Source organism: Cinclus cinclus, chromosome 8, assembly GCF_963662255.1.
Source record: "Cinclus cinclus chromosome 8, bCinCin1.1, whole genome shotgun sequence".
NCBI lineage: Eukaryota > Metazoa > Chordata > Aves > Passeriformes > Cinclidae > Cinclus > Cinclus cinclus.
This window is the reverse complement of record NC_085053.1, coordinates 4,859,431-5,147,788: the sequence shown is the minus strand read 5'-3', so window position 1 is coordinate 5,147,788 and position 288,358 is coordinate 4,859,431. Positions and strand designations below refer to the sequence as shown.

The following is a 288,358-nucleotide window of genomic DNA, read 5'->3' as shown; positions in this document are numbered from 1 at the left end:
GGAACTCCACCACTACCTGACAACCCAAGGTCACCTGTCCTTTTCCCTACCAGAGCAAGGTCTTGCTCTGCTGTGACTTACTTGACACTCAAATCAGCACCACAAGATGTGTAAATCTAATTCAACTGCCACAAAGTCAATAAATATCCCTGGTCAAGGGTATTTGCCCAGTGCCCTAAGCTGTAGATGGTTCACTCTACTCCCTTCACTCAGGGACTTTCTCTGGAAAGAGGAGGCCCAGCTGCAGAGAAAGGCACTAATTCAGTGACAGAGGGTCAGAATTACAAGCTAATCTAAATTTTTAATGATGGGAAAGCAGCAAACGAGATACTTGCACATCTCAGAGGATAAATGTTAATCCTCAGAGAAAGCCAGGAATAAAAAATACATCAATATGAAAGCTGTTGTGAATAATTACCTTTTTTTAATTGCTTAGCTCTTGAGTTTGAGATAATGGCTGTTTAGACCCTGCTTTAGAGGAAGCCTGTTGGCTAAGTCAAGCCTGCTTTTTCTGAATGATGGTAACAAAGTGCGGATATTAAAAAGTAAAAGCAAATATTCCTACTAATTTATAGTTACAAATACACATCTGAAAAGAACATCAACCAGCTAAGGAGAAAAAAAAAAGCCAGAAAAAGCCCCTCACCAGGAATAAATTTATAATTCTAAACCTATTTTGTTAAGTGTTTACTGTGAGCAATTTTTTGCATATCCCAAGCTTGAGGAGGCATTTTTGATCAAACCCATCCCAAAAGAGACAGTGGATTTTCTTCCAGCTGCACAGGTGTTGGCTCCTCTCAACCCTGCCTGACAGGCATCTTTTAGTTTTTGATGGCAAGGAGCAAGAATTGCTCAAAGTCCTCACAGGATAACTACTTCTAGACCTTCAATTAATCTCACAGAAAACTCATGTTCCTTACCTTTTCCATAAAATACCAGCCATCAACCTCTCCAAGCTCCTGTCTGCAGTCACTGCCAGAGTTACAGATCAGACACAAGAGATTTTTGACAAATTACAGGGATTGTAAGCATTGCAAACATCTGTTCAGCTTGGGGAAAAAAATATGCGCAGTCTCTCCCCTGGGCTTTTGCCATCCATCATGACTTTGCTAAATACAGCAGCAAACTCCAACCAAGGCTCTGGAGAGTGCATCAACTTTAGCAAACCTGAATGTGGAGTTCAGAAAGAAACCCACACTTAAACATCAACTGAAAACTCTGCCCAGACTCCCAGAGCAATGTGGTGAACTGTCCAGTCCATCCAACAAATCGGGCCAGGCATTGAGGTTAAACATGGATTGAGGTTTGTGCCCTTAAATAATCTGCATTTGGAAATGTTGGCTGTTCCCTCTCACTTCAAATAGACATTTTCTCAGTATCCAGCCACCCTTCTCTTCCACCCGGCTTGATACAGCCAAGTTTATTTAAAAAGAAGATAAATCAATAATAGGTTTCCTGGCAGAATAATTTTTTTCCAAAGGATTCATTCATCACAATAGTAACAATGATGGAGCTGCTCCAACAAATAAGTAACATGCCCCAAAATTTGAATCCCAGGTTTCAAAAGATATTCATCACTTCATATACAAAATTAAGCATTTCCAAATAAAACTTTCTGGTTTATGCTAAATGAAATTTGACAGGGCAACTACTGGCAATATTAATGCTATAGCCATAATAATGACAACTGTAATTTTTCCTCAAAAAATAAAACAAGTCCTGTTTTAAAATATCTGCATTCTACCTTTCCAGACAAAACTGTGGTACTCTGGTAGAAATGAATCTTAGAACCACAGAATCATAGAGTGGCTTGGGATAGAAGGGATCTTAAAGCTCATCCAGTTCCACCCCCTGTCATGTGCAGGGCAACTTCCACCAGCCCAGGCTGCTCCAAGCCCCATCCAACCTGGCCTTGGACACTTCCAGGGATCCAGGGGCAGCCACAGCTTCTCTGGGCACCCTGTGCCAGGGCCTCACCATCCTCACAGGGAAGAATTTCTCCCTAATATCTAATCTAAAGCTACTGTCTGGCAGTTTTAAGCCATTCCCTCTTGTCCTGTCACTGATTTCCTGTTTCTGAGTGATATCCAGAAATGAATGTGCAATCTAGAAAAGATGAGTCATTCCTGGTGCATAATTATAGGCCTGAAATGAATGAGGAAATTAAATTAAATGAAATGAAGAAGAAGAGAAAGGAATATTTATTTAATCCTATGATCTCTCAGCCCAACATAATGTTGAAGACAGCAGTAGTCACATAAGGCATTTCCTAATTGGCAAAGCCTCAAGGATAAATGAAACATTGGACTCATCTATTTAAAATGTTTCGACCTCACAAATCAAGAACAGAGTAACTCTGCTAAAGCGGATAGAGGGAATAATCCAATCCCATAACCCTCTCATCAGTCCCACTGACGTACTCGCTGCATCAGCCCAGTCTGCTTTATGTTTTATTCCCATCATATGACCTCTTTGCTAGCAAATCAAGTCCTGGCCTGGTGTTTTGAAATTATGTTTTTTCCCAGCCACGGTGACCTGATCACTCCATGATACACTATGTTTTTCCTTGAGGTGAGCCCACGATGTTTCCATTTTGCCACACAATCAGCCTGTCTTTCCACCTTGGGATGACACAAGCAGTCAAAGGAGGTTGGCTCTTAAGCCTGTCTTTAGCCACTTTCCTGTAAGGGACCTGATTGCCTGTAATGCAAGGGGAGCTGCAGGTGCTCTGCATTTGCTGCTCCCTGGCGCAGGGCCCAGGAGCGGATCATGGAAGGTGCTGTAGGGTCCTTGAGAAAAGGGCTGGAACTCCAACCTCAGCATTGATCTTGATTACATAATGCTGCTTAATACCTCCTGCAAACCTCCTGCCATCCATGACCAAGGATTCTTGGAAACCTGTCCCTGCTGCAGTCACAGAAGGATGCTGACCTGCCTAGGGGTAGGGAGTGGAGTGAGTGAAAAGTGGAGGGCTCGCTCCATTCCACTGCCCAGGCAGGGGGACGGATGCCTTCTCCAGTTCCATGTTAGTTTACCCAATGCCCCCCAGATTTCAGGAACCTGAACATTTAAATCCATGGCTGCTCCTTCTCTTGTCTTGCTTGCTTCAGAAGCTGCCCATGTGTCATGTACATCTGTGAATATTACTTGCATTTGAGAGAGAGGACAGGAGCAATCAGCAACAGAATTCTGCAACTGGGAACCAGGGAAAAAGGGCAGAGAAGCAAGATTCAAATTAGTCTTTGGAAAAGGGAAGTGCTGCTCAAGTTCAAACACTTCCCAAGAGCCAAGGGAACACTTGGAGCACATCCTGGCTGAGTGCTCACCTACACGGAGCTCAACACAGAAATGTGTAACCACATCTCACTGCCAAACACTCTTCAGTCTTTCAATTTTCACTCTCCCCCTCAAGGGTCCCCAAAACATCACACTTCCCAGTTCACCAGCAATGTCCTACAGACCACTGGGGACTTGCAGCCTGCTGCTGATCTGCTTACCTAAACCCTGACACAAACAGCATTTTCAGCAGGATTTGCACAAATGGAAAGCAGCAGATTTGTGCCTAGAACATGTTTATGTTTTAAGATAAATATTACTCATGTTTACTTACTGGACTAGCAGCAAAAATTCTTATATTGGAAAGCAAATTAGATTTATTGGCTTTGTCCTTTGCAGAATGCATCTTGCCTTTTACAGTTTGTTTGGGGATACTTTTCTTTTAATTTCCTTCTCTTTTATAACTATAACTCACAACTGCAATACACTATTTTTGTATTTACAGCTGCAATCTTTTACAAGGATTAAATAAGGCTGCATTACAAGTACACAGCTACAGTGCTTTACTCCCGAGCTATCTCAGAAGACATGAGCAAGGGAAAAAAGTAAAATTGTAATTTTGGGTAAACAGGGACATCTCTGTGAAGGCCAAAGGCACAAAATTATGGCCCATCCATGGAAGTGCTCAAGGGTTGGAACAGGCGTTGGAGCAACCTGAGATAGTGGAAGGTGTCCCTACCAATGGCAGGGGATGACTGGATGGGCTTTGAAGTCCCTTCCATTGCAAGCCATTCCATGATTCTGTGCTTTACTACTAAGCAGAAAACCTTATTGGATTCTATACTGGATTAAAAGGAACCACTTCATTAAATGGTTATTTCTACCCTGTAGTAAGGCTGCCCCATTGGGGCGGTTTCAGTTCAAAACCAGGCAGAAACACAAATTTTGTGTAGTGGTTTTGGTTCACCAATTTGAGATTTCTCAGCCAGTGCACCAATTTACATGGTGGGTCTAGCGCTGGCTAAATCACCAGTGCACCCACTAGGATTATTTACTCATTTCCTGCTGTGAGATAGAAAGGCAGGCAAATCAGGCTAAAACTTTAAAGGGTATAAAGGAAAAGTTTATTAACAGAAACTAAAAGAAAAAATAATAAAAATCAGAATAAAACCTTCTGAACACTTCTCTTCCCCCCACACCCTTTTCTTTCACACTGACAACATACAGAAAATAAATCAGTCAGTGGCTTCAAAGTCACAGCAAATAAGCCACCCTGATGAGAGAATGGAAATCTGATCACTGTGTAAAAGTCCCTCACCTCAACTTACAGCTTTCCCCACAACTCTTTTCGAGGGCTCAATCTTTGGCTAATGGGGTACCCTTTCAAGGATGAGCTGTTCAGAAGCAAAGGTTCTCTTCATCTATCTCTGAGATCATCTTCAGTTCTGGGGACAGAGGCTCTCTTCTTCTTCCCTGGGGGCAAAGGGTCTTCATGACTATTGTCCCTCTCCATTCAAACTTCTCATGGGATCAGAGCTACTTCAACATCTGCTTGTTCAGCATGAATGCCTTTGCTCATGTCTGCATTGTGAATGCTCCACCCTGTGCTTCTTCTGTGACTTATAAGGGTGTTCAATATATCACAGTCCTTCACCATAGCTTACAAGAGAATTTCAGCTTAAGGCATCTCCTCATCTTCCTATCCCATCTGGGACCTGACTTTTCCTTCTTGTCTTACCTCAACGTCTCCATGCTGTTTCTTTGCGCGTCTTCATCTCTGTCCTTTTCGTTCATTCAAGAGAGAGAATCATTTGCAGGTTTCATCTGTGCAGTGAAAGAATTAATATCTTGCCTGAGGCCTGCAGATAGTTGTGTGATCCCTGCCGAGTGATGGTTGGAGCTGCTTACAATGGAGAACTTTTTGGTGGCCGCATTGGGGACCTGGCCCAGGATAGCAGGGCCCCAGTGAGAAGCGGTGGTGGTTGTTCTGGCTGTGTGGCTGTTTTCTGGCTTTTGTTGCATTCAATTCCAGCCACGGGCTGATGGTCTTCCCTCCCCCTGCCCAGCAGCTGGCAGGAGTGGCCCGGTGGTTTCTGCTGAGACTCAGCAGCAGCATTCCAGCCAAGCCACAGGCAGGTCTGGCCATTCCTGGAGGGAGGGGGAAGCAGCCAGGATCTCAGTGGCCGGTGGCCTCCCCTCCTCCTGCCTGGTGGTTTCTGTCAAAGTTCAGCAGGAGCATCATTTCAGCCACGAGCAATCATCATTCCCTCCTGGCCATGCTGGAGGGGAACCCGGCCCGGCCAGCACTGCAGCAGAGGCAGGGCCCAGCTCAGCCCAGCTCAGCCCAGCCCAGCCCGGACCATGGGCTGTGCAGGGCCTGGCCCAGCCAGACTAGTTACAGGAGGTCCTGGCTTAGGGCAAATTTGGGAGGAAACTCTGAATGGGGTCACTCTAGGAAACAGATTCAAGCAGTCCTTCTCCCAGCTGGTTCAGAGGAAAAAATATTTCCCCCGAGAGAAGTGGGGAAGAAAAAAGAATGCTGAGAAGCCAGAACCAAAAGAGAGATTCCCAAGGTTTTTTCTTTTTAAAATGTGTGTTCACAGAGGTGTGTTCAACTTTCTCAGTTGTATAACAGGTTGGCAGTTCTCAAAATCAATCACTGATTGGTTTTCGTCAGATATAGAGGAAGCTCTCAGCAACTCCTCTCAGAAAAGTCACTTCCATGGGTTGGCTTCAATGCAAAACCAGCACACCCATCCAGTTTAATGACACCAGAGAAATGAGCAGCAGTAACAGGAATTCTGCTTCTGATCTACAACAGGTCCAGAGCTCATAGAAATGAAATGGGAGAATCAGGCCTATATTTTGCATTTGGGTTTTTCTTGCTGAAGAAGATTTTTTGGACACAAAAATCTTCTCCATTTCTTCACTCAGAAAATCTGTCAGAAAGACAGGAAAGTAAAGAACTTATAGAATGATTAGTCTCTTAAAATATATATGTAAAGCCACCATATGCACGACAAAATAAGGCCTAGAGCATTGATGACCCACAGACCTGATAAGGAGAAGTTGTTACACCCATTTGAACTTTTCAGGAGCCACTTTCAGTCATCAAAAACAATGAGAAAAGCTAATGAAAATACAGATTTTCTAAATTAGCAATTTCCCCCTCTCCAGAGACTGCTGTTCATCTGGAATGTCAGAATGGTACAAAGGGGAAGCCTGGGATCAGTACCAATGGCAGCTGATGGGCTGGAAGGTCTGTGGATGCTTCCTTAGAACTAGGGGACATAACTAATTCCAGTGATGACATTAATCATCATGTCACCATCACTGCACGTCTTCCTGCTGTGTGACACAACACCATCTTAGGGGACTCTGTGCTCCTACCCAGAGCCAGTTATATATTGGGATTGGGAGAGTGCCCAGTTACATGATTAAAATAAGAAAAAAAAAAAAAAAAAGAAAAAAAGGAAAATAATCAGGTGTAGAGGAGGTTGGGATGGCCAAGGATGGGGCATTCTCCAGGACGCAAGGCCATTCCTGCTGAATCCAATCATCCCCATGAAGTGAATCACTGCCCCTGGAGTCCTGGGCCTAACAATGTTTTCAGACCGACTCAGGTTGATGACCTCAGTCAGGTGACCTTAAAGGAATTTCTAAAAGACAACCCTATCAGTCAACAAATTATGACCCACTTGCACCCACATGAGCCTCTCTCCATGGGGTTGCGGCTCCTGCAAGAGCTGCCATGTGATGCAGAGGAGGGTTCCAGCCACCCCCATGCTGGGCACACCAGGTCCCAGCATACCTGTAGAGGCAAGCAGGTGGCACCTTTTCATCTGACACACTCGTGCTGGGCCATCCTGACCTACTCTGTGACACTCTCTGCTGTGCTGACTCAACCTTACAAATGGACATTTCCTCACAGAGGCACTTGTATAACAACAACCTCCACAGCTGGCAGCACCCACACTTTCCCATTTATTGGGAAGCTCATTTTTAACTTTGGAAAATACTGCTTGCCTGGCACATAAAAGAACACCTCTCACCACCCAAAAGCAACCCCCCAGCCAGCCACATGAGCTCCACCTCAACCCTTGACAAGGATGTGGGAGCATTCCCTGCCTAGGTGATCGCCTGATTTTGCCCACACATGACACACAAGAGCTTCCACTGCACTTTCCTCGAGGAGACCCAGCTCAGCCTGGAACACCTGCCCAGGGACCACCCTGTCCTTGTGCTTTGTCCTCAGCTGCCTGGTTGGGAAACACCTGGCTTGGCCAGCCCCATTCTCCCAGGGCTGAGATAAGAATGACAAGGATTTACAGCCCCACTGAGCTGAAAGGGGAACAGTTTGCATGCCTGGCTCCCAGCTCACAGCCCGACTCAGCCACAGGGACAGGATTAAGCTTTAGGAATTCCCACTCCCAGTCCATGGTCACCCGCCCAGCCTGTGGACCGTCAGGGCTGTTGCCTCGTGCCACACTGCAGAAGAATGGTGAAACACAGCTTTTACACTGTTATGATTCATCTAATCTTCACAGATTTATGGGGCACAATAGATCAGTAACATAAATTTTACAGAGACCTTTCATTTGTTAAGCAATCCATTTCCACCTCTGGGAAGAGAGATGTTTCACTAAAAGCACAGTCAAGTTTTCTGGTTTGAGCCTGCAACTGACTGCTTGAGTTTCATACCCCGTGCTTCTCAACTCAAAGCTCTGAAACAGAAAAGCACTTGGAGAATCAAACCCTCTTGTTCCCCTCAGAACAAAGAAAATCTGCAGCAGTGGCAGCGGCCAGAAGAGCTTATTGTCAATGTCTGTGTAAGGCAAGGGAATGACTTAAAGGTTTGATCCAGCACATATATCTGCTCATCCCTGACATGACAAAGACTCTTAGTTTTGCCTAGTGAGAAAAGATTAGCTTCAGATTTCTATTTCAGAACTGAGGGAATAGCAAGTGATCTGGTAATCTGGATCTATGAAGAGACAACAACCTATCTATAGAGCAACCTAGAGAATTTATACTAATGACACTTAATTCATTACCTGCTTTTCTTCCAAACTTACTGGTAATGTTTCCCACAAGTTTTGACTAATTGTCATGGGTACATGCATGGAACAACTTCTTAGCACATTTGTTAAACAGCTTTAATCCAAATACATCAAGAATCAGATACCTTGTGTCATGCCCAGCCGTTATTCCTCATTATCCCTTGATGGCGCTATGGAAAAACGGAGGCACACACATCACTATTTGTCATTCCAGTCTAACAGCCGAGCAGCCCTTAAATAAGGCAGTCATGACATGAGAACATCTTTGCTACTGTGAAGTCAAACAAAGCTTAACTTAGCACCTGAACAGCTGAAACTAGTCTAGACTTAATGAGAACACTCAAATCACCTGTCTTAAGACTTCTTGCTGCTCTGTAGTGCTGTGGCATCACTGATCTGGGATCATATCCTCCATAGGAACACCCAGAATAAATGTGTTTCTCCATCAAAAATTTTATAAGAGACAAAAAGGGCGTTAGTGAATCACAGTGCCCTGAGAGTGTCATCTAGCTCTGGGTCGCCTGGTTTATGGAAAGGGCAGAACAAGAAGGTGATTTTGATTTATAACCACTATCAGTTTGCTGTTTTGCAACAAACATGGCCCAACCAGCTCTAGGATGTTCAGAGGTCTCTTGCACAACAGGTTCAAATATTTGGCTCCATTTTCTGTATGTGAAATGAGCAATTTGGGCAACCCTTATAAAGAAATACTTACAGCATTTGCAAAACTAATAGGGTCCCAGTTCCAAGACAGATATAAAAATTTAAAAAAAAATTAAAATAATAAAAAGTAAGAAAACACTCAGTACACAGTTCCATGGCAGGAAGTTTTACACCCATTATTTCCCATGATCATGTGACCATGTCCCTGATAATCTCCAGTGACTGGGAAGGAACAGCATAATAAAGGAACCCTCACCTGAGAATCTGGCCAGACACATTTTTAAGAAGACTGACATATATCCCAATTGCTTTCTGTGGGTCAATGACAAGCTCCATAATTACCATGAGTATTTTGATCCTCACTGATACTCACCAGCTACAGGAAATTACACACTGTGCTGTGGTCACTGCAAGTTTATGTCTTTACTATCCTGTTATTAACTGTTCTCCCTTTGTGACTTGCAGCATCTCCTACTCCAGCCACTGAAATGGAAGAAAATGCCAACACCAGCTTGGAAGAAGACTTTGAAGGACAAGCAACACACACAGGCAAGGAAACTAACTGGGTTTTCTTCCCAAAACTAAGTTAACTGTCAGTGTTCACTAGGGAAGACCAGAATTCCTGTTGTTCCAGCGCCCAAACCTCTTGCACAAAAACACAGGTTCCAAAGACAGTGAGAAGGTATTCTGGGGCAAGTGACAGCCCCCATGGAGGGCAGGTAACACCAAACATTGTGTTGCTCCTCAAACTTGAAGCAAAGGGCAAATGCAGGGGACACTTGACAAAGCCACCAAGAGCCATGGCCCAACACAGCTCCTGATGGTTTATTACCTCACTGCTGTGGTTTATTGCTTCACTTTGCTCTCCAGGGGAAGAGAGAAGACAACAAAAGAGCAACAAAACCCACACACCCACGTTAGAATTAGGTGATAACATTTCACTAAAAAGGCAAAATTATTTTTTTCTTCTTACAGAAGGAACAGTCTGTGCTAAAAATGCCCCTTGTGGCAAACACAGCACAGCATTTATAAGCTTTAAAAGAGGTCTCCCTCAAAATGATAATTCCTTTTAATCCAATGCTCAATCACCAGGATTTTTATAAGTACTGACATTGTGTTCAGCTCTACAGCTCCTCCACCCCACTGCCAGGTAACAAGATGCCAATCATTCCCTCCCTCTGCTCTGAGGCTTCCTTTCCTTGGAGCTATGATGAATGCAGTTCTTGCAATAACTCTGGGGTGCTTTCCCAACCACCCTGGCTGATGCAGGCCAAGGTTATGATATATACACAGGTTGGATGTGGGTCTGAGCAACAGAGCTAGTGGAAGGTGTCCCTGCCCATGGCAAGGGGTGAAATGAGATGAGCTTTAAGGTTCCTTCCAACCCAAACCATTCTATGAAAAATACATACATACCTATATACATACATACATATATACATACATACATATAGATATATATATACCTCATCTCACTTTCATCACATCTTCCTTGTCAAAATGAGAGCTGCTTACCTGGCCTTTTCTAAATTTTCCATAGGAAACTTCACCTCTGAAAACACTGAAATATTCTTTGGTTTTGCTTTATAATCTGAGATGAAGATTAAATGTTTGAATTTTGAAAAACAGCACTGGAATTTTTTAACCATTTTTTTCCCCAATTTCAAAACTTAAGCAGTTTAATCAAGCAGCTCCAAAGACCAAGATCTGCATTACAATCAGAATAATCATTTACCTTATGGGTTACTCTTCCAGTGCAACAGGTATTGTTTGGGGTTTTTAAAAATAATCTCAAATGTCCTGCATTCTTAGTTTTACTCTGAGTCCTTATGTTCATTTAATATTTAAATTTTAGCAAATATTTAAATTAATATTTAAATACCCTGTTTATTAAAAAAATCAAATATTTGTCTACAAAATACCATCTTTGGCCAACATGGCAGTTTTATCATGTTTCAACATCCTCATCCATATTAACTGCTCATGTAGTTCACTAAAATTCTTCCAAAGTATCCTGATGGGAACCAGATCACCAAAGTTATCCAGGTGAGAAAAAACCCTCTTTCTATCTTTCTTTCTGGGATACATTGATCTAAAAGCTCTGGTTCTCAGCACTCCTAGAGTTCTTTGGAAAGGGCAAGGACAGATAAACTCAGGCACAGAATGACAAACCAGCAAAGAACATAAATTTCTCAGGAAACCTCTCATTTCAGCCACTTTCTCAACCAACTTAATCTCTCTTAGGGCCCAAAGGTGTGATCAATGACTGGAGGAAGTTCAAATTAGAGAGCGAAGATGGAGATTCCTTACCCCTGAGTAAGAAAGAAATGCTTAGACAAATGTCTTCACCACACAGATCTTTCAGCAGAGATGATAAAGACACCAGAGAGAGATTCTGCCGTAAGGTAAGAGAGGAAAAAGGAATTAACTTTGGCTCCATATAAAACATGCCTCTTTAAAGGTAGAAAATCTTGGATTTTCCACTCAATTTCTGTGTAACTTTCACAATGAAGGCAGAACACATATGCAAAACAATGGAGCTGGGGAGGGGGCTGGAACACCAGGAGTGGCTGAAGGAGCCGGGGAGGCTCAGCCTGGAGAAAAGGAGGCTCAGGGGGAATCTTCTGGCTCTGCACAACTCCTGACAGGAGGGGACAGCCAGGGGCTGGGCTTTGCTCCCAGGGAACGAGAGACAGGATGAGAGGAGATGGCCACAAATTGTTTCAGGGGAGGCTTAGATTGGGTGTCAGGAAAATTTCTTCCCCATAAGGGTGGTCAAACATTGGCTGCCCATGCATTGATGGCCTCACCATTCCTGAAAGGATCCAAAAAACCCAGGAATTTGGTGCTCAGTGACACAGGTTAGGGGTAGATTTGGCAGTGCTGGGTTAATGGTTAGAGTTGATTATCATAGAGGACATTTCCTACCTTAATTAGCAGCTCTGTGATTCTCTTCATCCAGTCCTCTCTCAAGCAAAGGGTAACTTCAGTAAAACCAGCAGCATATTTCACATCTATCACAGCACAGCTTGACCTTTCTTCCTCCCTTCCCTGCCACAATGCTCTATCCTTCGTTAATGCAATGGAAAATTTTTAGGTTTAAAAACCTATTAGTCAGGATAGAGCTCTGAGCCCGAACATCACTCATCACCATCTACTAATTCTGAGACGGGGGGAACCAAATCCCCAATAACACAGGAATTAAACCTGCCCCACTACTGACAAAATTTCCATCAACTCTGAGAGATCTGTAACTTTTTGCCAAATGTGGCCACTGCCTTCAGTATCATCATGTTGACAGGCAAATGTTGAGACAGGATCTTCACCTGTCTCTCAACAAGACCTCCCAGAGCCACTGTAAGGAGCGATGGTTCCTCTGGCTCAGCTTTTGGTGCTCTCCAGACAACAGGTGAGTCTGTCCCCAATCCAGCTCCAAGGGGTTCCCAGTCACTAACCTCCCTCTCTGGATATCCACAGATGAGCATGCAGGAGTACGAGTTGATTCATGCCGCGCAGGAGGACGAAAGCTGCCTACAGCAGTACCGCAAGCGCTGCATGCAGGACATGCACCAGCGACTCAGCTTTGGGCCCAAGTTTGGCTTCCTGTGCGAGCTGCAGAACGGGGAACAGTTCCTGGAGGCCGTGGAGAAAGAGCACAAAACCACCACGGTCATCGTGCACATTTATGAGGACGGCGTCAAGGGCTGCGAGGCCCTCAACAGCAGCCTGACCTGCCTGGCAGCCGAGTACCCCACGGTCAAGTTCTGCAAGATCAAGGCCTCCAGCACGGGGGCCGGGGATCGCTTCTCCAGCAAGGTGCTCCCCTCCCTACTGGTCTACAAGGCGGGGGAGCTCCTGAGCAATTTCATTAGCGTTTCTGAACAGTTCAATGAGGAGTTTTTTGCTGTAGATGTGGAGGCTTTCCTCAATGAGTATGGGCTGCTACCTGAGAGGGAGCTTCCGACACTGGGAAATGGCACGGATGAGCCAGATGTTGAATAACTAGAGTCAGAGCCCTCACTGCCTCCTTTTCCTCTTCATTCAGCTGTAAATGAATGTCAGTAACACCCATCCCACTTAGAGAAGGCTGTCTTTGCTGACTTACTTCTAAAAAATGAAGATATAAAAATTGTTTAACTGTTAGCATGTGAATTTTACTTACAACACATACAGCTGGCAGTCTTGTATATATTTCTATGCCAGCCATGAGTAATAGGAAGAACAGCAGTGATATTTAAGAAATATAGGAAAAACAAATTAAAAATTGAGGGCCCATGCCTGTCTCCACAAAGCACAAGTCCTTCATCTCAGTGGGAACAGGATTAGCCCATCCCTCTGAGCACACAAAAAGCCATCTCCATGCTCTGGAGTTACAGCAAGTCCTGGCTCCTGATTTACTTCTACCAATTTGGCAAGAACAAGGAATTTTAAGGGCAGACAAATAGCCCAAAGTCTTTGCATTCCTAAATGGCTCAAGTATCTAGGGCATTGTTTTATTCCACATTTAATACTCAATACTGATGCAAAGCGAGAAGTTAGATCAGTGCTTCCGTAAGTTTTTCATCCAAAGAGCTGACACAGACATGGCATCAGCTAATTTCAGTTCAACAGTGCTCCCTATGCTGAGCAGCAGCATTTAAAATGCCTGCGAGTTCCTGGAAAAGTATGTTATGCTTATGTAATAACCCTGAATAAAGCTTATCAGCGCTCAAAACCTGCCATTGGAAGCGTGAAATATATTGGTAGTACATAACCTTATCCTTAAAAACTTGTGAAATATTAGTAAGTGCTCACTAGATATTTACTGAAGTCAAAGTTCTAAGTTTTGTTAAAGGGAAGCTGCTGAGAACTACAGTTCTCAGTTTAACAGTCTGACTGAGAAGAAGACATGGGGTAAACTCACTATAAACATTCCTCTCTAATACAAAACATTAGAAGCACTTCAGTGACTTCTGCACACTGGCAAAGCTAAAGGCTGGATTTGACTGGGGATGGAAGTATCTGTATCTTACTAAAATTCTTAAGAGTACAGGTTATCTGATAATATTTGAGATGAACAAAATGTTAAAAAACTTTTTTTTAATTCTTTTTTAGTAACTAACAAAATGCTACTGAATCACTACTTTTATCATTATTTTGCCATGAATGACTATTTTAACAGAGGTCCAGAAACCTCACGTCATGTACACTAAGCAGTACAAATGAAGTTCCTTATCTCTCTTACAATCTTCTCTAACCTGTAAAACAATTCATGACTTTATTACACCAAGACTTCAAACAGTAGGTTCCCAAAACGTCATGATTTCCATGTCGTAAATTGCTGAGTGAGAGATTGTCCCAAGTCTTTCTGATGGAAGTTCAGGGGGAATAAAGCTTTTCCCTTGGAGCAGTCCTCTCTCCTCTTACTGAAGCATGAACTTCACCCCTCAGGTAGTCACCTTCATCCTAACATTTGTCTCTCTTCAGAATATTTGCAGATCTACCATTTGCAGATACACCAAACAGCATAAAAATCCAATGATCTTATAGGAGTTTAGGTAGAAAATACTGACTCTTATCTTTTGTCCATCACAAAAGTAACTCAGTTACCTGAGTAGCAGGATAATATTTCTCTTGCATTTTAATGACATGTTTTGACATGAAAAATTTTTATCCTCTGCACACCAAAAAAATCCCCATGTAAGTTGCAGGAAGTTAACTTCTGTGAGAACTTTCCCTCTTTATCCAACTTGTTTTAAAAGCTATTAGGCTGCATTAGCAGCTTCATCACATAAGCTTCATTTTTTTGAGAACAAGGCTGAAAGCACAAAACCCCAATAGCAACACCACAGAATCTGCACCTGTAGCTACTCTAAGAAGTAAGTTGAAACTTCAATTTAAGAGACAGATTAAACATGCTTAAGCAGGATTTTCTTCAACCTGTAATTAGAAAAAAAACAAAGCCAAAGAACAAACACATGTGGCACCAAGCCTCAACAGAAGCTTATGACTAAAGAAGTTGCAAATAGAATTCTGATCACAGCAGTTATCAGTTTCTACAGGAAAAAACCCAACCTTAAAGACAAAAAGCAAGATTTGACTCGAACATTTATTACTGTATGAAGGGTTTTGAGTAGCAAAGAGTAAATGCCTCAGTAAGCACATGGGAACAGCCTTCCTACTACCCTGGGCTGTGGTTGCTCTTCCTTTTGATTCAAAGTCACAGAGACCCTGAATCCCCAAACATTCTGATGGAGCAGAGGAGGGAACAAATTATCACTGGTGTCACTGCTACTCAGACTGAGAGCAAAGCCTCTGGTAGATGCTAGTGTCCTGCTATCAGCTGGGACAGTTATTTTTCCTCCCAGCAGACGACAGGGCTGTGTTTTGGATTCAGTACAGAATCATTTTGATAAAACATTGATGCTTCAGCTGCTGCTGAGCAGAGCTTTCCCCAAGACAAGGACTCTGCAGTGTCCCAGGCTCTGCCAGCGAGGAGCTGCACCAGAAGCTGGGATGGAGCATGGCCAGGAAAGCAGAACCCCCTGGGCCAGAGGGATATCCCACACCATGGGATGTCATACCCAGTGTGTGAGCAGGGGCAGCTGGCCAGGAGGGGCTGAGGGCTGCTGGGGGACAGGCTGGGCATCAGTGGCTGGGTGGTGAGGGACTGCACTGTCATCACTCACCTGGATGGCTGGTACTCCCCTCTCTCTTTGTTATCTCCCTTTTCATTATTATTCTTACTAATACTATTATACTGTACTTTATTTCAATTATTAAACTGTTCTTATTGCAACCCAACAGTTTAATCTTTGTTCCAACCCTCCTGCCCCTTGCCCCAGAGAAGTGAACAAGCCCTGTCTGGTGCTTCGTTGCCAGCTGGGGTCAAACTATCACAACCTGTCACAACTTTACACACCAAATGCTGCCCTCAGATGTGAGGAATTATAAACCTCAGTGACCAAGACCACTGAGGCTTTTAAAACTTTTAAGACCCCATGGCACAGAAAATAATGATTCTGTAAAACTATTTCATATCATAAATTTTAGAACTGGAAGAATTCTCAATTTTAGAACTTAAGAAAAACCTGATTTTCAGATGTAGAAGTCCAAACCATTCCTCTGCACTCTTACATATTAAAATAAATATCTATCTGCAATCATGGACATGAGCTAACAAAGCTCAGCATCAGCCACAGTGGAGTTTTCTCAGACTGAAAGCTTTGGAGTATTACACAGGTAGGAAAAGGATAAACCTACAAAGAAACCTGAGCTAGAGTTATGCAGTAGTCAGGAAACAGGTCTTGAAAAGGTTGTTTTCCTTTTCTCTTACACACACATTTTAGCCCTCATTTTCTTATGCTATCAGTGGTACAAAATGGTACAAGGATGGGACAAGGAAATCCCCTCTTGGTTAGTTCTGTAACTCTTAGACAAGTGAGAACCTGCTTTCTTCTACATCCACTATATTTCCTCATGTCATGATGACTGGAAGGCTCAATCTCTAGGTACAAGTCAAATTACTCATTTTTTCTTTGACAGGGTTGATTAATTTCTTATTGCACAGATGCTACTTCAACTCTCTCCTATATTATACCTGAAAGCAACTTCTTTCTTTGCCTTCTTCCAAACCCAAATTGGAAAATTAGATCCCTGATACCTACTTAGTTCTAAATAGAAGTATTAATTTGACCATCACCACAAAGAAAAGGATCATTTACTAAGCACTGAATAAACTTGCAGAGAGGAAGAAAAAAGAGGAAGAGTTCTTTGCAAGGGGATCCCTGGAATAATACCTCCCAACAAGCTCTATTTTTGACACCACAAGTACTAAATAAGAACTGTAGGAAGAGTGTTTCATGACAATTTTCTTCTCTGGTGTCAGAGATGCTGTACTTTACTTCTGTGGCTGAGTTTTTTGTTACAGACACCTGAAGAATAAGCATTTTGCATTTTACCTCCAAAAGCACACCCTATTCTCAAAAAATGAGAGAGAGCCAAAAGACAGCACCTTTCTACTAATCACATCCCTGTTCCTCCTTCTAACAGAGACTGCAGCAGAACAATTTGCAAACCAACCATATTCTGAAGCATGTTACAGAATTACTCTCATTTTCTGGATAACCCTCAGCCTCCCTTGGATGTCATCCTACCTTCTGATTCCTGCCTATTGATTCTACTCACTGGCATAGAAAAAAAAGCAATTTTAAAACCCACAGCAGCTGAACCCAGTGCCTCCACTACAACACCCACCACTTTCCTCCAGGAGGCCCCACCTGAGCAATGCTGAGCACAGAAGATCAACACTGTCTTTCAAAATATACTTAAAATACTAAAAGCAGCTCTTTTTTCCCAAACATGCAAAAACAGAATACACAGGTGAGGCAGCAGTAGTCAAGACACCTTTCTCAGAGTTGCCTTTAATAAAGATATTCCAGTACATACTTGATTATGCTTTAGAACCAAAGGATTTATTTTTTCTTTGTATTCTACTGCCTTCAAACAAAAAAGAAATTTGCATTGGTATTAAAATGCTTTTATTGTTTTTTCTGTTGTAGTTCAGGTCCAAGTAAGCATCACATTTCATATACAAATTATCTTTATTAGCCTTACCAGAATTCATTTCCTCCTTCCACCTTTCTCATGTCAAGTAAAAATTAAACTGGCCAACATCCCCAGGAGAATCTTTCACAATGGAAAGCTCTTTGTTTATAATCTAAAAATCCTGATTAGCAATAATTTTGATAACTTGCTAGTATCTACAAGATAACCCACAAGGCTTGCCTAGGTGTAACTGTTGCTGAAATAGTTAAAATTCCAAGATAACAATTACTGCATTGGAGCTGGACAGAAAATCCTCATCAGGAGGCACTGATTCAAAGGCAGCAGCATACACACAGCTCAGCAATGCCATGCATTTCATTGATTTCTGAGTTCCCCAGTCTTGAACCAAGCTATTTACAGGCTGCCTTGATCTAGTCTTGAAACTTTTAGAAACCATCTGTATGCATTTTATGCTAGTTAGCCAGTATTATCTAAAACAATGCATATGGTGAAATGCTGGCTTCACTAAAACTAATTTTCCCCCAATTAATTGCAATAAAATAAGATTTCTCTTAGCTAAGGAACCCTTAAAGCAGGAATTGTCATACAAGGTCTTTATGCAGGTTTTCCCAATACCAGGAGCATTTTGCATTAAAGGAGCTAGGAGGAAGAAAATGAAGGTTCTATATTTATTTAAGGGACCTCCCCAGAAAATACTATCATTTTTCATTTATACAGAGCAACAGGGTTAGTTTTTTGTAAACCTGATTCACCCTCTACTTGGATTCTCTAAGTGCATACTTCTGCTTGATCTAGGAAATGTATGATGGAACAAGGAACTGAATCTACCATTACAGTTTACATTGCACATTTACCTGGTGAGATTTAGGCAACAGTTCTTAATTACTAATATATTAACCACAGCTAGTTCCATCTTGTGAACAGCCAACACCTCCCAGGAGCTGTGGTGTCTGGAGTTTCATCACTGGAGATCAATCACTGAAGTAGTTGAAGGAGAAAATCGATGCCAGGACTGCGACAGCAGCTGCCATGACCAGCCCTAAATCCAGAGGGAACAGGCAGTGAGGGAAGGGCTGCACAACCAGCCCTAAATCCAGAGGGAACAGGCAGTGAGGGAAGGGCTGCACAACCAGCCCTAAATCCAGAGGGAACAGGCAGTGAGGGAAGGGCTGCACAACCAGCCCTAAATCCAGAGGGAAGAGGCAGTGAGGGAAGGGCTGCACAACCAGCCCTAAATCCAGAGGGAACAGGCAGTGAGGGAAGGGCTGCACAACCAGCCCTAAATCCAGAGGGAACAGGCAGTGAGGGAAGGGCTGCACAACCAGCCCTAAATCCAGAGGGAACAGGCAGTGAGGGAAGGGCTGCACAGGCAGTAGCAGGTAGGGAGGGAAGGGTGGGTCAGGGGGAATGAGCACAAGGAGAAACAAAAAGAGCTATCCCAAAAACTACTTTTATCAGCATTCTCATTACTGATGCAGCTGAGGAAACACACAGAAAACCCCGGAACACCTCAGTGATGATGTAAGGGAAAACATTTCTACATTCAAAGCAAACACGTATTTACCGCTCCTATTTAATCTTCCAGTTACTATATTATATTTATAATAATTAATAGAAACCAGAAGTAACTGCTTTGTTGGCTAAAGTGTAACTATTTTGATACAAGGAAACCCAGAACAAAGAGGGCTGCATTAAGTGCAGACAGAGCTGGACAAGGCAGCACCATGGAGAAGCTGCAATGCAAAGGAGTTCTGTGGCTGGTGTTCCCTGAATTCCTGAGCTGAGAATTAGGATGCTGTGGGAGCTAACAGTCCTGAAAGGGCCCACTGCAGGTTCTGGAGTGCCATAGCAAAAATCTGGGAAGGAACATACCCATATTTTGTTGGAGTTTCAACAGCAACTTTGCTTTTGTCAGCTGTGCCTGTTGTGTGTCACTTGGGCTGTCAGTCACTGGGCAAACATCAACTGCATGGAAATCAAGGGAAGACAAGAAAAATTAACAGTTGTGTTTTATAGTGAATTAATGCAAAAGGACAAGAACTTCACATCGACTTTATAAAGTGTATTTATGGTAGAAAAATAACAGTTTATTGCAGTACAAGTGTACAAAAGCAATAGCACATTGCTGAACTACGCTGTATGGATGAAAGGGTAAAACTAAAGAGACAAAACACATTTCAGGAGGAGTTCCTCTTCCAAAACTCATTTTCCAAACCCTGCTTCCAGAGGTAACATTCCCAACCTTCCTTGCATAGCCTGGGAGAATTTGACTACTCGAGAGAGAATCACCAAAAATGTACCATCAAGCACCTTCCAAGATCAAAGGTTCCCTTCAGAGTCATCTGTCCCAAGTTCAGGGTACATGCAAATCCCACTGCCATGAGAGGATGAGCCCAGCAGCATTTCCCTACCCAACACACAAAGATGCATTTTTCCAACCACAGAAGTTTCTTTTTGAAGATCCCCTAAAAATACCCTTTCACAGCAAGCATGGAGGACTCATTCATCTTTAGAATAATTACAAAATCCTTAGTCTGCCCAGCCAGGATGTGAGAGAGCTTGAGTCTATTTCCAGGCAGATAGGACTCAAACCTGTATCTATTTCCTTTGCAAAGATCTCCCTAATCCCTTGGCTATATCCAGCTTGTTAGAGGGGCAGGAAAGAAGGGGATTAATCTCCAGTCCTTCAGCCCAACTTGTCTGAACCACACAGAGCCAGCATGGAACACACCATACACCCCTGAGTGACAAGGCTGCTTGATGATGGTGGTGGGCCAAAGGCCTTCAATTTGCAGCATTCCCATTTCCAGGAATTTGCTAAGACTTGCCAAAAATTTGGATTAAAATTCAGAATCTACGACCACAGGCACCTTCTGTACAAGCAAAGGGTAAGAAAAAGTGTTAGTCATGGCAGTGAGAGCTGGAAGTGTCTGGGAAGAATGGGACAGGCAGGCTCAGATAAAAGAACAAGCCTAACAGACTGTTCAGGAGACAAAGAAACCCCCAGCAGTACCAGATATTGGGGTTTAGAAGGCCATGGGGCACTGATCTGAATAAAAACCGATTTCCATTTCCACAGAGGGGTTGTCCATCAGCAATAAGTCACAAATTACATGCTTGAGTAATAAGGCACATCCTCTGTGTGATTCATATGCAAATGATTCATGAAGTACTTTCTCTGTCATTAGTTATGGTGGAAATGGATAATCTAGATGTGATGGAAAGGTTGTTTCTGTTTAGTCATGGACATAATTGTCTTCAAAATCTCCTTAAGTCAAACTTGCACAAGACCTCTTACACAAAAACACCCAAACTAGGCTTCTAAAGCCTGTCTTTAGGTTTTTTATCCCTAAACCCACCACATTGGTACAGGATGTACAGCAGCAGAAAGATCACTAACTGTCTGATATGAAACTCAACAGGACAATGAGATACATAAAGATATACAGATATTGATTGTTTGGAGATCTCTCTGCAAGCAGCAAATATATGTAAAATCAAGATAACAATATTTCAGAGCAAAGTATGTTTTTTGAAGAGAAATTATATTTGATCATTTCATGATCATGAATCCCACTGGTCCTCAATGAGGCCATGGCTAGATCATTATTTTCTTTGTGCCAAGGAAAACACGCCCTCAGCTGCCTAAAATTTGAGCAGAAATCTTCACCTAGAGTAAAGGCATTATTAATTGTTGCAATACAGGCTTTTCAGTAAGTATCTTAACTAGCACAGAGTTTTGAATTCTGTAAAACATCCCACTTAGGGAAAATATGACTGCATTTCTTTGGCCACCTCTGAAGTCTAGCTCCAGCAAGCTCCTTTCTGCTGTATATGTGATGAGCAGGTAGGACTGCCTGTGCCCTCTAACTTGAGGTTTCTTTGCATCTCCCTTTGCTGAGGGGACCTTTGGAAGCTGCACATCACAGCAGCTGTACATTCCTCACCTGCTCAGAGGGGAAAAAAAAAAAAGACAAAGGGAAAAAGCAAAAAGAACCACCCTTGAGCTATTTAGTTACCACAGATTTTTATGCTGTCACATTCTGGAAGATTTGCACGTGGGGCAGCAAAATCACACAAAAGGGTTTTCATAGCAGATGTTTTCTAGCACCACTTAGATGAATCCTTAATTCTTCAGTCTCCTAACCAAGATGGGGAAGTGATTACCACTGCTGAAGTCTTATTTCTGTCTATCCACTCAGGGTATTTAACAGCCCATCCCCTGCACCAACGAGGAGCAGGGATATAGTAAAGCCAATCAGAAATGCAGAGCTTTCAGTGGCCTGTATTAGAGCACTAAATACCTTGAAATTACAGTGTTAGAGCTATTTAAGGCTTTCATTTATAAATACCTCGGGGTTTACTTTCTGTTTTCCACATACCAATTTTAAAGCATGACCCAGTGGTGTCCCCACTGAAGAACTGTAGGAGTCAAGAGACAAACTACAGGAGACAGCAGGAGAGCCCAAGTTCAGTAAACACACAAAGCTGACCTCAAAAATTCATGTTTTGACTAAAAGCTGCTTAAAAAATAAATCTTTTGCCTATACTGATTAGATCCTCTTTTTCTAAAGTGTGAATTTTAAAGTGCAACAAACCCCCAAATTATTTCAAATGCTTCTTGTGTTCTTGAATTTTAGAGAATTACTTTTATCAGCAAAAAATTATTTTTATCAGTTTCCCAAGAACCTCAGTATGAACAGCATTTCCAGTTAATTCGAGATAGGTGCCTCAGACCACAGGAACTGTGACACAAACAGAAAGGCTGATGACAAAATTCCACACAAACCAATTACTAAATATTGACTATTATTAACAAAGTTAGAGCTAAGCTTTGAGAAACAACAGATGCTTCACAAGTCAAAATAATGTACTGGAAAAGTCTTTGCACAAGAGAAACAACAAACTCTCATTACAGCACAAAAAACATGTTCACAGCAATACTTAGACATTTCATACCAAAACAATAAAAATCAAATCCTATCATTAATGGGGGTTTGCTTTCAGAATGCAGAATACTTTGTATGCATTTAACAGGACTCTTTCTAAAATTACCTTCCTGTCTAATAAAAGTGTATAAATAACTTTTAATAAACCACAAGCGACTGATGCCTCAACATTAATTATCAGAATGAACAGTGCTGTGCTGACAGCATCACTGATATCACTGCTATTAACAGAGTCCATTCCATGAACAAACTTTATGGTGGTCACCAGGACAAGGCCAGGCTTTCCCAAAATCCCCTTGCATGTTTTTTTCCTCTCTTCTTCTATGCACTTATTTTAATTTGTGGGTTTGGCGTTTTTTTAAAAGAAAATACACACCTATTTTAATTTGCTTTTCTTTAAAAAAAAAAGGAATATAAATCCCCCCCAGTTAGCTCTATAAGCAGCAGACTACAAGGACACCCAGGCTCCTTTTGTGGCCATCACTTCACACCTATTGTTGGCTTTAATCATTGGGATGCCCTGCTGTGAGTAGAAAGGTGTTTCCTTCCTACCTGCAGCTCATGCAGCCTTACATTAGCAATAAAGCTGAACTGAATCATCACCTCTCTCCTCCCACACCTCTCTCCACTGCTACAACAATACTCATTTGCTTTTCTAAGCTACACTGATTCCTTAAAGCTCAGTAGTAATTAGTTTCAAGAGTATTAAAGTTACTCTAATAATGCCAGAGATTTTTATTGGCTTTCCTGTTTTCCTTGAGGTTCCTGTACACCTCTTACTCCTCAAAAGGATGAGTCAGTTCACAGCTAACAGGTCTAATTAAAGCCTAAGGGGAGCTGATTCATTTAGAAAGACAAGAATTTATGGTTAGCTCTGAAATTAGGCAACTCCAACTTGTAACTCCCTCCAAGTTAACATGTAAGTCAAAGAGAATATCAATACTCTCAGTTCACCCTGCACTTTGGTTATATTGCCCAATTTTTGTCCCTAAATACCAACATCAAAAAGTGTTCATAGTTCTTATGTGAGAATTAGTGTTGGATTTTTTACTTATTTAAATTCTAAAACTGGAACCTGCAGCTCATACCCATGTTGATGGGGGGGGGGGGGGGGGGGGAGGGGGTGGGGAAAGGGGAGTAAAATTCCTTCCAAAAGGCCACAGGAAATGTTTTAGGTGCATTTCAATATCATATTTGAATTCTGCATTGAAATCAACATTGCAAGGGAAAGAAGAATCCAGTAACTGGATTATGGCAAAATATCTGTATTAAAGGAAATATAGCAGTCTCATAATCAGACAATAAACTTGTAAGACATTCAGTAAAAAATGAAAAGTGCTCTCAATTTTGTTTCCATTCTGGGTGAACCACAAATCTTCAGGTTTGGGTACTGCATTTGGTACATAAATTAAAACACTCAAAATAAAGAAAGGGATTTGGTGTTTTTTAAAACATCAGGTTTAGCATGAAAACTTCCTGAAAGACAGATTAGACTATATTAATGTTTTGCTTGAAGAATTTTTAAAGTGTGTTAATTCCATAGTGAAAAAACAGTAGATTTGACTAAATCACTCAACTTATTCTAACTTGTCTCGAAACTACTTAGCACTAAAAAGATTAACTACTGAAAGTGTAAATATAAATATTCATATAAAAAAATAAAGCCCTAGAGGGTGTTTTTTAAGAGTTTATTTGTCAATAAAGGATCCCCTCTAATTCATGAGCAGAGTGGCACATGCAAACCTCAGTTAACCAACTCTTCATGTTTCTACAGCAGCCCCCGGGCTGCAGCCATGGCCACACTGAAAAAACAAAATATTTGAGGGGAAAAAGAGAAGCCTGTTTCAAGAAACACAATGCCATTTTCCACAATGTATTTAAGCTGTAATGAATTGTTATAAATCCTTAGAGTTGCATATGAAGTAAGTTGACTTTAGGCATATTCATATCTGGATAAAACTGGTCTATGTCATTAGCCAGCATTTTCCTAGCCCCTGACCCAGCTTGCCCTGGTTCTCAGATATTTACCTGTGCTAATGTCCTCAGCTATGTGCATATCTTCAGCTTGCACAGGCTGATCCAACATCTCCACAAAACGTTCCTGGATTTCTCCAGCAGCCTCATCACCAAACTTATAATCACAGAGCATCACAATAGATCCAGGAACTGGAACAAACAGTCTCTGAGGCAAGACATGATATTCCCTCCCAGAATCTAAAAGGAAAAGAGGCAGAAATACCATCCCAATAAAAGCCTTGACAATTATGATAAGATTCCTCCATAATCTCTGAGCATAAGATAAAGTCATTGCAAAAGAAGACCTCAAGGTCTCTGTGTAGAAACCCTGCTCTCAGGCATACCTGGTTTAGTTGGCTGCTATTATATGGATTTATGTTCTTACAATATTAGTCTCTCCAGAAATACCCAGGGCAGCTCCAAAACAGACCATAAACGCAAAGCAGAGCTTTTGTCCTGTTTGGAATGACTTGCAGGACGGATCTGGGAGAACCTGCAGGTAAGAGCTCCCAAAGGAGCAGGATTTCACCAGCACAAAGGATTGCAGAGCTGCCACACTCAGAGCCACAAAGCTCGGGTGCCACCTAGAGAGTTCACTGAGAACTACGGGCAATGGAAAAGGCTCTCTCTGCCCAAGATACTCCCATTGATTTGTCAATTAACTCTTCTTTGGTGTAAACACAACAACAAGACAAGGACACCACTGCACTGACTTAAAGGAGTGTAAAGAGTCCCGGCATGAGCTCAGAGATCTGGTATCTATCAAGTTTTAATACACTTCAATATTAATAGGAACAGCATACATGGATTTAAAGAATGAAAATAGAAACAAAAATTTAAAGTGTTCAAGGTACAGTTGGAACTTCAGAGACAAGAGTTTCAACTACAGAAGTTTTAAAAATCACAACATTTCCAATGAGTCAGGAAGAAGCTGGGATTGCATTTTGTGGTCACAGGAACTGAACACAAACATGGTACAAAAGCTGCGATGCCAAAGGACACAAACTTAACCAAAAAAATTTCAGAATTAAGAAAAAGTCAAGGCTGACAAGTAGCAATTATACCTTTTACTTTTTATTCTGCTCTAACCATACTGAAACTTCACTATAACAAAATTTTCTACAACAAACAAAATTCACTGCAAATAAAAGCTGGTGGGTTGTGGGTTTTTTTGTTGTTTGGTTGGGGTTTTTTGTTTATTTCTTACTTTTTTTCTGAGGTCCTTCATTTAAAATCAGATCTTCAAACAGTATTTCACACCGATCACTCAACGTATTTATTATGTCTCTTTTCAAAGCCTGCAAGGACACAGTAAAACCATCAGGAATATCAAAGCTATTTGCAAAGCTTTTAACCAGGAAGAAATAATCAAAGAAGCCCCATACATTAAATCCACGATGAAAGAATAGTTTTTTTCCCCAGAAAAATAAAACCAGTGTGAATTTTCAAACTAATAAATAATAATTAATTAATAAAGAGAAGCTAACACCAAAAGAATTGGTATCAAGAGCGAAAACCACAAAACATAAATGAAAAGCTGAGGAAAGTCTGAGGATTGTTAAGATAAGAACTGAAAACCTCTAGATATTTATCAGTAAACAAAAATAATCACGAGGCATTGACTCAGTGAGGGAAAAAAATAAATTACTGAGCAAGCAGATCTGAACTTCATCTCTACAAATAAAATAGCATATTTATATTATACGTATTATGTATATAATAATATGTAGTCTGCAACTTTTTTTAAAGAGAATTCTTCAAAGCCTAATCCCTTGAACAATTTGTGTAAATACTCCCCAGAGCCCAACCTTACCCACAGCACACATATCCTCTAGAAGAGAAAAACTAACTAACCCCACATGGATGGTTTCTAAAATAATCCCACTTCCAACATTTGTGACCCCAGTTTAAACCATTCTGGCAAAGAAAACCCAGTATGCCAAGTCCCACGTATTTCAGAAGATTGTTTTTGATGGACTAAGACCCTGCTCAGTACCTGAATGGCTTCTTTAACCTTGGGCTTGTTGCTGTGGATGTAGGCCCTGCATTTCACAGCTCCCCGGAGGTTTATGGAGCCACTGCACACTTGCACTGTTGCCGTGGACCTGGCGCTCGTGCCCTGGCACTGAAGAACAAACACATCCACTTTTATGCCAGGCACAGGCACTTGCAGCAGTCACTAAAACCAGAACCAGCAAACCGAGAGGAGGTGTTCACACACAACCTGTTTCCCTCATCACGTATTTTCTTTTAGTTATTTATTTGATTAGGTAAGACTGGAAATCTCTTTCCTACTATGGAAAATGTGTTTCTCTCTCCTGGTGTTTCAAACACTTGTGTCTATGAGATTTTAAAACTTTCCAGGCTCGTGGCAAATAACAGTATTGCAACTACAAATCTTTTTCAGACTTTAAACAATGAAGTTTTCATGTTTGCCATAATCAGTGTAACCCAGGGTGTGCTGAGAGTCATTCCATCACTCAGTACCAAACTATACACATGGTCACACTGAGAGCTGCATCAAACTGTTGCCTAGAAATGCTCTCCCTAATCACCACAACGAGCGTGAGCATGAAGCATTCCAGGACAACATCTGGAAACACTGGGATGCACGACTTCCACACCAACTACAAAAACCATTCCTGCCAAAAAAAAAAGTTTTCCTCTCCCTGAAGCCACTAAGTTTAATACAATAGACAGTAGCAACAAAAGAAGCTGAGATACTCATGGAGTCTTTAAAATGGCATTGGAAACACTTCTAGTTTTGCTGAACGTAACTTTCGAGAATCCAAGAACCACCTGACAAAATGCAGAAGGCTATGAAACAATGCCTGGACACATTTGGACTTCAGGACCTACACTGGGGCACCAGATACACAGTTCTTCACAACTCTCATAGGGAAGAAACTCCTGACAGAGATCCAGCAGTTCCAGATGATGATTCAGCTCACGGGATCTGTACCTTAATCCAGAGCTGGCAGCTGAGCTTCTGACAAAAGCATCCAAGTGAATGTCCAAGCTAGCCAGGGCAAGCTATGGAATGGAATGTGGGGGTGACTACGAACTTCAGATGCAAAGTCACTTGAAATCAATGTACACGGGTTCATACAAGTATCCTACTACCACAGGAATAAAACACAGGACATCTTTTCCATAACCTGTTTTCTAGTCTTTCAGTTATACTATGCAATTCATGGACAACATGTTTATCACACCACAAGAATTTCTAAAAGCACAAAATAAGGAGATCTGTTGACAATCAGTTTCACATTTAATACCCAGGTCAGAAAAAAAGTCTTATGAAAAAGTGAACAAGATTTCTAGACAGTAATTCAGAACCTTCTTATTTTATTTTTTTGCTTTACTTTATAATTTAAAGGTAAGCTGATAATTTGCAAACCACTAAAAACTTACCAGCTGTGTCAGAACCTTGATATCAGAAAACTGAGTGCTGGGCTGAGTAGTTCCTCTGAACTTTTTCTGAGGGGGAAAAAAATTCTTGGTGTCATGAAACAGGAAAAAAAAGTCCCTGAAGCAGTCTCCTCTCACTATGGCATAGCATGTTCCCTAGTTTATAGCCTTCGAGAGAGAAAAATAGCACTTAGAAACCAACCACAATAGAACTACAAAACTAAAAGGAGAGATGAATGCATCAGCTAACGAGGTGACAGATGTAGGTCTTTGAAATGTCATCACCCACATTCACACCGAACTCCCTGCTCTTTAATAGGAACATTTCAGTCACTTCACACATTATTACTGCATTCACACTGCTCGAGGAGGAAGAGGCAATGTGCAGGAATGGAGCTGAGAACAGGAGCAGTTCTGTGTATTGGTTACTGGAACAGACAATTAGATCAACAAATACTGCACAGGAGATGTCTCAGTCAATGCTTTATCACACAGAGGCTCCAACCATACATCCATTACAGCTCAAGTCCTCCTTGTTTGGTACTCACCTGTCCTTCCAGCAGATCTGTATCCTCATCTTTAATTTGGCCATTGATCAGAAAAACACTGTCTTCGATCTGTTTTGACCATCGGTTTAACCCATTCTTTAAAGTAAGTGAAAACAAAACAAAACAAAACATCACAAGAAAAAGGAAAGAATTTCACTGAAGGGCTGGACAGTACCATGCTGAAATTTATAGAAGTGTATGTTTTAACAGTTACTCAGAGGGTTTCAAAGTCTCTGAAAAACCTATGTTTTTCCAAAGGTAAACCTCAGAAGAAATTAAAGAACAAGCACTGCAAAATATTGAAGTGCAACCCCAGGGATTTGGGGGTTGTAGAGAAGGTTGCAGTTCACTAAAAGTCAACTCACAGCAAAAGCACCTCATAGCCCTGCACGAATTGGGTGGAACCTTTCACCAGGTGAAGCACCAGAGATGTTACCTGGGATACTCATGACAATTACTATGTACATTTGAACAAAGGAAACTTCTCACTGAGCACAGCAGAAGAGTTACACTTAAAAGAGGAAAAATTGCTAAATACTCTCAACTGATTAGTCCTACTCCTCTCCTGCACTGTTCAACTCTTTCTCTCTCATTTAATTTTCATCAGAAAAATGAGTGTGGTTACTGGTGCAGGCAGTGAGTTACCTTGGTATTCTTCTCCAGGTCATGGTTGGGGGAAGTAGCAAGAAGTGGAATGTGGATGTTCACATTTACAGTGCAGCTCAAAGCTACCCAGGAAGCAGTCAGAGCACTCTGGTATTTCCAGTCTGCTGGTTTAGCTGAGCTCTGAGAGCAGAAAAGAAAAGCCATAAAGCATCTATGAAAAGCCATAAAGCATCTATCCGAAGCACTATACTGAGGATTTTTTTGGGTTTTAGCATTATTTGCCATGCATTAAAAGCTGCATGTGACACAGCAGGAAGAGCTTACCTTTGGGTCCTGCACATCATAGGTTCGGCAAACTACTCTGTGCTACTTAAAGAAAAAGATCCAGTGAAAAGCAAGGGAACAACTAAGAACAATTCACAGTTAACTTAGTCCTCTACTAAACTTCCTTATCGAGCTAATTTATGCTCTGGAGCAAGTCCTCACCTTTCATCAGTGTAAAAAATGGGAAAACATTCGCCCATAATCTCCAACTACCACAGTGATGCTGTGCCCAGCTCTTACAAACAAATTAAGATCAATATGTACTGACAGGAGAAGCACCAAGACACCAATTTGTAATTTGTCCTCATCTCCCTCTCCTCTTACAGAAAAATCCTTGCTTTCTCTCCTGGTGTTACCAACATATTGGGGGTTAGGTTTCTTTTCTTTTGTTCCTTCTTGCCTATAAAATTTTTCCCACGAGTTGCTGGGAAATGCTGACTGCTGGTACTTATGGGTATTGAGAAAAGGAAGGGTTGGCTGGGCCCAGGTGAAAGGAGGGCAGGGGACAGCTGCGGGCTTGCTGGCTCTGCGGCTTCAGAGGAAACGCTGGGGAGCTGCTGCTGCTTGGGGAAAGGAATTCCCATAAACCGGGGCTGCTGCTGCTGCTTCTCCTCCTCCTCCTCCTTCCGTGGGGTGAGCCTCTGCTGGTGAGAGCAGCCACTGAAGCGAGACCTGATGATCACCTGCCTCACTAGCAGAGGGACTATCCCCATGCGCTGGTGTTCCCGGGAATCCCGAGCCTGCCTCTCCCTGCCCTGCTCGGACGGGGCTGCCGCTGCCCGTCCCCGCCGCTGCTCCGGGTTTCTCCGCGCTGCAGCCCCGCACCTCCCGAACTGCTGGCACTTCCCGCAGTTCCAGCTACAGCCGCCGAGCTTCTGATACACCTCGTCCACCAGCCCGGGTTCTTTGGCTCGTTCCTGCTGTCTCAGCTCAGTGCTCCTCGGGCTCCTGCTGGGGCACTGGGATCGACTGTCCCAGGGTTTGTGGAGCAAAGCCTCCCCCTCCCTCCTTTCCCATCTTGGCTGAGAAGGCTGTCACGGGGTCCCAGCTTCTGTTTGTTCTTAATGCCATTGCTGTGGTTTGTTTGCCTTGTTATACATACTAGTAAAGTACTGGTATTCCTTTCCTTGTATCTTTGCCTGAGAGTTCCTTAATTTCAAAATGCCAATAATTCAAAGGGAGGGTGTTTACATTCTCCATTCCAAGGGAGGCTCCTGACTTCTCTAGCAGACACCCATCTTTCAAACCAAGACACAACAGCTCCTGCATTCTGCTGCGGCTCTAGTATTGATCCCACAGGCCTGCTGTGGGGTTCCATGCAAGCACCACTGGCAACTGCAAATTCAGATGCCAAAGAGTAATTTAGGTAGTGTTTTTCAGTTTATGAAAGTCGAGACTGACTGGGAAAGGTGTAACTTGATGCTATCACACACACAGACCCCATAAGAAAAGGTGGAAATTTTGCAAGGACAAGAGGGTCAATAGTCTTAACCATGGCTAATCAGAAACCTTCATTATTTCAACTTATACATGTCTAGCTAAACTTACACAGCCTCCTCACCCCTAATTCTTATTTATTCAGCAGTAACTGGATAAAAGAGGTTGGGGTAGAAGCCTCAATCCATAAACCTTGCTCATAAAGGATACTTTTTTGTAGCAGAACAGATTTGAAGTGCTGCTCTGTCTGAGACCTCCTCCTCATCAGGTTTCCAGAGCCTTCTTTTACTCAAGGACTTTTCCACTGAGAATATTAGCTGAAGACCAAAAATATATTGAAGAAATATACACTGTAATTCCTGGAAAACAGTCTTGTACTAAAATTTTAAGTAAGTCCAAGCAATATCAAATTATGCATAAGCAGGAAACACAGCTTACATGTCACCAAAATGTCATGTTAAAAGAACATTCTGCAGGGATTCAGAAGCACTTTCCCCCAAACTGAAAGAGGCTTGTGAACTCTTAATTTAGCTCCCTTATAAACCAAAGCAAGTATACACATTCACGTGTCCAGCCTGTATGCTTCTGCCCTTACAGACATGTTACAGTTTGTACTTATCAGCTAGGTCAGGAAGGCTGTTCAAAATAGCTACTAATGATAAAAACAAATCCCCCCCAATTTTTAATTCAGCAATCACTGATCATCTGGACACAGCTGACCTTTTAGGCAGCTACCAGTTTTATTAGGCACAACTGAGATGCAATTACACTGAACTGCCAAAACTGACTCTTGGATCTCAGACTGACAAACCTGCTCATGGTTAAAACACTCACCATGATTATGTTAGAAAAATGATAAAATGAACATACAGTTCCAGAAAAGAAATCAAATATGGAAGTAGATACCCTAATACTGTATCAAAAATGCATTTTTAGTCTATCACATAGTTCTGAGTATGTTTACAATTTAATTCCACACCCCTAAATCAAGTGCACACATTCTAGACAAGATCTTTCTCTTAAAGGAACCAGAATTATCGATTTTTCACTACTGTAAACACCTCTAAACGCAGTGATTCATTCAGACAAGGAAAGCTAACATGTTAACATCACTAGCACACGTGTCACAAGGATATATCTTAATATAAACCTTGAGGATGTTTTCTCTAAGCCAGAATTCAGAAGCCACATTCTGAGTAAATACAGATGAACACAGTAAATAGAAATTCAGATTTACTATTGCAGTAACAAACAGGAGGTTAACAAATAGTGTCCCACAGGACAGGGATTTCTGAGGGTCCAGTCTCAAACCCACACATCAAAGCACAACACTTGTGAAATAACACAACAAAAGAACTGTAATTTAGTCAAGTCAGTAACAGAAAATTGCTCACACACACAGCTAAAGGTGCTGGTGTCCTTCGAGCAGGAACTCCGCTTACCTTGCGCAAAGCATTCTGACCATCTTTTGCCAGCTCTGGAGTTGCAATCATAAACACACCAAGAACCAGCAACCCTCCAGGGAGCATTCTGGACACCTTGAAAATGAACATTTATTAATAGGATTGGCAATCTAGAGAACATGTAACTCGAGATATCAAAAACCACTGGTGAGACAAGTCTGCACCAAGAGCAGAAGTGAACTAAGGGAGACTGGTTTTCCCTCTCCATGCAGGAACGCATCCTGCAAGTGTTCTCCCTTCAGTAACTTCAAGTGTCCTTTCATCAAAAAACCTGCAAACTATAAGGGTACTTCTGGTTTAAAACATCTCTGCCCAGCGTGGTTAGGAAGGCTGTATCACTTTAAGAAAGGGGCTTAAGATGACACAAGTGCTGAGATCTTTTGTGTCCATCTTTTTTCCCTCCTATTCCAACGACCCCTTTGTCACCTCCCAGGGTGAGTTCTCACCTGACTGGCGTGTGTGGTGATCCACTCCTCATCCAGGGATGCCAGCTTGGGAGGGCCCACACTCTCCTCCTGCTGCTGCTCCTTGGGAGGGGTTCGCACAGCCCGAATTACATAGTCCCGTTGTGGGGAACACTTGCCAAAACATCAACAGAGGCAAAGACACCTTGAGACTAGTGAACAGGGGTTTTCCCAATCCACAGGAATGAATGGAAGGACAATTCCACACTTACCTGCCCTATCAACAGGCCAGTAACATATGGCTTCACCTTTGTGCTGAGCTCTGTCAGGTACTGCCCAATACCTTCCTCAACAAGGTAAGTTCTACCCATGGCTCCAGGTTTAAGTGAGGTGCTGTAGTTCCAACCTACAAAACCCACAATGCATAAAGTGAAAGAAGGTATGTACACTGCAATGGGTACAGAACAAGTCTCGCATAAAGATCCTTTAAAACTGTTTGATTGAAAAATCTCTGCAAGGTCATTGAGTCCAACCATTCCCTCAAACCCACCACTGGCCCATGTCACCAAATGCTACATCACGTGGCTTTTAAACCTCTACAGGGATGGGGACTCCATCTCTGACCTGAGCAGCTGTGCCAGAGCTGGACAGCTCCTTCAGTGAAGAAACTTTCCCCATGTCCAGCATGAACCTTCCTGGCACAGCTTGAGGCTGTTCCCTCTTACCTGTCCCTGTTCTTGGGATCAGAGCCTGATCCCCCTGGCTGCCCCCTCCTATCAGGGAGTTGTGCAGAACCAGGTCTCCCCTGAGCCTCCTTTTCTTCAGATTGACCCCTCCAGCTCCCTCAGCCCCTTCCCCAGCTCTGTTCCCCTCCTTGGACATGCTCCAGCCCCCCCATGTCTTTCTCATCATGAGGGGCCCAACACTGAACCCAGAATTCGAATTTTGAAATGCCTTCAAGAAACCTTACCTTGCTGCATGATACTTCTGAAGGATGTGCTGTTTCATTCACCCAGACACTTGCTAAATGTGTATTTGAACATGCCCTACACCACTTCCATCCCAATTCCCGAGCACTCAAAGCACAGCATCTGTCGACGTTATAATGAGATGCCTTTGCAGATATCCCCCTCCAGAATCCAGGACATGGGGCTGCCACAGACTTCCCTCCCTCCCTTCCTTTAGTGCTGGTCTGAAAATCCCTTTAAGTCTGGAAAGCTCTCCAAAATTGAATTAAGCATTAAAAAGCTGAAGCCCAAAAGCACAGGGTGAGGAAGCAAAGGGCAACCTAAACCTCCACAGGGAAGGTGCTCACACAATTCAACTCATGCCCCCACAGCCGGGTCCCCACAAGCCGGACTCAGCACTCCCAGATCCCCGGGTTCAGCACCTGCACATCCCTGGGATCAGTACCTCCAGACCGCCAGGACTAAGAACCTGCACATCCCGGGATCCACACGTTCACACCGCCAATTTCGGCAGCTGCCCGAGCCTCAGCTAAGCACTGAGGTGGCCAGGCTACGTCATCGGTAAGCACCACGGCGCAGGGAGATGACGCAAGGCAATGACGAGCAGAGCGCGGGAAAAGTGTGTGCGGGGGCGCGGGAATTCCTGCCATGCTGGGAGTGGCGGAAGCGGGGGGCGGTTCTCCGGCATCTCCCGAACACACGGGACATATTAGAAGCACAGACCGCTCCGTGTCCGTCATGCCGACGAGGCTGTGTGGTCTCCTAGCCTGGCTGTGGCGGCTGTGGCGATGACGCTGTGCTGCCGCCACACCCATGATGGCGGACGGCGTGGCCGTGCCGGAAGCGGAAGCGCGCCCGGCGGCGGGCCGTGCTGTGCCGGAGCGATGGCGGCTGTGCTGCAGCAGCTCCTGGAGCGGGCCGAGCTCGCTAAGCTGCCCCGTGCTGTACAGGGCAAGCTGGAACGCTTCCTGGGCGACCAGCAGGGCGAGATCGATGGGCTGCGGGCCCGTCATGAGCGCTTCAAGGTGGACAGCGGTGAGTGCGGGCGGCGGGCCCGCGGAGCGGCCGCCGTCCCCGGTCTCAGGGGAGACAGCGCGGGCACGGCACGGAACGCGATGTTGTTTTCCAGAAGCTCTCTGAGCGTGCCCTGGGGGCTGTGGGGCCGGGAGGGGCCTGGGGACGGACCTGCAGTGGAACCTGATCGGTGTTTGTCTCTCGCTTTGGCTCCTGGAGTTTTGTTTTGTTTTTTTTTTTTGTTTGTTTTGTTTTCGTTTGGGTTATTTTGGTGTGTTTTTTTTTTTTCTCTCTTGCTAAGGGACATGTATGGTTAAAACTGCATGTGAAGTGGGGTTAAAGAACAGCTTTTCGTCAGGTTTTTAACTAGCGTTCGTACGCACAGGTCTCACGAGGAAGGGCTCAGCCTGGAGAAAAGGAGGCTCAGGGGGGCCCTTCTGGCTCTGCACAACTCCTGACAGGAGGGGACAGCTGGGGGGAGTCGGGTTCTGCTCGCAGGGAACAGGGACAGGGTGAGAGGAAACGGGCTCACATTGCATCAGGGAAGGTTCAGATTCGATATTGGGAAAAAATCCTTTACTGAAGGGGCTGTCCAGCCGTGGCACACCTTCCCAGGGCAGCGGTGGAATCCCCTCCTCTGGAGCAATTTTAAAGGCCTGTGTATGTAGTATTTGGGGATGTGGGTCAGCAATGGCCTTGGTATAGTGCTGGGTAATGGTTGGACTCTGATCTTAGGTATGACTTCCAACCTAAACAGTTATGTGCTTCAATCTACTTTGGTCCTCGTTGTGGAGAAATACAGCTTTGTTCGCACAGTTCTCAAACAGCTTTAAGTTTGCATGTTACTGTTAAATTCCATTCTGTAAAATGACCCTGATGGAATCAATATTTTTATAATGATTTGGACGTGAGTTGATCACAGAGCAGTAATACCAGCAGAGAGCAGGAAACAAGAGTGTGAGGTTGTGAATATGAGTTAATTTGTTGAGGATGTGGCACACTTCTGATGTAGACTTTACTTCTACCATTTTGCTTTTCCATCTCTTCCGTGGTAGAAATCTTGGAAAATATATTACTAAGGTGTGTTGTAAATTAAGATTTTTAACAGATTTTAGCAAGTTACTCTCTTCCAGGTCCATTCTTCTCGTGTGTGGCAGGAGGGGCAACATTATTTGAGATTGTAATGTATGAGAGGGAGAAGATAAACAAACATCCCTCAGTGCTTCCTTAGAAGCCCATCCTGCCCAAGAATTGGATTAGTTCTGCTTTTACCAAGTATTTTACAGTGAAGCTCTGTGACACAGTTTCTGTTCCAGATCACAAAAATTCACATCTAATTCTCTTATTTTTTAACTGCTAAGGGAATAGAGCCCAGGAATTAATTTTAAGAAGTCTTCATTAGAAGTTTCCCCAGATCAAATCCCTTGATACCTGAGGCTCTGTGGATTTTATTGTATATGTATAGAAATACTCCAGGGGTAAAAGAAGTTCTCATGAGCCCACAGAACATAATTGGTCTGATACAATGTCTCTGGTTACATCAAAAATGTTAAAGAACTATTCAGATTAACTAGGCTCTTACATGATGGGTCATTTCACAGAATCATAGAGTGATTTGGGTTGGAGGGGACCTTAAAGCTCCTCTCATTTCCAACCCTTGCCATCAGCAGGGACACCTTCCACTAGACCATGCTGAAACATATCACAGTTTCTGAAACATGCCACTTGTCATGCTAGCAAAGTGTTTTAAGCCACCTTCCTTCAATGTGGAAATGCAGATTTTTGCCTTCAAAAATGTTGAGGTTTTTTTGATGTTCTTTTTTCTTCCTTGCTTCAAATTCTATTACATCTTAGTATTTTTATAAATTTTCTTTAGAATGATCCTTGGTAAAGGTGAGAAAGAAAAAATTGTTTATTATAACTGAGATGGCTTTGTTATTTTGCAGAACAACAATACTTTGAAGTGGAAAAGCGACTGGCTCAGAGTCAGGAAAGACTTGTAAATGAGACCCAGGAATGTCAAACTCTACGGGAGGAGCTTAAAAAGCTTCGTAAGTGGAACTGTGTAACATCCTTAAGTGTTGGGGAGCATATTCACCCTTTAGTCCTGTGTTGTGGGAACTGCTTTCAGGTTTTACACAGGAGCTGAAAATCTCTCATCAGCTGCATTTGTAGAGATGTGTTTTGGTGGTGTGTTCAAGTCATTGTTTTTTAATAGAATCTTTTGTTCTCATGGAAAAAAAAAGCCCCTTGCTGGATAGTGACAGTACAGTGGGCTTTATATTGATCCTCACAAAAGGTTCTGCTCTAAGGATTGCCTTAGCCTGCCTCAATACCCCTGGTCCATCCAGGGTGTGCTCTGGCATTCTTCTCTCTCTTGTTAAAAATGTTTGTCTGGGAAATTTTGACTCTGTTGCATTTGGAGAGTGAGTTCTGTCACATTTTAGTGGAGATCCCTCACTGCTGTTCCTTTACCCCCAGATGAGCAGCTGAAGGTGCTCAATGAGAAGAACAAGGAGCTTGAGGCTGCCCAGGACCGGAATGCGGCCGTTCAGGTACTGCTGGGCCTCAGCCAGGAGCTGAAATCCTGTGCTTCCCTGGCCCTTTGCAGCACAGAATGCACTCAGTTTGCAATGGAATGTATCAGGATCAGTACCAGTATGAGCTCAAGGAGATGTTTACATGTCCTTGGGGTGTGTGTGCAGGAAAACTGCAGGAACTTTTCAAGTAAAAAGTGATGTTTTAGCAAACTGAATGACAGGTGGGCAGGTGCTTTTGTTTCAGCTTGGATGGATTTTTCCATTCTAGCTGACATTTGTTGTGAAGTGACTTTAAACTAAACCCCCAAAATTCAGACAGAGATATCAAAAAGAGTTTTGTTTTTCCTCCTCCTTTCCCACACTCTGGCAGAATTCTGCTTGTGTTATGCCCAAAAGTCACTGGGTTGCAGGATGAGTCACTTGAGCTGAGTGATCCAGCAGAGCAGTAATTTTGAAGCAGAAGCTAAAACAAGTGTGTTAGATTTTTTTCACATTGAGAAGATGGATCTCATTGTTTTCCCAGAGGAGCTTACCAGGGTCTGACTGAAGTGCTTTGTGGTGATACCTTGAGGGCAGAGACAATGTAGCCTGTCAGTGATCCAAGATTATTGACTTTGCTTTGATTTTTATATTGATGTATGTGTTCATTCCTTGTTTACTCTGTTACCCCTTCTATTTAAACAAATAAAGATGTTTCAGTAAATTCTTGACTATCACAGCTGTCTTTTCAAGAATATTAAATTGAAATGCAGTTTTGAATAACTCTGTTGTGATTTATCTGCCCACTACAAGCCTCTTATCTCAGTGTTCATTTGGCTGGGATAACTCACGGAGGTTTAGCTCATTGCTGTGTGATTCTGAGTGTAAGTAGTGGCTATAAACTGTTCCAGAGAGCTGATCACATTTCTTTATTGCTTTTCTGCAATCTTTTTCAGAGCCAGTTAAGTCGAGAGAAGGAAGAACTGGAAGCTGAGAAGAGAGACTTGGTCCGAACAACTGAAAGGCGATCTCAGGAAGTTGAACATTTAAATGGTACAGCCAGGAACACAGTCAATAAATACTAGGAAATAACACAGCAATAGCAGAAAAACAGCAGTTTGGTGCTTGTTTTTCTTGATTTAAAAATGTGCCTTACACAGTATCTTAGTGCCCAACGTACAATTGCATAGAAAGCTATCTTGCCTGTTGTCATTCTTTACAATGTAGTAATTAAAGCTGTTGCGCAACAGCTTTTTCTAACACTGATTTCCTTCTTCCAGAGGATGTTAAACGCTTAAATGAAAAGCTTGCAGAGGCAAACACAGAAAAGGCAAAACTTGAGCTGAAGTTGGATGAGCTTCAAACATCGGATGTTTCCATGAAGGTGAGTAGGGCTTTATAAGCACAATGTGTGTTCTGCACTGTTTGTGTGTGATATAATCATCATTTTGTTATGAATCCTTGGAAAGTAATTCAAGTGTGTACCTGTTATTTACAGCAAATTCTTTTCTTATAAAATTGGTGGCTGTGACTAGAAGTGAGATATGTTTTCATAGAAGACAAGGGGTATCAGGCTGGGCAAGTATGTCCAGGCCTTCTTGGTGGCAGTGGTGGCTGCTCCTTCCTGCTAGGAAGGACTCCAGATCCACGAAGGGAGGTAGAAAGTAGAAAAATAATTAGCTGTGAACCAGTACCATTACTCTTTGGGCAGCACAAAGAGAGGAGGAAAGGACAAAAACCTCAATATCATAATTAATTTCCTCTAAAAGGCTACTTATCTAGTTCATGTTCCCAGCTAATGTAAACTCAGAGGAAACTAACTCAAATGGCAGGAGTTTCTCATTGCTTGGTAGTTGTAACTTACTACCAGTGTAATAAGGAGCACTGCTTGTATTTACCAAATTACAGTACATTTTTGCTACAGTACATTTTTCCTCTAATCAGAGTAGTTTAATTGACTGCTTTATTTTCTGTGGAACTACTGCAATCACACTGTGCAATTCTCTTTTCAGTACCGAGAGAAAAGGCTGGAGCAAGAAAAAGAGCTGCTGCAGAACCAGAACACATGGCTGAATGCTGAGCTGAAAGCCAAAACAGATGAACTGCTCCATACTGCTAGGGAGAAAGGCAATGAAATCCTGGAGCTCAAATGCAGTCTGGAGAACAAAAAGGAGGAGGTAGTGTAATTACTGAGTTATTTCTTAGAAATCGTGCCACCAGATTAACTGTATTAAAGCCAATACTTTAATGACTGTATTTGAGTGGCCCTTCATGCTCTTTCAGAAGCTTTTAGGTTTGTTTTTATTTTTAAGTTAAGAACAATGAGACAAATATTTTCCAAAATAAGAACACTGTATAAAATTTTTCATTCCCAGTCCAGTTTATTTCTTCTCTGAATAGGTTTCCAGAATGGAGGAACAGGTGAACAGCTTGAAACAGTCAAATGAAAACCTCCAGAAACATGTTGAAGAACTTTTGAATAAACTGAAGGAGGTGAGACAGCTTGAATTGTATTAAACAGCATTATGGGAATGAAATAGAAATAGTGGAATGCTCCCCTACCCTGTCTCCTCTTTCACTTGCTAGGCAAAAGAGCAGCAGGCAAGCATGGAAGAGAGATTCCACAATGAACTGAATGCCCACATTAAATTATCCAACTTGTATAAGGTGAGTTTGTTAATTCCATTACAACTTATTAACATCTTATTACATCTTATGTAATGCAGGCCAGTTTGGAGTTTTTTCCCCCGCAAAATTTGGATGTGGAAAGACTAACTTCCATTGCAAGACTTAGTGAAACATGCAAAACATTGTTTTCATTGCTGCTGTAGTAGTCAGCATTTACTTTTACATTGTTTGGATTGTCTTGGAGAATAAGCAAAACTGGGGTTGAAACAGTAATTTTTCTGCCAACTCTTTTGAGTCTTCATGTTGTAAAAATGTGGTTATCTCCTAGGATCTATTGGAATGTTACAATTTATGTGGAAAGTATGACTGTGGAAGAGATTTTCTGAGTTAGAAGTTCATTTCTGAACACTGCAGGTGTTGGTGACTTGGTTAGAACCCAGCTGAATGTCCTGTACTGTGTCAAAGGCACAACATCTAAACAAGTAATATTTGTTCTGTTTGCTCAAAGACTGAAAAATGTCCTGTAACCTTCTGACTAAGCTGAAATGTTCAACTGCTTGCTCTTTGGTTTGCACATTTTAGTGTGCAGGTTACTGAGCTCTGCTTTTTGAGCTTTCGTGCACAGATGCCCAGAGTAACATTTTACAGCTTTACACTTGGGGGATCTCAAGCTGGAAGCAAAGAAACATAAACTGCTATGTATTATGAGCCCTTAAAATTACCATACTTTACAGACTGTTTGAAATGGAGTATTGAAAATTCCCAGTTTTCTTTAGTCAGAAGAAGGAAAGAGCCAGCAGCAGCTGTAATCAGCTAAAGGCCATACATTGTATTGGGAATTGTCACATCAAATCAGTGTCTGATGCTTCTTGCTCTCAGGCAATTTGCATCCAAGTGAGACAATCCGCATGGAAAGGATTGACCAGCTTAGATGTATCTTTCATCATTTTATGCAGAAAACTGTTCATAATTTGTGGTCAGTTGAAGTTTTCATGTAAACATGGGGCTGCTGTTGCTGTGTACTAAACGTGAGCTAAAATGCTTTTTTCAGAGTGCTGCTGATGACTCAGAGGCAAAGAGCAATGAGCTGACAGGAGCAGTGGAAGAGCTGCACAAGCTCCTCAAGGAAGCAGGTGAAGGTAAGCTGGCAAAGGGAGGAGAGCAGTTGGGTTCCTTGGAGTACCTTAATGCTCTGAAAAATGGGGTTTTTGTATTCCTGAAATGAATTTCATTGAGCTTTTGGGGTGATGGAAATACTAGTCCCTTTGTAACAAAACCTGTACCTGGCAGTTGAATTTACTGATGGTTGGGGAGCTATTTGCAAATACACCTGGAATTTTACTATGGATTTTGATGAAAGGGTCTAATTTTGCAAGATATGTCTTCACTTTAGCTTTATAGTTTAGGTTTCTTTTCACTGCTAAGGACAGTTCACATTTTTGCCCTTTTCTAAGCAAAGGTGATAGAGAGTGGTTCATGTTTTTCTCACGCTTCTGAGTTTTCTTACCAGCATGAACTTCTGCAGATCATATAAAGTAAAATTTATGGTACACAGGTAAATTTTGATACTTTTAAAATAAAAATCAATCACAACACACAAGCTGCTTGTCTGATTTAATTTTAGCTAATAAAGCAGCCCAGGAGCATTTGGCTGAGGTGGAGGAGTCAAAAGCTGCCATGGAGAAGGAGCTGAGAGAGAAGATCAGTAAGCTGGAAAAGGAGCTGGAGAATGCCAACGATTTACTGTCAGCTACGAAGCGCAAAGGTGGGATAAGCTGGCACCTGAAATACAGAAGCTTTTGGGCTTTTATGCAAGGATATTGTTCTGAATTTCTGTAAGAACCAGCTGCATTAATCTAATGTTATGTTTGGTAATTTCTAATAATTTTAGAAGCTTTTTCATATATATACATGTGTTTATATATGTACATAAACATGCTCCCCTCAGCAGAAAGTGCATCTCTCATAGTTACTTGAAGTTTTTTTGTTAATCTGTTATCTTTTCAAAGAAAATGGAGAGGAACCTTTCCTTCAAGGCTGAACCAGCACACTTTTAGTGGTTTCCTGGAGAGGAAAGTGGAGATGATAAACTAGTCTTATTTTCCTCTTTAAAAAAAGGCAGCACTAAACAAACCTCTGGCCTTTAAATTTCTCTTTAACATTAAATCTTGCTTAGCTGTTTTAGCTCTGTCTTTTTTTGTTGTTTGCTACCTATCCATAGTTTCTAAAGGATAGAGAGCAGGAAGGAACAGAGGCATGGAGTACATTTGCTCTATCCCTGAGGTAATTTAATGAAAATAAACCAGTGTTCTGCTACTCCAGACATCTGTCAGTGTGATTAAAAAACAGAGGTTATGCCTTGCTCCAGCTATTTTCAACTGCTCATGTTCTGAAATTATTTAAATTTTAGGAGTCCTAGTAGCAACAGCTTTTCAGCAATTCAAATAAAGCCAGTCAGATATGATATTTAAGAGTACTTCTGGTGGGGATTATTGCAGCTTTTTGGATGGTAATTGTGGGATTGTGCTTCCAGGAGCAATCCTGTCCGAGGAGGAGCTGGCAGCCATGTCTCCCACTGCTGCAGCAGTGGCCAAAGTGGTCAAGCCTGGAATGAAGTTAACTGAAGTGAGTGAGCACAGCCCCTCCAGCAGTAAAGCCCTTGGATGCCAACAGTGACACTGAGAACAGAAAGGTTCAGGCTTGGGGCAGTCTTTGGGTTTGGGGTCATGTGTGATGAAGGCAAGGAAATCTTACTTGAGGCAGACATCTTGCTAAGTTACTAGGATTTTTTTCAACATGCCTTACAGTTTTTCTTTAGTAGATCAAATTCATAAATAGGTGAGTTTTCTTAATATAAATTTTCTATATGCATTTTTTGCAGGAGAAGCCTTTTTTTCATACTTGCATAACTTTTTAAATCTGTACTGATGTGCTTTTGGCCTATACTTGCAAAAAAATTAACAATAGGTCACACAGGTTCTAGGGGATTTTACACTTCTGTTTATGCAATTTGTGTTGTTTGTTACTGATTGTTTCATCCAGCCATGAAATTCCTCTATGCTGTGTGACTGATTTGGATGTGTCTTAAGTTTGCTTAAAACTTACGCCTTTTACATAGAATTCTTTTATTGCAGACAGTTGCACTATAAAGTTTACCAGTTAAAAATTAATATGGGTAACTTCTTTGCTGTGATATGAGTCCTAGAACCTTATTTTAAAAGTCCAGTTTGTTTTTCTGAATTAACTAGTTAAATTGTACAAAATTGCAATGCTGCATAAATTGTATGGTATGAATTGTATCATTACCTGTGTTTTCTTTTTGAAGAGATCTATACAGGCATATCAAAAACAAACCAAAATCTATTTGTTGCAGCTGTACAATGCCTATGTAGAAACTCAGGATCAGTTGCATATGGAGAAGCTGGAGAATAAGAGAATCAATAAATATTTGGATGAAATAGTTCAGGAAGTAGAAGCCAAAGCCCCAATCTTAAAACGTCAGCGTGAAGAATTTGAGCGTTCCCAAAAAGCTGTTGCAAGTCTGTCCGCAAAGCTTGAACAAGCCATGAAGGTTGGTATAAAATAAAAGAGCATGTATAATTTTGGAAAACAAATGAATTTTCAAATCTTTTATCCTAATTGCTGTTGTAAGTGTATGAAATTGATCTTTCAGTCAACTTTTATTATGGGAAAAGATGTGTTGGACTTTCTGGCTTGCGATTTCTGGAACTGTACAAAGTATTTTATAAAACCAAAGTATTTTGTATTTTTTTTTATAGTGGTGATTTACAGTCTCTGATTTTCTGAGAGAGTAGGTTCACTGTAAAGTTTAGTGTTTATTTGGTATAAAATTAGACTTCATTGCTCACTTCCCACTGGTTTTACGGCATACACCAATACATTACAAAAGAATGTGGCTTTCGATTCCGGAACACCTGGAGTTTAACCTTGGGAGAGTAACTTTAAGGAGAAGTTTGGTTGCCCAGACATGTTTGCCCATGCTGTTACCTCTCTGGAAAGGAATGTGTCCAGTTGAGGTATGATGTTTGCTCCTGTTTGTGTGCTTGCAGGAGATCCATCGCCTGCAGGACAGCGCCGACCAAGCCAACAAACATGCCTCCTTCTTTGAGAGGGAGAGCCAGAGACTGGAAGTGCGAGTGAAGGATCTCTCCCAGCAGGTAGAAGAAACGTTGCTGTGGTTAAATGTGCTGTTTGCAGTTGGTATATTCATGTGCTGCTGCATTTCAGATGTTTACTTGGAAGTTGTGTTCAGCCACAGTCATAGAGACTTTGGCTGTCCTAAGTACCTTGGTGACATTAAAGCTTCTCCTCAGGACAGCGTGGTAGTTCCACTTTCAAAACTGGAATAAGTGTAGCTGGATAGAAGTGGTGCTGCTTTAGGATAATATTGTGAAGCATCTGACATGGAAAACTCATCTATGTAATTTCTTTGTTAGATTTGTTAGATTGTCCTGTGGTCTGTTCACAGAACTGAACAGTTTATGTACTTGTGATTTATTGCTTTTTGTCAAGCTATTTTTTTCTGTCATATAATTATCTTACAAGGATTTTTTGATTATAATTGTTTGCACATTGTAGGGAAAACCCCTTAATTACCAAGTCCTTTATTCCTAATATGTTGTTTTTTAGAGCAAACTTTAGAGTCTGTGCAGGCCTTACACGAAGACTGTTCTCTTTCAGATCTGTGTGTTGTTAATGGAACTGGAAGAAGCCAGAGGCAACCACGTGATCCGTGATGAAGCAGTGAGCTCTGCTGACATCAGCAGCTCTTCTGAAGTGATCACTCAACACCTGGTTTCCTACAGAAATATCCAAGAGCTTCAGCAGCAGAATCAGCGTCTCCTCGTGGCTCTTCGGGAGCTGGGGGAGGCAAGAGAAAAAGAGGAGCAAGAAACAACATCATCTAAGTAGGTCACCTCTTCATTAACTTTGTGCTAAATAGTAACAAGGATTCATTCAAGCATTTTTCAGTTTTTTACTTCTGGTTGTTATTAATTGTGTTCAACAGTTATGTAACTCATAAAGGCAAGTTCTTAGTAAGCTGCAGGACCTTCAGATTTCTGTTAAAATGGCTTTATAGCTTTTTGTCTTATAATAGGTCCTGTTATCAAAACTTGAAGTAAAAATAATTATCAGTCTTCTAGTGAGTGATTTCACACAACAGAGCTGTTTTTCAAAAACCTAAGTTTTTATTCCTGATAGCCAAACAAAAAACTGCATGTGTGCATATCTAAATCACTACTGTAAGGGCCACAGGTGTGAATTCTGTGTGAAAGCTTCTTAGCCAGACTATATTCATGCTACTTAAATTTTTGAAATTATTTACATGAACAGAATTCTGCTGTCCAGGAAAGAGATGTACTTTCTTTTTCATCTGCAGATGGCAGCCCAAAGGCCAGTCTCCTAGAAATTGGCAGGATTCTGTCATAGGTTCACAGAATCATTAAGTTTGGGAAAGATGTCCAGGATTGAGACAAAGTTATGCCCCAGATGTTACCAGCTCAGAGCACTGAGTGCCATGTCCAGGCCTTCCTTGAACACCTCCAGGGATGGGGACTCCCAACACGTCCCTGGGCAGCCCCTTCCAATGTTTAACAACTCCTTCTGTGAAAAAAATTCTTGATGTCCAACTGGAACCTCCCCTGACACAGCTCGAGCCCATTTCATCTTGTCCTGTCCCTTATTCGCTGGGAGCAGACCCCGAGCCCCTCCAGCTCTCCCCTCCTGTCAGGGAGTTGTGCAGAGCCAGAAGGTCCCCCCTGAGCCTCCTTTTCTTCAGGCTGAGCCCTTTTCCCAGCTCCCTCAGCTGCTCCTTGTGCTCCAGTCCCTTCCCTGGACACACTCTAGCCCCTCACCATCCTTATAGAAGGAAGGGGCCTAGAACACCCAGATGTGCCTCTCTGTGATGTTGAAGGCAGCTGTTGTTGTTTCAGGATCTCTGAGCTCCAGAGCCAGCTGGATGAGGCTGTCAGTGAGCTGCAGCAGCTGCGGGAGTCACGGCAGCACCAGCTGCAGCTCGTGGAGTCCATCATCCGCCAACGGGACTTGTTCCGCATCCTGCTCACCCAGACCACGGGGGCCATCATTCCTCTACAAGGTACCCAGGCTGCAGGGCTGTATGATCTTCTCTGGCAAGCAGAAGTGTTGCTTAAAACTCCCTTTACCTTCCTGTAGCTTCAGGTATGTTACCAGAGGAGATCTGTCTTACATCTACTCCAAAGCGTCCAAATTTACCTCAGTCCATGGCAACTCCTGCTCCAGTGTCCATGAGTGAGTCTGTGGAGACTGTGGAGGCTAAGGCTGCTCTTAAGCAGGTACATTTTTCAGTAGACACTGCACAAAGCTGTCCCTAGTTCTTTTTACTCGCTTCTGGTAAGCACTTTTGTGTCTGTTCTTTGCTGCAGTTGCAGGAAGTTTTTGAGAACTATAAAAAAGAGAAGGCAGAGAATGACAAACTTCTGAATGAACAGAATGAAAAGCTTCAGGAGCAGGTCACAGACTTGAGGTCACAAAATGCCAAGATATCCACACAGCTGGAATTTGCCTCCAAACGGTAATTCAGCTACATAATAGCATTCCCTTTCGTGTTCCCTGGCTGCTTGATATTGTTTGCTTACTTAAACATTGATACTGACTATTCTGTGTAAGAGCATAAAGGAAATAGTGCAGGTGGGATCAAGAGCAGAAGCTGTATTTGAGTGAGTGGTGTATGTGCAAACTGAAGCATAAAACCATGAAACACCCAGCTGTGTGTGTGGCCCTGTTGAGTTGGACAGTGCAGTGTGGCAGACTTGCTTTGCTGTGTTCCCTGGAAGGTACGAGATGTTGCAGGATAACGTGGAAGGCTATCGCCGGGAAATCACCTCCCTGCATGAGAGAACCCAGAAACTCACAGCAACCACTCAGAAGCAGGAGCAGATCATTAACACCATGACTCAGGACCTGAGGGGAGCTAATGAAAAACTGGCAGTGGCAGAGGTCAGTAACAACATGTGGCACTGTGGGATATTCTAAGGTAGCACTGGAGTTTTCCTTACGATTATGCTGGAATGTCCCAAGTGAAGAGTGGAGATGTAAGAACATTGCAAAGTGTTTCAGTTTGCAGGGAAAGCAGAATGTCCAATAGTTCTGTTCTTACTATTCTTGGCTTAATTCACATGGATTTTAAAATAATACTAAGTTTAATGGATGGATTTGGGATTGACAACAAAGTTTTTATTATTTGCTGCCTTCAAGGTGAGAGCAGAAAATTTGAAGAAGGAGAAGGATATCTTGAAGATGTCAGATGTGCGCCTGACTCAGCAGCGTGACTCTCTGCTGGTTGAACAAAGAGGACAGAACTTGCTGCTCACCAATTTGAGAACAATTCAGGTATGTGGTGCTCTTCTTATGCCTAGGTTGATTGTCTGTCAGGATTTTCAATAAATACCCATGAAAATCAAATAAGACTCATGGGGCTGAGTCTTGATGTGGACTTTTTGTGGTTACACATCAACACAGTATAAAATACTTCAGCAGCTTGTTTCAGCAAGTTTGGGATTGTTTTCCTGCATTATGGTACTCTGTTATTTACCTGGGCAAAGTCCTGCAAATTCTGAGTTGATGAGAAGGATTTTCACAACTAAATGGACACAAAACACATGAAACAAAGTGAAAGGAAAAAACTTGTAATGTTAATTTTTATGATAGCAAAATTTAACAGTGCCTGCCATGGTAGTTGATTTTGCTGTTATGTTATATTTACTTTTATGCATTTATATAATTTATTATAATGTATAGTGATATTTAGAATGTGCTTCAGGATGCACATTTTATCATGTGACTGAATTCTATTTCTCCAGTAGATGTTTTGGAGGTTTTTTAGTCCATGGCATTAGGCTGCATGAATAGTAGATTTTCTTCTAATAATATTCATTGTATTAACATTATTAATAAAACCTTTCAAAGCTAAGTCAAACATTATAAGTGCTACTTTTAATCAATTTCTGTATCTACCTATTATTTAATTATTCTTGGGATGGGAGAAGTATTGTGACAACTTTGTATGAAGTGATGCAGTAATTCAGAAGAAAATCATTGAGTTGTGTTGTAAACAAAGTGCATTGTGCTCTTTTCTCAGGGGATACTCGAGAGATCTGAGACAGAAACAAAGCAGAGACTCAATAATCAGATAGAAAAGCTGGAGCGTGAGGTATCTCAGCTGAAGAAGAAACTGGAAAATGAGGTGGAACAAAGACATTCCCTTACCAAGAATCAAGAGGTGAGTGTAAATGTGCTGCACTTGTTTGGAGGAAAATAAAGCCCCAGGTCCTTCTGCCAGAGTGCAGCGTGTTCTTCTCCATACCTGACATGTAGAATGATACTTGGCCTCTGCCATTTGGGAATCATTGCAAACTGAAGAACCCTGTGCCTGCAGGTGCATATCCTGGACCTAAAGAGGCAGCTGGAGACGGAGACCAGCCGTCACATCAACACAAAGGAACTCCTGAAGAACGCCCAGAAGGAAAGTGCCATGTTGAAACAGCAGCTGAACAACACTGAGGCCCAGCTCACGTCCCAGTCCTCACAAAGGCCTCCAGGGAAAGGTAAAATCTTCCTCTGCAGATAATTTCTCTTCGCGCTAAGCATTGCCATCTGCAGGAGGGTAAAATTCACCATCCATAATAATTAGATTTGGGACAACAGTACACTAAATAAGAAACCACCTTCTTACTGCAATCACATATTCAGACAGATGATAACCACCATGATTTGTAAATGTGAAATTCACATCCAAACAGTCTTTCACAAAGGGGAAAAATAATGCAAAACTTCTTAAAGGATTACTTTTATTTTTATTTGAAGGAGCTTAAATGTATTAGGTTATATAGTTTTAAATAGTTAACAGTGCCTGTTGTAAGCCCTTATTTTTATGCGGGCTTAACAGTTTTATTTAGGGAAGCTTAATGAAAGTAATTGTTTTTATTATGTTACCTTATGATTCAGTTTTTAAGAGAACAGAGGGTTTAAAACTAAAGTAAACTTCAGTTAATTAATGTGTTCTAATATTGCAGGTCAGCCAAGTACAAATGAAGATGTGGATGATCTTGTAAGTCGGCTGAGACAAGCTGAGGAACAAGTCAATGACCTGAGAGAGAGGCTCAAGACTAGTTCCAGTAATGTGGAGCAATACAGGGCCATGGTTCTTAGCCTGGAGGAGTCCCTCAATAAGGAAAAACAAGTAAGCAGTTAATCACTTGTTTTTATTTAGTTTAATTTTTTTTATAACAAAAATTCAGTGCTGTTTGTGATTTTCCACATTTTCGAGGTTGTTGTTCTAAATTAGATGCTGAGAATACCCATTCTGGCTTTAAATTACTAATAAAATTCCGGTTTTGTATCACAATAATGTATTTAACTGGATAAAAAATGGATCTCATGATGGATTTTAATGAAGGTGACAGAGGAAGTTCGTAAAACAGTTGAAGCTCGTCTGAAGGAGTCTTCAGAATACCAGGCACAGCTGGAGAAGAAACTGATGGAGTCAGAAAAAGAAAAACAAGAACTGCAGGAGGAGAAGCGTAAAGCTGTGGAGAACATGGAGCAACAGGTATGCACTGACCTCCCCCAGCAAGAGTCCCCAGGAATGGGCTTTCACAAAGCTTCCTCAGCTTCATTTGGGTTTCATGGTGCAGCAGTGCCCTGAACCATGTCTTTTCGAGTGTACACAGGGCACCTGATTTTGTGAGAGGTCTCCAAACATGAGCAGTATATTCACAGTGTCACTTCAATAGAGGGATTGTGTCTAAAGCTGTTACCCTCTGCTTGAACTTTGAGCAGGAAAACATAAGTAACAGTCTTTGTGAGAGGTTTCAGAAGGAAACAAATGTACTATAACTAGAATTACTGCAGGCCCAACTCTGAAAGTAAAGGGTTATATTTTTACCAGGAAAGAGCTCTGTGTATTAATGTCAAAATATAGAAAGTATTTGTCTCTTTTAATACTAATTTAAATCCCTAAGTAGTAAATGAATAACCCTTATGAATTACTGTGTTCAGTACTCTGCAAATGCTTTGCCACTTAGTCCTGGATTTCTTCTTACTTTGTTTTTGTTGTTCCCCTGTCACTGCAGCTTTCAGAACTGAAGAGAAGTCTGTCAGCTGTGCAGTCAGAAGTTCAGGAAGCTCTTCAGAGAGCCAGCACAGCTCTGAATAATGAACAACAGGCCAGGAGGGACTGCCAGGAACAAGTATGTTTGTGGTGTTTGCCTATTTTAGCCAGGGTCAGCTAAATTTCTGTTAGCTTTCAGTTGAACCCAAAACTAAACTAGTTACTCAGGGTCTGCTGGAGGCAGAAAAAGTGTTGGGAGAGCACATTTTCTATTTTGGGAGCAGCTGCTTATTGAATGCAATAGCTTTCTGTTTCCAAGTTCTGTCTCAGTGTGTAAAAAGACTTGTTTGGGAATGTAATTAACTAGTTTTAATGAATTGGTGCCTCCATGCCCTGAGAAGGGAGCTGAAAATGCTGCCAGTATGACAATGGGGAAAGTAATTTTCTAACCCAAAAAATAATTGTCATTTTTTGCGACTGTGGGGCAGTGTAATTTAGCAGCAGCTGGTAAGATTGTCTCGTTACTGTTTTTTTTAAAGGGAATTTTCTGCAGAGGACAATTCCAGCAGCATTAATTGGTGTCAAGGATGATGAAAAACTTTTGGCTATTTAATCCAACCCCAAATGTTGTAGATGGGCATTTCCATGTTTCCTGTGCTTGAGAATAGCAGAAGTTTTGGGCAGTGGTTTTCTTTTTGCTTTGTGGTCACTTAGTTTTGTCTCTTTGTACACAGCAAACATACAAAATAAGAGTAACAGAGTTGATTCATTCTGGTTTTGTGCAGGCAATGATGGCTTCTGAAGCTCAGAACAAATATGAGCGGGAATTGATGCTTCATGCTGCTGATGTGGAGGCACTACAGGCCATCAAAGAACAAGTCGCCAAGAACGCAGCGGTGAGGCAGCAGCTGGAGGAGGCTGCTCAGAAAGCAGAGTCTGAGCTCTTAGAATCCAAAGCCTCCTGGGAAGAGAGAGAGAGAATGATCAAGGTGTGATGGGCTTTGTTGTTTCAGTGGGTTTTTTCAGTTAACAGAAATTGAACCACAGAAATCACAATCAGTGATTTTGTTGTAGGATGAAGCTTCAAAACTTGCATCCCGCTGTGAGGATCTGGAAAAACAAAATCGATTGTTACATGAGCAGCTGGAGAGCATGAGCAATAAGATGGTGACTTCCATGAAAGAAGCCATCCCAGCTGCAGCAAATGTTTCTCTTAGTGAGGAAGGCAAATCCCAGGAACAAATCTTGGAAATTCTTAGGTAACCTTAGCTCTGGGTTCCTTCTCCTGGGGGTTATAAATTAGATTTGAACTCAAATAGCTCTGTATTACTTTATACTTGAAGGATAATGTTAAAAATTCAAGTGCTGTTTTGCTGGTGGGAGGTGGCTGTACTACACGAGAACCTTTTCCTGGTGTGATGTGGTGTTGAACTCCTCCCTGCAGGTTTATCCGTCGGGAGAAGGAGATTGCAGAGACGAGGTTCGAGGTGGCGCAGGTGGAGAGCCTGCGGTACCGCCAGAGAGTGGAGCACTTGGAGAGGGAGCTCCAGGAGCTGCAGGACAGCCTCAATGCTGAGAGGGAGAAGGTGCAGGTATGGCTGGGGGGTTAATGCTTATAACTTCAATGAGTACAGGGCTGTTCTGGGGCTGCCTGTGCCAAAAAATGAATTTTTGAAAGAATTTGGGGTTTTTTTAACTGAGATTGCTTGTAACCAAATGGAGTATCTTGTTCTGAGTCTTGTGAGAGAGTGGCAATTCCAAAAATCTCATAATTAGGGAAAATAAAGATAATTTATCTTTTTTCCCCCAACTCCTGCTTTCCATTGTCTGGAATTTGCATGTGAGATAATGAATGCCATGATAGCTTTCCAAGGTGATGTTATACCAGATCCACGTGGAGTATATGTGCATGTGCAAGCAAAACAAATTACTGAATTGACTCTTTGCACAGGTAACAGCAAAAACTATTGCACAGCATGAAGAATTAATGAAGAAAACTGAGACCATGAACATACTCATAGAAACCAACAAGATGTTAAGGGAGGAGAAGGAGAGGCTGGAGCAAGAGCTACAGCAGATACAAGCAAAGGTTAGTACTGAGCTTCACATAAACCTTTCAGGTATTCAGTGCATGAGTTTCATGTCAGGATATACCATTGCTAAGTACAGTAAATTACAGTATTTACATTATAATTATTCCTTGAACTCATACACTAATGAGGAAACTTTCCATTTCGAATTTTAAAAGACATTGGTCCATCTGCAGCATTGGAAAGCTTGAAGTTCAGTTCCATTAAGATGAACCTGACAGTCAGTGTTTATCCTTGGCTCGAGGTATACCAGGAACAAGGATATTATCAGCAATTAAATTAAAAATGGCACAAGAATGCATACAAAACAGACCACAGTTTTATTAAGAGTTTAAAAGAAAGATATGTTTATTTTAATGGAATCCAGTGCATTGGATTTCAACATTAGTAATCTCTCCTGTACCAAAGTACAGAGTGAGCATCTGAGATTGGGAAGTTGAACAAATGTTTTTTTTTCTCTGTAGGATCATCCTGTTCTATTGTCCTTGTCCTTTTCCTCCATCTGCCACTGGAAGGCAGAGAGTTAGGGAAGAAGCTCTATCAAGACTTTTTCTTGAGGGATTCCTTCACTCTCCTGAGATGCAGAGTGTTACCCTTATTGTGTTTTTTTAGGTACGCAAGCTTGAGGCAGACATCCTGCCCCTGCAAGAGTCGAATGCTGAGCTCAGTGAGAAGAGTGGGATGCTGCAGGCAGAGAAAAAGCTCTTGGAAGAGGATGTTAAACGCTGGAAAGCCCGCACTCAGGTGGGGAAATGCTTCCTTGCAAAGAACTTAATGTGGAAAAAAAGGCCCACCAGTCAAACAACTAAAAAAAGTGCTAAGTTTTCTTACAAAGTATGAAATCTAAGAAATATGTTTGAATTATAAAGCATTGTTCACACAGCTTCAGAGTTGGCTATTCTATACCAAAATGCAAAAGCAGTGACTCTAATTCAAAGAGATTTTCTGGCTGTAAGTGTGTAAATATTTTACAGAAATGCCCCTGTTTTCCTTCCCTTTCAGCACTTACTGAGCCAACAGAAGGACACCGATCTCGAAGAGTATCGAAAGCTGCTCTCTGAGAAGGAGGCAAATGCCAAGCGTGTCCAACAGATGAGTGAAGAAACAGGCAGGCTTAAAGCAGAGGTTGCCAGGTGTGGTATTGGTCAATTTGTAAAAGTTTTGTGCAAAGAAAAATGTTTTAATTATAGAAGTATCTGGAAGTGTAATTTCTTAAGTGTCTCCATGTACTGTGAAACTTGAGGTATTCTTTCTGTGGCTTGATAACAAGCAGGTAAGGTAAAGTGAGAGTTGTTTTGCTAGCTGTCCATTAGCTGAAATTATTCCAAAGTAATATATTATAGAATAATTCCTATTCTGTATTGCAAAATCCTAGAAAACATAATCCACTACAGATAATGCCTGTGATGTTACATAAATAAGGGATATTGAAATGTATCTATGGTTTGGAAGCTTGTTTGCATCTCCCTCTCTTTTCATTTAGAACTAATGCATCCTTGACTGCAAGCCAGAATCTTGTTCAGAGCCTGAAGGATGAAGTAACTAAAATAAGAACAGAAAAGGACAATTTGCAGAAAGAACTGGATGCTAAGATGGCTGACATACAGGAAAAAGTGAAAACTATAACACAGGTCAAGAAAATTGGTCGGAGGTACAAGACTCAGTATGAGGAGCTGAAAGCACAGCATGATAAGGTAGATAGAACTGAAATGGAGCATTCCTTAGAGTTCCTGGGGTTTGCCCAGAACTTCTAAACCAATCACTGGGTGCACAGAAGCATCTTGTGAAAGTAATGACATTGTGGTCAGATAGTTCCCTTCAGCCTTGTACCCCTTGATGCCTTTCAGATGGTTGCTGAAGCATCAACTCTACCTTTGGCAGAACCACAAGAAGACCAAGTTTCTGCCCAGGAAGTACAAGAGCTAAAAGACACTCTCAGTCAAGCTGAAGTAAAAACAAAGAATTTGGAGACTCAGGTTGAAAGCTTACAAAAGGTAAGAACAGTAAGTAATTTTGGAGTACTGTTCTCCACTGCATCCTAAGCGTGTAGCAGTGAATAATGGGAGGGTTTTCTAATGTGTGTCACAGAAATATGGGAAATTACCAATTTGCCTCTACTTTCTTGGGAAAGAGGGATTTTTTTCCTGCTGTAAATCTTGTCTATTGTGTCTCACATTATTTCCTGGAATAATGGGGAAGAGAATGCTGTTCTCCAGCTCTTGCATTCAGAGAGAACTGAACTGTTATTGATAAGAAGCCTTTTAACCTTAATCCACTGGTCAGCTAATACCAGCTCCTTGGAACTTGGGCCCTATATTTGCCAAAGTAGTTGGTTGTGGTCAACAGTTGCAATCTTTCTCTCTCCCTAGACAATAACAGAAAAGGAAACTGAAGTTAGAAATCTCCAGGAGCAGATAATGCAGCTACAGGCAGAACTGGCCCGTTTCCATCAAGATCTACAAGAGAAGACTACACAGGAAGAGCAGCTCAGGCAACAGATCACAGAGAAGGAAGAGAAAACCAGGAAGACCTTACTTGCAGCCAAACAGAAAATTGCACAGTTAGCTGGTATTGTAATTCTTTTTTTCTGTCCTTAGAAACTTTCAGTTATTTCTTTGGAAAAACCTTTAGACGGGATGCTTGAAAAATATGGCCTACTTCATATTTTACTAAAAATGTTTTCTAGACCAAATACTACAGGGATTGTTCTAAAGTTTAAAATGTAATTCCTCCAGGGGATGGTACAAGTACATAAGTAGCTGCACACTGGACATAGAAAAAGTTTTGTTTACTTTTGGCCAGCCAGCATGATAACCCCCATTTTTGATCCTTCTGTTGATTAGAGCAGATTTGCCCTACTAACAGCTTGGGTAATTCTCCTCTACCCTAAATGTACAGGTGCAAAACACGTTGTCTCCTCTGTTTTTAAACATCACTGAAAGGAATGATGGTGTAAGAGTTTGCTGAAAACATCTTGTTCTTTTGGGACTACTTCTTTTAAGTTTTTATTTATCTATATTTATTACATCTAACTGCAATTAAAAAGAAAAATGGCCATATTGCCTCCCAGATTTCCTTTTATAGCTTAACATTTTTAGGATTTCAGAATCCTTCAGTGGTCTGGTAAAACACTCGAGTGTTCAGCGTGCAGATTCAGCACACAGGACAAGCTGGACCCTTTCCTGTTCCACCAGGTACAAAAGAGCAGCTCACAAAGGAAAATGAGGAGTGGAAGCAGAAGAGCAGCTCCCTGGAGGAGCAGAAGGCAGAGCTGGAGGTGCGGATGAGTGCCCTGAAGTCCCAGTACGAGGGGCGGATCTGCCGCCTGGAGAGGGAGCTCCGGGAGCAGCAGGAGCGGCACCACGAGCAGCGGGATGAGCCCCCGGAGTCCACAAACAAGGTACAAAATGTACACAATCCTTCCAGGCAGCCCTGGGATAGCAGCCAGGCCACCACTGCCCAGCCTGGAAACGGGTGTCACCGTGCCCTGCTGTTGGAAACACACAGGTTGGCTTCAGTAAGGGTTCAGAACTTAAATTTCCTGCCCTAATCAGAATTCCTGGTGCCAACAACCATTCACTGTGAGTCAGCCAAGAAGCTCTGTGCTCTGTTTTTGTATTTTACTCATTCATTCAGTATTAATGGGTTCATGTCTCAAAGCTTCAGAAAGTACCCAAGCAGTTACCAAATTGTTTTCCGGTCTTGTAATGGCTGGCATGATTTGGTTTAGGGAATTTGCCATAATTACAGAGTTTGCCCAGATAAATACCCAACAAGCATTTCTCTCACAGGCTTGTAAGCAAAGTGCTGAAGTGTTTTCCATGTCGTCTGCTCTGCTTCGTGTGTACGTGACATGATATTTCTGGTTTTTTGCCTAATAGGTCCCAGAACAGCAGAGGCAAATCTCACTCAAGTCTACTCCAGCTTCAGGTGAAAGAGGAATGTGAGTTCAAAGGATTTTCAGAGTTTCTGTGGTTGATACTTCTTGGGTTTATCATTATGTAGTTGCTCCTCTTTTTAGCAAACAACTGTCTTTTCATAATTTTTCTTAAACAGCTGCAAAGATACTGACTGACATAATACATTCCTCCTTTTTTCTCAGCTACATCTAATCAATAGGGCTTTTAAGCTGTAAACTCTCATCTTAACTACCAGGAACATGGTGTCTGGGAAACATGGAAGATTTTTAAAAAATGTTTTCAGACTTCAAGGTTTTTGAAGTTATATAATTTTGATTGTTAACTTTAACCTCTTTTGGTTTTGGGAAGGATCTTCCTTGTGCAAGAATGAGAAATGGACTGAACAGATAATTCTAATAACACATAAAATAGTCATTTGCCTAAGCTCTGAAATTGGAAATACTGCTATACAACTGACCTGGGATAACAAACTCCCTCTCAGCTGTTATCAATGCATCCTTTAGACAGCAAGACTTTCAGAAATGTCTCCTAAAATTTGGCTGCCTCTTGTCTCAGCCAAGAGATGATGTTGCTCTATATTGAGTGAATCAGTTTTGATATGTGTTACTCACTGTAATAAAGTCCCAGCACAGCCAGCAGTACAAACATTTTGATCTGTTACTAGATTCCCACTTGATTACCATGGAAGAAACCTGTAAGTTCTCTAAGCTGGATAAAATGCTATTGATGGCATAGTGTGTCTCTCTTCTTTCAACTATAAAAAGTTTGAAAGACAATTCTTTATGCTGTTGTCAGGCTTTTAAATTAAAAAGCTTTTAAAAATAGGGTTTCTGGCTATGAGAATATATTTGTTCACTATTTTTAAAATCTGCTTTCTGTACCATGATGAAACCAATCTTCTGTTTTTCAGTGCCAGCACTTCAGATCCCCCAACAGCAAACATTAAACCAACTCCTGTTGTGTCAACTCCCAGTAAAGTGACTGCTGCTGCAATAGCTGGGAACAAGTCTACTCCAAGAGCCAGCATCCGTCCAATGGTGACTCCTGCCACAGTCACCAACCCCACCACTACCCCCACAGCCACAGTTATGCCAACGACACAGGTGGAGACTCAGGAAGGTGAGCTTTTTTTGTGTAGCATAAGAATCCTCAGTACTCAGAAGTGCTACCTTTACCTAGAAATGTTGGTGGCAGTCAGTTTGGAAGGGCCTCAGACAGTGTCATTGTCCCTGCATCTCTTGGAGCGTTGCACTTCCAGGACCATTCTACTTGCAGCAGAGTTCATGGTTCCTCAGCTGGAGATGTGCATAACATGAATCCATCTGTAAAACACTGAATGTGCTTGTTCAGAGCATCCTGAGAGGAAGAATGTGAGCTGTGCTGGAGGAACAAGACCCTGACTGTACTGCTGTTTGTCTTCCAGCCATGCAGTCGGAAGGACCCGTGGAGCACGTCCCAGTGTTTGGGAGCGCCAGTGGCTCCGTGCGCTCCACCAGCCCCAACGTGCAGACATCTCTGCCCCAGCCCATCCTGACTGTGCAGCAGCAGACACAGGCCACTGCCTTTGTGCAGCCCACCCAACAAAGCCACGCTCAGATCGAGCCTGCAGCTCAGGAGCCAGCCCCTGCCATCGTGGAGGTGGTGCAGAGCTCCCAGATAGAGAGGCCCTCCACCTCCACAGCCGTGTTTGGCACAGGTTGGTGTCATTTTGTAGGCCTGCCTTGCTCAGTAGTTCCTTGTAAGTAGCTCCAGCTGGACCCTTGGCCAACCAGGCCTAACTTCAGTTCAGGCCTTTTTCCCCTCTCTTAGTTTCCTGCACTTTTAAGAACTTTTGAAGTTAGACTTCCTTCCTGAGCCGACACAAATGGTGCCTCTGAAATGCTATTGGCACTGCATTCCTTGAAGTAGAAAGAAAATAAAACTTTTGTGTTTATCAGATAAGCTTTGGAGTTTAATGCATTAAACCTTGCTGGCTCTGTTTCCATGAGCGAGATTAATTTTAGGAGCCATGAGTCAACTACTTAAGCTTGAATTTAAAATCTAGGAAGTACTCTAAAACAAGTCACCATAATACACTGTTGCACACCTATTTGTCCTACACAGTGTAAATAGGATATTTGTTCCCCAAAAAAATATTTCTGCAAACTGTTGGGGTTCTCTTTTTTTCCAGCTGGTACTGTTAAAAATTTTGGGTGTACTTGTCCAAAGCAAAGATGTTGGAAGAAATATTTGGATTGTACCCTGAGGCTTATGTTTAGGGTCAGTTACGTTGTGAATAAAGACCTGAGACCTTAAGACTTGTAGCTAAGAGGTTGGTGTTTTCCTGACCTAGGAAACAGCTCAGTGCAATTCTGTTTGTTTGTTTGTTGTCATTCAGTGCAGAAGTGAAAGTGATCTTCAGAGGAAAATACCAAAGTTTTTTGATTTCTGGTTTGTGTACATGTTGTTCTGAAAATAACTGAGAGGTCTTTGAAGTTTCAGCTACCCCCAGTTCCTCATTGTCTAAACGCTCCCGAGAGGAAGAGGAAGACAACACTGTGGAGAACTCAGACCAGATCTCTGAGGAAACAGTGGATGCACCTACTTCAAAGAAACTGAGAATCATGCAGAGAGTTGGGCCTGAGGTTTGCATAAACACAAAATGCTACTACTCAATCTGTCACTTCGTAGGATTTGAATGGGAAGAAAAAAAAAATTGTTACTTCAGAGCAAATCAGTGAATTCTTAATTGACTTTCTAATCTGTTGGAGAGGAAACAATGATATTTGGGTATCTAAAAAGACAGAGGTTAAACTAGTTAGAATGAATGATGTAAACCTTAACTTGTAGGGTGGAAGCAAGAGGGCCATGTCCTAGGATTGAGGAGGAAGAAGTTCAAACTTCTTTCAGTGTGGTTCAGAAGGTGTTTATCTGCAGTAATTCTGGACAAAAATACAGGGTATTTAGGAGATGGGAAGTGAAGATGAGTTGCTGGGAAGGCCTGTAGAAGATGGTATGAGGGATTTGGGATGTCTTGTGAAAAAGGGGTGAAATTGAGACAGAACCTCACAGTGTTAAGGAAGCCAAAGATGTTTTATTAACTCTGTGCCACAGGAGTGTTCATAAGAGAAAAAGGTCAGGATTGTGTAAGGTTCTGGGAAGTTGGAGGTAGAATTAGAAACTTAGCTGATTTAATTTTGGTCCTGAAAAGACTGCTATGTGCTGAGATCCAGTGGGCTGGGCAAATTGTATTTCTCCAGGGCAGGGAAGTGAGATTTTTGATAAAAGTATTGCTAAGGAAGCAGGAGAAAATGTTGTGCATAATCTTTGTGGGAAAATATAATTTTTATTAAAGAAATAAAAAAAAGAAATTCCCAACCATATTTAGGGCTAATGATGTGTTTTTAAAAATGTTTGCTCTTCCAGGAGGAAGTGACAGCAGAAGAGAGCACTGATGGAGAGGTGGAGGCACAAACATACAATCAAGACTCACAAGACTCCATTGGAGAAGTAAGCATAATTGAAGAGCAAAAATCTTCGGCAGAAATAGCCATCTGCACCCACAAACTCTCAGTTTATTTAGAAGTAAAATCTCAAATGTAATCCTGCAGGTTTCCCATGGAAATCACTTAAAATGCTTTAGACTTGAACTGTTCGGTCACTGACAGTCACCTGTCACTCTTTTGTCCTCTCCTCTGGTCAGTTTTTAAGGAACAGCAGTAATTGTCCTCTAAGCATCAGAGTTTGGCTCTCTTGCTGTTGTATATGGTGGTTGAATTTTGTTTGTTCTGGTGATTGCCTTTGGTCTTTGGCAGGGTGTGACACAGGGGGAGTATGTGGCCATGGAGGACAGCGAGGAAACTTCCCAGTCTATCCCAATAGATCTCGGATCCCTTCAGTCAGACCAACAAAATACTTCTTCATCTCAGGATGGCCAGTCCAAGAGAGATGATGTGATTGTAATTGATAGTGATGATGAAGATGACGATGATGAAGAAAATGAAGGGGAGCAGGAGGTATGTATATCATGGAATTCTTTTATGATTTTGTCTTTTATCTGATGTAAAACTCACCATCAAGACTAATATAATCAAAATATTTTTGACTGAATAAGTGGTCTGTATTTATGTTGCCTGAACCTGTAGCATTTTAAAGCTACCTGCTAATTCACCTTGAATTTTTCTTTTATCTTCCTTTATCTGACCCCTCAAGCTTTTCCACCTTGTGTCCTGTTGAAGAGGGAGAGAGTCTGGGTGGGTGTTGATCTGTGCACCACATGCAGCCTATTCCACTCCCCTTTCTGAATTCAACTACAGCTCTGTTACTATCTCATCACAGGATTATGATGATGAGGAAGAGGAGGATGAGGATGATGATGAAGACACAGGGATGGGAGATGAAGGTGATGACAGCAATGAAGGAACTGGTAGTGCTGATGGCAATGATGGATATGAAGCAGATGATGCTGAGGTGAGATCTGTACCCTTCTTTTACAACCCGTTAAATTTCTTGCAACAAATCAGTGCTGTAATGCACATATGTGAATGCTTGGAAGAGAAAATCTTGGTATGAATTCATCCCCAAAAGTTGAGACTGATACTGGGTGATGGTAATTTCTTATAACTGGTGTTTTCACAAGAAAAATCAACTTGGAATGTTTAAAAGGACTGAATGAAAATACAAGGTACAGGAGGCCAGCAACAAATACTGTAGTTGCAAAGCTGGTGAGGCTTTTGAAGAGCTGGATATTTCACTGTCTATTGTTATTAAATGGTGGTGGCTACGTTGTTCCCATTTGTGTATTCACAAGCACTCAAAACTTCTGAAATCTCATACAGTTGAAGATATTTACCTAATGCTGTAGATACTTACAGGAATAAGATTGTCAAATATTTGACTTTGTTTACTTTCTGAATACTTTTGTACTGCTTTTATATTCTCTTTGCCACCCGTAATTTGTTTAGTCATACTCTTTATTTGGGATTTTAGGGTGCTGATGGTACAGATCCTGGAACAGAGACTGAAGAGAGCATGGGAGGAGCTGAAAGCAACCAGAGGGCAGCAGATTCCCAAAACAGTGGTACAGTTATTCCATGTTTCTTCACAGTCTGTGTATGTATTGGGGATGTATGTGTGTGTATGTATGGGGGAGGGAAATGCAGAAGCTATGTTCTGCGCTTAAAAGTAAAAACAAGGGAAGTACTAAAGGCCATTTCAATGTGCAGTGTGGATTCTTTTGAAATGTTACTTTCAGGATTTATTCTAAATTCCTTTGAAAATCCTGCAAGCTCTGGTTGCTGTGAAAACGTAATGGCTCAGTGGATTAATCTGTCTCTAAATCAGCACCTGAATAATTAATACTTTGTTTCAGTGCTGGTGTTGCAGCTGGCACAAGTCCTGTTTAAGTAACAATACTGAGCTGTCCCCAGGCTCGCAGGGGAAAAATGTGCTAATGCGTGGCACAATTGGAAGATTTGCCCTCACCTTTTCAACTTGGTTCCTAGGGTTTTCCCCCGCGTGTGTTTGTGTTGTAGGAGAAGGGAGCACGAGTGCTGCAGAGTCCACGTTTCCCCACGAGAGCCTGAGGGAGCAGCAGCCATCGTCGGCGTCGGAGCGCCAGGGCCCGCGGCCCCCGCAGTCCCCACGGAGGCCACCCCACCCTCTGCCCCCACGGCTTACCATCCACGCCCCTCCTCAGGAGCTGGGACCCCCAGTGCAGGTACAAACCAGCTCCAGCACTTCAGAAGACTTTGAAGAAAAAAACTGCTGTATGAGTTCTTATAAATCAAATCCGTTGGGAAAAATGTTGCCCAGCTGTTCAGCATCATAGAAATGGTAGCTGAGCAAAGTAATTCAGTGTGTGTCACGCTCTAGATAAGGGCTGGACAGGGAACATACAAATCTGTCCCCAGTGCCTTACTGCTTTTTATCTTGGAACTCTTACTGTGTTATACCAGTACTATGTTAGTCAGTGGCTGATGGTATTTCCGCTCAAAAAACTTTTCTTGGCCAGGTTGCAACTCAGATTTGAAGGGTTTTTGTGTCTCTGCTCCAGTGTAGATGGCACAAATGAATATTGCCATTTATTTCCTAAGTTAAACATTTCATAGTCAGTGGCTGACCCATGATTATGCTTTGATGAAGGCCTGTAGATTTTGTAAATTAAAACATCACAACAGGAATTCTTGAGAAGTATCCTGACTAAAATGATCCTTTGCCATTAACTTGTGCTGAGGCTTGGGATCACAATATTTCTGTTTGCAAGTTTTCTGTATTCAGTAGAGGCTCGAGTAAAATATTACTGTCACTTACCCAGAATATACACATTGTCCTCCAGACAGTGCTGGGGCACTGAACAGACTTCCCAGGGAATGGGCATGGCCCCAAGGTTGCCAGAGCTCCAAGGGTGTTTGGGCAATGTACTCAGGCTCTTCCTGGATTTCTTGGGCCTGTCCTTCATGCGGGGGTTGGACTTGATGATCCTTGTGGGTCCCTTCCAGCTCAGGATATTCTGTGATTCCATGATGATTGCTATACTTACTCATTTAGCTGCTATCCTTGGCTGTGACTGAATACTAGTAAGAATTCCAGGACCACATTCACACTTCTCTCTTTTCTTTCCCTGACAGAGAATCCAGATGACTCGAAGACAATCGGTGGGGCGAGGACTTCAGCTGACCCCTGGGATAGGTGGAATGGTGAGTGTATCAAAATCTATTACTAAAGACCTGCTTTGAGGGAACATTCCTAACTCTTGGGGTTTATTTTGGTTTTTAAAGAAGCCTGGCTGCTGATTTCGGGGGGGGGGGGGTGATTTTGTAGTCTTGCAGAAAATATCCTACTCCTGTTAATTCCTGTATTAATGGAAAGCAAAGACTAGAAAACTCCAAGAAACAGAAGGTTTCAAAAGAGGTTCAATTGGTTTTGTCTAAGGTGATTTTATTTACTTGTTTTTAGAGTCAGTTAAAGTGGCTGTGTTGCTGGAAAAAATGATGCTAAGTTCAGCCTCATCCTAAGGAACAAGGTTAATTTATCCATCAGCTAATTTTGAACCCTTTATTCAGCTGTATTTTGAAGAACATATGCAGGTTCAGTGAGAGAAAAGAGAGAGACTGACTGAATAAAGTACCTTTTGTGAGATCAAAGGCATCACCTTTAGATGTTGGAAAAATCAACCTTTAACTCAGCTGGTAAAAACTGGAAATACATTGTAGGCTCTCATATCAGTCTCTTTTTTTCCAGCAGCAGCACTTCTTTGATGATGAAGACAGAACAGTTCCAAGCACACCAACACTTGTAGTTCCACATCGTACAGATGGATTTGCAGAAGCCATTCAGTAAGTAGATGTGAAAAGAAAAAGGCAGTAAAAGGCTTTTCTCTATTCTTTATTCTATTCTTTCTGTTTTTCAGTGAAATGAAATTAAATTTAAATTAAATGAACTTGTGATTGGAGTAACATGCTCGGTAGTAGGATAGATGATTGCACAGTGCAGATAAGTAATAAGTTGCTTGAATTGTGTGTCCTGTAACTGATCAGCAAATTAGGAAGTAAATATTCTCCAGTGTATTGCAACCTGGTGGTTTAAGAAGAAATTAAACAAACAAAAAAATTTGTATCCAATTTCCTCCCTTATTCTTCCTCCCTCCCAATTAATATTGCCAATGAAAGTTGGAAAAGTTACCTCCGTTTTTGCTTTTGGGATGTTCTGGACATGTCCATCTGGACATCTTCACTTAAAATTGTGAGAGTTTATAGAATGGGTAAGTAAAGAATATTCTCTTTAGGACTGTTGTACTGATTTTGAATGAATTCCTAATAATTTGAGAAGCTAATTTCAGTTTATTTAGCAGTAGCTCCGATGATTTTTATGGTCAGTATTAGCTCATTTCGTCTCATGCATGATTTGTTCTCTTGGTCAGAAAGTTCTTCCCCCCGGCCCCAATCTTTGGGGAAGTTACAGAATTACTTAAGTCTGTATTTTGCCAGTTCCCCCCAGGTAGCTGGAGTTCCTCGGTTCAGATTTGGGCCCCCTGAAGATATGCCACAAACCAGCTCCAGTCACTCTGATCTTGGGCAGCTGGCATCACAAGGAGGTAAAGCAGTTCTCTTTTCCATGGGTCTTTGAGCAAAAAAGAGAGAATTCAGTCAACAAACTGTTAAAGTGTGGAAACCTGCAACTCTTAAAATAATTGTCAGCAGAGAGAGAATAAGAGAAGGTGAGAAGGTTTTATCTTCAAGCTGCTAGATTTCTAGTTGTGTTAAGATTTTAAAATTAAATGAAATGTTGAAGAAATGGTTTTTAACTTCAATTTTACTATTGGTTGTAGCTTCCCTGTAGTGAAACAATAGGGGAAAACAGCAAATGCAAAGAAATCTTTGGGATATATCCTTATCTGCTCAGAGATGGCCAGACTGTTTTGTTTTTTGTTGGTCTGAATCTGTCCCTTTCCCCGGCATCCTTGTTGGCATGGAACACAAGCTGTTCTCTGAAGAAAGCTCACAGCAAAGTAATGGCATAAGGCAAGGAGGAAAGTTTAAAAAAACAAGCAGTAATATTTTGATCAAGATTTTACCTTCCAGAAAATTATGACCAGCTCTGACAGTAAGTCAAAACAAAATAACAAAAATCCGCTTAAATACAAGTGACTGGATTTTATCAAGTATCCAGAGGGAAGACATCAGTTAATCCTTTTTTAAGCTGTTTTATTTGGATGGATTGTCACTGAACCTTTGTGTTGCAGGTTTAGGGATGTACGAAACCCCACTGTTCCTTGCCCACGAGGAGGAATCGGGGGGTCGCAGTGTCCCCACAACACCGTTACAAGTGGCAGCACCGGGTAAGTGGCAGAGGTTTGCAAGGCAGAGCAGGGAATGATTCCCCACGGTTGGTGCAGTGCTGCCCCTCCTCAGGAGCCCTGGACAGCCTGGCTCTGAGCTGCCTGTGCTGTCGCAGGGCTCTGTGGGTAGGGCCTGAGGGTGTCTGTGCTCCCTAGTGACAGTGTTCACAGAGAGCGCCTCAGCTGATGCCTTGGAGCACGCGTCCCAGTCCGTGCCCATGGTCACCACCTCCACTGGCAGCCTGTCCACCACCACCGAGCCTGGCGCTGGCGACGACGCCGATGAGGTCTTCGCAGAGGCAGAGTCTGAAGGGTAAAGCACCACTGCTTTGGTTTACTAGCACTTCTGACACATCCACTGTCACCCAGGGGCAGCTCAGACAGCATTTTCTAGTGCTGTGAAGCAGGAAAGTCTGACTCTTTATCCAAAACCAATGGTTTTCTGCTGATGTTCTCCTTAGGATTTAACAAATTTAATAATACAAGTTGCCAAAAAAAACCAAAAACCTGTATCTCCTAAGAATACACAGGACTCTGCAGTAGTCAAATACTGATGTTAAAGGCACAGGTTGAAGGATCAGTTCGTAGAATAAAGACTAAGACATTCCTGTGTAATACAGAAAATCATGCAAAACACACATATATGCTTAAGTCACCCAGTTAAGACAGTGCACGTACAATAGATGAAGCATGGGGCTGGAATAAGCAGTTCTCACTGAATTTTGCAGAAAAATAATTTATCTTTTGCTTTACAACTGCAACTTTTAATTTTTATAATAATTGCTATATTTTGTATTATGATGAAATCAAGATCTAAAAGGGGGCTGTTTATCACTTTATGCTATATTTTATGTTTGATTTTCTTTGAATCTTTCAGTTCCAAGACGGGGTTTTTTTCCAGACTTTTTTGAAGCTATGGAAATACATGGTTCTCCTCCTTCCCTTCTAGCATTACTTCAGAAGCAGGTCTAGAAATTGATAGCCAGCAGGAAGAAGAATCTGTTCAAGCATCTGATGAGTCAGATCTTCCTTCAACTAGTCAGGATCCTCCTTCGAGTTCATCTGCAGGTACAGGATAATCACAATAACAGTTTGTACCTTTTCATTAAGAGTGGGAATTCTTTTGTCCAACATTGTGGCTGGTAGCCAGTATACACAAAATAAAACTCCTAGAATCACAGACTTACAGAATGATTTGGGGTAGAAAGGATCTTAAAGTTTGGCCTTGGACACTTCCAAGGCTCCAGGGGCAGCCACAGCTTTTCTGGACACTCTGTGCCAAGGCCTCCCCACTGTCACAGAGAACAATTCTTTCCCAGTACCCCATCTGACCCTGCATCCGACCCCTCTGGCAGTGGGAAACCATTACCCCTTGTCCTGTCCTTGCAGGCAATTGTCCCAAGTCCCTCTCCAGCTCTCCGGGAGCCCCTTTAATCACTGGACGGGGCTCTAAGGTCAACCCAGATTCTCTTAGAGCAAGATCATATTTTTATGCTTATAAAGTCTTTGATACTCTGGCAAACCATTTTTCCTTGGACCACAGTAACTGGAGTAAGCCCAGTAAGAATAACACTTCAAGGAGCAAACGTTACTGATACTGTGGTGATTTATGCACTGGCATATTTGATGTCAGCTTTAAAAATACTTTAAAGTAAATTGTGAAACAAGTTAATCTCTATTGAGTTATCAGTTAATCCCCTCGTACAGATAGCAAAAGAAGTCCCAGACTTACTTGTTTTGAAGCTTTTATTTCTATTAGAGGAGAGGTCAATTAAATAAGGAGACACCTTCACTTTTCATAAAGTAAAGAAAGCATGACATGTATCAAAACATGTAAAGATGAAGAATGGGAAGGTGGCAGGCACAGCCACCCTTCCTGCTCTGCCTCTCTCCACAGACACAAGCAGCACTCAGCCCAAGTCCCTGCGCCGTGTCCGGCTGCAGCCCCCGACACTGAGGACGGGCGTGCGTGGCCGGCAGTTCAACAGGCAGAGGGGTGAGTGTCCCTGGCTGCTCCCAGCCAGGCTGCTGCAAACACAGCTCTAGCCCTTTCCTCCTGGGGTCACCACGTCTGAGGCTTTACAGGCTGCCCTTGCTGGCAGACAGTGACACAGCTGCCCGGCCCCCGAGTTTGGCATGTGACCCTAAGAGCTCTGATTTGGGTTTAGTGTGTTACGCTGAGCAGGTTTCAGACAGGCAATCTTCTTTCCACAGTGGCACCTGGCTCTTAGCAGTAGAGAGAAAGTAAAGAGGCTTAGATCTTACTCTTCAAAGTTTTAAAAGAAGGTTTCAAACTCCTGTTAGAGTAGCAGTTTAGAAACTTCTGATTTTAGCATTAGAGCAATTTCCATTTGGTACATTAAGGGTTCCAATTATATCAATGTGTACTCATTGGAAAAAAAAAAGCTTTATTGGAAGTATTACAGGTTTTTCAGTGCAACAGAGTTAAACTATGACAATAAATTATTTTTGCAACTTCTGTATTAAGAAAAAGCCTTAGATGGATTTTATTCTGTTTTGCACTATTTTAACATTGTAGAAGACTCAGTATTAGCGTTGAAATATAGATTAGATAGTACTTTAAGGGGGGAAAAGGAGGTGGGACTAGGATAGATTTTCTTCTGTCTGTCACCACTTTTTTCAATAACAAAAGAAAAGGGGCTAACTTATTTTAGATGTGGTAAGAGTCCTCTGCCCAGGATCAGAAGTCTTCTGCATGACCCCCCAGCCTTTTGCATGACACAGGTGACATGGATGTGTGTCACCAGGCTTTGGGGAGAGAGGGAATCTTGAATTGTATGAGGAAGGAGCCACTCCAGTGCCCTGACAATTGCTTAGGAAAGGATGAAGTATCACCTGTGCAATGGTTGATTAAAAGAGTAAGGAGGGTTTATACTAATGCCCTTGTTTTCTTTCCCTGCACAGGTATAACTCATGCCATGGGAGGCAGAGGAGGCCTGAACAGAGGAAACATTAGTTAAATGAAATGAATGAAATGTAAAGTATTTCCAGCTGTGTATACAAAGTGCCAGTTTGCCTGTGGTTGCTTAGTGTAATGAAGCCAGAGCTTGAAGCAGCATTTCATACTTAGAGTTGTGTGCACACATTTCAATGTCTTTTATTAATAAAATTAGAAAAAAAGCTGACATTCAAATGGCATCTTGTTTTAAACTTCTCTGCTGTGCATCACTTGCTGGGACAGTTGTACCAGTCTTTGGATACAGTCTTTCCTGTGAGAGCAGTAACAGGTCGTGCTATTCTTTTGCCAATATCCAAACTGTAGTACCGATCTGAAAGGAAGAGAAGTCAGGATTAAATTCCAGAACCTATATTTAATACATAGGAATAATTCACAAATTCAAGCCTGCATTTTAATGTCACTTAGGCCTGAATAACAGATTTTTCCATTCCATGTGCATATAGGGAGCTAAGAGGCTCCAACAATAAATTTCTGTCCTAAGCTTTATTTTTCAGGTATCCTTGGTTGTGTTAAGTGTTATAGCTCCGCTAATAATTAAATCTGTCCCAAGAGCAGGAGCAGAGAAGATTATTCTTGCATTGCTACAACACAGAAATAGTCTTAGGAATTTGGAAATCAAACAAACTACATCCACAACACTCCTGCACTCAGTACAGAAGTGGGAAGTCCATGGTCCATGAGTGTGACTGGGCCTGTGAGGCTGATTCCTCCAAGATCTTACTCACAGGGTCTTTAATAGCCTATATTTGGGTATGCCTGGTTCTTAGAGCTGCTATTTTCTTTTAAATGCAGAAAACTCTGAGGAATGTTATATAGGATCCTGGCTGGGGAAATAAGTCTACCTAATCCAGCATCATAAATAATTTTTTGAGCTAAGTCAAGTAGTTCACCTCCCTCCTTTCTGTGTTTTGTCAGAAATGTAATTCCATAGAAGCCATTGAAAAACTTGCTGTATAGCGATCCAAAGATTTCAGTCTATTATTAACATAATTCTTCATTTAAGTGCAAGGTTTGTCACTTTACAAGGCTGAACTCCCTGGCAATGCATTCCCCAGTTGGCTGCTTTGAACCTCTGTATTTCATTGCTGCACATTGTCTTGTAACTACTGATTTTTAACAGAAACATCTCTTGATTATGGGCAACATTTTAATTCTCAGGACTTCTCAGTAGTGCTGAAAGTAGTACCACAAGTGATAATAGGAGCTTCTTTCTTTCCCCCTGTCCTTCCATGTCTTTTGAGGTCTACAATGATGTGCTTTAGTTTTGACTTACTGTAAGAGAAGGCATAGTAATCGTAGCCATCGGGCTTGTTCTGGTTGGGCACGGAGAGAGTTGAGTGGATAACTTTGGGGAGCCCTCTCCAGTACGTTGTCATTTGGACTTCCTTGCGTAGAACACCTGCAAGCAAAGGGAACCCTCCGTGAGGAGCTGTGTCACCTACAGCCATTAAAACCTTCCAAACGCAATGTTGTGTCGGAACCCACAGAGGTGAAAGCATCTGTGTAAGAGACCCTTAGAGCCCACGTTACCAGAGGGGTGGGGGTTGATCCTGACGGTGCGGATGACGGTCGGCATTCGCACGGCACGCTGGAAGCGTCGCCGGATGACGACCCTGGGGACAAACGCCGGGTATCGGATGGTGACCCGAGCTCTTCTTTGACATTTCTTGGCTGGTTCTTGTCTGTACACGTACTGCTGCATGTTTCCATCTAAAACACATGTTTGTTTTGTTAGTTTTAAAAGAGTAAATTAACCCCCCTTTCACCCCCACCCAACCACCAGCTTGATCAGGTATGAAAATGTCATTGTATTCATATCACGCACAGGAAATCAATAAAAAAAATAACATTCATGTGGCAGTATAGCATACATGTAGGATAAGGAAATTACTTGAGTTGGAAATTGCCACACATAGTTATGAACTAGCAATATAAAAGCTTTCCCTTCTCTAATTAACTTGAGACTAAAATAGCTTTAACACCAGATAAAACTCATCTCAATGTTTAGTCACTACACTGCTGGATTCCTGCATTCTCACCGTTGCAGACCTGGTTTAAAATGAACTGAAAGACCTCCAACTACTAATACAATTTTTTTTTTTTTAAGTTTCAGGCCATTTTTGAGCACCTGGAACACTGGCATCATTTGTGTTTCTGTGTTTGAAAGAAAGAGGTCTTGAGTCCAGAGAAATGGTGTTTTATTCCTGACTAAGGCAATTCAAGCAGCTTTTGATGTTCCCTGAACTTTGGGTGTACAGGACTTACCTCTTTTGATAAAATAAACAGATTCTGGTCTGCTGTTGTATCTTGCCACAGGGAGGGTTGCTACTATTCTCCCACTTAACCCTGCAAATCCAGTTGCGAGAGGTTTGGGATAACCTTTATCCATAACACCATTAGTGAAGCGCCAGTACAGGGGACCCTGAGCATTTAAGGGGATTAAAAAAAAAAAAGAACTTTAGAGAAAGTTAATTCCTAGTTATTGAACTGCAAAACAATCATGAAGAATAATCCATAAATAAACACTAATACTTTGATAGCTATGTTGTAAAACTGGCTGGAATCGTTCCTACATCCATTACAAATGGGATGAAACTATTACAATTTCATTAAGTACATCCTGCAACCTTTTAACCTTTGAGTAAGGCTAGAGTATCTTAGAAGCTTATTTTTAAGAGACAATACTGAACAAAGGGGTTTCCTTTCTAAAAGTCGTAAACTTTCACAGATGCAACAAGCAGCTTAAATTCCAAGACTGAATGATTCACTGGGAAATAACTACATAACAGCTTTAATGAGGCATAGGCATTCCATCAGCATTTTATTTCAGGTTGGGAAACATACTAAGAATAAGTTTAGGCAATTTTTTTCTGCAGCCTGAGGCCCTTCCCTCTCATCCTGTTGTTCTCTGGGAGCAGAGCCCCAATCCCCCCGGCTGCCCCCTCCTGTCAGGGAGTAGTGCAATGCCAAATGGTTCCCCCGAGCCTCTCCTTTTCTCCAGGCTGAGCCCCCCCCCCCCCCCCCAGCTGCCCCATCCTGCGGGCCGGGACTGCTCCCACCTTGATGAAGAAGGTTTTCCCATCGCAGTTGCACCTGGAGAAGACGGAGTCGATGGGCGAGGGGATGCCCCAGCCGTCGCTGATCCGCCGGGGGTTGGTGGTCGGCGGGGTCCGGCCGTTCAGCAGCCAGTAATAGTGACCTGGAAGGACAGGCGTGAGGGGACAGGGAGGGGACAGCGAGGGGGCGGCACGGCCTGCCCCGGGGACAGCGAGGGGACAGCGAGGGGACGGCACGGCCTGCCCCGGGGACAGCGAGGGGACAGCGAGGGGACGGCACGGCCTGCCCCGGGGACAGCGAGGGGACAGCGAGGGGACAGCGAGGGGACGGCACGGCCTGCCCCGGGGACAGCGAGGGGACAGCGAGGGGACGGCACGGCCTGCCCCGGGGACGGCGAGGGGACGGCACGGCCTGCCCCGGGGACAGCGAGGGGACAGCGAGGGGACGGCACGGCCTGCCCCGGGGACAGCGAGGGGACAGCGAGGGGACAGCGAGGGGACGGCACGGCCTGCCCCGGGGACGCGGCTGAACCGGCCCCGTGAGGGATCTGGGGGGCGGGCTCTGGGCTCGGGAGAGTTTCCTGAGGGATGAAGGGCACCGGGACGAATGAGGGAGAAAAAAGAGGAGGAAGGGCCACGGGACAGGTGGAGGAGGAGGTGACGATGAAGGATTGGGGCCGGGAAAGGTGAGGGAGGAGTTCCGGCTCTGTGCGGGAGAAGGAGGAGGGCTGTGGCCAGGGCCGGAGCCAGACAGGTGAAGGGGGAGCGGGGCCGTGCCGGGACAGGTGGAGAATGTTCGGAGCAGTCTCACCTCGGAAAACGGCCAGGGTACCGTTGGGCAGGGCTACCATGCCGTCCGCTGGCTTGCCGCTGCACAGGTCCTTCTCCTTCTCGTCGTTCTTGCTCTCTACAAAACACAGCCAGCTGGGTTTATTCAAGGTTTAAGAACGTCTTTAGCTTTCTCCTTTGGCCCCGCCGATGGGGCAGGGATTGATTCCTCCTCGGGGAGGTGGTCTCAGGAAGTTCGGTTCTGGTGCTGAGTGACCCACCAGGTGTCGGTGGCTTTGCTTATTGCCATCTAAGTACCTGTAATTCAGGATAACACCTACAAACGCCTCCTATGCTACATCTCTCATGGACTTGCTCCACACTCTAGGATTTTATTGTTCCTTTAAGCTGCTTCAGTGGTATCTCTTCCCTCTATTTTTTTTTTTAAGTATTTAGGCTTTCTTTCAGTTAAATATATATATATATATATATATGCAAATATAAAGGAAGGATTAATCTCTTTTAGACTGAAATTCAAGTATTTTGCATGTAAACCCCTAACTTTTTTCCCCCAAAATGTCTTTCAGTGTATGATTGAAAAATTGCTCAAGAACCTGCAGGCCATGTCTGTCTAAAATAAAGAGAGGGCATGAAAAAGGCTGTGACTAAAAGCACAGAGGCAAGAGACTTCTTGTCTCCTTTATATGACATATTTAGTAGATGGCTAGAAAGTACCAGGTTAGGTACCATGAGCAAGAGTGGATATGCAGCCTGACTTCTAGCAATTTTTTCACGGGATTTAGAAATTTGTCATCTTTTTACCTTTACTTTTTGTCTGTTTCCCTCTTCTACAATAGTGAACAGGAGGAAGAGAAACTTACAGCAAACAACTTTCAGTAGGACCAATTACTGAAACCAATTAATTTAGATCATGTTCGAAACTACCTGGTGGATTTAAGTAACTCCACAGCTGAGAACTGAGGTTCCAGTATTCAGGATATTGGGAGCTGTGGTTCTGGCTGCCCATGGGACACTGCCATGTTCCCTTGAGTTACTGATGTTTTTGTACCTGTTGGAATGCACTTACCTTGTGTTTCTCCAGGGAACATTGGCAGGTCCCCAACTTGTATTAAAGGCTTGTTTATCTCTGGCTCTTCCTTCACTGGCAGAGTTTCAGGTTCAGTTGGGTGAGGTTCTTCTCTGGCCTCAGTGACCTCCTGGAAATGTATTGTTGGCTTGGATGTCCCATTAGACACAAGATACATTTCTTCTATTGTGTCTTTTTTATCCCTTGTTGTGGTTTCTTTGGTAACTGTAGTTACATCTTCTTTGGCAATACCAGGGGCCTTTTCAGTGACATCTTCCATTTCTTTTTCAGGTGGGGTGTCCATTTCTTTGATGGTTGTTACCTCTTTTTTACCAGCTGTTGTCATCTCCACAATAACACAAGTAGCACCTGGGCTCTCTTTGTCTGCTGCTGGCCCAGCCTGCTCAGTATCTGTAGTTGTGTCTTTTTCATTTAGTGTTACAGCCTCATTGGGTTGAGGAGTTGAATCTTTGATGGTTGTTACCAGCACAGTGGGATTAGGCGAGGGAGCTGTGGCTGCTGTTGTTGCAGTCTTGGTGTCTGTAGAAGTTTCTGATTCAGCTGCTGCAGTGACAGGTTGCTTGGCCATAGGAGCTGTGTTTGGAATGTCATCCATACCTTTAGGAGAATCACCTGGTTTAGCTGTTGTCACCATAGCTACAGTAACTGTGTCTTTCCTAGTTGCAGCAGTGAAAATGTCTTTAAGCAGAGTAGTTCTATCTTTCTGTGTTGTTGTTGTCTCCATGTTCTCCATTGTGGTATCTGAAAGCATTGTGCCTGCCTCAAGTGTGGCGGAGTCCTTCCCAGCTGTTGTGGTTGCAGCATTGCCCAGAGAAGCCGTGGTTTCACTGGCAGGGGTATTGGACTCATGGGCTGCAAGGCTGGTTGGAGAGTCATCATTCTCTGCTTTAGGGCTGGTGGGAGAGTCTGCTTTGGTTGTAGTTTCTTCTGGGGTTGTTTCCTCAGGTTTAGGGGTAGTGGGAGAGTCTGCAGTGGTTGTAGGTTCATCTGGGGTTGACTCTTCAGGTTTGGGGGTGGTGGAAGAGTCCGCCTTTGTTGTTGGCTCATCTGGTTTGGGAGTTGTTGGCTCTTCTGATTTAGGGGTTGTCACCACTTCTGGAGTTGTTTCCTCTGGTTTAGGGGTTGTCACCTCCTCTGGGGTTGTCTCCTCTGGTTTAGGGGTTGTCACCTCCTCTGGGGTTGTCTCCTTTGGTTTAGGGGTTGTCACCTCCTCTGGGGTTGTCTCCTCTGGTTTGGGGGTTGTCGGCTCCTCTGGGGTTGTCTCCTCTGGTTTAGGGGTTGTCACCTCCTCTGGGGTTGTCTCCTTTGGTTTAGGGGTTGTCACCTCCTCTGGGGTTGTCTCCTCTGGTTTGGGGGTTGTCGGCTCCTCTGGGGTTGTCTCCTCTGGTTTGGGGGTTGTCGGCTGCTCTGGTGTGGGGGTTGTTGTCTCCTCTGGTTTAGGGGTTGTCAACTCCTCTGGGGTTGTCTCCTCTGGTTTAGGGGTTGTCGGCTCCTCTGGGGTTGTCTCCTCTGGTTTAGGGGTTGTCACTTCCTCTGGGGTTGTCTCCTCTGGTTTAGGGGTTGTCACCTCCTCTGGGGTTGTCTCCTCTGGTTTAGGGGTTGTTGGCTGCTCTGGGGTTGTCTCCTCTGGTTTAGGGGTTGTCACCTCCTCTGGGGTTGTCTCCTTTGGTTTAGGGGTTGTCACCTCCTCTGGGGTTGTCTCCTCTGGTTTGGGGGTTGTCGGCTCCTCTGGGGTTGTCTCCTCTGGTTTGGGGGTTGTCGGCTGCTCTGGTGTGGGGGTTGTTGTCTCCTCTGGTTTAGGGGTTGTCAACTCCTCTGGGGTTGTCTCCTCTGGTTTAGGGGTTGTCGGCTCCTCTGGGGTTGTCTCCTCTGGTTTAGGGGTTGTCACTTCCTCTGGGGTTGTCTCCTCTGGTTTAGGGGTTGTCACCTCCTCTGGGGTTGTCTCCTCTGGTTTAGGGGTTGTTGGCTGCTCTGGGGTTGTCTCCTCTGGTTTGGGGGTTGTCGGCTCCTCTGGGGTTGTCTCCTCTGGTTTTGGGGTTGTCGTCCCCTCTGGTTTAGGGGTTGTTGGCTGCTCTGGGGTTGTCTCCTCTGGTGTGGGGGTTGTCGGCTCCTCTGGGGTTGTCTCCTCTGGTTTGGGGGTTGTCGGCTCCTCTGGGGTTGTCTCCTCTGGTTTAGGGGTTGTTGGCTGCTCTGGGGTTGTCTCCTCTGGTTTGGGGGTTGTCGGCTCCTCTGGGGTTGTCTCCTCTGGTTTGGGGGTTGTTGGCTCCTCTGGAGTTGTCTCCTCTGCTTTCGGGGTTGTCGGTTCCTCTGGGGTTGTCTCCTCTGGTTTGGGGGTTGTCGGCTCCTCTGGGGTTGTCTCCTCTGGTTTAGGGGTTGTGGGCTCCTCTGGGGTTGTCTCCTCTGGTTTAGGGGTTGTGGGCTCCTCTGGGGTTGTCTCCTCTGGTTTAGGGGTTGTTGTCTCCTCTGGCGTTGTCTCCTCTGGTTTAGGGGTTGTTGTCTCCTCTGGCGTTGTCTCCTCTGGTTTAGGGGTTGTCACCTCTTCTGGGGTTGTCCCCTCTGGTGTGGGGGTTGTCGGCTCCTCTGGGGTTGTCTCCTCTGGTTTAGGGGTTGTCACCTCCTCTGGAGTTGTCTCCTCTGCTTTCGGGGTTGTCGGCTCCTCTGGGGTTGTCTCCTCTGGTTTAGGGGTTGTTGTCTCCTCTGGCGTTGTCTCCTCTGGTTTAGGGGTTGTCACCTCCTCTGGGGTTGTCTCCTCTGGTTTGGGGGTTGTCGGCTCCTCTGGGGTTGTCTCCTCTGGTTTAGGGGTTGTGGGCTCCTCTGGGGTTGTCTCCTCTGGTTTAGGGGTTGTCACCTCCTCTGGCGTTGTCTCCTCTGGTTTAGGGGTTGTCACCTCCTCTGGGGTTGTCCCCTCTGGTGTGGGGGTTGTCGGCTCCTCTGGGGTTGTCTCCTCTGGTTTAGGGGTTGTCACCTCCTCTGGAGTTGTCTCCTCTGGTTTGGGGGTTGTCGGCTCCTCTGGAGTTGTCTCCTCTGCTTTTGGGGTTGTCACCTCCTCTGGGGTTGTCTCCTCTGGTGTGGGGGTTGTCGATTCCTCTGGGGTTGTCTCCTCTGGTTTGGGGGTTGTCACCTCCTCTGGAGTTGTCTCCTCTGCTTTCGGGGTTGTCGGCTCCTCTGGAATTGTCTCGTCTGGTTTAGGGGTTGTCACCTCCTCTGGGGTTGTCTCCTCTGGTGTGGGTGTTGTCAGCTCCTCTGGGGTTGTCTCCTCTGGTTTAGGGGTTGTCACCTCCTCTGGAGTTGTCTCCTCTGGTTTGGGGGTTGTCGGCTCCTCTGGAGTTGTCTCCTCTGCTTTCGGGGTTGTCACCTCCTCTGGGGTTTTCTCCTCTTGTGTGGGGGTTGTCGATTCCTCTGGGGTTGTCTCCTCTGGTTTAGGGGTTGTCGGTTCCTCTGGCGTTGTCTCCTCTGGTGTGGGGCTTGTTGGCTCCTCTGGAGTTGTCTCCTCTGGTTTAGGGGTTGTCGGCTCCTCTGGGGTTGTCTCCTCTGGTTTAGGGGTTGTTGGCTCCTCTGGCGTTGTCTCTTCTGGTGTGGGGGTTGTTGGCTCCTCTGGAGTTGTCTCCTCTGGTTTAGGGGTTGTCGGTTCCTCTGGGGTTGTCTCCTCTGGTTTGGGGGTTGTCACCTCCTCTGGCGTTGTCTCCTCTGCTTTCGGGGTTGTCGGCTCCTCTGGAATTGTCTCGTCTGGTTTAGGGGTTGTCACCTCCTCTGGGGTTGTCTCCTCTGGTGTAGGTGTTGTCAGCTCCTCTGGGGTTGTCTCCTCTGGTTTAGGGGTTGTCACCTCCTCTGGCGTTGTCTCCTCTGGTGTGGGGGTTGTCGGCTCCTCTGGGGTTGTCTCCTCTGGTTTAGGGGTTGTCACCTCCTCTGGAGTTGTCTCCTCTGCTTTCAGGGTTGTCGGCTCCTCTGGAGTTGTCTCCTCTGCTTTCGGGGTTGTCACCTCCTCTGGGGTTGTCTCCTCTGGTGTGGGGGTTGTCGGTTCCTCTGGGGTTGTCTCCTCTGGTTTGGGGGTTGTCGGCTCCTCTGGGGTTGTCTCCTCTGGTTTGGGGGTTGTCGGCTCCTCTGGGGTTGTCTCCTCTGGTGTGGGGGTTGTGGGCTCCTCTGGGGTTGTCTCCTCTGGTTTAGGGGTTGTGGGCTCCTCTGGGGTTGTCTCCTCTGGTGTGGGGGTTGTGGGCTCCTCTGGGGTTGTCTCCTCTGATGTGGGGGTGCTGGGTTGCTCCGTCTCAGTTTCTGGTGCCTCGGTGGCGTCAGGGGTTGGATCTTGTATTGGGAGGAGGTCGGTAGTGTCCACTTCTTTCTCTGGTTCCTCTGTGGCTTCAGGGGTTACATCTTCTGTCGTGTCCGGAGTGTGAAGGTCGGCTTCGGTCACTGGTTCTTCTGTGGCCTCAGGGGTTGCATCCTCTATCTTTGGGGTTGTGGGACTGTCTTCCTTGGTAGTTGGGGCCTCTGTGGCTGCAAGGGTTGTCTCTGCAAGTTCTGTACTTGGAGCAGGAGTGGTCACTTGGTTTTCAGGATCTACAAAACAAATACAAATTCAGTTCCACCATTGGAATTGCCATGCAGGTAGGTATTGCCTGTAAATACATTATACCCATTAGCTATAAATGCTTCCTTTGGAATTGCAAGATCTTTTTTGAATGGCCAAACTAACCTGGACTGGGTAAAATGGGAGTTCCTTTTGTCTGCATGGCACTTTGCAGCAGCTCAGCTCAGTTTTTGGTGATCCCTTTTGGCCAGCCTGGTGCTGCCCCACATTCAGGCTTTAGTTTGGTGCTTGTAGGTGAGGCTGCCTGGGGTTTCCTGCTGCATTCATGGGTGGGAAGTCACTATATAAAATAGTCCTCCTAACAAAACACTTCCCTTCTCAGTCTTGTTTTGATTTATCCCATTGCCCTACATTATAACTCAATGTGTACCAACAACCTGGAATTGGAGGAGAGAGGTCGGGAAGCAGGAGGAAAACAATTCCTGAACGCAGAGCCCTGACTGCATCTCCTGCTCCGTCTTTATTCTTTGAGTTGTTTTCCTCATTGTGATTGTGTGGATTTAAGGCTCATTTTACCTGTTACATTTTACCTGTTAACAATTTTATTGTTACATTGATTTGAATCAAATTGTTGATACTCAGCAAAAAGAACAGTAAATGCTTCTGCATTTCAATCTGTTCCTAAGTATTCTCTCTGTGATTTTGCAGTTTAGTTCTGTTTTCACCAAAGTTGTGTGTTTAGTGTGAGCAGAGTATTGCAGAGCAGGTTTCACTCACATCCCATGTGTCTGAAATACCATAAGCCAGCTGTGATCCTGTTTATGTTTATTTGAATTTCCTTAATTTTCTTTCATTTAACCCGCTATATTGTTTTTGGTTTGTTTGGTGGTTTTTTTGTTGTTATTGTTTTGGTTTGGTTTGGTTTTTTGTAATAGGAAATTTAAACAGCAGGAAATAAATACTCCAAATCTAAAACAAAAATAAAAAGAGAGGGGGAGGATTAAAATATTGACTAACTTCTAATTTCTTTTCAACTGTGTTTCAAACTGGTCTCTTGAGTTATCAGTTAAAATGCTGGAACACAGTACCAAAGAACTCAGGAAAGCAGCATGTTTTCCAGTCAGAATGAATAAATGATGTGTTCTCTGAAGCAGTGTGAGGCCTGGCTTGATTAAAGCTAGAGGAACCTAGCTGTGCTGTGCTTTCTGTGCTGCCAGTGCAGCACTGTCCCACCCTTCCTGTTCATGGATGCTGTCCAAGACTGACAATGGTCTGCACCCTGTTTATGGAGGATGTGTGTGAAAATCCAGTAGGGACACAGGAGACATCACCACTCTGCACCATCTGTGCTAAGTGAACTCTTCAAAGTCCTGAGGGCTCAGTGAGGTAATCAGTTTATAAACCAAGTGCTTCCAAGCTTGGTAACTGTCTGGTAATGTCTAGGTTCAGCTTTCTATTTTCAGAGCAGGGAAATGGTCTTGAGTGTTCCTTCTGGTAACACCCATTCTGGTGCATCCATATACTCGCCTACCTTCCACAGCTTCCGCTGGTGACTCTTCCTCATCTGTGGAGGACCTTTTAGATGTTGATTTGTTTTCTGGAGGAGTCTCCGGGGTTGGCTTTTCTGTGTGTGCTGAAAGAGAGAAGTGGTCCCATTAACAGATTATTTTATCTTTATAGGTGCTTGGTGTCAACTGTATAAGAGCTTTTAAAAAATTTCAGTAATCATCTTCCATGTAAAAGTATGTTTCTTTTTATCTATAGGATTCTTTACACAAATATTTGTGTGAAAAAGAGCAAAAATACCCTTTGGATCCTGAAGCATTTCATCACAGATGGGAACAATATTTTTCCAAGAAGTTTGAGGTGAGGCATTATTAGCTAATGGGAATTTTGAGGTGAGAAAATAGATGAATTCTGAGTGGAGCTCTATGATCTGCAGTTCAGATGACTTCACTACTTGATTTTCACTATGGATAACTAGCTCTAGTGGAAATAGGAGAGCTGTCACATTAGCCAAGAATTTACTTTGATAATCCTCTTGCAGTTCTTCAGATGTGATAATTCTGCACAAGTGATTATTTTGGAGAGTCATTTTAAAAGAAATGGTTTCCTCGAAGGAGACAGGAGCTACAAAGCAGGCATGGACTAAGGAAATAACATGGGTATTAAGCTAACTTCTAGTAGGCTGAGTTTTAGGAGAGATAGGAGGTTATGTTCAGATTCTCCAGCTCCAAAGAGTGAATGGAATTTCAGTTGGATCCAGTAAGAGCCACATAATATATTGTAATTTATTGTTGGTCAAATTGTACAATTGGAAATGAGCTACTAGCATGGTCTTGTAGAAGGAACTTGTTAGTTGTGAAGAAAATATGATGGAGCTCAGGGAGCTGACCAAATTATTTTGATCCAACCAAGGGAGCTGGTAACTGTCAGAGGTGTGTGTAATCAGCTTTTTACAAGAGGAATGGAATTTTTGTCTCCAAGGGATGACCACGGTGTCAAAAGATTTACTTTCACAGCAAGCTAGTGCTCAAAGCAAGGAAGATTGGGTATTTCACTACATCCTGAAACCTTTACTGAGGAAGAAATTGTTGTTAATGCTGAATGATTCCTTTGAAAGCCAATTGAGAACATTTTGGTTATGGGTGTACTTGTATTCAGGGAATAAAGTGCTTCTGGAGGACAGGGAAGATAACTGTGAGCTCTGGATATACATTGTACACTTGGCTTTACTGTACAGAAAAAAATGCTCAGAGGATGCTGAAACAGCAAATTTATTCCAAGAGGTTTAACAGATCTCTCTGTTATTCAAACATAGTATAAATAGAATACTGAGTACAGTGGTTTGGGGGATTTCTGCTGGATTTTTTGACAAAAATTGATAGCCAAGTTTAGTACAATATAGAAGAAACCCTTTAATATTAGGAATGGTTGATTAATTCTTCATTATATTTTAACTGAAGTGAAAGGGTTTAATAGTGTTTTGTGAGTGTTTGGGTGTGAAAAACTCAACAGAAAAAGAGAAATATTAAGCAGCCTCAAAAGCAGCAAATTCACCTCGATATGCTTCTAAGACACTTCTCTAGACATTCAGCCAAAAATGCTGAATACAGATTCTATTTCAGTCTGAATAACTGTGCAATCGTGTGGCAACCAGTGGTCCCCAATCATGTGGGGACCACTTGGGTGAAGAGAACCAAGTGATAACTGTGACTTATGTTGTGTGTTCCACTGCAGGCTTTGGGAATTGGCTGCCTTGGAGGTGGGCTGCTCTGTGGATGCAGCAACCCAGTGCCAAGCCACATTTGTCAAGTGTATTGACAGAAATTAGTTTAGGTCTGTAGGTACCAGAAAGTTTAAGAACATGATGAAATTAAACGTAATCTGTTGTTGACTTTTAGAGTTCCTTTGCTGGTATCCTTAAAGCTACATGAGGGCAGGACTGCCCCTCCACATCTGTGCCTTTGTGCTCAGCTGAAACCCCACCAGGCTCTGCAGAAAAGGACAGGACAAAAGAAGTGACTGCAGGTCAGTTTGATTCTGCCCTGGACTGAACTTGCAGCCTAAAGGTAAAATGTGTTAAATTTTCTTGCTACAGTGTGAACATTGAACATGTAACATCCAGTTCCTCCCTCATGCCTCACAGGATGGGTTTCTGTTTTGGGCTGCTCTTCCCACACTGGATTTGAGACGGGGCACATCTAGGATATGCATCTTTAATATGCTGCCAGTGACTGTGGTGACCCAAAGCAAGTGGTCTGGAGGTCCAGGTAGTGCTATCCCAAGGCACAGTGCTATCCCAAGCCATTCCCCACTTTTGGATGGGTGGGGATTTTTATGGAGTTGAACCTTCTATAAAATTGAACCTTCCACCTTGTTTTTATAATATGAACTCAGCTTTTTACGGCAATTCATTTATTCATCTGCCTAGTGGAAAAGGCCCTGGGGGTGCTGGTGACAGTGGCTGAACGTGAGCCCAGGTGTGCTCAGGTGGAGCAGAGGCCAATGGCCCCTGGGCTGTCCCAGCCCTGGTGTGGCCACAGTGCCAGGGCAGTGGCTGTGCCCTGTGCTGGCACAGCTGAGGGACCTTGAGTGCTGAGTCCAGTTCTGGGCCCTCATGGCCAGAGAGACCTTGAGGGGCTGGAGTGTGTCCAGGGAAGGGAACAGAGCTGGGGAAGGGGCTGGAGCACCAGGAGCAGCTGATGGAGCTGGGAAAGGGGCTCAGCCTGGAGAAAAGGAGGCTCAGGGGCAGCCTTGTGGCTCTGCAGAATCCCCTGACAGGAGAAGGCTGTCAGGGGGTGTTGGGCTCTGCTCCCAGGAACATGGAATAGGACAAGAGGAAATGACCCCTAGGAGCACCAGGGGAGATTTAGGTTACCAGGCTGCCCAGGGCAGAGTTGGAGTACCCATCCCTGGAGGGATTTAAAAGCTGTGTGAATGTGGTACTTGGGGACATGTTTTAGTGGTGGCCTTGGCAGTGCTAGGGGATTGGTTGGATACAATGATCTCAAAAGGTCTTTTCCAAACAAAACTGTTCTGACTGCCCAGCTTCCCTCACTGAATTTTATTACTGATGTGTGGACCTTGTCCTTACACGTGGTATTCTAAGTAAGGACTCTGATAGTTAGAGCATGGCTAGTGACCAAAGAGCCTAATGTAAAATACAACTGTACCCTCAGAATTCACATCTTGGTGATGGCTTCCAAGGTATATGTTTCTATAAAGTGTTCATGCTTGCGAAATTGGCCAATTTGTTTGTGAAATTAGGTTTTGTCATTTTTGTTCTGTTTTCTTTTGTCCGGTTGTTACCGAAGCCTGCACAGTTTTGCTTACAGTAAAGCAAAGCACCTCTATTTAAATACATCTTTGAAAACCAGTAGTGGAGGAATGCCTTACCCTCTTTACAGTGCTTGGCGTAGTCTGGGCAGCATTTGCCGTACCGCTCGCAGTCAGCATCGCAGTCACACTCCCTTCCCCTCTCGAAGGACTCGAAGCACCGTCCCTCGCAGGAGGCGGCTGTAGAGGCAGAGCAGCACAGTCAGGCTTTGGGCCGGCTCACGCGGAACGTTGGGACCCCTCTACAGTGAAGGCGTTTGCTCGAGCTGGTGCCAAGGGCAGCTCCATAAAATCAGGTGCTTATCCTGGTCTGATCCAGGATTTGTCCGTAACTGTGGGGTTTGGATTAGGCAGTACTGCCAGAAGGGCACTGTGCCATGGCAGCGAATTGAGAGCGCAATAAAACGTGATCGCCGCATTCACTTTAGCCAGGTCCCACCGTAGGAGGCTTCTGCTGCCCCAGCCACAGAGTAGTGATCTCAAAAGCGATATTTAAATTCTGGGCTGGGTTTGCAGGAAGGTGTTCACCAGGGTATCCCTTTGCAATAAGAATGATGTGTCTACCAAAGCATTTCTGAAAAGAGTAATTGGCCTGATTGGGTAACAGCTGAGTGTACCTCATATGTTCAGGCAAACACTGCAACCTAATTGTGTGAACAAGTTAACCACGTTGCCCCAAGAGACTGGTTTGGAACTGTTTATTACACTTCTTAAATTATTAGTACTAAAGGACTATATACCATGTTTTGACATGATTAATAACCACATAATTTTAATATTTAATTTTTGGTTAATTTCTGAAACTTCATTGGCCAAACTGTTATTTCATATGAAATAATGTTCACATTGTGTTAGAGAGTGTGTGCCCAGCTATTACAGACTTCAGAAAAAGCACTTTCTCTATGTAAATCTCTACTGAAGTCATTGTCTCTGTGGCATGCAAGGCATAAAATCATGTTTTACAGTTAAATCACTATCTAGAAAAATTAGGATTACTGTATAGGCAGATTCTGAATATCTTTGGATTAGTGTACTTGTGGAATCAGTGTAGATGACAGTGGATCCATCCCACATGCACAGGTGAGAATTATTTTTCTTATCTTAGGGAAATTTTTATTCATAAATAATGTCTGGCATTTCTGTCATTTAGTCAGTGTCGATTCCACACTAGCTGGACAACAGTCCTTAGCCAAACTGCCTGCATCCTCTCAGGATGGCATCTACTGTGCTTGCCTGGACTCAGTGATTTAGAGTAGAGCAGGGAAGATTTCCTCTAGCCTTAAACTTTTGGTTAAATGTTGTGTAGAAGCCAGAATACCTTTAGAATCTTACCCACAATAAATAAATAACCTACATAATTAAAATGCCTGACTCTGCATCTTCAGCTGTGAGAAATGCTGATGTCCCCCTCACAAAGCAAAATGAGGATGGGGAAGACTGAAGGGCAAAGTGTCTGCAGTGTGTGTCAGGGACAGCAGAACTGGAATTTTAGGGAATGCTAGGTTTGCATTTTGAACAACACTCAGTGGTGTTGCTTATTCTAAGAAGTATTTGTTACTTCTGTAATCCTACTGGAACCACAGTGTAGTGTAACAAACTACTGTTATCCAAATCCCTGACATTTCTGACAATGGTGATTCTGAAGAAAATGCTTTTTAATGCTCAGTAAAGCAGTTTGAAAAACCTGTGTTTATTCACATTGTACAGTTTTGCCTATAAATAAAGCATAAATTAATACTCATCTAACCACTGTTTCCAACGGACGCTGGACATGGTTCTGATCCAGAGTCAATTTCTTGTCCATGGAAGGACATCCTGGCTTTGGATTAGACCCCACAGCATCCATCCTTCTTAAATTTGAGTTAGAATATGTCAGAATTTCTTTCTGCAAAACCCTGAATTGGCTTTTACCACCTTTTTTCTTTGTATCAGAGACAGACATATACAGTACAAATGCACTAAGGAGTTGAAAACAAACACTAAACTGGTTTTGCCTATCTTTCCTAATTCTGCTTTTGTAAAAAGTAATATTCTTTGCTTGGCAGTAACCTGGGGATATACAATTTTCTTTGGATTGCAAGAGGTTATCCTGAGTATTTGAGGGGGACAACAATACATGTATTAGCGGGAACAAGGACACAGTGAACAAACAGACATTTAAGCATTTAGAGAGAAGACATTGGTGTGGTAGGGAGCTGGGAGGGGGATTTTGAGGAGAGGAACTGGCTGTGTTTGGGAACTTACCCACTGTGCAGACTTTCCTGAAGTCAGGGCAGCACTCCATGTAGTGGTGACAGTTAAAATCACACTGGCAGTCATGCTCTCTAGAATACCCTGTCCCACATCTCCCTGTACAGCTCGATACATCTAAAATCGCACAACACTGGTGTAAGCATTGCCAAACCACAACAGTCCTTAAGGAAATGCTGAATGGAAAAGGAGTAAAGTTTCTCTCTCTCTTTTTTTTTTTCTTTTTTTTTTTTTTCTCCTACTGAATGTGGTTTCTTCACTCTGTACTGCAGGCACTGAGGACCTGGTGTGACTTCTCCTGAAGGCATGGGGAGCAGAGGTTTGCTCTGAGCCAGCCTGAAGACCAGCAGCAGCACGTGTTCAGGTTAGAGGGGTCTTCCCCTCGGCTAACTTAACCTGTTTCTTCTGAAAACTAAGGAGTCCTTGAGGATTGGTTCTACAGTATGACCACAGGCATCCCAACTAGCCCCTTAGACAGTATATCAGCTTTGCTGATTTATTCTCCAATTTTATTCACCCTCTCTATGGCAATACGTGTGCATCTCCACACCCCTAGGTGTCTAATTTTTGCTGTTGGTAATGCTGTTCCTAATAACCCATTTAATCAGGTTAGCTTGGAAACTGGAGAGCATTGTCATAATAAATACAGGTTCCTGAAGCCATTTTTATTAGAAGTTTCAAAATCTGCCTACTCCCTACACTATGTTTTTTTCCCTTATGTCAGAGAAGAATTTGGTATCAGCTCTAAGGTTAAGAACAGTTGGGATCCTGCAAATCCTGTGAAGTACAGTTTGTTAATCACAAGATTACTTACTATAGCAGACTAACAGAAAAGCTTATCCCACAATGGCTTTACTGCCAGACTGCTGAGAAATGCTGGATAATAAGAAATGGAATGCTCACAGGTTAAAGCAAGACACCTCCTGATGTGTTGCTGTTATCTGCACCATCTCTGCCGTGCCTTGCTACCTTCTGCTACCAAATCGGATATTCACCCTGCAACCCTCCCCTTCCTCTGTGAAGTATCTGTTAACACAGCCAGCTAACAGCTTCTTCTGGCAATGAAACATGCAGGACCACAAGTGAAGCGCCCCTAAATACAAACAAAGAAGCTGAACAATCAGCAGTCTCAAACAGATAATCAGCTGAAACATTGAGGAAGAACAAGGAAATAACATGTAACACAACACAACACCAAAGACAATTTCTAACAGTGCACATTCCACATCTGTGTGCCTGAAGGAGGAGCATGGGATAACAGATATTATATCTATTACCTATACTGTGGTTTTCAGCCAGTACTTGTAATGGTTGTTACTACTTTGCTACAAATAGAAATGTGGAACCACGGGATAACTGGAGACATTAATGGACTTGAGTTACTGCACTATTAATACAGCAGTTGAAAAGACAAGATGGACATCTTCCTTTATGCATATATGCTCAATATATTGAACCCTTCTTCCTTTATGGAAAGAAAATAAGTCAAATAGCTATACTCTTAATATATAGTAGTCCAATAGTTATACCTCTTCATTAATTTGTTTCTTTTAAGTTTATGACTTTTAAGTTATGGAGTTACTCGTAAGGAAACTGCCAGAATGGTCCTGGTTGCTGTTGGCAAAAGTCTTGACTTTTGCTGAAACTGGTGGGAAGGCATCAGTTATCAAGGGGTCATTGTAAGGTCACATCTGGCACAGGGAGTGTTCTGAGGAGATGCTTGGATACATGACATTGTGCCTTCTGCTATCAGGTAGTAATAAATCATTTTCTACCAGCAAGTAATAACCCAGTGTTGTCCTCCTGAAAATCTGGGAGCTACCAGAGAACTGCAACAGCACAGGATTTGTCAGGTGGCATGTTCTGCTTCACCATAACAGTGTTACTTTAGTTAGGAATCAATTATAGAGCTTAGAGTGTCATTAGACAAATAATTCCCCAAATAATTCCATCTCAGTGGTGTAATAATGGTGCAATTAATGGGAAAGCACTTAGCAAGGTAGAGACATTTCTTTCTCCGAGCTTATTGAAAAACTTCTAGCCAACCTTTGTGGATATTCTCATGTTAGATTCTTCCTAAATCGACCTGCAAATCACTAGGGCTAAATATGTCAGTGTAAGGGCAAGAGGCTCTGTAGATTCTCTACAGAGAAAGTAATAGGTTCATACACATTTTGCATTATATTTATATTTTCATGTTATTCCTCAGAAAAAGAGGACCATGCTACGCTATAAAATTAATTTTTGAAAATATTCAGCAATGATAAAACTGAATCATATTTTCTGTTTGAATAAAATTCTAGAACTTAGTAGTTTTATGAAGATGCATTTGAAATATTCTTAATGTGTATCAGACACACACTCCTATACACCCTCCTTTTGGCTTTGTGTGTTACAGTACCTTGAGAAGACACTTCTGGAATCAAGGACAGTGAAAGGACCACCAGAGATAAACAAAGTATGTTCCATATGATCATAACTTTCAGGTATGACATCATTCCTAAAAATAAATAATCTCACATCACTATCTGCAATTCACTTAATTCATAATTTAAAAAATGCAGTGCATATCTTTATATATAAGACTAGTTTGATAAAAAAATCCCAGAAAATAAATAATAAAACTGTTCAAGGAAAATTTGCAAATGTATAATTACTCCATAAATTGCCTCTTGATTACTAGCCAGTTAGCCATTAAATTCTATAGTAGGACTATAGGAATGCATTATTAACAAGTAATAGAAATAAATTTTTTCAGAATTTTATTACATGAAGTCACAGTCATCTTCTAACATGGGTACACTTCATCACAACAATATTTAAAGTTATAATACTGATACAAGAAAATCTATAATAAAATCAAATACTGACAGGACACTAGTTATTCAGAAACATAGTTTTATAAACCATAACCTAACACTGAAATATGTCAATAGGCTAAAAGTAAATCTTTCAGAAGGAAAACTCTGGGTTTTCTGTCCCAGTTCCTTGTTTTCCTATTGAAGAAGAGCTCTGGATAGAGACAGGTGTAGCACTTACCTAGCAGAGAGTGTGTCTGCTCACACAGCTGTTCCAGAGTCCTTATATATTGCTTTGGAACTGGGCTGGGGTCAGGTAATTAGGCAGCTTGTTAAACACACCACCAATGACAGCTCATGACAGCAAACTTTCCACAGGGCTTGGAAGAGGGCCTGGATGACTAGACTAACACAACATCTGGAAAATACTCCCATTAAGAAAAACTAAATAGGAACTTACTAGTCAAAACACATTTTGATTATTGAGAGAGATGAACAAATTGTCCTCAGTGCTGCTGGAAGGCATTAGAGAGTGTTGCAGAGCAATAAAAAATCATCACAGGCAAATGCTGAGTATATTTTCTTTCCTGTCAAATGGAGCTTAGGTGACAGTAGCCTAAATTATGCAGTTTTATCTGCTACTGATGGTGTATCTTCTCCAAAAAGTTGTAAGAGCTAATTCATACAGACATAAGTAATTCCCCTCTTGCACTGAATATTTTGTATTTTGCCCTGAACTGAATGGAAACGCTGCCAAGGCATTGGCTAGAAATCAAAGAATTGAGTCAAATCTCAAAGTTATTGAACGTATGATATGTAAGACATCAAAAATGAATGAAAGAACCCTTAATTGTTTTAATGGTCTTTGTGTTCATTGGTTCCATTTTCAGGATAGTGGAAATGATCATTTGTAACTCTCAGAGCTAAAGGAGGTTTTAACTGAAACTTTTATAGTCTTGATTCTTGGGCTTTGGGAGGGTTTTTTTTGATTCAGAAATCATACTAAAGGCCAGGGAACCTTAGTACTTCTCTTTTATGTTATTATTTGAGTCCCAAAGTAGTTCTGTTAACCCAAAATAATAAATATGGTATAGTACACATTGATCCCAGTTGAGGAAGTGACTTCAAATGAGAATGAGTCTCTTAAGGAAAATAATGCAGAACAAGAGTGGTTTTAAACATCTGTTTGAATGCTTCCCTCACTTGGTTCATTGACTGTACAGCTTTAGTATTTTTCTGCTAGAATTTCTAATTTCTGTATTATGACAACAGAGGGATTTTCATACAGTCTTTCTGCATTGTGTGCAGATGGAATAACTATTTACTACAATTAAATGGAGTAACTATTACTCTACTTTGTGGAAAAGGAGACACTGAGTTTTTATGGAGTTTATTCAAGGTCATACAAAAATAAATGTATCTTACCTATCTTATAAGAAGAGTTTCAGGGCTATCTTTAGTGGACAGTAACCTTGATAAAGAAACCCTGGCTTGGGTAGAATGGTGCCTGTCTATCATTATTTAAAGGCTGGGGAAGAAGTAATTGTTAAGTAGCCAAATGGGATCAACACAATGAGAGGTTTCCTAGAAAAGTACTGAAGTCCTTATAACTTAATTATAATTTAATCAAGCAAATAATTTAAGACTAAATTAATGAGTGTATCCTTACTTTGAGATCCATGACATGGAGGAGATTTGTTGTCTTTTCCATCAGTTCACAGCTGGTGCAGCTGTTATATTGGCTGGCTGCCTGAGGTGACTATATGTATGTGTGTGTATATGAATATATGTATATAGCTCAATAAAAAGAAACAGAAGATCAAGATTATTATAATTTTTCTGTTAACATGCCACAGCTCAACTGGGTCATACAATTAGGTACATACGTACTTGAAATATAGGTAATTGTGACTGGCTGCTACACTGTGTTGTGGATACCCCTTTTGGTAGGATTGTATTGTTTCATTTTTCTTCTCAGTTGAAGTTTTGGGTTGTTAGAGGTCACACGGGGTTGCAAAGTTTGAGTGAAAAGAGTTTCATAAGTAGATCAGTAGGCTGTGAAGAGCACCTAAAACACCTTTAAGCTGTAGTGTCACTGTGGTGTTGAGATGGGTTATCAGACAACACTTCAGTGAGGGCTGATCCTGACCAGCTTTTGCTGGTCTTCCCTTTGGTTATCGGCATGGATTTTGAAATCCTGCTCTAAATTATTGTTATGGATTCTTGTAGGTGGCAAGAAAGGCACTTGGGGCACACATGCTGAGCAGAGTGTGCTTTTGCTGGTGTGCCCAGGTTGGAGTGCCAGGGAGAAGGGCCCGGGGAGGAGCCGGGAGCTGCACAGGCAGGGGAGGGAGAACTCTATCCCAAACACAGATATAACATAGGGAAAGTACAAAATGTTCCATTTCTTTCTTTTGATTTCAGCTGCCTTTAGTGAAACAAGTCTTATTACACTCCTGATGAGTAAATAAGAATGCATGGCTTCACCAGCATTTTAATTTGTCTTAAAACAGAACATGGGATCTAATACTGTGGTTAGTCACTCCAATCAAAAAGAGAGAACCTTATTTTTATCTTATTTTTATTACTTCACTTAGATATCAACTGGCCCGTTACTTAATTTGGCAAGGCTTTCAGGCAACATAAACCCTTCATCAGACCTTGGTATGTGTATCCAAAATCTTATCTGTACTTCCAGCTTTCCTAGCAGATTGCATTAAAAACAAAAAAAAGCCTTTCCTTACAAACCCTGTGTTGAGGGTTAGTTTTTTTTCTTTTTCTTTTGTGGAATTTTCTTTATTGTCATGTTAAGATACTTGTTGACTAGGTTTTGGTGGCAAGGGGGAGGGGAAAGAGAAGGAAAACCTCACAAAATTTAAACATTTAAAAGAGGAAACAAAAGGCTTTGGCTTGGTTTATTTCTTTTGCAGAGTTAGGACGAAAAGGATGATTGCCGCCTCTGTTTCATCGCTGTCATTCAGCGCTGGGAGCCATCCTCACTGCTGTCGGACCCTGCACTGCTGTTTTTTCTTGCTTTAACTTACCATCATTCAGCACTTTGCTGAGCACTGGGACTGACACCGTGAGTGAAGGGCTCTCTCCATCTTTCTTTTTCACTGTGGGACAGTGCTGCTATCACTCGTAGCCCTTCTGTAGCTTTGTGGGACCTGCCTGCCCTTAGCGCTGGGAACTGCAGCTCAGGGAAAAGGTGCTTGCAACCAGAAAAGACTAGAACTAAGTTATTGTTTTGTTTGTGGCTAATTTTATAGCTGTTGTTGTTTTTGTTTGTTTTGTTAGTTATACTAGTAAAGAACTGTTATTCTTACCCCCATATCTTTGCCTGAAAACTCCCTTTATTTCAAAATCATAATAATCTATAAAAAGGAAGAATCACATTTTTCAGTCCAAAAGGAGGCTTCTGCTTTCCTTAACAAACACCTGTCTTTCAAAACAGAACACTCTGCTTTGAGCACAATTGCTGATATTTTTTATGTCTGGATGAACAGATTCCTTACGGTGATGCTGTGACCCAGTGGTGCCTTTTCAGGCCTTGGCTTTTCCACAAGCACATCCATCCATCACATTTATGGTTGTGGTTTGGGGATGTGATTATATCCACTGGGATCACATGGAAAATATATGTCAGTTCAGTTAAATCCCAGACAACAGTTATTGGGATGATCTGGGCCTGGTCTGACAGAAGCCTTACTGCTTTTTCAGTTCCATCATTGATCCCCTTTGTAAACCCATTACGGTCCTCAAAATATCCTGTGATTTTCAGATGAACACTAAGTTACCTTGGGTGCTCTGAGTCCCTGTGAGGACTCAGGAAGAGCTGCTGGAGTCCCAGCAGAAGTGACACAGACAAACTGAGCTGAGCAAGAGGAAAGGGAAAAGGAGTAGTGTTGGCCTGTTAAATAGTCACTGATTAGTGAACCCTTAGTTCACAAAAAAGGAATCACAGAAGGAATGTAATTGCAAGTCAAATGAGAATTCTGGAGGTCTCACTGAAGTCACCAAGAAAAATTATAAAGAACCACATAAAACTTCTGGTTTTGAAGGAAGGACTGACAGACTTTCAGGGTTGGAGTCTTGGAGGGACAAGGAAGGGAATGGTATAGAGGAGGTAGAAGCCTTCATGTGGGAAACTCATGGGATTATGATTCTGGGACAACTGATAATTGATCAAAGGTGCTGCCTTGCCTTCTACAGTCTCACTTTCTTCCACACACAACTGGCTACCTTTCACTGGCATTTTATCTGATTGTGGGGGGGAAAAAAAATTAATTTGAAAGAGCACCTCTGGCATTTAAAACAAAGGAATATTAACACTCTGGCTTCTCCATGGTTTACGAGTAGCAGTAGTACTGCAATGAGTTCTGCTGCACCGAGGCTCAAAATGCTCGCATACATCATCCAGGTGATGTAAATATAGATTTATTGTATTTCCAATTCTGAAAAAAAAGGTGAGAAAAATGTTTAAAATTAGTAGGTGGAGAGGAAAACATGACTTAGATATTATATTTGTTCTCACAAAAATCTCAGGTGAGCCCATAATGTTAGGTGGAAGATGGATAGATTCAGCAGGTTTGTGTTATTTTTATAATACTACCAATATCAGTAGCAGAAATATTTTTATTCCAGAAAACCCTTTAAACTCAGTATAGCTGCAGACGTCATGGAACATCTTGAAAAGCAGGAGGAGGAGAGCAGATTTGCTGGCTGGCTGCATCTATAGATGTAATAGACTTTTCTGGAGCCTTGGCCATAGGAACATCACTTTATAGCTGTCATAATACTTCTTAGTGGGTCCTCACAAGTTTCTCTAAAATAATTTAAAAAGGTTTTTATTCCAAAGCTATTGCTAGACTGGAATCTCATTTTATGTGGAATCTGTGCTCTGATTCATAGAACAGGGTAGACTTAGTGGCAGAAAATTAATGGGAAAAATCTTTTGGGGAATGTCTGGCAGAACTGGACCTCATTGAATAAGAAATGTTCAACTTCTCTTTCTTTTCCCCTACAGGAAGTATTCCTCTCTGAACCTGGGCATAGTGAAATGGTATAGATTTTAATACCGATAACGGATAAAAGTGAGTACTGTTTCATCAAAAATGTCTCACAAAATGAAATGTATTTCATATTGTTTGTTCTTTTATTCATGTAATGTATAGATTAATTCTATTGAATCATAGCTGTAAGAAAACAAGAGATTTAACTATAGGAAGAAAAAAAACTCAAGCAACATTTGATTAATGTGAAGAATGGCCTAGGATATGAAGAATGAAGAAAATTAACATGAGAATGGTAAACCTAGGAGAGCAAGAAGTTATATATGTCTGTCTGTAATGTAGGAAATTATGTTTAGTAGTTAAACCAGAATTCTCAGTTCAATTGTAGGAGCTGAATTAGCACTGTCTCCTGGAAATCTTGGAAATGAAAGATGCAGACAATTCTTTCAGTTTAGTTATGTCATTACCCCTTCAGGACAGATGGCTCCCAGAAACAGTCACCATTTTTCATATGGCTGACAAATAACACCCTCAGTTTGGCAAAAGAGCAGTGAAAAGGTGTCAGACAGGATGTTTCAGACTTGGAATGAAGTAATTTTCTTGTAACATGAAGAATCATCTTTCTTAGACATCGCACTCAGGCTACTATAAATAATTCTTTTAGCACATTTTCAAGCTTTCACTTCTTATGTACTCATGCAAAAATAATCTGTTTGAATGTGCATATGCATGTGGGGAAATCTTACTGGATCAGCAAAATTGTACAGAAGAGTGAGAAGTAAATTTTAATGTATGCAGCTCTGAGAAGAGGGTTTTTTTTCCTTTTTCAGAACTTTTCTGCTGTTGCTTGACTTCAGAGTGAGAACTGAATAGTAGCTTCTGATGTGCATTTACAAGGAAGCTCTCGAAGGTCAAATAACAAGCTCCTGTACAAAAAACTCTCCTGGCACTATTGAATACTGTATATTAGAGGTACTGGAGATAGCTTTGGTTAAAGCTTCCAGAGGCTCATGGAACCTGCTTTCTTTGTTACTGTAAACATTATTTTACAGGAATCTGAATTATTCCTATGAAATGTTCAGTACTTCTGTCTACTCAGATTCTGTTGTTTAAAAGACACCTACAGGGAACAAGGGTTGCCTGGGTGTTTGGCAGAGTGAATTGTCTCAGCATGATAAATCCCCTTTTCTTTGGCAGAGGTAAAGGTATTTAAAACATGAGAAAATGTTCATTTCCCCTTCAGTTTCACTGACCTTTGAAACTGTTGTATTTTCTTTTAAATGCTTTCAACATGAACTCAACCTTTAAAAGATCAGGTTTTTTTCTCAGACCCCTGCAAGAGTTGCACAAGCACAGCATGATTGCAGCAGCTCCAAGCAGGGCACTGAGGCTCAGCAGCTCTGAGTTTGTACTTCAAATATAACAGTAATTTTCTGTCTACAAATGAAACTATGGCAAACATGTAAATTATTCAGCAGGGTTATGTTATATCAGAGGTTGTGCAGTGCTGATCTGAAGCAGGAATGATCTGTAGCAAAGGCAAAATTATTGACCTTAACTGATGAGGGAAAATAAAATTTTAAAAACCCCCAAGATATAGTTGTTATCCAGATATCTTTCTGATAATCAGAAAATTTCTAGGTATTGGCTTCTGTTTTCCTATAATTAAGTTTTGGGTTAGAGCTGAGTATTAGGTTTTAGAAATCTAAAACTGAAAGCCCATGTAATTACCTGCTTCTCAAGGGCACCAGCATGGGTGGCAGGAGCTCCCTTCTGGCAGGGAGGTCCTTACCTCTCCTAAACAGTTCTCCTTTACAGCATGGACTGCCAGCACTCACAGCTATTGGGGCTGGGGATGTGTACTAGTCCCCATATCCTTCCTGAGGGGTGACTGTGCTGGAGGTTGGCGTCAATGTCAATTCAAGCTTTGGAAAGATGAGCCTCTGTGGATTTTAAAGGAGTTAAAAGAGAGCTGGCAGCTTTTCTGTTGAAATGACTCATGCCTCTTCTAGACTTCAAATTAATTTTATGGTTTGAATTAAAGTTAGATTATAAGTCAGTGATTCAACTTTGTGGTGTTCAGTTTTAGGGAGGTGCCTGGCACGGCCCTGTTGCTCTCATTTACTGTAGGGATTGATCAATATACTGATATTACTAAGCATTTGTTTGGGTTCACAGTCAGGGCTTATGGTGTTGGAGCTCTGGCACTAGGAAGTTAAAAGGAGGGTTGACAAAGGTGTTACCTTCTGCATTATCATAGGATTTGATCTCTACAGTATAACTCAGTTTGGGGTCTTCACGATATTTAAATTTATGGCTAACATTCAGTATATGCTTAGTTACAGAATTTCAGTGAAATTCTTTAATTTCATTAAAGTTCAGTTTATATATTTCAGTTTCAGTCTAAATTTTCAGGGATTTGTGTGTTTCAGTTGCTTCACATTGCTGCTTTCATTTATTGTAGGGACTGGTCTTATTGTTGAGGTTAGCCTAAGGATGTGGGCTGCAGGCAATATTTAGGTTTCTACAGCCCAAAAATGTCAGCAGACGTGACCCACAGCCTTGTATTTTACTTTTATAGAGGTACTAATCTCTGCCTATAAGGAAGATTTGATTTAACAATTCAGCACATCAGTATATACATTATCTGAGGATTGCAGAGATGGGATCAGAGTTAGGAGAAATCTAATCTGGAACTCAAGATCCAGTTTAGAGGATTTCAAAATAGGATTATGAAATTTGGAGCCCTCTGTGGTATAGATTTTTTGGCCATTGACATGTCTGGGATTTAACTGGGGATTGCCTTTGTGTTTAGTCTAAAGTTCCAGAACTGGTTTTCTGGTGTACTTTAGACAGCTATAATTTGTACTGATGTCAACCTTTGGCTGTAAATACATGATATTTAAATAGGTAATAATATTTTTTACTGTATAGATGGGTATGTTATAGTCTAGTTTCATTTTATTGATTGCTGTTATTGGTATTACTTATCCTACCAGGGCTTAGACTAAACCCATCACAAACTGTAGCCTAAAAACAGCCAGGAAAAAAATCCTTGTAATGTTCCCAGAAAGAGAAAACAGAAGCATCTCTCCATCCCAGCTCATTCACCCACATACAGAATATATGAACATGATGCATGTCTAGAAGAATGTGGGTTATCAACTGCTGTGCTCTGGGACATGTTTAATCACCAGTCAGCAGCAGGAAAAGACACCTTTCTGTTCCCCAAGGCACCAGATGGGAGTACAGGTGCATCAGACAGGTTTTTGTACCTTGGTTGTCATCACTGTCAAGGGAAAAGGATAACCAAAATCTGGCAGCAGTTTCCTGTATTTTCTGTAACTGACACCAGAGAATGAGTCTGTGTCACCAAACATGGTCTGCTCTGTCTCTGTCACAGTGTTCTCTCTGCTGATGGCTCTTTAACTCAACTTTTTGAGGGACTCTGAGCTGTAATGAGGACTGCAAGGAAAAGAAAATCTCTCCAGTAGAGAATTGAGCAATTGGATCACTCTCTGATGGACTGACAGGTTTATAGGTAATACCTGCCTGCAATAAAAGCCTAGTTTGAAGACTGTTTCCTTGGCTGGACTGTGAAGATTCCCTTTCTAGCATAGACACTGTGAAGGGACTTTTTTATTTTTTCTCTCTTATCCCAAAAGATCAGAACAGGCTTTGGATGTCAGATTCTGATGTGAGGAGGGAGGTGCATTTGTAAAGGACATGCTAGGAGAAGTTGTTTAAGGGACGTAAGTCATCCTAACAAGCTTCTCTTCTTCCAAAGGAGAAGGAAAGTTCTTTGCAACCAAACAAGAAAAAGTTCTTTCCCTCTGCACCTAACAATCTTGTTTCAGTAGATCACCAGAGATGTATTTGGAGGATGGGACTTTTTACAGGCAGCCTTCTTTTAGTTACTTCAGAATGAGTCATATGTTTTTTGTGACCAAAGCAGTTGGTTTGAAAATGAAAATTATAAATAATGCACCACCCTTAAGACAATTCTATTCCTGAAAGATTGAACTCAGGGTATTGGTAACTTCCTCTGCTCAAAGGTAGTTTTCAGAAAATAAGAGAAAATTCTAGGGATGGGTTGACATAAGCATATTCTTACAAGAGAACATAATTTATCCTGTGTTTATGGGTGCTGTGCCTGAGAAACAAATATCATAAAGGCTCAGTCAGACTGGAAAGAAAGGAATTTGCATAACTATGATCACAGACACTAACTGCTGCTTAAAAGCATGGCCTTCCAGAAATCCTGTCAGTAACAAAATGACATTGCTAATTGCTTCCTTTTCTGCTGAGGAGTGGGGTGGAGGTGCATGTGCCAAAATACTGGCAGAACATTAGAGCCCCTGCTCTGCCTGTGCTTTAGTAAATGATTCAGCCAAATTCTTGCTGCTGTTCAATGCAGGACATGAGAAATGAGCAGGATGGGGAGACACAATTTATGGGAAAGCTCAGTGTAATAGCTTGCCAAAGCCAGTCCCACAGGAACTTAGTGACTATACTGTGATGTGAAATAGCAGTGAAAATGAACTCTCAGAGGAATGTGGGGGCCACATGAGGAAGAACAGTCCCAAGAAAGATCCTACAATAGTCCTTTCCTGATACCTGATAATGGGTTCTTGGTTATCCTGAATACACTGAAAGGAAAAGGAGCTGAAAAGGGAAGCATCTTGGTCAGCCTTTCATGCCAAACTCAGTGGAAATTCAGATCTCTTGATGTTTTAACTAATCTTTTTTTTCCTTATTTCTTCAAGAATATAGCATACATTTCAACTAAGGATATGCTCTGAACTCAACCGGTGTGTTCAGGGGAACAGCAAGTCCTTCTAAGTGTTTAGTGCAACTCTTAGATTAAAGTAATTTGATGTAACTGTGATACGAACACCACATTTGCAAAATGACCCCTAGAATCTATAAAGTAGACATCTGCTAGAGGAAGAATTGCTAGAAAAGGTTTGAAGATGGAGAAGCTAAAGCTGTGGGACTGCAGGCTGTCTGTCAAATTTCAGGAAATTAATTTCAGAATTGCCAAAAAGATGCAACTTTTATTTGTAGATAAAGGGTTCCTGTGAAGACATTCTGTCTTAATAAACCTGTTCTCATGTGAAAATAGGAGATAAGTTTAAACTAGAAAGATCTAAATTATAATTAGAGATAAGGTGCTTCCTGTGTTTTGGGCATGACCTTTTTAATGTGCTATGTAGTCTCATCTGTTTCTATAAATATATTTTAGCTCTATTAAGCCTAGAGAAAGATAAATTTGTGACTTTGGCTTGAGTAAAATTAGTATTATAAGCACAGTGTTTCAGGTATCACACATAAGTATTTAAATTCCAAATTCATTTGGGGCTTAGTTTTAATGCATTATGGTAATTTTTATATACAAATACTAGAGCTGTGAGCATAGGCTAGGTTAAAGGGGTTTATTTCTGAAATAGAACACAGATAATGTATATTTTAAGGTTATATCAGGCTCTGATGAGGCTTGAATATTAATTGTGTCTATTTTGCCCAGAGTGAAGACCAAACAGGAAAACTCAGTTATTTGCAGTACCTTATAAATGTGATGATAAATATTTCCTTTAGGACCTTGCAACAAGTAGCTACTTAAATAATCCTAAGAAAGGATCATTTAGCTAGGAAAATTTCCTAAATTAGTTATTTATGTCAGTAAAAAATATACATAAAATAATTGATATTATTGGAATGTATTCCAGCTTATTACCTCTAAGTGGAAAGCCACAAAACATCCAAGCATTTTTTCCCCATATAATAAGTTTTAAACCTTAGTATGCTTTTAAATTCCCAGGAGTTTCACAGTGGTTTCAGAATACATGCAAATCCTGAATATTATCTTGAGGCTTTGCTGAGATGGTTGTGGTGTTTCTTTGCAGTGGTTGTGGTGTTTCTTTGCAGTATTCCTGAGGTGGAAAACATGAAGGACAGGCTGGCACTGTTATTGGACTATCCTGGTTTATAGTGGTGTCCATATGGGATAAGCCCTTTTGTTTCACCTCAAGTTTACTGAAATACAGGAGGGTGCACGGTGCCAGGGGTAGCCTTGTGTTTTAACCAGCTGCATTATTAGATCCAGTGATAAATGGGGATGGTTCAGGTGAATTTTAAACATGGCATTGATGAGAACTTAGCAGGAGGCAAGTTGAACCCGGGCAGTGAAGGTCAGGGAGGCGCTGGAAGGCGTAAGCAGAGGCTGAGAGGCTCTGGGCACTCCGTGAGGCCCTCGGTGTTGGTGCAGATGATGTGCTGGTCTGTTTGGCCAGCGGGGCCTTGATGGGAATGGGCTAGGCTGCAGACACAGGACGGGAGAGCAGAAGGAGGATTTGGCGTCAGTGAGCAGTTACCAGGCCGTGGGCAGCAGGCACTGCCTGGAATGCTCACTCATGGAGGGCTGGGAATAGCCCTCCCTGCCTGCAGATAGGTTTAAGTGTTTTTGTCTTTGGGAATCCTGAGGGATGGGGGAGATGGCTGTGGAATTTGCAAGGATTGCAGAAGTTTGGCACCATTTTCAGGCTGATGTTATATTCGTAACATTCTGTTCCAGGGCTCTGGCTGGGGCTGATGACTCTGTGTTACCTCATGGCAACGCCCTGGTGCTCTGCTCCTAAAGGCTCGGGTTACTCAGTGAACTTCACTGTGTGGCCAGATAAAACTCCCCCATTATTGTGAACACACTGTCCAAACTCTTCTGGTGACATTTAGACCAGCACAGTTCAGAAATTCAGGTGCCTGGATTCAGGCAAAGACCTTGGGGCTTGATTAATATTTTTAGACTGATACAGGATACTGTGAGCAGCTTTGGCTGCCTGAGCACAAGTTACTGAAAGTAAGACAAATGAGAAGAGGCTGCAATAATAAATAAAGTAATGGAAAGATGCAAGAGGAAAGCACAGAGGAGTTGAGTTTGTTAATTCTAGCAAAGAAGGGCTTTGATTTCTATGCGTAAATACCTCCAGGCCATTAGGATCTGGGGGACCAAGAGGAAGAAGATTATCTGAACCTTTCGTTTAATAAAACCTTTAGCTAAAGTATCCAAAGTCCAATAATTTTAAGAACTCTGTGAGTAAGATTGCGGGAAATTAGAACAAGCTTCTTAAGCATTTTATCACTGAGACTTGGGAACAGCCTGCTGACCAATGAGTTTTAAGCTGGAGTTGGATGCATTTTTGAATGAGGTGAGAGAAGGATCTTGGTGGGACGATTTCCTTCCTGGTGTCCCTCCCTGGCTGCCCTCTCAGTCTGCATTGCTGTAGGAGTGCAGTGAAGCTGAGGCTGTAGGAGGAACCTGAGGTGATTTTGGAAGGCTCTTGCTGTAAGACAGTAGAGCAGGAACAGTTATTCTGGAGACATTACTTCACTGTAAACAGATCTGATGTATTTCCATTTACTAAGTCATCTATCACAGCAGTCTGTGGGAGTCTTCTTTGGGCATCCAGTAAAACCTTGCCATTTTATAATTAATGGAGAGGCAACAACACTCATTTCCCAGCTTCCTGGTGCTGCAGAGCAACTGCCAATGGCTCCAATATTTTACTTCAGTCCGTCCTCTGCTAGGGTAATTTCTGCTTTTTCAGTAGCTTGGGGTGAGAGGGGAGAAGGCCTCAGTCACCCTTCTGAAATACGTCCTTCCAAGCCTGTGAGCTCCGTCATTCAATTATTGGTTTCTCTTGCTAACTGTGAAATTTAGGCAAATTTTGATGAGAATAAGAATCAGAAAAATAACTCCAGTAGCTGTAAAAGATAAGGTGTGTAGCATCTGCAGCTTTCTGTGAATAAAATTGTGAAAAATATTAATTCCTGCTGCTCAACAGCTTCCCAACCGGTGGTTTGCTTTGGGTGTTTTTAGTGACAGGAGCAATGTTTAAATAGACAATTGTAGTTCCTGTTAGAGCATTTTGATCACAGTACTAGTTTGCCTTTTAGCCCAGTTTGGAAACAAAAGCTAAAATTTAAACATATCTCAATGACAAAGATGATCTCTCTGAAACACTCCTTTAGGTTAATGCAAGATGATATAAAAGCAGCTTTCTGAGTTTGTAGCAAGATCATATGATTAAATAGTGAAGAGTGAGAAAGTATAGATATTTGCCATTAGTTCCTCCTTATAACCTTATACTTTATGTTTTAATGAAAGGAAATACTGGTATTGGCCTAATGATAAATAAGATCATGATGATGTTCTTTTGAAGTGCATTCCAACTCTGCATTTATTCAAAGCAGTTTAATTCAAAAGTGTCACCCTTAATTGTCTCAATTAATCTATGAACACTTCCTTGAACAATTAAGTTGTCCATAGAACATGATAATCTGTAGGTTTTGCTCTATTTTTCTCTTTCCTTTTTTTCCCCCTGTGAACATCATGCATGTTCCCCTTCTGGGACCTTTGGGTCCTGCCAGGACAGTAGTTTGCTTGTGATTCATGTGAACGTCAGAAAATATGGACACTTCATGATGATTTCAGGGATATGATGTTACTCCTATCCTTTTATGCTTTTTTCATTTTTATAATCACTTTATCTGGCATAATATTGAGGAGCATTGCAAGTAACATTTATTTGGAGTGGTTACTCTTACACAAGACTGTCTGGCAAGTTGCAGCATTTCCAGATGTTCTGATTTACAAGTACTGTTGCTCATCTTATTAAAGTAAATGCATTTAATACAGGACCAGAACACCTTAAAAATGAACAACCACTGCATAATAGGTAAATGCAAACAAAGATTATCTTTACTTACAAAATCTGTCTGTGGAAAAATGGAGTAGAAAATTGACTGAATAACTGTCATATCAGTTTTGCTACAGACACAGAAATTATAACTCACAAAATATTTCATTTTGTTGTTGTTACAATGCAACAGATTTAGTCTGAAATCTGTGTTCTGAGAACATCTATCAGTAGAAGAGGGCTGTCTAACCTGTGACCTTTCAGGCAATAGCATTAGTTATTTTTCAGGTCAGTCTTTCTCAAAGAGGATCTACAGCTCATTTGGAATACAGGGACACAGGATATAATACTCCAGGTGAAAATGTATAGTAACTAATAAAAAATAAGAATTCATGGCATGTAGGCAATGCTTTGTTCAGGTATCTGTAGGAAGCTTTTTCCATCTCTGTGCAAGAACATTAACTCTCGTTTTATTAATTAATTAATTTGATTAAGTTAATGAATATATTCTTATTTCTGCCAACAGTCTTATAAATGCTAAAAGTACGTATTCCTTTTGTGCTGGAGACAACACTGAAAAAAATGGAATTTCATCTCAGAAGTTCAGAACTAAGCTCAAACCTGTAATTGCAGGCTTCATTGCTAAGTAGCAGAGCTTTTTGTTGCTCTGTGTTCTGATAGCTTAAGAAAAACCAAAACAAAAGAATGAAATCCCAATTACATTTTAAAAAATACCTGTCCACTGTTTCAGCAAATACAGGCTCTGATTCTGGCTTCTGTTTTGAAGCTGTCCCAGTGTGCTGTGGGCTTGAGGGTGCAGTGGTAAGTACTGGAGGTAGCTGCTCAGCATGTTGTCAGGAGTTGTTGACAGCTCCCACTTGAACTAAATCCATACATCCATGGTGAAAGTAAACATGACCTGGTGTCCGTGGATGCCCTTTCTGGTTAAAATATACCACAGGTCTGTCTGTGTCTCCTGGGGGTTTGGTACTGCTGAGTCACTCGTGTTCATGGACATCTCTGACCTAGGGAATTGTTTCTGTCACCAGCATTTGAAACCTTCAAGTGCTCGTGGCAACATGTGATATTCATGGCAAGTCTCATTGGGCCACCTGCAGTCCAAGTCTTCTGATGCCAGTGGGTTCATCGTGTGGCACCACTACTCTGTCACTGTCCCCTTCCATGGAGCAACAAGGGCTCCTCCAGCCAATCCTGCCAGGTAAAACCCCGGGTTTTTTTGTAGCAATGTTCATACATTTGAGAATACATCTCCATCACGGGTTTTGGTGTGGCACCAGTGCATTCCTTGTAAGATAATATATAAGACTGTGAGCCAGAGCTGCTCCCTGTTCTTCCCTCAGGAGCACATTGTGGAACAGGTCCTAAAATCCAAGCACACACACCTTTGTCTGTAATGGAGTAGAGTTTATCTGGAGAGAGTTTGTAAAACTGGAAGAAACAGATCAATAACCAACCCTCTCGTAAGGGAAATCATTATGAAAGTGCTGTTTACCAACGTGATGTTATATTGGAAGGTGTTTAATAGCTTCCAGAATGAATTTTTTAGATAACCTATACAGAAAATGGTGTTGGACTCCTTTCCTGTAGTTGCGCATTTCACTATCTTTGTTATATTTACCCCTCTAATGACACTCCAACAGAGGAGTACTCTGGAGAAAGGGTTGAAAGAGCAAAGTGCAGTCTTTCTGTGCAAAGAGCAAACTCCTGCCAAGGAAAAAAAGGCCAATTTGAGAGGAAAAGCAAACACATCTGGAAGCGTAGTGAGGCTGATTCCTGGCAGTAAAGACAGGCTGAAGAGGACTTGAAAGGAAAGAAGTAGCTGCTTGTGTTTGTAGACTAAGATCAAGGTCTTTGTATCAGTACTCAGAGTTATTGTGGAGGGTGGGGGAGAATTTGCTGTAGTGAGAGGAAAGGTTATTGCTGTCATTGAGAGGTGGCTAAGAAGTTGATGCTCAGGTACATAAAGCTCAGACTTTGATTTCAGTGTAATTGGGACCAGATACCTTATTTGAAGATGTTGTCTGCATGTGTATCTGAGTATCAGAAGCATTTGTTGAAAAGCACAAATGATGACAGAAAAGTGTGAGAGTTTGGGGTTTGCCAAGTGGAACAAACATCCACCATGTTCTTCTCAGCTTAGCTTTAGGTGGTCAAAGAACTCTGTCAAAAACTGCAAAAACTTGTAGAAATGGGCAATTTACGCACATGCCTCTAAATCATGAAAATGTCTCAGACTTCAGCATGACTGGTTTAAATTCCTGTATCAGGCTGGAGATTTGGTGATCATTATTTTCTATTAATTCCTTTCTAGCACACAAGAAGGGAGCAAAACCAGTGCTGTGTGCTTTGTTTAGATAAGCAGCAGGGCTTTATAAACAGGCTAATCTGGAGGAGCTGAATTTCACTGCTGAACCTGACTGCCCAAAAAACAGCTTTACTTCTCCAAAAAGCTGATTCTCAGCTAAGTTTAGCTTGTTTTCATTAGCTGCTCAGTTGGTGTGTTTATGCTGTGGTCATTCATTTTGCACTGGGCCCTTCTGTCCTGTTTATCATTTTCAAATCTGTATCAGGACCATTTCAGTTACATCAGCTCTAAGTAAAACTTAACTTTTCCTATTACTGGTAGTATCTGCTGAGACCTCTTCTGTGATTAAGAGAGTTTTGATTAGCTGAGGTGCTCAGTTTGAAGGTGGTTGGAGTTTTTTGGCAAGGTTATTATTATTGGCGAGGTTTGGCTTTCATTAGATGTGGCTTTTTGGTAATTGCTGATGGCTCTTTGCTTGTCTGTAGTAAAGCTACTACAGGTAGTAAAAACACCATGATATTACCTCTCTGTGCATTTGGGCTGGTGAACACAAACCACTTCTGTCTTAGAGACTCATCTGTTAAAGGACAACATTGTTTATGCATCCAAAAATTTTTCAAAACATGAGCTCTGAAACGTTAGCGGTAATATTTTGGCACAGGCTTTGCAGGGTTACACCCAACTTGAGGTTCTCTATCAGTCTCTGCATCACTGACAGCATTGCAGAGCAACCAGTAAGAAAACCACCAATATTTCCTTTTCAACAAGGCCACAGCAGCTGAGAAAAGCAGGTTGGCCTGAAGGATTGGTAAAGAGTGAATACTGGTGAGCTAATTCTGTTCTCAGACAGATGAGGAAGGATGAATAAATTTGATGCAATCAGAGTTATTTACAAGGTTTATATTTAAAGTCCAGTTCTTTTAAGTAGAAGAGAAATTGAAGGAGTGATGGTTTTTTTCAGATTTTTTCAGCCCATCTTTTTCCTGTAAGATCTCAAGCATGAGAACTGCTAGGATGTCTCAACAGAAACAGTCTGGTTCTGGTGCAAGGAAGCTTTGTCCTCCCCTGCATATCACTGGGGCTCCTGCAGTCTCATCAGTTGTGTTTTAATATTGTTTTCTCATGTTGTTTTTGCTTCTTCCATATCAGTCAGTCATGCAGTGGCACCAGAGAACTCTGCATTTTCCTCTCCAGACATGGGGAAGTCTTGTTCCTTTGCCTGCTTCATGTGAAGAGTTGGCACACTCCAGTTGTTCCTGTGGTATTTGGGAATTCATTATTCTCCCAGATTAGTAAACCTCATTTTTTACATCTACACCAGCAGATTCCAGAGATAAGGCAGATAAAATCCTGTGAAGGAATCTTGAAGCTGTTTGGAACTGGGCTTTTTTATGTGCCACTGTGTTTAGCAGGGACAGTGGTTATAGAGAATACTTATGGGAATCTTTACTTCAGGTATGCTGATGGGATTTGCCTCTGGAGACCCCAAATTAGATACATTCATTTTTTAAGCTTTTGCATACAACTTTATGTTTTCCAGTGGTTCTGCTACAGTTTTGCATAGCAAGAGTCTGGCCTTGCTCGAATTATGGGCTGTGCAGTGCAGATCTCTTCATACCTCTCAGGTGTTCTCTATGAGTGGAGTCCTTGAGACACTTCTTGTGATTGAACAGGAGGGCAAGACTTGATTTGTGTGACTGCTGTGCAGTAAGCTGTTAAAAGGTGTGTGGGGGAGCTTGTCTCAGTCTTTAGCAATGAGAAGTTATTAATAAGGAAGCCAGCTGCATCTCACTGCATTGCAAGACTACTTAAGCTATCCAGAACTACAGGAGATATGCAGTGCTTGCATACAGTGAAAAAGAATAGATTCTCTTCTCCTTGCACAGCATTCCTTCAGAGCACTTCTTAACCTTTGCTCTGTAATCTGAACATACCTTTGCTTTGGTCATGTTTGTGATGCCCCCATTATTTAGCTATTCATAAATTTTAATTTGAAGCTATGTTAGTGCTGTAGAGCATCTTTTTTTTATCCATATGCCTTTATCTGTAAGCAAGTCTCCTTTGCTTCCCTTTCTAACACTAAACTTATCAAAGAAGAATAATCTGGCATCAGTCGTGCACTGAAGATGTGAACACTGAACCCAATGATCTGAGAAGTGAATGGAGTTGTGCTGTGTGTCCAGACATGCAGATGTGTTTATAAAAATCTGCAGCCAGTTAGGGATCACATTGAACCTCATTCAGAGGGCCTGGCTGGATGCACTGCTTGGATGTTGAGATGATTAGTGCAGTGCTGCTGGAGATGTGATGCCTCAAGACCCATTTAACTCTGGCCGTCAGCTGGCACTCTCTGGTGTTTCCTTGCTGCCCCAGCTCACACCCAGAGGCCTGTGCCTTGCAGTCTGCCTAGGGTTACAAGGGGTAAATGAAATCATTCACTAAGAGTTCTTGTAGTCCCTGTGGAGCAGCACCTCTGCACGAATAAGGAACTTCTGCATGTTCAAGAGCTGAATATGTCTCTGGTTTTCCCTAGGAAACAGAGCTGCACTTAAGCCATTCAGACTCTCCAGCACTAATGGAAGTTGGTAAAGAGGGTTCTTTAGGTTTCAGACTTCATTGTGGTGCTGAGCGATGGCAGTGTTTGTTTTTGGGCTGAATCAAAGCTCTCCACTGGAGCTGAGGCCAAAGATCACAAGGCTGGAGGAGCCCTATCTGTCCACAGGATTCTCCACAGAAACAAAGCACAGCACTGCCCAGCAACTCTCGCCCATCCACACATTTGTACATCCCATATCCTGACAGAGCTAAGGGGAAATGTGCCAGGTGCCTCCTCTGCACCCTGGCCAGGGGATCCCACAGCCAGTGCTGTGTCCTGCTCCCACCCATGTGCGACGGCGGGACAGGCACTGGGATTCCATTCTCGTAAAATAACCCATGGATTTCAACTGTTGCACTGTGCCAAGTTTTTATTGGCAGCAGCCTTGGATTTGAGCTGCCAGAACTAGAAACGCCTGTGAAGTCAAAGGGTACCAGAACTCCCCCTGGACCCCAGGAGCAGTGTCCTGCCTGTAAGTGCCCCGTCGATGTGGGCAGTGATGGCCGCATTACTCAGCAGCTGGCTTGGTTTCGCACCCACTGTCTGGATCTGACTTGGAAGTGGACGTTTCCCAGTCAGGCACAGCTGCTCTGGTCTTTGTTGACATGTTTTCACTTTAGCCCACAGTAGTGCTGTACATCCAGCACAGACTCATTACTGTACTCATGCAGTAGCTTTTTACTTCAGCCAGTGCGTGAAGGAAAACAAAACCCCAGCGCATTTCCTCTCTCCAGGAGTTGGCAAACTGGATCGCTACAGAAGGTGTGACGGGCATTCCTTACCTGCCTCTGGTTCCTGAACACCTGCCTTGTATGGTGGGTGTGAGACACAGAAACCTGATGCTGTGGTGGGGTTAGCATTAGGGCATCAGTCACCTTTAACAGAGGCTGGTTGTGAATTTTCCATCCTTTCTGGCCCCAGTCGACCCTGGTTTCATCCCTGAACTCCTTTTCCTGCCTCACTCCTTTCCTAGACCATAGATTTGGAAGGAATCACACAGGTTTTTGCAAAGGGCTGTATTTAACAGGTAGTATCCTTTAGGCTGTACCAAGACAGGATTTTTTTTTTTTTGAGAGGAAGAGTGAATCTGGTTGTGCTCTGGCAAAGGCTGGGATTTAGTTTTCCTGGAATACAGGCGTGGGCTGAGTACTCTGGGCACTGCTGCAGCAAGCTGGTGGCTGGATCCAAGGTGTGCCCACTGGGAGGTAAGCCTCAGGACACCTGTGTCCAGCTGCTGAGATGCCACCAGATGTCACTCTGAAATCACCCCTATGAACACATTCCTTGACTGGGTGTGTTTGGTCCCAATAGTGTAGTTAATTAGTGTAGCTAATGAAATGTTGCTATGTTTGCACAGAGGTGAGGGCCAGGAACAGAGGCAGGAGCCTGTGGCACAGGACAGTGTTTCAAGGATAAACGGGCCAGGAGAAAATGCTGCTCCAGAAAATCCAATAAGCAGTGGGAACAGGAGGCTTGCTCAGAAGGAAGGTAAGCACATGCCCAAGGTAGCAGGGGAGTATTAACTGTTCATTAATTGCTCTCCCTGAGACCTCCCCTCATTCTATAAGTACTATTTTTCTGGTGGTGTGGTGTCTTTTAAGTAAGAACATTCTCACATACGGCTCTTAGTTAACTCTGTTATTGAGAGTTAGCTGTTTGTGAAGGAAGGCATTTGCAAAAAGTTTTGTGACAAATGATGTGGTGACCATATCATTCTTTTATGTGATGGAAATGAACCTTTAACTGTGCAAATTATTGCTGCAGACTAATAGAAAGGCTCAGACAAAGTGACTGTATAGCCCTGAGACACTGAAAATTGCATCTAAAGTTTGGGCAGCCTTATTCAAAGTGGTAATAAACACAGCAGAATATTTGTTGTATTTAAAATTTGGATATATGAAAGCAGGATTTTTAATCTTTAGCAAACATCCAAGTTCCTGTGGGCACATAAACAGGTACTACCCTGCCCCTTGCCTCTCAAGTTAAATCAGGAAAACTAATGATAAACAGCAGATTTTACAGTCTGTAAGCTACAGGGCCAGGTAGCCTATGGAGGTAGTAGAGCAGGTACAGGTGCCCAGAGATGTAATTCAACACACTTGCTACCTTTTTAATATCACAGAAATATGTAACACAGCTTAAGATGTACAAAGAAGAGAAAGCCATGGCACAAGGTGTCCTTTACTCAGCACTTCCCATCTGAGTCCCTGAGTGAAAACCACCACACTTAGAGTGACCCACATCTCACTTAGTCCCTCAGTCCTGGCATCATCTCAGGATAAGGAACACTTTCCAAAGGGACAAGCAGCTCTTCCTGGAAAGCCTGGATGAGAAGGCAAACTTGGAGCCATGGCTGTATGTGGCTTCTATCTGGTGACTATTACTTAAGATCAGATTGGCCTTTTAAAGGCTGTCAACTCTGTTCGTATTTTTTTCCCTTCTCACAAAATATGTCAAGAGTGGAAATATTTGTATTCTGGGAGTGGAATTAGATTCCCTTAAGGACATCACTTCCAGTCTGATTCTCATCCCTAAAAGACATTGAGGTGCAACTGACTGTACCTATTTTAACTTACTCTCACTTCTCCTTTCCTCGTGTCTTTTTCATGGGATTTGTCTTCTTTGAGCTGCATTTATTTTTCAAGTCAGGTTTCCGAGAAGCAAACCTGTTCAGTCTGAAGTCTGTAACTCAGATAAATTTGTATAAAGTTCAAAGTAATTTTAAGTCATCCTTGTTTTGCAGAACTACTTCACTTGGTGCACTGGAAAGGGAAGAAAAAACATGGGGACAACAAGTGGAGATGTCTAAAGTTAGTTAGTAATATACAAGAATAGAGACAAAATTCTACTGGGAGACAATTTGTCCTTGTGGCTAAAAATCTACTTTAAAGCTGGTAATTATCTCTTACTACCCCAGAGTGCCAGGAAGAGGGATAAGAGCTGGAGCTGCTCCCTGGTTTGCTGGGCATGATACCTTCTGCATTTTTCCTTGGCACTTAGGGCGAGAGTTTTAGGAATGGAATTTCTTCAAAGATAAAACTCCCAGCAGTTTCAAAGGTGATGGGAACCTTTATTTTGATTATTTTCATTGTACTTCCATTGTCCTTTTATGCAAACTTAATTGTAAAACACTCTTGAGATACTGCATAGAAAATACACATAGGAAAAACCACATATATACATGTCCATAAAAATAGAATACATCTTGGCAAAATTACTTGTGTACAGTGTATTGACATTATTGAACCAAACTTACATCACCTTTGGAGAAAAATGTTCCATGTGCGTAAAACCCCAGACCATGTACTGAGCTGGGAGTATGGCAGCGGATATGGGTTTGGGTTAAATAAAGGGCTATACCAGAATGGTAGAGTAAAAACAAGTTATAAAATACCTGCTCTATAAAGTAGAAGCTGCCATTTTGGCTTTTCCTTCCAAAAAATAGCAACATCTCTAGACTTGCATGGAAACCAAAGGTACCAGTTCCAAATTCTTCTATAAATTCGTTAGCTGCAAACAAACTTTAATGTTATTTGTTTCAGCATTTGCAACCCTTGGGCACTGTGGCATTTGGTGGGTTCAAGCACACAACACAGTATAGCACAGCCCTAATTCTATTGGGTAACTGATAAGGAAAAAAATCTAATAGATATAAAATTTAAATCACTTAGCAACCTTTAAAATATGTAGACCACTTGAAATTATGGATTTATTTTCTTCAGTTACTTTCAGTGGAGGCTGCTCCTCACTTACTGCTTAGACTACATGGATTTCTCTGCTAGTTTTCAGAACATACTGTGGAAAATTTATTCCAGTGTAATAAATAAAGCAAGTCGTAACAGGTCCTTAAAGCCACGGATCTTCCTCTTAGAGTTGGAACAACGGAACTAGAGAGCAGCCTCCGCGAAGCGGGGGAGGAGAAAAGAGCATAGCACCCTTTGAAGTGCAGTGGTTCCCCACTGGGGGCAGGCAGTGGAAGCAGTAGCACCCTGGGGAGTGAGGTTGAGCTGCGAGCTCGCTGCAGGGCTGGTGCTCAGTAGGGGAAGGCGGACACGGCGATGTAGACGATGAAGGTGGTGCGGTACTCGACGCTGCCGTCGGCGCCGTAGGACAGGGCCCGCACCCCCATGCGGTATGTCCGGGGCTCCCGCAGCGCCCGCGTGGTGAACACCACCCCCTTCCAGTTCTCGTCCCTCAGGGCAAACGGCACGGCAGGGTCCTCGTCCGCCATCAGGAAGGTGGTCCTGGGGTGCATGACTTGGTCGTGAGTGTAGGCCACCAGCCGGATGAGATCCTGCCCCGCAGCGATGCCGAAGGGCAGCGACAGCAGCTTGTACTCCAGGGCGTAGGTGCTTAGGTCACACTCCAGGTCGTTGGCAGGGCAGCTTTTGAGACAGAATCTAGGAAGAAGCAGAAGACTTTAGCCCAGAGAGAAGGCACAGTATCTTAAGTACTGGAATAAATCTTAGAGAAGAATTCGTTCCCCTGTTTACCCTGTTGCAGATTAAAACTTCTCTAGAAGTGTTCATGCACTCTTCATCCTTTGTTCCTTCAGAACTGCGGCCCAGTTTAATGTCTGTATTTGCCTCAACAGGATCGTTTCAAAAAGATGTTGGCTACACTGATGTCATTGATATCCATGGGCTAAGTTTTAGTGACGGTGCTCTTAAACATTAGAATGGAAAGACCTAGTTTAAAATGTTCTGGCCAGCATTTGAGGTTTGTGTCTGTTAGGTCATTAAATAAACAATTTGGAATGAAGGGCAGAATAAAACTTACTTTTATTAATCAGAAGTTAAAACATGAAATCTTTGCTAGTGCAGTTTGCCAGTGCTAATGGAGGTCAAAGGACATGACCTCCATGACAGTGTAGATGTCATTCCAGTTGAGTTTGATCCCAAAAGATGGTTTCTGACTATGAAACAAGCTACATTTCTTTCAGGATACTGAAAGATTAAAAGAAATCAATATGGATTTTTTTTCCCCAAAATAGGGAAATAACAAAGCTTAACAGGAACTTAGCATGACTAAAACAATGCATCTGATGCTTTGAAGCTGATGGCAAGTCAGGCCATTAGAGAGATTCAGATTAGATGTTAGGAAGGAATTTTTCCTAACACTTGAGGCAGTGGCACAGGGTGCCCAGAGAAGCTGTGGTTGCCCCCATCCCTGGAACTGTCCAAGGCAAGGCTGGACAGGGCTTGGAGTAACCTGGGCTAGTGGAAGGTGTCCCCGACCATGGCAGAGGGTGGAACTGGATGTTCCGTTAAGGTTCCTTCTAACCCAAACCATCCCAGGACTCTCTGACTCTATGATCTCCAATGTCAATGCTTTACCTTTAGCTACTGTGAGCTCTACTAGCATCAGGCAAACTTAAATTTTCTTCTTTAATAAGCACAGGTTGAGGAGCTGAGCTTGGGGCAGGTGAGAAGGGGCTGAGAATAAAACATACCCAGAATGTGGCTCTCGCTGGTAGTTGGGTGGACAAGGAGTGTCTATGCACTGGTAGCTTCCTCTCATGTTGAAACACATCTGATTTGACCCACAATTTATGTTCTCTTCAAGACACTCATCAATATCTGGATAAAAAAACATGCAAGGGATCAACTACTTGTAAAAAAAATTAAAGGGTGAAACCAAAGTGGATGAAGGCTGAACAGAGCCCAGAATGTGTCTGTGTTTGACCCTAGAGCTTGGAGCTCAATGTGTAATGGGAGGTTACAGGGGAACTGCTGAGAATTAGAAGTTGCAATTGTCTAGTTTCCTGATGTTTTATGAAACAAGTGTGGAATATAAAAACCTCTAAAACTCGAAATTTTGAATGCTCACTCTCAAATAGTCAATTCAGAGGAGTGGCTTAGCCATGTGCTGGGCCTGGGTTGTGTCTGGCTTCTTTGCAGACCTGGCCCTGAGCACTGCAGGGAAGGCTCTCCATACCTTGGCAGGTTTTGCCGTTGGCCATAAGACGGTATCCCGAGGGACAGGCACACTGGAAGCTGCCCAGGCTGTTCCTGCACTCGTGCTGACACGTGTCTCTGCTCTCACACTCATCGATGTCTGCGGAGAGAAGCACCAACACCTCAGCATTCCCTGAGCCTGCTGTGAACACAGCTACTTCTCCCCTGTTTATGTACTGCAAGTGTATGGACAGAGCTGGTGGGAGTTGTCTGGATCTTTTTTCTGATGGGATTGAATATCTAAGTCTAGAGTGTCCTCTCCCCTTACCTGTGCCATTCCTTGTAACTCTGCAGGCACTGAAGCCAGCTTTGTGGGGCTCCTCTCTTTGGTGAAGAGCAGCTGTGACAGATGTTACAGCTGAGGAGACCAGTCCTGAGACAGAGCTCTGGGAGAAAGGGGCATGTGCCACCTGTGTCCTCTGACGGGTCATACAAACACAGTCCTGTCCCCAAAGCAATTTGAGCTGCCTGATAATCAATCACGTGTTTAGCAACATGCTTAGGGAACGCCTGGACTCATTATCTCACCAGAGGAAGCCCTATTGCCGGGACAATCTTCCTTACAGTCACTCCCTCCTCAGGCAAAGCCGTTTCCTTTTTAAACTGACCTTGCCCGTGCCACAGGGATGAATTAGGCTCAGTAGCTGGGAAGACTGTCACTAAATGCTCTTCTTTTTTTTTTTAAACTCCCTCTCAAATACAGAAGTACCAGTACCAGACCCCATCATGTGAAGTTTTCAAAGCACATTAGCATGATTTAGACAGAGATAATATATAATTATAATGGCTTTTGAAACACCTGCCTAGTTCAGGATAGTAGTAATCTTGTGAAGGAGTTCAGACTTGCATGGTTAGATCAGTGGAAGGAAGGTCTTTGATTCCCCTCTGACTGACAGGGGTTGCATTACATCAAAATGCAAAGAGAGAGGAGAAACAGATGTGACTGCAAACCTCTGTGCTGTTAGCAAATCCTGATGGTTGCCTATTGAAAGAACTTTATTTAACAAAAGCATCATTTGCGGGTATTTTTCATACCAAGCAGTATTCTTAAAATATTTATTCAATGAAATTTAGGTTTCATGGAATATTAGTATTATTAATATTCATGGCACATCAACTAATTCCAGCTGGAAGCTGGGATGAAGATCCAAATTTGAAACAAACCCTTCTCTCAGTGAGAATTGTATTCCTAGGTCTATCAGTTAAACTCCTACACTGTAACAACCCACATGGATATGACTGCTGAAACCTCTTTGTAGCTTAAATACAAGGCTTGATGTCTTCTCCATGCTTGCTGAATTATATTGCAAGCCCTTTTCTTACATAAAATAATAATAATTATTTTATGTAAGAAAAGGGGTTACAATATTATTATTATTATTTATAAGATAATAATTATTTAAAAGCTTATGTGCCTGTTGCCTATGTGACAGTGACTGACAGTCCTGTGGCAGTGTCAGTGCCACTGACCCCAGTGTAAACTAAAATGTTTATTCCAAACCTTTCTGACACAGATTACTGCTGCCAATGGGAGTCTGACAGAAGCACTGTGACTAGACTGGGGCTACTGGTGGTTTCTGAAGTGTGAGAAGATGCACCAAGGTGAGCTACCATGATCAGGAGAAAGAGAATAACAGAGGTAAATACTTTGCAAACAAGTAACAAGTAGCACAATTAAAACAAGAGGTTATAAGGAGGTTTGAGAACATTTTTGCTACAATGTCAGCCAAGACAGCTGAGACCAGAACATGCAGAACCCTCTGAATGTTGACCAGGGTAATAGAAAACACAACTCCAGCACCACAAACCCTCAGCCCATGGTATATATCACACAGCAACCTAAGAATAAGGCCCAAAACAGAGTTGCATAGATAGGACTGACATTTACCTACACATCTGGCATTTCTTGCCTCATAGCCTTCAGGACAAGTTTCTCTAAGGTTCCTTCTAGTCCTGGAGAAAGGTATTCTGCTGTTCCTATACTCTGAGAAGGAGCTGTAGAGATTTGAGGAGTGCCTGTAATAGTGCTGCAGTTGTTGGTTGTCTCTCCCAGGGGAGAACTGAGCATAGTTAGAGCTACTGTAATAGGCACCCGAATTTGGCACCCTCTCCAATCCAGCGCAAGATTTCCCATCACCCAGTAACTGTTGCCCAGGTGGACAGAAACACTTGAAGCTGCCGGGGGTGTTGGTGCAGTGAAGTGCACAGGGTTTAGGCACTTGTTCACATTCATTAATGTCTGCTCATGTGACATGATCCAGAGCCCCAAACCATGTGGAAAGGAGAGAAAACAAACAAACAACAACACGTAACTATACATATATATATATATACACAGATATTTAGTCTCAGGAACAAGCTGAAGACATAAAAGCAAGATTTGGAGGCAGTTATATGTGAAGAACATTAGGCCAAGCAGGCAGGATCCATTGTCCTGGACTGTAAGAGATCCTCATTCTCCCACAGGCTGATGTGATCCCGTCTTCACCAGGACAGGAGCCCTGCTGAAGCCTCACTTCAGCCTCAGCTGCTCAATACTCTCTTATTAATTGTTTTGTTCTTTTTTTCCTTAAGTGCTCCACAGGTGAGTGGAAGAAGCTGCTGGGCCTTCTTTAAAAAACAATGCTTAACACAGAGCATTCCAGAGAAGTACAGCGCTAGAAACTCCTTACACCCCACAGTTAGGGAAGCACAACAGGCTCTGATGTGGTTATTGTGCCTTGTGCTGGGGGAATCATAGAATCATGGAATGCTTTGGGTTGGAGGGACCTTACAGTTCAGCCAGTCCCAGCCCTTGCCATGGGCAGGGACACCTCCCACTATCCCAGGCTGCTTCAAGCCCAACTTCAAGCACAACCTGGCCTTGGACACTGCCAGCTATGGAGCATTGAGCTAAGAATGTGTTTCAAGGCTGCAGGGGCAAGAGGCTGGGTATGTTCTAACTTTTGATGCTGTTATTGGCAATTCCAACTGTGACAGGTTGGAAACTTAACAGTACATATTAATTCACTTTCTGTTAATTAAATAATAGGATTAGTTTTGCTTTCCTAAGCAATGTCATTTTAGTTGTTTAAATTGCAGTCCAAAGTTATCTGAGCCACCCCAGCAGTAAATATCCATCCCTAAATCAAAACTGAGTGCTAAGCATACAAAGTATGGTAAAGGCCTTGAAGGTAAAACATGCTGAGTGTCCTTCCCTCCAAGTAACTCTTGAGACTGCAGACCTTCTCCCACAGTCTCTCTGACACTACCAGAAATAAATTTTCTATAGTTTTTATCAAGCTACTTCAGGCTCAGCTGGAAATTTGACACATACTGTATTTCTTTTCAAACTAAGTATTTCTTCACCAGAAAAAGACAAAAGTCTGTTAATTCTGAACAACTCTGCAATGACCAGAAATAAAAATTCTGCTATTCACATACATCACAGCATATCTATATTTGATATATATTATAAACATTCTCCTACTAGAAATTAAAGATTATCTTAATGGTGACTCAATAATAGTTTAATTATTTCATAGTAGTGTATATTCTTTCAATTACTATTGTAAAATTGGCATTAAGCCAGTGTTACTACAGTTTCATATGGATCCCCTGTTAACAGGCTTTTGAGTACAGCTTGTAACTCCCCAAGCCACAAATTCATGAGAGTAGTATTTAAAAATCAAGGCTGTCAGAAATACAGAACATTAGGCTGCTTTTTTTAGAAAGTGGTTAATATTTGATACATTTTAAAATTGTTTTAAACAATTTAGGGAGATATTAATAATTAAATGCTTTAAGAATTGGAAATCTAGAAGCAGTAACTGCATAGTGTTACAATATTTTCCAGCTGTTACTTGGTAAACACACAACAAACTTCATGTATTTGTGGAATTATCCTTAGGGTAGAATTTTCAGGTCTTACAAGAATTTCACTTTAAGTAGGACAACTACTATTCTGAATTTTAAGTATATTAATCTCAGTATGTGCTTAAGACAAAAAATTATTATTCATATAAATGTAAAAGAAAACAAACTCATTGTTTCCTTAGCACTCAACCGTTGACTTCTGCATTCTGCACCTGCCTAAAATAAACACTGATGTCTTTATATATTCTAGATAGCCTTGCATGTGTAATCTGCATTATAGGAACTTTTAGCAAAGCCCTTCTACCTATGTGGAAAGGAGAGAAAATAACACAGATACCAGAAATGCTGTAAATGGGCAGACAGAGATCTCTGGGAGTGCCAAAGAAGCATCTTATCCCATCCAACAAACAAAAAAGGGAACTGTGGCACAGAGGGCTTTATCCAGGGTAAAAATGGCACAAAATTCAGACAGGAACAAAATTCACTTCTCTTTCAGTCTGGGCCCTTCATACTTTTCAACTCCTCCCTGTGCTCACTGTCGACAATGACAATAAAAACTGCATTTTATTAACAAAACTAATACTTTGGATGAAACAGTATTTTAAATATATTTTTAGGAACATAAAAATTCAAAGGATAAAAATACTTCAGGAGGGAGCTTTTAGTGGCCCTTGGTCAGACAGCAGCCTTAAGGCTGCTGGTGATTTGTGAAAACCTACAGTCCTAGACTTAACCTGGCTTTTTTCTATCAGCTGTTTAAATGGCTTAAATATAAGTTAAGAGTCTAGGATTGGTTTTATTTCAGTACAGAGGCAGGTGGCCAAAGTAGTATCTTGGTCTACTGCCAAACACTTCCTAGTGCAATTTAATCTCTTTTAAAACATCCCAAACATTCCTAGCTTTTGACAGTCAAAGAAAAGTTAGGTTCTTAAAAAAATAAAATAAAAAAATATTTATTACTTAAGAAAGCTAATCCTGAAAAATTCATCAGGGGGGAACGCTTTTCTGATATAATATGTAACAGCAACAGAAACCAACCTCACAGGGTGTCACATACCCACATTCAGAAATCCTCATTATCAGGGTAGGTCAGGTCCTACATTTTAAATGTTTGACATAAATGTAGTAAAGGTGATTCCAAGTGATCCTACAGCCTTCCTGAAGTCTCTTAAATGTCAGGGGAAGTGCTTATCCACTTGCCCTGGCCGCACACATTAAACTCTCTTGCTCCCCTCATCAGAGTTCCAGTGACGTGGAAGAAAACCCTGCATGGCTTTATGCCAAGGTGGCACAGGGAGTGACTGCATGGCTGGCATTCCTGTGAGTGCCAGGGATTCCATTCCTTTCCTGCTGGGAACCACCTATGCCAGGAGGGGAGCACTGAGGGAGAAATGCAGATCAGGTCCCTGTGCTCTGCCTGCTGGGGAACACCCCTGGCATTCCTGATGAGGGGATAGGTGTATTTGGGATGTTCAGGAGCCAAACTCAGTTCTGGGTCTCTTGCAGCTCCTGGGGGTGTGGTCCCTAGGGGAACCCACATGACTCCCTGTGCGACTGTCTTCAGGGGCGAGCCTGGGCAGGTCAGGACACAGCCAAGCACATCAACAAACCCCACCCGATTTTTATAACTGAAGCCTTCCTGTGGAGTGGTTACCCACCACATCCATCCACTAGTGCTCTGAAACCCTCTTACACTTCGTTTTCAAAGTATGGCCCCAAACCAGTCTCTGTTTGGAACCACTCAGCTCTGACTGTTTAGAATGGGAACCCTGTTTTAGACGGGCAACTTGGAAACACAGAGCAAACCAGTCTCTACAGCATGGTCTTCCACAGGGATAGCACTGTGCGTTGCAGCAGAAAGCCAGGCAAAAGCAGAGCAAAGGTGTGAGAGGACTGAGTGGCAGCTTACCCACGCAAGGCCTGGCCGTGCCCTGGGCTCGGAATCCTCGCGGGCACACGCAGCGGTAGCTGCCGCGGGTGTTCTCGCACAGCTGGTTGTAGCGGCACTGGTGCGACCCCGACTGGCACTCGTCAACATCTGCAGCACACGGCAAGGGAACACACACAGCTCTGCAACATCCTTACTGTGGCTGCTCCGTCCCACACGTGCCCAAGGCTGGACGGGACTTGGAGCAACCTGGGATAGTGGATGGTGTTCTTGCCCACGGCAAGGGGTAGAAATAGGTGATTTTTAAGGTCCCTTCCAGCCCAAATCATCCCGTGATTGTAGTGGAACAAAAAGCTTTGCTACCACCTACAACATCAGCTGTGCTTAAAACCCTCCCTGGTAGGCAGCCAGGACCTGTAATCCTGATTGCGAGCTCCTGAGCCAAACTCCTAAGAAACCATGCACACATGAGCAAAACATTTCAGTCGATGAATAACTGAGAGAAATCAAGGTGCCAGCACAAAAAAGACACCAAAGGAAATCTTACTGTTCTTGCTTAAGAACAGTGGAAAATTAGAGATACATCTGCTTTTTAACACCAACTACAAAAAAAATTAAATACAGATGTTCAATAAGTGAAAACAAGTTGGTGCTTCAGTATGTGCAAATGTTAACAACTGGAAATGGACAATGTTCAGGATTATTTTAAAAAATAAACATCATAGTTGTCCCTGCGTTTCCCACAATGCATTAATGCTTCTACTCACCAATGCAAGTCCCGTTCTCTGCTTTGGTCATTCCACTGGGACACAGATCAATGCACTTATAGCCACCACGGGTGTTCTTGCAGAGCTGATCAGGCCTGCACACATTCTGCCTGCACTCATTGACATCTTATTCAAACAAAAGCCAAAAAAAAAAAAAAAAAGAAAACAGAGCAACAAATAAACGTTGAACTCTGTTGGAAAGAGGGAAGACATTCAGAACTTCATCCCTACCCACGCATTTTCTGCCCTTCAGCTGGAATCCTGGGTCACAGCCACAGTGGAAACTTCCTATGGTGTTGAAGCAACGCTGATGGCAGGAGTTGGACTCTTGACACTCGTTGATGTCTGTGGAACAACACAAATCCTTGGCACCAGGGCTGGGAGATACCCTGAGGGCATTACCTGAGCAGGGTTTGGCTGAGCTCTGCTCAGGAGTGCTTGCTGCTCTCCCATCTTTGTACAAGAAAATACACACGGGACACAAACCCAAGAACACTAAGTTCTTCCCTGATGGGATTTTAAATTTATTTCTAAAGACAGAAAAAGCAAAAAATTAAAAAAGGAAACAAACCTATAGAAAAACCAAAGCCCCTCCAAAATCCACAACCTTAAGAACGGAAATCTACAGACAGGCACTAGGAGACGGTCCTCTAAAGTGCGTTTCAGTCGCACGGGAGCAGCATTTCCAGCTGCATGAGAGCTGATGACCCCGAGCTGCAGCCCACGTGTACCTTGGCAGCTGAAGCCGTCGGGCGTCCTGCGGAAGCCGCTCCCGCAGCGGAGCACGCAGCGGAAGGAGCCGGGCAGGTTCTCGCAGTCCTGCCCCGCGTGGCAGCCGTGCCCCCCCAGAGCACACTCATCGATGTCTGCAATGGGAAATGAGCTGCAAACCCCGCCCAGCCAGCGTGGGGGACACGCTCACCAGTGCCCCCAGCACGAGCGACTAGAAACATGGGGCTGCAAATACATCCAGCAATGAAATAATTAGAATACCGCCAATAAATTGTGTTCTTGCAATGAGAAAATGGCCCGAGTAAAACTTCTCCTGAACAATTTAAGTACCTCTTAAGGCATTTTAAGGCCTTAAATTATCTAAGGGGCATTTTTATCCAAGCTGTCCCCAGCAGCACCTTTCTTACCCTGACATGTTCTGCCATCAGCAGAGATGGTGAGGCCTTTGGGACAGGAGCAGTAGTAGGATCCCACGGCATTGTGACAGGTGTGGGAACAAGGATTTCCCACAGCACATTCGTCTTCATCTGGAATAAGAAAATGTTTGAAAAACCAGTGAGACTTCCCAAGAAATTGCTCTAATCTGATCCTTCCTCAGAGGGATACAACTAATAAAGCCCATAGGGCAAAACCAGATTTAGCAATTCCTTTCATTTGCAACCTTTCAAGAGGTAATGAAATAAATCCACAAAATCATCTCAGATGATTTCTCCCTAAAACAACCCCAACTCTAGAGAGACAGCCAGGGCACTCATGCTTCTCTCCACCTCCATCCCCCAAGCAGGGACACATGGGCTCTTGTCTGAGATGCCAACACTCATCTTTTTCTCCATACAGGTCATGTAAGTCCTTCACTGCATGTCAGCCTCAGCAGAGCCTGAAGCTCAGCATCCTCCAAGTGTACCTGAGGTGCTCATTTGAAAGCTGTCTGGGCACCACTCCTATTGTAGGTGAGGACAGAAGTAACATCTTCAACTGCCCTTGGATCCACACCCTTTTAGCAAGGATAACTGCCACTTTCTGAAATGCATACTTTGAACTCTAAATAAATGGGACGTAGGTTCTGGTGGTTAAATAATGCGTCCAGCTCTGGAGCCCTCAGCACAAGGTGGACATGGACCTCTTAGAGCAGGTCCAGAGGAGGCCCCAGAGCTGATCCCAGGGCTGGAGACCCTCTCCCTGGGAGAGCTGGGGGTGTTCACCTGGAGAAGGTTCCAAGGACACCTCAGAGGCCCTTCCAGTGCCTGAAGTGGCTTCAGGAGAGCTGGAGAGGGACTTGGGATAAGGGTCGGCAGGGACAGGACAAGGAGAAATGGCTTCCAACTGCCAGAGGGCACGGTTAGATGGGATACTGGGAAGGAACTGTTCCCTCGGAGGGTGGGGAGGCACAGGGTACCCAGAGAAGCTGTGGCTGCCCCTGGACCCCTGGAAGTGTCCAAGGCCAGGCTGGATGGGGCTTGGAGCAGCCTGGGCTAGTGGAAGGTGTCCTTGCCCATGCAGGGGTGGAAATAGGGGATCTTTAAGGCCCCTTCCGACCCAAAGCGCTCCAGGCCACCATGGTTACACCCACCTGTGCCAGTCATTACCTGAGCAATACGGCCCAGATGAATCCAAAGCAAACCCTGCAGGGCACTGGTTACTCCGATCCCCTGTATGATAAAGGAAGCACATTTTGTGGATAAAAATGTGGCCATTTCATTACTTTAACAGTAAGAACTGCAGCCCAGCAATTTTACAATATTTATTATATTTCAACACCAAAACAAAAACTTTTAAACCCAGCCTTTAGTGGGTTTTCTACTTTGGCACTAAAAATCAGTACTGCATGGCTTGTGCTGGTTTGAATAACATCGAGCAGGTGTGTGGGGGTCCCCTGAGAGTGAGCTGCAAGTTCCATCCAAGCCTAATGCATCCTGGAAAGTTTCTTACTGCAATAATAAAGACCATTCAGTTTTACTAAAAGGAGGACAATAGACCCAAACCAAACAAACCACTATGTCATGAATCTTAGGAGGTCATTGTAGAAGAATACAACTGTGTACTACAAACTGCAATGAAAAACTCAAGGAAAGACTCCACAAAGGACGCAGGGTTTTGGCTGCTTGAAAACTGAAATTTAAAAACCAAATTTTTTTAAAAAATCCCAAACACCAGTATCTTAATTGTTGGAGGAAATATATATAAGTTCAGTAAAGGCTTAGCCAGATCTAATCACAGACATCTTGAACTGGAGACTCCCTTTTATCAGATCTCTTTTTAAATTTGAAAAAAATATGTATGTGGTTTCCAAATTGTGCAATGAGTCCCTAGTCTGGCAAGTGTGAAAAACCTTATTTTACTTAACACAGAATGTTGTTACTGAAAAGAAAGACTGAAACAGGCAATCCTCTGCTTCATTTACTTCCAAACCACAATAATTTCCCTACTATGTTTAAAAAAAAAAAAAAAAAAAAGCCCAAATAGCAATAAAAAAGTAACAGGCCAGTTTGCTCAGTTTTTAGAGTTTTTCAAAGGAAAAATCTGCTCATATAAATCTATGCCCATCCCCTTTGGTGACTAAGGTTCATATAAGCCAGCAGTTGCTAACCAATAGTTAATTTACGGGTACATCAACAAGACTTTTATGTCCTGGGATCTACATTAAAGCTATCCAAGTTTCACAGAATTTCCTTTTGAGACTATGGGTGACTCAATGAATTCTGGGAAGAGAAGATACTCTTTCCCTATTGCAGGATTTCTGGGAAGGCCTAGAACAATACCTTTTGCAATGGAGGCCTGGATTTTGAAAGCCACAGCCTCCTCCAGCGGGTTGTAGTCTGTTGTGATGGAGGCAGCGCGCAGTGTTTGCACCAGGAAGGGCATCCTCCCCTTGGAGGAGTCGTAGGTGATGGTGTGGTTCCATGTGTAGGGAACGCTGACTCCATCTGCCGTGAAGAGGCGCGTGGAGTGCGCGTGCAGCTGCCCAGGGCCCGTCTGGATGTAGTCCTCTGTGTAATCCTGCAACAGAGCCCTGGCCATCAGCTGCTCCCACACCAGCACCACCTGGGCCTGTACTTCAGAGTTGTGAGATGTGTTGAGAGAAAGGGGCTTATTTTAGCCGCTGAACAAAGGGTGTTGCACGCACACAAGTCCTTTTCACTCTTATTTTAACTGCTGAATCTTAACACTGCCTGGTCTATTACTTAAAAATAGACAGACTGATGTACTGAGGATCATGATGATGGAAGCCACAGCGGAAGATTTCTAAAAAGTATCTTACTCCTCAGTAACCATCTTTTGAGGTCTAAATATTTGGCTTTTATTCGAAGTCAGATGCTGACAAATGTGCTAAATGAATGAGTTGTAGAGACAAATTCTGCCCTGAAGACCCTCCTCAACACTACTTGCCAACATCTCAAACTATTGAGAGACCAACACCATCCTTCTCATGAGAACTTTCTGCTTTCAAAGGCAACATCAGCATCAGCAGTTCAACCAGGCACAAAAGAAGTCACATACAGTACAGCAGGTTTCAGAACTCAATGTTTCCTGCCTTCCTCTGGGTGAGAGAAATACAGATGTGTGGGAGCAGGGGTGGTACCTGAAGCAGCTTTACCTTGACACTGACACCAGCCACCGACTGGAGCTGCAGCATGTGGCCACTCACAACAACATCCAGCAGCAGGGCCCCCTCCGCGTCCAGGCCCCGGGCCACGTGCGTCATGCGCAGGATCTCACCTGGCAGTTTAACAGCACACTGCTTTGTCACATATTCCAAACAAAGACCCCCAACAGCCACGTCCAATCAAAACTGGAGTCCCATGACCAGTTATCTATACTTACATTTTGTATGGTGTGCCATGCCCATGAGAAAAAACACAACACATTACAAACTACAGCTCTGAAAGGTGGAATAAAACCTCAGAAGACTACAGTCAGTCCAAAAATACTAGTGTAAGTACAAGACCCAAATTTCAGCAATGGTCCTCTGCTGTCTTTTTAAAAATACAGCATCTATCTGGCTTTACTGGACACAGAAAGAGCTGGTCTATCCCAGGGAACTCACCAGTTGCAAACTCCACTTGAGTTTCTCTCTTGAAGACAGCATCAGTGAGTGTAAACCCATTCACTGCTTCCCCGATTTCTTTGGCAGTTGTCCAGTAAACCGGGCTGAGTATGGAAACAAGCTTTCTCATGGCTGGGCCTGAAGGAAACACCACAGAACATCAGGGAGCTTTGATCTCATCACAGACCCATATGCACAGGAGCTGAATATGAAGACCTAGAACTAAAGCAGCCCTTGAGATTGAAACCAGAAGACGATAGGTATTGGGTGTATTCAGAGAAAAAATTTATAAAAGTCAAAGAGGCCTACCAAGGCTCCGAGGGACGTTGGTGATCTTTGCCTGTATCACTCTGGTGTCAAAATCCGGGCTGTCCATTACTGTGGCATTCAGGAAAGCAATCCCAAATTCCACGTCATTGATACTCCCAATGATGCTGCCCTTGGCACGTGCAGGCCCACCTGTGCAGGGGATGGGGGAGAGGCAAAACACAACCCCCATGTGATTATGTGCTGTTGGGTATTTTAGGGGACAGAGAACTGAACTTCAGTTACAGGGCAGATTTAAGCCCAAAAAATTAAATTACCCAGTCAACTGGCAAAGATGAGAGATAACACCAGTGACATCAGGAGTGCCACACTGTCAGTGCATGCAGGCTGTAAATACTCACCAGGACATGCTTGGGTGTTGCACCTGGATATCTGGGAGGAGTCCCCAGGGCAAGGACGGCCACCATTTAATGGGGCTGGGCTGCTGCACAGGCGCACCCGGGTCTGCTCTCCTCCTCCACAGGAAGCAGAGCACTGGTTCCATGATTGCCACTGGCCCCAGTTTCCATCCACTGCAGAATAAAGAATGAAAAAAGCAATTTTTCAATTTAAATGCTTCAGGCTGCATCAGTTATGTGGAAGTCAATTCCTTCCTAGTGGAACCAAGGTTCTGAAGGAACAGCTCAAAGGACAACAAAACCATCGTAACGGGAGGTGCGAACACGCCTGCCGTCAGAAATGCAGAATCCCAGACTGGTTTGGGTTGGAAGGGACCTTAAAGCTCACCCTGTCCCACTCCCTGCCATGGGCAGGGACACCTTCCACTGTCCCAGGGTGCTCCAAGCCCCATCCAACCCAGCCATGGACACTTCCACGGGTGGCCTACATTCCTTATGTGGCTTTTACCCTGATGCCCTGCAGGGAAAGCTGTATTCCTGCTGCTGTTGTGAGCACTGACCTGGGCACAGGTCCATGCTGCACCTCTGGATCTCCACATCAGTCCCAGCACAGGCCCTGCCGCCACTGGCCGGGCGTGGGTTGTCACAGCTTCGGTACCGCCTCGCCTGGCCCCCGTTGCAGGTCCGACTGCAAGTTCCCCAACTGCTCCATGGGCCCCAGTTGCCATGAACTGCAAGAACATGTCAGATTTGATCTTCCTCAGGGGTTTAAAACCAGCCAGTCAAGCTAGGAAAATACTTTGGTTGGAGAGTAATTTCTTAATTTCCCCCCCCCCCCTCCCCAAGACAAAAGAACCAAACCCAGAGAGTGGGCAGAGCACCCAACTCAAAGCACTTACCTGGGCAAGGATCACTGTTGCAAAAATCCATTTGTGTGTCACTTCCCTCACACTTGTGTCCCCCAAACTGCGGGGCAGGGTTGGAGCAGTGGCGTGTCCTCTGCCTGCTGCCTCCCCCACAGGACATGCTGCAGGCACTCCAGCTGCTCCACGGGGACCACTTCCCATCCACTGTGGAGAGAGGCACAGCAGTTACAGCCTCTGACTGCAGGACTAACACAACACAGCAGTGCTACATCAGGGAAAGCTGAATACGGACGTCACTGACTCACTACAACATCGCAGCTACTCAGGGATTCCTGCCCAGGGACCTGGGTGTGAGTAAGTGAGAGCTGGGCCAGCCCTGGTTCCAGCCCATGCGAGGTGGGACCAGAACTCCCCATGCCCTGATCCCCCAGTGTGAGACCCCACCTGCAGAGATGCTCCAGCTCTGGGGCCAGAAGCACAGGAAGAACATGGAGCTGCTGGGAAGGGTCCAGAGGAGGCCCCAGAGCTGATCCCAGGGCTGGAGACCCTCTCTTCTGGAGCCAGCCTGGGAGAGCTGGGGGTATTCACCCGGAGAAAGTTCCAAGGATGCCTCAGAGGCCCTTCCAGTGCCTGAAGTGGCTTCAGGAGAGCTGGAGAGGGACTTGGGATAAGGGTCGGCAGGGACAGGACAGGACAAGGAGAAATGGCTTCCAACTGCCAGAGGGCACGGTTAGATGGGATACTGGGAAGGAATTGTTCCCTGGGAGGGTGGGGAGGCCCTGGCACAGGGTGCCCAGAGAAGCTGTGGCTGCCCCTGGACCCCTGGAAGTGTCCAAGGCCAGGCTGGATGGGGCTTGGAGCAGCCTGGGCTGGTGGAAGGTATCCCTGCCCATGGCAGGGATGGGATGAGAATGAGATGGGCTTTAAAGTCCACCTTTACAACATCAGTTCCCCCTTCTACTGCTTCCTGGTGTGGATAAGGACTTGGTATAGGATATGGCAAGAGCAAAATGGAGCATGAATCCAGAAGGCTCAGTCTGACATGTTGCACATTGCAATCCATGGAATTTCCCTCTGTTATCTCTGCACTCGGCCAAATATAAAAGTTCTATTTCAGAAATGTGATTTTTCCTATTGTCTCATGAAGCACTCGTTGAAATGTGGAAGAAAAGGATAAATGAATAACAACACAAGAAAATTTTTAAAATAATTATTTAGGAAACCTATAATTTAACTACCAATAATTTTAAAATGCGGCTGCTATGAGGTAAAGAAACACGGACAAAATAAATCCCATTTGTAGGATCTATAGCAGATGCTGAGGAGTGACATTCAGTGACCATAAAAAGCTTGAAGAAGAGTTTTTTCAGGGATTAGACTTTTAGAACCCTAAAGTGTTAACCGTGACCCAAGCAGAACTGGGGAAGGGAAAGAGGAATCTGGTCTCACCTGGGCAGCGGCGGAGGAAGCAGAGCTGGAGCTGCATGTCAGGGCCCTGGCAGCGGGGCCCGCCGTGGGCCGGGGCCGGGCTGGCACAGAGCCGCAGCCGGGTCTGGGTCCCCTTCCCACAGGTGGTGCTGCACGGCCCCCAGGGCCCCCAGGGGCTCCACTCACCGGCCACTGCAACGGCAAAGGGCTTGTGCACTGCCCAGAACAGACACCAGGGATATCCCTGATCCCCCACACCGCCCAGAACAGACACCAGGGATACCCCTGATCCCCCACACCGCCCAGAACAGACACCAGGGAGATCCCTGATCCCCCACACCGCCCAGAACACACACCAGGGATATCCCTGATCCCCCACACCGCCCAGAACAGACACCAGGGAGATCCCTGATCCCCCATACTGCCCAGAACAGACACCAGGGATATCCCTGATCCCCCACACTGCCCAGAACAGACACCAGGGAGATCCCTGATCCCCCACACTGCCCAGAACAGACACCAGGGAGATCCCTGATCCCCCACACTGCCCAGAACACACACCAGGGATATCCCTGATCCCCCACACTGCCCAGAACAGACACCAGGGAGATCCCTGATCCCCCACACTGCCCAGAACAGACACCAGGGATATCCCTGATCCCCCACACTGCCCAGAACAGACACACATTTGGGGTATCCCGAATCCCCCACAAAATGTCATGAGTGGTGGCCCAAACAATCAGCACTTTGACAAGCAGAGATGTACTCATTCCTTTCTGTTTTTTGACTACAGCACCTTACCACCATCATGCAACATCAGAACTGAATGCTTAATCAAACCTGGACTTTCCCAGTTCCCTGGATAGGATGGAGGCCTGAGTAAGGCCAAGGCAGCCTGGCTAAAAGCTGCCAGAGAGCAGCAGCCAGATCTGATTTTCCTGCCAAAACCTTGAGAAATGAGTCTCAGGCCCATGGATGAGCATTTGGCATCACAGTGCCAGCAAAGGCAGGGAAAAATGGAATAATCAAACACTGTAAATTGTACAGCAGGGAACGTATCAGTGGTGAAGGCTCTGAAAAAACTACAGCCTGTATCCTATGGGAAATACTTATGGGACAGGAAAGAAACCTGAACATTCATGTAGTTGGCAGCAAATGTGGCTAAAAATTGTAACAACAGAGGAAAATATACAGATAAAGTCATAAATTATTAACAATCATTTTTACACAGCTTTTGAATAGTTGGTGGTTTGGGCTTGCTTCCTTTTTTAAATGGCATTGCAGGATTGGTTTAGAGTAAAGAAAATTTATGCTGTGAGGATGTGGGTAACAAGTACTGGAAAAGATTAAAATACAAATTAATACTTTTACTGGTGTAAAAAAGAAAAATGCTGGGATTTCTTACACTTACTTTGTGATTCTTGTTTCCAAGACCTCGTGTCATTCAATTTAAAAAAACCAAAAAGTAATTAACAACTAAAAATAAGCTGAAATAATTTGGGTTTGGAGAAACAAAGAGACGTCCCTCAGATTAGGTTAAATTACACTTCTCTTACCTGGGCAAGGCCTAAGATTGCACATGACTGACTCCAGAGCACTGCCCTCACAGGGTGTCCCTCCGTGCTGAGCTGGGGGGTTACTGCAGGTCCTGCTTCTTGTCCTGTTCCCATGGCCACAGCTCCTTGAACACTCTTCCCACAGCCCCCACTCTGACCAGCTCCCATCCACTAAGGACCAGAAAAGCAGTTTTCATTAAACAGTATTTTTTGCAGTATTCATTGAAATTTCTTCTTTCTTTCCAAAATTAATTACAACTACTTAGAAAAATCCACGGTGATAGAAGTTCATTGTTTGGGCACTTAATGCAAGGCACATTAAAAGTGTCAATTCATTGTGGCTTTTCAGTGCTTAAACAGGGTTACAAAACAGAGGGAGGGAGACTTAGATGGGCAAACAGCGACAGGACATGGGGGAAAGGTTTTAAAGCAAAAAAGGACAGATTTACATTAGGTATTTGGAAGGAATTGCTCTCTGTGAGAGTGGGGAGGCCCTGGCACAGGGTGCCCAGAGAAGCTATGGCTGCTTCTGGATCCCTGAAGCGTCCAAGGCCAGGTTGGACGGGGCTTGGAGCAATCTGGGATAGCGGAAGGTGTCCCTGCCCATGGCAGGAGGTGGCACTGGATGGGCTTTAAGGTCCCTCCAACCCAGACCCGTGTGGGATCGTGCGCCTGCAGCAGTACCTGGGCAGGGCTGGCGGTGGCAGCTGCGCAGGTCGGCGCGGGGCCCCTGGCAGCCGCGGCCCCCGTTGGCTGGCACGGGGCTGTCGCACTGCCGGACGCGCTCCTGCACGCCCTGGCCGCAGGTGACGCTGCACGCCTGCCACTGCAGCCAGCTGGAGAACCCGCCGTGCACTGCAACGGGAGCGGGGATGCTGCTGGGCACCGCGCGTGCCTACAGCTCCCTTAGGCAGACAGAGAAGTGAAAACTGCACCTCCTGACACTTGGAAATCCATCTCACTTCATGTCATTACTGGGCAAAAATCTCTTATATAGTTCAAATACAATTACTGTGTATGCTACTAAATGCTTTTCTTTAGAGGCACGGTTCAGTTATAAAGTGCTCTGAGGATAGGATCTGGTTAAAGATGCTTTCATTATAAATTTTGTCTCTCACCCTCCCCAGCCTCTGTCTCACCCAGCTGGATGAGTGTAATAGGATAAAATCTAATGAAAGAGAATCCCACTGACACTTCACACTAGGCTTACCTTAAACTTAGTACTTATAAAGAAGATAAGAACAAACATCTCATCCATATAATATGGGCAAGATGAACCTTGACCACATTTGATCCAGATTAATGCTGTCATCTACCAGCTTCAAAGTCACTCCGACATTTTGCGCACCTACCCTGCACAGTCAGAGGTACTGTGACAAGGACGGATCCCAGGAGATTCCTGGCTACACACTCGTACTCCGAGGTGTCCTCCCTCTGGAGCGCGGCGATGCGCAGGGAGCCGTTGGGCAGCAGGGTCACTCTGTCATCGCCCAGCACGGGCTGTCCCTGCCGGGACCAGACGATGGCAGGAGGGGGCTCTCCCCTGGCCTGGCAGTCCAGCACTGCTGTGGCACCGGCTTCCAGCACGGTCCCCACTGGTTCCACAGTGATGACTGGGGGGCCTGGAAGAGAAAGGGTTCTTTGGGTGACAGCACACAGGCCCAGGTTTGACTGATGCAGTGTTAAAGCGAGCGCAGAGAAATCCTAAGTCAATTTACTTTGAGTAAAATTATTATTGCTGAACCCCGCTGGCAAAATAGAAACACAGAATCCTTAAGGTTGGAAAAGACATTTCAGATCACCAAGTCCAACCATCAGTCCAGCACTGCCACCGATGTTCACCACTAAATCATGTCCCCAGGTGCCACCAGACACGTTACAATGCCAACAAATTTGAGGACTTAAGCAGAGATTAAGGCTCAGCTATAGAAGCACATGGTCTTCTTTATTGCTAAAATGGGTCCTTTTTCATAAAACCCACAGGAAGATGTTATTATTAGTGTCCAGAGAAAACTGAGGGGTAAGGAACAGACCCACAATGCTTGAGGCTACAGTAGAAAGGGCATGTAGAAATTCTCCCACTAGCAAAGAAAAACCCTAACGTATTATTTTTTGCCAAAAATAAAATAATACCAATGAGAATTAGGATTCACTTCATATAAGTTGAGAGTCTATTTTATTCCAGTTGTATTGAGTGAACTAAGAGAAAGAGGCCTTTTCAGAGAGTGATTCAGTTCATTCCACATTGGTTTCAACAATGAGGCTCAACCACCCTTTACATCCCGCTCTTCTTTGACTTCAATCACAGCTTAGACCAGACTGTCACATATTAATGATGGAAAATGCCCAGAGAAGCTATGGTCTGCCTCATCCCTGGAAGCATTCAAGGAGCAACCAGCTCTAGTAAAAGGTGTTCCTGCCCACAGCAGGTGATCTTTAAAGTCCCTTTCAACCCAAGCCCAATTCCATGGAAGAGGAGATGAGTCCAAACCTCCAGGGCAGTGCCCAACCAGAAACATGCCCCCTGCCTGGGGGGCAGAACCTGCCTGCACCTCCCCAGGGGAAGGTTTTCACTCCCTTAAGGGGCATTATACCTCCCTTTGAGCCTTACTCTGCAGGGTCAGTGTCAGGCTGCGCTCCACGACGCCCACGTCATTGGTTGCCACACACTTGTAGTCACCAGCATCTTCATTCTGAGAAACAAAACAGGGGCTCAGTCTACAGGGCCTTCCTGGCAGGAATTTTAACCCAAATTCAAAATGCAGACATGAATACATGGGAAAAAACAGGGGTCTTGCTGTTCAGATTAGGAATAAGAGATTTGCACATGGAGAATGCAATTGCCTTTCTGCTGACCTGCAGAACCCAGGCTCTCTTAAGGTCAGGAGCAAAGGTCCCACTTAACTGGTCATGATCAGGATCCCACACACCAACAATTAGTATGCAAATTCAGTCCTTCTGACAACCAGGGAGAACTCTGATCCCCTGGGGATTTTTTGCCTCAGTAATTCAAATCTAATTCTAATCTGAATTTAAACATTTCTTAAAGAAGAAAGCAAAAAAAAGGGTAAATATCTAGCCTGACTCTTTCAAACCAACATGATCAGGAATACCTTTATCAATCAAGTTCAAGACAGACACTCACAGTATAGGAGCAGGACTCACCACAGTGCCATAGATAGCAAGGGAACCATTGACAAGCTGTCGGATCCTGTTGCTAATCTGAACTCCCACTCCTTTTCTGCTCCACTGGATGGTTGGAGGGGGATCTCCCCTGACTTCACAATTCAACATGGCATTGCCACCCAAAGGCTCAATTCGGCTGGAGTGATAATCCCCTTTGAAGACTGGAGGCTCTGAAAAAAACAAGGATGGTAGAAAAATAGAAGAGCCAAAAATAAAATGTCCCTAATGAGAATCACTGGCAGGGATCACTCACCTCTGACTTTCTGAAGGGGGAATTTCAACCTGTTTGGATTTTTCCCGTTTAGCCATCAGCAAGGTATTAAATACTAGGGGGAATAGCTTTAATCTGACAGCAGGCAGATTCAAACTGGATATTACAGATAAATTCTTCACTGTGAGGGTGGTGAGGCCCTGGCCCAGGTTGCCCAGAGAAGCTGTGGCTGCCCCTGGATCCCTGGAAGCGTCCAAGCTCAGGCTGGATGGGGCTTGAAGCAACCTGGGCTAGTGGAAGGCATCCCTGCACATGGCAGGGATTGGGACTGCGTGGGTTTTAAGGTCTCTTCCCACCCGTCCCATTCAAACTCCACTATCCAAACCAGTGATTACATGGAGCTGTCCAGCAACAACCACAACTGCTGAATTTCATGTACCTTTCACATACACGAAGCCAATGGCCTTGATGGAGCCCACTGTATTCTCTGCAGAGCACACATAGGTCCCAGAGTCCTCCTTGGACACCCTCTCGATGATCAGCTCACTGTGCCCATGGACGTCGTCGTACTGCGCTGCAGGGAGAGCAGGGAAAGGGTCCTTCCAGGGATTGCAACCTACACAGCTCACCGGAGTGTCTGGATCTGTGCACTCTCCGCAGCACAGCTGTGGGGTCTTGTGCATCCCTGAGACACTCCAGCAATGCACAGGAAGTCACTGCTGTGCCATTTGCCCACATGCACCTATTCACTTTAGCTGCCCTGTAATTTTGAGCATCAGTTGCTGGATGCTGAGTAAATACCACCACATATGAACGCTTTTAATGTGCTGCATAATTGGCTACAGAAGAGAGTCCAGTTTTTCATTACCTTCCTTACAGCTTTGTCTCAGAAGCAATTTAATTACATGATTGTATACCACTAAATATATTCCTCACACAATCACTAACAGTTTATTCCAGCTAGAGTTTTCTTCCTCCCTGCCCTAAAATGCAATGCTGCACAGGGGAAAAAAGTCTGCAGCCAAATGGCCATCAGGGACCCACCTGGAATGATGTTATTGTTAAAGGTCCACATTATTCTGGGGACAGGTATCCCAGTTGCTTTGCAAGTTAACCGGAGCTGTTCTCCTTTGGTCAAGGCTATATCTCCAGGCAGCTCTGTGAAAGCTGGGAGCACATGAACTGTCAGGGTGATCGTGTGTGTGTCCTCCCCAGCAGAGTTGGTGGCAATGCAGGTGTAACTGCCAGAGTCTTCAGGCTGGAAGGAAACATGGTGGAGAAATTTCAGCTGGGATATATCCTACAGCTGGGATGTATCTTACAGCACATGCCACTTGTATCAGTAAGAGAATCTTGAAAGACTTGGAACAAGCATTCAGCAGAAATGCTCAGCTGAGCTCTTCCACTTCCCTAAATTTGAAAGATGGCTAACACTTCTTTTTACCCCTCCTGAGGATTTAGCACTACAAATTCTTCATACATTTTACTCCCCAGCAGAAAATGAAACTTTTATAATGATTTTGGAACATTAAGAACAAGAACTCAAAATAAAACGATGACTAACCCAGAAGCGGATCTTATCACTGCCAAATGCATCCAGTAATAGTTTAGATTTAGGGAACTTACCACAACATTGTCCAAAATGAGGTCTCCTCCAGGCACAGTCTGGTATTTTCCCACTGTGTCTCTTAACAGCGTGTTGTCCTTCCTCCAGTTAATTGTTGGTGCTGGGATCCCCTCAGCTGCACAGGACAGAACAGCCTGGGAGCTCTCCGTAACCGTGTACTGCGTATCCGTGCTGCGGATCCTGGCTGGAACTGTGGGGAGGCCATTCAAAACGTTTCCTCTGGGTATTATCCAAGCACAACACTGGAAGAAAACCCTTGCCTGCACCTTCTGGTGCATTGTCCATCTTCATCAATGTAATTCAAGCAAATGGCCAATATTACAACTTAACACTCCCCTATATTAAGTAGCACAATTTTCCTGAACTCCTCACTGTACATGCCTAGCTCTTTACTCTCTGTGGAGTCACACATTGTTTCCCTATGATCCCACTTATCGTGGAATCACAGGATGGTCTGGGTTGGAAGGGACTTTAGAGCCTATCACATTCCAACCCCCTGTCAGGCACAGGGACACCTCTGACTATCCCAGGTTGCTCCAAGCCCCGTCCAACCTGGCCTTGGACATTTCCAGGGATGGAGAGTCCTCAGCCTGTCTGGACCAGCTGTTGTAGTGCACTCCATCCTCCCAGGAAGAGCTCCTTACCGTGCACAGCGAGCTCCATGCTGGAGGTGCTGGATCCCGCAGGATTTACCGCGGTGCAGGTGTAGCGGCCGCTGTCCTCGGGCTGCACAAACAGGATCTGCAGAGCTCCCGTGCTCAGGACTCTCCTTTGCATGGACTCCGTTATCTCCTGCCCATCCTTATGCCAGCTGATCTCTGGCCCAGGGTAGCCTTCAGCCTCACACTGGAGAGTGACAGACTGATCAACGACAACAACATATTCCTCCACGTGGGACTTGATAACAGGAGGAACTACAAGGAACAAAGATTTAGATGGTGTAAGAAGCAAGGAACACTTTAGTTCCTAGTGACAATAATTATAAAAGCATATCCTAAAGTAGAAACTAAAGGGAATAAACTTCTGTTCAGCATCACATCAAACTGTGATGAAAGCACTGTAAGGAAAGCACCAGGTTTCTTTCTATTGCTCAGAATTGTGTTTGGAGCAAGAAAATGAGTTTAAAAGGCAATTTACCTTGAACTTTCAGCTTGATCTTCCCCAAAGCGGTGCCAGCTGGATTTTGAGCAACACACATGTAAGTGCCAGCATCTTCCACAGCTGCTCTGGCAATCTGCAAATTGCCACTTGGCTGGACCATGTAACTGTTCCCTAAAACAAATATAATCAAAGTATGACACTCCTGGTTTGGTGTTTGGTTTTAAATGAACCAAGAGGAGAAACCCAAGTTTCATAAAATAAAATGGGTGTCTGTGTCATGGGGGCAGCCAGGGTCCCAGGCTTTGGGAGGATACCTGTGGTGATGATGTTGATGCCCTCCTTCTGCCATGTGATCACGGGCTGAGGAGCACCCGTGGTCTCACAGGGCAGCACAATGGGATTGTTCACAATGACATCCAATGCCCCTGGTTGGGCCTGGATCACGGGTGGCTCTATGAAATTAAAGAAAAAGGGAAAAGCATAACGTTCAAGGCCAAGAAAATACTGACGAGCACTAAAATTGTACAGCCTGAGCAGGCTGAAATAGCAATGCTGGCTGCCAGAACAGTCTTGCTCATCAGCCTCCAGCTTACCCTGCACGTGCAGAGTGACATGCCTGTGGGCAGAGCCTGCAGCGTTCCGGGCCACACAGGTGTACCTGCCCCCATGGGCCAGCTGGGCAGAGGGGATCTCCACAGCTCCTGGGACAGAGAGAGCACCACAACATGCAGAGCATCCTCAAGCCACAGGTACTCCCTTATAGCATCCCACATATTATTCCAAGTCTTCAGAGAGGGTATCTTTGGGGGACTGTTCGCATTTCTGTGACTCGTTACTTATGGATGTTCCTGGTGACACTGATTTCCTGCAGCACATTACCTGAAGAGAGAATTCTATATCCATCTCCTCTGGGAAGCAACTTGATGCCATTTTTGGTCCAATGAACTGATGGGACGGGAACACCGGAGGCAGTGCAGGAAACCATGACTGGAGACAGCTTTGTTACCAGGAGCTCTGTGGCTTCATCTGCTATGGATGGGGGCACTGAAAATCAAGAGCAGGGCAAAGGTTACTTGCCCACATTCATTTGTTATAAATTCTTGGAAATACCAGAGACTTATGGATCTCAGTATCAAAGAAGAAGGAAATAAAAATCTCATCTCAACACTGGAACACCCCAAAGAAGTTCTGGGTGCCATACACATGTAATAGCAATGTCCCCTCTACCTTGAACAGTGAGATCAATTGTCCTATGATCTTCTCCTGCATCGTTTGACACAGAGCACTCATAGACAGCAGTGTCATCCACAGTGGGAGAAATGATTACTAAGGAACCTGAAGACAGAAGTCTGAACAAAGAAAAAAGAAAGTAAAAGCCATTGAAATACTTCTTCTCAGGTAATCAGCCCACTGAATTTGCTGGTTAGACAATGTAGTGTTTAAGCACAGATAGATTTTTCAAGTGCCAAAATCACCTCTGAAAACTTGAAACCCAAAGAGAGAAAGAAAACACCTCTCACCTGTATGTATTCTGGTTCTGGTCAACACTAAGCAGATGCCCATTCTTTTTCCAGCTAATTGCTGGTCTGGGAATTCCAGCGGCTTCACAAGGCAAAGTGGTTTGCACATTTACGGTAACAGTGATATTTGTCTGCCCAGGAGCAATACTTGGAGGAACTAAGGACAAACAAAGCCTAATTATTTAGAATAATTATTTAAGAATGGGCTAAAGTGAAACTACCTCTGGCAGAAAAGCCCTGCTGCCAGTGGATGCAGTGGCAGCCCCAAGCTTTACAGCTTTACCCAGGACGTGCAGGTCAACGCGCCGGCGCTCGCTGCCCGCGGCGTTGGAGGCCATGCACACGTATCTGCCCGTGTCAGCCACCTGTGCCCAGGGGATGTGCAGGGACCCATCCTCCAACACCGAATACCTGCAACACAGAAATGGTGCTGCCCACCATCCCTCAACACGGCACCCGGGCAGTGCAGAGGAAGAGATGACTCAGGGCACACAATCAACGGCCTAAATGAAGCATGCCTTAATTGGGGCACAGAGTTTTCTCACTTATTTCACTCTTTCCCAGCACATCCATTTCCCAAAGAAATTATGAAATCTGGTTGACATGGTGATTTCACATAAACGATACTGGATTTATAGAAAACAGCCAAACCCCTTTGTTATGGTTTCTCATTTAACCTTAAAAAAACTTAATGCCTGTATGTTTTCTTTGCCATATAACAGAATTCCTTATAATTTGTTCAGTTCTAGAAAATGCCAAACTACTTCCTTATAAAACAATCGGGAGACAGAAACCATTCGTTATAATAGAAGTTGGCATTAGAATGTGTATAAAAAGTTTCATATATTAGAAAATACAGAATAGCTTTAGGACTGCATGAAATTGCTTGGCTTCATCTCAAAGCTCTGTGATTATACAAAAATCTAAAGAACTTTCCCATTTACTGTTCAAAATCTCTATTGTCAGAATAATCATTATTGTATTTGGTTGCCAAAGGAGTTTTTTAATCCTTCTTCGCAACAAAAAGGTGAAACCTTTGGTGCTGCTACATTTCTCTAGAACAATTTCATACCTAATTAAGTTTCTGTAATAAATACATTCTTATGTAGCAATGAAGAATATTTATGCTAAATTCAGGGCAATACCTGGAACTGTTTCCAGTTAAAACAGCTCCATCCTTCCTCCAGGTGATCCTGGGTGCTGGGACTCCTTCTGCAGCACACTCCAGCAGGGCAGAGGTGTTGACGTGCACCCTGGCAGTCTGGGGGCTGCTCTGGATTGTGGGAGCCACTGCAAGGGAGAACTGCTGATGATACAAAGGAAATAACTCTACATTGCAACAACTGAAACTGAACACATGAAAAGAGGTGCAGCAGCAGGTTTGGGTTCTGCAAAGACAGGAACAAGTTTCTTACCATTCTGGGTGACGGTAATTGCCAAAGTGCAGCAGGAAAGAGAAAGAAAGTTTGGCTGAAATGTACTGCAAAGGTCAGCTCTGCAAGTTACTGAAAAGGGCATCACTGAGCTAAAACAGTGGGAGTTCAGCACATGGAATTCAGCAAGCTAAGGCTGTGGGGTTATCCTTGCTTCCTGACTACACACTCAGGAGAAAAAAGGACTTTAGCTGGACTAAGTAAGGCCAGTCATTGAGGGCACAGTGTAATGCAGGGTCCATGTGACAGGTGGAAACAGAACAGAAGAAGGGGGAAAAGTTTCTTCCAGTCACCTGAGTGTGAGAGCAAAATAGCTTCTCATCAGACTAGAGGTGAGAAAATAAAACGGTTTAAAAGGGATCTCAGGGCTATGGTAGTACAGGACAAGTATCAAGTGTAAGGCCCCTCAAGCCCTATCCTCTCCAGGTATAGAGAAGCTGCCACAGCTCTCAAGTAACCTGTCAAGCCAGCTGTGAAACCTTGTCCCCAGGGTGCCAGTCAAATGCTCCAAAGAATTGCTCTGGGTTTGTGCAAGAGCATTTGTCAGTCCTACATATGGGTGTTCACTCTGGATGTATCCTGACTCTGTGTCAGATGATGGCTGCATGCAGCCTCTGCTTGCAGGAAGAACAGATGGATGGAGAGTGAGCCATGGCAAGTGCCCAGCAGGTTTCACAGTCTGAGGGCCAGCTGTGGGCTCAGCAGTGGGACATGAGGCCATGCACATGGCCCCCCACTTTGGGTATGGCCTGAGTGACCAGCACACAACTGGAAAATGGCCACAAATGCTCAGTCCCTGCTGCCTGAGCTCCTGCAAGAAACGCTGTGCAAGGCCCAAGCTGCCCGAGCCTGCTCCATGAAGTTACCGTGCACTGCCAGCAGGAACTCCCTGGTGGTTTCCCCTGCCACGTTCCTGGCCACACAGGTGTATCTGGCACTGTCACCCAGCTCGGCATTGTTGATCTGCAGGTACCTCCCACTGGACAGGATCCGCAGCCGGGGGCCTCCCTGCGGGCACACACACACAGAGGCAGGGGCTTAGAGCTTCACTGCTGGCCTGTCCTGAGCACAGAACATCCTTCCACTGCACAGCAATAAAAGCCAGGAGAGAAGGGCACCGACAGACCAGGGACTGAACTCACTGCTGCCTTTACATCCCTGAAGAGAAGAGGGTAAAGAAAGCTTTTAGAACTTAGCATTGCTTACTGCTTCTCCACTGAAACCCCTACTGAGGCTTCTGCCTGAAGGAGGCAGCCGTTACAGAGCCGAAGGGCTTTGGAGTTTTTATGGAAAGGGCACCTAATAGCACACGATTATTTTTATTTATCTTGTTATCTATGCACTCTACAGGCAGAAGGAATCGAAGTTTCTCTACACTGTTCTTCCAGCATCAGTCTGGCTCAGCTGGGAGGCAGCACAAGCTTAGCCAGCTCAGTTTACCAGCCAGGAGTTCACCAGCCAGCATTTCTGGGCACAGGCTGCCCTTCTTCCCAGCCCTGCAGTGACTCCACAGCCCCGGCCAGGAGCCAGCTCAGTGAGAGCTTTACCACACCCAGCCTGGGTTGTGTCTGCATCAATCACTAACAGCAACATCAGCTACGAGTGCTCAGAAACCTGACTGGATAAAAAAACATTGGGAAAAAGAGCATAAACTTAGCTCTTCCAGTATGTGCTACCCAGCCTCTGGGATGGAACTGAAAGCTGACATTCCCATCTACTCCTCTGGTTAGAGGGTCTGAGAAGGGCACCCCAGAGTGTTCTGCACTAGCTCCCTGGCACTCTGCTCTCACACCAGGCATCAGCTCCAAGGATGCAGTCCAGGCCTGGAGCTCTCAGGTGGCACAATTCACCAACAGGGTGGGTTATTGACAGATTTTGGGCAATCACTGGCATTTCCGGTTGAGAAGCAACCTGTGTGACAGTTTCTAAACACAGACACCTAGAGATAACAGAAGACAGGGGATAAAGCTATAACTTAATCCTTAGGCTCTACTCAAAGTCAGCCAGAAAACTCAGGTTGGGAAAAAAATACAAACTCAGCAAGTCCTTTAGTGTTTGCAAAAGGCCAGGTTAGGCCAGGAGGCTCCTATTCTTTTCTTAACCCTCAGTGTGCATTTCCAAAATCCCTCGAGTGCCATGATTTCAAAGCTGTTGGAGGCCAGATCTTTCCATGAGATCTGCTGCCAGAGAAGGTGGTGCTGCACAATTCCATCACTCAGCACACAGTGATGTACTAGGCAGACCTCACCTTAAAATCTGCCCAGTGGAAAACAGAAGCAGGAGGAATGACAATCCCCACAACACAGCTGCTTCACAAAAACCAGTGATATTTAAATTTAAGTAACACTGCAGGCTGAGAACTTGTCTTTCTACAGATCTCTCTTGTTACTGTGACACCTCCACTTTTCCAGGCAAGGAGGATGATTTGCCAAGGAGCTCCTCACCTCTATTCCCACATCCAAGGACATCTATTTCCAGCTGCTCAGGATTAGTCAGCTGTTAGATTTCTTTGGGGTTGAAAAAGCAAACAGGCACTGGGCAGTACACTGATTTCTCCTGCTGTCTAGAATATGAGCTCACACTGGGTGGGGAGGCCCTGTCACAGGGTGCCCTGAGAAGCTGTGGCTGCCCCTGAACCCCTGGAAGTGTCCAAGGCCAGGTTGGACAGGGCTTGGAGCAACCTGGGACAGTGGAGGGTGTCCCTGCCCATGGCAGAGAGTGGCCACTGTAAGTCCCAAGAAGCTTCAGCCCTCACATTCTGACATGAGTTCATGAGGTAGGAGGAGAACTAACAGTGCAAAGATAATTCCCAGGTTACCAACTGAGCACCTCTGGCTGCCACAGTGTTCCTCAACTTTGGTTTTCTAGTGACTATTTTTAACAGTAGCTGCTTTTCATGGTTTATATTCCCTAAGCACTGCTTTTCAAACACAAGCTTTCCAATGAAGGCAAAGGCAAAAAAAAATTCATGTATTTTATTTCCAAGCCTTGTTCAACCTTTTTCATTAAAAAACCCCACTACCCAATTAGAGAACTAACTGTCCAGAAGTAGAATGTAAAGTAGAAGTAAATTTGTTTCCAGCTGGCTCCTGGGCTATATTGAGATCATGGTCCCTAGCAGCACCTTGTAAGACACGTTCACTCACCACATCCTTCTTCCAGTAATATTTAATTCTTTTAAATCTACCACAGAGAAAGTGTATGAGGAATGACATGCCAGAGGAAAGGAAACAAGCAGAAGCTTGAATGAAAATTTAGTGATGGATCACAGTTAAGGGAGACAATTCATAATCTGTATTTGCTTCTGCTTTATTAATGAACAAAGGTTGAGAGAAATTTTTTAATCAAGTTCAATTAATAACTGAACTTTAATGTTCAGTTGAAAAAGATCTGTTTTGTGAGCGGTCCCAAGGATGGAAAGGAAAAATTCTTTCTGTATAAACCATTCTGAACTTGCTAACTGTCTTTCAACCAGCAAAGACTCTCTGCCTTGCCATGGCACTATGGAATCCTGAGTGGGAAAGATGCATTTGGTACAAAACCTGGTGATTAGCAACCCATCTTCATTTTAAGAACTTCAATTCCTTTCTAAATGCCACTAGAGTAGGAGGATGCATAATACAGCCAAAGGAAACACAGACTGCAGTCTTGTCTCAGCTACCTTTCCCGGGAAGCCATTCAGGAGTTTACCAAAGGCTTCTAGCATTGCTCAGAGGATCCAGGAGGAGCAAGGGATCCCCCTAAAGGAAAAAAGAACAAGTAACAGCGGGATGGCCACTTCACATGCCCGCTGGCTCTGGGGGCTCATCTGGGGCTGACTGCAGTAGCACTGGGGCTACCCAGCTGCTCTGAGTTCCAGGCACATAACTCAGGCTGAGGGGCGAGTGAGAGGAGCAAAGAGACCTCGAGCACTGCTGTGACACCTGCAGCGAGCAAAAGGCCAGCACAAGGGCTGGAAGCTCAGTACCTCCAGCAGCTCTCCGTTCTTCAGCCAGGAGATGGTGGGAGGAGGCACAGCATCCGACCTGCACTCCAGAATAACCTGGCTGTTCTGCAGCACTGTCAGCTCCTGGGGCCCTCCGGTACCAGCAATGTTGGGGGGGACTGGGACAAAAACAGAGAACTAAATCAACACCACACATATGAACCATCAAGAAAACTACTTATTGAAAATTTCTAATTTATCTCAAGTTTAAAACAAATGCAAAGCTGTGGTATCATTAATTAGTCCTTCCTCTCAATACCTGTGTTAAATATATCAGTATATTTCACATCTCTATAGAGTGAGCACAACAAACTTGATCCAACCAGATACTGACATCTGTGAGCTTTCTGGATATTCAAAATAAGACTTTGAGTTGTAACATAAATCTGGTGGAACTTCCCTTCTAATTGTGTATCACATTACAATAACCACCCTGAATCAGAAACATTAATTATGATCATATGGTGTAATATCACAGAATATTTAATCTTTAGGAATAAGTGTTTGTTAAATGAGATGCTGACATGTACCTTAGCAGTTTACACTTTGAGGAATTTTTTTTCCCCCTTAAATTTAACTTACCATGCACTCGTACTAAATATTCCTTGTCATCATCTCCTGCTGGGCTAGATGCTAAACATGTGTATCTTCCTGTGTCCTCCACCTGGAAACACAGGAACAACTTCAGCAGAAACTCCAGATTATGGGAAAAATTCAGCAAAACTAAGAAATACAAATATGGTAACAACATACAATAGACAGCATTTGAACACAAGCACAGGATACACAGAATGCCTGGAAAGAAAGCAATGAAGTTGTTGAATACTTCTTTATTTCACTTTGATGGGGTTATTCAGGCATGGCTCAGGAGTTGCAGGACTCTATAAAATCTCTCAGGATAATGTGTGTCCAGCACCAAAGATACAACTGGCTATAGGGATCCATCTAAGGAAGGCTCAGGTTTGGATAATGAGGAAATCCTTTTGTGCACACACTCATTAACATCTTTTTGGTTTCTCCTTCCCATAAACTCCTCACTGTACTGCCTGGAAGTGCTGGTTTTAAAAACAAGCAGCAATCAATCCCAGGTCTTATCCCACTTCTGTCTGGGGAACTTCACCTGGGCATCCACAGCTGGATCCAGCCTTAGTTTATTAATGCAGGTTATTACAGGTTGTTTGCCCTTCCCTAACCATAAATGCAGGTGGGTGAATTTTAGGGGTTTTTAGGACACCTCTGAGGATGGTCCTAAGGCAGGAACCATTTTAGGGATTGCAAAACTGAGCCTATTTTGAAACAAACACTCCACCTGAGCACTGGTTATTCGGATGGCTTCTCCTAGTACGTGAATATTGTCAGTCTGCAGCAGTGGGCGCCCATCCTTCATCCATGAGATTTTAGGCACTGGGATGCCAGAGGAGATGCAGAGAAGCTCAAGTGGGTTGTCAGCAATGACAGAGAGCTCTTCTGGTTCATCTGAACCATTGATATGAGGTGGCTCTGCAGAAGGAAAAACATTCCAGTTCAAAACACCTGTAAAAACTGAAAACGTGATCTTGTGGATGGAGTCGGTAGAATTAGTCTGCTTTAAATTATTGCTGACTGTATCATGAACTCACTGAGCAACTCAGGTAATTTCTATCTGACTCTGCCTATTAATCTGAATATTTTATGATTTAGAATTATTAGTTAGAAAACGTTTTTTAAAGCACAGATAAAACATTCTATAACTTCAGCATATAAATTTATCAGCTTTTTAACTGTTGTGCTTTCAGCTGTGTATCTTCCTGTCAAGCTGAATTTCAGCTAAGAAAAGTTATTAATTTATAGCATATAACTGTATTAATTATAGCACATTTCAGTACTTGGGAAATACATAGTATATTACAGATTTACATGTCTTTAGGTACCTTTCATTTCCTTATTTCTCTCATTTATCATTTATTGAAATGATCAGGCTGGACAGGGCTTGGAGCAACCTGGGCTAGTGGAAGGTGTCAGTGCCCATGGCAGGGGTGGGACTGGATGGGCTTTAAGGTCCCTCCCAGCCCAAACCACTCTGGGATTCTGTGAGCCTATTAAAGTACTCCTTATCCCTGGATGTGTTTTAAGTGCATGTCCCTGCTCATGCTGAGAGATGAACACTCACCCAGCACCTTCAGGTCGAAGTGCTTGCTGCTCTTGCCGGCGGCGTTGGAGGCCAGGCAGGTGTATGTGCCCGTGTCCTCAGGCTCTGCCCTCAGCACCTGCAGCACCATCCCCTGCCTGCTGGAGCTCAGGCGAGCCCCGAGGGGGAGGGTGAGGCCGTCCTTGAGCCACGACACGTTGGGGACAGGAGAGCCATTGCTGACACAGCTAAGGGCAGCTGTGCCACCCCGCAGCACCAGCACCTCCTCTGTGCCCCCTGTATTGTCCAAGCTGGGTGGCACTGCGGGGACAGAGCTCAGTCACACACTGGACAGGGACACTGCAGGGACAGAGCTCAGTCACACAGCACAGGGACACTGCAGGGACAGAGCTAGTCACACACAGCACAGGGACACTGCAGGGACACAGCTCAGTCACACAGCACAGGGACATGGGGACAGAGCTCAGTCACACAGCACAGGGACACTGCAGGGACAGAGCTAGTCACACACAGCACAGGGACACTGCAGGGACACAGCTCAGTCACACAGCACAGGGACACTGCAGGGACACAGCTCAGTCACACACAGCACAGGGACACTGCAGGGACACAGCTCAGTCACACACAGCACAGGGACACTGCAGGGACACAGCTCAGTCACACACAGCACAGGGACACTGCAGGGACACAGCTCAGTCACACAGCACAGGGACATGGGGACAGAGCTCAGTCACACACGGGACAGGGACACTGCAGGGACACAGCTCAGTCACACAGCACAGGGACATGGGGACAGAGCTCAGTCACACACGGGACAGGGACACTGCAGGGACACAGCTCAGTCACACACGGGACAGGGACACTGCAGGGACACAGCTCAGTCACACACAGCACAGGGACATGGGGACAGAGCTCAGTCACACACAGCACAGGGACACTGCAGGGACACAGCTCAGTCACACAGCACAGGGACACTGCAGGGACACAGCTCAGTCACACACGGGACAGGGACACTGCAGGGACACAGCTCAGTCACACACAGCACAGGGACATGGGGACAGAGCTCAGTCACACACAGCACAGGGACACTGCAGGGACACAGCTCAGTCACACACGGGACAGGGACACTGCAGGGACACAGCTCAGTCACACACGGGACAGGGACACTGCAGGGACACAGCTCAGTCACACAGCACAGGGACACTGCAGGGACACAGCTCAGTCACACACAGCACAGGGACACTGCAGGGACACAGCTCAGTCACACACGGGACAGGGACACTGCAGGGACACAGCTCAGTCACACAGCACAGGGACACTGCAGGGACACAGCTCAGTCACACACGGGACAGGGACACTGCAGGGACACAGCTCAGTCACACAGCACAGGGACACTGCAGGGACACAGCTCAGTCACACACAGCACAGGGACATGGGGACAGAGCTCAGTCACACACGGGACAGGGACACTGCAGGGACACAGCTCAGTCACACAGCACAGGGACACTGCAGGGACACAGCTCAGTCACACAGCACAGGGACACTGCAGGGACACAGCTCAGTCACATAGCACAGGGACATGGGGACAGAGCTCAGTCACACACGGGACAGGGACACTGCAGGGACACAGCTCAGTCACACACAGCACAGGTGTATTTTGGGCACAGCACAGCTGGAACAGCTGCCCTTCTGCACTTCCTGACTTGGATTCCTCCGCTAAGCTTCGGTTACATATTAAATATTACTCTTTCTAAAAAAAACCTGTGACACATTATAGGAGCTGGAACTAGATAAGTTTTAAGGTCCCTTCCAACCCAAACCACTCTGTGAATTTATGGTTATCGGTGACAATTCAAGGAAGGACTTTTCTAGCATTTAAACACTTTCCATTTATAAAAACCCCAATACTTTGAATAGTTAGTATTTCCCCAGTGATAATCTCTAAGGCATACCTGTGACTGTCTGTAATAAGATGTTGGTGAGAAAGAAAACTAAAGGGTGGATTTAAGAAATCAAGAAATAAGATTTTTTACATAAAACATTTCAGAGACACTCACCCAAAACTTGCAGGTTGTAACGTTTGTTGTGCACTCCAGCTCTGTTAGATGCTACACAAGTGTACACTCCAGTATCAGATATCTGCACTCGGGCAAGTCTAAGGCAAAAGCAATTAAAGCAAGCTGTAAATGGAATACATGGAACATATTACCTTTATTATGGCATGGCTCAGATCAAATTTTACTCTTGCTTCCAAAAATACAGCAGAATTATGCTGATACTGCAAAAAAACCCAACAGAAAGTCATCTAGTTAAAAGAGAAGAAAAACAACCTGAGGATCTGCCCAGCTGAGAGGAGCTTGATCTGGGAAGAGACGGACAGAGGAAGGCCATTCTTCAGCCAGTGGAGCTGTGGTGGGGGGGTCCCAGCAGCAGCACATTCAATATTTAGGGAGGTGTCCAAAAGGGCAGTGAGCTCCTCTGCTTCATCTTTACTATTGGCTATCGTTGGAGGAACTGCATTTTGTAGATGATGGAAAGGAATGTATTAAAACAGGCTCTTGAAACCATTCCATCTTGCAGGAAATCGTGCCCCTAATTCCCCACTGGCAATTCAGTAAGAGGATCCCATTTTTTTGTAGAGTAAATCCTCAGACAATAATATTGAGCACTAAGAATCATCCATTTATATATTTCAAATCAGAGGCACTGTACAATGACAGTAGAATTCTCTTTGATTGTCAGCCTGCAGCAAGCAAGACAGAGCTCAGGGCCTGAAGTTCCTGGAGAGAGAAGGACAGTGCAGGAAGGATAGGGCTGAACCCAGGGCCAGAAGGGACCACTCAAACTCATGGCTTTCAATAAATCTTAAATACACTGAAATCACAGAGGAGGAAAGCTTGTTTATTGATGTCTGGATGTATTTGCTGACTTCATTCTTAAACAGAGAAAGTTCAAAATGTCTAGATGAGTATTCTGGATGATGACACAAACCCCCAAGAGCTTTGAGGCTCTTTGGGGTTACAGGTCAATTGGAAAGCCATGGCCCTGGAGGTTCACTACATCAAGAAGCCCAGCCAGGTGCATCTCCAGGTACTGGCTCTGTTAGGATCCCATCACTCACTGTGACAGTGACACCAATAAGACCTTTAAGCTGGTTATTGCTTGAACTTCAACCAATACAAACTGAGCACAAACTCCCTGCTGTTGTGCAGAGCCATTCTGTCCCAAAAAGACATGCTGTGGATTTTTATGATACCAAAGGTCATCACTTATTGCTCTGCTCATGCCTGTGCTCCCACTGACTCTGAGTTTGTGTAAGTGGGACAGATACCTACCCCCTGGTGAAACCCTGCCTGGGAAGAACTCTCCCCCTCCTCTCCACTGCACATAATGACCACATTTTCCACAACTTAAAATATCCACTCTCTATGCTGTTAAAGGATTACACTCACTAGCCATTGGATGTAAACTGTGCAATTTCCTCCAACACTCCCTCATTTTTAAACTCTTGGGACCTTTAACTATCAGTTCCCTTCATACCACTCTGCTCTTAGCTGATGTGCTTTGATTAGAATTAGGGAAGATAATACAACAAAACAGCAGTATCACAGGAAATCAGCCCCAATATATTCTTCACCACAAGAAATAAAAAATCACCACAAGCAGAATCCTTCTATTATGAAATACACCAAAGAATTCATTCCTGTTTATCCCAAGACACATTCACCAGCAATTTCAACCCTTTTGTCATTGACAAATTATCCTGTGTAATATTTACAGCACAGGCAATTGGAAACATGTGCATGCAGGATTCCACTGCAGACAGGCATTCCTCTCTGGGCTCTCCCTTGGGAGCACTCCCAAGGATGGGATTATGGAGCAGATTTGCATCTCACATCTGGCAGAACTCACCATATACATTCAGGTTGAAAATCCTGTCCTCCTCTCCTGCAGGGTTAGTAGCCACACAAGTGTATTTTCCTGTGTCTGAGCTGAGAGCTCTGGAGATGTTTAATGTGCTGCCATCTGGAGTAACTCTACAAGGACCATCACAAAGCACAGTGAGTTTGTTTAGTGTTCCTTTGACCTGGCAAATAAACAGTCTGGTCTGGACATTTCAGTAACTACCTCTATCCTCTGGGGAGCTTGATGAGAGAATCACTGTGTTGTGCAAAATACTTTTGTTAGAGATAGGCTAAGAAGTTTTTCCTAGAGATGTCCTGTTTAATTTTGTTTTAAGATTCAACTCTGGCCAGGCTTTTGAAGGAACCATAATGAAAAGCATCAAGTAAAATGGTTCCATGCCTCAGATCTTTCCCTTCCAAAGGAACTAAATTACCTTAATAAACTTTCATGAAGCTGATGAACTTTTATGGAATTTACTAATGAGAAAGACATAAATATACATTTATCTCTGTTAAGAAAATGAAATTTAAAAAAATCCAACAAATTATACTTGATTTATAGAAGCTAAGGAGGGAGATTATGTTCTTAACCTGGCCAAGCTCCAGTTCAGAATCTCCTCACATTCCCTCCTAAGGGCCCTTAAAATTATAGAAGAGAATGCAGCGTCTGCTTATTTTTCTTGCCTTATCCTTTGTAAATCATCACTGGCAATTGTTTTTCCATCCTTCAGCCACTGCACATCCGGGGTGGGCATTCCAGTGGCATTGCAGAGCAGCTGGACACTCTCTCCCAGGAGGACACTGACCTCGCTCGGCATCTCAGAGCCAGCAATGCTGGGAGGAACTGGAAATGCACCATGGAGGGAAGATATTTAGCAGCAAGAAACATAACCTGAACTAGAGACAGCCACACTGCAGTAGTTCACGAGCACCAGCACTTAGTGCAGCACCTGGGGCAGATCCTCAGCAGCTGTGGCTGCCCCTGGATCCCTGGAAGTGTCCAAGGCCAAGCTGGACAGGGCTTGGAGCAACCTGGGTAAGTGGAAGGTATCTCTGCCCATGGCAGGAGGTTGCACTGGATGGGCTTTAATGTCCCTTCCAGCCCAAACCAGTCTGGGATTCTGTGACAAGCATCACTGCAGTCCTCTGAACATCCACACTGATTCCATCCTAATCAAAGCCATTTACAGCCTGTATTCCCAGGGAACAGGGATGACAGTCCTGCTATCCATGAAGTCAAGACTGTCAGTCCCACTAGTAAGTTCTGAGCATTTCAAGCAATTTCAGACACATTTGTTCAAACAACCAGCTTCACATTCCATTCCCAAACTTGGGGGAAATCTGACACGAAATTAGTGGGGATGAGTCGTTAGGAACAGAGAAAAACACAACAGTTGCAGACTAAGGGTGATTCACAGTGAGGCAGGAGACAATTCCATAACAAGTAAGGGTTTGTCATTTGAGGTGGGGGTGGGGAAGTATTCCTAAGGAATTCTGGCAGTAGGTCTTTGCTAACTCCTCCCATGGCACAACAGGTACCACTGCTCCTGAATTCATCTCCGTGTGCTGCTCTGCAGCCAAGCAAGGCAGCTCCAGTGCACAGCAGGAGGAAGGATGTGACCAACAGCAGATACATACAACCTGCACAACTCTGTTCAAGTTCCACACTCAGGGCTTAAGGATATTCATTTCCATGCAAGCTTTGAACCAGAAGTATTCAATTCTCCAACCACTCTCCCCTCTGGTTACAAAACTAACAGTCCAAATTCTCCACTTTTCTATGTGGTAATGTGATCTCAGTGTCCCCAGCACAGACAGTGTCACATTCACCCAACGTTCAACCAGTTCTGTTTTCTGCATCCTCCCCCATTTCTTACCTTGGATGGAAAGCACATATGTTTTCTGAGCTTTCCCCTCTGGATTGGAGGCAATACATGTGTAGGTGCCACTGTCCAGGACCTGAGAGCGAGCGATCTGAAGCTTGCTTCCACCAGATAAAATATGAACTTCAAGAGAGTCCAAGTTTTCTGAAATACATAAACAAGTCATCATTCCAAACCAGGATACAGGGAGCAAACATTTCTTTTGGGAGAAACTATTCCATCAAAGTTTCAAAACAAAGATCCCAATCAGTTCTCCTAAGAGTCTGTCTAGAAACAAATGAAGAAACACAAACCAGACAGCAAACAGCAAAGTGGTGCCTCAAAGAGGTGAACAAGAGGAGTGGAAAGCATGAGACAATGTTACCTATCGGTTTTCCATTCTTAAGCCACACTAATGTGGGTGGAGGAATTCCAGTAGCATCACACACAAAGGTGACAGGATTACTGATGGATTCACTGACCAGCTCTTGCTCAGGGCCTTCTATACTTGGAGGCACTGTGAATTGAATGGAAGCAGTTAAGAATGTTATGTAAACTGATTTGGAATTGCCTAATCTGCTAAATCTATGCTGGTATAATAACTATTGTAGATGATGCAGAGGGTGCTCACCATAAACATTGAGATGGAAATTTTTATCATCTCGTCCTGCAATATTTATGGCTTTGCAAACATACTGTCCCGTGTCAGAAACCTGAAATAAAAACAAGTTTTTAAAGAAATCATTATGGATTCTTATCTTAATGCTACAGTTAGTGACATTAAGAACCTGTGCCTCTGCCAACTCAAAGTGCTTCTCGCAGGATGAAAAGCCTTCAGGAAACACATCTCCCACGTACAGCATGTAAAATACACCATGAAAGACCGAAATTACTGCTTGGCAGTGGCAGAGCAGTGACAGATGCAGCCTCCCCCCAGCCTGGCCCACCTCTGCAGCCTTAATCCGCAGGGTCTGCCCATCTGCCAGGACCTCCACGGCGGCAGAGTCAGGAATGACACGGCTGTTCTTGTACCAGGTGATGACCGGGGCTGGGATGGCATTGGACTCGCAGTCCAGGGTCACCAGGGTGCCCACTTGCACGTTCAGCACTGTCACCGATGCTCCCCCCTGGGCCTTGATGCTCGGGGGCACTGGGGAAGGAGCCCAGACTCAGTTCTGCATTTTGTTGGAACAACCCAATAAAGCAGATAAACCCTCCCCACACTTTCCAAGCAAGAGATATCATTTCAGAAAACAGTAAAACACAAACCAAGGACAGTTAGGAAGCTCTTCTTCTGACTTTCCCCAGCTTGGTTCCTGGCAGTACAAGTGTATTCTCCACCATCTGACAGCTTGGCTCGGGGAATCTGCAGCATCCGACCACCTGGAACAAGGAGAGAAGGCTGGAGATTTGCTCTGTGGTGATTGTGTCAATCCCAAAGGCTGGTTTAGAATTACAAGTGCAACAGACTGAGCACAGACATTGTGCCCCATGAAGAGTGGCCATAGGCCCTATCAAAACAAACCAGACAGAAGCTGAGCCTGAAAGCTGCAAAATAGCTGAGATTTCTCACCAGGCACAATAAAAGTGTTGGAATTTGAACTGATAGGCTTTCCATTCTTGAGCCAGCTGAGATCAGGAGGTGGAAAGCCCGTGACCTCACAAGTCAGAGAGATTAAATTGTTCACCACCACGGTCAGATTCTCAGGGTTAGTCCCAACAACACTTGGAGAAACTGTGGAGAGAAAAATACATCAATAGCATCTAATCACTGTGTCAGCAAAGGATTTTCCACAAGATCCTGATTTACTACAATAAAGCTCAATTGCTGCATTTTGCCAAAGTGCCAGGTTGCAAAAATCTTTCACATCCCATGAACGGATCCACTTCTTTTTGGATACATCTGGAAATATGACTGAAAAAAAAATCCAGTGGTCATTCCTGTTCCTGTACTTCACAACAATGTCAGTTATTTCATTTGCAGTCCTTCTGTGCTGCAGGCTTGGGAGGGCTAACTAACCCACAGAAGATCCTGATGATGCACTGCCAATTTTCTAACACTGCTCATGGACATCTGCTGTGCGAGGCAGGACAGAGCAAATTCCCATTTTCAGGATATCTTCTGATAATGATGCCTGATTCCTTGCTGCTCCTGTTCTCTCTAGAACACTCCTTTTTTCACCTACAGAGACCCCAAACTCATCCTGCCCAACACAGTTCAGAGTTGTTCCATCTACCAGACAAACCTGTTGCTTAGCAGTGAGCTAAGCACTGGAAAATCCTGGCATGCAGCATTGCTCCAAGGGGTGCATTCCTTAAGCTTACAAGCCCCAGAATTTTTACATCAAGAGTAGTCTGACATGTGACCTTTCCAAAGGAACGATTTAAAATGAAAGAACTGCAAATCTCTTCCTTTTAATAATCTCCAAACTCTAGTTGCCATGTTTTTGCAGTGGGGATATATACAACACTTAAGAGGAAAGCAAAAGCATGTTCTTGGCTTTATTGTATGGAAAAATCATTCCAAAGAACACACAGACTCCTCCTCTTCAAAGACAGAAACATTGAAGTATTTTGGCCCATCTCCCCCTGAAATGCTCCAGCTGTTTGCTGTCACTTGAGTGACACAAACCAGTCATTAAGGCAAGTTTATGGCTCCTCTGGGCACTGCACAAACAAGAGCTGCCTATGTAAATGGGGAATTCAGTACATATTTTTCAGCTTGGAATAACTGAAGAATATTTCCCTGATAAAGAAGATAAAATGGTTCACCAGAGCAAGTGGAGAATTCTGATCTGATGATATCTGATAATTATTTATATTTATTTACTTTTACAGTTCCTTTTCCACAGATAGGATTATTGGCAATGGGTAATTTAATGTACAGGGCCAGATCTCAGCTCTCTTTAATGAAATTTGCTTAAATTGTATCAGTGGGTGATTTCAATTTCAGCAGTAAAAAACACCCACAAGTGTACCAGAGGTAATCTGCATATGCAAATGTATCTGTATATGCATGAAGATACAGTCACAGGCTCAAATATATTACTCAGCATGAAAATTACTTATTATTTCCCTACTATTTTAAGTCTGGGTGCTTATTTCTGTGGGGTCAGCCTGACAAGTATTCCAGATCAGGCAACCATCACCAAAGAAGAATTATATCCCAACCCTAAACCTTGGGAAGCATCTGTTAGTTGTGGTGACCTCAGAAAAAAGTTATAAGAAGTTACGGGATTGCCTATGTTAGTACCTCATACATATTCCTAACCCTTATTTCCCAATTAATTATCAGCATTCCCAGCTCCTAGAATGTTCTCCCTTCCTTGTATCCCCACTGGCCCTCAGCTGATGCAGTGTTCCACCCAGCCTACCCCACTGGACCCTGCCTTCCCTTACCCACCTCTGCACCACCTTCCCCTACACCCATCAGACCCTAACCTCAGCTCCACCCCCCCTCTGGCCCCATATTTATACCCCGGACCTCCCTTCATCCTTGTCTTTGACCACTGGCTCCTAAAGAACCTTGTCCCCTTGTTTACTGTATTTGGATTCTTGAGCCTTGTCCCACACTTACTTTCATTATTATTATTAAAGTGTTTTATGTTGCTAAGTTGTGGTCATTGTACCCGCTCTTTATTTTTTGCCACTTTTGCCCTGATACCTGAGAACCCTAAGAAGTATTGCCAGGGACCACCCTCTGCCCAATGCATTTCCTGTGTTTTAAAAGGTATTGTAGTAGTTTTATTACCTCACCTTGGAGACCAGAAGAGAATTTTTCAATTTAATAAAGAGCATCACCTTTAGTATTTTGTTTAAATTTATGAGAGCAGTTCTATTAGAAACTCATAAAAATGCTGGGAAATAGCCTTTTTTAATTTTTTTTGACATTGACAAAACACAGATCCTGCTGCTTACTGATAATGCATTTTCCTTAGTGCTTCAGCCAGTGTGGTCTTTTCCTGACCAGCTAAAGTCTGATTTTTCAAATTAAAATGCATTAAGAAAAATAGAGTTGGTAATAACTTGGTAATACTCTTGAGTTAGAATTGAAACTTCATCCAAGTATTTCTTTTAAGAGAATAGTATTTAGCTGTAGTCACTAAAACCAAATATTTTTAAGACTGAAGTTGAAATTTAAAGACAAATTTCAGGAAAAGTGAAATATTTTGATTTAAAAGCAAAACTCACACTTCAGGAAATCTGGACAGACTCCACTGTCTGTCCAGAAAATAATTTCTCAGAGAACAACTCCAGGGCAAATTCTTCCAATAACAACCATATGTTGTCAAGGTACTTTAAACAGCTATTTGAGTTCTGGTCTGTCAGAATCTCCATCACACCCAGTAGGACTCCCATAAATGAAGCTGAGGGGGTCTGAGCACTCTGCTAAAAATAACACATCCAAGCTGAACCAGCATTTGACAGAAGACAGAAGTTATGGATGATGGTACTTACTGTGAACATTGAGGTTAAAATATTTCTTGGCACTTCCAGCTATGTTTTCTGCAATGCAGACATACCTGCCAGTATCTGCTATTTGGGAATTCAAAATCTAAGGCAAAAAAAGACAAAATATGGTTTTGGAGCTAATATACTGACAACTCACTGCCAAAGAAGCAAGTGGAGAGGATTAAGTACAGCTCTCTGCTTTCACAGCTTTATTCAATTTCATTCATCAATGTGCAGTTCTTCAGAATACACTATTTTCACTATTTTCTCAAAAGAAGTCAATAATATTTAAAAGCAAGTGATTTCAACGGATGTGGTTCACAGCATGAACCCACAAATGGCTGGATCTGAGGAACTACATGGGAGTGAGAAGCAACAGGTGAGGGACAGGAACAAAGGACAAAAACACCTTATGTTTGCAGCACCTTGTAGGAATAAGAAGATACTTCCTACTTAGCAAAATCAGACCAATTTTTGTTGCCAAAACCCAGTTTTTCCACTATCAAAAAGGTTACACTACCTGTAACCTCCTTCCATTGGACAGAAACGCGTGCTTGTCATCCTCTGCCAGGAGCTGGCCATCCTTCTGCCAGGTGATCCTTGGGGTAGGGCTCCCCCTGGGAATGCAGTCCATGGCTGCCTCCTTGCTCACCAGCACGGTCACCTCCTCTGGCAGGTCCCTGTCAGCCTCACTGATGGATGGGGGAGCTGCAGGGAGCAAAGGTGACAACATGCACTCAGCACCTCTCAAGTGGTTGTGAGATGAGACTGGGTTTGCAGGAGGAAGTACTGAAACCTCCAGGGAATCCACTGAAAGATAAAGCCATCCCATGAGTAGTTCAGCTGGAACAACTCAGTGCAGCTCCAAGGAGAACTACAGAACTGCAGCAGAACTACACTTATTCACAGCACACAGAGAGAAGGAAAGGTAAAAACCCATCTTCCAATTATTCCATTGTGTTCTTTGCCATCAAAAGATTATTTCCAAGGCAGGACCCCTTTGTAACAATAAATCAGTATTTTCAGTGGTGTAACACCACCACAGAGGCAAAGAAGAGTTTCCCAAGGCTAAAACATTGAGTGCATCAACAGACACAAAAGGTCATCCAAATGGTTGTGCAGGCATTCATTAATCTAAATCCTCAGTTCCCTTCAGGAATTCTGCAATTATTGTGGAAAATGATGGCCAAAATAAAGAAAGAGAGAAACGTATTGGTCACAATTCTCAATGGGTAGCTGAAGAGAGAACAAGAGATACCAAGACAAAGTCTAGATTTTTACCTCTGCTCTTCTTTCTGGTGAATGGTGAGAGCTATAACACAACTGAGCTCCTATAATAATAACCTACTCACGTGGAACTAAGATCAACATTGTGTCCACACAACTCTGTAGAGCTGTACAGCTCTATCACCCCAAACACATTAACGTCACAGTTTACAAATAAACATTAAAAACACTAGGGACTCGTGGACTGTAATGGTGGGTTATTTTGCACAGAAGCCCTTTTTGGCACTCAGAGGAGAAGGGAAGCTCACAGAGCACTCGGACGTGGTAGTGGATGGAGTCCTGCCCTGCCTCGTTGACAGCCACACACACATATCTGCCGGCGTCCCCCGCCCGGGCACGCGGGATCTGCAGCACCCGGCCTCCTGCAAACACAAATCCAAGGGAACATCAAGCACTCTCCATCATCGCCACACCACATCCCACCAGAGACCTGAACAAGCAAATTTATGAATGGTCAGCATTTGGTCTGAATTATAAGTAGCTAAATGTTTTTATTTCCTGGCTACTTTTTCTATAGGCAGATAGTTGGAGTGCAGCCATGCTCTTACTGAAATGTTAGAGAAGAGCAATTAATTCCACATAAAGGAAGAACATGCTGCAGCAATATGCAGCCAGGCATTGCTCTTCCATCAAGAATAGAAGTATTTCTCAGTAAGATGGCACAGAACTAAGAGGCAAAAGGAAATAAAAGCACAGAATTTTCTGTTCCAAACTGAAAAGATTCACCTCTGAGGCTCAGAGGTACTTCTCACTCTGTTCTTCAAAAAAGCATAGTCATATATGGAGTCCTTCAGGAGAGGAAATCTTAGGAATACACTTTGGAAGTATTTGTCCTTGCTCTCTCAAGAGATGAACAAGATGGATAGGCAGGTGTTCCCCTTTTACCATCACCCTTCTTTAAACACTCCATCCCAAACCACGTCTGCATAGCAACACTCATGACTGTAGGCAGCTCTTGCCCTTCCCCACAAGCTTAATTAAATGATCATGGCCATTTTTCTGCTGCAAACATGCTTTCTATGCCTCGCTCCTTGGTTAAGAAGCTTTTCTACTCCAATTATCTTTTTGTCAAAGCAAATTTAATAAGGACATAAATCAGGAACACATCAGAGAGAAGGTATCATTGCTGTATTTGATTTTGCAACACACTGAAGCATCCAAGGCCAGACTGGATGGGGCTTGAAGAAAGACGAGTTAGCAGAAACTGTCCCTGCCCATGGAAGAAGGTCAAATGAGATGGGCCTTAAGAGTCCTTCAAACCAAACAGTTCTGAGATTCCATGATTCACTGCTAGAGTTCAGTGGTGACATTCACACCATTTTAGGGACTACATCTTAAATTAAAGGAAACAACTTAAAGTCAAGGACTGGAGAGAAATATTTCCAGCTAATGAAGTCTGAAATGAACAGTAAAGAAGCACTCTGAAGGGAACAAGTGTGTCATCATCAGCACTAAGGCCATTCCTTGGCTTGGGCTGGATGGGACCTTAGAGATCATCCAGTGCCACTCTCTGCCATGGGCAGGGACATCTTCCACTATCCCAGGTTACTCCAAGCCCTGTCCAGCCTGGCCTTGGACACTTTTAGGGATCCAGGGACAGCCACAGCTTCTCTGGGCACCCTGTGCCAGGGCCCCACCACCCTCATAGCCACTAACTGTTTCCCAATATCCAATGTACACCCACTCTCCTTCAATTTGAGTCTATACCCCCTTGTCCTGTCCCTCTATCCTTTGTCTCTCTCCAAGCTTCCGTCAGCCCCTTCAGGCACTGCAAGTCCACAGTGAGGTCACCCTGATGCTTCTTTTCTCCAGGCTGAACAATCCCAACTTTGCCAGCCTTTCCTCACAGGAGAGGGGCTCCAACCCTCTGATCACCTCAGTGCAGGGCCAGAGAGTGCCAGCTGAACACCCACCTGGCAGGATGAGCACTCTGTCACTGGAGCTCAGGGGATGCCCATCCTTAAACCACGTGAGCACAGGGGGAGGAACAGCATTGGTCTCACAGTACAGTGACAGGGGGTTGTTGATAATCACATCTCTACTTTGTCCACCTCTTTCTGCATCTACCATGTTCCCAGCTTCCCATTCCCTGTAAGGTTTTTGGAAGCTAGGAGGAACTACAACAAAGAAGAGGAAAAGCATTAGCATTTTTCAGCAGAAATAGCTGGTAAATAAAGAAATAAGAAGGTATTATAATGTTCAATAGCAGCAATAAAAATGAAGCGTATTCAATCAACCCCTCCCCCTACTTTAAGCTACCCAGGAAAAATCTAGTTCTAGAATGAACAATTGAGCAATTTACTGTGTATTTTTTGAAGACTAATAAATAGCAGTGGAAGATGACCTGGTAACAAACACAGAGGTTATTCATCAACAAAAAGAGCTGAACAGTGAAGTATCTGTTTTCACTCAAGCTCTCATTTTTGTCTAAATTTTCAGAAATTACTCATGATTGTTTCCTTGTATTTACACATAGTAGGCCAATAGGATGCTTATGTCTGGGGCCTTTAAATACTACTCAAAACAGAAAAATAAAGTATGTCTTAGTTGAAAACTCATTAAAATTTTTCATGGTATTTAGAGGAAGACCAGAGTTGCTATGTCATTGCACTGATTTGAGAAACACAACATATAAAAGAATAATCAAATACAAAATGTCAGCAATGAGCAAAATATCCCTGAAATTAAAGCCACACAAAACACGAAAGCATTTGGTTTGACCACACAAGGGTAAAGGACCTAAAAGTATTAATTCAAACATCCCAGAATATTAGAAAAGCAAGCTACCAGGAGAGTTTTATTACCCTTTTACCTTGTATATTTACATCAAATTCCAGTTCATCCTCCCCAGCAATGTTGGAGGCCAGGCAAGTGTAGCGCCCTGTGTCTGACACCTGGGCCTCCTTAATGTGCAGGGTGTGGCCACTGTCCTGGATCAGGACATGTTCATCTGCCTGCAGTGGCTGCAATGTCAATTCAAAAGAAAATTAATACTCAGCAAAGAACACACTAGAAATAGCCAGATTTGCAGTAGCAATATGAGTAAACTCAATCAAGCTCCAAGTTCCTGGAGACAATTTTCTTTTCACAGTTCTTCATCCTTGTGATCATGGTGGCTGGTCTGCTCAAGGATGTGATTTTCCATCACTCCTAGCCCCAGGATGCTGCTGAGAGGAGCAATGCCATCCCCATCAGGCCAGGGCTCTTGTGACATTAGATCCAATCAGGCTGATCCAATCCCTGAGCTCACTGGCCAAGTTTCCAATACATGGAAAACTCCCACCTTTCTGTGAGGTGAACAAATGGAACTAATCCTTCCTACAGGTCTGCTGCCCAAAAAGGACACGGTTTGAACACAGAATGGACAGAGCAGCAGCACAGAGAGACACAGGATTAGATGCTCCTGTGCCCAAATGTGGCTCACACGTGGCAGCAGAGGCTGCAGTGGCACAGCCTGTGTGTCCAGAATACATTAGATGTGCTCATCTACATGAGCAGCCTGGTCCAGTGGCAGAGGTGGAACTGGATGGGCTTTGAGGCCCCTTCCAACTCAAACCATGCTATAAATCCATGCTTCCACGATTAGGGAGTCAGCACTGAACTCCTGGCCTGCAGAGGACAATTCATTCAGTCTGTGGATAGGAGTGAGAGCCTTTCACCCAGGGCAGCCTAAGAAGCAGCAGCTGCTGTACCACTGGCAGTCAGATGTGTACAGCCACTGCTTTTGGGGACCTCGTAACTCCCCAAATTGAGTTTTTCTTTGGCAATACCACCAGGACTCCCAGGGATCCCAGAAGAGCAAGGGCACACTTTAAACAGCCAGAGGGTGATCATTCAAGTTATTCCCTCATGCTCATTAAATCCAGGAAGAGCTGTTCCATGATGAATGCCCTACAAAGAACAGCTCAAGCAAGAGATTATACTCTCCTTTCTTACAGAAGAGCAGCACAGTTCCTTTTCTATTGATCCCCTGCTGTATTGCAGTGTGTGCCCATGGCCCTGCCCTTCCCAAGCTCTCCAGATGGATTCATGAAGCGTGGTGTGTGGCAGGACTCGAGCATCACTCCCCCAGAGCAGCCAGATGCTCTTGTGGCTTTGTGCACTCTGCCAGGACTGAGGGGGAGGCTCTGCAACTTTTGCAAGGGCAGTACTTGAGGGAACCATCTGTAACAGGGTCTTTGGGGACTTTACACAACAGCCACGGGCCCTGTGGTCACACCATGGAACGCTCTTGCCAAGAAGGGCACTCCCTTCTCACAGCACAGTGCCAGGCCTGGAAACTCCAGCCCCAGTGTCCCAGGCACTGCCAGGCACCCACCAAAAGCCAGGATGTCGATTTTCAGAGGTCTGGCTCACAGCAAACACGCCAAACTGCTGGGCAGTGATTCTGCCAGCAGCAGGGAGCGAGGGTGACTCCTGCTGCCCTGCATGGACGCTATTTCCAGGGACAGGGAACACACAGCTGTTCCTGTCCCACGTCCCCTCAGAGGAAGGAATCAAGTTTGTGACTGGCCTGTCCATCCTTGTACCAGCTGATGGCAGCAGCAGGAATGGCGTGAGCTTCACACTCCAGGGTCAGGCTGTGGTTCACTTTGATCTTCACCTCCTTGGGGGACAGCCCTGTCCCTGAAACATCCCCTTTGGCAATGGTGGGTGGAACTGCACACAGACAAAGAAAGGCAGAGTAGGGAGAGACTGTCATGGCTTACTGGCTGCTGCAGCATTTCAACATTAACTAGAAAAAGGGAGATCCCAGATGATAACCTCCAGGAAAGCAAGTGCATTCCCCCAATAATCTGCCTCTTGCCCACAGACAAATTATTACTTTTATATATACTTATACCTATTATACATATGTATTTTTAGCCACTTTTAGTACAGGTATTATGTACAAAAATAGATAAAACTGTGTTCAACACTTTTAAACCTGTACATTTTTAAACCTGCAAACCTGACTACAGCCCTGCCTAACTACAGCACTTCATTATTACCTGCCTGGCTTCAATTCTATAAAGTGCAGGGTACTGTAGTCATTAAAAAGCATTTTAATGGAAACTAATATTCCCAGAAACATGTTTGATCACAAAGTCCACACTCAGGATAGCTGGTCAAAACTCAACATTTCCACTGAAATCCCAGTGTTGCAAAATCCTGTTTCTTTCTGAATCAGAAGAAAAATAGAATGTTTCAAAATTCCTCAGCTACCCCCCAGGCTCGGTCTCATAATATTTTTTAAATTATGTATAATGCTTTCAGAGCATTTTCTACTCTGTTTTTTCCACTGGGAATTTTAAATTTTCCCCTAATACTTACAGTGTCCTAATAACTGACAGTTGCAATGGCATTTGGGGGTGAAGGGCATTACGTTCCCACATAGCCATGCATTAGTAATGAACTCTTTTGTCATCTTTTCATTATTCCAAATCCACTGGGGCCTTATTAGGGACTTAGTGTAATTAAATAACAGTATAGTTACTGTAAGGGAGCAAACCAATTACAAATCAGACTGGGAAATTTAAAAAAAAAAGGGTAAAAGTCATGCTTGATTGAGCACATAATGAAGAATTTGAGCATTAAAATTGAGTATTTAGGTAGAGATGCTCAAAGGATAACGTGCTGACAGAAAAATTTGAATGAAAAAACTTTTGTGCATATGGAATCTTATGGAAGGATATAAAAACAGCACCCTCCTGTTTTACCTTCCCCAATAAAGTGTCCCACTATATGTTAGAGGCCCTCTCCTGTTTTTCTAAAATGGTTTCTGTACTCAGGAGATTCTCTGCTCACATCTCCCATTTTGCTGCACTCATGTGGCTTGAAAACCATCACCAAAAGAAGCATTTCACAGAAAACTGGAGTTCAGTATTTCTTAAATGTCCTCCCCTGGGTGATATATAGGATTTTAGCACAACTGTAGCATTGCAAAGGATGCAACAATCAACTTTTCTGGCGTCTTTCCTCCAGCAATGGCAGGAGCTTTGCTCAGCAAAGCCATTAATAGGAAATCTTGTATTCAACGCTGCAATGGGGAAAATGGAAAAATGCAAAATTAAAAGAAATTTCAAAAAGTGAAGGGATTGCCATACTGTAGACTTTCACTTCATAGTGCCTCAGTGTCTCTCCAGCCTCATTTGTGGCTATGCAGGTGTATCTTCCAGAGCTGTCCTGCTGGGCATTCAGGATCTGCAGGGTTCGCCCACCTGCCAAAGACACCAACCTTTAATAGCACCCACACCATACTCTTGCTTCCCAGTTATTTGAATATTTCCTGCAGCATATTTCCAGCCCTTTGGTCCAAAATCTGCCCTTTGAAGAGCAGAAAATCTGACTGCTTAATCCCATGTGTAACGAATGTGTGCATGATTCATGGCAGTGCTGTGGATCTCAACTCCTGTTGCTTATGAATTCTTGGGAAATTCATTAAGAAATTTCTCAAGAAATTTGTGCAGGGAATTTCTTGGAGATATTTAGACAGGACTCATTCTTTCTCTGAACACTTGCTTTTAACAAGGCAAAGTACTTGTACATCTACAGTACTCCAGTGTTCCCTTTGAAGCTTATTCCCATTTTCCACCTCCACAGGTACGAGGGAAAAATTATTCTACTAACTAAAACTGGGAAACTACTAATGACTTAGAAAAATCCCTTGTTCCTTTTATTAATTTATATCATTCTCCATCTAATTTCCACACTTAACTGCACGTCATTTATATTTATCATTAACTCATATGAATTTTCCAATCATTTTTTTTGATGGCACAAAAGGATAAAAACATAATAAAACACAAATACACAATCAGTTAATTGTGAAGTACTTAAAAATATTGGCATAGGAAGTGCTAGAGAAGTACAAAGAACCCCAGAATGGTTTGGATTGGAAGGAACTTAAAGCCCATTCATGGGCAGGAGCACCTTCCACTATCCCAGTTTGCTCCAAGCCCCATCCAGACTGGCCCTCGACTCTTCCAGGGATGGGGCAGCCACAGCTTCTCTGGACAACCTGTGCCAGTATTGCACTTAAGAAAAATATAGATTTTTTTTAAAGAATTCCATAACAGAAAAACATGCAATGAAAGAATTAGGTGTTACTTCTCAGTAAGAGCAGAGTTTACCTGGTAGAATGCGGATGTTTCTGCTGGACTCTAAGGGATTCCCATCTTTCAGCCAGGTGATGGTGGCTGGGGGGTAGGAGTAAGCTTCACAGACCAGTGAGGTGGGGCTGTTGAGGATAACGGTGACATCTTCTGCATTTCCTCTGCTGTTTGCTCCCACAATGCTTGGAGCCACTGGGAACAACAAAATCAGTAACCACAGGGAGGAAAGCCCCTCTCTGAAAAGCCTATTTTCTGGTCCCTCTTCAGTCTAGGAATCTATCTGCAGCCTCAGCTAGCTGGGAGGCAGTCCAACAAGGAGAACCAAAGCCCAGATCCAGAAAACACTCAGCTGGTTTTATGCTTTGTCCTGAAATCAACAGTGATCCCAAATCAGTGGAATTCACTCCCACCCATGCCTCTGTCAAGCTCAGGTCCCCAGGAAGCCAGCTATTGCTCCTTCAGCAGAACTGCTGCTTGATATTGCTGGGAGGAGGGATGAGCCCAGGAATAAGTTGTTTGTGGAAAACAAACTCACCATTGTTTGCACTTTGTTGTGCAACAACCCTTATGGGGGGAAAAAAACCAAAACAAAACAAAAAATCAAAATGAGAAGTGCAGATGGTTCCAGCTTTTCTGAAGAGATCACAATCTTCAGATTCTCCTTCCCTGAATCACAATAAGCCGAAGTGCTGTCCTGCCCATTCCATAGGGACGATGTCCTGTGAAGGTTCCCTATGTTCCAACTCCATTGTTTAAAGCACAGCACTGGTGTTTCTATCAAACCACTATCACTTATCAATTACTAAGATGTAAAATTCCCATCACAGACAGGCAACCTGTGCACTGCTGTCAGTAAAGCCCTACAGAATTCCAACGGGACTCTCTCTCCCCAAGCTGCCTGCTCCTGTGGCAGAGGCAGCCCAGCTGCTCACCAAGCACGTTGAGGCTGTAGGTTTTGCTCCTGTCCCCAGCAGTGTTGGATGCCACACACGTGTACCGGCCCGTGTCCAGGAGCTGTGCCTCAGAGATGTGCAGGGATCGCCCACTGGAGACAATCCTGGGATCTCCAGCCTCGACCAGAGCCTGCCCGTCCTTCAGCCACGTCACCTGTGGCATGGGGTTCCCTGGAGGGAGTTGGGGAAATGGCAAACATGAGTTGGTACATAACCTCTAGGATATGCTAAGATTTCTGAGAAACAGGAAAATACAGTTTCAAGTGTGCTTTTCATGTACACGTAAGGAGGGAAGTTTTGGAATATTCATTCTGAAGTCTCTGAACCTCCTGAAGTGGTATACACCTTCTCTGAAATTCCACAGGCCTTCAGAGAAGAAATATCCCAGCAACATTCCTCTTAGTTCATTTCATCCAACCTTTACAAGGAGTGCTTAGTCCTGCTCTAGGCACCACAGTTAAATCTGAGATTTAAAAATCCCACTGACTGAAATCCCATTAAAAACAGGCTGTGCAGCACCAGTAATGATCTAACCATGGCTTTGATGAGCAAAGGTAAATCAGAAACTGTTCTTTTACCTGTCACCTCACACACCAGGGTAACTCCATGCTTCTCTTTCACTTTCACGTCTTCCAGTGCATTTTCCCCCACAATTCCTGGAGGCACTGCAACAGGCAAGGACACAACATCAGCATGGATTCTTTGCAACACCAAAATGCAACAGGTTGCTTGATGATGGCGCTAGGAGGGATGAGCCCAGGAACACAGGATTAGGAAAGCAAACTCTTTTTTGGTTACACAGTAACTGCCATAAAAAACCCAAGAGCAAAACAACAGATTCCCAACAAGTGGATGCTGTGCCACGGCTTATCAGTGTTCTCTGCAAATACAGCTAATTCCATGAAGGAATGAACATACTACATACATCTAAAGGCACCTTGATGTGGTACAAATTACATTTCTCTAGGGAAGTAGAAGATGAAACACCTAAAATACTCATCCCACCCACCCAAACAGCCAACTCAAGGCAAGGAAACTCCAACTGTATAGCTGACATGTTTCCAAATTATCCTGGTCTACTTGTGCTTTTGGATGAGGAGGGCAGACTGTGAACATGCTGGGGAGTAGCTGTGGTGGTTAAAAGCATGTGATAAATTATTTCTTTCAAGGTGGAGGCATCTGTAGATCAGGCCAAAGAAACTGGCACTACAAGTTGAAGTAGGCATGGAGTGTAACAAGCTGAAAAGGAGACCTATAGTTATTAGAAAGCAGCTCCATATCCAGGAGATATAGGAAATTTTGTAACAAAATGGTCAGAGTATGGAGCCAGGTTTATGCTTTAATAATCCTGTAAAATGCAAACTTTCAGCCTAGACAGAAGATCTAAAAAGAAAGGAATTAAAATATATTTAGCAGCTTATTTGTCATCTAGCTCATTGTTGGAAAAAAAAACATTTTATAAAAGAATGAATCATGGAAATATGCAAAATTCATTGTCAACAGAGACAAGAATGCTACACCAGATTTCTGGTAACTAATGAAGAGTTCAAACTAGAGTGAAGGAAACAAATGGGGGGAAACAAAGCTTAAAATCATAAAGTTCAGTACTTCAGCCAGAAGTTACATTTATTCATAAACAAAGACAGCAACTCATCGCTTTGACTCCAAAATAATACAGTAACTCGTCAACACATCTTAATTTCAGAAATATGGCAAAGCCACTCCAAACCCTTTACAAATTTATAAATATTGTGCTTATTACACTAAGCTCTGCCTGCAAACTGCTGTACCTCCTACAAGAACCCAGAAGAACCCTGGCATGTCTGTGTACAGCTCCCACTGACAGTGACTGGTGAGGATTCTGTGCCATTGTTAGGCCCCATTCCAGTAACTTTGCTCTAGAAAGACAAAGAAATTACTGGGGGCAGGGAAGAGAAAACTGAACAGTGGAATTTTCCACTTGAAATCAGCTTCACTGAGAATTTTTCTTCAAGGAAAACAAAGACTATGCAACAGAGATTCCCAGAAGCCTCAAGCACACCCTGCTACTAAAACCCTCCAAAGAAAACAGTCAGACAATTAATGCTTTCCAGTGTTTATCCATTTCTTCCATTCTACCACACTTCCATGAGCTCATCAAATACACATGAACTGACTTGAATGAGAATTATCACTTACAGGCTGAATATGCCCAAGTCAGCTGAAGGCAAGGGAAGATGAGGGTGCCTGGCACCTCAGAGAAAGGAAACTGAGAACAAAATCCTATACAGAAATGCTGTGAGAAAACCTGCACTGTGCCAGGCCTGACAATTACTGATAAAAATAGCAGTTATTAAACCAAGAAGTAGTGTTTTCTGGGGAAAATACTGATTTGGAAAACTAAGCAATGTGATAAAATAATACATTAATGGTTTCAAATAGCATCTAAAGAGCCTGCTAGATAACTCCTGGTCTAAGTACATCAGCAGGATCACCCCGGCTCTGCTGACTGAAGGTTTCCACTGTATTGGAGTTGGGATTGCTGATCCTGGAGAAGGCTCTGGGGAGACTCTGGAGCCCCTTCCAGGACTTCAGTGGGCTTCCGGAGAGCTGAAGAGGGACTTTGGACAAGGACCTGGAGGGACAGCACAAGGGGGAATAGCTTCCTACTGCCTGAGGGCAGGGATAGATGGTATACTGGGAAGAAATCCTTCCGTGTGAGGGTGGGAAGGCGGTGGCACAGGGTGCCATCCCTGAAAGTACCCAAGGCCAGGCTGGACAGGGATTGGAGCAACCCAGGATAGTTGTGTGCATGGCGGGGAGGGGGGGACAGAATGAGATGTGCTCTAAAATCCCTTCCAACCTAAACCCTTCCAGGTTTCTATGATCCTGTGTAAGAGAAGCTTCTCTTTACACCCTGATTTTCTGTCTTGGTATCAAATTCACTTTTTTCCCCCATAAGGAGGTGTGTTTTGGCATAATTTTTTTAAACTACTAGCAAAGTATACAGAATTACTCCCTTAATGTACAAACCCTTCTGACCCAAACCCAAGCAGGTACTCACCCAGGACAGACAGGTGGAAGTCCTTCCTGGCCTCCCCTGCCTCGCTGGTCACCACACATGTGTAATGTCCCTCATCTGCCACTCCCACGGGGCTGAGCCGCAGTGTCCGGCCACCTGAGACAGCCAAAACAGCATCAGAGCCCTGCTCTGCCACCCAGCACCATCCCGGGGCTGGGCAGGGCACACACACCCTGCTCTGCCACCCAGCACCATCCCGGGGCTGGGCAGGGCACACACGCCCTGCTCCACTGCACAGAATTCATGGATCGGCACTTGGGATGCGGCAGGAACACTGTGCTTGCAACACACACTTCTGGGCAGGAAACTGGGACAGCTACACTACCTCTGACAGCAGGGTTTTCTCTCACAAGACTGCTTTGCTATACTGAGATTCTAGATGAATATTCAGGAAAATTAATAATGCCTCATCAGTACACCCAAAAATAAGCTTATTTCTATAAACACCTTGCGTTATGAATACCCTTAAGGTATTTTAATATGTATAGATAAAGAATAAAATTCCCCTTCTCCCTTCTAGCATTTGCATTAATTGTGCCATCAATAATAACAATAGCAACAGCTGATAACAACACTGGTTTACATGCAGTGGTTTAAAAGTACAGATTCTTCTTAATTCTGTAGTTGTCAAGTCACCTTTGTACAGACACGTTCATTTAAAAGGAAGATTTGCAAGTATCTTTAACCAAAGACCATGAATACCCCTGCTTTGCCATCACAGAGCAACTTCTCTTTGCTTGCTTTTTGGCAGAGGAACAGCAGAACAGACATTAGGGAGCATTTGAATGTGAAGCCCGAGGTGGCAGCCAGCCTGCAGCTTTTCCCAGTTTCTGGTTAGCAGCTCTCCCACCAGCAACCAATCCCTAATCCACACCACACCTGCCCTGGGCAGCTCCTGCCTGTGCCTATCACTGCTGGGACATAGCCCAGAAAGCAAGGATCCCAGTCATGCATCTGGAGGAACTAACTGCTGAGCTGGTTACTGGATGTGCCTCTGCCCAAGGAATCCTGCCTGCTGGAGGGAGCACAGGGAGACTGAGCGAGGCTCAGGTCTTTCAGCCTTGCATCTTCCTGATCCCTTCTCCCATCCATCCCTGCACAAGGCCAAAACAAAAGCAGAAACCTGCCTGCAGGAGACTGTGACCTTCCCTTCCCACACACCATAGCACACCCATCCCTCCCCTGTGCTGAGGCAGGACAGATTTTCCACATTTGGTTAAACAAAAGCTCTTCCCCTTCCTAAAGTCCTTGTGCAGCTTAGTGCATGGGCTGCATGCAAAGCAGGTGGGGTACAGTGGATTTTTTTTTATTTTTCCTGGAAGATATGCAGGATCATCAAAAGCAAACATCAGTATCTGGACAATGCTCTCAAGCACTGGTTGGGGTTGTTGGGGTGTCCTGTGCTGGGCCAGGAGTTGGACTGGATGGTCCTTATGGGTCCCTTCCAGCTGAGGATATTCTGTGATTCCATGATCTGAATTAACTGACTAAAAGCTGCCAGCAGTGTGTCCACACACTGAAATTATCTACAATGCCAAGTATGTTTTCAATCAACAGAACCAAAAATCTTGCTTTGGCAAAGTATTTAACTGCAAAATTAGAGGAGTTTTGTTGTTGTTTTTTATAGCTGTGTAAGCACAAATAAAGCTCCAAGTGCCATGCTGGCTACAGTTCACAACTACAATGTGTAGCTTTCTGAAGCACAAAGCTTGGAGGAAAACAAAGCCCTGAGCCCTGATGTGTTTCCCCTCCCACACAACCAATATCCAGAGACAATAAACATCTTTTTGTCTCTCCCTTTCTGACAATCCAGGAGGTGAGATTAGTGTGGGTGTAGAAAGCAAGAGAGAGGACAGAAACAATCAAGCCCAGAAGATGTTATTTTTCTTGATGGCAGCTTGACACAGAAGGGAATGCAGAGCAGCTCCCAGAGCCACATTCATACTGGGAAATAATCACACACACACACACATACACACTCCTTTTTCCACACACCATATGCAAAAATGGAAAAGCAGAGGACAGGACTATCTGTAACATTAAAAGCTGCAATCATTAAAATACCCTGAAGCTTTTTAGCTTCAAATACAGTCTTAAATACCTTCCAGCTCTTTACTTGTCTGATAGTTTTCTTAGGTTCATGATGCAGGCTTTGGTGGCTATCACAGAGTATTAGAAACCCCATCAAAACTTACTGTCATGAAATTCACAGAATCACTGGGTTGGAAGAGACCTTCAAGATCATCAAGTCCAACCCCTGCCCTAACACCTCAACTAGACCATAGCACTGAGTGCAACATCCAGTCTTTTTTTAAACACATCCAGGGATGGTGACTCTACAACCTCCCCGGGCAGACCATTCCAGTACTTTATAACTCTTTCTCTGAAAAACTTCTTCCTAATATCCAATCTATATTCCCCTCTGGCACAGCTTGAGACTGTATCCTCTGGTTCTGTCAGTGCTGCCTGGAGAAAGAGACCAATCCCTACCTGACTACAGCCACACTTCAGGAAGTTGCAGAGTGATAAAGTCACCCCAAATTTCTACTAGCCAGTTGCAAACCCAAGGTCAAAGAAACAACACAGCCAGAGATGCCTTTACATGCATTCATATCTGGGGCTGCCTTTGATTTCATATACAGACCCACAGAAATTAAAGATATGCTTTGGTTTTTGTCGTTTTTTCTTTCAAGGATTTTTTCCTCTTTAAACAGCAGAATAAGTGTGAAGCAGAAGAGGTGGAGAAAAATAAATAGGAGAGCTAATGAAGTGTATTTCTAGGCATGACAAAGTGAGATGTTGCCATCTGTCCTTTTGTACCTGAGAGGACTCGCACTGAGCTGTTCAAGGTGATAGGCAACCCATTCTTGAGCCATGTTATTGCTGGCAAGGGGATTCCTGAGGCTTCACAAACCAGGGAGATGGGATTCTTCTCCACAGTGCTGATGTTTTCAGGTAGCTGCAGGTGACCACCAATACTTGGGGGAACTACAGCAAAGAGTAAAGAAAAGCCATACTTCAAAGCAAATACAAACTCATTTTGCTTACAAAATGTGGTGTCACCCAAATATTAGTTTACTGACGGAGAGTAGGAGGGTAGTTTTGGTTAAACCTTAATTTCTCTCTCCAACAACAGAATATTTCCTACCATGACTCTCACCCCACTATCACGTAAAATCGTACCATATCCTGGTTATCTCGGGCGATGAAGCAACTTGGGGTAGATTGATATTAATATAAAGAAGGCTACAATTTTAAAATATTCACGAGTTATAAACTTGGATTTGGGCTTTTCCTAACACTGGAGCTGCATCCCCTGCAGCAGACTCAGGAGGTGCACTGAGCTCCACGCCACTTCTTGCCCACCCAGTGGTGAATCTCCACGTGCCCCACTCACCGTGGACGCTGAGGTCGTATTTCCTGTCGGCCAGCCCAGCGGCGTTGGTGGCCACGCAGACGTAGAGCCCAGTGTCAGACAGCCGGGCACGCTCCAGCCTCAGGACACGGCCCCCATCCAGCACTGCCACGTCCCTGCCACTTCCCAGTGGCCGCCCGTCCTTCAGCCACATCACTGCTGGCTCAGGAACGCCCTGAGCATCGCACTCCAGGGAGATTTCCCTTCCCTGCATGACAACAACTTCTGACGGGTGGGGACCACTGTTGGATATAGTTGGTCGAGCTAGGGAAGAACAAGGGACACAGCGTAGGAGTCAACTAGAAGCTGCACTTCAGAATCTTCACCTGCTGCCGAGTCAATTTTTCAGAGCAGCAGAGCCAGTAAAAGGCAAATCAATTCCTTTCCCCCTCTCCCATAGCATAAAGTAAAAATGTTTTTTAAAATGTTTACTTACAGGCAATTTTGAAAATACAAATGAGAAAAAATTAAATTTAAAAAGACTGCCCCAGCACTGTCAATCCCTACAGATTTTGGAAGATTTTCTTCTCTGTGGGATTGTTTAAAAATACTTCCTTTTATTCCTAACAAAAATACAGTAAAGTCAAAGGGAATGAAGGGAGATCTAAGTTCAGTCAGTTGTCATCACTACGGCAGCTTGGGGACAAGACTAAAGGGGTTACATCCCTGGATTGTGTACTTTCAACTTTCAGGCTATGGGTCCAAATTGCCAAAATTCTAATGAACTTTAATTTCTTTGAACTACCTCTAAATTGTCCTACAGCCAGCACCGTCTCTCTGGAGACCCTGCAGCTCAACACCACTGCCTGGCTCACTCTCCCAGAACATTACTGCAGAACTGGTAAACGGTAATCAGAGTTTTCCTGGCACTCACTGTACACTTGCAGGTTGTATTCTTTGGTTGCACTCCCAGCCACGTTTGAAGCAACACAGGTGTAAGATGCAGCATCAGACCTGTCAGCAACTGCAACCTGGAGCTGTCTGCCCCCAGACAGCACGCGCACCCTTCCCGATGGCTCCGGCACCACGGGAGAACCTGCAAGAGACCTTCTGTCACATAAGGCCACAAGTGGCCAGGAGCACATGAAAATCACATGGTGTGAAGTCCACTGGCTCATTCAAAAAGACTGAGTGGCACAATTGCCCATTTTAGAAGTACTCTGTCAGAGTTTTCCCAGAGAGCAGGAACTTGGCACAAGCAGATCCTGAGGACTTTCTGTATTAACCACTGACTTCATGGGATACCCTGAGCTAAAGCACACTGACTCTCCCTCACACCCATGCAGAGTTTGGAACACCTCCATTAAGCAGAAAGCTCAGCACTTTCAGTAAAACGTGACTCATTTTTCAGTGTGTAATTGTCTCACACAGAACAGCCAGTGCTTAGAAACCTGTAATTTAGGTTTCACACCATCTGTGTGTTGTGTGTCTCAGGAAATCCTCAGCAGAAACATGACAGCAAACTCCCACTGCATTCTCTGAGTAGATTCCTCAGTCTTGCTGAGGAGACCTCAGATTATCCATCTTCTTCTTTCCAAACTGCAGGGAGACTTCATGACAGAAGGAGTGCACCTGCCATGGATACTTCCAACAAACTTAATCTTTGTTTCCCTCTTGTGCATTTAAAGTCCTCTCTACAAAATGCACCAGATGTCAAACATGGTGTACTCCTCTTCCTAACTGCTCTTCTGGACTTTCTAGCAGGTTTAAGTCTCCTTCCTGCCATTAAATGTACACACATTAGCCTTGCAGTGCATTTACATGTCATACAAGGCCTTTCTGGCTTCCAAGAGACAGGGTTTAAAAACAACTTCCTGTTCTCTGAAAATGTAATGCTTTGGAATAAGAGTTCTGTAATTAAAACCTGCTCTTTCCATAAGCCAAAATTAATTAAAGCTAGTATATACCACATTGAATTGTGCTGCTTAGAAAAACACAGATACAAGTAAGACTGATTAATAACACAATAATTACCACACTGGAAGAGAAAATTATCTTATTTTGTCCTATATTCCATCTCTAACAGTGTCAACGCTTAAATGAAGGTGCTGAAAATAGCTAGCTTTGTCTGCCAATTCCTAAAGAAGTGTTTGGCAATGCAACTTTAACCCCTAAAGCAAAAGATGTGCAGACTGCTCTTGAAGAAAATGGGGCAAGAGAGAGGGTTTGGTGAATCTCCAAAGCAATTACTACAACTACATGCATCTTCACCACTTGGCAGGATGCCATGGCTACAGATTTAAAACAAGCTCAGAGAATCTTTGCTATACAGTGGATCACAGGGCAGAAACTCAACTCCACACTAAGGGACTGCCAGTGACCCTGGCCCTGACATCTGGGTTCCACAAACAAGTCTTAGAATCCCAGAACAGGTTTGGTTTGGAAGGAACCTTAAAGATCACCTCATTTCAACTCTCTGCCATGACACCTTCCACTTGCTCAAAAGACATCTACCCTGGTCTGGAACATTTCCAGGGATGGGGCACCGTGCTGCTGTCCTGTTGCCCCGTGGTAAATAAACACATTAAGTGCTCCACAGTTCATTTTTGTCAGCTAAGCAATCTAAGCACTTCTCTTGCAACTTTAGAACACCTAATCCAAGCAGAGGGGAGATAGAGAGAAGGAAATAATCCGCTCCTGGAGTTCACTTTACCCAATGTCAGGACTGTGCAGATATCTGCACATTTGAACTCCTCAGAACAAACCATCCAAAACATACACGAGATGAAAATAAAACCCAGCAGATCAGAATTATCCCACTTGCTTTATAAAACAGACAATTGGCAGTTACCCACCATTCTTTTTCCAGGTCAGACTGGGTGGTGGGATGCCACTGGACTCACAGATCAGGCTAATCAAGCTCCCTTCAGTGACTGTCAGCTGAGAGCCATCATCCAAGCCAGAAATACTTGGGGACACTGCAAAGAAAAGTCAAATAAGTAGAGCCTTCGGAACAACACATTATCAGCCAGCAGTAAACCCCAAATGACCCTCATGCAAATCTCTCCCATTCAGCTCTGAAGCAATGACAAGGATCATCTCCTCAATGCTAACCAGGCCCTGGGTAGGGAACAATACACTTGGGAATGACTGCATCCATCCTTCTGGGCTCTAAGGGCTGCTGCATGCACAGGCTTTATTTTGGGCTGCCTGTGGACTTCACTGAACAAAGCTGGTTTGGAGAACTTTGTCAAATGACTCCCAACTCTAAGAGCCTGCCTCATCCATTACCTCAGCTAATAAACCCACAAAGGTCATCAATCAGTGACTTTTAAAATTGATTTTAAAATACATTTTTCCTTTGACTTTTTCCTGCATCAGCACACTGGCAGCCACATCCAAGGCTATGGACCTCACCCCTCTGATCACCTTCCTGCAGCGGAAGGATCACTTTGCTTTGCAGCTCTGTGTCTCTAAACCAGAACCAGCTGCAGACAAAAAGGACCAGTGTTTTACTCTGATTCTCCAAGTCTTAAAGCACTTTGGTTCAACCCCTAAGGAAGGGATAATTGCCACTTAGGAATCAAGGAATCATTTTCATCAGATGAAAATAGAGTAGGTAGAGACCAAGAAAAAGCAGAAGAGAATGTAGGTTGAATCTGGCAAGTAAAACCTTCCAGGTGAACAACTTATGTGGCACTTTTTAATGCATGTGACAATAGCCAGCTTCTCCTTCTGACACCTCCAGCTCTCCAGCAGCAACCACATGTGTGGGGTTTGAAACAACATTGCCAAAGGCCTTATGGTGCTGTCTGCTTTACCCTTTATTTGTCCTGCTTCCAGCCAGGACAAGCCTGTGCTATTCTCTTTATTTAACTCATGGGCTGGCTCCTGGATCCACACTTAGCTCTCAGGAACTCACCAGTCCTCAGAAGGATACATTTCCTGGATTTAAAATGTCAAAATATGGCACGGAAGACTTTTGGTGCTGGGGCATAAATGAAAACTATAATTCCAAACAATTATCCATAGACGGCTTTCACAGGCAGCCTATGGTTTATATCAAGCTTATCCCATCAAAGCTGCTAACTAGCAAAGAATTATCCCTCCACTCAAATCCTACTGGAATGGTCTTACTGCATAAAAGAACAACTCTGAACCCCTTCAGAAAAAGTCCTGGGCAAAAGTCTGGGAGAGAGAGAGGAGAGCAGAGGTTGATCTGCACAATAAATGGTATTTGCTTCAGCATGGGAAAATTGCATGGTACTACAGCACCCACCTCTAATTTAAATGTCATGAATGGGTCTTTATTTAAAGACAAACTTAAAATCTGAAAAATGTCATTGTAGTGTTACAAACCTTCATAGGTAATTCTAGTCTTGTGACTCCAAACCAAGGAATTGATTTATAACAGTAAAACAGGGACATTTCAATTTGCATACGAGAAGAAAACGATGGTGCGGAAAACCCCCTCAAAAGCAATTATTAAAATAATGTCCTAAGCCACATTCATCATAGAGCCATAGAAACAATTATTAACGCTGTTTTTATGATTCAGCACTAATAAATCTGTACAGCAAATAAAGCTAGGTAAAGCAGTTTTTATTTATTTGAATTTCCAATGCTTCAGCATTTCAGTAAGTGGAAAGTTAGTATGCTACTTTAAATGGCATTAAAGCCATGGATCCAAACCAGAATCATAGATCACAGAACGGTGTGAGCTGGAAGGTACCTTAAAATCATCTTGTTCCACCCCCCTGCCATGAGAAGGAATAGCACTCACTAGTTACAGCTCTAACTATTCTCATTCCTGCAAGCTCAGCAAAGGCCTGTAGAGTAACTGGTGTTAATTTAGAACTAAATTTAAGCAATTTGAAAAATGTGTGCACTGTCTTGGGCCTGTTCAAGTACAGCAAATACAACAACATCTTCCTGCACAAGCCTCAGCAACTGAATGTTGATGAACTACAGACGATTTCAGTGTCTCACATCATAATTTAGCTCTGAGCCTCATTCCCATTTCTGGTATAAGCTTCATAAATCTTACCCCAAATATTGACATTATAGTTCTTCTCAGTTTTCCCAGCAACATTTGTCGCTTCGCAAGTGTAACGTCCAGCATCCTGCACTTGAGCTCCTTCAATCTGGGGACAAAAGGAAAACCTGGGTTTCTTCTTCCTACATAATTATTCATTAAATGTGTAGGGAGAGGGGCCTCAGGTTTCAATTTTATTGTTACATGCGTCTCCCTGAATCTTAATAATAGAGCACGAATTCAGCAAGCTCTGCACCCAGACAGCCGGGGTCTCCGACATCTCTCCCTCCTCACACGCTCCTCTCTGCTGTCCCACCTCCCCCGAGGGTGCAACTCCCCAGGAAGGAAGCCCAGCACCCCGTGCCTGCCCAGCTTACCTCGAGCACGCTCCCATCCGCAGAGATGCTCAGGCCTGGCTTCTCCAGCAAGGGCCGTCCATCCCTGAGCCAGGTGAGGCGCGGCGGGGGCACGGCGCTGCTGCGGCACCGCAGCTCCAGGGCCTGCCCCAGCAGCACCGACACGTTCTGCTCCTCGCCCGCGATGTCGGGGGGAACTGCACCAACACAATCACACACCTGGTTACCTTGGAAAAGCCCTCTGAGACCACTGGGTCCAGCCATTCCCCAGCACTGTCCCCAGGGGCAACACCCACAGGTCTTAAATCCCTCCAGGGATGGCAACTCCACCCCTGCCCTGGGCAGCTGTGCCAGTGCCTGACCATCCTTCCTGTGAAGAAATTTTCCTGATATCTGACCTGAACCTCCCCTGGCACAACCTGAGGCTGTTTCCTCTTGTCCTATTGCTCAAACTAAGGGACCTTTGGACACTGAAGACTTCCCAGATCAAAAATAATGTGGAGCCAAGGGACTTCACTTAGCAAAGATAAAATGATACTAAGACCTTAAGTTACCCACAACTTCAGTCTCCTTTACACCACAAAAAAAACCCAATAATAATTTTTGTTATTTACAGAATATCTTCTGCAAAAAATACACACTAGTGAGGTATCAGCTACAGAGAAATCATAAGGATAAGCCAAGACTAGCAAAAAATCCCCTCGAAATGTAGACAGAAAGGAAAATCCCCAGTATATAAAAATGGGGGAATGCATTCTTGCAAGAGGGAAAAAGAGCCACTGAAAGAGCTCATGAGATAACAACCAGCCTCAGAAGCTGAAAAATGCCTTGAGCTGTTCCAGACAGTGCCAAGAAGGTTACTTGGTTTTAATGAAAACTCTAACTTAAAAAGACCTTGCCCAGAGATGGCCAAATACAGCCTACAGAATGAAAATTTACATGGCTGGCAAGCAAGTCAATGGTTAATGACTTAATCAACAAATAATAATCTACAATTAGCTCATATATCAGGATTGTGTGGAATCTACTAATTATTGCAGTAGTGAGAACTACATTTACATTTGTCCTGCAGTTCAGTGATAATCTCATTATTACACTATTATTTCCAAATCAGACAGTAGAAAAATCTCCTTTTGAAAGGGAAGATTTCTGTGTAGAAATAAAAAAACCCCAAAACATTGGACACTTCAACTGAAATCCATTAGCAGTTCTTGAACAGTGCCAGGATTTAAGAAAACACATTTCCCCCCCTGCCATTTTAAAATGTTGTGTTTCCACAATCAGAAAACCAAAAGTAACTGAGAACTAAACCCTGAACGCAGCAAGTCAGCGACTTTCCATAGGGAAAGTGCTCATGGCTGGAGTTGAAAAGAACAGACAAAATATTTCCCCAAAAAAGTGACCAGGACCAAATATAAGAACCTTTTTTGTCTCATTTCTTTTGCTCTTTGGTTTTGGGATCCATTATCCCAGACACTGAGGGTCTGAGTGCACAGACCCTTGGGGTGAGAAGGGAGGCAGTGGGACCATCTGTGAGAACAAGTACACTAGGTTAGTCACACACAGGAGACCAGAACATGTCACAAAATAGCACTCGGGGCACAGCAAGACAGCTCTTGAGGTGGCCTGAAAAGACCAGGAACAATCAAGCTTTGTGTTTCTTGCCCAGGAAGTACAGAGCAGAGCTGCTGATTTCACCATTTGGAAATAATTTAGGGAAAAGCCTGGTCCCTGTGGATAAGAAATATAGTAAGTGAAAAAAAAAAAAAAAGTTTCTCTTTTTTTTTTTCTTTCTAGAACTCAAGAAGGTCCAGATTTTTTATGAGTATTGTGGCACTGAGAATTGGAAGCTGATTCATTCCTGCAGAAGGCAAATTTATTTCCAAAGACTTTTAACCAATTAGTTTTCCTCTTGGCTCAATGAATTGAAACGTGCTCAAAAGGAAACCGAGTTTATGACACAGAGACAAACACTAAAGCATTTATTTCTGAAGGAACAGAGTTTAAAATTAATCTAATTATGCTCATAGTAGCTGTAATTAACCAAGCTTGTTCCAACTCCTGTCTCAGTGCACATTTCCAACCAACCCAGTCCCAACTCTACTCCAAATTCTTTTCCTCCTGTGGCTTCTTAATTAGATTGCCCTTATGAGGCAAGTCTGAAGAGCAATATTACTTTTTGGTGACAGCCTCACTCAAGCTGGTCCTGCAGCTAAGCTCAACCCTGGCCAGCTTCTAATGCAACACTCATTTTAAACATACACAACTCCTAACTGTTTTCATTTCCTCCAGCTAAAATGGACAGGGGTTCCAGAAAATAAGAGGAACAATAAATATATCTATGTCACATTACACAGACATACACACCTGTCCTCAAACTCCAAAGGAGACCCTAATATTCCTTGCTCTAGACACAAAATGTTCCAGCCTATATTAACTTCAGTTCATTTGCCACAGCAGAGTCCTGGATTTCTGAACTGCCCCTTCCAGATTGCAAAAGTCACCAGGACTTCAGTCAGGGGTACCCTAACCAAAGGAGACAATTCTGAAAGTCAAACACAGAACAAACAGCTTGGCCAGCTGCCCCTGCTTAGAACTCATCCAAACTCAACTTTTCTTGCAAGGTTTTCCACATGGGATCGCCATAATGCTGGAGACTGGCAGAGACCACTGACCTAGTGAAAGCAGAAGCAAAACTACAAAGGTGCCTCAATTTCAAGCGCCTCTCTACACATCTGACACTGTTACATTTCTAAAACAAATACTAGATTGTTGTTCATCCTCATTTCGCTGCTGGACAATCCCTCTGAGCTGTCCAAGGGAACTCAAAACCTGCTACAGTCACACTCCCTGGCATCCCTGCTGGCACAGCAGCCACAGGCTCTGAGAACACAACATGGGGTGACCTTAGGGACCCTTCAAGTGCCTCAAGAAGCTCAAAGAGAACTCGAGAGGGACTGTGGGCAAGGGCTTGGAGGAACACGACAACAAGGAGTGCCTTCCAGAGGGTGGGTTAGATGGGATACTGGGAAGGAATCCTTCCCTGTGATGGTGGGCAGGCCCTGGCACAGGGTGCCCAGAGAAGCTGTGGCTGCCCCTGGACCCCTGGAAGTGTTCAAGGCCAGGCTGGAGGGGGCTTGGAGCAACCTGGGCTAGTGGAAAGTGTTCCTGCTCATGGCAGGGATGGGACTGGGTGAGCTTTAAACTCCCTGCAATCCCAAACCATTCCATGAATATGAAAAGGCATCTGATACAAGTTAAAAAAAAAACCAAACAAACAGAATGAAATTCATACAAATTACAAGAAAACACACAATCACAGAATATCCTGAGTTGGAAGAGGCCCACAGGGATCACCAAAATCCTGCACAGGACAGTCCCAATAATCACATCACGTAACTGAGAGCATTGCCCTAATCAGAAGGGCGGATGAATTTACACAAGTTCAGGCAAAAAGATTTGAGAATTAATCTATTGACAATCTGGAAAACTGACAAACTAAAAAAACCACTTCTTTCCTGCTCCTTGAAGGAGACAGAGCTGACTGGCTGGGCTCAAAACAGTGTCACTATTTAGCACTAAAAGAGCCCCCTCCATTTAAGCAGGCAGAGCAAGGCTTGGGAATGGCATGGGAACTGCAGAGCTGGATGGGGAACTCCCAGTACCTCCTTCTGGTGCAATAAAGACAACAGAGCACTTGCCCCAAGAATATCTCTCAGGACCTGGCAGATCCACCTGGTTTTACACAAACACCTATTTTCTTTTATTGCTCGTAAATGAGCTTTTACACATCAAACTTGTAAATTCACTGCTGCAGTTACATTTCTTCAATGTTATACCTACATGCTTTAGCAAATGAGGGTGGATGTGCAGACATATGTTTTAACTTCCATACACCCCCTCCTCACCTGGCCTTCCATTACAGGTTGGGACTATTTCTACTGAATGCTTCTCAGGGTCTGGGCCCAGCGTGTCAGACTAAAGCTTCAAGAACAGCTCTCAGAATCAGAAGAAAGACACTTGTCACTCACCATAAACACGGAGGTCGATGTCCCTCTGGCTCTCCCCTGCAGCATTGACTGCCACACACGTGTACGTCCCCGTGTCACTGAGCTGGGCACTGGGCAGTGCCAGCACCCGGCCCCCCGACAGCACCTGCAACGGGAGCACAGCACCTTCAGGCACACCCCAGTGTGTGCCTGACACAGGCAAGGGAGCTCTCAGGGTTCATTTCAAGACGGAACGCTTGTTTTGGCACTGCTTCCCACCATCTCCCTGCACTCCAGTGTTCTCTTCTAATCCAGACTTGCAAAAGCAGAACTCTAACTTCATGCCAGTCCCTAGGGAATTCCTGGCATTCTCAAGATTTTGCAGGATGTGGACACCCCTCCCTCCCTCCTACCAGCTTCAAACATGCAGTCATACCTTTCATCTCTGCCCTGGGCTGTCCCCACAGAACACAAATTCCTCCTCTTACCTTTCAGGGTATAAAATCAACTTCCAAAAATCAACCATGGCCTCCCATTTTACCTCTGAAAGACCTCCTTATATCAGAGGTTGGTTTTCTTTATTAAATTACTGTTTTATTTAATGAGCTCTCCAGATCTCTTCAGCAGAGGAATTTGGTCCAATTTCCTCTTCTTCATAGTAAGTGGAAAATTCGTTGATGCAAACTTACTCAGTATGACATCAGCTGGAAGGAACAATTTATTTCAATATATCTCTGTCTTCCACTTCACACAGTAGTGGAGCTAAACTCACACAACCCAGAGCAAAAGGCCTTGTATAATTATTCCAAAATCCTACAGCTTATTCTCTTCCATTAAACTGCATTGAATTAAAAGCCTCCTTCCAGAACAGGGAACACCATAGAGCAGGATCTGACCCTGGTACCTGGAGTCCATTTCTGATGCTGGACACAGGGCTCCCATCCTTCAGCCACGTCAGGATAGGGGCAGGGATGCCTCTAGCTTCACACTCCAGTCTCACTGGATTATTGACCACTACTGTCACCATGTCACTGCTGCCAGAGATGGATGGGGGAACTGAAAAAAAAAAACAAACCACAGAAAAAGGGCCGTAACAGCTACATAAGAGTATTAATCACAATGAAATAAAACAGGCTACCTAGTTTTGGATGGTTTTACTCTTTTCTCATGTTATTCCTGCTGAACTCTTGTCACATCTTTGCTCTGTACCAGATCCTGCTCTTCCCTAACATGAGCAGGCAGTGAAACTATGGTGAGCAAGATATGTGGGACTGGGCCCACAGCCCAGAGGACAGCTGTGAAACCCAGGAACCACACCATAAAGCCAGAAAATATTCCCTCAAACTTTTCTACTATTTCATTTACACTTTGTGAAAGATTCTAGGAGTGGTGGGGATTAAATAAAAGAGTTTACCATATAAACCACATAAAGCAAATCCATACAAAGAGTGATAAATTGGCCTGGTAGAGCACATGGAAATGTTTACCAGATTAGACTGGGAAACATCTGCCTCTCTGATGACACAAAACATTGCAATGGAACATCTAAAGCACTTACTCTAGGCACATCATCTAGCAAATGTTGTAGGGCTCTGGTAGAAAGGGAGACAAGAATTATTTAAAAAGGAAGATGTTTCATGTACTAGGAGAATCAAAATTATTCTGTTTGCTCCTACCACTAATGACTTAGTGATAAAGTTTAAAAGTCAGTATCAGAGAAAAACTTAATGCATAAAGTCACTCCTGCAAAGGAAAGACAATGGTGTGAGCTACTCACATGTATCATCCTGTGTGAGGGGAGAAAACATGTATAAAATTCAGCACTGAAACTAAGATTAATTAATGAATTTAACAACCTCTAAGAGCCTGCAATTCAGGCTGTGGCTACCCCATCTCTGAAAGTGTCCAAGGCCAGGCTGGACAGGGCTTGGAAAAACCTGAGCTAGTGGAAGATGTCCCTGCCCATGGCATGGAGAGTGGAACTGGAAGGGCTTTAAGGTCCCTTCCAACCCAAACCATTCCATGATTCTGTGATTCTCCTCACTCGTGCAAATATTTCAGTAATAGCAGTAAGGGCAGAAAAAAGGCACAGGACTTTATAATTTTTTAATCTTTTCCCCACACACAGAGTTCCTTCTATTGCAGTGCAAGGGCATTCATTATTCTCGAATGCCTGAGAAAGCTGTAGTGGGGAGAAAGAAGTGAAAAAAATAATACAATAAAATCCTGTGAATTCTAACTACATTGGAATTCCACCTGCTTACTTCAGTCATTCTGCCTGGTTCCATTCAGTGTTAAGCCTGCAGTATCAAGCATTGGTTTTAACACTATTAACAACAGAAATTGGTGAACAAGACCTGTAGTTGACTGAAGCAGGTGATGAAGGAAATCTAGAACAGCCTTTCCATAAAAGTAGCACAACTTTCAGTACTTGGCATTTGAGCCTGCTCTCTATTAGGGAGTCATTGCTTCCACTGGTAAAGAGGGCAAAACCCTCAAGTTTTGCTTTCTCAAACTCATAAACTCTTAAGTGGATGATAAACCTCTGGATGGTGAATTCCAGCACCCCTCTACTGCCAGCCTGGCAGGACACCAGTGAATGAAGCAGGGTCATGGACAGGAGTTTGATGCAATTAGTTCCTTTGATGCCATTAGCTGTGGCTGCAACTGCATGTACTCTGCTCTTGAAGGGGAAGCTCTGTGTCTTAGTCAAGAAATTGTAGTTCCCTAGAAAACTCTGAAGTGTTTGCTGAAATCCTGCCACTCCTAAAAAGATGCATGTGACTGAGGGACTATTTTCCATTTAACTAGACTATTGATCTTAGCTCTAAGGATTTCCTGGGAATCAATCACTGGGTGGGGTTAATTGCGTTTGAGTGTGTCTTGTCCCATCAGTTTTTTCCCATGATGGCGATTAAATCCATGGAAACACACTGCCCAACTCATTAATTAACATTAATAGGAGCCATACACTGTGTGTACATCTCAGCTGGGGACACTGTGCCAAATCTGGGCCACACTTTTGAATGGAAGACTCCCACAGAAAACCAGCTACATGCACATGCACGTATCAAAGATAAGAATTTGGATTATGGCCACATCCAAAAGCCACTGAAATCACTGGAAAAGCTCCAATTGGGCTTTTGCTCAGGTGTCTCATGTCAGCAAACACCCACACTTCCACTTCATCCCCTTAGATATGGCACATTTTTCTTTAAAACTCTTGGATTATGAAAGAGCATTTGATCTGTGTCCTTTGTCTACTGTGAGCTTCAAAGTCACCTACAGCAAAACCCAGCAACTGCCTGGCCTTCCAAATTGCTCAAGTGATCCCTTAAACAAAATACCTCTTCCACAAATTCTTCTTCCTAGAAATAACTTCCCTTGGCACATTTCCCACATTCAAAACACCTATTCTAATGTCAGTGAGAAAACAAAAGAGTGAAGACCATGGAGTGCCAGGACAAGGGGGAATGGCTTCCCACTGCCAAAGGGCAGGGTTAGATGGGATATTGAGAAGGAACTCCTGGCTGTGAGGGTGGTGAGGGCCCTGGAATGGAATTCCCAGAGAGGCTGTGGTTGCCCCTGGATCCTTGGAAGTATCTCAGACCAGGCTGGATGGCCCTTGGAGCAACCTGGGATAGTGGAAGGTGTCCCTGCCCATGGCAGGGGGTGGCACTGGATGGGCTTTAATGTCCCTTCCAACCCAAACCACCCTGAGATTCTGTGATCATGTGATGAGTGACACCAGGTCTGTTAAGCAAACTGGAAAAGGAGGAAAGCAAAGGTGGAGCTTGCATGTATTATTCTTGAGTCTCACAGCCTCAAGAGTAAACAGCCTCAAGTTGTGCTGGGGGTAGGGAGGTTAATTTGGATGTTAGGACAAGTTCCTTCATGGATAGGGTAGTCAGACAGTGGCACAGCTGCCCAGGGCAGTGGTGGAGTCCCTGTCCCTGGAGGGATTTAAAAGCCGTGTGGATGTAGCACTAGGGGACATGGGTGAGTGGTGGCCTTGGCAGCACTGGGGGAACAGCTGTACCCAATGCTCTCAGAAGTGTTTCCCAAGCTCCAGCAGTGTCAGTCCCGTGGTTCTGCACTCACCATGGACCTGGAGGGTGTAGAGCAGCTCGGCTGTGCCCGCAGCATTGGTAGCCAGGCACCTGTAGAGGCCAGAGTCGGCCACCTGGGCGCTCTCGATGTGCAGCACCTGTCCCCTGCCACCCAGCGCACGCCCGTCCTTGGACCACGACACGGCTGCGGGGAAGGAAGGGGCACAAATCACTGACAGCCCTGCCAAACGTGGCACCACCGAGTCGTCACACTGGCCACCTCAGCTTTCACACACAGGCCAACATCTAACAGTCAATGGCAGCGCTCATCGTGATTAAGAACAATAAAATGTAACAAAATTAGCAAATAGCCAAATTTGTACAAAATACCGACTATGCCCCACAATTCAACAGGAAATTCAACATTATCATCCACACCCCCCCATATATTTATGGAAAAGTGTTCTGAAATTGAGAAATTATCACACAAAGCAAATTATAGGGAAATTACTTATACCAAGGTGAAAAGCAGCTGTTTAAAACCACACAAAAATATGAAGGCATCCCTGCCCATGGCAGGGGGATGGAAGGAGATGAGCTTTAAGGCCTCTTCCAATCCAAACAAATACGGGGGATCTATCTAAGGATTCCATAATATACATCAAATTTTTTGCCTTTTACCCTAAATTATCACTGTATTAAACTGAACTACCTGGACAAAGAATCAAAACGTAAGCAACCAAACCAAAGTACAACTGGCAGCTTAAAAAACTGAAAATAAAGAGCAGGATACTTGGTGCTACTGCAGAAGAAAATTTTATAGGAAGTTGACAACCAAGAAAATCTGCAGATTTTGCATCTCAGCCAAAAGATGGCACCATCCATCAGAAGAATAGATCACTGAGGCTTTGCTGGCACCATTTCACTACTCAGATGAAATTACTGCTCATGGAAGGATTATCTGTAATACACAAGGGGTTTTGGGGAAAGACTCACATACACTAAAGATGCTCTGGCCTGATAAACTTGCATACAGTTTCTCTCTTTTCCAGTGGGAAGCTGTGCTCTAACTTTCCTAACTCACGTTATATCTTGACAACAGGATATGCCATCACATCACACCAGGAGTGAACAAACTGTTCTTATTGCATAAATTATCTGAAAGCCATCATTTTAATTGTTTGGTCTGAAATAACTGAAAATTTGAAGGATAAAAGGAGAAAAAAAATGTAAAATGACTATAAAAGAGAGGCAAAATTCTTATGCTTTTGTAACATTTTACTTCCTCAATATTTTAATTTTTTAATATAAGTATAAATTATTCTACAAAATAATAGTTTGCTGTGAATTAATTCTTAAAAATGCAGAAAAGGAGAAGCTGGACGCATATCTGAAATGTAGTAACACTTTTCTTCTGAAAACGCTGCTATAATCAGCACAAGAATGATTTGCTATATTAGATAAAAGCTCTTAGTAACTATTCCCCCTGTTTTGCTCTACAATAATTAATACAACAAATTGCTCTCACAATAATGTGTCTTTTTATATCTTACCAGGTAACAACAGCCACACATTAAAAAAGTCCTAGACACAGGAAGACTTGTTGACAGACACACTCAATCCAAGAAGTATTTCAGGTCTGCCTTACACTAACTAATACTGAACTGACAGGAGATAAAAGTGAATGTGTTTAAAGATCATTCAGTAGAAATTAAATAGTGCTCTTGCATGTGGACAGGGCATCACAAGGGAATAGATTATCTCTGGGATATGTTTTCACTCATTTATCAGTGGGGATCACTGAATTCCTCAATCCTTCCTCCATGTCAGCCCATACATTGACATTTCCCATCACAGAGTCTCCAGCTGGTTTAAGATCACACAGTTAGCTCCACATTCAGCACATCCATTACTTTCCAAAGACACATGAAAGTGAAACCCTTTATGAGATGCTCCCCGAGGTGCACATGGATACCTGGCAGAGGGTTTCCAGATGCTCTGCATTCAAGATGGATTGGATTATTCACCACCACTGTTTCATTTAATATTTTTCCTGCATTTTCCAGATTGGGTGGTTCTGGGAAAAGACAAAAGCAGCAGGTTTTCATTAATTCAGCCACCCAGCTAGCAGAGCATCCAATCACAAAGTCATCTACCCTCAGAGAAACTTTGAGCAATGAGTTGCACAAGCTTCAGTTGCTGGGTGATCAAGACCTCTAGAAACTTCCATCTCTAAAATGGGAATACTCTCTAATTATACAATCTCATTAGTAGTAAGAGGAATAAAACTTTTTTTTCTTAATTTTGCATTATTTCAGGAAAAATGGAACTTAAAGTAGATTTGCAAGTAATGGGTACACAACACAAAACAGCAATCCTGTCTTGTGGCAAGCTCCTCTCACTTCACCTGGTAATAGCAAACTGAGTGGTGCAGACAGCTTTTACTTTCCTGAAGATCCAAAATCTGAAACATGACAGAAATGCCAGATAATAAGAGTTTGAATACGAAGAATGACAGCAAAGGAGAGCTTTATGAGCATGGGACTGACACTGAAATTCGTTGTGATGCAATTATCGGAGTCTGAATGTGGCTACTCTTTCTAAATACCATCCACAGAGACTCTGCAACCTCTGTTCAGTTTAAAGTTTTCCAGTTACTGGCTTGGTTTGCCAATAAAAGTCAACACATCCATACTCTGTGAGAATACTGTGTCACAGTCTATTGCTGCACCTCCCAAGGATTCCCACATCTCCTTTAAGGACTGGGTCACATTAGCAATGCACAGCACTTCATGACCACTTCTGAGCCAAATATACGTAAATCATGATGAGAGCATTTATTAAATTCACATGCAAACAGCAGCTTCTCAAGTTTCCCTGATTCTTTTTATACTGTTTTTAGCTGCAAAAGAAAATACGTTTTAAACAGGTTGAAAAATCCTCTTACAAGAAAATGCTCCTTTCTCAGAAAAGTTATTCCTGTAAAAATTTCCCATTCTCCAGGGTCAAGGGGAATACCAGCAAGCACAAAAAGCTTAGATGAAATTAGTAATGCCAGTGGTGGTATATCACACGCTGATTCAGAAACACAGAGTACAGGGGTGGGTTAGTAGGAATGTGTTTGGCTTTTTGGGATACCTCTGAGCAGCAGAGGCACCTGGAAAGACAGACAGACATGCATACATACATACATACATTCATTTCTGTGTCTTTTGGTGTTAGAGGAGAGGCCAAACTCTACAAAAGCCAGTTTTTGCCCTCACTCCTTACTAACAGAGTGGGACAGAGAAAGAGAACTAAGGGGTGGATGTGGAGAGCCAGGAGAAAAGCCAGAGCAATGCAAGCCCAGGTGCAAGAACTGTGTGGACAGCCCCGTTCATTACCGTGCACGTGGAGCCGGCTGTGCTGCTGCGCCTCCCCGGCTGCGTTGGTGGCCACGCAGGTGTAGAGGGCAGCATCTCCAGGCAGGGCCTTGCCAAGGTGCAGGACACGGCCCGAGGCCTCCAGCTGTTCCCAAACACAGAGAGGATGTGTGACACCACCACCCCCAGCACAGCTGGGCCAGAGGGTGTGAGCAGACACTGCCGGGCTCACCCCATCCCAAACCCCAGCTCATGGAACAAGGACGCTGCTGGGTCACAGATTTGTGTCCCTGGGACAGCAGCATCAGGAAATGCACGGGTGTGAGGAGACCTGGCTGGCGAGGGGCAGGCAGGCAGGCAGAGGAGACCGCGGGCAAGGTGCCAAAAACTGCTCCAGCCATGGGAAAACAAAGCCACTGCAAGCACTCACCCCTGGAACATGGAAGCACTGGGGAGGGCTCTTCATGGAAAGGCAGGATCTCACCAGGAGAAAGGAATTACAGATGGCTGCCCCAGTGATTACAGAGCAGCTCAGCTAATCCCACTTCACAGGGATGAGTGGCTAGAGCCACCTCATGATCAGCAGATAACCATTTGACCTTGAAGGGCAAAGTACAACTGGAAGGAGACAGATTCTGAATTTCCAGTTATGGACTCTCCTGATATGAGGTGTCTAGTGGGATTCAGTCTACTGAACATTGCTATTACCTGAGACACCACCCTAATCAGGTAAAAAGCCCCTCACTATGCAGGATGGTTCTTAAGCACTTTTGCTTCCCTCACAGTGTGAGGGAAGCAAAAGGAAAAGAAGCACTAACATGTATAATTTATGGCAATTACCTTCCATGGTTTGGATCCCATAAAAGAATCATGCTTACTCTGATATTTCCCCTGGCTGTGTTTACTGGCTGTCCATCTTTTAACCAGGTTATGGAAGGGCTGGGGATGCCACTGGCTATGCACTGCAGACTCACAGGCTTGTAGAGCACAACTGCTCTCTCAGATGGCTCAGCTGATTTAATGGTTGGAGGAACTGCAAAAAGCACCAGAAACAAAAATGTTGCCTCATTTAAACATGTACATTTAAATATACAGAGGTAAGTGCAGCTTTACTCCTACTTCTAGATCTAGTGGAAGGTGTCCAACCCACCCAATACTATGATTCTATTTCATCTAATCTCGCCTCCAGTTTTTCAACCTGCTAATGTAAATAAACATTTATAGAAACTCTGAGCGCCTTCTTGCCAGCAATTTGATATAAAAGCAGTCTTCTTCTTCCCGCCCACCTTGAGCAACCTACCATGCACTGTAACATCAAATTCCTTTTCATGTTGTCCTGCCTTGTTTTCAGCCACACATTTATAGCGGCCACTGTCTGACACTTGAGCTTTAGAGATGACAAGTTTCTGTCCATTTAATAAGACTTTGTGTCCAGCCTCCTCTCCAACTGGCTGGCCATCTTTGAACCACCTATCAAAACAGAAGTTCCATCCCAGTTGTCAGTGAGAGCAATATCAACAACAATCTTGAAATATGTGCTATTCTATTAAACAGAATGCCTCAGTAACTCTGTTTTCATTTCTAGGGAAGTCTGGAAGCATCATGTATTCCCCTTGTTTGAATGCCATGGATTGAAGGGTTTATCAGAAGGGAATACTGGGGAACAGCCACTAAAGACAATGTCAGAAAGGGGACTGCGGATTTCACTAGAGGCAGAAAGGAATTTCCAAGGCAAAACCAATCAGGGGTAGCAGAAGAAAAGGGTGCATTAAGTCACACTGGCAAAGGACTTAAAAGTTTTGTCTGCTCTTGTTTTCTATCCTCATCTCCAGGATATGGATATTGGCACAACAAACCAAACTACTTTAAAACAAAATCCTGATGTTGCCAAGTGAGTGCCTGATGGTGCTATCAGTGGAGTCAGGAGTTTGTCCTCTACTCATTAACCACAATGGATGAACACAGGTGTCTCAAAAGCTCACCTAATCAACCAGCAGATTTATTTGTACTTTTTCTACTGTCATACCAGTGCCCTTACGTTATAATTGGTGACGGTGTCCCTCTTGCTGAGCAATCCAGCTCCAAAGGGCTATGGAGAATCACAATGTAGCCCAAGAGCTCATCCCCACCTTCCACAAATGGTGGCACTGTAAGAGAGAAAAATCCACCAATACAAAGATTTACACATCAGAAATACCAAACAAGTCTCTCAAATAGCACTGTTAAACACACACTGATTCATTATGAACCACTGCTCCTTTTTGAAGGGAAACATCTGCCCAGTGATATTCTGTGCCTTCAAATCACTGCTCACTTTTTTACTGTTTTTGATTTGGTTGGGTTTTCCAGATTCTGTCAGAAGAACCTTGCGAATGGGTGGGAAGGGGAGGCCTTTTGGCACCCTGTGTCAGCAGAAGGAGAAAACGAAGGTGCAGAGGATCCTCTTCCAGGTCCTCTTTACCCTCTCATCCTCTCTGGGAAGGAAGCACAGCTCCTCCACTATCAAGACCAGTGACATTTACCTGCAAAAGCAGAAGGGATGCTCTACATCTGCATCCAGTATTATGTTCAAGTGAGCAAAACCTAAGAATCAGTTCTTTACAGTTCTCTTCCATGTCAGAAGACCTCAAGACTTTCAGAAGGGACTGCTGAGATACAGACTGTGGTAATGGATTCAAGGGATACAGAAGAGAAAGTATTTTTTTCAGTATTAAGGTTCAAAACCCACACAACACAACTGAAATTCAGAGAAAGATGTCCTCTCCCAGAAGCAACTAGTAAGTGATATTTTTAACAGATTTCTGGGATTTTCTTCTCTGAAGATGAGTAAGAAGATTTTAGAGGCTACTGTGAATAATATTTACCTAACACATGCAAAAAAATCCTTCAGGAACTAAATTGAAAGTAAAAGTCTTCAACTGTTCTGTAGCCCTGGACAGAAAAATTGTGTAGTACCCAGGTTCAGCTAGATACAGAGAGTGACTAACTGATCTCAATATATTAATACCAACAAAAATAAAACCATAGGTTTTATGGAAACTTTTCATCTTGGGTTTATGGGAACCTGATAAATCTGCAACTCACACACCTAAGATTTCAACGTCATACTTGATTTCTTGCTCTCCAGCTATGCTTGTGGCCACACACCAGTACTGGCCCTGGTCAGCCTCGACAGTGTTCAGGATCTCCAGCTGCCTCCCCCCAGCCAAGACATGGAGCTTGTCACTTGCTTTCACTGGAACCCTGTCTTTTAACCAGGTCAGGAGAGGGGGAGGGTTTCCAGCAGCCTTACAGTCCAGCGTCAGGGAATTCCCAGCAACCACCTGCCTGCTGTGGGCTGTGTCAGCATCTCCCTCAATTACTGGAGGAACTGCAAAATGGAAGAAATATATGCCATTAATTCTGTAGCCAAATAATGCATTAAGAGAAAAAGGGTTTGCTCTGCCCACTCTGGCTCCATCGGCCATCATGTCATGCACGATTTCAGGTAAGAATTTGCTGCTGGGCAAGGCAAGGCAGAGCAGTCAAATGATGTAGCTCAGAATTGACCAGCTGTATAAAACAGAGGATATGCAGTACTTTGAGAGGGAAGAACTAGACAAGAAGGACTTAAAGGAGTACACTAAAGATGTCATCCAGAGTGGTTCTTTCAAGTAAGCATTGTTTAGCATGCAGATGTCAGATAGGGAATGGATATATATGGAAAAGAAACAGGTGAGTAGAAGAAAGCATGGTACCAAGGCCAGTGAATGGAGGGCAAGGTTAGGTGGGTTATTGGGAAGGAACTCTTCCCTGTGAGGGTGGGGAGGCCCAGGCATAGGGCACTCAGAGAAGCTGTAGCTGTCCCTGAATCCCTGCAAGTGTCCAACGCCAGGCTAGATGGGGCCTGAAGCAAATCAGGGACAGTGGAAAGCATCCCTGCCCATGGCAGGGGTGGGACTGGATGGGCTTTAAGGTCCCTTTCAACCCACACCATTCTGTGATTCCGTGAAGTCAAGAGCTGTTGGAGAGTCCCATAAAACATAGTCTAAATCTCCCTCCCTGCCAACAGAGGCCAGAATTTAATCAGCCACTGCCAGGCTGCAGAGGCCGAAAAAGCAGTCCAGGAGCTGTCTCTCACCATAGACATCCACACGGAAGAGCTTCTCCGCAGCCCCCGCAGCGCTGCTCACACGACACGAGTACTGGGCAGAGTCTGCCACCTGTGCCCGTGGGATCTGCAGGAACTGCCCTCTGTCCACGTACAGAGCCTGGGGGCTGGAAATCACTCGCTGCCCATCCTTGTACCAGCTGATGGTAGGCACAGGGATTCCCTTGGTTTCACACTCCAGATTTATCAGGCTGTTGAGGAGCACCGATACCTCTGTGGTAATGTTTCCTCCCTTAATACTAGGGGGGACTAGTTCAAAAGACAAAACAATAACATTAAATCCTTAGACCACAATTATGTGCAGATTTAAACAAAACATTAGAATGCTGTAAGAATAAAATATCTTCATCAGTCTTCCAACACTTCCTGCTGTGTTTTGTTTGGTTCTTTGCCTAGCAGAGCTTATCTACCACCTGTACAGTCCTTCAAGGCACACAGGGGGAAAAGCATGAAGAAAACACAACAAAAAGGCCACCAGGCTCCAACATGGTGCCAGGTTAGGACAGTTGGGCCTCCATGCCTCCTGCAATGCATTTGGGTAGCCTTCTTCCCTGTCTCCATCCAAGAAAGAGCCATCCCTGCATGCCTTGGGACGTGCATCCTCCCAGCAAGGATCCTGCTGTTAAAAATACCAAACACACCCAAGAGCCTCCACAGCGGCAGTGGGAACTGCTCCATGCTCCAAACTTTTGAGGATGAAGTCAGTTACTTTGAGACTAAGTATGAGCTTAACAGTCTTGCTTTATGCTCCTATTTTTGAAGCTTTTCAGCCCCATAGTCATTTCCCTTGCTCTCTAGGCAGCAGGACTCGGATTTTTCTAGCAAACAAGCTCTTGTGTAAATCAGCCAGTATAAAGAGTCCATAAATCTCTATAGAAGCAATAAAAATACAGTGCAATTGGCAATGACTAAATTTATGGCTGCTGAAAGGACCAGACACATCTGGCAGACACACTGACTCCTCTGCTGCCAAACATGCTCAGTATATCCACACATTCCTGACTTCCATAGCGGTCACTGAAAACAACACTGCAGAAATGTAAAGCAAAGTGTCTGTGAACAGATGAATCCGCACCCAAGAGAGGTCCTGCAGTTATCAAACCATAATTAAATATTTACTAATTAATTTTTTTTTGTATCAAAACCCCAAATCCACTGAATATGCTGAAACACACCCAGTTCAAAAGCAACGGCATTTCGCTATCAGAGATGAGGAATGGTTTTAATATGGTGTTTTGGGAAAATATCAAAGTCAAAAAAAGGGCTAAACAGCTAAGAAAAAGAACTAGCAAGAATTAGCATTGAGGTTCCTCACTTACTCGGTGAGCTTCTGTTTGTCCAGCCAGGACTAATGAGAAATATAAAAGAGAAATTCCATTCTGCTGTCATAAATTAGTATTTCCTGAAGAACCTGAAATAAATTTACTCATCTGCGAGGATTTTATCTGGGGGGAAGGGGGGGAAGCCATTTTATTCCACTAATCTCAGCCACAACCCCCTGCAAGTCCTCCCAGCATTCTCTTTGTTTCTGATAGAAAAAGGTCTCACCACAACTGGTGTGCAGCCACATTCCTGTGCCTGTGGGTGCTCTGTGCTTCACAAATGTCCCAGATGAGGGAAATAATGCACATTAAGTTCACAGAATCACACACAGTGTTCAGGAACAAATCCATAGCAAGGGAGGACTTGAGAGCTAACAGACTCAAATCCCTACCCTTCAACACTCCTGGCACAAGAATTTCTGAGTCCCATGAAGCACAGGGTGTATCCTGACACCAGGTTAAGAAAAAATAAGGCAAAATGTGCATTAAATCAAAATCTTACGAAATTTCTCCTCCCTAAGACAGATCAAAACAATAAAGACAATGTGATAGTAAAAATTCAGTTGAAACTAACAGCAGAACTTGAGAACACCCTTCACAATGTTTTCCTTTCACTAATTAGAAAAAGAAGCACATAAGCAACATTTCAAGGTGTTTTTCAAGCCTGTGAAGACCACATCCACACTTAACTTTATATGTACAAATACTCAAAAAGGTAATTTTGTGAACACATGATTATTAAATTAATTTACCACACAAATTTTGTAGTATCAGAGACTTAATTTGCATTTGCCTGAGTATCTCTATTCAATAAGAAACATTAAGAGTAAAACAAGAGGATCTTCTGGGATCAGGCATTCCATGAACTTACCGTGGACAGCGAGCCTGACCTCCTTCACTTGTTTGCCAGCAGTGTTGGTGGCACTGCACTGGTAGCGACCCTTGTCAACCCTGCGAGCACTTTTGATGTGAAGAACTTGGTCCCTGTCCAGGAGCTCAATGTTGGGATCACCCAAAAACAAGGGCCTGAAACAGAGACCATTCTGCTTCACAGAATTCTGACCCCACCCTTTCAGCATTAATTTAAACTGAGGGTAAGAAGAAGAGGTCCTTTGGTGGCAGTAATTGTACCATTCAAGAGTGATATTTAGCACTAAATTAAGGGCATTAATCACAAGAATCACCAAGCAGTGATAAGCTACTATGATTAACTCTACTCCTAACTTCTAAAAGAAATCAAACCACAAAAAGTAACTTTGCTCAGACCTCCAGGACGTCAGCATCAGAGTCAGTCACACACCTGACCTCAGCTCCTTTTCCTAATTTATTTAGTTATGCCAGGCCTTTGCTGATAAAAGGTCAACTACTACACAGGAACAGCATATCCATAGCAAAGAGTAAGGAACTGTCACAACAGAGTATCTGTGAGTCCTGACCAGTGCCTATACTGAACTAACCTGCTAAACACCAAAAAACACCCAGCCCAGCTGGGTTTTCAGCTAATATTTAAGAATTTGTCTCCTGGTCTGCTTTCCTGGAAGATGAGATGAGGAATGGAAAACATGCAGACTATAAATGTTTTTAAACACTTACTATATACATACATACATATATATATATATATGTACATACAACCTCCTTTACAGCACAATGCACTAGCCAGCAAAACATCTGATATGACTTCTGTCTATCAGTGAAAAAATCACCTCAGCTAAACAACTGCACTTTAACTAATGATGCACATAAAATAATCCAGGTAGAGTAACTCACAGAATAAACTCAAAGAAATAGTTCTGCTTATCTTGCTTCAACCATCATCTTGCTTCAAAAACCCAAAATCTGCTCTGCAAATGTCAATAATGGGTGAGTTCAGAAAGAAAAATAGGATGTTAAGTTTTGATTAAAGAATTTACCACCTCACACCACCCCAAATTCTGATGGCACTAAGTTAACACTAAGTAGTTAAACACTGCACCTCCTTCCCCTCTGCTCTAGGAGAGGAAGAGCCTGACATAAACCACAAAAGCTGCAATGTACTCACTTGCCATCCTTGAACCAGTGAATGTCAGGCACAGGGAAGCCTTTGGCTCTGCATTCCAGACGGATTTCCTGGTTGAGGATGACTGCCACTTCACCAGGTGTATCTGCACCTATTACACTTGGTGGAACTTAAAAAACAAACATTAAGAAAGGACTAGTATTTAGCCAGGGAAGCTGTGCCCTGTGACTGAAAGGAATGTGGCAGTGGATCTTAATATTCCCTTGAAACACTTTTAGTGTTCACTACAGAGGGGAAATTCTGCAGATCACATCCTGTCTATTGTGACGAGCACTTCCACACCTGCACTGGTGAACTGTACCTGGGAACACCCCTTTGTCACACTGCTCACCCCAAGTACAAAACAATGCACCAAAGCCCAGAAATCAAAAGCAACATTTTGTCTGTGTTGCTACAAGAACGGCAAAATTTAAGCAATCAGTGCTTCTGCAGCCAATAATTCATGGGCAGTGAGTGGAAGAATCTACTTATAATGAGTTGAAATTTATTGGCATCTTAAATATCAGATGTTTTTCCAATCACCAACTAAAACCCAAACCAAATAAAAATCAACCCCAAAGCCATGGAACTAACCAAGTATATGAAGGTTAAACAGCTTCTCAGAACTTCCTGCTACATTTATGGCTTTGCACGAATACTGTCCTGCGTCCTCAGTAGTAGCTTTCAGGAGCTTCAGTATCTTCCCATTGTGTAAAATCTGGAGAGCACTGCTTTCCACAACCTTAGAGGAACCCAAGACATTAGCCTTATGTGATCCAAGCTACAGCAGCCAAGTATCACAGCTGGATTTTTATAAGAAAATGGTAGTTTTAGTGGAATGATAATCTGTTTCCCCTTTCAGTTTCAGCACTAATCTCCTGCCGCAATGCATTCAATATGGTTTGTAGCTCAGCCTAGAGCAGGGAATGGGGAAACTCCAACCAGCAGCAACAGGCAGTGCCAGGAGTGCATAAAGGGACCTCTCCTCATCTTGAACTACAACCTATCAGCTACAGGTAGAAAGAGAGGACTCTAGGATAATCCTGAGAAATTCAATTCTCCTCCAAAAGTTCTTATTTCTCCATCTACAGAATGAAAAAAATGGCAATATTGGTTCCCTCTGCATGGATATGCATCTAAAACACCAGTGGATTGCCAAGGCCAATTCCTAAGGGAATACTGAAAATAAAGAGTTTACATTTGACTTGCAGAATTAATGGATGAGCCGTATTTAGCTGCCTTTTTGTGGAGGTGGTCTTAGAACATTTAAATATACATAAAGACATTTACCTATATTTATTTTGAGTGAATTCTCACACCAAGCCCTCAAAAGTACACAGTTAGATTAACCCCACATACCTGGATATCATCCTTATACCAGGCGGTGACTGGAAAGGGGTTACCAGTTACTTCACAGAAGAGACTTGCAGGATGATGAACGACCACAGATATATTTGTCACCTTATCTTGATCTCTAATTTCAGGAGGAACTGCAAGAAACCTCAATATTATGACTTAAGTCTTCTTATTCCCCCTTCCTCCTTTCCATCCCAGTCAAGGACCACTATAAATCAAAATTTCTCAAACCCTTCTCATTCCCTTCCCAACATTTCCATTTGTCTTTAGGCTTTGGACATCTCTCCCTGCGTCCTTTCTTCTCTTTGCCAAAAAAAAGTCTTCTCTTGCTCAATAACAGACTTTCAGGGAAATTCACTCTAACAGAAGCAACATCCACATTTTAAGAGCATAATCTTAAAATTAATCTGAAATTTAATCTTGAAACCTAGTGTTATTTGTTTGGCATATGAAAGAAGCATATTCCAGAGTCATCTTTCCTCTTCACTGGTCCAGTCATGCCCAAGAATCCCATCTATCATTTGTCCCACTATGAATACAGAAAGAATGGCCTTAAGTGGTGGATTAGTAAATTCCAACCCCACTGAGGAGCCCTGCTGGCACGAGATGGAATTCCTGCTCTTCTCTAAACAAGGACATAATCCTGCTCAGGCATTAGAACTAACTAACTAACTGTCATGGGAAGTGACAGAGTTTCTATTTCCTAACTAGGATTCTAGAAGAAGATTATCAGCAACTAGAAATCTCCTAGTCTGTGTTTATTCTGGTAACTCTTCTCTCATTTGAAATGCAGACCTATCCCTCAATCTCTAAGTTCTACACAAGGGCAGATTTAGGCCATGCAATTTGCAAGAAGAAAACAAGATGCTTTTCCAAGCCAGCTCCCCAAGGGCTATATATATTATTTACCATGGACTTTCAGGCTGTATCTCCTCTGTGTGCTCCCAGCCTCATTGGCTGCCACACAGACATAGTCCCCATTGTCCAAGGGCGTGAGGGCAGCTATGACCAGCAGGGTCCCATCCTCCAGCACCGAGAGCCCCGGCTCAGCCCCGGTCAGCTCCCTCCCGTTCCGCAGCCATTTGATGGCAGGCTTCGGAATACCTGCAAAGAAAAGGGGAAATGGCCACAAAGGCTTCACTCAGCTCAGAACAAGACTGATTCAAACAACTCCTGCTGCTTGCTGGAAGTCTTGCTGGAAGGACAACACACAGGGAGGCCAGGAGCTTCCAAGAGGAAGCCCCAGCTGTTCTAGGATGATTTTAACATTAAACATCTTCATCCTAAATATTGTAAAATCCCTGTTGGCTAGCAATGGCTTTCCACAGGACTTCCACACGCAGTGGTTATTTAAATCACTGCTAGTTTGAATTTTTCCATATAAAGCATACATGGAAAATACTGTGTGGATCAGACATTTTTACAGCAGCGTTGCAATTAGCAATGGTCAGCAGAAGAAGATCCTTTTGTCACTACAAGGGGTAACCAAGACACTCACCTTTTGCAGGGCACGGGAACGCAATGCGCTGGTTGGCCACTCTTTCTTGGAAGGGGCTATTGAATGGAGGGTCTAGGTCCTCAATAGTGGGAGGCTCTGAAAGAAAATTAGACCCAAAAAACTGCTTGATCTCTGCTCCAAATATAAAAATACAATTTGACAATACATAACACTAAGTCTCACTCATTCACACAGGTCACTCCAATAGGTTATTCCAATAACCCTTCTTATGCTGACTAGAATGGGTACTACACAAGTAGTTTCCATTTCAGTGGGAATATTGAGGAAGTAAGCAGTACAAAGAGGCTTTCAAACTTGAAAGAAAATAGTTTTCTTTAAATCTTGCTGTATTTATTTTGAAGGCAATGTTTCTGCATAATCTGAAAAGTATTATTTTAACTGTTTTTTCCACACACCACATATTTCAGTGCTACTGCCATCCTTTGTTCCCCGGTCTCATTTTAAACTCCTGTGCAAACTGAGACTACACATAGAATATTCTTTATAATTAAGTTACTGAGAGTTCTTTCTTGTCTGTAGGAAGCATTCCTCAGCATTTCTATTCCAAAGGGATCAGAATGTTGCCTTTAGATTTCTGCAAAGAAGAAACAGCTCCTGCTTAGCTTAAGTCAGTCATGCTCCATTGACATCTGTCAGCCCCTCAGGTGAGCAGTTACACTACGTATTTAAATTGGCACATTGACCACTTACCCTTTCACCATTTCAACACCATTTTTTAATTTAAATATATATACATAGAGAGTGCATGCTTCTTTTTTTTTTCTTTTTGCAACCTCTCCAAAGATTATTTGCTCATGTTAATTCTCCTCAAGTAACATCAGAACATAACATCTAAACCAGATATGGTTTTTGCATCATGTAACTGCAAGCAAGAGAAAGCCCTGCCCTGCAGGGTCCCAACCCCATGCCAGCCTGGGCCACAGCAGGAGCATGGCCCCAAACAAGTACCTTGCACTTGTACTGTGACCTCCACCGTGTCACTGCCAGCACTGTTGGTGGCCACGCAGGTGTAGATGCCAGCATCAGGGAGCTGGATGCTGCTAATGCCCAGAGCACCATTCGGGCTCTGCAGGAACCTCCCCCCGTCTGTAGGCATGGCACTTGTGCCCTGGAACCAAGAGACTGATGGGGCAGGGATGCCCTGGGCACTGCAGGGAAGCTCCACTCGCTGCCCAGCCTGCACTTTCAGAACTCGAGGCCCACGCTGGATCCTTGGAGGAACTGAGGAAGGCAAGTTTAGTCCACAGAAATGTGAAATAAACAATGTACAGGATCATTCCTAAGGCTGGGAGAGCTGAGGGTGTTCAGGGACACCTCAGAGCCCCTTCCAATGACTAAAGGGGCTCCAGGAGAGCTGGAGAAGGACAAAGGATGGAGGGACAGGACAAGGGGGAACTATTTTAAACTAAGAGTGGGGAGATTCAGACCAGGTATAAGGAGGAAATCTGCAGTGGAGATGGTGGGGAGGCCCTGGCACAGGGTGCCCAGAGAAGCTGTGGCTGCCCCTGGATCCCTGAAAGTTTCCAAGGCCAGGCTGGACAGAGCTTGGGGCACCCTAGGATAGTGGGAGTTGTCCCAGCCCAGGGTAGGGGGTGGCACTAGGTGACCTTCAAAAGTCTCTTTCAACTCCAAACATTTTATGATCCTACGAAATTCTTTTCTATATTTATAATTTTAGAAAACGTTCCTTATTTACTGAAATCAAATGCCCTCAGGTGACTACAGAAGCAGCCCTGCACGTTCTCTGCACAGAATAGTATGGGAGATACCCTGGTGCTGAATTGATTTGAACAAGCCACACTGCACAACTCCCATGAGTACTGTCATATTTGGAGCACACTGGAAGATCTGTGGGTACTGGCTCCTCATAACACAAAATAATTCAAAAGCTTTTATGATAGAGTTAATCACATTTTCCTTTTTTGGCATTTTAATTTCCTTTCCCTAATCCCTGACCTTTGTGCATTTCCAAACACAAGTTCAGACAAGGAGATAAAATATGACTGGAAGTGATTTCACCAGTCCTACAGAATAATATAAATCCACCATAAGTCTTTTGCCACAATGTTGTTTTTTGGGTTTTTTTTCTCCTAAGAATCATTGGCAATAAAAAGACTTTTTTAAAAATGCCTGAAACAGTAACAAGTGACATTTTCCCAGACTTGACACTCTGTGAGTGTTTAGGAGACAGTGGTTGGGCCCCAGTATGGGGAGATCAGGAGAGAGACAAAAGAGCAACATAAGATAAAGGTAAGAAGAGGGAGAGGGACAGGTCCTGGGCTGGAGCCACTGGACACCTTTACACATATCTATGTATTTGTAGGTGTTTATACAATACTTCCTTCCCACAAAATCAGTGAATCACATATGAAGATAATACAAACTGAAAGAACAATTGAGAGGATTTAATGTCAATTAGGAAAAAACTTGGAAAACCTCTTAAAGATGCCCAGTTCCATGTGGAAACTTGCAGATGGCGAACCCCGGAGTTCCAACTTACCATGTACACTGAGCTTCACTGACTGAGTCACATTCCCAGCAATGTTTGTGGCAACACAGATATACATTCCACTGTCTGAGACTTGGGTCTCACTGATCTTCATTGACCCTGAGGGGAGCAAATTGTGTCTGGAAAAAGAAGCAGATAAACCATATAAACACATATGGAAAGGCAAATGACCTCTCCTTACACGCTGCTAATGACTGCTACGAGCTAAAATAACACCACTCTGACCATATCATGCAACTATGACTTGTATTTACTCACTTTTTTTCTAATTCTTTATGGGGCCCCTGTATTCAGAATACATAGCAAATATGTAAAATTTAAGACCCAAATTAAAAAATTTGGTTCTAGATATTTGTAGGACTTATTAAAATGTGATAGAGGCAGAGAAATGGAGCTCTTCACCCTGTTGTTAAAATTTTTTACTAGCTCAGGTCAGCAGGGTGAGAAAGTTAAGACTTTTATTACTGCTCCATCCTGGCAAAAAATGATGTTACACTGATTCAAGATGGAAGACAGGATTTTGATTCAAAACTGCCAGTTCTGGTTTCAGAGGAATTGCCATTATCCCCCAGTAAATAATTAACTACACAACATTAAGTTCTCCCACAGTTCTGGTCACAGATTTGTAACACCATAAGCTACTTAGGCCACCTAAGCCAAAATCTTCTGTAGGAGTCAAAGGTAATAGAGACAGGAAGAGTTAAGTGAAGAGGGAATAAAAAACGACAGCAAAGGAATGACAAGAAGAAGATCAAGCCTGGCACTCAAGGTAACATCCAGAATTGGTGGGATCATCTGTCTTCCTTTCTGTGGCACTAATTAGGACATTATCATAAGGACATAAATGGCAAATATGGGGATTGCAGTGGCTGGAGAGATGAATGGAAGAAGAGTGAAATGTATTTTCTCCAGTATAAAATCTGTCTGGTATTAACAATTCCTCCTCCACTGCCTGCATATTCCCAAACATTTTGGCACTTTTTTACAAGCCCAAAAGACAAATTTCTGCGGCAACTTCTCCTGCTTGATTTTGTCCATTAATTACACACACTTTCTGATAAAAGTTCTTTTGTATCTGATTTGCCTCTCCCTTTGTTTACTGTTCACATTTCTAACAAGATCTTTGGGTGGTCTCAAACAATTCTGTTTGGACTAATCCGCAACTTTTGCTGACATCTGTAAACAATTTTATGGAATGGGCTGAGCTGGACTTCTGTTCCTCTGGACAATTTGGAACTCACCACAACAGCCATGAGCAAGTACTCTAATTTATCAGTGTCTCCTGAGGTAAAATGAGGACAAGTAAGAGACCAAGAATGCAGATTTATTAGTGCATGCAACATGCTCACAGGACACAACAGAAAATCCCTTGTGGATTACTGACAACAAACCAAATCCCTGCACACGAGCCTCCTTCAGCAGACATGGTGGCCAAAGATCTGCTGAGGCTGTCACAGGCTCCCAGGAATGCCTCCAAGGCACAGGTTTGGCCACAAGAGAAAGAGGATCTCTCCAGTACAATTCCTTAGCTCAGACACTGGCTGATTCCATCCACGGGATCACTGGGATGCACCAGCAAGCAGAGTGTGCCTGTGGCCAGCCTTACCAGCCCCTGTTTCATGAACAGAGCTGGTGCCTGGCCCTTCTGAGGGACCCTGAAGAGCAGAAAGCAGCAGAACAGCCTGTGACAGTACCTAGCACTCCAATGGGGAGCATCCAGGGAACAGTCACCTGCTCATCTCCGCTCTTGTTCCGTGCCACATTAAAATAATAAGGGGGAACTCCAACACTGTCCAATACAGCTCTTCATTCTCTAAGGCTGTCAGCTCATAATTTTACAAGTATTTAACTCTGCTTTCACATGTTCCAAAGTCTCTGGTGAGTTTTTGGATCCAAAGCACAGCAAGCAACACACCCTTGTCAGCACACCCAAACATTTATCAATCATCATCATCTGTATCCTACTGGCAGCCCAGGCTTCATGTAAAGCAGACTGTGCTCCCCTGAGCATAAATGTGAAGTACATAAGAAAAGAAACACAGTTTTTGAACTACTATAATCATGCACAGATGATGTGGGTCTCTGGGCACCACCACAGCACAAATACCCAGGATCTCTTTCCTCTTAGCCTCCTGAGACTGGATATAAGCACATACTGGAATAGGAGCTGTGCAACCCTGCACAGGCTTAGCAGGCTTGGGAAAAAGAGTCTCAAGACCCAGTACAACAGGTCAGGCAGGACAAAGTAACACCTTCTGAGTGACCCTGTGGTAATCAGAAACCACACATCCTTCCAAAATGCCAGAAGTTTAGAGGCAATTTCAATTCTATTCTGTTTTCATCAAACATTGTTACCTTGGAGAGAATGGAGATACAAGCTGCATCTCTTTGGCCCAGGTAATTATGGGAGGTGGCAAGCTCCTCACTTCACATGGAAGTGTGACATCTTCCCCTGCAATTACTGAGATCTCTATGGGCTTATCAGGTGCACTTCCTTGCTGGTCTCCAGGCCTGGACACTCTAGGCTTCACTGTAACATGGAACACATTAAGAAGCTGCAATGAATATACCTATTTGTACAAATCTAACACCATACAACATATCTTTTTTTAATCAGGTATAAAGCATTACAATCATGTTTTAATGACCTGTCTGCAATAGAGATAAATCACTGCCATACTGATGTAGAGTGCCTGTAGCTCATACACTGCCTGATGCCCACATGGAACACCACAAATACCAGAAAGCCTGGACTATCCATTCAAAAAGATGGACACAACATTCTTGTAATTCCTGCATGTGCTGAGCTCCGAATTACACAGGTAGTTAGCAACCACTCCCTGAACTGTCACACTAAAGCCCCAATAACTCCAAGCCATAAAAGCATTACAAAGCTCACCTACACTTGGACCAAATTTTAATAACATTGGATTGATGATGACAGGAAGGCTTGGGACTGGTGGGATTAAAGGATCTTCATTCTTCTCTCAGTGGAAAATTCTACTCCCATACAGATGCTTCTTGTCCACTTCCATAAAGCTGAAATTATGCTCAGCCCAAGGTCCGTGAACTCGACAAAGAGAGACAAGGAGGCTTAAAGGGAATTATGATGGCTGAAGGACAGGCCTTTAGGGATCAGCCATGTATAAAACTACCTGGTTTGGGGATCCAAAAGCACTAACTAGAGAAGAGCTCCCATCCCATGTGCCCTAGGTGTATCTAGCTCCCAATGCACTGGATGGGTGACAGAGACACTGCAGCTGAGCTGAGGTGACACCCACCATAGACAGTGAGCTGCACCTTCCTGGTGGCATAGCCAGCAGCATTGGTGGCAGTGCACACGTATTCCCCGCTCTCTTCTCCCCCTGGGGACACCACATACAGGCTTCCATCTGACCCTGCTGAGAATCTCATGTTGCTGGGAACGATTACCTCTCCCTTCTGTGGAAAGAAAAATAATAAATGTCCACAGTGCCTGGATTTTTCAAAATAAAACAAATAACAATTATTTAATTCAATAAAAGTTGCTTTTTATTTTTTCGAGGCTGGGGTGGACAAAATATTTTATATTAGCTTAGAAACTTCGTCCTAAAATTCCATTTATACCAACTAATTAACTACAATTAACTTTTCACAGTCTTTGAGTATCGCTTTCTAAGCAGTAACGAGAACAGAAGCACAGGGATTCTTATGCAGGAAATCTGCTATATTTTACAGCTCCAAAGTCTTAAAAGAAAATTTTAAAAATAATCTTCAAGAATAATAAGATTTCAACTGAGTTAATTTTGACATTGTTTTCTGATGTCAAAATTAATCTTGTATACATTACATGAACTTGTTCTTAGTCAGTTGCTTCCTCATCATGTAGTTGAGTAAGTGATAAAGAAAAATAAATCCTCCCATGTTCTCTTCCCTACCAAACCAACAGTTAACCATGTTCTATTCCTTCTTTGAAACAAAGCTGTTCCCAAGGTCCCAATCAGTTACATCTGCACAACTTCTGGGGCCCCGAAAGTGCCTTCACACCATGTCATGTGAGCTGTAACATACCCCAAATAACTGTTACTACCAGGAATTATCCTGTTCAAGGAGGGAAAAAAAAAAAAAAAAAAAAAAAAAAAAACAAAAAAAAAAAAACAAAAAAAAAAACAACTGGCTTTAAGACAAATTCCCTCAAAGGCTGAGGTACTCCTCAGTGCACATCTTGTCAAGGCCATGATTGAAAAGTCGTGGGCTTACCCCACAATGCCATTATTAAATACACCTTCCTCAGAGAAAAAAGTCAGAGCACAACAAGAAAAATGAACTCTTAGTCTGTGGCAGGCTGCCTAAACTCAAATTATCAACTTACAACAGGAACAGGAACAATTTCTAAAGTGTAAAACCCATAAAGATACAGCGATAACCTAAGCCCTGGCAAAGAATGGAACACTGAGCTGTGGCAGGACCATGGCCAAAAGTTCTGCTCCAATAAACAAAAGCAGCTCTGAACAAAGAAAGATTTCCATGTCCCTCACAGCTGGAGTTTTGGGCCATGTTCTTTGAATATAGTTTTTATTACAACTAAATGACACGTTCACCCATTTTTCAACATGAACAGCTCAAAGGTGAGGGATTACCTTGGACCAAACAATGGATGGCTTGGGAACTCCACTTGCTTTGCAAGGCAGTGTCACTGGGATTCCTTCAATAGTGCTGAATATCTGCTGTCCATGATGAATGACAGGCAGGACTACAAACACATGCAAGTATTAAAGACATGCAGAACACATTTCAACATGGCACAACCATTACGATCAAATCCTTGGATATCCAATTGCTACTTCCTACAGGCAAGCAGGGTTTGGGACCTTTTGGCCTCTTCTCCAAACTTAACATGGACAAGAAGCCACTTTCCAGCCTTTCAGGACAGAATAAAACCCTGTTCACTACAGAGCCTGCCAGCCATAGGCTCTTCACTGCATTATGTACCTGCAGTTTTAAACTGACTGCAGGTATTTCACTGACTGAAATTATTTCAGAAAGGCTTTGTCACATTATCCTCTGATAACATTTTAGGCTTTGCGTCTCAAAATCAACAACAGAAGACATTAAAAACCTGAATTCCCTCACTCAGTTGAGCTGCCTTTGAATTAACAGAAAAATGAGGTAAAATTTAAGGGTACAATACCTAAACAAATATATTTCTAAACAAACACAAAGATATTCCTTTCTGTTCTCAAGCTCGGAAACATTCAAAAAAATAGTGTTGATATGGAAGATCTTATGAGTACTTGCCTGTATAGTTGATTTTTACATAAAAGGAGGTTTCAGCATCTTTAGTGAAGCTTAAATCTCCCATGATTAACTTAACATGTGAAAAAAATGTAACACGTAAGAAACCATGAAGTGATTGTGGCCTCACAGAGTAAACACAAATATATATGCTCAGCTGAAACACAGAAGGATTACCAGAGTGCTAACACTTTGTCTTGCTGTCAGTGCAGTTTTTGGTATGTTTTAATTAAAGAGAAAAAATAAGGGGGAGGAGAATGGGGATGACACCAAAAACAACAAACAAATTATGACTTTTACCAAGGTCATAACTCATTTTCTTTCATTCTAATTCTCCCATGAGCTGTGCTTCCTTATGCCACGAAATGGTATGTTTCATGCTATGAAACATTCAGACATCACTTCTCATGGTTTTTCAGCTAACTCTCATTTGCACCTGTTAACTAAACCAGATGAAGATAGCACAGCCCAGCGCTTGAATGAGGATCTTTTGTGAACGCAAAATAGTTTTATTTGATTTTACTTGAAAAACAGTCTTGATCACTCAGCTCTTCCCCATGCAGTGGATCCAATCTCCCCCTGTGTTACTTCACAAAGCAGCATCGTGACAGAAAAGGCAATGTGGGAAGTCGGTGTGAGAGCAGCAAAGCAGTGAAAGCTGCTGTGGCGAGTGCACGAAGTTGCTCACCAAACACGTGGACAGTGGTGGTGCTGTTGCTGGTGCCTGCCACGCTGCTGGCCATGCAGGTGTAATCCCCCCCGTCCTGCAGCCGAACCCTCTCCAGGTGCAGGCTGCCGTCGCTGCGCACGCTCACGTACGGACTGGGAACCAGCTGCCGAAGGAGAGACAGAAAGAGAAAGGACACAGCCTTTCACTGGCAAAGTACCCCCTCACCACGTTCGCTTTGGGGTGCAGGGATGCACCGTGGCTTTACTTGGCTATGTCACATTGATAAAAATTACGTGTTCCTGGAGAATTTTACTAGAGCTCTTCCTAATTCCCATCTTTCATGCAAAGCTGCTTTTACTTAAAAGTTTTAGGAGCACCTTGTATTTACGGCTGGAGTGAGAGTAAGAATTGCAAGAGCCACTCTGGTCTGCCACAGCACATCCTGTGCTGTCACTCCTGCTTTTAATGAAGCAAATCCAAATTTAGCTCAATTACTTCACAGTATTTTTATTGGTTATTCCAGTACTTGCTAAGTACAGTGACTTGTTCTTCTTCCACAAGCAGACTATTTTCCTTTACAGTTATCAAAACCTCCTAACTTCCACATGCATCAAACAGATCGGCTCTGAAGCAAAGCACTGTGAAAGAGAATTGTAACTTTCACCAAGGAGTAACCCTTGAAGAGTTATACAGCCTACAGCAACATCAAGCTGAGCTTGGCAGCACAGCCCTGTCTCATAAAGGGTTGTTAGAAAGCAAATCTGTTCCAGTCACACTCAGAAGCAGCTGAATCCTTCTCTAAATATAACTTACTCCAACGCTTTCCTTGGAGCACAGCTTTTCCCAGCAGTTTACAATGACAGGAAACCAGCACTACTAGAGAGAGGAATTAGCAACTCAACAAGGAGGATCCTGCCAGTATTTCTCACAGAGCTTACAGCCTGTGCTCCTTGCACAGCCTAAGGAAAAGCCAGTGATTCCCAGAGACACCTAAACTGAGCAGGAAACCTGAACAGGAGTCAGGTAGCACCAGGTTCTGCTTTGTGACAATAAATTAGGTATTTTGTGACAATATTTTAATTCCAGCTGTGCAGAAAGGGGTTTAGGGAGAAATTGGAAACAAAGATAAAAAGCAGCTTCATAGGGTAAAGTCAGAAATTTTAGTATTGAATAACTGAAGTTTCACACACACAACCAACCCAGGTGTGGTGTCTACAGCATCTTTCTAGAATTTCTCAGTGGTTTGGGTGGGAAGGGACCACAGAGATCACCTAGTTGTGTCTGCAAGAGATATAAACTGGCAATGGTATATTCCCAAGAGGGAAAGAAAATACACTCATTTATGCTGCGGGTAGAGCACCAGCAGGAAAGGAGGACATGGACCAAGGATACTGGTATTTACCTCAGTCCATCAGCAACAGCAAAAGGCAAGACGCTAAAACATCCTGAATCTACAGAAATTTTCTGGTACCTTTATTTTTAAAAGAACTACTTTTGTCAATCTAATAGGTATATTCCACTAGCATTCCCACATTCAGAGTCCAAGGCTGAAGCTCATTAGCTAAAAAATGCATAAAACTCCTTTGAAAGCAAGCAAAACAGAAGATAAAAGGATAATTCACAAATACTTTGGTTCCAAGTTCTCTTCTAGACCTCCACATCCCTCGCTGCCATTTCCTATTCCCTCATCTGTACTTCAGGATCAGAAATTCCCTGGCATGGACAGTGATCATATTAAATTTGTAAATTAAACCAAGCTGTTATCATGCCTTGAGATGTCAGCTGTAGCTTTCCTCTGCCAATAAATCTTACAGGAAACAAAGCAATCTTACCACCACATTGTTTTTAATCCACCTCCTGTCTGGAATGGGGTTCCCAGCAAGCAGAACACAAGGCAAAGTGAGCTGCTGGCCCTCAATGACATTGGCTGTGGCAGGGCTTGCTCCAATCCGAGGAGTGACTTGAACAAAAGGAAGAACAAGAAGAAATTACTAGGAATTTTTATGTATTTATGCAAAGCACTAAATTAAATTAGTATTAAATTGAAGACATGAAAAGAAAAAACAAATGTAGGGGAGGGATAGCACAGGAGAGATGGGAAACAGGGGAAATATATGAACAGTGATCCTTAGCCTAAGGAATGGCAGCAAGTGGAAGATGCTGGGTTTGGAGAGGACTAAAAACAAGTTGTAATTTCCACTGGGCATAAAATTGTGAAGGATCAGAAGAGAGGTCAGAGCTCAGCAGAAACTCTGCACATTCTGTGAAAAGCCAACAGCAAGCACGCCTGGGCACAAGGCTGAGAAATTAAGTACCAGGCATTAAATAATACTTTTAAACAGGTAAAACCATGTCTATCAAACACCATTGGTATTACTGGCTCTTGCAATGAGTTTGAAGTTAACAAATGGTTTCTTTGATGGCAGAGAGACTCTGTTCTTATCCTCATGCACATGTACACATTCCATTGATTATTTTTCCTTTTATTGCCAGCTGTCACATTGAGATAACAACCAAGCCTCTAACAGCATGGATATTTGAAAGAGAATATGGTTAGATGGGATATTGGGAAGGAATTGTTCCCTGTGAGGGTGGTGAGGTCCTGGCACAGGGTGCCCAGAGAAGCTGTGGCTGCCCCTGGATCCCCTGGAAGTGTCCAAGGCCAGGTTGGATGGGGCTTGGAGCAGCCTGGGCTAGTGGAAGGTGTCCCTGCCCATGGCAGGGGGTGGAACTGGATGGGCTTTAAGGTCCCTTCCAACCCAAACCACTGTGGGGTTCTGTGGTCAAGCCCTGACATTTACTGTCTTCTTGGATCTCCAAGATTCCTTCCCACCTATCTCAACACTGACAAAACCACGTTCATCGCTGCCTTTTTTTTACTCGCTTTTTAAAGATTAATTAAATGGCAGGAAACCCATCATTAGCATTCATCATGATGGTGATTTTTCATTCCTCAATAAAGTTACTTAGGAATAAGAAAGAAAGCACAGGATAAATCACTTCTTTAAGGTCCAAGCTAGAACTGCAGGTAGAAATAATTCCAGTTGGTGCAGCCAGTCAAAAAAATGTTCTAACAAGCAAAGTCCACCAAAATCAATTACAATATTCCATGTAAATGTTTTCTAATTCAGTTTGTATGGATGGCACATAAATATAGCACACAGGTAAGTCAGCATGTATGGACATAACCCCCAGGCATCCTGTATGCTGCCCAAACACCAGCAGCTCCCACTGCCATGCACTGCTCTTACCCAGTCCTGTCACTGTGACCGTGGCTGGCCGGGACTGAATCCTTCCAAACTGGTTCTCAGCTTCACAGACGTAAGTCCCTTCATCACTGACCCACAGATCTACAGGGGGAGGAAAGAGCTGACTGCAGCATCTGAAATGATACATGGACAGCCAGCCCCTCCTTCTCCACATGGACACCGTGTCCTTGTCTCTCACACCTTCAAACATTCAGTTTGAAACAGAGCATTCCTTTCTATCAGCCACCAAGTAGAGAAGGAATGAAAATATAGAAAGGAATTAAAAGCTAATTAAGAAAACAGAATAATATTGCTTAGCATAAGAATGACTGAAATGCCCCAAAATAATCAAAATCACAAAGCCACTTGCGAAGTTTTTTATTATTACCCAAATTAGGATGGGTCTAAAACACTGAGTTTGGAGCCAACTCTCTGCTAAAAGAAAACCAACCAACCAAAGCAAAAAAAAAAAAAAAACAAAAAAAAAAAAAAAAAAAAAAAAAAAAACAAAAACAAAAAAGACCCACCAAAAATGTAATTTCGTGGCTCCTCAGGATCAGAGACTATAGCCCACATGTTTTTCAACAAAGATACATTAATTTGAATGAAGAAGATTGAAGCCAATGACCAAACACAACTGAATTCACAGGCTCACAGCCAAATAAACTGCACGTCAACAGCAATGATGTCAATATCACAAACACAGTCTGGGATAAGAACCCAGTCTTTTTACACAGTTAATTTAATAGCATCACGTAGTAACTTGCAAATGTCTTGGATCCTCATGGAATTCTGTTCTTTTAAGGCTGAGTCTACCTACTCTGGATGGCCAGTGCGCCTGTCCTGAGCTGGCTGCTGGAGCTGAGCACAAAGGGCCGGGAGAAGAGGGGAGCCCCATCCAGCCTCCTCCACGTGACCCTGGGCTCAGGGTAGCCTTGCACGTAGCATGGAAGCGTCACGTTGGAGCCCAGATCCACGGATTCATCACTCGGCTCCTGCGTGAAAACGGGGGGAGCTGGGGAGAGAGCACACACAGAAAGTGAGCACTGCAACACAGCAATCCCCTTCTCCAACACCACTGATGACCTCAATCTATGTTCCACCGTGCACTGGTTTTCTTCTAACTTTCCCAACTCTAGAAACACCTTAAGCATCAGCATTGCTAAATTCTGTGTCTCTGCAAACAGTGCCATTTGTTCAGAAAGCAGATGTGCCTGACAGGAACATTTAACAGGATGCAATGTGTCAGGCCACAGGCAGATGGAAAGAATTAGGAAAAGAGGCGAGGAAGGGCTAAATTACAGTAACCTCACATAGTAACTCAAGTTGGTGTAATTAGCTCTCTATTTGAGAATTCTGTTAGGTTGAGGCTTGAACAGCTTCCTCCTCCTCCTCCCCATAATTCTTATACTTTGCAAAAGAAGCAAGACAGGGCTGGAAACAGCTTTAAGGTCCTTTCCAACTCAAACCATTCCGCGATTCCAAGCTAGAGTCCAAATGGGGCAGGGAAACCGCTCAGCCAACACCACCAAAAGGTGTTCCCAGCACACACAGAGATCTGTTAGGAAGGTTCAGGGAGCCAAAGCACCACTCCCTGACCAGCACAGAAACTCTGCAATCTGAGTGTGTCCCACACAGGTTTTAACTACTTACAGCCAACATCCAGAGTTATCTTGCCAGCAGCCCTCCCTGCCTCATTGGTGGCCACGCACGTATAGTCACCAGCATCCAGGTCTTGTGTTTCCTGGATCTTCAAAAGACCTCGGTGAGTATCAATTGCAAGAAATGCTGATGGCCTCAACTCTAAGTCACCTAAGTCCAGACAGAAAAAGGCAATATAACTGTTTATATCAAATGTATACCTATATTTATCAAAATTATCCCAACAAAACAGCATCCAACAGCTGTGTGAATTCAGCAGATGAGAACTCTGACTCCCACTCAACTGAGAGGGAAAGTTCATTACTACATTAAATACATCCTTTTTTATTTATTGGTTCCACAAGGCAAACACAAACCCAAGTACCTCTGGGCAGAGATCAGCATTAGTACAGTGTGTCAGGCTGTATTTCTCCTTATCTAATTAGAGGCTACTTGAAAACAGAACAAGAAAGGTTACAGAAAAACATTTTGTGATTTTTGTAGCAAAAAGCTAAACATTTTCTGAAAGAATGAACCTTATTTAAGCAGGCAGGAGGCTCAGCTCTGTTTTAGTGTTATTAGCAATTATGCTACTATTATTATTAATTATGGTGAGTTAATTCACCATAATTAAATAGAAACAGGAGTTTATGCCGTAGAGGTCAACGGCTTTTCTTCTAGATTCAGAGAATTTCACAGGTCTGTCCCTGGTTAAATGCAACATAATGCTCTTGAGAGAAATTAAGTCACTTCCAGATCATTGTTCTAAATATTGCTGCTAAATAAATGACTCAATCACCAAGCAATGAGCACACCTTTAAACCATTTCACTTGGGGGGGTGGGAGTCCAGTTGTTTTACACTCCATAACAGTCGTGTCTCCAAGACCAACCAGAATTTCACTCTGAACTACAGTCAATGTTGGCTCCTCTAAAAAGAAACAAGACAGAAAAAAATGAGCTCTTCCCCCAAAGTATAGTTAATTTTCAAGTTATAAAGACTTTAATTTTCTCTTGTTATATGGAAGAATGTTTGCATTAGAAGTCCAACAGGCATAAAAGTTGAAGATAAACACTGAGAAACAAGGAAAAGTAAAGTCCTGCCCAGAGCACCTGAATCATATGCAGAATGTACAGGAAATATAAGGACAAAATCAGAAAAGTTTCACCATGCAGAAAGTGAGTGAACAAACGTGAAGAGTCATTCTCCTCCTCCAGCCAGATGTCAGTAATAAAACAGTTTAATACTCTGCTATCAATCTTTTAACACAGTATTTTGATACAGAAACACAATTTCTTTTCTAAAGAATCACTCAGGTTTCCCAGTCCATCCCATAGTAAGGCCCTATTTTAGGGGTTTTATTTAACCTAAGAAAGTTTTTTAACCTAAAAAGCTTTCTTTTTAGATAGAGCATCAAGCTCCAAATACTACCTAACAATACTACACAGGTTTGAACAGAAAACGAAAAGGACATTTGTAAGCTGTTCAACATATCTTTTGAGGTTTTTGAAATTTCTACTAGTATGTTCTGCAGGGTTCTACTCATTTTAACAGCTCCTCCTCCCTGATGATGAATTAGTTTATTTTTTTAATTTCATTATATTGTTTTTCTCACTTACCGATGTATGTGAGGGTGGATGTTCCTTTCTCTGTCCCAGCTGAGTTACTTGCCAAACAGCCATAAATTCCTGCATCTCTGGGAATTGCCTTTCTTATGATTAAGGTGCCTTCTGGGGTCATTCTGTACCTGGGAACGCACAGAGGACCAAGAAAAATTATTAGAAAGATGAATGGTTATATCCACACTCCAAGCAGCCACAGCAGCATGAGCAGGTGGTTTATAAATAGGTGTTTATGGGTTTTTTCCTCATTATAAATACTATTAGTACTATTATATCTAGCACTACATTTTGTGAAAACTACATAAATTAATCTGGTTAAAAAAACCTGGAGTATTAAAGTGTTTCTCTGTTAGAGATGAGGTTATTGCAATTAAAGAGTTATCAATGTGAAAATTCAGGTACTATTTCCAAAACTCACAGAATCCAATTAAAGTATTAGAATATTTTGGCACTATTCCAACTTTCCTTCTCACATATGATATTAAAATAAATGGAGACAACTTCAAGTCCCACCTGCTGGAGCCAGTGATAAACACATCGTTGAGCGTCCACACAACTGTTGGCTTTGGGTAACCCGTGGCAGAACACCTGATGGACACTTCAGAACCTTCTGTAAAAGTCTGGTTCTTGGGTGAAATTACAAGCCTTGGAGGTTCTACCAAAATAAATTTAAAGCAGCATTTAAAAATGTCTTGTTAGAAAACACAGGTTACAATATTCCCATTTTCAAATAGCTCCATGGTGAGAAAGCAACCCAATGAAGATCAGAGCCCACTCGTTTCCACTGGCACAGTTAATCAAAGTCTCAGACTAAATCATCTTTATAAGAGGCATTAGGACAGAATTCAGGTATTGGCCTTCCTGAGATGGGGTTAAAAAAGCAACAAGAGAGACAATTCTGACAAACACCAGACAATAAGCAATGTGGAAAGTGTCCCTGCCCATGGCAGGGGTCAGAACAAATTGACCTTTAAGGTTCCTTCCAGTACACACCATTGTGTGATTCTATGACATTTATTCAGACTACTGGATACTAAAGCCCACAGACCTCCAGGTAGGTCAATCGTCAGAATGTAACCTGAGGGATAAGAATGAAAGTCACAATATACGTGCAGACACACAAGTGGAAGAGAAGAGAATCTGCAGTGTTAACAATTGTAAAGCATGTTATGGATTTCGGGGGAGTTTCCACGAGAAAAGCAATTGGTGAACTCAATAGAATTCAGTCATTTTTAACCCAGAGAGGCTGTGCATCCCCATCCCTGGAAGTGTCCATGGCCAGCATGGACAGGGCTTGGAGCAACCTGGGATAGTGGAAGGTGTCCCTGCCCATGGTTTTAAGGTGTCTCCAACACAAATCATTCCATGATTCCATAAGAGATATAAAGAGGGATAAACAAAAAGAAACCTTCAGCACCAATCAGCCAGTCACATTCATCAGTTTTTCTGGCATCAACTAAGTGAACCTAATTAAAAATTAATATCACCTTCACAAATGATCTTGCCTTTATTCACTTCTCAGTTGCCTTACTTAGCTACCAAATTGCCAGTTGATGCCCTTCCCAATCCCTTCTCATCCCCACCAAGGTGCAAGGTGTGCTGTATTGTAGCATCCCTTGTCCTGGTAGTCTCCAGAGGGGCACCCAGATGTTGCAAGTGAAGAAACAGAATCACAGAATAGTTTGGGTTGGAAGGGACCTTAGAGATTACTTACGCTATCCCTTGCCATGTGCAGGGATACCTTCCACCAGACCAGGTTGCTCCAAGTCTCAAATAGTTCCAAAGAACAGCCTACAGAGAAGCACAGAAGGCCCTAAACTGCTTTTGATTCTTTAGCTGCTTTTGATTCTTTAAATGCAGACACCTTGCATTTAATTAACTTTAGATTTGAAATAGCAACTGAATCAGTAGTACTTCAGTCTTATTCTCTTCCCCATTTCCGCAGTATTTCAAAGATTGCAGAGCAGTGTAACCAGCCAGACAGAGCGCTCTGGGCAGTACCCCCAGCCTACAGAGAGGCCCAGGTTTCACACAGGGCTGTGCCCTACCTGTGTCCCAGTCGTGGGGAGCAGTGAAAGGCTGGGGACACAGTGTGTTCTCCCAAGCACGGAGCACACAACTGGGGCACAAAGTCAGCCCCACGAAGACTCCAGGCTGTATTTGCACAGCTGCTGGCACAGGAGTCACATGAATGTTCTCTTCCAGAAACAGCAGCATCAAACCCAACACTTTCAAAACAAGGGTTCACTACAATCCCCTGTAGTAGGAAAAGCAGATGCTGGGTTATTTTTAGAACCACCAGCATTTGTTCTCTGCCTTAACTCCCCCTGAGAGAGAAAACAGGGATGAAAGCAATGTTTACTCTCTTACGATCCAAAATTCAGAGATCTACGTGGAGCTGGTCCAACAATAATAAAGGGCTTCAGGATGAATTTAATTTGATGTTCTAAATTACTTACATCTACACAAAGCACGCACCCATCTCCATCAGTTAACAAGATTTCAAATTTCCCTCTTTGGCATGTTAATAATGACAAGCCCATAAAGTTGTAGCTCTTACATCTGGCCACCCTTCACTCTTTGCTGCCAAATAAAAGCTATTTTTTGAAAACTACTCCAGACCCTAACAAGAACTATAAATTGTACATGACAATTACACAGTGAGTACCCCAGAAATTTGATGGAAATAATTTTGTCCAGGCAAATTAAAATGATCACAAGTAACAATACTTGCAAACCATTCGAATACCATTCAGCTCCCACATGCAGCCATCAGGCAGGCTGACAGTAGATTACTTTTTCCAAACAAAAGAGGCAGGCACTGTGAAAGTTGAATTCAGCTGCAGTTTAGTGTTTTCTATGCATTTATTCTGTTCTAAGCATCCTTTACAAAAAATAAAGAAAACTTGACTCTGAGCTGCCCAAGAGGGTTCTCTCAAATATGAAAGCTACCAGTACCAGCCAAAATGCAATTCCCAACTATTTGATACAAGCATTCTACATAAAGAAGTGATTTGAAACTCAATATTCTGTAGCAGCAGCACTAAAACTTCTTCAGCTCTACTAGAAAAAACCACCAGAAGCAATTTGGTCATTGTATTAAAGCTCCCAGCTGAGCTACAGACTTTAGGGAGGAAAACCTAAATCCCAGGAAGAGATGAACGAGGGAGAAAGGCACTTCTCTTGATCCCTCTGACATGCTTGAATGAGTGGATTGATGGAAAAATTCTGTACAATTCAAAAATCAGTTTTCCAAATGCATGGGGGTTGAGGTTTCTTCATTACTTTTTTCCTTTTAGCTTTGCTAAAAATTTAGGTTAGAGAAATCTAAGTTAGTTAGAAATTAAGTTAAAACTCTGCTGTAGCAATCTAAGGGTAATTCAAACAGATATTGAAAAAACACAATTCTGCTGTATCTTGTGCTAGGCCCTACACACTTGGTTCCACACTTGGCAACCGATACAGGAAAAATTATATCCTTTTAGTAAGGGTTACAACTCCATTTTCTACGTCTGTTTTGGAGCACCTTAGGTCAAGATAATCAATCCAAAATGTCTTTTTTCCATAATTCTAAGTTTTCCATTAGCTAACAAATTACTAAAATAAGAGCAGAAAGGTTAATTAATGAATGTCCCCCTCTTCACAGAACATGATCCAGCAGCATCACAAGCAGAAATCTGTTGGAATCACCTGCAAGTGACAGAAACATTTTCTTTCTATACAATTTTGAGTTCTGTCTCTCCCCACCCACAGACAGGCAACAAAGAACCAAAGTTCAAATCTCCACATACTCAGGGCAAATAGAAAAAAAAAATACTGCATTACTTCAAAATTTTAAAAATATTTGCTGCGATACCAATTATTGCATTTATATTTTTTTCTTTTAAATTTGTTGCTATTTTTTGTTGCTAATTGTTGCTAAATTTTTTCTTTAAATTTGTTGGTATACAGCAAAAGCCCAGACCTAGATTTGTTTGGTCTCGCTCACGCTGCCTTTTGGTTCTGACTGATTTTTCATGAAATCACGCAATTGTTTGGGTTGGAAGGGATATTAAAGACCCTCTCATCCCACCCCCTGCCATAGGCTGGGACACCTTCCACCATCCCAGGTTGCTCCAAGCTGCGTCCATCCTCGGACACTTCCAGGGATGTGCCCGTCCAAGGCTGTTCCGACAGGAGCCCCGCCAAGCGAGCCCCGCCGCGGTGTGCCGTCGTTACCTTGCACGGTGAGGAAGACAGAAGCCGTGGCAGATCCGCCCTCGTTGGCAGCGGTGCAGCTGTAGCCGCCCGCGTCCGACAGCCGGGCTGGCCTCACCTCCAGGGACTGGTTGGCCAGGAGCCGGAGCCGCAGCGGGTCCTGCAGGCGCGCGTCCCGCCCGTGCCGCTGCCACGTCAGGTTGTAGCGCCCCGCGCTCAGCACCAGGCAGCTCAGCACCGCCCCGGCCCCGGGCACCACCGTCACGTTAGCGGGCACCTGGAGCACGGGCGGGGGCTCTGGGGAACACGGAACAAGGGTGTGAGAGACACGTCTGGCAACCTTTCGGCATCTGTGCGCTCCTGATTAACAACTTTAGGCACGCTACGGAACAAAAAAATTTGGCGTGTAATTTTAGTATTTAATTATTTATCTAATAGGATGGGGTTAAATATTAAATGTATTGAATTATTTAATAACTCAGGTTTCACCTTCCTTTCTGGAGCCACTAACAGAACCCAGGGCATTAGCCTCACTCGCTGATGCTGAGCTACCTGCCAGGAGCTCACATCACAAGGTCACACCTGGTCTAGAGCCAAACCACCACATCCTGTAGGATGAAAAATCACATCCTGTATGAGAACAGGCAGCTCTGTGCTCTCTGAGCACAACCAACAAGGGAGAGTGTCACAGGAATAGGAGGGAGATAGGACCACCACAGGCCTCCGAGTGTGATCTCTGCCCCAGGTGTGACCCCACCTGGCAGAATCTGAGTTATGCAGTAGATTTTTACAAGTTATGGAAAAAAATATGTTAGCATTAAATTCTTCCAGCAGCAACAACGGAACCAAGTTAACACCATTAGTGTTAGCACCACTAGTGAGTTCTTTTCATGATGGATTCTATACAAAAATGTGGAAGGAGAAAGCATCCATGCTCTTACTTGATTAAAGACTTCATAAAATAGGATAGGAAAGGGGGAGGTAGTAAACACAGTACACAGACAGCCCTGACAGCAGACAATGCCAACAGCCACTCCTCATGCTGACTGAAGGGCACCTAAAGTCACCAGCATCATTGCAGAGGACCAGCCCAGACTGTGCAGCTGGTAAGGACACAAATCCAAGGTCCCTGCTACGGTGGGGGTGAGGGCCAGCTAGCAAACTCATGAAGGAACATGCAGGGAAGTGAATCAGAGAGAAGAAAAGGGTGGAATAGATAGGAAGGGGCGTAAAAGGGGCCTGTCCCCTGTAAAGCACCACCAGCCAGTGCCCTGTCTGCCCCAGCCCTGACCTGACCAGCACAGCTTGTTGTCTCACTAGTAAATCCCTTCTTTAAGTCTCCCAGGGTAACCTTAGCCCCTGTTCCTTCTCTGTAGCCCTGGAAATATTAAGTGCCACTACTAGAGCACTGTTGTAAGTAGACTGGGTGTCAGCTGCTAGAGTCAGACCAGGGGTTTAGGAACCCCATGCCAGTGGCACCAGCTCCAGGGGGACCTGGGGTCGCAGCCCCAGCTCCTGGAGCCCACGGTGACCTCAGGCAGTGCTGCGCTGCCACACACCAGGTGTCCCTGGGTATATGGGATGAGCTTGGGCAGCCAGGCAGGAGGAATTCCTGCAGCTATGTACAACATCCTTCAATTCTCACTACCACTCAAATCTCTAGGAATTTCACGATCTTTTTCTGTATATATTTTATGTTGTAACTCCCAGTATTTGTTATCTGCTTTCTACCTGACCCACTTGTACAGTTCCATCATGCTCCCAGAAGAAAGCAGATGCAGTACTTTTCTACTGAAATTATTTGAAACCACAGATGCTGAAAATACCAGCAGTCATTCTGCTCCTCCTTGAGATATTACTGACCAAGGAGGCAATATTTCAAGAAAGAAAATTTGTTATTTATTACTTTATGCACTCCCATTAAGAATACCACATATATATTCCATTTGGTTTTCCCCAGACTGGTTCTCAAACAAAGAAAACTCCACAATAAATAGTACTTTGAGAGGGATGCTTTTGCAGAAATGAGACAGCTGTAGGAGCAAGACCAAATCTTTATCAGTACACACAAACACAACTATCCTAAAAAAAGCAAGGATAACAGGGAATAATAGTAATAACAACAACAACAATACTAATAATAATAAATCTGTATTTATTAAGGGTTAACGTTACTCCTAAGGTTTGAACCAGCCATAAATCCTCCTCCTCATGGTCTCCTGGGGGGTCTCAGATGAGGTTCACAAGCTCCAAACTGGATCCCTGCACAGCACTGTGTGCTGGGTGTGCAGCTCTGCCTCCCTACAAACACAGTCCTGACAGCAATAGCCCCCATTGCCAAATCCACAGACTTTAACCCATGCAGAGGAGGGTCAGGGAAAGCTACACTTGCTTACTGACTGGAGTTTCTCCCCTGTACTTTCAGGTTTGCAATGTTTGGGAGAAACAATAAATCTTCCACTGCTTTCCACACGCTTATCATCAAGTATGTTACCTAAACTCAGGAAAGAGAGAGATTACAGGACTGGAATCCCCATCTTTTGACTGCCAGTCTAGTGGGACAACAGAAGTTTTGGACTACCCCAGCCTCTGCCCACAGCAGTGCTCACACTCAGCCATCTCCCAGCACTTTACTGGCCCTTCAGTTAGGGTGTTGCACAAGCTCATGAGCCATTTGACATTTCAAATATTTAATAGGAGTAAAACAAAGTCAAACTCAAGTGTTTGTTTTCTGTGAAATGAGAAAACGTTGGAACAGCTCCAATACCTTTCACACAGCAGTTGCCAAAATAGATTATCTGTGATATACTGTCTGTCAGCTGGGTAAACCAAGAACACTTGAGAAGTTTACTTAGCTTCAAGAAGAAATTTCAAGTAATTTTCTTGCAAATATTTGTACACAAGGATTTCAAAGTATCTCCCTCCCATTAATACTCTGCAAGGCTCTCAGCAGAACAAATTGTCATGTTTACACAGTGACTCAGTTCCAGGCCATCACTCGTGCTTTGTAAACGAGAGGATATGGGATTTTTTTGTCCTTATTACTCTTGGCTTTCAAGTGCTGTGAACAGCACAAGAAAAAGGTCAGGATTCTCTTTCACGTTTCTCTTTGATGAGGAGAATGATTGCAAATTTCTAGACTGAGAATTTTTACACCCACAATTGCTTGCCCTCCAAGCCATGGTTTGAAGCAAGCATCTAGGAATATCCTTCCTTCTTGAAGGATTTTTGTGGCTAAAATATAAACTAGTGCTCTAGAACCAGGACTTGGGTAAGCACAGATGTTACTGGTCTGTTCTACTCACTACTTTGTGTGAATAAAAGGATGTTCCTCTCCTCAAATTCATCCCTTGGTACAAGAGGGGTCTTTCTCTATAAACTTTGCCTCGCATAAAATCAATGGTATCACACTGACTTCTTTGTGTTTGCTCACAGTACAAAGAAAGGAGCACCTTTGCCTGGAAAAAGGAAGGTGAAGGGTTATGGAGCCACTCTCTTCAGCTACTGAGAGGACTGTTTTAGGGAATACACAATTAGAGCCTTCTCAGGACACAAGAGAGGAAAAAATATAAGATGAGAATATTTGTTCATACTTTGTTCATAACATGAACAGCAGCAGGGGAAATTCTGACTAGATATACAGAATATTTTCCTAGTGGGGGTAATAAAGCACTGAAGTCTGCCCATGAACTTGTGAAATCTCCACCCTTGGGGATATTCAAAGACTGACTGGACAAGTTCCTGAAAATCATAATCAAGCTTGGAAGCTAATTCTCTTTGAGTGAATTGGACTAGGCAACCTCCAAGGTGCCTCCAGCCTGAATTGTTCTGTAATTCTGTGACTCACAATCCAGGTTAATTTACCTGGAGTAACTACTGCAGGAGATAAGAGGCAGGAAAGCTTTAGCTTCAAGCCATTAAATGAAACCCTGAGTCAAAAATGTTGTTCTGAGTTCTCCCATTCCTCCCTGTCACAGAAAATTAACTGCTTCATTGTTCTCCCAGCTCACCAGCAACAGCTTTTTACTCCAAGACTCATATCTGACCAACACAAGGCTGTACAGAATGGATCTTTGCTACAAACCAGAAATTATTTTTCCCTCTCACTCTGTCTGCATTGCAATTGTCAAAAAAGTTTTTAAAAATTAAGTGACAAAATTTCCTATAGTACAGACAGGGGTCTCATCCACCCACAGACAGAAATAAACCTACTGTTTATTCAAAATAATCTTTGTGATTAGCCCTATTTTTACTTCATTAATTTTGCTTCCTCATCTTTATTTATTTTAAGATATTCACGGTAATAGGTAAGATTTCCAACAATTTACTGAATTTTGTATTGTAAAAAAGCAGAAATTTGAACACAACCTTCATAATTCCTTGTGTATCAGAAAACACGCAATACACACAACCAAGCCAACATATAATTGCTACAAAGTGGAATAAAAATGAGAAGAATTGAAATCTGAGATTTAAGTTTTGCTTTCTACAGGTCAGATCTATTCTGCAAGTCCAACTGACTGCACAAATTAAAACCAAACCAACTTGGATATTTAAAACAGGTTTGTTGAATAAACCTCAGCTCACTTGTGGACATGGGTGAGGAAAACACACAGTAATTAAAAATACACTTAAAACTGGGAATGTGTTTTATCAGGTCCATATGCCTTTCTTAAATGTTCAAGCCCAAGGAATCCACCCCAGAAGGGTGGCTGGGACGCACCTGACACATCGAGGAACGTCTGCGCGCGTCCTGTCCCCGCTGTGCTGGTGGCCACGCACTCATAAAAGCCCTCGTCGGACACGGACACCTGGGCAATGTCCCAGCTCATGCTGGAGGATTCTCTGCAGAAGAAAAGGGCGCTCACTGAATCCCTCAAGGAGCCAAGAGCTACACCAGCTTTGTTTCCTGACTGCAGACACAGCAGAGTTTCACATCATTAAGAGGCAAGACAGACCCTCCGATGAATCCAACTGGATGTCACTTTATGGAGGATATTTTCTCGTAAGATTTTGCAGAATATCCCGCTTGCACCTCAGAAAATAAACCTTTAACAAGTCAGCAGTTGTCACACAACACCCAAAGGCAGTGTATTTACTGTCATTCCCTCAGCTGCTTGTGCTCTGTTGTACTCACCACCTGAGAAGACACATTCCTGGATGCCAGCAAGTTTCTGTGCAGAGCCAATATACGGTACCAAACCCATGCCTCTTACCAGCAAAGGCAACAAGGTCTCATCTGCTCACCTGAGCTTCCCAAACTCACAGGTACAGGAATGCAGAGAACCACTGCAGCTTTTCTCTAGATCCCAGCAAAGCCAAGGCCACTGGGCAGTCACACCATGTTGGTATCACACACAGTGTGAAAACAAGAAGGGAATAAAACTGTAGCTACGTAGGCTACTTACATGCACTTCAAAACATTCTCTGTTTCTCATGATTCAAACCCACATCTCATAAACTACAGACACACAGAGGATGACATAAATGAGCAAACCAGTGGTTCTGCAGTGTCCCAGTGCTCTTCATGGCCTGTTACTATGGCACATAAACAAAACTGATAAGCACCGAAATATCTGTGAGAGCTTTGGCAAGTCATTGCCACGTTACAGGAAAACACTACATTAATGACCCCTGTGTTTGTCTGAATAGATTGATTTATCAGCCCTTAAAGGATACAGAAGGGAAAAGAGATTTGGAATACGCGTGGAAGTTCAGTGCTGTAGCGCCATGAGACATACAATGCAACCACACCACAAATAAAAAGTGTATGGTGACCTTAAATGGCTTTCTACTTGTTTCCTCTTACTTCATACTTAGTCTAGATAACTTAATATATCATACTTCAAATCTATCACATTTCCCAGTGCAATGCTGGCACATGGACAGGGCAGCAACTGCCAGCACTAAAGAATAAGGTGATGTTTCTTCCAAATCATGAGTGAGAAACTCCTCTATTTCATGGAAAGTATTTTAAAAGTGAGGTTAGGCAATCCTGTTACACTTCCTTCCTGACTCGTGCTACACACCAGATGTCAAACATCGAAGCCTTGAGAACAGAAGCACAAAGGGAAATGTGCCCGGGGCCTGGAACAGCTTGGCAAAACAAAGACCTGTGGTGGACTATTAAAGAAAAATTTTAAAAAAATCAAACTGACACTGGAAGCAAGGACTAACAGCTCAGGGCATCTGCTCCACACATGGGCACTGGTTGAAGAGCTGTAACTGCACAGAAGTCACAGCACATGTCATGGGATAACTCAGCACCTTCCAGCACCACCATTACCTACCAAATTCATTTTACTGTACATGCAATCTGCTGATTGGGCTGTTTGTCTGGGCAGCTTGGGAACTACAAACATTCAAACTCCAAAGCCCAGATGACCCCCTGGTTCTCAGTCACTGCAGAGAGCATGGTGGTACTTGTGCTGTATCAGGCTTTACCTCCTGGGCACCCCTACCACACTGCTCCAGACCCAGCTGGGAAATCACCAGCAGAAGGCTGTGGCTCACAAGGAGAAATGAAACCTGTAATTTCACTTCTTAGCACATGGTTTGGAGGGATCTATTCTGCATGGTTTACTAGACTTGAATAGCAACCACAAGTATCAGTTGAGTATGAGTGAATTTTTTAATTATCATGATTGTTGTTTTGATTAACAACATGAATTGCCTTTCTTGTCAGGATTTAATGCCTTATTTTTTGTTGATTGTAATCTCTACAGGATTGATGGGATCTGCTATTTATAATAAAGAATGGATTGTAAAGACACTTTAGTGCTCAGTTCCCACTGATTCCCCACTGGAATGAGATGCTCAACTACTGCTCTTGACCCCCTGTATCAGGCTGGGCAAAAATGCACTGGGATATCAAGCAAAACCCAAATTTTCTTACTATACTACCACAGGATACAGAAATGTAGAAAAACAAAGCTGTTACACCTTTTTAAAAAATTTCTTCTTCCTAACATATGTTACTTATTTAAAATTAGGAATTATTATTGTAGCTGATCGTACCTCGGGAACCAAAGTAAAAAAAAAAAAAAATATTCACATTTCAAAGTCTGTTCTCCTAATGAACCCTGAACCTAGTAGTCACTGCATGGGTATTTTCACATAGAAAACTGTCACAACAGAAATATGATATTCAACTTGTAAACCATTTAGGTCTTCAAATAAATGCTGAAACAGTTGAGTAAATAGATATTGAAACAAAACTTATTCAATGCAGAAGAATACTACAGTTCAAATCTATACTGAACTACTAAGCTGGACAAACCCTGCCTGGAACTTCACTACAAATAAGAGGCAAATAAGCCAAGCTGAATTAGATCCCATTTAACTGTGACCAACAATATTTGGCTTGAGACATGTTTTGTTAAATTAACTTGGATGATGTGTTCATTCATCTGCTCTATAACAGAAAAAAGAAAAACGCAGCCGAATCAGCTGGACGTGTGAAGGACAAGGAGAAGTGTGGGGTTTGATACCTAAGGAATGGAAAACATTACACAGCAGCCCAAGTATGTGCTGTGCTGGGGCTGACTACGTGTCAGTGGCACCTCATTAAAACCCAAACCACACCAAGCTGCAGCATTTCCCACTGCCAGCAGTGCACAAGGGAGCTGCAGGATGTGTCTACAGGGGTATGTTGTACCTGCTGGGGAATGCAGAATTTAGTCTTTAGCCTGCTCCTGAGGTACTTCAGGCTGCACAGGAGGCTGCTGACACTGCTAGTGCACACACTTCCCTTTTGGTTTCAACAAACAGAATTAAAAGGGCCATTTTATTGAGTATTTTAACTAATTTACCTTTTTTTTTAGTCTTCTCTCACCCTACAGAGAAAGGACATACAATTCTTTTTCTATACAGAAAACTGAAGAGCCTTCTGGCACATCACATACATTTTGCTACTTTTGAGAGATTTTCTGAAGATGAAAGTGTCTAGTGCAGGTGTTAGGACATACTTCCAGGGCATCCATGAAAGGCATTAAAAAAATCAAACAAATTAATGTATGCCCGGTCATCTACATATCACTGGGGCCAGAGTGGCAGGGTGTGTTTCACAAAGTTTGTGAAGTTACCAATTTTGCATAACTTTTAAAAATATAAATTAAATCCATTTGCCTTCTAGACCTGGTTTATCATCATTTCAGAGCACCATCACATGTACAGAGTCTACACTCTCCTTTATACATCATATATACCTGTATCTCTCTCTATGTAAATATTATCAACATTTCCATAAAATACAGCTTTCCTGATGAAGAGCACCAAAAATAACAGACCAGAAGTAGCGGGATGTAGACAGCACACAGCAGTAAATAATAACAAAGCATAAGCTATAAATAGGAAATGAAGCAGCATTGTGAAAAAAGGTCACTACTTACCTGAAGAACTGATCTACTCCCAGTTTTACTCCATTTTTAGTAAAACGCTGAGTAAAAGGTATAAGGCTTTCAACATGGCAAGGAACAGAGCCTGGCTGTAAATAATATCCTGGAGTCTTCACAGGCATTGTAACTTTGGGGGCATCTGAAGAAAGAAAACATCCCCCACAAAGTATATTAACAGCTATCCTATCCTTTCCTTTTATTAAAAGGAAGCTCAATTTCTGATAAAGCCCCACTTAGTAGGTACTGACCATCATGAACTAGGAACAGAACTTTGTAAGGAAAGAGCACAGAAAGTATTTGACTAAGTTATAAAAGCATACAAGATCTCAATTTTAACTGACTCAGATGAGACAAATAAACAGACAACTCAAGTTAGTCTCTTACCAGGAGTAATACTAGAAAACGAAACACTTGAAACTCTCTGAAAAAGATAATCATCCTTGTCATAGCCTGTTATTTTAACAAAAAAGGCTTCATCTGGTGGAATGAAGTCAGAAATATTCCATAGTCCATAGGGCTTTCTGTCAGGATAGTATTTCACAGGCAAGGTCTTAAGGAGTTCCCCCGTAATACTCAGAAGTTCCAGTTGGTCTACTCTAGCTGGAAGCAGGATCCCTGTGGTATTCAGCAGCATGAAGGTAGGAATCCCTAGAAAAACAGAAACATACTATTTTAAGTGCTAAAGAAAACAGATAACTAAAACATGAAATTCCATCTGCATGGCTCACTACTCCATGACTGCAGCATTCAACTCTAGCCCTTACCTACTGAGTAAGGAAAGGCTAAATTGTGCTGAGCTGAACTCTGCCTATTAGATGTGAGGAGACCCAGCTGGGGAGAGTTTAAATTACTGATTTCCAACAGGTGTTTCTGAAACAGCAGCTTCTTTATTAACTCCTCATCATGCCCCTGGGTCAAGGTATTTTTCTGAAGCTCCAAAAACAGCAGAAATGGCACCGCAATTTTGAGGCATAGTTAAAAATATCTGTATTTATGTCACACAGATACAAAGCCCCCCCTCCAGGAACTAACCCACAGCATCCCTGGAGTTACCACAAAGCTCATCATAGAGCTCTACTCAACTTTGGGAGCCTGAAGCTATTTAACATGGACTGAAGTGGAAACAAACCTTGCACTGGCCTGCTGGATGTTTTTTTGAAGTCCAAGGTGGGCTTCCTGGAGAAGCCAGCCCGGAAGTCGATGGTGCTGAGCCCTGTGATGCGCACAGAGTGCCTCCCGCTGCTCGAGGTCTGCAAAACAGCCAGCACATGGAGTTAGCACTGCAGGGACTGCACAGAGGGTGAGCCACCCGCTGAGCTCAGGGACTGACTCCAGCACGGTTAACAGCGGCACACAGAGGAGCCTCATGGCCAAAGTTGTCAGGAAAAGCACCTTGAATAAAGCTTTGCTTTCACATCCAGGCCCTACAGTTGTGGTGTCAGCAAAGAAAGACAGTTTGACCTGGAAGTAAGTCACACCAACAAATCAACAACTCCTTGCCACGTGCTAGTGCCTGCGATGGGAGTGGTGTGGGAGTTAGGACCTGACCATCACAAACTCTACTAGAAAATGGTGAGTGAATCGGAACTCAACAGAAAAATCTATGCATTAAAGGAGCTTCTTTTCCGCAGGCAAGGAGAAAGCAGAGGGTGCACAGGTATCTCTCCCCTCTGGTCTGCACCCTTGTACCCTCACCTTGTCATTCTGCTTCAGCCAGCAAAAACCAAATCAGAACAACCCCCACCCATCCATTACCCTTGAACAGCTTGAGCTTCATGTTCTGGAGAGTACGACTGCTTTGATGCAAGTCTTTCATCTTAAAGAAGACAAATCAAAGTAATCACAAGTTACTTCCTATGCAGAGAAAGAAAGGTCAACTTCTACTTGCCAAAAGTGCACAGGAACCCATGGCTTTTCCTCCTCTCCTACTTCTACACACTTCAGGGTGGAAGCTTACATTGAGCTTTCCCTGTAGTTTTACCTGATCCATTCTCAAATTCCTGCATCTCTCTGGAATAGAGGTTACTCCAGAGTAACCCCCACTGCTGCATGTGAGTATCAAAAATTAAACAGTTGTTTCTTAAAACTAACAGACTTGGGACAGGCATTAGACACCATGACAAATCAATGTCTATCTGATTAAAACAACATATTTCCTTCTATTTAGTTAGCCTTTCACCTCAGAAATAGCACCACTAAAGCCTTTTTTATATAAGCCAGCTGTTAACAATATAAAGAAATATTTAATTGTGCCAAACAACTCAAGGTATCAAGCGTTAATTGCCAGTTAAAATTTCATTAGATAAACTCAGTGATAAAGTTCTGTTTTTATAGCTTGGTGCATCTGTATAAGGAGTTTATGGTGTGAATAAAATTTTCACAAAGCTTAAGTCTTAAGTCTTTAAATCTTTGTGTAAACAAACCAAGCCAGTGACTAAAGCCGAGTACACAATCCACAGAAAAATATACTGGGAAATCATTTCTCTTTATAAATTACTCAGACCTTTGGATATTTGCGAGTTTTAAGGCCAGAATAACATTATAAAATTTTACTATTTCCTAATAACAATTAACACATCTCTCACTGTCATGTCTAAGAGCTGGGGGTCTCTAGGCAAACACCAGGAATTAGTTTTATCACACAAGACTGCTTTCCAATTATTTCGTTTAGGTTTCTTCTCATTATTTGTAGTTGAACATGGATTACAGAGACTGTACAATAGTGTTCCCCCTCCCAGGCTAGATAAGTACAATCAAAAGAGCAAATATATATTTGTGAAATATGCTTTCTTGTCTTGCAAACAACATCCAAAAATTGCCCAAAATACAAGTATCTATGAAGAAATGCATTACTTGTCTTGCTCATAAAATACAGATTAAAATATTTTAACTACCTGTTCAAGAGATTTTCTTCATTTCTTTTTTAACCCAAAATACATAAATTTGAATGTTTTGTTCATGCTCTGCATGGAGCTGGAGACAGCATTATGCTGAGCTTAGGAAAAGAAAACCCAAAAAAACCTCCCAACCCCCAAAAAACTCCAAGGCCTTGCCTGCAGGAGCAGCCTAGTGGCTTGGCAGGGCTGCTGTCCTGCTCTCAGGAGCGCAAGCCACCACTGGCAGCCAGGGCATGAGGGGACTGTTGGCTCTGCAGGTGTCCCACACTGAGCCTGGGACACCTCCCCAGCAGCCAGCACTTGGGTGCTGGCACACACCAGTGGCTCAGCTCACATCACACAGCCAGGAGCAGACAGGACTCTTCCTGCACTGTCCTGGGCTGCAGGGTACTGGATATTTGCTGCACTGATCCCTCACCCTAGAAGTCTCCAGCAAGTGACAGAAGTGAATCCTCCAGCACTGACTGTAGGAAAAGGTCTCAGGACTCAACGCAGCTCATGCTACCACGTCCAGCAGGAATCGAACTTTCTTCATTTTTAACAGCCCAGCGGGTTGTGTCTATACTGGAGTTGTCAGCACTTTTGGTCACACAATCATGGAATTGGAAGGGACCTTAAAAAGTCACCCAGTGCGATCCCCCTGCCACAGGCAGGGACACCTTCCACTATCTCAGCTTGCTCCATGCCCTGTCCAACCTGGCCCTGGACACTTTCAGGGATCCAGGGGCAGCAACAGCTTCTCTGGGCACCCTGTGCCAGGACCTCACCACCCTCACAGGGAACAATTCCTTCCCCATAGCCCATCCAGCCCTGCCCTCTGGCAGTTCAAAACCTTTCCCTCTTGTCCCATCACTATCTTCCCATATAAAAAGTCCCTGTCCCTGGTTTGATTAGCCCCCAGTCCTAGACAGACATTCAAACAATTCTCCCCAGAGCTGCTGAGCTCAACATGCTTTTGTAGCTGCAGTTCTGCAGCAGAATCAACAGCTTCCCCCAGGGCTGTGTGTGAATTAATGATCCTTTTCAAAGCACCTCTGTGCTTAGGGCAGGGACAATGCACAGCAGGACCCATTCATCACTGCCTATAAAGTGCTTCACCCGGGTGCCTTCCCCTCCAAAAATGACTATAAGAGTATTTACACTGCTACAATAGAAGAGTTCTGTCAGAAAAGATCTACCCCAGTAGGATTGTTTCCATATCTATTTAGGAAAGCTGGGATCATGCAGCTTTACCTACATGAAGAGGTATACAGCAACATTAAATACAAGATAACAAGACATTTACTGTAACACAGACTCAGTTGTCACTATCTATGATAAATAACATAGCAAATCATTATACAACCCCCTTATATGCTACAGGACAATCATACATGAGTTCTGCAATAACTTTACCTTAATTGTCCATGTTCCAGGCTCTGGATCTTTGACATTTACTACCTTTGCAGAGTTGTGGATATTTAGCAATTCATTCAGTCCTGATCCCTTACTGAGCCGCTTGCCTGAAAAAACAGAAACAGAAAGTAAATACAGGATGGAGTAAACACAGTATTGCTTAAAAAAACAGAGAGTAAACACAATATTGTTGTTTAGTACCAATGTATTTCTGATATTTGACTTACACACTACTTAGCAGTCAATGACATTTACCACAGTCAAAATTCCCTATAATTCTTTGACAGAATACTGAAAACATTCATTTATATGTGGGTGGTTGTGTTCATTAATTGGCTCTCTAGAGAGGGATTTTGCTCCCTCAAGGCTGACCCTGAAGAATCATCAGCCCTAAAACTCACCTGGCTCTTTCACAGCACTAAAGGGAAAGAGGAAGTGGAGACTGGGATGTCCCAGTGCCTGTTTTCAAAACCTACTAGACATGCCTTGAGAAATTTCAGTGAAACCCTGTGGATTTAAATGCATGGAGCTGATCTATGAGAAAGCCAAAAAGAGGTGGGGTCAAAGCTTCAGCAAAGCCTGACACTTGTATCCAGGACTGTGTGTTGTCATGGCTTGAACACAGACCCTGAACAAACCTCTCTCCTGTAAACAAGAATGCCTCAGTACAGGACAGACCAGACCATGTTGCAGAGAACCCATCCTGGGTATAAAATATTTCCAAGCTACTCAAACTATATCTTTAGGCAAAAGTAATTTAGAGAATATAAAATATGATCTGAATTTACTTCTGGAGTGCTGTTCCAAGTTCCTAAGGCATCAACATAATAATAAACAACAAATTATCAAAAGAGTTCAAAAGAGCTTCAATTACAAATTAGCTCCAAATCTGTCATTGCATTCCCCATCCCACCCTGCTCGGCTGGAGATGGGCAGGGGAGACAGGTTTGGTTCTGAATGCTCTCACAGCTCAAAAAAGCCAGACCATGGTTAAACTTTCCTCACGTAAAACCCAAACATCATGTAAAACCCATAATGATGGTTCAGGGAATACAAAAACAGATGAAAGGCAAAAGTGTTCAGCAATCTGGAATGCAATGACAAATATTAACAAACAAGATGGAGGTGAGATGAAATGGACAGAATAAGGAAGTCTTTCAGTTTCCTCCACGGGGAAAAAAACTTGGAATACTGGGGAAAAAAAATAAAATATCAGAGGGTATTTTTCCTTCCCTTTTTCCACTACCACAAAAAAAAAAAAAAAAAAACTACTTCACCTAGAGGATTATAAATCTCCATTGCTGGTGAAGGACCACTCAAGGACACTGTAACTTCCTTCAAACTGGGATCAAAAGGGATCTGCCAAGTATTTACAGCCATGGACAGATGGTCTGTAGACAAGAGATGCACTTTGGAGGCTTGAACTGCTTCTTCAACCCATTTTAACACCTAGAAGAGAAAAGAACAGTTGTTACTATACTGTCAGCAGTACTGGCTGTTGAAATATTTTCTGTTGAAATGCTTGCCTCTACTGTCTTGTAGAGTTTCCGTATTGATTTATTTTTTAAAATGTGAATACTTAAAGGAAATGCAACTTTAATAGAAGATACTAGCAAAACCATAGTCAGCATGGTGTTTAAAAGGAATACACAAGCACACCTAGATACATCTCTATACAACCACCACAGGTAAATTTTAAAAGGAATTAGGGATACAAACCTGTGGACATTTCTGGTCATCAGTTATTAGCTGCATGGACCATCTATGGACTTTTTTCAGCGTTTTTTCCCCTTAAAATGCCTAATACAAATTACTGTTAGGCACAGCACAGAGGTGGGACTGCAAGGGAACATGGCTTTGGAGGGTGTGTCCCTGCAGGGTATGGAGGCTCTCACACCAGGGACAGGACAGCAGCCCACGGGAGAGCCCACAGTGAAGGAAGGATGTGAGGAGGAAGAGCAGCCAAGAGAAACCTGTGTGTACTGACCACAACCACATTCCTGGTGGCACTGGGGAAAGGACAAGGAATCAGGGGAGAAGTTGATATGGGCAAGTGAGGCAAAGGTGTTCCCACCTGTCTTTGCTTCCCACTGCCTGCAGGAATAATTGAGTATCTATTTTAATTGGCAACAAATTAATTTTCCTTAAGTCAACTTTGTCTTGCCCTCAACAACTGGTGATTTCCCTGTCTTTATCTCAACCCAGAAGCCTCCTCAACCAATTCTAGCTTGACAATCAGCCAAGGGAAACCCACCACCAACTCAAAATCAACCCAACCTCCCCAGAAACACACCTGATTTGTCAAACTATATAATTCTGCATCACCACTGTATGTCACAGAGCTCCAGCATATTTTTTAAATCCTACTGAAGTAATACTTGGTTTGTGTAACAACGTGAATGTGATTCACATTAATACTGAACCGTGCTTTTAAGTTGCAGTTGACCATGGTGGCATTGAGAAACATCTTGTAAAAGAGAGCTGTCTTTTGATTGTGTCAGTTCAAGACTTGGAAACCAACAATAAACTAACCTGGACGTGTTGCCCCTCAGTACTGGGGGTCTCCAGGGCAACTCTCCTTCAACCTAGGACCCAATTCAACACATTGCCCAAAAGAATGTCATTCCCCTGGTTTATTGTGCATTACTTGCCTACTTTATAATTTAAAAAATGGAAATATACTATGCTAGGTTTGTGTGCGAGATGACTTTGTGATAGAAACCAGATTCCAGACTACTATAAAAGTGTACTTGTTCTCATATGTTACAGCAACCCTTGTGCAAAGATGAAGTAAGTTTAAGTAAGCGAAGGACATCATTGAAAACACCTTTGAAATGATGGGGGCAGGTTTTCATCAATAATCCCTCCTCCACTCTTAGCAATGTCCCACCTGAGTCATGCTGAGTGCTCCCAGCGCAGGGTGAGACAGCACTGGCCAGATGTCCCCTCACCCAGGGTGTGCACAAGCGAGGTGCTTGTGTATGTTTGCAAAATAACATTCCCAAAAAAATCACAGGAAAACTGCCTGTGCTGCTCAAAGCTCTGCAGTAACATGGCCCAAGAGAGAAGTGGGGTTTGTGCAACAGCTGAGGACACCAGCTAGGGAGCAGCTTGTGTTTGCTTTAGACAAGCCTGGAACAGGAATCCCAAAGCTTCAAAAAGATACAACTCATTTTCTACTTTAGAAATCATACATCTGGGTCCAAAAATGCTTCCAAAGAAATTTCAGTGTTCTACTCCCAGTGAGATGAGCATGACACTTTTTTGTATGAGGTATATGGAAAAATTCCTATTTAATCCCAGGATCTCACCTCCACCGGGAAGTTTTTAAATGGATTGTAAAATTTAATGAACCCGTATGAACTTCAGTTTCTGAGAGTTTTCAAGATCAAAACTGAAAATGGAAGGCAACAGAACAACCCAGCTGTCTGCAGTCTGGCAGCAGCTTGCTTATATAAGTTCAACAGGCAGTTCTGGGAGATCCATTTCCCAACCCCATAATTCCAAAGGGGTTTGCAATACTGCTGTAACACTGGTTTAGAAGTAGGTTTTTTCTCCTCTGGGACCTTTACAGAAAACTCCCAAAACAACAGCAGCTTTTGTTGTTCTGCCAAAATGTGATGTGATGAATATTATTAGAGGGGGAGGGGTAAATACAGAGATGATTTATAACATTTCCCCAGAAAATTTGCTCTTGCAACCTGCCCTGCTGTCAGGTCATTTCTTGGAATGCATACTGAAACCTGGAAAATCTGTGGAGCATGGTCTCTATTCCCATTTGTTTATTCTGGGACTCAAGAATATTACTCAAGCAGTCAAAGCAATGAGATTTCAGGTTAACTGTTTCATTGCTTAAGTAAATTTAGGCTCATACTTATACCCAAAGAGGAAAAATATTCTAGTTATGTTTTTAAATGCACATCAAAAATATAAGTGAAACAGTGCATGAGAAAATAATACTGTAAAAATAAAACAATTATGTATATAACATGTATGAAAACCACATGACTGAAAAGTTTTAGTGTTGGATCTCAAGCTCTTCAAAGTTAGGAACCACTAGAACTAAGCCTGTCTGCTTTCAACTGCCCTTTAAAAGCCCTTCTGCAGTTGCTTTATGACAGACCTTAGGTACGTGACCATGGTTTATTTTTTCCAGAGACTCCAAATTCCATAGAAAACAGAGAAAGACCAGCTATAACTATTTGTTTTTTTCTTTCTTTGTTTGGCATTCACTGTACATTATGTATTTTCAGAATAGAAGTATTCAGCTGTTTCTCCCACTAAACCATTACTCTGTTTTCTATGAAAATGGATAATGCCTGTTTGGGAAATGGGAGAAAAAAAGGCAAGAAACAGAGGTATGCACAAAACCTTCATTCTATGCTGTAATTTTGAACTTTTGACTTTGTCACCTGCACAGTATCCTTGAAAAGTAGTAGAGGGGCCTTCTACACCTTTAACTGAATGAAAGAGTATTTCAAATTGCTCCTTTGCAGCATCATCCAAAGAAACATTGGTCATACAGAGCAGGGACCTGTAACACCAACCTAAGGTGTGGTGGTATAACCCTTGGGTTGCCATCTCCTAGGAGGACTAAAAGCCAGCAGAAATGGAATGTTCACCAGAGGGTTTAGGGACCTCTGTTTATAGCAGAGCACTCCTGAGTGACCACCACCATTCTCTGTGATCTTACAGACAATACCCTTCAGCACCTTCCCCACAACAACAACCCCTTTTGCACCATCCACTCTAAATGTTCTGTCTCCAGTCTTGTCTTCAGTCCCCCCTCAATCTTGTCTCATCCACAGCATCCCTTTCATTCACAGGCTTCTCATCTAATTCCAAACTCTCTCTATTTTTTTCCCCTGTACAGGTTCATCCAGCTTTCAAGTCACTCAGCAACACCCCCCTTTTCCATCAAAGTCAAAGCTGTGCCCCAGTTCTTGTCCTATCAATGTTCTGTATATGGAAGATCCATTTCTACTTATTTTAAAAATCAGGAAGAAAGATATATTTTTAGGCAGTCTAAGGACAGGAATTCTTTACTTCTTACAGAAAGGTTAGAAATAAGAAAAATCAAGTGCTTCAGCACTAAAAGAAATGGAAAAAGACCACTCACCAGCTCAGTCCTTGTGAACTCCCTGCTTTATCCACACTGATCAGTCCAGTTCATCAGACACAGAAATGGCTCATTTTTGCCACAAACAATCAAAACAACCTGGAGACACAACCTGAACTGCCAATGACTAAGAAATCTCCAACTACGTTCCACAAGACCATATTCACACTCTGATGATCATCACAGTTCATCTCAACATCCCCTCTGACATCAGTACAAAACTTTGGGCATCACAACTATTCACAGGAATTTCCTTACAGAAGGATAATTAGGTGTGGTGTAATGTGACTTCAGTTCAAGTCAAAATTAGTGGTACCTTTTGGAAATTGAACACAGTTATGAAAAGAGAATCTGCTCCGAACAGGGAATTTAAGCCATGCTTAATGAATATTCTCAATGATGTGAGAACAGAACCTGAGGGAAGGGCTGGAGCTGGGTGAGGGAGGGTGAGGCTGGAGGTCAGGGAAAGGTTCTTCCCCAGAGGGTGGTGGGCACTGCCCAGGCTCCCCAGGGAATGGGCACAGCCCTAAAGCTGCCAGAGCTCCAGGGGTGTTTGGACAATGCTCCCAGGGATGCACAGGGTGGGATTGTTGGGGTGTCTGTGCAAGGCCAGGGGTTGGTTGGACTCAATCCTTGCAGATTCCAAGGAACCCCTCCAGCTCAGTATATTCTGTGATTCATTTAAATTTCAAGCAATTATTGCAAATTAAGCCCTGAGTCTACAAAAGCAACCAGAGAAATCTTACCCTAAAGAAACACTTTTCAAAATCAGGACTTCAATGCTTTGGTAAAGCACTTTGATAAAGGCTTTCCAAGACACTGGAGACGTTTCAGAATATTACAGCCCTATAATGGTTTCTGTTGGAAGGGACATTAAAGCCCATCTTGTCTCACTCCTCTGCCATAGACAAGGACACCTTCCAAGTCCAGGTTGCTCAACCTAGAGCCCCAACATGGGCCTTGAACACTCCCTCCCAGGGATGGGACCTTGATGCTCTAACTAGATAAATATTCTCATTTATCTAATGCACAGAAATTACAGTGAGTTTGTAAAAATAACAGACTCTTAGACGAGCTACCCTTCATCAAGTAAGTGGAGATACATATGTATTTCATGCTTTGCTGGACTGAACCTAACACAACTTCGTCAATCACTAATAATTTTGCCCAAGTTAATTGTAGTATTTGAAATCAGAACACGTTTTTCAAAAGTAAAAAGAAGGCACTAAGCATTCATAGTCTTCTCAGTACACAAGCACTGGATGTGTATCAAGTACTGTTTTGCTGTGTTTCCTTGTATCTAGCTTAGAATATTGCTTCATTCTGCACTTAATGCTCAAAGGGCAAGAACAAGAGCAATGGTTTAAAACTTTATATACTAAAAATAGCTTTGTTTGGGTTTTTGGGGGGTAGAAGAATCAAAACGTTTTAACAAAACAAGTCGTTGGTTTGGCAGGGTACTCAGCAGGGACTTTGTAGCTATTCCCTAATCCTCCATCCAGCATTGGCTGTCTCTGGGCCCAAAATGGTGAGTGTGCTTCAGCATTTATAAACTGCATTCTTTACACATCATCGACTCCTCAGAGAAAAAGGAGGGCAAGTGTGATTGATTGATTGCTGCAGAATCCTGCCTGAGGGCTATCCCATAAACAGCTGATCAATGCTGATCCAGAAGTGAAACCACAGAGAAGGTTTTACTGGGGATGGCAGCAATTTGGTCTACTCATTTTCACAGTCACTTGGCCCAGACACAGATTTATGTAAAGTCAATAATCACTAAAATTGCAGAGTCTTTTAGGTTTGGCTTCAACACAAATTGTTCAGCAGTCATTGTGGAAGGCTTCTGAAAGTGATTTAGAGTTTGGCTTTTTTTTCCACCTTAGGCAACCTCTTGCACTGTTTAAGCACCTCTTTCCAGTGGCCATAGGCTGTATTTCCCCCACTCTCAAAAAATGCTGCAAAAATATCACCTACTGATTTCACCCTCTGCTCTTGTGCAGAGGTGGTAAGGCCCTTGGCACAGGGTGCCCAGAGAAGCTGTGGCTGCCCCTGGGTCCCTGGAAGTGTCCAAGGCCAGGTTGGATGGGGCTTGGAGCAACCTGGGATAGTGGGACGTGTCCCTGCCCATGGCAGGGGGTGGAATGAGATGCTCTTTAAGGTATCTTGCAACCCAGAACATTTTACAACTTTACAATTCTATGATTATTTACTCAAAAGAAATGCTGAGATGAAGCAGGAATGGGGTGAAAGCGGCTACTGAAACCCCCTGCTTAAAACCTTACCCAAAATTCCAAGACAGCCTATCCTTTCAGGCAGAAGGTGGTGTTCTTAGAAACAGGGAAGTGCCAAGCCCAGAAAGCAGCAGAAGGCAGCCAGGAAAGCAGCTTGTGCCAGCTCCACTCCAGAACACGGTGCTGTGTAGCACCTAAAATGGCTTTATCTGCTCACTTCTACCTCTCAAAAGCAGAAGGGAACAAAACCACAACAATCGAACCAAACCCTTACCCTAAAACTCCAGTCCTGGCAAAGAGCATTCCGCACTGGCAGTATCAGAGGGTCGCAGAATTGGTTGGGTTAGAAAGACCCTTAAAGACCATCTCATTCCATGATGATCCCTCTCTATAAAGGGATTTCATGGAGCATCACAGAGAAGTTTTACCCTTTATACATAATAGCAAAATGCAGGCCAGGAACAGAAGAAACAGGTAATTTCTTTTCTTCCAAATTTTAACCTAACTTTTGGAGGATACATCTTCTGGGAAGTTTCTCCTTTTGATCACCTTCGCATCACTGCCAATAGCTTCTATCATTCCCAATGAGAACTTCAATTTTTCTAGGCAACAGCTGTACAAAAATGCAGCTTATCTCCAACATTTATCATTGTCCAAATTTTAGGACAGAAAGAAGAACAAACAAACCAGAGTAAATTTTTATTAAAAAACCTCAGCTAGTTATTGCCTACACTGGGAATTCAAAGGGGAACGTTTACAACATTTATAAACAATTCCAGCTCTCCAGATAAATATCATGTGATTTCACCTCTCTCCAAACTGTTTTCTCACGCATTTCTGAAGTTTCATTTCTGTCTGAGACTCACTGAAGTTCCCAAAGCAAACAGTCATTCATGGCTGTGGGTCAGGAACCACAGTTACCAGGAGGGCAGCAGAGGTGGCAAAAGTATTGCAGCAATAACCTCAATTAAAAAGTTACTTCCATGACTGCATAATGGAAACCTGAAAGTCCACACTATCCTATGTGGGGAACATTTTTGTCCAGGCTAAGTAGCAGTCCTTTGCTTACTCACAAAATGCTCGTTTAAAGCTAAATGTGTGCCCTTGTTTTGAGCAGAGAAGCCACTAGGCTACACAGAGCCCAGAACCACCCCTTTTTTTAAAGGCTCTCCTGGAAGACTTCTGGCACGGGCAGAGGGAAGTTGGGGAGGTTCTGGTGAGATGTGCCACTTCACACTTCCCTAATGTCAATTAAAGTCATGGAATTGGACCCTGATATAGAAGATGGAGGAAGGAAGGAAGGGAAAGGTAGAACAGAGTCCACATACTAAGACCAGAACATGTAGAAGTTCCCCTTCTGCTCCCTAACCCACCATAAGGTCTCTTAAAGATTTACAGTGTAACTCATCTGTCATTTTCTTTATCAATTGCAAAACTCAAGTGAAGTTACCTCATTAACTTGTTTTTTGTCCAAGTGAAAAACTTGACCAGAACTTGTTGAGGCAATTTCTTCGTAGACCTTGTAACCAATATGATCCCTGTCATCACAGTCTCCTGTCAGCACAAATACCACCTAGATTAAAGAAAAATCAGTGAATCATTGGACACATGGTGCATAGGTAAGGAAAGCATTGCCAGGGCAGCATAAAGACAAGACAACAGAAGAATGTCAGTGGAGATGGGTTTGTTACTCTGCATGGACAAAGGCATTGCACTGAGTAATGATGGAAAAAGCAATGCAGAAGAAAAGGAACAAACAAAAATACCTTTAAAAATCAATCACCCCTGCCATTCACATAATACTTCTTTTAGAACAATATTTAAAAATCCACATAAGTGATAAGCTACCAAAAACACATATACTGGTAGAAGATTCAGTAGTATTATTTATTTCACAATAATAAAAAGAATATTCCACTAAGATTTCCTCAACCAGATCAGTTTACTCTCTTAAAAAAAAATTAATCCTTAGAATGCAGTATTATGGTCCCTTCTGTAAAAAGATTTCACCAAGTTTCACACAGGAGAATTCTACCCTTTGTCATTGAGAAACTGAGGATTAAACTTAAAACCCAGCTGGGAATGCAAATCCCCTCAGTACCTGTGACTGTTTCTGTTGGATGAGTTGAAGCACTTCATGGGTGAGTCTGTAATCCTTGGATCGGGCATCAGTAAATACATAGATGAAAGAGCCAGGCAGGGAAATTTCTAGAGCAATCTTTATTGCCCCAATGCTCATCTCTGGACAGTCTCCACCACCCTGTTCACAAGCAGAAAGAAAATGTAACTTTTTTTCTTTTAAAGAAAAAAAAAAAAAAAAACATTCTTTTGGGACGTTCAAGATGGATACTTTCTCAGCCTCTAATAATTTATTCACCTTTTCCACTCTAAGGATTTTATGGTTTCTGCAGAGTGGTGTAACACACTCACAAGCAGCAACTGCAATAATTGCAAAGGGAAAATAAAGTCAAAGGAAGAGCCTGGATGTTGGCTAGTGTCACAGTCACTCCTATCCATGCCGTGCTCAGCTCCAGCTTTTGTGACAGCCTCATTTCCCACACTCACATGCTCCCTTCCTAGCTGACAACTCCCCTGCTCTGGTAGCACACAGCAGCCACGGAAGGTCAGGGGCACAGACAGATGGGAAATGGTCCCATGCAGGCAGTGCCCAGCTCCAGGAGCACCTCTGGAAACCAGAGCAGCAAGAACCTGGCCTGGACTCCACTCTGGGACAGGGAGCTCAGCAAAGGGCACAGGTGCTGTGTTCCCACAGCTCTGCACGGCAGCAGCTGCAGAGCTGGAGGTTTTTCAGACCATGTGTTTAATCAAAATGCTTCCAAGTATGACTTTATCTTAATAGGAAAGGATTAGTTTCTCTCCTTAAATTAAGAATATGGGAAAAATACTGTTTAAATAAAAGCTCACTAACTTACATAAAAATTAACTTGGCACATTGAAGACAGAACTTTCCAAAGACCTGATACAAACTATAAAACTTGCCCCGTCATTTACAATAGATCTCTGCATATTCAATTATTAAATATAAAATTGGTATCTTCTGTTTTTACAGTCAACATGCATATGTATATACAAATCTACATATGCCAGAAAAGAAGAAGGCAAAAAGTGAGCAGTCCTTCATACTTTAGAATTTTGCTTGTTCTCAGTAAAATGTTCGTGTTGGGAACAAGTTTAATTTATCAGTATCTTTAATCCAATTTCAAAGCAAGGCTATCAGTAAGTTTCTCATCTGTGCTAATGAATAAGCATGTGGTCACTGTTTTTCTGAAACTGTTGTTCTTTTTCAAAGTCAGTTCTCCTAAACGTAGCTTTGGTCTTATGGGAAAAGCAAGTGGTAGACTCCAGACAGCCTGAAATTCAAGAGAGAACTCTCCAAGAAGATTTTTGACACAAGTCAGAACTTTGGCAATACCTACACAGTCCAATGGGTCACATCAGTATATGCAAATTCTTTCAGCAGAAGACTCTTCCATGTAAAGGCTTAATTTGTGGACAAAGTCAAAATAATAGCTAATTTCTATAGACATCTACTTGGAACAGGGAAGTTTCTATCCCCACTTCAAGTCTACTTGACTATCATCTCATGATATTCCATATGGCAGCATCTGTTTTCTACACAGAACATGAAAAGCACTACTGAGCTAAATTGGATGTTCTGAGAACAAGCATGGATTTTTTATTCATATAAAGTAGAATACTCTTAAAAGGCAGTGGGTCGAACAACGAAACATCATCATCATGGAACAGTTTGGATTGGAAGGACCTTAAAGCCCATCCAGTCCCACCCCTGCCATGGGCAGGGACACTTTCCACTATCCCAGGTTGCTCCAAGCCCCATCCAACCTGGCCTTGGATTCTTCCAGGGATCCAGGGGCAGCCACAGCTTCTCTGAGAACCCTGTGCCAGGACCTCCCCACCCTCACAGGCAGAGTTGTTTCCTAACATTTAACATTAGTATTGCCTTTATTTATATAAAAAAGTAGAAAAATTTCCATTATGTATTTCCTGCATTTCTCTCCAAATTGAAATTAAATACAACTACCTTGTGGAGCTTTGTGGAAAAGGTGAGGTGAGTGAAGCTCAGGAAGCTTCATTTTCCCTCCCTTTTGAACAGGCCCACAGGAATACACAAAAAAATCTGCACAACAACAACAAAAAAAATAAAACAAAAAAAAAAACCAAGGGGCCACTGCTGCCCACATCCATGTTCTTATCACACTGTCCATAAGAATGATTCAGAGGTAATTACAGATGAAATACAGGTGATAACCTCCTGAGCTGAGCCTGTATCAAAGGAACATGTCCTTTATCATTCTGAATGTAAAAGGAAACAGGGCCCAGTTTCTGCAGTGAAATGTACACACCCAATTTTTACCTGATGTCAAACGTCAGCCAAAAGACCCTCTAACTGTTCTGTGACCAATGAAAGGAAAACAAGAGCTGGGCTTACCCTGATGCTCAGGGACGACAAGTTGAGCATATTTTGATACAATATGATTTATACACAGGATGCCTTGAAAGAATTTATCTTCACCTTAATTTTAGCTTTGTTCATTAATGAGAATATTTTCTCCATGCCCTTTCTCAAAACAAACCCAAGCTCAAAATTTCCTCTACGTCCACACCATTCACTCTTGCATCTTTTATCAGTCATTTTGGAAAAACACTGGTAACAAACCTGTAGAAAGTGTTTATATTTTCTCTACTGCAAGATGACCTACCACTCCTGTTCTAATAATTTTTTGATTTCTATTTTGGCCCTTCACCAATACAATGGATGAATACAAGTCAGTGACAGCCTTCATATAGCAGAATGAGCATATCTTGAAAGTAATTATGAAATATGCGACCAAAGAACAAAATCTAAAATTAATCAGACAGAAACTTCTAAACAACTTGATTAGAAATTAAGAGTTTGAAATTCCCAAAAGTTTCACTTACATAATCCACCTTTTTTAAACAGCTGCAATTACTGTCCAGTATAACTACTGAGGAAACAAAACATGAAAACTGGATGGAGTTCTGAAGCTTAAATTTCCTCATGGAGGAGAAAACTGCAATACCTATTGTTTTTCTGGACTTCAAACCTTCTGCCAACTTTTAAAGTAATCCTCAAGCAATCTGTTCTTACACCATGTGCCAGCTTCTGAAGGAGAGCCTGTCTAGTTCTACTGACTCCAGCAAGGTTCACCACAGGCCAGAAGCATTTTCCTTGGTTAAAGACAGGACAGTAGGAATAGATGTTCTGTCAGTAAGGATAACTTCATTCCAATACTTCCCCCTTTCTTTCTATCACCCGAAGGAACGACTGGAGCTGTGCCAGGGCAGAGTCAGGTTGGATGTCAGGAAAAGGTTCTTCCCCCAGAAGGTGCTAGGGCACTGACCAGGCTCCCCAGGGAATGGGCACATCCCCAGGGCTGAGAGAGCTCCAGGGGCATTTGGACAATGCTCCCAGGGATGCACAGGGTGAGACTGTTGGGGTGTCTGTGCAGGGTTGGGGATTGGACTGGATGCTCCTGTGGGTCCCTTCCCACTCAGGATATTGTGTGATTCTAAGAAGCCTTTGAATCAGTAAGTGCCAAGAAATGCATGGCAGGGAAGGCAGTACCTATGGAAAACCTGATGGGTCTTGCAGATTGAATTGTCTGAATAGTGTTCATGGAATATAATTTCCAGAATACAGTAAAAGTCCATAAAAGTGTCTGTGGACAAGCGGCAGGACTAAGAAAATGCCAACTAAATGTTAGCATTACCTAACTACTCATTCTCATGTTATCGAACTATGTCTCCACACAATGATGTAAACTAAGACAAATTAATCATAGCCCTAAATTAGGATGAGCAGGAAAACAACAGTTTGTGCAGGCAAAATGACAGAGCTAAGTGATCTATATATCCTCATGAATGCTTGCAGCAGGAATATCAGCACAAAAGGAAAGATCAGCGTGAGGAAACAGTCTTTGCTAGCACCACACAGGAAACAAGTTACTCACCTGAACATAAAGTTCCCTAAGTTCAAACTGAAATTTCTTGGGATCTGTGGTTATTGTCACTGGACCAATTTCTAGAATGAAATCCAAAGAAAACAGTTATCCAAAGACATCTGTTAGTAAAAAAAAAATGAAACTAAAAGCATTGAACAGAAAGAAATAGCAGAGAATAATATACCCAGTACTGAAACCTATGATTTCAAATCTGGTAACTTTAATTTTCCTGCATTCCCAAACTCTGCCTTAAACATTTATAAGCACTTTCATTCACCTTTGATTTTGATCAAACATTTAATTGTTCTTTGAATAAAAAGGGAACAAAAATTCCCAGAACAAATGCTGCTGAACCAAGAAATAATGCATTTTTCCAGAAAGAGGCTCTTCAGACTGGAGAAAACGAGGCTTCAGGAAAATCTTATAGCAGCCTTCCAGTGCCTAAATGGGGCTCAAAGAGAGGTGGAGAGTGACTTAGGAAAAGGGCCTGGATGGACAGGATGTGGGGAAGTGGCTTCAAACTTTAAGATATTAGATACTGGGGAAGAGGTCTTCCCTGTGAGGGTGGGCAGGCCCTGGCACAGGGTGCTCAGAGAAGCTGTGGCTGCCCCTGGATTCCTGGAAGTGTCCAAGGCCAGGGCATAGAGTAACCTGGGATAGTGGAAGATGTCCCTGCCCATGACAGAAGGTGAAACGAGATGAAGTTTAGGCCCCTTCCAACCCAAACCATTCCACGATTTTGTGATTCTAGGTAAATATGAAGAGGCCACTCTGGACAGAACACACATACTTGGCTTTGCAATTTTATTCCTGTAATTAAAAAAAAATTAATAAAAAGACACGTGCCGCATTTCTTTCCTGGGAAAAAAGTACCTCTGGAAAAATGCCAGCGTGAGCCCTATCCCCAGTCCCAGCACATCTAGCTGGAGCTGCCAGAAAGAACCAAAGCAGAAAGAACTTTATTCATGGCATTTGCCATATCTTTGTCTAGCGTGGAAGGGCAGGACGTCCAAGTGAAGTTGCCTGGGGTGTGTAACAGCAGCACATACGTGAGCATTTCCCAATCCCACAGAGCTGCCCCTCTGCCCCTCACACAGCTGCCTTCCTGATTGGTATCAAACATGATTCCAGCCAGCTGGTTCCTGTGCTGTGATTTCCTGCCTGTTCACCTCAATCTGCCTTGGCACCAGTGCCCTTCATTCTTTGCCTGCCCGGGGCAGGCATTGCTGCCCTTGCCATGGGCACTCGCCCAGCTCAGCAAGCACAATCAGGGTGCTATGCCAAAAATCACTAAATAAACACACACAAAAATGAAGAGATTTCTGACAGTTGAGTGCTCCAAAGCACTCAAAGAGATCAGTTGAGTTCTGACAGACAAAATGGGGCACAATTCTGTTGTCAGGGTAAAAACTAAGCATGAAACTGCAGCAGGGCCAATTTAATACAGTTGCAGCTTACAGGGAAATGCTCCCTCAGCAGACCTCACAACACTTTTCAAGTTCTATAAAAGTTAATATTCTCTTATCTGCCATATAATACAGACATTTTTCTCTTTTAAAAAAATCCAAGGTTTTATTTCACTGGAGTTACAACTCCCATCACAAAGGTCTACTCTAATCACGCCAGTATTTGCTGGGCAAGCTGCATTCATTAGTGTCTTTTGGTTTAATTTCTTTAAAAGTCAACCACGAGATCACACAAAACCTTTCCTAGACTATTAAACTGTCCTTGGGAGATTTTTGTATGGCCGTGAGTCATTTATCTGTGAATGCCATGTACTAAAATGCTGCACTGTCATTAAAAGAGCCATTATAAGGACTCACTGTTCCTTCACATACCCCATCCTGCTGCGCTCCCACTCCCCTGCCACTATTCTCCTTTGGGTATCCTTTAAAGCAAACACCTGCAATACAGCTACCACCAAATTGTTTTGCTTCCAAACTCCCCCTTGCCAAGCACTGTTCTAAAGCACATCAGTGACTGGAATTTATCCATACAGTAACCCCTTTAGCTCCATCATTCCCATCCGTTGAGGGATTCAGTGTTTCAGTCCAGCGCAGTAAATCCTTTGGAAAGATTTTCGTACCCTCTAAAATAAAGATCTGAAAAGAGAGACTCCTTCAGCTAAGCTAAAACAGCCCATCAAGTCAGACAGGCTGAGAACTTGGCCTTATTCCCCCACGGGCAGCACGGGCTGGCTCCAGCAGTGGCGATGCCAAGCGGAGCCCGGCCAGCTTCCCGCAGGATCACAGCTCCGGCCGCTCTGCTGAGAGCTCAACAAAGAGTTCAGCTGGAAATGGCACCCGGGCCACGGGAGCGTGCCACGGTCAGCATCAAGTGCTCTGGGCAGGACAGAGCAGGAAATCCCGCAGGAGCCATGCAAGGGCAGAGGTCCTCAGCTGATTCCACAACCAAGGCCACGTCTGAATGGTGATGCTGCTCCTCCTCACCACCTGAACACTCAGCAGCTTGCCCCACAAAAACCAGCAGCTGTCCTTCACCTACTGTTGTGCCACCAGCCTATGTGACCTGCCTGTCAGAAAACATTTAATAGCCTTCACCAGCTTCAGTTTCTTTCATCCTCATTCTGTGACCTCCAAGTACAGTTCGAGTAAGGCTGTTTCACCAGCACAGGTAAACACAGGCCTTCAAAGTGTCCAGAATATGAAAAAGTGAAAGTGCATTTTGAGAAATTATTTGAATTTACATAACCAGCATAGTTTAATCAGAATATTCACTCAGAAACTACACCCTGTAAACACACCAAGCAAAAGAAAATAGTAACCTTTTTAACTTCATTAGCTCTTTAGCTGGGGCTTGACACATGGAATACTCTAACAGAATACAGAATCACAGAATGGTTGGGGTTGGAAGGGACCTTAAAGCCCCTCCAGTCCCACCCTCTGCCATGAGCAGGGACACTTACCATGATCCCAGGTTACTCCAAGCTCCATCTAACCTGGCCTTGGACAATTCCAGTGATGGGGAGGTGTGGTTTTCCATTCTCATGCTGCGATATGAATCCATTTTTAGGGACCAATATGGGATTATTTGGAACTGGTTTGGTTTGTTGTGGGGATCTCTCCATTGTTCACTACTCCAAAACTATCTCCACTGCTCACTTTCATGGTCACCCAGAGGGAGCTGTGCAAAGGTGAAAAAGCTGACACAGCCCCAGAATGGCAGTGAGTCTTTTTGATGCACCAACTCAACTCTCTGGCCTCACAAGTACAGGGTCAATGTCAGCTCTTCCAGGCTACCTCGGGAATCCAACAGTCACTCTTACACACGCACAAACTGGTAACAGCCAAAAGGAAATGTTTCAAAGGAATGGCTGCACATCCCTGAGCAAAGCCTGGACTTCCAAAACTGAAATCACCAAGTTAAACGCAGCCACTGTGGCAGCTGAGCTTGTACCTAAGCAATCCAACAACTATGACTACATAAGACTGAATAACACAGAAATCAAGGACTTTGATGCTTCCTTTCTGGGACAAGTCTTGTAAAAACCATCTCACTGGTAAATAAGGAGAAAAGCTTGCAGCAACCTGAGTAACTGGCCATTCCAAAAGGCCCTGATGTTTTTCCATGGCTTTTTGCCACACCTCAAATGGCCACATGTTTTTATGCACAAGCTGAGCAGCAAGCACACTGGGAAAACCACAGATCTCCCCACGACACACAATCACATAATTACTACTGACGGTGATTGCAAATTTGGCACTCCCCTAATCCTGACCATGGAACACAGCTGCACCAAATGTCTGCTTTGGACAGCTGGGTGCTTTAGGAGATCTAGCAAATGAATATGGAAGTCTTTTGCCTACCTCTCATCAACTCAGAACACTGGATTTGTTTGTTCCAGACGGAATAAGAAAGCTCAAAGTTATACATGGCAGCTGAAGGAATTTTGGCAGAGATGCTAAACCTTGTGGAGTACTCTCACCCACAGAATTCTTTCTTCTAATTCACAGCAAGGATGTTTTCCTGATGCAAAGCCATATCCAGAATTAAAACTAAGTAACTAACTAAATAAAGCAAATATATCCCCCAAAAAACCTCCACACCTTTGAATACTTTCGAAGAAATATAAAGTTCAAAACTATGACACTACAAATGAAAAAAATAGAAAAATACAAAACCCCAAAACCTACAACAGAATAGCAACAAATCCTTGATATTCCAATAGCTACATTATTATTATATATAATAATACCACAATAATTATACTGTTACATTATATAACTACATTAATTATATACTAATAAAAACTAATATTAGAGTTACTAGTATATTTAGTTATCTCTTCATAACACAGTATATACAGAAAAAACCTGGGTAATAATTATCTTCCACATTCTTTTTTGTTTATGAAGTGGACTGACAAGTCTAGCACTGTGCTAGACAAGTCTAGCACTAGCAATTGTGACAGCTTTTGAGATCAGAGGACTCATATGGGCTTCACATACCCATATATACAAATCCTCACCTGCCCATTTATATATGCGTGTGTATATATGTGTGCATGTAAGTACACATATATCAAATAATTTTCACCACAAATTAAGAGATGCTGAAGGATTAGGAGTAATCAGATGGGACAGCTGAAATGCCTAAACCAAGATCCCTGCCAAAAGAAGCTGGTGTACAATTATTCCCTAAGAGCCATTTACTAAGGGTGCTGAGCACTGAGGCTTATCTGATTTAATGCTCTTCTCAGAGAAAGAAGAGAGAACTGTATCCAATCCATTGCAAAGCTCTGCTTATAATGCCTCTGAAGACCTTTAGGAACAGCCACTGCCAAGAATTCAGAGTATAAGAACAATGATACAACTGCTCCCAGCCAGGCTCCAGCCAGCTGTCCATCCTCAGGGCACAGAAGCAGAAACCTGCAATCTTCCAACAGTAAATTGGGAGTCCTGCAGGCTCTTCCCTCTACACATCCCTCACAAGCTGCCACTGGAAGTGCTTCACAGAGCTCTCCTTCCCCTTAAAGGGAGGGCCATCACACAGATGAGACTACATAAAAGAAAACAACTTATAACTACCATCTCAAATGATAGTGAATAGTTTTGTTCCTCACACAGCTGACAAATACATGCATACAGGATCAGAAGCTGTTTTACAGCACTATGTTTTAATGCACAAAAAATGCTGCTCCATTTTAATTGATTGCAAATTTCTGTTGTAGACTACCAAACCAAGAAGCTGACTCCACCTTGTAGTAAAGAAAGATCAAACTTAAAAGTCTTGTGCTTCATGCCCTGAAGTGAAGGACACCCTCAACTCCCATTCAGACAATGGGAGCTGTGTGGATAGAAACCTCAATGAATTTTTCCAGGAGCACAAAGCAGCACTGGAGATGCTGCCTACAATAATGAGCCCCCCTGTGGCTAACACACATCCCCCTGGAAAGACCATCCCAATGGATTCAGGGAGCATTAAGTAAGCCAAGATGCTTTTAGCACTAGAACAAGTAATAAGCTATTTAAAGTTTCCTCCTAAATTATATTCCCTCATGACTCAGCTGCTTCCAGATTCCAACCTGGCTATAATTAATTTTTTGAAGAGCCCAGAAACTGCACTGAGCAACTTTTACCAGATTCTTGACCATAGAGAAATGAGCCAAACCAGCCCAGAAAGCTCATGTTTCCTTAACACACTCAATTTTTATTTTTTAAATCATTTTTTAGCCTCATGACTTATGAATACTAAGTGTAACAGCAGACAGGAAGGAGTCAGACTGCTCACAGTTTTTCATCCACTTTTTCATTAGTTGACTGTTCACAGACAAACCAACTAGATTATCCTGGGAATATCAGAATCCTGCTGAGCAGCCCAGCCCAGCACCAGTGGAGAAGATGAAGCTCCATCCTCACAGATGGCAAGGGTCACCACCCTCATGCATCAAATTCTTCACCTTAGGGCAGTGGTGAGAGGCTGGCTGAAACTGAGTGACCAAAGACCTAACACAAGCTTTACTAGCAATGTTTGCCTTAGCAAATGTCACATTTGTGTTGTTATTTCCCGTTGTTTTAATATTTATGAGCTCATTATAATTTTTTTTTTTAAGGAAAATAACAATGACCAAAAAAAAGCATTATATGTGTTTAATTTCTTGGAAAAGAAAAGCTCGCTTGGAGACCCACAGTGGATAAAATCTAATGTTCTCATCTTTTGTCTACTACAACAAGCACTAAGTTTAGCTTATGAGCCTCAAGTGCAGTTGTCTAGAAGTTATTAACCACATGCAGTAAGAAACAATAAAAATCAGGGACAGATCTGCCCAGCACACTGTTAACTCCACCTTCTGAGAACTACAGTCACAAACCACAGAGTGTGCAAAGGAACCTCCTCTATCCAGAGACCATTAAAATAAATCCAGATTTGCTACAAATGCTCTCTTAAATGAGTGATGCACAAAACAGACATGGAGCTTCTCAAGCCCTTCGCATGAGTGGTACATCACATTAACCAAGGAATCCTAATTAAAAAAACTCCCTACTCCCTTAGGCTGGAAATGAGAAAAAGATAGCTCAAATTAAATAGAAACACAGGTTGATTATTGTTCTGAGGAAATATTCCAACTGAACATCTCTAGCTCCACTGCAAGGCCAGAAGTTTTTGTCTATTGCTGGTGCACAGCTATGGGCAAAGAGACCAGAAAACTTGAGTCCATGTGGTTCAGATTTAAAGTAATGACTTCAGTGGCTATCAAATGTCCCAAAAAGAATTACACAAAGCAAGGTTTTTTTCCTTTCCGAGGACAAGCAAACACACTGAATGCTGAAATCTGGAGCAGCCCCACCTTCCTCCTCCCTGCCTCAGTCTTTTGCACAGTGCTGGAGGTCTGCTCCCAGCGGGGCCGCAGCCGTGTCTGAGCTGACTGTGCAGCCTCTGGCCAGCCCTCCGTGGATGCCTGCCCAGCTCCCAGCACGCAGCCACGGCTGGCAGCTCGGCTGACAGGCCCTGAGAGGGGCCAAGGCTGAGCGAGCCATGGAGATTATGGGAGGCTCTTACAACTAGGTGGTCCCTGACATCCAAGACTTGAGCTTGAGCTCCATCCCAGCACTGACTACAGCCAGGACTGCAGTCTGTGCTCTCCTGCATGCCCAGAGATTTGGGGCTTCTGCTTCCCCGTCCAACACTGCCACTACTGCAGGCAGTCATGGGGCTGCTTTGCTTTTCCAACAAAAGGCACAAGAAGACACAAGGGGGAAAAGTTTTGAGTGATTTGCTTTACTCAGCCTACAGTAAAGGACAACCAGCTGATAAGGACTGCAGACACAGCTTCCTTACTGCCCAGTCTGCGGGCAGTGCCAGATCCTGGGGCTGGCCCCTGCTCCCAACTCCTACCGAACATCTGAGAAGGTCATCAGCTCACTTTCTGTTTGTGTTTATTTCCCCTTGTTAACAACAGGCTGAACAGAGTTAAACTCAGTTCATAATGCTCTTTAAATTCTTTCTCCAGACTGAACTCCAGTTCAGTCCAGGTCTATTTCTGTCTCATCTCCGAGTCTGTGTATTTTGGCACTGCTCCTTCTACACTTGTAACGGCACTGGATAAAGAACATGCACTGAGGAATCGGGCAGGAACAAATGCAACTACCCATTTCACAGTGCTGCTTTGTGATTAATTACCTTACCATGCTGAAGTCAAATCAAGAAAGATTTAAACCACAATTTTTCATTCACAATTTATGTTTAATACTGCATTCATCTAGCATGATTGATTATTAGCTGCTGTCCACACCGCTGCTGGCCAGGAATATCCAAGCTTCACTATCGAGAGCCTCCTGGTACTGCAGGGTACCACAGGCTCATCCATTAAGCTCCTTCTCCTTCTTCATGGAACTCAGGCTCCCACCGTGTCCCCAAATGTACCTCACCATAAGAGGGGTCCAGTGGCTGACTGGCCAAAAAAAAAAAAATTCACAGCTTCTTTTATTTGCAGGATAGATTAATTCAATTACAATGGCTAATCAACAGCTTCTTGTGCTTAGAAGAATATATTACTTCCTCCAAAGAGATTTGGAAGATTCTTGGAGAGAGCTACCTTACTGAAGCCAACTCAGCTTTTTGATCTTGAGAGACCAGCAAACTGAAAAGCAACTGGCTCTTTCCTGCTGAAAGTGCAACTGCATTGCTTTCCCAAAGGATATGGAGCTACTAATGCACTCAGAACCCACAGCTACACAAAAGCAGACCCTGGTAAGTAAACAAATTCACCATCAGCAACCTGAGTATCCTGGGAGCAGGATAACCCAGTCCTACTCAGTCTGGGATGAGGTGAAACATTCTACATCCCCACTATGCAGCACACACCAAAATCCCAAGGCAGGAAGGCAGGAACCATACTTAACAGGGATAATTACCCCCCAGTTATTAATAAAGCACAGTGTTTTCTTCAAGAAGCCATTCTCCTAATAAGCTTTATGGAGACCATGGCACTAATCCATCAGGGCTCAAAACTGCCAAGAGACCATGGGAACACAAGGACTTCCCCAGAGTATGTTCCCATATTTAGCCTATCCTGCTCTTGTTATAGGCTTATGTCGAGGGTTTGCTTTCACATGGTAAAAGATAAAATTATTTCAAATCATCATAGAACTAAAGGCTTAGGTGGGAAGGGATCTTAAAGTTCATCTAGTTCCATCCCTTGGGCAGGGAGATTTCTACTGTTCCAGGTTGCTCCAAGCCCCGTCCAGCCTGGCCTTGGACACTTCCAGGGATCCAGGGGCAGCCACAGCTTCTCTGGGCACCCTGTGCCAGGGTGTCCTCCCCACCCTCACAGGGAACAATTCCTCCCTAACATTTAATCAGTGCTGCCCTCTGGCAGCGGGAAGCCATTCCCCCTTGCCCTGTTCTTCTATCCTTTGTAAGAAGTCTCAGTGTCTCCTGTAGGCTCCCTCCCCTCAGGTACTGCAAGGCCACAATTAGGTAACCACAAAGCTTCTCATCTCCAGGCTGACCAATCCCAATGCTCTCAGTCTTTCCCCGCAGGAGAGGTGCTCCATTCCACTGATCCCCTCAGTGGCTCTCCATCTGACCATACATTCACTATGATGTATTGGGTTTAAGGAGTCTCTGGACATTTCTTTGGCTGGAGGGAGTTAAGAGGCCTGGGACGAAACACCACTGTTGGAGATGAAGCTCAAACAGTGTGGTAAGTTTTAGGCTTTTTTTCCCTAATATAAACACAAAAAAGTAAAGACTGAGCTAGAATTCCTTCAGATGCCAGACACAATCCTTGAAACATTAATTAAATTTTGCTCAGCAAAGTATCAACAAACCACATAATTACTCAATTAGCCCTAAACAAAGGGAAAAGATAGACACTAAACACAGACCCACCTACACTTGCATAATTCAAACACTACTAGAGTCTCCTCAGTTTTTACACCAAGCCACCTGTCTCTTAATAGAACACAAGGAAGAAAGAAAAAAAAGTTTAATTTTGAAAAATCTAGGAGAATAAAACCAAGGTTCTAGATGACCTACGTGTGCCTGCACACATATACATACATGTGCATGAACATCATCGTTTTAATACTATAAAAGGCTTTAGGATATACCCAGCTGCCACCCTTTGAGAACGCAGATTTGCCAGCGTAACAAAATTCAAATAATCTGAGGCCAGCTGCTGGGAGAAGGAAATGTCACATTCATTTCAAAAGTCAGATATTTGGCATGAGGTTTCTCTGTACCTAAAACATTATTTTTTTTTTTTTACTACTAAAAATGCATCTGCCTTCTTTCCAAGTAACTGACAGAGTCTTTATTGACTTCATTTAGAACAGACCCCAGCTCTCCAGGTATCCAAGTATTCCACTATAAAGTGAATTGCTAAAGGATTACCAATGTAAAACCATTAGAAACCCCAAGTCTGCCCTTTCAGGCAATACAACTGTAGATTCAAATCTCTGCATCATTCCAGTTAAGTCTGCACTTCACAGAACTAATCCACATGCAGCTGACAGAACATGGAGTGTTACAGCAGATAACACTGTCCATGTACACCAATTATTCACTCTGACAATATCCAGTTGGGAATATTATCCCTAGTGCTCTAACAAGGGTCCAATGATGCCTCAGATACCACTGTGAATAAAGAGGCATCGATTAGCTGAAGTTAAAACACCCATTTAAGAATGTTCAAAGAAGGGCTGTTACTGGTGTTCCAGGTTAACATGAACTTTTTGTCTTTTGAAAAAATCTATTGCTAACAAACAGTGAAGACTCTAAATAATTCATTTTCTATTTTACCTATCAGACATATATCTTACTCCCGGTGAGACTTTGTTTGAGAAGTTGGATCAGATGATTTTGTTGGAGTCACTTCTAACCTGGGCTGTTGCAGGACTCTAGTGTATAAGAAGGCAGTGGGAAAAAGAAGCAGAAAATAAGACTGCAAAATAGCTTATCTTACAGAGCCAACCCAGGAAAAAGAAGATACTGAAACATTTCAGCTCTGTTTTTAAAAATATGTGTTTTGGATTGAAATGCCTATTCAAAAAGAAAGATATAGTAAGTTTTTCATGGCCAGACGAGCCTCACAAAAGCTTCATTAGAGCACTGTTTACTTTGGTAACTGGCAAGTCAGCTGGAAGCAGCTCTCTCCCATCCCTTCACTTTTGCCTGTATCATTTGTAATTGTGTCATTTTCTAAATGGCACCAAGAAAAACATTTTTAAGCAGAAACCATTCAAGGGATAAACTTCTTGTGGAAGTCCAGAGAACAAAGCCTGAGAAACTGGAATGCTCACCACAACCCAGGGGAAGGGGAAGGGAGCAGAGCCAGGGTGAGCAGTGTCTCCATGCTGCCAGAACAGCTCAGAGGTGACAGTGGTCTCATGCATCTCCTTGCTCTCCATGGGCCACGGCAGTGAGAATGCCTTGCCTCTGACTCTTCCCAGCTCTGAGTCTGGCCCAGCAGCACATACAGGGCTCCCTGGCAGCTCTCCTCCCTGAGACAGGCTGCAACCCCTGGAGCTGGGCTGCTGGGAGCCATCTACACAGAGGCACAGAGGCTTTCTACCCCCTCTACAACTCTGCACTCACTTCATGGTTTTAATCTGCCAGGAGAACCAAAACCCAGAACTTCTCCCTGCAGTAGTCAGACAACTCTTGGGAATGACTGTTGGTAAATTAATCCTGTTGCACAGAAGTCTCTCACTCGGTGCTGCTGAGAGCCTGGCTGCAAGACACATATTTAGTTGTCACTTTGGAAAGGGAATTTGCACATTCACTGACTAACATAAACTCTGTGGTATGTAAACAATCCCCCAAACCATGTCTAAGCATCATTTCTGCCCACAGTCATTTGTCACATAAAATTGATATCTCAGTCAGATAGCAAAACACCTTATAATAGAGAATCATGGAATCATTTAGGATGGAAAAACCCTCTAAGATCATGGAGTCAAACCATTGCCCCAGCACCGCCAAGGCCACCACTAATAACATCCACAGAGTTTTAAATCCCTCTGAGGATGGTGACACGTCCCTGGGAAGCCTGTTCCAACGCTTGTCAACCCTTTGAGGGAAGAAATTTTCTTAGTATCAATTTAAAGCTCCCCTGGAGCAACTTGAGGCTGTTTCCTCCAGTCCTATATAACAATATAGCTTTAAATCTCAAGTGAGAAAAGAAGCCAGAAGCTGGAAGAGCCATGCACCTGCTCAGGAATAATTTCAAGTTGCTTCTCCAGCTGTGAAACAGCAGCTCTAAGGGTTCATCACCAGCAGCTCAGCCAAGAACTCAGAGCATGTCACTGTCTCATGTGACCTGGATCCATGCAGGACTCAGAATCCTAAAAGCTCACCAGGTCTTTTCTTCAGCATCCTTCAGAGTCTATCTAAACCCTCAGGGGTATGAGAAGTTTTCAAACCAGATGAGCTTCCCCAGAAAGCTGAAAGACTTGCCCTGAGATGCTGTAGCTGCCCCATTCCTGGAAGCATCCAAGGCCAGGTTGTATGAGGCTTTGGGCAACCTGGGATAATGGAAGGTGTCCCTGGTCATGGCAGGGGATGGAACTGGATAAGCTTTAAGGTCTCTTTCAACACAAACTGTTCAAGGATACTATGAGCCTATAACTCTGACATTTCTGATGTCTGCACAGAAAAGATACAAACTGAAGGATTTGATAAATTGCATGGATTAAAGCTGAAGAAACCATCAGCACTTTGGACTCCACAGTAAAAAAACCAACCAGGATTTCAACTGTAGCTGTTACCCTGTCCCACCCTGTGAGTAGGAAGGGCAAGTGCCTTTGCGGACCACCAGCAGTACTACAGTACCATGTCTTTACTCCCTATGGGTTTGTCTCAAGACAAACTCAAAGTTAAGCCTCTGGAAGTGTTTTACAAAAAACTAATCTCAAGGGCAAATTTGAGCTCCTGCAGCTGCAACTAAGCACAGTAACTGAGGATGCCACCAGTTAACACCATAGAACGCTTTGTTTTGAAAAGGACCTTGAAGATCACCTCTCTCCAAGCCCTTGCCATGGGCACAGACACCTTCCACTAGATCAGGTAGCCCGGTTCACAGAACCAGCACAGGTACATGTGTGTCACAGGGCCTGGCACTTGGCCCGCAGCCCTGCTCAGATGCCACCGATGAGTCCCACAAACGGCATTTGTTCCCTGCACGCCAGCAGATCCCTTACAACCATGCTGCCTTTTGCCAACTCCTCTACGCAAGCAAGAACTCCAGGCAGTTCATTACAGCATGATCCACGAGAGCTTAACTGGGGAGCTGCTAATCCAGGCAGCTTTGCCCAGCCTTGTCCGCCCAGCAGCGGAATCCCAGCCGTGCAGATCTCTATCGCCTCCCCGCACAGGCCCAGTGCCCCCGCCCTGACCCACGGACACGGCACAGCCCACGGGAGCACCGGGACGCCTCAGCACAACAGGAGCTCAGTAGCTACAAGAAAGCTGTTTCATGGCTTTGAACAAAAAAAAAAAAAAAAAAAAAAAAAAAAAAAAAAAAAAAAAAGGCATGAGAATATTTCTGCTCTTGATGCAGGTTTCAGTGCTCAGTAGTTTTTAGGAAGCTGTGGAAGAGAGGGAAACATTATCTGTGGGTTATAAAATTCCATGGAGTTTTACTAGTGTAAAAATGCAAGCATGCTCCAAACTTAACTCAAAAAGCAGATGTGAACAGGGAAGGAGGAGGAAAAGAAGATGAGAACATTAACTTTTTTGCCCTAATCAGCTAAACAGGAATACATTAGGCAAAAGCTTGTTTTCCGTTCACTCATCTCGTAAAATTTGTTTGAAATAATGCCACTATTTATATTTACACAGAAATTAATTTAGACTAACTCATTTGTCTTGAACCTTTTATTTCCCAGTTTCACCCTCCATCTGGCCTAGTACAAACAGACTGGAATTTACTCAGCTGACTACTGGAAAAACATGGAACTCTCATAGGGCAATGAAATAATCGATCACTAAATAATTACTAAACTTGCTCTGAAAGAATGACTACAGTTTAAAAACAGAAGCATTTACCATGATGATTGTTTTCACTAAACTGTTCAGCCTGTTTATACAACACAGAGCAAAAAGATTTCTTCTCTGGGGAATTTGGATCTGTGACCATAAAGCCATCAAGCTCCTAAAATCGATATTATCACCAAACTTGCTCTGTTTGTGTTAATCAATCTAAAGCATGTTTTCTCAGGGTCTGCATTGTGTCTGGAAGAAAACCCACTCTCTGAATGGCCAGGTCCTTTCAAATACAGTCTGACAGCTCACAATGGATATTTGAAGTGGTCGGGTCACCACTCCCCTCTCGTGAGTCAACACCAGAAGGGAGAGTGCTAATTCCAGAGCTGCTGCAGCAAGCATAGTCACTGAGGATGTCAGCAGTGAATGGCATGGAATCATGGAATGGTTTGGGTTTGGAAGAGACCTTAAACCTTATCTCATTCCACCCCCTGCCATGCACAGGGCCACCTTCCACTAAGTTGTTCCAACCCCTGTCCAGCCTGGCTTTGGACACTTCCAGGGATCCAGGGGCAGCCACAGCTTCTCTGGGCACCCTGTGCCAGGGCCTGCCCACCCTCACAGGGAAGGACTTCTCCCCAATATCCCATCTAACCCTGCCCTCTGACAGTGGGAAGCCTCCATCCTTTGTCCCAAGTCCCTCTCCAGCTCCCTTGGAGCCCTTTTAGGCACTGGAAGGGGCTCTCAGGTCTCGCCAGAAACCTCTCTTCTCCAGGTGATCACCCCCAGCTCTCCCAGCCTGTCTTCAATCCTGCCCTTAGAGACTGGTCCTGTCTTTGTCCTGCTGTGCTGCTCAGTGCTCCAGCTGCAAACTTTCTCTGGCCCCCCCTCCAGAGTCTTAAAGACATTCACAAACCAACACGGAATTCCTGCATATACTGAGAGTCAAGGCAATTTTCCTGAACATTAAAGCCAAGGAAAAAAGATTGCGAGGGCATCACTAATTCTTTAAACAGCAGCCTGTTGGGCAGACTCAAGGCACCATTTTTTGGTACCAAATGCCTACTGAAGTGGTCACAGTAAAGACTGTCATTTCATGGAATTCAGGAGCTATTCAGGTACAGACATGGATAGTCACCTAGCCTCTCCTGAAGATCTTGTTCAGGTGTCTGCAATACAAAATGGCATCTGAATTATTAAGGCAGGATGGCTCAGTTTAAATTACCAGTTCTGCCAAACATCCCCTTTGCTGCCAGAGGCAAATCTTCAGGCCTCACTCAGGAAAATACTAGAGGATATGTGAAAAGGGTATAAAAATCAACAGAATATATATAAAAACATTCCAAAGTGTTTTGCTTAACTACAGAATTGGTGCCTGAGGTTTCCATACTAAAGGAGGTGACATTTCCCATCTCCTATCCCTTCTTTATCCCTAGAGCTCAGGCTGGATATCCTTGGGCAGGATTATTCATCCTCACATGAATGTAGCAATACTGTACCAGCATAAGCCCAACTGTAAAAACATCATGACAAATGTTATGGATTCATTTCTGGAATGATTACAAGGCCCAAGACCCCAGTGTCCAGCTAAACCACATAAACACAGATAAAGCTGTCCAAACTGCAAACCTGAATAATAAACCCTATTTAACTAACAGAATAGCCTAAATGGAATTCTAGATGTCTCTCACACATGATAAATTAAAATACTCTGTAAAAAAGTTCAGTGTACACTTCTACAAAGGAAATACCAACAAAACCAGGAAAAATTTAATTCATTTCATTCTCCAAAGTCACATCTCACATTTACTGAGCCCTTCCAAACACGTTATGTTCCTGATTAGCAGTAATGCCTTAAGGTACTATTTCTTCCTTTTTTCTGATCTTTGGAGTTTAAAATTGCTTTAAAACATCACTGAGGCACATAATTCTTACTGAACAATAATGTCGGGGAGCACCCTGTAATTTAAAACACTGCACTTCTAATGGATAAAACTGAGTCAAGTAGGAAAAGCAGGATGGATCCAGATCCCAGCCTGAGCACAATCAGACTTCAAAAAGGGCTGAAAAAAATTAAAACCAGCTGAGCTAATAAAAACCAGACCCTGCTTAAACAATCTTTCATCACATAAACTTCACCTATGTTGTTACTCTTGGAATCCAGTAAAGTAGGAGCCAGCAAGGTCTGAAAACAAGATGAGAAAGGATATTTGGGAAGGATGTAATATTTAGCAGAATAAGATGGCAGACAACCAAAGCCAGACTCTGAGCTCAGTTTTACTGGTATAAATCCAAACTAGCATCACTGACTATAATGGAATTACTCTGGATTTACTCCATTTAACTGAGATCAAAACCTGATCAGAGACAGAATATCGAACTGGGAAAAAAGACTTTCACTGCAAGTAACTAAGCAAGTGTTTAATGCTACATAGCTACAACACAAGGTGAGATGGACTTGAGTTATCCCATAAATACCCACAGTCAAAATTCTCTACAGTGAGTGAAAAGTTTTATGTACTTCAAATCTACCTCTAAGCAAGATTTATGCAAATTAATGAGTTAATTCAAAATATGCTTCACTTATTCAGGGGTTTTCTTATTTGCTTGTTTTGTAAAAAAGACAGTTTGAGATGTACCAAGACTCATCCCCATGAATCAGGAATGCAACAGCATCTCTTCAGTTGCCTCCCTTGTGTCCTTTACAGAAAGGAATACAGGCTGATTTCATCTTTTGCTAAGGTACCTGGAGCTTCAGCTCCATTCCATTCCCACACCCATACCCCTCTAGACTAGGGAGCATTTCTGTGCCTTCCCTCTAAACAAATGCCAGCCACGAATACACATCATACTGGTGGTTGTGCCAAACCACTAAGGCATTAAATTATTTGTGTGGTGTGGTAAAATTGCCAATTCTTCAAAATGCCATTTACCCAACAGTCATTATTTTCATCTCGCTATACCACGGCTCATTTGGGTAACAGAATGACATTCAAATCAACTTTGGAAGGTAAGAGAAAGGGCCAATGTTTTACAGCAATGACATGATCCCCGCTTTTCACACCCTAAGCATAAGCCACAGCAGGAATATTGAGAACAAAGCTTGACAGACAAAGCAGCCACATTTTTCCCCGACTGTCAGCATTCACAGAGACTGTCCAGATTGTCCCTCATACACAGATCCTGTGTAACTCAATCCTTCCAGTTCACTAGCACTAGGGATGCTCCCTCCCTGCCTGCTGAATCTGTGCCAGCTGAGCTCGCTGCCAGTCCTGCTGGCCAGATCCACCACAACACAAGCCATCACCTCTCCTCTGCTCAGTCCCAGGGTGGCTCATGCACTTTAATCAAGCTCCCAAACTAAAAGAGCTTCTTCTGCCTCTGCTAACCTGGACTGTTTGAGAATGAATCAGGGATTGCCAAGCAGCACTCGTGGCTGAGGATCAGAAAAAGCCATGACCTTAAAGAAGAGGGAAGAAGGAAGCAGTGCAGGAAAAAAATTATTTTGTCCACTACAGTTACAACTTTAGGAAAGCGTAACTCAACAGATTCAGCACAATTTCACAAAACAAAATATCAAGGTCATTTGGTCCAATTTTGACCCAGAACAAACTCTACAAAAGTACTCACTCCCATGGCCAACATGTGAAGTGGGAATGTGTCCTAGCTACCAGCCTCATTCAGGCAGAGGCAAACAGCACCCGGCAGGTCGAGAGAGAGGATTTTCCCTTCAACTCTGCTCTGGTGAAACTCCACCCTCAGCACAAGAAAGACATGGGCCTGCTGGAGAGAGTCCAGAGGAGGCCATGGAGGTGCTCCCAGGGCTGGAGCCCCTCTGCTCTGGAGCCAGCCTGGGAGAGCTGGGGGTGTTCACCCAGAGAAGGCTCCAGGGAGAACTTGCAGCCCTTTCCACGTGCCTAAAGGGGCTCCAGGAGAGCTGGAGAGGGACAAGGGATGGAGGGACAGAACACAGGATTGCTTTGAGCATCTGACCTAGAGCAGGGTATCTCTGCTCATAGCAGAAGCTGGAACTAGACAGATGGTCTTTGAAGTCCCTTCCAACCTAACCCATTCCATGATTCTGTGTTCTCCTGCACAAACCTTTTTGTGGGTAACACAGCACCTCTTTGAGAGCAATAATATATTGTCTTTAGCACCACACATTTCACTACCAGGATCCAGTGTGTATATGCAAAAGATACTCCAGACTGCCAAGAAATCTTGAGATATGGAAGGGAGTACTGAGAAGGGACACTGCACCTCTGAGGGAAAAGGGTCAATGGAAATTTTGAGGAAGGGATGGGCTGAACACAGAAAAAAAGAAAATAAAAAGATGAGGAGTCAGACTAGGAAAGAAATGAAAGTAAGAGAGAAAAAATTGTTCTGTGAGTTTGTGTTTAACACAGAAAACCATGACTCAGGGGTAGGTCACATAAATTCCCTGTGATTTGATTCAGCTTATGCAAAATTTTAAAAGGGAAAGACAGGACCAAAGCAAAACAAAGAAAAAACCCCAAAAAAAGCCAACCACAGACATCTGAAATATCAAAAGACACTGATATGTAGGGGTTTAAATAGTATGTTGTTAAATCAAGCACCACTGCCCAAGCACCTTATTATGTTCTCCAAATGCTGTTGGAGAGCAGCCAAAATGTTACCCCAGCCAGTGCACACCATGTCTTCAACAAAGTACTGGGGCATCACCAGGGACTTGGCCTGGCCTGTGCCACACCCTGGACTCTTGCTGTGCTTCTGGTACCCCAGCTGTGGTACATGACAGAAATCAGTGTGCACAGGGATGCTAACGAACTCTAATTAAAAATCACACCACCATTGTATTGGTGTAAGTAACAGAAAATGGGAAAGGATCTGCCCAAAGATGGGCAGAATCACAGGCTCTCTACCTAGGCACTCCAGCTATTGCTCTTTTACCTAAAACTGTGTGCTTGCCCAAACATTTCCCCTACTCGCCTAAAAACCTGGCTCTAACACAGTACCCTGAAGTCACAATCTCATGAAAATTTTAGTAAACAGAAATACAAATTAATATGAGAACATAAAAGAAATTACAGAACTCCTAGCTGTCTTAAGACACAGCCCATCATTTTTCCTGCACAGCTTTCCTCCTCTTCTTCTATTCCTCACTAAGTTCCATCAGCAAAAGCATACTACTCAAGTGAACTAAGACCTCATTAACTAAACAAAAAGCTCCATCCTTTGGAAAACAGACTCGGACATACCATTGCACAGCTTAAGAGAACTCAGGAAATGTTTCAGAGATATTCAGCATCCCCAGAGACATTTTACTTCAGCTCATGAAAATACACTGGTGTCCAAGGCATGAAAATTACAATGGCTTCCTGCTGACCACCCCAGCCCCCGGGGCTAGGAATCTAATTTAAACAAGCTGGCAGGAGTCCAGCAGTAACCTACAGTCACAGCTCAGAGCTGCTATCCTGAGCAAACAGCCCAGACATTGAGCAGGGACAACAGCAACACAAGACATTCCTTCATTTTCATTCCATGCTGCAAACCCACCCTCACCCACTCTACTTCAGCAGCATTTTTCCAGGCTGAGAACTGGAGTCCTGTTCTGCTTTGGTTACCTCTCATTGCTAAGCAAGCTCTGCTGGCTATAATTGATCCTATAAAGTTGATATTTGGCTCCACTATATATCAGGCTACATGAAATTGGCTTTTAAAGCTGTATAACATTCATTCACTGTACCTATATCACACACTTACTGGCCTATACCCAAGAGCAAATGGTAAGGAAGCCACTATTCCAGCAAGAACAGATAAGCCTGCTAATAGAGACACGTCACTGAGAATAAATTTCAGTTTTCTCTGGTTGGTTGTGATGTTTGCCACATGCTGGCTCACTGTCTGGGAATATGTCATTTGCAAAAAGGCATATATCTTACCAGTAATGCCTTGCAGACTGAAATCCATGGCTAGGAATGTTTTACGAGAAGGGCTACAGCTTGGCAAAGTACACAGAGTGGAGTACCAAGGGTGCCAAAGCAAATCAAGATGGAGCAGCACAGGGATGCAGAACAGTAAGTTAACATCGCTGCAGGAACGTCAGCAGCCTGTTTACATTACACACAGCCTGTTTACGTTTACAGTACACAGCACAAGGGACGTGCCAGCCCCCACTCGGGGATTGTCCCATGGCACGCTCAGCCTCAGAGCTGCCAGTGCTACTCCTTTAGCTGAAACAGAAGGGGTCTCTGAACACCCAAGATTCAAACCCTGCCAATAATCTGCAGAGACAGCAAAGGAGGTGCACGAGCTTCTGAGTAGCCCCATGAGCAGACAGGCACCAAGGCCCTTGGCAAAGCAGGCTTGCAGGAGCCCTCAGGGTGTGCTGGGGCTGCCCAGCCAGGGACCTTCTTCACATGCTGATGGGAGCCAGGGATTCACCATGTGGAAACAATCTATTCCCCCCTGAGAGCCCATGGTATCTATGTGGAAGGATGAAAACTTAGGTGTGAAACAAACCTCAGGGACTATTACATGGACAGTCAGCCCAGTGCAGAATGTTAGAAAACAGAAAGTTTCTCAATTAACTTCATGCATTCTAAATTCAGGGCTTTGACTGAACCAACCTTTGCTTTCCCTACAGTCAGTGAAAGCAAATGAGATCTCCAAAGAGTATTTACAACTTCACAGGGGATTAATTACTCCTTAAGGTGCCAGTTTCATTTTGTGATTTACAGAAAGAGCCCTAGGGTCACCAGCCTCTCATATGAGAGTCTTCAGTTCAGTGCCTCAAGTGAAATGGGATTAATCCTGTCCTCAGTGTCATGGTTTTATGTATCTTGACATAACATGATCCCATCCAAGTGCTTCAGAACATGAAGTCATCCTGCTTCTCCTCTGGCAAAACCAGTTACCAACGAGTATGTTACACATGCTCCTCAAAAGGCAACAAAAGTTTAACCATAGACCACAAGGGGATATGCCTGATCTAAACCATTCTGATGCCCCTTAAAAATGCAACACTGCGAACTAACTCTTTGCAAAATGCCAATCTTGGAGCCAGAGCTCACTCAACAACAACTGCACAGGCACGAATTCACTGACAGCATCACTGAAGGCTCTCATAAATATGATCTCAGAGCAGCACACCTCAAAGAGGAAATCCTAAACACCAGCAAAAGTTATAAAAGGCACATTACGTTCAACAATGTAAGCGAGGGGTAAAGCATTCTCTCTGGCTGGAGTAACAAAGCACAAAAAGAAGCCAGTCCAGAGCACATTTCATTAAATCCATCCTATTGCTTCTAACAAAACCGCTGATTACCAAGGCATGGTGAGCTGATCAAGTAACACCATCACTCTCTTTCAACAGAGAAACTGTTTTGCCATTTGTAAACTGAAAACTGTATGTTCTCAATATTTCCTCTGATGCATGTGTCTCTTTCAAAAGCAAAGCCACAGCATATGCCAACAATCAAACCATTGACTAGAAAATATACACTAATTGACATCGAGGGCTCTCTGTCTATAGGTGCCCGGCTTTAAGCCACATTCAAAATACGTAACTAAATTAAATATCTGCTCCATTTCCATGGTCCTCAGTTTGGTTTATCCAGATCCTCCACTGATTGAATCCACACTAGTACAAATTCCAAGCAGAGACACACACACACAAAGAATAAGGCATAAGTCAGAAGAAAGATGACAGAGACCTCAAGCCCTAGAATCACAAAGTATCCTGAGTTGGTAGGGATCAATAAGGATCATCCAGTCCAATCCCCAGCCCCACAAAAGTCACCCCAACAATCTCATCCTGTGCCTGAAATCGTTGTGCAAAAGCTCCTGGAGCTCTGGCAGCCTTTGGGTCATTCCCATTCCCTATTTTCACAGTACAGTAGAAATAGCTCTAATGCTTCTAACAAGTTGGTCCAGCAGGATGCAGAACAAACGTTGCATGATGCAGTCAAAAAAATCACCAATCCAATACAAACTCCTTTTATTCCCTGTTGGTTAAGAAAAGCTCAAACACAACTTGCATCAGCACAGGAGTCCCATCACTCCATGCCCGCTGTGCAGAACAGGTGCTGTTCACCCTCTGCAGATAACACAGAGCACACCTCTGCATCATGAAAAAGTGAGCTTTCAAAAGACACCTGGGCACAGCCTCGTGCCTGATCCTAATCAAGTCAGTACTGCTGGACAGCAGCGCAGCACACAGAGCAAGGATTAAGGATCAGACTGGCAGTTTCACTAGTTTTCAGGTCTTGGCTGGTTCTTTTCTCTCATTTTCCCCTGAGACTTCAACTTCATTCTCTTCAGTAGAAGGCATTCATTCACTATTCATTCATGTCCAGAGAAGGGAATGGAGCTGGGGAAGGGGCTAGAGCCCCAGCAGCAGCTGAGGGAGCTGGGAAAGTGGATCACCCTGGAGAAAAGGAGGCTTAAGGGGGACATTCTGGCTCTGCACAACTCCAGCACAGGAGGGTGCAGCTGAGGAGAGTTGGGCTCTGCACTCAGGGAACAGGGACAAGATGAGAGGAAAAATCCTCTAGCAGCTCCTGGGGAGGTTAAGGATATTGGGAAAAAGATTTCTTCACCAAACAGGTGGTCAGGCACTGGAACAGGCTGCCCAGGGCAGTGGAGGAGTCACCATCCCAGCAGGTGTCAAAAAGATACATCAATACAGCACGTGGGGACATGCTTTAGTGGCAAACATGGCAGTGATGGATTAATGGTTGGACTCAATGACCTTAAAGGTCTCATCCGACCTCTTAACAATTAACCTCTCTTAACAATTCTATTATTGTAATTCCCTGAAAAGAGCAAGCTTGGCATTTCAAGAAGTAAATATTCTGATAGGCCTCCTTGTCAACTTTCCTCCACATTTCTGTGACAATTCTCTTTATAACAAACACTATCGCCTCAGTTAAAGTGAGATAAAGATGTATAAAATATTCATGGCTCCTTCTTCATTTCATTACCATGCATTCTCAGAAAATAGTTGTTTTCTCCAGATGAAAACGGGACACTGTATCAGTCTTGGAGGGACTCAAAGTACTTGAGGATCTGCATCAAATATCTGCTTTTTATACAGCAGTAAGAATTTGATTTGTGTGCATTTAAACCAATCCAGGAGATGCATGCAGCAGCACAAATTCCTCTTTTCTTTCCATACCACAGAGCTCCCATCAAGACCTGTAGCCAGTGTAGCCTTGTGTTAAACAATTACTGCCATGAAGAGGATTAACTGGGCTTCTCCATGTGATTTTGTGAAACTTATGCTGCTGTAACTCCTGGGAGATAAGTGGGAAAGAAGTGTGGAACTGTATGGGAGTGTGGAAAAGAAGACAGGAAGGTGAATGAGGAAGTTTCTTTGTTTAAAAAGTGGTTAAGAAACTGGGAGATCTCTCTGAATTGTCACGTACCTAAAAGTTGAGTTAACAAGGGTACTGTGAATTCTACACAACAGGTGAAGTATCCTCTATGCAAACTCCAGAAGCTCTAGGGAAAACACACTGCTAACAAACAGCAAGGCTCATCTGCTAAGTGACATCAGTAGTAATTAATAGGGACAGATTAGCACAGGAATACATTGTTAAAGAGCTGCAGAGTTTTAACCACCCGGAGCTGAGGAGAGCAAAGCAAAATAGAACAAGTAGCTTCTAAGTTCTATAGGCAACAATTTCAAATGTAACATGAAAAATAATTTATAATTCAAAGCAGAAAAGAATTATGTATTTGAGGCATTATATTTTTCTTTCTCAAGGAAAGCGTATCTACTGTATCCTCAAATAAAAACAGGGAGAATAATCCTTTCCCTTGCTAGAAGGATTCAGGAATCAGAGGGGAAATTCACCCTTGTGCATACCTTCTGGGCTGGACATGCAGAGTTAAGACAGCAGAAGAATAAATTGTAGGTGATGTTCTAACAGGCTTTTGGATCATGTCACAATGTTTTGGCTGCCTCACAGATTTTGGAGCTTCTGGCACTGGTGATACTTACTGTCTTCTGTATTCTATATAAGCAGCCACTTTTAGCAGGGACCTCAGATAAATCCCTCTAGAGGAACAAGAAAATATCCATGCAATCACAGGGAATTCATTTTATAGATATCACAATGTCTCCATTAAGGGTGACAATAAGGTTTCAAACACTTGTTTCCCACATGGTCAGTAGAAATATCCCAGAAGCCTCAGAGATAGAAAAGATCTGTAAATGTTTTAGACTTCATCCTTATCAGCCCAGAGCTGTTCACTTACATGGTATGGGTGATAGCCACTCACCTGGTGACAGCAACAATAATACTTGGTAGTGGTAATAACACAGCAGTTTTTGAGCCTTAGGGAAGTAGTATTTCCTATTTCCCACTGAAATTGTCACCAGTGAAATTAATAGCAATACTTTATCAGTTTTAGCACAAAAGAGACAATTCCCAGTTTCTATGCCCAGGTCTGCTTATCATTTGCTCTCAAGACAGCACCAAACAGTTGTACCTTTACACTGCATCTCCTAAAATACCAAGGAAAAAGCTCAGAATTGGGATGTGCACTCATTATTGCTGTCACTGTGTATCTAAGTTCAAAATAAACCAGCCTCCAGAAAACCCCAAATCCTTACACATCCTTAACTTGACAGATGGGATGTTCACAAATTTAAGGCCACCAAAAAACACTGCTCTGACAGATCAGCTGTGACAGCTTTAACCCAGTATTTTGTGATCCATCAGAAGAAGAGGGAGATGAGACTTCCTAAACTGGCACATTTTTTTCCCACTTTTGATTTTGGTAACAATATAAAAGCCACTCAACTCTCAAATAACACAACTACTTGAATTAAGTGGAGAGGATAATTTTCTTGGCCTCTGATCTTACTTTTGCCAAAGAGAGTTGAGGCAATTTTTCTTTATCTATCTGTCATGGTTTGACACTGGCCCAATGCCAGAGACTCACAAGAGTCCCTCGCTCACCCTTCCCTGCTGCAACTGGGCAAAGGAGAGGGAAAAAAAGTTAACAAAGGCTTCATGAGATGAGATAAGGACCATGAGAAAACACTTCAAGGACAAAACAGCCCAACTTAAGGTTGCAAAGTGAAATTTACTACTAACAGAATCAGAGGAGGATAATGAGAAGTAAAATAAGCCTTTAAAACACCTTTTCTTGCCCCATCCCCTCCCTCCCACCTACAGCACAGGGGACAGGGTGTGGGGGTTTGGGTCAGTTATCAGCAAGATTTTCTTCCACTACTCAGGAGACGAGTCCTTCCCCTGCTGCACCTTGGGGTCCCTCCCTCCCACGGGAGGCAGCTCTCCATGAACTCCTCCAGCATGGCTCCACTCTCATGAGCAGCAGCCAAACCTCACCTGCCACAGCTGAGTCCCTACACAGGCACACAGCCCTCCCAAAACTGCTGGGACCTGGGGCTCTCTTTCCATGGGCTGCAGTCCTCCAAGGACAGGCTGCTCCAGCCTGGGAGCAGGGTCCCTCTCTCCACTGGGTCTCCCACTGGATCACAGCCTCCTCCAGGCATCCACCTGCTCTGGCATGGGCACCTTTCCAAGGGCTGCGGGGGGATCTCTGCATCCCTATGGATCCCCATGGGCTGCGGGGGGATCTCTGCATCCCTATGGATCCCCATGGGCTGCGGGGGGATCTCTGCATCCCCCGTGGATCCCCGGGGGGCTGCGGGGGGATCTCTGCATCCCCCGTGGATCCCTGGGGGGCTGCGGGGGCACAGCTCATCCACCATGGTCTCACCACAGCCTGTGGAGGAATCTTGGCTCTGGCACCTAGAGCACCTTCTCCGCCTCCTTCTCCACTGACCTTGGTGTCCTCAAGTTGTTTTCTTTCACAGGTCCTCACTTCCTTCTCTTCTCTGACTAGAAGCAAAAACCCATGACCATGAAAAAAAAAATTAAAACCCCATGTTTTGATTTTCTTCTTAAATACATCATGACAGAGGCATTACCAGCTTCTCTCATTGGCCCAGTTTTGGCCAGCAGCATGTCCAGCTTCAAAGCCATCAGCTGACACAAAGCGCTGCTGGACACAGTGGAAGCTTCCAGGAGCTTTTCACAGGAGCCATCTTTGTGGCCCCTCGCTACCAAAAACCAGGTCATGCAAAACCAATACATTATCCTAGAAAAACTATGGGATTTTGATAAGTACCCAGTTTTCACAAAATATTTGCCCACAGAAACGTCACCAGTAAGCAGTTTATTTCTTCTGGGCCACCTAATAATTTGTCTGGTTCAAACAGCAGACAGTTTTCAAACAGTTTAAGCAGTTTTACCTACTAAGGAAGGTAAGGAGGGCCCTGGAATGTGAACAGGAACACAGGGTCATAGTCCTCTTCATCTTTCAGCTGTCTCCCTTTTCATTACAATCATAAAATCACAGGCTGGTTTTGGTTGGATGAAATCTCAAAGCCCATCCAGGCTCACCCCTGTCATGGGCAGCTACATCTTCCACTAGCCCAGATTTCTCCAAGACCTGTCCAGGGATCCAGGGGCAGCCACAGCTTCTGTGATACCAATCTCTTCTCGTGCTGCCCCCATCCCCTGTAAAATTACTACTTCCATGGTGTGGGTAAACTCACATACCAGTACAGAATACCATATTACCCTTAAACTTGCTCTCCCTGATTTGAAAACCACTGCTGCAGTAGTGTTTCTCTATAGCCATGTTCCTGGTCTTTACCAAAACTAATAACAAGTCCTGAACCACTTCTTCCACCCCAAAAAAGAAGCAGAGGGAATGCTGAAGACCATGCCCCTCTTCTTAAGGCTATACCAGAAGGGCCATTCTTCATCTTCTCCAAGTGATTTACACACATTCAGCCTCTACCTGAGAAATTTGGACACTCATAAATCTGAGAGCAAAGTCCAAGGCCAAAGACCTCAAGTGACAGAAGAGTGCAAAAGTGCAGGGCAGCACATGGGACAAGAGCTATTGGGAGAGTTAAATGTGAGAGGAAGAGGTGGTGAGGCAATGATACCATCCAGCTGTGGGTACAGCAAGGACACAGGAGTGCCTTCCCCTCTCCCTTCAATATCCATCTGCATAGCCATAGTACTTTTTCTGTCAGGAAGTACAAAAAACTTTAACTCCATTAATAGCCTAATTTTCATTTCATAGAATTCCTCCTCTGGAAAAAACATTACTTCTTCATTATAACTTCTAAAAAAACCCAGCAAACCTGCAAAACCCAAAGTTCCCAGGCTTTTCATATGACCTCCTGAATTTGATCCAAGCTAATATGTGGCTCAGCAACCTAACCATGTTATGGACACAGCCCTGCCAGTCTGTTAAAGAAAGGAGACTCCAGTTAAACTTAACTACATGCAGAACTATGTGCATAACTTCAAGACAGAACAGAGCTTTACTCTCTCAAGAGAGGAGTAGGATTAAGGGGGAAAAAAATGTATTCCTAGTTCTAAGCACTTACTATGTGGCTTAAGTTCAGCATTATTTTCCCATTTAAACTAAGCATTATTAATGTTTCCCCTTTTCTCACACAGCATTTCCTTTTTGATTTGTTAGAAAAGGAGATGATCAGAGTTCTGTAGATATCCAGAACATGAACAGGCAAACACCATCCTCTAGCCTAGGAAGTCCAGAGGTTACATATTCCCTTCATTTTTGTCTTAATTACTGGAGTTTGGTCTATAGAATAGTCATTCACACTAAAGCAATGCTTGATTAAATCACACAGAGTGAGTTATGACTGGTATAACTCCATTAGCTTTACAGAAAAATACTATGGATGAATTTGTCCTCTCAGGCTTATTTTCCATTCCAAATTCCTTAATGGCATAAAGAAAAAATAGCAAAGCTGGACACAGATGTTAAATAAAGACATTCCAAGTTCCCATTTCCACAGGATACAATGGGATTTAGTAGGACATCAGGACCCACAACATGCAACTACAAAAACATTTGCTGATCTTCAGCTTTAGCTCCAGTTCAAAATTGTCGTGTGCCAACTCTTCTTAAATTTGGGACAATTTTCTGCCCCCCACACCAGTTTTTCCATTGAACACAAGTCTGGCAAGAGATTTCTTAATCAACAGCCCTTTTCACTATCTACAAGCCTTCTGTGATCACATTTAGGCATTGAAAGCCCACAATAAAAAGTCTCCTGGTAATCTGCTAAAACACTGCACATGCTTATTCACAAAATAGAATCCAAAGCAAAAAGATTTTTCCAAAGTTGAACTCTGCATCCCACCAGATGGTACGTGGTATAGGAATGTGCAAGCCATAACAATTATTTTCCGTAGGCCACAATTCTGTGCCAAAAGCCTCGTGTTTGATACTAAAAATATACTTTTATTCCTGTTTTACCAAAATGCCACTTCAGCAGGGAAAACACTACATTTAGATCTACCATCACACACCCCAGTACATTGGCATATCATAATCATAGAATCACAGAGTCATTCAGGTTGAAAAACACCTTTTAAGGTCTTTTTAAGGTCCTCAAGTCCAACCATCAACCCAACACCACCACCACCAATAAACCTTGTCCCCATGTGCCACATGCACTTGGTTTTTGAACACCTCCAGGGATGGGGATTCCACCACCACCCTGGGCACCCTGTGCAAATGCTTTACAGCCCTTTCTGTGGAAAGGTTTTCCCTAATGTCCAACCTGAACCTGCCTTGGCACAGCTTGAGGCCGTTTTCCCTTGTCCTGTCCCTGTTCCCGCCGGATGTCCTCTCCTGTTCTGGAGCTCTGCAGAGCCACAAGGTCCCCCTGAGCCTCCTTTTCTCCAGGCTGAGCCCCTTTCCCAGCTCCATCAGCTGCTCCTGGTGCTCCAGCCCCTTCCCCAGCTCTGTTCCCTTCCCTGGACAAGCTCCAGTGCCTTGATGCAGCATTAGTATGCACCACTTTGAGTCATTTAAAAATCCTCCCAGATTCTGCTAGACTACATTTATACCAAATTATTTGCAATCCAGCTGTACCCTGTGGGATGTCAGGTGTACTCTGCAACACAGACTGGGAAAACAACAGAGTTTGAAACCAAATCCACACCCAATTTAAACTGCAATTACTTATCAATAGTGTATCTGCATCAGGGCACCTTTATTCAAAGAGAAGCTCCTTGGATCTGAGCCCCAACTGCATCTGTATCCTTTGCAGAGTCTCACCTTCCCCTAGGGACCACAGCACCTCATGAAAATACCCAGAAAATCTGCCTATGAGGCAGCTACATGTAAAGCTCTTTTTTAAATAGAAGAATTGCATAGATAATAACATAATTTGTAAAAAAAAAATAAAAAATAATAAAAAGAATAGCTTCATGCTCATTAATTCAGTTGAGCAACCTTCAGAAAGTCCAGTACTAGGTAAACTAATTGGATGCTGTGAAATACTTGCCAAGCAATGTTTTATGAGATTCTTGAGTAAAGTTACTTCTCTACAGATAAAAAAAACAGACAAACAAAAAAAAATAGGTTCAATTAGTCAGAACAGTATTTCTTGCATTTTCTTTTCAAGTGCCTCAGCTTGGTCATCATCAGATGTATGGTACAGATGACCAGCAGTCATCTGGACCTTACACATCCATAAAATTCAAGATATTGGCCTGTAGTGTGTCTGTCTAACTCTGAGAAGGACCAAATAAATAGTTTTCAGAAACTAGGACAAAATGAAGTTGAAAACTGTACATCCTGCACTTTGACAGAGCTCCCTGCCCTCCCAAGTTATCCATCACACTAAGAAGTAAGCCCCCCTCAGGGAAGTTGGGCTTCCACACAGAGAGGTGTAACAGGATACTCTGAGGCACGTTTGCCAGCAGCTCTGTGCTGTACAGGTCAGTTCTCTGCAGGTTTAAGTTCCTGTCATTCCACTGAATGAAGTCTAACATCCGCCAAGGAAAAGGATCTCCTTGGAAAGGGATCTCCTCCAAGGAAAAGGATCTCCTGCGAAGAGGGGGAATGGGGGAGGAGGCAAGGAAGCAAGGAGTCAGTCAGTGGGAAAAAGTGACTCAAGCAGGGGAAGGTGGCAGTGGATTTGCTACTGGTGAGGTTTGTACAGAGCAAGGAGGGGTGGCACAGCAAAGCATGGTCAAAGGAGTCAGTCTGGAACACAAACAGAGAACCTGGAGAGGCAGTGGGAGCAAGAATGTGAGAAGGATGGAAAAAAGGACTTAAAAGGTGAAAATGTGCAGAAGAAAAAACTGAAAAATTGAAAACATATGCGATGAGAAAGAAAAAAGGAGCTATTGAAACAGAGGACATGAAAGTGGTCTGTGACGAAAACTAAGCACAGGACTACCCGTGAGAGAAAGCTGAGACCTCTTCTTACTGAGGATGCACAAGAACAAAGGACCACCACACAAATCTGCAAGCTAAAAGTACACCACACAAGATCTTCTTGCTCTCGTGGATGGAATAGTTACCCAACCACTGAAAGAAAAAAAAAAAAAAAAAAAACTATCAACTCCTAGACTGAATCCCTTTCTGTTCACTGAGGTGAAGATGTACTATCACTGGAAGAAAACCACAACAAAACACTCCCAACCCATCCTATTGATCTGGCCATTCCATGGAAAAAGAGCTCCAAAGAGATCTATCAGCTTAGGATATAAAAGAGTTCTAGGTTCCACACTTGACCCAAATCTTTCCCTTCTTGTTTATTTCTGTGGCATAATGCTTTTTAATTTCCATACAAGATTGTTCCATCAAAAAAAAAAAAAAGGCAGGGAAGAGACAGGGTGAACAGAGGGAAAACAAAAAGAAAATTACATCAAATGTAGAAACAGTAAGGATCCTTTTGTGATAGAACACTCTGATACTACAATGAAGAACTACTTCTAAGAAAAAAATAGAACCTGTACAAGTTATTCCCTCTAATTTTCTAAGCATTTAGTTTAAGGTATTTATACCAATAGCAAAATATTGTCAGCAGAAATATCTGTTACTGGGGAAGAAATAGAAAATATGTCCTTTTTTTTTTTTTTTTTTTTTTTTTGATGACATCCCTGCAAAACTGGAACTCTTAAGCATTGAGTTTGGGAATATCATATTCTGAGATATTACATGGGAACTAAAGCCAAAAGGTAATTTTCAAGGGCTTTTTCCCACTTTCTGATTTATTTTTTTAAGGGAGTTTTTACTGCACAGTACAGCACATTATCACCAGCCTGGGGCATCCTGTTCCTACTTCCTCTTCAAGTCAACAGAATAATTTGACAAAGAAAGAAGAAGGAAGACAGAGAAAATTGATAGGAAGGGAACAAAAAGCAGACGCTGAAAGAGAGGAATGCATGATGTATAGCGGTAGATGGAAAAAAGGCGAGGGAAAGAAATAAGACCCCAAACAAAAAAAAAAAAAATACTATGTAAAGCTTCTGGATCATTTCATTCTAAGTTTCTGAATGTAAACAGGGGATAATAAGACAGGAGGAAGAGTGCAACTGCATTATGCATGTTCTTAAGCGCACTCCCATAGAAGGGCATTGGAAAAAATCTCAGTAGCACCGTTACACGTGCAGTTCACTGACGCTACTTCAGCTCGTATCAGAACAATTAAGGGGAGCAACTGATCCCTTAAGATACTCTGGTGCACAAAGCGCACTTAGAGCCAGCTCCAGTCTATCCCGAAGGCTTTGGGAAGCTTTGTAGAAAGATAGGGAGGTGGTAGTCATGTAATGTTTACTCGCCCTCGGCAGAGAAACGCGTGCGGCACGAAGGACTACGATGGGACAGAAAAACTTAGGCTCTAGTCTCTACAAGCGCAGGAAACCCAACCTTTTGCCAGCCCTCGGGAGCTCCCTGCTGCCCTTCCCAGCTCCTGCCCGCCCCGGCCCGGGCGCCGCTCGGCCCACCGAGGGGAATGCCCTACCGGGGTCGTGGAACGGCACCAGCGCGAAGTTGTACAGCGGCCGCTTGGGTCTCTTCAGCGATGTCTCCAGGATCTTGGACGCGCCCTCGATAACTTGCACCAAGTCGTCGTACATGGAGCCGGTCACATCGAAGACGAAGGCCAGGGTGGAGGCTCCCTCGGGCACCGCCTCGGGCTCGGGCACGGCGCGGGCGCTTAGGGCGAGCAGCAGCACCGTGCCCAGCAACCCGGGGCTCCCACCGACGGTCATCGCGCCGGCACCCGCGGCGGCCGGCAGAGGCACCGGGGGAACGGAGACAGACCGCGGAGAGCGTGGGGACGGACCGCGAGGACACACCGGGAAGGGCGGGGGAAGACTGCGGGGAGCAAAGACCGAGCGGGGAGAGCGCAGCCCGTCGCCCACCGCCCGCTCCCCTCAGGCACGGCGCAGGAAGCGCCGCCGCTTTTGTCTGCGCGCGGCTGCGGCCCCGCTCCGCCTTCCCTACCGGGCAGGGCTGGGGCAGCGCCGCCCCGAGGGACAGGGCTGAGCCCCGGCCGTGCCGCGGAGCTGCTCCTGCCGGCCCGGGCTGGGGATGGAGCCGCGGCTGGCGCTGCGGGAGCACCGGCTGCGGATTGAGGCGGCGCCCGCCCCGGTCCCTCCCTCACCTGGGGTCTCCCCCTCACTCCGGGGTCGCCGTGCTTGCCTCAGGTTTTCTGCCGTCACCTTGGGGTCCCTCCCTCACCCTGAGTTCCTCCCCTCACCTGGCGTCCCTCCCTCACCCTGAGTTCCTCCCCTCACCTGGGGTTTTCCCGAGCCCCGCCGCAGCAGGACCTGTCCCTCACGGCCCGGGGTGTGTGCCCCCACCTGCCGCAGGTGAGGGTGGCGGTCCCGGCTCGTCCCAGAAGAGCAGGGTTAGATGGGATATCGGGAAGGAATCGTTCCCTGTGATGGTGGAGAGGCCTTGGCACAGATGCCCAGAGATGCTGTGGCTGCCCTAGGTCCCTGGAAGTGTCCAAGGCCAGGTTGGACAGAGCTTGGAGCACCCCGGGATAGTGGGAGGTGTCCCTGCTCATGGCAGGGGGTAGAACTGGCTTAGCTCTATGCTAACTTCCAACCCAAACCATTCTGGGATTTTTATTGTTTTATTATTGGAAACGTGATACAAGACTGAAATCACTCTGACATGGTGCTAGTGCCCTGGCTGTCCCTTGGCTTCAGTTACATGTCCACAACTACTAATGAAGCCCTCCTCAGTGCCCACGAGCATATCCTTAAATTTAATAGTTTAACGGGAGTAGGAAAGACTCCGGACTGTGACCAGGACCATGGCTTCGGGCACTGTCAGTTCCTGGTGCAAGAAAACCCTGGAAAACAAACGAAAGGAAGTGACCAGAGTGGAGTTTTAACCCTGCTCCGGCGATGGAAGAGATTAAAGGTTTTTTATTTCAGCCTTCTTTGTTGTTTAGGGATGCAGCAATGTCCCAGCAGGCATCTTTGGAAAACTTAGTCCTGACCCAATGCCACACAGAACTCTGTAGAGAGTCAGGAGCCAAATTCCCTTTTGCTCCAGCTCACCTCCAGCTCACCTTACACAGCACACCAGCTGCTGTGTAAGCCTCCTTTCCATGAGCTGCACCCTGCACTGTGGGGAATAACAGGATGTCATTTTAAACACCAAGTGGGAGGGAAATCCCCCAGCCTTTGCACAATGTTTGGTGCAGTTCAAAAAGGTAGACCATGAAGCAGGATTTACCTCATTAGTTTCCATCCTTATTTTACTAATCTTCGAATTGCTGCTAAAACTGCGCATTGTTGTGACTGGAAAATAAATCATGTAGAAACATTGCTTATCCTAATCAAGTTATAAGCCTGGAATTGAATTATAAAAAGCAGATGTTTACATTCTTTCTCCCCTTCAGCACTGATGTCATGAAAAGGAAACACATAACCAGAGCTGTGCAAAGCATTCGCAATAAAACCCCAAACCATGGAAAACTTGTCTCATCTCTAACTCTGCTAGCAGAAAACTAGGACCAGGTTTGTCAAGAATACTCACAAATTTTGTAAGAAGAGATGCATTCGTGCCATTAAATAGGAATATGTATTTCAACCATCCTAAGGACTTGCAGCATTTAGATTTAAGGATTGCCCTCAGTCCTTTAGGAAGACAAATTCCTGTTACATTTTGCATCATAAAGAAAGCCATAGTGTTCTTTCTGTCTTGAGTTATTTTTCAATTTGTTGTGAACAAGAAAGAACAAACCCAATGCCTGTATGAAAAAATAACCCTCTGGGGTACCTCGACCCTTCTCCCCTCCGTGCCCAGCCCACAGCCCCCAACCCTGATAATCCCCAGGTGTTCCTGTCACAGAGCACTCCCACAGTGCCATGGCCTGACCTCGGAGTGCCTGTGCTTCACTGTCATTCTGGCATCGTGTCAAAACCTTACTGTACAGCATGTCAGAAGGAACATAGGGATTTATTTTTTTTTCAATAGACAAATCTTTGGCAAACTATGAAAACCATTTCATTGGAAAAGAAGAAAAAAAAAAGTCATTCCTATTGCTACAGGACTTTCTTCCTGCAAATTTCAAAGGCCTGCTATGAATAAGTGTCAGAGCTTCCAAGATGCAAGGCTGTTTTATAGTGGAAAGTGTGAGGCAACCAAAATAAATATCAGTTTCCACTCTTAAAAAATCAAGATTTTGCTTTATGCTGTACCTTAAAAGCCATGTTCAGGGATGTGTTTTTTGAGACACATAAGTAGGTACACCAGAGAGAGGAGCCCTGGCTCTGCCACAGCAGGTGCCACCCTCATGAGGTCCACTGGAGTCTCCTTTGTATGCACAGATATTTCAGTTGTATTCTCACTTCCTAATTCTGAGCGTTTCTAACTTCACCTTGGTCATCTTTTTGTGCATGTTTTGGGGCTGGAATTTAACACTATGCAATTTGGTAGCATGGAAGAATACAACAGATGTGGTCTTAATAGTGTAAACCCTTGCCACCACACTCCTGTACTGTCACACCAAGTGTGGCCAAAGTGTGGGCCAGCTGACCTTTAGAGGTCCCTTTGAACCCAAACAGTCCATGAGTCTTTCCCTATGTATTTATCCTGGACACTTGTAAAGTATTAGCTGAGGTGGAATAAAGAATTAAGTTGTTTAATTACTTTTTCAAGCTCATCTCAGTTAAAACAAATACAATTTGTATATAGCTTAGAAGATTGGGAAAGAATACTTTTCACCCTTTGTGCTTCTGTCTGAATCTGCCCCATTTTGTAATTTGCAGCTAAAAGTTACTGTCCAGTGGCTGCTAATGAGAAAAGAGCTGCCGGTTTGATCCTCGTTTATAATAAACAAGACTCCACTTCAAAACTCAAGTTTCCATCTGAAGGAGAACATTGAAATTATTGTTTTTAAAGCTGATGCTGCTCTCTAATTACAGAGCAACTGCTGGTCCCAAAAGAGATGCTCCTTCTGGGATCCCATGGACCACTCGCAGCAGGCTGTGTCCACCAGAGCTCTTTCTCACGACACCTCTCTCCTGGCCAGCAAGTTCTGCACATATCCCAGATAATTTGGGCCACCTTGTCACAGACATTTGACAATATTTTGTTTCCTCTGGAACTCCACAAAGTTTTTAATACATTTATGCATTTAAAGCTTTTATTCCAACTCCCCCTACAAGTCCCATCCCTCCTTTTTTTTTTTTTCTTGCAAACTCGTGCAAAAGGAGGGAACAGTTGCTGTTTGTTTTGGATAGGTGGCTTTGGCTCTCCCTGTGGGAAGTGTGTGTATTGCAGAGTGAGATCTCTCCAGTTCACTGACCATATTTTCTTAGCCAGCCTTTAGTCCTGTCTTTGTATTTTATGTATGCAGACACTCTAGTCCTGCACATGAGAGTTGCAAATTCACTGCTCTAAAACTAAAAATAATCTTTTTTGTCTCGAAATTCTTGGATGCAGACAGAACCTATGCTTTTTTTGGCGAGGACAGGGTTAAAGTGCCATCCCAGGACAGGAATGCTACAACAGGAATTAGCAGGTATGTCAGGAGCCTGGAAGCAGGTAACGCAGCTCACTGGAGCTGCTGCTTATAGATCTGCACGGAAAGATAAGCAAGGTGCAGAAAAGAGGGCTGATAGATTAATCTGTGGTTATATTGTTACAATCTTCATATTCCTCTACAGAGACCCTCAAAACACCTGCACAACTTCTGGGGGAGATTTTGTAATGTGAATGCCATTATATGATGAGGGTTCAGACTCTGAAGGAATCAAATAACCCCTGACCCTTTTCCAGCCTGTGCCCTCTGGTTTTCAGCTGTGCAGCTGCTCTCACACATGGACAGTGTGTTTTTAGTACTTATCTCTCCGCTCTGTGACCAAGGCATTTCACTGGAGATGTTTAAAAGCTGTCCTGCAGACAGAACCAGAGAGCCTCTATACTGAACAGTCTCAAGGCCTTTCAGTCACAGAGGATTCACAGCTTCCTTACCTTTGAGGTAAGGAAGGTACCTTACCTTTGCCTACACTATAAAAACTGTGATTTAATATAAAAATGGGATATATGTAACTTTTGTTCTACTTGTGCCTTCTGACTCCTTCTGGCTCTTCAGAAGGGTGACACATTGTGTTCTGTTATCCAGAATCCAAATGACTAGAAACAACCTGCTCTAGGTTTGGGAAACAAATCCTTGGATTCTAGCATCTGTGTAGGAATTAAGGGTTTTATTACATAATACTGATGCTGAAGAACTGCAGGTTTCTGATCTCCACTTTCCCAAAAGGTTTGAATCTGAAACTAAGCTACAGGCTGTGTTCCCTGCTCCTACTCTACAGCTGTAAAGATATAAGCTGGGAATTGAAATCTGCTTTGAAATGTTCACACCTATAGTGTCTGGCTGAATCCTAGCCATCCTGTGTTTTACGGTTCCTGCTTTCTTTTTAAATTCAGTCTGCTCTAATATTGCATGGCTTTGCCAATTAATACTTTAAAATAGAATCAGAGTAGACAGGTGTTGGTAGTAATTACCTGTCTTCTGCAAACATTTTTGATGACAGGCAGATTTTCATGTAAAAGTTGTAAAAATTAGATACTTTAACATGCTGTGTATTGTACATTGTGAGGGATCTAGAAGACTTACAGAGGCATTTCTGCCATTTTGAATCTTCTTTCTGCTCCACAGAGGTTTTCTTAAATATAAATGTCAGTTTGATTCACAGTTTAAAATATTTCAAACTCTCACATCCCAGTGCAAAAGAGTGAGACACAAGCATTAAGTAGCTGTAGCAACTGGATTAGTTTGTTTAACAAACCCTGTGCCTGAGCCAAGAGACCATTTCACCCTGCTTTAGCACTGAATCATCTCTCATCTGCAAGATGAAATCACTTTGCTTTTGGTTATAAAATGTTTTATAAAACAAGCCATCCTGTGACCATGACATAGAAGTCAGGGGGTCAAAAGTTTTGTTTCTGGCTCAGAAGCAGACTTAATGCCTTCATTAATACAATTATGGAGCAAGACCAGGACCAAGTTAGGACCTGCTCTGCTGCTTACTTGGAAAAACAAAAGAGAAGATAAACTGATGGATGGAGATTTCAAGATATTAAATATCTAATGAAAGAAGTAATGTATTTCTTTATGAAAACACTGGGAACATTATCACACACTGAAAGCAAAAGAAGAACCACACCATAAAGGTCATTTTTCAAGATCAGCTCCATGAAGATCAATAAATCCTCTACTTAATTTTTTTAATTCTGCACATGAGGAATTCCTGCTAATTATCCATTATTCCAAGCTATTTTTACCCACATGCAAACCTTACTTGTGGTTGTGTATTAAATACAGTGCTTGAAGCAGTGTGGGGTTCATTGACCCTAAAATGTCAGTATCTCCACTGACCATGCATGTCCACATCCACCCTAAACACCTGGAGCTCCTTTTCCAGTCCATGGAGATCTCCCATTTGATTTCTTCAAGAAATCTCCATTATATGCATTAAATTGCATGTATGAACTTTACATCAAATTATACTTATAAAGAACTAGATATATAGATGCAACAAAACAAGGATAAGAGGAAATAGCCTCAAGATGCACCACGGGAGATTTAGAATGGAGATTTCTGGGGAAATTTCTTCATGGAAAGAGTGTTCAGGCATTGGAACGGATTGCCCAGTGCAGTGGTGGAGTCCCCATCCCTGGAGGTGATCAAATAATGTGAGGATGTGGCACCTGAGTCAGTGGTGGGGAATGGCTGGACTCAATTGTCTTTGGGTGGCTTTTCCAACCTAAACAATTCCATGATTCTATGAAAACAGATAAAATTACTACACAATTACTACCTTCACCACTGGAGTAATTGCTAATGCATATAGGAATTTTTTGAAAAATATTTTTAAAGGTGTATTAAAATTTTGACAAGGATTGCATTCTGAAGAATTTCAATATATTCTATTGGCCATGTCAGGGTTATCAATACATTTACAATTAGACAACCAGTCTGTGTTAGGAAAGCAAGAGGAAGAACAAGAACATTATCTCCCTCTGCTGGTACATCACAACGAAATGCTGTGAGAGGGGATTACAGAAAGGATGGATTTTAAACCTGATTTTTAATAAAGTTAGAGAATATAAAATGAAATTACTTTTCACACATGAGATTGAAAACAACCTTAAAATAGCAGCAAACACCTCATACACACACAGATCCATCCCTATGTCCAAATGTTTTGTACATAATATTCACACAAGTCTTTTCTACAGGAAGGTTTTCTGGAAAGTAAATTAAGTTGTTCTGAGAGATTCTAGTGATAGGAGAATTCAAAAAGCAAGAATACCTTTTATATTTGGGGGGAAAAATGTATTTACTTAGAGTATACTTTTTTCAAAACTGGTCCAATGATAGATTTGTTTAATATTTTCACCAGAGAAAATCTAGCATTTAATAACCTTTCTGTTGTCTCCTTAATAGTTCCAATTTACTTAAAATGAACTTTGATATTTAGAAAAATCTACAAAAGTTCCATCACATGACAGTCTGTAACATGTAACAGCAACTTTGGATATGCAGAACTATTCTCAATTATTTTATTACTACAACAAGTCCTATACACTGCAGAAGGACTTGAGGCTAGATGTTTGATGCAGTGCTAACAGAATTAGTCCAGAACATAGCTCTGCAATCCCTTATCTCTCAGGCAAGCAGCAGTATTTCCTGGCTGACACCCAGAATGTGCTCTGAAAGAAGAGAAAATTACTTCAAGTATCATAATCCTTTTACAAAGGGCAGCTGCTTTGCCACTTGGCTCTACAGACAAAAACTTGGTTTGGAGTCAATAACAGACACTCAAACCATAGATAAAATCACAAAGCATCCCGTTCCTCTCATACCAGGAGCTATCCTCTGGAATGCAGTTGACAGATGAGCTTAATTACCACACCTCATGCCTTGGAATGAACTCTTTTAGTGTTAATTTCTCAGGAGGAGTGAGCTAGGGCTCAGAATCAAATCAACACCCCATGACAGAAATTAGATAGAGCTGTCCTGTAGGTGTGGTCTGATAAAGCTGAAGTGAAAGAGATCTAGGCATCCTGGATCATAAATCATGAAATAAAACTACTTAATGGAACAACAAACCATAGAATCCTAGAAAAGTTTGGATTGGAAGGAACCTTAAAGCCCATCCCATTCCACCCCCTGCCATGGGCAGGGACATTTTCCACTATCCCAGGTTGCTCCAAGCTCTGTCCAATCTGACCTTGAACCCTTCCAGGAATGGGAATGAGTTTGGTGTTTGTGCCATTTGCGTAGCAAAGAAGAAAATAAATGTTTAGTTCTCCAGAGTTGTAGTTTTGCTCCTTTTAGGCCTGTCAGAAAAGTATTTTGTTTTAAACCCAACATAAGTCCAGATTCCAGGCACCTGTCTGTACAGGCTGAGGCTCTGATGAAGACTGCTTGGCACTCCTCTCCCCACCTATCCTCATCTGCATGAATGTGTTAGTTCACAGTTCCAATCTCAATATTATATTTTTGTGTATGTGTCAACCTGGCTAATTTAAATATTTCTCACATTATTAAAAATCCTGCTTTAGATTTCTTCAGCCACAGAGCACTAAATATCTTCAGGCATGTGAGATGTGTTTTTCCAGCATTTGAAGAAACCAAGTTCACCCAATTTATGAGTTCATAATTTTTGAGTTACTATTTTTAGTCTGCAGTTTCAGTTTTTACATTTAAGCCCATAAAGACCAATGCATCCTTTGAAATCCTTCCAGACTGTAAGTTAGCACCTCCCCAGTAGTTAACAAGGATAACTTTCCAAGACCTCTAGGTAGTGGAGAACTAGTTTTATTGCCAGCATGAACTGTATTCTCCACAGTCACACTCTTCTTGGCATAACAGAGGTGTTCTTAAAACTTGGAATGTTTTGCATATAAATTTTTTCATTATTGTCTGCTTCTCCTTCTGGTGTGAAATGTGAGCCTTCTGTCAGGCATAGCATTTTCTAGGATTAAAGAGATGAGTTAAATAAGAGTCGCCTTGAGCCTTTATTCATAATAAGAATAAAAAGCCTTTCATAGGAAAGGATGATAAAGGTTTCCCCTTACAAAACATAGTTGTTAATGCACACACACATGACAGACAGAAATGGCTAATTCATCATTTGGCATCAGGTTACCTGGCAGTTTCCATTCCAAACCTGCCTTCAGGGCCTTACCGATTTGTTAGACTCATGGTCTGGTTTGAAATTTTCCAGATAAAAAGTCTGCTCTGGGGTGATTTTGTTGGCTTTCCACTGAAAGAACCCAGGTGTTTTCCAAGAGCGCTCACTGCCCCAGACAAGACCATTTATACCCTTCTCTGCACTGGTTTTGCAAAGCACAGTGCAAGGAACCAAATGGTCGGAACCAGCAGTATCAGGAGCTCTGCATCAAAGATGGAAGGAATCACCAAATCATGAAGATTGGAAAAGACCTCCAAAATCATTGAGTCCAACTTTTGACCGCATCCCACCATGCCCAATAAAGCATATAATGAAGTGCTACATCTGCTCAGTTTTTGAACACCTGCAGGAATGGTGACTCCAGCACTGCCCCGGGCAGCCTGTGACAGTGCTTCACCACTCTTTACATGAAGAAATTTTTCCTAATATCCAATCTGAATGTCCCCTGGCGCTACTTGGGACCAGGTCCCTGAGTCAGCACGGGTGAGCCAACACCATTCAAATTGTGGCTGCTCTGGTCACAGATAGTGAACGCAGCACAAAGCAGAGCTCTGAGATGGGCTGGGTGAGGTGCTGATTCTTTGAGCCTGGTGCTGGTGGCAACACCCAGGCTTGCAGCTAGGCAAACTGGAGACCAGGAGCCACACATCTATGTGGCCAGAATTTCAGGCTCATTTTCTGAGACTTGAGAACATCTAATTGTTTGCACAAATACCCACAGCTATGGCTGCTGCTGGACTGCACAGCCCTGACAGGCTGTTCAGCTTTACCTTATAACCTTACCTTATAAGCCATCTCACTGGTCTGCAGCTCTAGTGGGTGTCAAATGAGGTCCTGAATGGACCTCGGGAGGTTGATGCAGCAGCAGTATGGGATTAAAGCCAGCTGTAAGCAGCAGAGGTCATTCACCTGTGGTCACCAAATCCCTTGGTCACAGTCTGAGCATAGTGGTAGCTCCTGTCACTATTCTAATACCTCAGTCTAAAGTGAGCTTTGCCAGTGCCCTGTGACAGGCTAAACTTCTCTCATAAAGCCTGACTTGCAAGAGAGAAATTTGCTTTGGAGCCAAGCCACAGCAGCATGTGAGACAAGCAAGCCCATTCTGCTGCAGCACAGTGGAGCATCAAGTGGCGCTCTGGTCACTGCCCCTGGTTTGTCTCTGCTCCAAAAGAGTGAGCAGCAGATTCACTTCATGTAACTCAATGCCAAGCCCTTTCTGAAGAACCACAGTGAATCTTGGTTAATTCATATCATGCGTAACTGATGTAAGCTGAGCTGGGAAAACTGATTGTTCCTGCAACTGCAGCAACTGGCCTTTGCACAGGGACAGCTCCTGTAAGGAGTGATCGCAGTTCTGCTTAAAAAGACAAAATCCTACTTCAGTACTCCAGTCTTGGGTAGATTTACCTCCTGCATTCAGGCTCCTGGGTCTAAGAGTCTGAAAGCAAAAAATTGCTTTCAGTAATATACTAATTTTCATGAGTTTTAGAATGCAGTCAGTAAAATAATGAGACCTCTCCTTTCCATGGCTTGCAGATGAGCAGAAGGTGAGGGGAAGTGCCCTTTCTATGTCTGTCAGCCACAGAATGTCTTGTCTGCAAAAACATATTTTGTCTTTGCCCAGCCTTCCTGAGCTGCTATGAAGATTTTTAAGATACTCACACTTTATTAACTTAAAATACAAACTTCTGTGTGTACAACAAAATAATTTGCAGGAAGGTAATGCATCATATCTTTTCTGTTACACTTCTTGAATACCAAGATAAAATTTATTCTTGCTTAATAACACCAGCAGCAGCATTGCAGGGTTTGGGAATGTTCTTCTGATCAAAGCATTTCTGCAGACTTCTTGGAAGGCTTGTTAAAGTCATTTAATTCCTGTTGCTTACAGTTACAGAGTTTTCATTGTTGTCTTTTTTGTTCTGGTTAAAGTACTTCTAAATCCACTCCTTAAAACCAGAATAAACAGAGAGAACACACAGCTGAACTGCAATATTCAGCAGCCAAATAACCTTTTCTGTTAATGCTACTCTATGATGCTCAGTGTGACTTCCTAGCACAGGCTCAGTAACCCAAGAAACAGGGGGTGAACCTTCTTTGCAGATCAGTAAGTGCTAGTAGGCAATGTCCAAAATGTATTTTAAAAGCTCTACTGTAGATGACCTCATCAAGGGACTGTTTCTGATGGTCTCAATTAAAAAAAAAAATCTGGAAGCAGAAGGTTTACAATCTCTTGCAAAATAAAATATCCTAAGGTTTCAGTAATTGGTTTTAAACATAGGAGTTTTATTTCATTGGTGCCACAGTTCTGCAGAAGAAAGCTGGTGAAAGACTTTGTACAAGGGCATGGAGTGACAGGACAAGGGGAAATGGCTTTAAGCTGAAAGAGATTAGTTTTAGATGGGATAATTGGAATAAACTCTTCCCTTATGTAGGTGGTGAGGCCCTGGCACAGGGTGCTCAGAGAAGCTGTGGCTGCCCCTGGATCCCTGGAAGTGTCCAAGGCCAGGTTGGATGGGGCTTGGACCAACCTGGGATAGAGGAAAGTGTTCCTGCCCATGGCAGGGGATGGGATTGGATGGGCTTTAAGGTCCCTTCCAACCCAAACCATTCTCTGAGTCTTATGATTTTTAACTCTTTAACTAACAAAACAGCCTTCAGAAAAAGGCAGGCAGTAAGATTCTGCTTTCAGGGGAAGACATCAGATGGAAACTGCAGTGGTACCACTAAAACTTTTGGCTTAGTGCTTAGAGCTGGTTTCTCTGTATATTGAATGGAGTTGGGATGTACAGAGCGCTCAGTTAAAACAATTGTCCTCCTCAGAAGCATTTGTGTTATTTCATAGTATCCTAGAATGGTTTGGATTGGAAGGAACCTTAAAGATCATCTGTTTCCACTCCCTGTCATGGGTAAGGATGACACTTACTGGATCAGTTTGCTCAGGGCCCCATCCTACCTCCCTTGGTTAACGTTTTGGGCCCAGAATCACCTGTTACCCACTATTCTGATTCAAAGTGACCCAGCTGTAATGATTACTGGCTCTCTAAATTACTCATTTTTATTAATCAAGCAGAAGTTGCTGCACCAAATATTGCTCCCATACCACAGTCACAGCTCTGCTTATCTCCCAGTGCCAGGCCATGGTAACAAAGGCAGAGATTAGATCTGCTGTCTTGAGTAGAGACATTTCCTGGAGCTTGTGAACAAAGTAGCGTGTGCATAAACCCAAAGGCATTCAGTTACTAATAACTCAGTTATTAAACTGCTAGGAATTCTTCTCCTGAGCTTTGAAATGGGAATGGTGGGTTAAGAATGGGGTTTGATTGTCTTCAGACCAGGGCAATTTTGCCAAAGGATTGAGAAAGAAATTGGGAAGAAAAATGAGTTATCTGTACAAGAAATAAAAATTAGTTCAATATCTAACTTGTTTACATTCTCACTGGATTTGGCAGAAAGGTAATTTTGAAACAAATACTTTGACCTGCGGAAGGATGTATCAAATCAAGAAGTGGTCCACAGTTTATTTTCAATTAATATTAGTAATTATAGTATTTAGATTGGTCACATTCTTTTAAAATTGACCTGGCAAATAAAGAGGATCTGTTTGGGTTTGACCTAGTTAAATCCACTTAGAGTCTTGATGAAGCTTGTGGTTTTATTTTAAAGAGCAGAAAGAAGCTCACAAGTGGAGAATATTCATGTGGCATGGGTAGCTCGGGACTTCCAAAGATCAATTTTATTTTACTTTTTTAACAAAACTCTCCTTTCAGAATATACTTTAAGACCTTATTAAGTGGGAAATGAGGATTAGTACAAACCTCAGCAGCACCCCAGCTCTCATGATCAAATAGAGATCTCTAATCTCTGTGGCATACCAGCCTTCAGGATCAAACAGCACTGTTTAAACCACAGCTGTGTACAGTCCTGGAGAAGCAGCTCATATTTCCTTGGGGGCGGGGGCCAAAGATGGAGGATGGGAAAAAAAAAGAACAAATTCTGCTTACAAAGGGTAGCCTAGTGCAGTACCATTGTGTTTGTCTCTCTTGGGAGCAGCACATTTGGGACCCACCATCACTGCCTCAGAAGGTCAGGCTGAGCAGGGTTGGGAAAGGAAGTGGGAATTTAATCATCCTCTGCCTCTGGCTGCTCTCTACATCATACGAGGTGGCCAGAATTTCACTGAAGTACTGGGGAGAAGAGATTAGAGGGCAAATCCCATCCTGAGGGCATCACACACAGCATGGTACCCTGATCCAGAAAGGGGATGGTCCTGCTGCACTCAGCACGGGCTCACCTGGAGGCCCGTGTGCAGGGCTGGCCCCAACACTGGGGAAGGATGTGAAGGTCCTTGGATGTATCCAGAGGAGGGTGACAGGGCTGAAGGCAGGTCCTGGGAGAGGTAACTGAAGGCTCTGGGCTTGTCTAGTTTAGAGAGGAGGAGGCTGAGGAGAGGCCTGAGGAGGGAATGTGCAAAGAGGTGCTGAGCTCTTCTCCGTGGGATCCAGGGTCAGGATGGGTGAGAATGGTCCAAAGCTGTGCCAGAGGCAGTTCAGACTGGATATTGGGAAGCATTTCAGCACTGAGGAGGTAGTCAGACACTGGAACAGGCTTCCCAGAGTGCTGGTAGATGCCCCGGGCCTGTCAGTATCCAAGGAACATTTGGACAATGCCTTTATCAACATGCTCTAATTTCTGGTCAGCCCTGAAGTGCTCAGACAGTTGGGCTGATGATTCTTGTGGTCCATTCCAACTGAAATACTCATATATTCTAAAACTTCTCAACTTGGCCAGCCATATCTAGTCAAAAGGTTTCTACAAGAAGTTTTCAGTGTCTCCTCTCAGTCAACAGCCATTTACAAAAACAGCCTATATCTGAGCTCTGCTGCCATCTGAGGTATTTCAGCTGCTTTTCCCCTTGCCCGACCAGAAACCCACCTGTTCCACAGCCTGATCTAGTTTTGATCTGCACTTATGAGGTGCTTCATGGGGTACAGAGACAGGACCACACAGCACATGGGCATGGCCAGCCCAGAGTCTGCTTAACCGCTGGAGGTTAAACAAAGTGTGCACAAACATGCAAAGGAATCCAAGCAGCCTCCTCCTCTTTCCCTTTTCAACTTCCTTGAGAAAAATCTGGAGGAGGGACATGAAAATGGTGAAGGGTCTGGAGGGGCCATACAGGGAGCGACTGAGGGCACTTGGCTTGTTCAGCTGGAGGACACTGAGGGCACAGCTCCCCAGGGGCTGGCTGCAGCTCTTCCCAAGGGACAGCACAGGGACAGCTCTGGTCTCTGCTCCCTGTGCCCAGGGCCTGGACCCCAGGGAAATGGCTGCAGCCATTCCCAGGGCAGGATCAGGCTGGAGGTCAGGGAAAGGTTCTTCCCCAGAGGGTGTTGGGAACTGAACAGGCTCCCCAGGGAATGGGCACAGCCCCGAGGCTGCCAGAGCTCCAGGAGGGTTTGGGCAACGCTCCCAGGGATGCACAGGGTGGGATTGTTGGGGTGTCTGGGCAGGGACAGGGGCTGGACTGGATGAACCTGGTGGGTTCCTTTCCCTCAGGATATTCTGTGATTCTGTGACCGGGTCAAAGGACAGCCCGGGACGCAGCTGCTTTAACACCATCCCTTACATTCCTCTCTCAAGGTTTTAAGATTCCCAAAAGGCTCATTAGGGAAGTAAGCAAAACGTGCAAAGCGCCTAACATGACTGGTAAGTTAAATTCCAGCGATGCCTGGTGCTGCCGGCTCATTGCACAAAACAGCCACGAGGTGGAGGCCTCTACAATGCTTAATCCAATTACAGCCAATTAGCCCCAAAAGCCCATTTTACCTGCGGGGACACAGCCTGGCGGTGTGAGGGGAGACACCCGGTGGTGCCAGGGGAACACGGCCCGGCTGCCCCGGGGCTGTGCTTTGCAGCAGCAGCCCCACATAGCACACAGGGGACGCCGTGACCCGCAGGGCCGGGCAGTGCCCCCGGTCAGGGTCAGGGCTGGGCAGTACCCCTGTCAGGGTCAGGGTCAGGGTCAGGGCCGGGCAGTGCCCCCGGTCAGGGTCAGGGCTGGGCAGTGCCCCTGTCAGGGTCAGGGTCAGGGTCAGGGTCAGGGCCGGGCAGTGCCCCCGGTCAGGGTCAGGGCTGGGCAGTGCCCCTGTCAGGGTCAGGGTCAGGGTCAGGGTCAGGGCCGGGCAGTGCCCCCGGTCAGGGTCAGGGCTGGGCAGTACCCCTGTCAGGGTCAGGGTCAGGGCCAGGACCGGGCAGTGCCCCCGGTCAGAGTCAGGGCTGGGCAGTGCCCCTGTCAGGGTCAGGGTCAGGGTCAGGGCCAGGGCCGGGCACTGCCCCCAGTCAGGGTCAGGGCTGGGCAGTGCCCCTGTCAGGGTCAGGGTCAGGGTCGGGCACTGCCCCCAGTCAGGGTCAGGGCTGGGCAGTGCCCCTGTCAGGGTCAGGGTCAGGGCCGGGCAGTGCCCCTGTCAGGGTCAGGGTCAGGGCCGGGCACTGCCCCCAGTCAGGGTCAGGGCTGGGCAGTGCCCCTGTCAGGGTCAGGGTCAGGGCCGGGCAGTGCCCCTGTCAGGGTCAGGGTCAGGGCCGGGCACTGCCCCCAGTCAGGGTCAGGGCTGGGCAGTGCCCCTGTCAGGGTCAGGGTCAGGGCCGGGCAGTGCCCCTGTCAGGGTCAGGGTCAGGGCCGGGCTGTGCCCCCGGTCAGGGTCAGTGCCACCGCCGTCACACCGCAGGGCAGAACAGTGCACTGTGCTCACAAACACAGCTGTATTGCTCCAAGCCCTCTCCAATCCAGTCTTGGACACTTCCAGGATTCAAGGGCAGCCACAGCTTCCCTGGGCACTCTGTGACAGTGTCCCATTATCCTCACCAGCCAAGAATTGTTTCCTAATAGCTACTTAAACCTGTCCTGCTTCAGTTTCAGGCCATTAATAAAGCCTACTTCCACAAAAAACCCTGACTGCATCAACTCCATCTTTAGCCTGTAACACTTTGCTGATGCTCTTGCACTCCCTTGGTCTGGAGCTGCCTGCACTGGGACTCTTACCAGAACTGACACCAAGCAAACAGTCCACAAACATTCTGGGTCACCTTTTTATCCTTTTAAACATTTCAAGTATATGGCAAACCTCCAAACCATTGGTGTTTTCCCCATTTTACAAGGCAAAACCTACAGTTCTGAGGAATTTCAGAAGGTTATTGGTTAAATTAGAAACAGATGAGTGAGCCCAAATTGTTTCAACTTCCCCCACATTTTTGCCCTAGCTTGAATAACATTGCATTTTTGTCTTACATGAAGGACAGAAAACTAGATTTAATACTCTTGTATTTGATTTTTTTTTGC

At 43.4% G+C, this 288,358-nt stretch overlaps 5 protein-coding genes across 10 annotated transcripts; 2 read left to right on the top strand and 3 right to left on the bottom strand.

Annotated features, from left to right (window-relative positions):
* Window positions 1-9,472: 9,472 nt before the first annotated feature.
* Window positions 9,473-13,001, top strand: PDC (phosducin). Its single transcript, XM_062497594.1, has 3 exons — window positions 9,473-9,548; window positions 11,244-11,404; window positions 12,477-13,001. Exons 1-3 carry the CDS (start codon window positions 9,488-9,490, stop codon window positions 12,999-13,001), a joined length of 747 nt encoding a protein of 248 aa, XP_062353578.1. The 5' UTR covers window positions 9,473-9,487.
* A 4,511-nt stretch (window positions 13,002-17,512) lies between these two features.
* ODR4 (odr-4 GPCR localization factor homolog) lies at window positions 17,513-34,232 on the bottom strand. 3 transcript variants are annotated; one of them, XM_062497090.1, is made up of 14 exons: window positions 34,095-34,232; window positions 32,977-33,110; window positions 32,747-32,878; window positions 32,280-32,375; window positions 31,048-31,154; window positions 29,401-29,437; window positions 29,116-29,256; window positions 28,471-28,566; window positions 27,926-27,991; window positions 26,508-26,636; window positions 25,719-25,809; window positions 24,524-24,709; window positions 19,419-19,511; window positions 17,513-18,585 (listed from the first exon to the last, which is right to left on the bottom strand). In XM_062497090.1, the coding sequence occupies exons 2-14, from the start codon at window positions 33,073-33,075 to the stop codon at window positions 18,518-18,520; spliced, it is 1,341 nt and encodes a 446-aa protein (XP_062353074.1). In that variant the 5' UTR covers window positions 33,076-33,110; window positions 34,095-34,232; the 3' UTR covers window positions 17,513-18,517. The 3 variants fall into 3 exon arrangements, with proteins under 3 accessions (XP_062353074.1, XP_062353075.1, XP_062353073.1); XM_062497091.1 differs by having other exon boundaries at window positions 34,118-34,140; XM_062497089.1 differs by lacking the exon at window positions 34,095-34,232 and adding an exon at window positions 33,675-33,694.
* A 139-nt stretch (window positions 34,233-34,371) lies between these two features.
* TPR (translocated promoter region, nuclear basket protein) lies at window positions 34,372-67,907 on the top strand. 4 transcript variants are annotated; one of them, XM_062497886.1, is made up of 51 exons: window positions 34,372-34,707; window positions 36,633-36,737; window positions 37,168-37,241; window positions 38,162-38,258; window positions 38,486-38,589; window positions 39,218-39,382; window positions 39,606-39,698; window positions 39,792-39,872; window positions 40,885-40,972; window positions 41,458-41,598; window positions 42,367-42,458; window positions 43,207-43,404; window positions 43,904-44,011; window positions 44,535-44,761; window positions 45,788-45,951; window positions 46,029-46,168; window positions 46,259-46,407; window positions 46,670-46,832; window positions 47,091-47,225; window positions 47,974-48,114; window positions 48,271-48,439; window positions 48,908-49,074; window positions 49,291-49,443; window positions 49,967-50,083; window positions 50,730-50,933; window positions 51,019-51,203; window positions 51,389-51,536; window positions 51,896-52,033; window positions 52,647-52,778; window positions 53,037-53,167; window positions 53,518-53,728; window positions 53,882-54,028; window positions 54,404-54,602; window positions 55,229-55,434; window positions 55,916-55,977; window positions 56,865-57,073; window positions 57,378-57,650; window positions 58,430-58,578; window positions 59,360-59,443; window positions 59,749-59,949; window positions 60,272-60,403; window positions 60,923-61,010; window positions 61,468-61,652; window positions 62,563-62,631; window positions 63,161-63,270; window positions 63,922-64,028; window positions 64,677-64,772; window positions 64,929-65,085; window positions 65,722-65,840; window positions 66,670-66,768; window positions 67,698-67,907. In XM_062497886.1, exons 1-51 carry the CDS (start codon window positions 34,461-34,463, stop codon window positions 67,751-67,753), a joined length of 7,215 nt encoding a protein of 2,404 aa, XP_062353870.1. In that variant the 5' UTR covers window positions 34,372-34,460; the 3' UTR covers window positions 67,754-67,907. The 4 variants fall into 4 exon arrangements, with proteins under 4 accessions (XP_062353870.1, XP_062353872.1, XP_062353871.1 ...); XM_062497888.1 differs by having other exon boundaries at window positions 34,373-34,707; window positions 60,923-61,013; window positions 63,179-63,270; XM_062497887.1 differs by having other exon boundaries at window positions 34,373-34,707; window positions 60,923-61,013; window positions 63,176-63,270.
* A 25-nt stretch (window positions 67,908-67,932) lies between these two features.
* On the bottom strand, window positions 67,933-86,796 carry PRG4 (proteoglycan 4). Its single transcript, XM_062497884.1, has 13 exons — window positions 86,700-86,796; window positions 84,293-84,415; window positions 82,109-82,228; window positions 78,741-78,842; window positions 75,884-77,238; window positions 73,853-75,844; window positions 72,664-73,726; window positions 71,620-71,715; window positions 70,812-70,951; window positions 70,018-70,174; window positions 69,283-69,462; window positions 69,026-69,151; window positions 67,933-68,062 (listed from the first exon to the last, which is right to left on the bottom strand). Exons 1-13 carry the CDS (start codon window positions 86,794-86,796, stop codon window positions 67,959-67,961), a joined length of 5,655 nt encoding a protein of 1,884 aa, XP_062353868.1. The 3' UTR covers window positions 67,933-67,958.
* A 22,963-nt stretch (window positions 86,797-109,759) lies between these two features.
* On the bottom strand, window positions 109,760-272,556 carry HMCN1 (hemicentin 1). The gene is made up of 107 exons (XM_062497861.1): window positions 272,307-272,556; window positions 241,034-241,104; window positions 237,121-237,279; window positions 236,470-236,592; window positions 228,947-229,118; window positions 227,670-227,776; window positions 224,507-224,627; window positions 223,762-224,025; window positions 223,372-223,516; window positions 219,705-219,826; window positions 215,003-215,278; window positions 211,298-211,439; window positions 210,782-210,909; window positions 209,979-210,092; window positions 209,176-209,334; window positions 208,343-208,537; window positions 207,526-207,624; window positions 206,107-206,234; window positions 204,293-204,437; window positions 202,950-203,062; window positions 201,612-201,771; window positions 200,686-200,860; window positions 198,322-198,449; window positions 196,770-197,042; window positions 195,801-195,896; window positions 195,212-195,406; window positions 194,306-194,436; window positions 193,541-193,688; window positions 192,950-193,076; window positions 191,780-191,934; window positions 189,557-189,835; window positions 188,525-188,806; window positions 187,475-187,583; window positions 186,737-186,906; window positions 186,315-186,469; window positions 185,458-185,581; window positions 184,050-184,151; window positions 182,127-182,279; window positions 178,930-179,081; window positions 178,068-178,191; window positions 174,058-174,233; window positions 173,693-173,789; window positions 171,501-171,623; window positions 169,580-169,741; window positions 168,688-168,969; window positions 168,111-168,278; window positions 165,273-165,386; window positions 162,808-162,894; window positions 162,209-162,400; window positions 161,295-161,468; window positions 160,269-160,382; window positions 158,696-158,841; window positions 156,995-157,145; window positions 156,096-156,299; window positions 154,431-154,544; window positions 153,416-153,603; window positions 152,902-152,998; window positions 150,017-150,178; window positions 149,713-149,826; window positions 149,391-149,593; window positions 149,075-149,156; window positions 148,829-148,960; window positions 148,459-148,608; window positions 147,266-147,425; window positions 146,589-146,713; window positions 145,007-145,190; window positions 144,734-144,831; window positions 142,698-142,976; window positions 141,858-142,048; window positions 141,131-141,212; window positions 140,531-140,667; window positions 137,430-137,571; window positions 136,276-136,420; window positions 135,414-135,541; window positions 135,131-135,287; window positions 134,838-134,959; window positions 134,490-134,654; window positions 134,204-134,311; window positions 133,925-134,062; window positions 133,647-133,781; window positions 133,154-133,423; window positions 132,509-132,699; window positions 131,927-132,140; window positions 131,322-131,456; window positions 130,651-130,841; window positions 130,097-130,178; window positions 128,838-129,107; window positions 128,170-128,340; window positions 127,486-127,656; window positions 125,951-126,121; window positions 124,535-124,705; window positions 124,196-124,366; window positions 123,639-123,809; window positions 123,280-123,429; window positions 122,971-123,108; window positions 122,521-122,642; window positions 121,685-121,922; window positions 120,512-120,574; window positions 119,333-119,452; window positions 118,925-119,059; window positions 118,425-118,538; window positions 118,194-118,319; window positions 117,448-117,576; window positions 113,572-113,922; window positions 111,664-111,783; window positions 111,179-111,305; window positions 109,760-110,126 (listed from the first exon to the last, which is right to left on the bottom strand). Exons 1-107 carry the CDS (start codon window positions 272,554-272,556, stop codon window positions 109,760-109,762), a joined length of 16,878 nt encoding a protein of 5,625 aa, XP_062353845.1.
* Window positions 272,557-288,358: the final 15,802 nt, after the last annotated feature.

Bases quoted from the DNA above. Each gene is read 5' to 3' on its own strand.
- PDC (XM_062497594.1), top strand. From the start codon at position 9,488: ATGGAAGAAAATGCCAACACCAGCTTGGAAGAAGACTTTGAAGGACAA. The intron at 9,549-11,243 runs GCAAGGAAACTA...AATCTCTCTTAG, and splicing joins AGGACAAGCAACACACACAG to GGCCCAAAGGTGTGATCAAT. The intron at 11,405-12,476 runs GTAAGAGAGGAA...GGATATCCACAG, and splicing joins GAGAGAGATTCTGCCGTAAG to ATGAGCATGCAGGAGTACGA.
- ODR4 (XM_062497089.1), bottom strand. The intron at 29,257-29,400 runs GTAAGCTCTTCC...TTCTGCTCTCAG, and splicing joins ATGATGTGCAGGACCCAAAG to AGCTCAGCTAAACCAGCAGA. The intron at 18,586-19,418 runs GTATGTTCCTTC...CTCTGGATTTAG, and splicing joins GAAACTCCAACAAAATATGG to GGCTGGTCATGGCAGCTGCT.
- TPR (XM_062497885.1), top strand. From the start codon at position 34,461: ATGACGCTGTGCTGCCGCCACACCCATGATGGCGGACGGCGTGGCCGT. The intron at 51,204-51,388 runs GTAACCTTAGCT...TCCTCCCTGCAG, and splicing joins CAAATCTTGGAAATTCTTAG to GTTTATCCGTCGGGAGAAGG. The intron at 54,029-54,403 runs GTAAGAACAGTA...CTCTCTCCCTAG, and splicing joins AGGTTGAAAGCTTACAAAAG to ACAATAACAGAAAAGGAAAC.
- PRG4 (XM_062497884.1), bottom strand. From the start codon at position 86,796: ATGATGTCATACCTGAAAGTTATGATCATATGGAACATACTTTGTTTA. The intron at 70,952-71,619 runs GTGAGACTGCTC...CTGTCCTTCCAG, and splicing joins TACCCTGGCCGTTTTCCGAG to GTCACTATTACTGGCTGCTG. The intron at 69,463-70,017 runs GTAAGTCCTGTA...CATGTGTTTTAG, and splicing joins TGTTTATTTTATCAAAAGAG to ATGGAAACATGCAGCAGTAC.
- HMCN1 (XM_062497861.1), bottom strand. From the start codon at position 272,556: ATGACCGTCGGTGGGAGCCCCGGGTTGCTGGGCACGGTGCTGCTGCTC. The intron at 126,122-127,485 runs GTAAGAGAAGTG...TTGCCGTTGCAG, and splicing joins CAATCTTAGGCCTTGCCCAG to TGGCCGGTGAGTGGAGCCCC. The intron at 123,109-123,279 runs GTAGGCCTCTTT...TGTTTCCTTCAG, and splicing joins CAACGTCCCTCGGAGCCTTG to GCCCAGCCATGAGAAAGCTT.